Raw genomic sequence first — 278,346 nt, forward strand, 5'->3', positions numbered from 1 at the left:
CAATAAGTTATCCCAACGTTAAATCCGCAATTAGACCTATTCCGCACGGGGATGAACTTCCACTTCCCGAGCCCCCTACCAACTGGGAAGAGATATGGCCAAAAGACTCTGATGATGATCATGACCTTGATGAACCATCGACATCAACATGTACATCCAAGGATCCAACGTTCATCCCTGACTGTGTTCGCGAGCCACATTTCATCCGGCAATGTGAACTTAATGACCTAGTCCGTGATTTGCACCTGACAAAACAAGAGGCGGAACTTCTGGGATCAAGGCTCCAGCAGTGGAACTTATTGGATGCAGAAACGAACATATCAGTGTACAGGAAAAGGCATGTTCAATTTTCAAGCTATTTCTCAATGCAAGATAATGTGTGCGTATGTACGGATATAATTGGGTTGATGGCGGAGCTAGGAATTCCTTACGTTCCAGAAGAATGGAGGTTATTTATCGACGCGTCAAAGGTCAGCCTTAAAGCTGTCCTTTTACATAATGGAAATAAAAAAAACCTTCTATACCACTTGCGCACTCAGTGAAGATTAAGGAATCCTATGACACCATGTCAACTTTGCTAAATCTTATAAATTACAAGGACCATTGTTGGCAAATATGTTGTGATCTCAAGGTAGTTGGTATTTTATTAGGACTGCAGTGCGGTTACACGAAGTACCAATGTTTTTTATGTTTATGGGATAGCCGAGCTGATGACAAACATTATGAAGTGAAGGAATGGGAACCTAGAATGAATTACGTACCTGGAGAATGCAACGTCAAATACGCTCCTTTGGTAGATCCTAATAAGATATTACTACCGCCACTTCATATCAAGTTAGGACTTATGAAAAACTTTGTCAAAGCCATGGACACATCTGGTGAAGGTTTCAAGTATTTGTGAGATAAGTTCTTTAACCTGAGTGATGCTAAGATTTCAGCGGGAGTGTTTATTGGTCCCCAAATTAGGAAATTAATGCTTGATGATAGCTTTGACAGCAAGTTAAACAGTGCTGAGCTAGCTGCCTGGACAGCATTTAAGTGTGTTGTGCGCAACTTTCTGGGCAATAACAAAGCTGAGAGTTACACAGAAATCGTACAGGACATGATACAGAAATACAAAGAGTTGGGTTGTAGGATGTCTTTAAAAATCCACTTTTTGCACTCCCACCTCAGCTTCTTTCCTGCTAACCTAGGTGCTCTCAGCGACGAACAGGGGGAAAGATTCCACCAAGATATAATGGCAATGGAGAAAAGGTACCAGGGACGATGGGATCCTTCAATGATGGGGGACTATTGTTGGGGTGTTGTTAGAGAATGCAACATTTCTTACAAAAGAAGGAAGTAGTGTACGTTTTTGTAACCCAATGGAAGTTTCATATATTGTGATAGTTTTGATTGTCTTTTCATGACCTTTTGGTACATTTGTATTATTGTTTATTGTAAATTGTCACACTTGTAAATTATATTGTATTATATTTTATATATGTGTTTGTGGTAATAAAGCAAAACGTTTTACCTCAACTTAAGAGATCTGAAAGTATTACTATAAGGTGCAATAAACAGTACACACAGTATACATACAAACATATTTATTTCTCTAGAAAGAATAAAGCGATTATTACGAAACTTGGAGGGTTTGTTAAATATGAATCAAAGTATACTTAGGTATAATTTCTATGTTAGTATATGCAAGGGGACAAGATCTTGGGGTGTAAAATAAACGAAAAGGGAAATTTTTGAGGGATTTTCCCGAAAATCCCTCTGTTACGGGAAAATCGTACGTGATGGAGAAAAACCGAGTGCATATTCGAATTCAGCGCAAAAAGTTCCTTTAAGAACAGGCATTTCCTTTTATGTAACAAAACCGTTGTTAACTAGTGTAATTGATCTGATGCAGCTATATATTTATATAGAATGAGATGGCTAACCTAATCCATTGTCATCCTTTGCCATTATTCTTCTTTTCTTCCGTTAGATTTTCTTCCTTTTCATTTTTTGAAAGTTAAAAGGTATTTTGCCAATATATATATTTATTGCAATGTTAAAAGTTATATTTTAAATTCCGCTATAAATATTATATAATTAAAAGGTCGCTTTTTTAAAAACAAAAAATAGTCTAGAAATTCTAGTTTTAACAAGATCATCAATGACTCAGTATAGAATACATACTATTCGTTCACGAGCACACACGTCATCTTAGTATTTTTGGGGATTTAATACGTAGTTTGTAGATTGAGGGAGAAAAGAAGAGAATTTTTTTTCCATGTCCAAATTTGGGTAGGAAAATACTTTGTGACTGATTTGTTTTTAGGTTGCAAGAAAGAGAGAACGAACGCTTTTGAATACGGTACAAAGTGGACCTGACGAGTCATCCTTGAAAATATTTCCACAAAGGTTTTTAAACTTGTAAGTGTGACCTATCTACGCAAAAACGTAACAAGAAGTATTCACAGAAGTACAGTACCGCGTATATGCATCCACTACAAAGGTGTGTGTGTGTGTGTGTAGAATATATACGAAGAGAGAAAGAAAGAAGGCATGAGGAGAATATGTGACTCAACCAAAGTCGTTATGGCGAACCTCCAGCTCTGGCGATGAGTCACACACATACTACATACAGACAGACACCTCCAATGTGACAGGTGATAAGTAAAAACCCCGAGCGAGCTACTGCTAAAAAGAACAACCAGTCGGTTCGTCCGTCCGTCCCCGCCGCACTAGTTCCACACACACACACACATTACACATATTCTACTTAGCAGCTCGTCGGAAAAGATACGTACAAATGAAAAATCATCTCCTAAAGACTGAGTTTTCTTGGGACACTCTACAAGTCGAAGAACAAGACTAAAATGTCAGGCATTGCCTCTGTTTACGTTGTTTTTGTCATGTTTCCAAATGCGATTTAAGTTGTATTTCTTCCTTTTTTTTTACTCCACAAACATTTGGCCTTTTTCCTCTTCCTTCAACCACAAAATTAACTGCCCATTCCGTGGTTTTGGTTAATTTACATTTTATAATCATCACAGCACTAAATACTTGTTTAGATGTTGCTTGCACGACATGCCATGATGTTGATAACGAGAGCTGTAGTTGTTTTCACGTTATTCTGTATAAACTTAAGTTCTTCCGCATTATACTGAGAATTCATGGTTGTTCCTTATTCCAACATAAATTTGACAGCTGTAGGATTGTTTAACATTATGGGCCTTATGCAGAGTAGCTTCGAAGAGTGATTAACACCTTACTAAGAATTTGACTAACGTATGGTTACCAGAAGTGTATTCAGAATCTCTGATTTTAGCACACTACGTAGTAGTTGACTAAGTTAATCACATATGACTAATTAATATAGAGCAGAGGATACCCTGGTTTAGTTACAATAAGCTACATTGTGAGAATGCAAAGGCAATTAATTAATTGTCTTTCTTACCTTTCACCTCATCGGGTGAGTTAACTATCAAGCAGCTATTAAAATGAGTCCTCTACAACTGGAGGCTGGGTTGGATTAATTCAACTGGAGACCCGGGACTAGAAAAAATATGTGGCCCCTGCTGACTTCACCTAATACACTTTTGTGAATATACAGTAGGAAAGTTAATGGAATATGTTTCATATTTTTGGTCATATTTTATTTCATGACGATGATTGTATCTTCATGATTCTTTTTAGATAGCCAGTTCAGATTTTAATCAAAGTGGAGACTCTGTCCACCTGGAGCCCCGGGGCTATAGCTCCCTAAGCCTCCCACTTAATCCGGCTCTGAGCAGAACTGTTTCTTAAAGTGAATGCTGAGAGATAAGTAGAAAATTTCTGAGGGATAAATAAACTGATAGATAAATTATCTTCCCTTATAATTACAACATAATCCTTCTATTGTCTCTAATATTAATTGACTTCTACTTATTCCCCCTGTAAATACATTCCTCAGAAACGAACACGTTAATTATAATTCGATTTCGTAACTATTTATAAGTTGCTGTGATGTCAAACCACAAAGAAAGCATTTAGAATTTCGTATTTCATATATTTCCACTTTTACTGACTTCGCATGCGCACATCTAGATTTCAGTAGTTGCCACATTTATTTTTCTTACTTGAGGGGTTGGAGTTATATTAATTAATCATACCGAACTTATTAGCTGAACTCCAAGCTGACTCTGAAGACCAAAAAGTACATGTTCCTTAATACAGAGCTAATACGACACTCACTAATCGCGTGACTAACGCTTGATTAACGGATGCTCTCTGAATATCACCCTATATGAACTAACTAACTAACTAATTCTATGGCCTATGGAACCCGGAGGTTCAATGCCGCGTTCACAAAAGCTCTCCACTGACTTCTATCTTTAGCCAACTGGATCCAGTTTCTACTTTGAATTCCTATTTCTGCGAGACCCATCTTAATATTGTCCTCCCATCTGCGCCTAGGTTTTCGTAATGGTCATTTTCAGATTTGTCTTCCAGTCAAGACTTTGAAAATTTTTCTACTTTCTTCGATCCTAGCTACATGACCTGCCCACCTGAGCCTCCTAGACTTGATGACAATAATAATGTTTGGTAAATCGTATAAATTATGTAGTTCCTCGTTACGAAGTTTCCGTCATTCGCCATTCCCGTTCCTCTTGCGTCCGAATACTTGTCTCAGGATCTTGTTTTCAAATACTTTCAGTCTATGTTCTTTCCTCAGATTAAGGACTATGTTTCGCAACCATACAGAACAACAGGCACGATTATCATTTTATGTAGTTTAAGCTTCAAATTCCTCGACAGAATTCGCAACGACAAGAGATTTTGAACCGAATAGTAACACGAATTCCCTGCTTTTAGTCGACATTTAATTTCTTCATGAATATGATTTTCGTCTGATAATATTGATTCTAGATATTTGAAAGTATCCGATTTATTAAAAGTATTATTTAATATTTTAATGCATCCATAATTTGTCGTATTACGGTCCGGACACACTTCCATGTATTTAGTTTTCTCTGCATTTACTTCTAAACCCATGTACCTGCAAGCGTTTAATAAGACCTCTGCACTTCTTTCTATTGTTCTCCTAACATCCCCTATTAAATTTACATCATCAGCATACGCCATAACCTGGTGAACACCGCTCAACTCTAGGCATTGGTTGCTATTTTTGACTTTCCTTATAGCGTATTCCAGTACAAAGTTGAATAATAATGGCGACAACGCATCCCCTTGTTTCAGGCCATTCTAGACGTGAAAGTTCGTGGACAAGAAATTTCCTATCCGGACTTTACTTTGGGATTCATTTAAACATACTTTAATTAATCTAATTAGATTTTTCGGTATTCTAAATTCTGTAAGAACGTTGTACAGTGTTTGTACAATGTTTCTCTCCTAAGCCTTTGTAAAATCAATAAATAGTTGACGTACCGGGTATTTAGTGGAAACTGCTTTTGGAGTATTTGGCGAATGGTAAATATCTGTTCGATAGTTGATCGATTTCGTCTAAATCCGCTCTGATAATCTCCAGTAATTTAATCTGCGTACTCGTATGGGTCAATCCTGCTAATAGAATGTTTAAAAGGATTTTATAGGATGTTGACAGAAGAGAAATGCCTCGATAATACAGTCAGTTTTGTCGCCTTTCTTGTGAATGGAACAATGATGGATTCTTCCCACTTTTGTGGCAATTCTTCCTTGTTCCAGATAAGAAGAATGAGATTGCGTATCTTGTTCCACAATTTTTCGTCTCCAGCTAAAATTAACTAGTGAAAAAGCGTATTGAATTATTGGTTGGATCATTGGATCAAAGAACTCTGGAAGCAGACACGGAAAACAAATTACCATAAATTAATGTAATGAAGTTGGAATTTCGCCTACACCCAGATATCTGTGTTTATTTAATTTGTTTATAGCAATTTCTACTTCTATTTGGTTAGGTTCTGGAATATACGGTTCTGCGGTGTGTGTCTCCCTTTCTCCACGCACATTAGTTTTTGGTTGTGTGTTAAGCAAATTGACAAAGAAATCTTTCCATCTATTTAAGATGCTGTTTGTATCAGTGAGAACTGTTCCGTCAGCTTTCTTTAGTATATAAACACGAGGTTGATAGCCTTTCTTAAATTCGTTGATCCCTTTATACATGTCCCGAATGTTTTTATTTTTACTATTATCTTCAAGTTCCTTAATTTTAGCTTTCAAAAATCGCGTTTCTTTGTTCTAAAAGTTTTGGAAGTTTCCCGCCTGATGTATAAGAAATTTTGTATAGTTATTTCATTCGGATTTTGTAGCCAGTTTTCTCTTCTCTGCTAGTTTAATGCATTTCTGGTCGAATTATGATTTGTTCCTACGTATTTCCGCGTATCTTAATTTTTCTTTTGCTGAAATTTTAATGCTATCTCTAATTTCAATCCAAATATCCTCAACACTAGTGCACTCCGAATCTTCTAAAATCGAGAATATATTCGAAATTTCAATCTGGTATTCTTCTCTTACCTGGCTCCCTTCTAGTTTCTTTAAATTAAATCTCTCCGTTCTCAGACATTGAATATTTCCTTTATTCAACGATAATCTCTCTCTTATTATCGTTGCTACCAGGTAGTGATCAGTGTCAGAATAAGCCCTTTTAAACGACCAGACATCAATTATGCTATATTGCCTTCTTCTATCTACTAAAACGTGATCAATTTGATTATGCGTTTTTCCGCCTGGTGAGATCCAAGTGTATTTATGAACGTCACGATGTGGGAAGTTTGTACTCTTTACGATAAGGTTTTTGGATGTTGCAAAGTTCACGAGTCTGACACCGTTGTCATTACTTTCCCTATGCAGTCATTACTTTCCTGGTCAAATATCTGTTCCACTTCTTCGTAAAAACCGTCTTTTTTATGATCATCCTTATCTTCTGTTGGGGCATGTACTTTTAAAACAGTAATACTACACCACCGACCCTTAAGAATAATAAAAGAAAGTCTGTCAGTAACAAATTCAACCTGCTTAATTGCTGATATTATTCGTTTGTGAACGAAAAACCCTGTTCCTAATTTGTAATTTTTTATTTCCTTCCCCGTAAAAGAACGTAAACTTTCCGGAATTCTCAGTTCCATTTCCTTCCCATCTAACTTCCTGAACTCTTACTAGGTCCATTCTGTATTCACTACCTCGCTTGTTACGGATTTTAACGCAGCTCCCTGTAAAGACCTGTAATATTCTATGTTCCAAATCTCATGTCCATTTTCTTTCGCTGAGGTCGTGCCAAGTTGACAGGCCTTGTCCGAGACTTCTATGTTTCTGAACAAGTGCCACCCTAAATGTTTAACCGTAAGTTACTTTCGGTTTAAGTTAAAAAATAAAGCTTTCCTTCCACACAGAGCTATGCAATGTTCTATTTGCTCCTAACAAAATGTACACAAAATTTTGATCTCTACCAGGTTATGTCCAAATAAGTTTGTTGATCTTTCACATGCTGAAAGAAGTCTTGCATTCGATTCTGAGTTTATTAATAAAATCAAGTAGACATAAAGGGCATATTCAGAGTCATTTTTACGTTTGATTAGCATTAACATCGTACTAAGCGTTTGACTACTCGTAGAGCGTAATTAACATTTAATATTGAGGAGATTTTCAATTATGTCATCTACTACTTAAGTTCAGAGTGAATACTAAATAACATTCTCTGATTTCTTTCATAGTGTATTTGGCACCAATCCTGTGGAAAGTTCATGGATTGTATCTTGTGATTAAGTTGGATGATATCACAAACGTGCTACTGAATAAATAAATTATAATCACGTGTTAGTCAAATCCTTAGTACGGTGCTAAACACACGTTCAATCGTATCTTAATATGGCCTATAGAGTTCTAAGTAGAATACCAAAACCTTTACCGTGAACATGCAAAGTTTTATGTGTTATTACTGAAACTTCACCCTATCCCGTGAACAGCCAAGGTTTTATGAATAAATGACTATGAAAGAATTGGTGGGATAATAATGTGGGAGATATCTACCGCCTTATCCAGAGTCGTTTTGACATATGATTAGCGTCATACTAAAGGTCTGACTACTGCAGGAGAGTTATATTAGTCGAATTCTTTAGTATGGCACTAATCACGCGTCAAAACGACTCCGCATAAGGCCCATAATATCTAAACTGAAACAAACTCTGCTAAAGACAGCACAAAAAGGTTCACGTGATCCTTTTATTGTAGGTAACAGACATTTCTTTGCTTCTTTGCAGGTTGCATATAAGTTGGTGAATATTAAAGATTTTAAACATTAATATGAATAGCTACCCTTAAAGTCACCGTTACCTGTCCAAATATTAACGGATTGCCTCTGGTAATGAACTTTACCGAGTTATCTATTGCAAAGAAAAAAGAAAACTAAAAAAAATAGATCCCTTTCGTTCAAAAGATATAGTTTGGAGTTACAGACGGTTGCATGGATTAGTACAATAAATCTTACAATTCCTACTGCGTGATCTTAAAAACGATTGGACAACTTCAGCATGCATGAGTTATTACTGATATATCATAGCTCTGTATTTAAATACTTCTTCAATCGTGCAGTTGTGAAGTTATTACTGCAATATCTCTTATTTGCTCTCAATTTTTTAAATGTAATTTTCTCAATTAGTTAAATATAAAGGGCGAAAAGACAAAAGCTTGTGTCAAGAAAAGATGAAAGACACGTGATGCCCAATAGTCTTGCGACAAAGACATTGCAACAACAATTGCCCTCATCCCTTTTTCCTAGTTGTTTCCGGATTATTCAATGCTCTAGCTGCACTTGCAGTCATGATGCAACCACAACAATATTCAATGAGAAACAAACACACAAATCATTTGATAGTTCGAGGAAGAGAAGACCCTAATAAGTCATCCTCGTTTGCAGGGGGAGGGGATGCTAGAGGGAGTACGGTAGAAGAAAACTTAATTTCCCCTGTGTGGCAAAAAAAAGAACCAGCAACTTGCAAGAGATTGCGAAGTACATAATAAATGAGATTTCGTGGAAATCTCGACCACTTTAGAATGTGTTCACGGCCACAGGTATATACTCACTCACTCACTGTGTTAGTAGCTTTTTTTATGTCGAAGGACTGACTGACTCATCCACTTTTTATAGGGACATTTTATGTAGTTTTTACTGCGCAGTTTAGACTTAAATGAAAGAAATGGGCACATAAGAAAAAATAACTATCATATAGAGTTGGTAAGAATATATACAGTAATGATGATTGGTAATGTCTCTATTTCATTATCATGAGTATTTTTATTGATTTTTTAAATAGAAAGTTTTATTTACGGCTCGAATAAGGGGGAAATAAAAGGTCATTGTATCAATTACAGTAAAACCTGTTAAATAAGCTATCTGATTAATTTGATAACGTGTGTGTGAACCGCCAATACATTCAATAGCAGAAGGAATTTCCCCTAACTGCTATAACTCCATTAGGTCGAGTATTTTTTGCTGGAGTCACATCTCAAGCGCCTGGACAGATGCACCCCAACTTACACGTAATTATTTCAACCAGAAGGTTGTCAATTGGTAAGCCTATGAAGAACTGAAAAGGCTTGTGCTGTGCCGTTGACACATAGAAAGTTTCTTCATTTTAAGATTAATCTATGCTGTTTGGAGTAAGATGAGTGCGATATCCCAGCGATAGTTTGAAATTCGTTGCATTTATAATGTACTAGCGTTGATTACCCGCTTCGCTAGATTAAAATAAAAATTTTAAAAGCATAAGTCCTTTATATATATATATATATATATATATATATATATATATATATATATATATATCTGCCTTCCCTTTCCTCTCCCAAGTTCTGGGGCTGAAATTGGATTTTAAATAACAACATCGGAAGTGTCACTGTTCATCTCAGCGACCCCGAAAACTATGGATTCGACATTAATATCGGTCATTTTTGATCATTTCAAAATATCTCCCTCCTTCCTCTCCCATAAGTTGCACTGTCAAGGTGAAATGATGAAAATCATCCTAGGCCCGAACCCAATCTATGTGGAAAAATTGATGGAGATCGGTCGGGTGGTTCAAGCGGCACGAAGTCACAAACATAGTCAGTTTCATATATATATATTATTTCACTACATACTGCATGTGTGAAGGAAAAATAAAACACTGATCATACATGCGTTAGGAAATTGTTAAAATTATTTGGAAACATCAAATCTGGAACAATTGAAGGAAATACTTTTGAAAATATTTGTCTCCACCTTCACTTACTCCAATTTCCTGTCAATCTCGTACTTTGAACATCTCTTATTTTCTCTACAAGCGAAAATTTTGCATATAAAACTGAGTATATACTACAATTGAACTTGATGTTACAAATTTTGGACCTGCAGGGGTTCAAACCAGGGACGCCTGGGTAAGAATTCAATGCAGTAACCACTTACCTACGCCGACCACTTACTTGTTGCACAAAACTGTTAATTAGTTGAAAACATTTCGCGTAAGACTAGTCCAGATACTAAGACCTACGTATATGAAGAGAGGGTCACTAGTTGAGTTGGTCACCATTTTTCTTCTGTAACTCAGAAACAGGTTAAGTAACCTATCTTCAATGAGGGAAATGTCTCGTAACATTTCTTAAGTTGAGACTGAAGTTTCAATCTTGGTCCAGCAGCCTAAGAAGAAGAAAAGATGGCAGATGTTAATTTGTAATTCCTTAAATTGTGTAAAGACGTGCAGGGATATTAGTTAGGTTTCGAGATATTTTAAAATAAAATATATTTAGCAAATTATGTCTTGTGTAACTATTAGTTTAATTTGTCAACTTTATATAAAAGACTTAAAGCACCGTAGCACGAAAGTCCCAAGTGGCAGGCCTGGGTTCCAGTCCGTCGTGTCAAATATTTTTCTTCATCAACTTCTATTATTTAGGCAATTTTAATTATAATTCTATTATTGCTTTGTTGTTATTATTATGAACGATCATTCCAACCTCCCATATTTCACAAATTTAAATTGTTTTACTTTGGTTATTGTGACGTAAAATAAAATATGACTTGTGTGAAAACAATGTTTATATGTTACTAAAGCTGTAACTTATAATTATTCGCCACAAACTCAGTTTGTATGACTGTAAACAAAACCTAGCGCATGAGGCAGAAAAGCACATTACACAAAAGTCGAAACAGTGGCGGAGCCTCAAACAGGAGAGGAGGAAGCGCGACCCTTACTCAAGGAAATATAACTCTTTTTGTTAGGCCTATATTTTCTGAAAAAGCTTTTAAATAAATATTTTCTTAGTATAGAAACATTTTAAATGAATTATGGTTCATAGTTAATACATAAAGTAATAAAAAAAAATATTATTGTAACTATATATCTGTTAACTTCCCATCTTGTAATCTATAAGAGCTTGCATCATCTTTCAATTTATAAGATATAAAATAAATTTGCTAATGTGCTGGTGTAGTTACCGCAAGAAGATGTATCAATAACAATAGTGAAATTAGTTTTACAATGGTGAATACTGAAATCAAGAGACATTTCCATTTTTAAAAAAAATCTAGATATATTCGTCTACATTTTGTCGTCCATAGTGCAGTAGAAACAAATGTACTTGTCGGATCAAGGGAAGGGGCGGATCCAGACTTCAACAGAGGTTGAAAACATTTCTGTGAATAAGGTAGAAAGAGTAGAAGTAATACCAGTGAAAAGGGTTAAAGTAGTAAATTTATAAATTAAAATTAAGTTTATATTGAATTAAATTAACAAAAGAATTAGATCTCTTCCATTTATAATTGAAGGCCGGGAAAGTAACTGAAAGACGTATGCACATATTATTTCCAAACTTAGAGATTCTTAACTACATGTAGTTACGCAGTTCATACGCAGTGTGATACGCAGTTCATTTCAATTTTACTTTCTCTGTCTCTTTTGGACCATGTTGAATCTTAGTTGATCTGGAGTTTTGTGTCCCGTTCAACACCGAGAGTGTATGAGACGAGGACCTACAGTTTTACTTCGGACCACCTGAGCTCCTATCGAAGTATCGAACCAGGTTCTCTCGCGCCAAAGGCACTGCTCTAACCATAGACCCTATAGCAACGAGGGAATTCAATGTTCAATATAACCAGGAATGCTTCCCAACTTAAAATAGGTTTTGGATAATCTGAAAACAGGTTTAAATAGCCCCTCCAAAAGTATAACATATTCCGAAGTTGTAGGTGACAATGGGCATAAATAGTAAAGTTTTGGCACAATGAAGATTTGAGAAAAGTGAACTCACACAATAGAAAAACTTTAAGATAAGTTCAAATAACTTCAAATGTAGTTTAGCAATCTATAATAAATTTTAGTAGAGCTATTTGTTCAATAGAGGCTGCAGTGTTGCCAAGCACTTCTTATTTTTAAATGTCATTACATCATGTTAATAACTATCAAGAGGATTGCCAAAAATATATGTGTAATACGTTACAATATTGCAAACTTTAAGAGTTATTTGAGGGGATTTATTGCTCCAGTTTTGAAGCATAGTTCGCAAGTAATAGTTTCAGACAAAAGTAACTCCAAAGAAGACACTAGCCTCAAGTACGGTACAACGCTGGTTCAACAGATAAATGGAAGAAAAAGCTAGAATAATTACTTTTGTCTAGAATCATACTTGTTGCGATATATTAATATCTAAGCAAAAAAAAAGAAAAAGAAAAGAAAAAGGAAAAGAAAAAAGAAAGAAAGAAAGACCGAAAGAAAGAAAGAAAAAGAAAAAAAAAGACAGAGATCTAACAAATCGTGCAAGTTATAACAGAGACGATGGACTTATCATTGAAGATAGTTTTTTTTTTCTATTTTTAGAGCTGTCCAACTTTGTAGTCACTGTGTTTGGTTTATGAAATTTTGAAGTTCGTTTTACCATTGTGGAAGACAGATATGTTTGTTTATTTTTATTCTTATCCATATTTTTGTTTTTATTGTTATTATTAATTTTATTGTTATTCTTTAATTTTTGTTATTATTGGTGATTTTCATCCGTTTACCGATTTCACTATGTCTCATACAAATCGGAGACTTTATAGAAAGATTTCGTGGAACACTTTTTTTTTAATTACTCTCTCATTATTGGCTTATTTTAATACCAAGCAGTAGGGATTGTGAAAAAGCTTCATAAAACACATAATTTTCTACCAAAATGGAATATAGATATATATATTTACAAAAACTATCGAGAACCATATTCCTTAGGTTGCAGTGGAGAAGTAAATTTATCTTCCAACTCCCATTTGATTTCTCCAAAATAAGAATTTGCGTCATTTTAGACGAGGTCGAAATTCCTATTTTCCAACCCACTCAGTCGCCATGCTTGAGGAGCCTAAGATAAATACATACCATATATTTTTTAAAAAAATCGAATACTTTATTTACGAATATTATCATGGAACATTTTTTTTAATGTAAATTTAATGTATTTTAAATTCATCCCACTATTCATCACTGATTTTAACTGTCATGCAGTGGGGATCATTGGGATGCCTCAAAGGAAATATGACCGAAAATATGTACAATTTTGCTTCAAAGTCGTGTATATACGAAAATATCATGCAAGATATTGTTAAATAAGGGGAGATCGGGGGTGTATTTCCTCACATTCTTGATTATTTTAAAACTAAACAGTGGTGATTATTGGTAAGTCGCAGAGAAAGTTTAGGGTCATTTAGGGACATTTCGACACGTTAAGAAACAACTCGATACTACTCTGAAAGTTACGATAATTTTATTCTGCAAAAGTGATAATATTTGACAATATTCCTTGCCCTAGCTATAAAACACAAAATCTCGCCCGTGAATGCAGTACTTGCAAATGCAAGAACACATAAACGGAATGGTGCGGATCAGTAGATTTTGAAAGTCTTGCGGGAGAACTCGACACTTATTATGGGAGATGTCGACACTATATAAACAATGAAATTCTTCACATCTTTGGAAACAGTCTCCTTTACAACAAACATAAAACGGAATGAAATACTAGATGTAAGGCTTCTACTATCTACATATGACTTATTTGCAAACTTTGCTGTAATTCATTGCAACTAAGATGAAATACAATCGAAAATCACAATTGAACACAATCATTTTCGAAATCCATATGCAAAGTATCCAACAGAGGCTGATTTCTTTCAACTGAAACTGACTTTCTCATAGTCTTCTTTCACAACATTTTGAAAGGGTTCCTACGAACAGAGTTGTCGTGAGATAAGTTGAAAATGTTTTTCCAACTGCGGAAGAAAGATACATTAAAGATTGACAATTTTGAGTAATGAGTAGTGGGAGCATTAGAGGCTTTCTTTAATATATCATGATCTTTGACACATGTACTGTGTTAATCTAAAACCAAAGGTACTTTATCATTAGGCTTATACCGAACTAAATGACCCAGAAGCTGAGAAAGCGTGTTAAATTCTAGCCCAAAATCATATATCTTATTGCCCTATTCCTATTTACAAAACTTGAACTGAATTCAAGATGGCGGATTTCAAGATGGCTGCTGTCAAGGTTCACCTTACCGTACGACTTCCCATTAGGTATAGTATGTACCCACATTGTTGTTATTGACTTTTTATTATTAACAGGCCGTTTACAAGGGGTAGTACTGAACGTAATGTGCAATTGTCGACATAGATACGCGGCATTTCAATCTGCCATTTTGCTTAATTCCACTTTGAAAACGCAGCTGCTTTTTTGTATGTGGTCTTTCTGTCGGACTTCCTTCCTCTCAGTGAAATTTTACGGTAGGTTTCGATATGAGCTCATTCATACTTCCCTTGTAAGATGAACCAGACGGTAGTCTTTTTGTCTGATGAGTTACCTTATAACAAAGGAACTACATGTCGAAATCTCCCTGCAATCACTGTCGATTTATCCCCTAAATGCATTGATCAACAAAAGCTGGCACGAGTTGTCACTGTAACAAGCAATGTGTGTCAGCCTGACATACATGCATACAGAGGTTATGCTCTATCATAATACCAACCCTTTGCCTCATTTCATTAGCATATATCACCGCTATACCTATTTTTTTTTTTAAATAAAGCTTTATGTACCTATTTTAGAGGGTTCTGCTTCATTTACAACAGGCAAAATTAACTTCTCTGCATATGCAATTTGTCACTGAGAGCTGACACTAACCTTCCACTACTGAACGTTTCTTCTCGCGTGCGTGTATGATCACTAGCTTTTCTAGATCTTAAAAGTGTCGAGATCTTCCTAAATTACCCTACGTCATATTGCATCATAATAGAGTAATTTTGGTTAAAGTTATCGAGGAAAGTAATTTTCTTATCTCATTGTTTAAATAAGAAGATTTCTAAATTGAAGGTAACTTACCCTTTTTTTATCTTCATATCCTTATGTGATTTCAACCGCAGCCAATGAGTTTCTAATATTGCAAGTTGGTATTATGCAGCTAAAATCCTTTATTAAGATATCCAACCGTTACTAAACTTTGATTTGAAATATTTTTCTTCTGGTTATATCAAAATCGAGTTGAATTGAGTTTGAGCCTCCTGTCCCTTTCAGCAGCGAGGCTATATAAGACAGAACCCACTGACTAACGTGGAATCCGCCGGGGATTCTCTCCGCCGGTATTAGAACCAGCGACTCCAACGCCAAAGGCGCGTATACTAACTGCTTAGCCACGAAGGAGCTCTTATGTTACGTTATGTAGCCGTGAATATAATAGATTTACTATTTTTTGGACTTTGTTCTAATACGAAAGCTAGCTCTGAAAAAGGTTACGCTCTTTATTTGGTCTATTTATTATATCTCTACGCAATTTTTCAACACCGGCAATGAAAAGACAACGAACGATTATGATTTTGCTTTATGATTTTACAATTTCGTACTGCTGATGGTTAATAATCTAGTACAGAAATTCCCTCTTTAGTATAGGAATTCCTTCGTCACCAATGTAAGCGAGATGGGGTTAGGCAAGATGGAAATTTCCAGTTGGCCTAAAATGAAAATTCTTACTTTGGAGAAATCAGTAACTGTTAAGCAGTTAGTCGAGATTTGATTTAGGCCAGATGGGAGAACACCATAAAATTCGCAACTCTAGGCATCCAGTTAGACAAATGAGGGTTACAAGTGAATGATCAATTTACGTAAGTTCTTCTAATTATCTCATACACATTCTTCATTTGCTGTAAGTATTAAAAACAAGCTTAATATAGACATAACGATCGAACTCTATTTGAGAAGCCCAGACCTCATTTGTCTCCCCTGTATGGCTAACCTTTGCATGTAATGTAAATAATAAGCTCTCGCAGTAATCCGACACTTTCTCTAATTTGGCAGCCTTTTCTGCAAGAAATAGCCGGATTAGTGTACGTATTTATCTCTGGAGATTCCGTATGATAGAATCAAATTAATATCGTAAAATTTAACAAGAAACAATAATATATATATATATATATATATATATATATATATATATATATATATATATATATATATATAAACACCTTCCGGATCTGGTTTTATTTTACAAAATAATTAAAAAATAAATAACAAAAAATATTTCAGTCATCTTTAGGCTTAAATCATGATCATATTTGCGTAAAGGTAAACAGAAATTACGTCAACTTCAGAAATGAAAAAAGGATAAAAAAGAACATTGGATAATTTTCCTTCTTTTACATTTTGGTGACGCACTTCTTGTGCGTCAAGCCTACATTTGGAGCTCGAAAAGTTTCTACGAAAGATTTGCATTTTGTCTCCAGACTAGCTATAAGCTACAAATCCCACCCATTTTACCCCCTTCCCTTCTTTTTTTGCATAATAGGGAAGACCTATAAAAAGTTACTTGCCTCACGTGGACTGTTTTCCTATCCCCCCCCCTCTCTTCTCGTTGGTATATTTGCGTCATTTGTTATTTTACTTGCATTCTCCGGCCGCAAGGGAATATACAGTCTTGTTTTTTCTCCTTTTCATTCTGATGGAATATGCATGTATAAGGAGTGAGGGACCCTGGTTTCATTTACAAACCTTACGTCATGTTGACTCACTCATGTAAGAGAATTCATCTGGTCATTTACATTGTTCACCAAGGTCAAGTCGATGACTTTTCTTCGCATAAAATTCAATTGACCTTCGAAAAAATAAATATATATATATATATATATACAATAAATTTTTGCTATCTCTTCCTTTCTTGAGCCTATTGTCAGGACTTTTGGATTTAGATTTTGTGTTTCTTCCCTTTAAACTTTTAGAATTTACTTTTATAATTCTATAATACGAGTCAGGGGCGGATCCAGGACCGACTTCTGGGGGAGCGGTGGGTTGTCATATTTTTAAGAGCTCCAAACTTTGGGATGGGTTTTATTTATATATATTCACGTCGCCTTACATTCACATTTCTACCGAAAAGCTCAAGTCTCACAAACTTAAGTACTCTTCTTTCCTGTGCAGTTCAATGTATAAATAACAATACTCAATTAGATGTCATTTATTTTGATCTCTCAAAGGCCTTTGATTCTGTCAGTCACATTCTTCTTCTCCACAAGCTTTCCAATAGTTTTAATGTACATGGTAAATTTCTCTCTTTAATCACCAGCTATCTAAAGGGCCGTAAACAGAAAGTTGTTCTTTCAGGGGCGACTTCTAACCCAAAACCTGTGATCTCGGGGGTGCCTCAGGGAAGCGTACTAGGGCCCCTGCTATTTGTCCTGTATATGGACGATCTCTACTCTCACCTATCAGTTAATCCTAGTGGCCTTTTGCTTTTTGCTGACGATTGCAAATTATATAGAGAAATATCATGTTTCCATGACACAATTGCCCTACAGGAAGACATAAATTATCTTGTAGACTGGTGTGAAATGTGGCAATTGAAACTTAACAGTAAGAAATGTGACGGTATAACAATTACTCTGAAAAAGTCTCCTGTTCCCTCCAAATACCATATTAACGATTCCCCTATAACACATTCTGCCAGTCATAATGATCTTGGTGTCATCTTTGATTCGAAACTCTCGTTCTCAGAGCACATCTCCTCAATTGTTAAGAAGTCAATGCGTATGCTGGGGCTTCTTTACCGATTCACTGAACTACGTACTGTGGCATCATTAACAACATTCTATAAAACTCTAATAGCACCCAAGATCGAATATTGCTCTCCCATATGGGCCATGGCCGCACCTATACATCTCTCTAGACTTGAGTCTGTTCTCAATTTCTTTATTGCAATAGTACGTTTTCGTGTTCCCGCAGTTCGAATATTACCTAAGGAGGAAATTTTGCGATATCTTAATATCCAGACGCCGGAAGTACGCAGAAATAACTCTGATTTGAAGTTTCTCCATAAGATTGTAAATGGGAACCTAAGATCAGAAACCCTAATTCAACAACTATCTTTGCATGTCCCTTCCCGCAAAACCCGGAATACCCACCTATTCCATCTTGCACGCCCTAGGTTGACAATTATACAGAGGTCTCTTTTTCACCGAGTACCCAACTATTATAATAATCTAACTAGTGAGGTGGACATTTTTTCGAGCTACCCGGTATTTGAAAGAGCAATAAAACGCGTGCTGGCTAAATAATATTACTTGTGCACTCTTTGTTAATACTGTTGATATTACTGTTGTTGTTTATTTTTTAATTATTTTTCTTTTTTTCCCGCTTGTTGATATTTCCCTGTGTAAAATGGCACAATTATGCTGTATCTGGGAACTTGTTCAATAAATAAATAAATAACATAAGAAAGTTTCCTCTTCTGTGGGGGAAAGGGCAATCGCCTCGATCTCCCCTCTGGATCCGCCCCTGATACGAGCAGCTTATATGTATTATTAAAAATCACAGGACCTAGTCCATGAATTAAACCTGATTTTTTAAAATTTATATCCAAGGAATGTATGTGGCTGATGGGCTGTTTTCTTTTTCATAAGCAGAGTAGGTTGGGAACCATGATGATAAACACAATATAAGTCAAGATTTTGAAAATAAATGCAGCACTTAATTTTCACTTCAATCCGAGAATGTAATCTGGTTTCACCCAATCATATCTGAATGTGTCACCCTGCAAGCAGTCTCCTCAATGTGGGGAAGGTGGTGGGGCTGAAAGGGCAGATTCATCTATAATTTATTCATCACTCCTTTATTTGCATGCATTTGCCTGTCCTGTTAGCTGCGAATACTTCAGCTGGACTCACGGGTGGGTGGTAGGAGTGAGTCTGGGAAGATCATGATCAGAGGATATCTTTCTCCAAATGAGGCGGATGTCCATCCATCTAGATCTACTGGTATCTGAATCTAGTGTCTTTCTGTGCTGTGCTGCTCACAGATGGCAAACGAATAATAATAATAATAATAATAATAATAATAATAATAATAATAATAATAATAATAATAATAATAATAATAATAATAATAATAATAATAGAAAATATTTTAAAACAATAATTCAGCAGGATCTTTTTGTTTATATACATTTTCGTCTGTGTTCTTCATCTTCAGGAAGCATATGCTTTCGTCGGCGGGAATCATAATTCAGTGTACCCCACACTGTCCTTGATAACGTCGGTCCTACATAGATCCTACGGTTAGTCCGTGCCTAAGTCTACAGAATTGCTTGAGGAATAGCGTTTGTTCTCCCCGTGAACACCCCAGTGTAGTGTTGCAGCGATCACACACAATTTTTCATTTCACGATATAGCTAAACAAATTTAAGTATATAGGCAAAGAATAGGGATGGGCACGAGCGAGTTCGAGCGAGTTTTTTTTTGAAACTCGACTCGACTCGAAACAGACATATTTCAGCTCGACTCCAGAACTCGGCTCGAAAAATTTCCTCCAACTCGACTGGAAACTCGACTCGAATTCTGATTGAGTTTTGAGTCGAGTCGAGCCAAAACGAGCCAAATCCTGTATGTAGTTCCAAGCACTGCCTTCAAGTACCTTTTATAGATAATATAACTATTATCAATGATCCTACTGTTACTTATTCAGTGGAACCTGGATAATTCGAACTTCTGTAATTCGAAAACTTCTTTATTTCGAATTTTTCTCTTGGTCCCTAGAATTTTATATACAAACATTGCTAAAAAAAATCATGGTTAATTCGAATTATAATCTGGATAATTCGAAGTTTTTCCCGTGTAAATCTAAAAGGAGGTCAAGTCATCGGGTCGGATTTTCCAAGAAACGGATGAAGATATGTACTGTAGCAGGCTTTCCGCCCCGCCCGCAGACTACTAATAATACAGTGCTAGTGTATGTACGTACGTATTACAGCACAGTATTTTACTTCATATTGCATTAACCTATGTTTCTTCTAGTTTTACAATGAGTGTATGGTACTTAAAACACTTATTATTAGCTCCAATAATGGTCTTTATGTTAAAACCTGAAGTTTGATTGTTTATTTCAACCATTTACAAAAACTTTTCTAATTCGAATTTTTGTATAATTCGAATTTTTCTACTGGTCCGTTGAGGTTCGAATTATCCAGGTTCCACTGTATTATTATTATTATTATTATTATTATTATTATTATTATTATTATTATTATTATTATTATACCATGTATGAAAATGAAAGATAGGCGGTCTGAATACAAAAAACAAGTTGACTGCCGATCTCGGTAGTCGTGAAGTCTAGGAGGCAAGGACACGTTCATTAAGTTCCGTGTTTGAGTTCCGGAGGAGCCATTGGCTCAGTTGAGCCGAGTCGAACTGAGCCAATGGATTTGTTTCAACCGAGCGGCTCGAGCTGATGGCTCACCTGAGCCGTGTCGGTGGCTCATCCCTACCAAGCCGGCTCAAGCCATCAGCTCTATTGAGCCGAACCGATGCCCCATCCCAACCGAGCCGGCTCGAGTTGTCCGCTCAGTTCAATTGAGCCGAACCGGTTGACATCACTACGCGGATTGGGCTCAAAAATTCGACCGTCCAATCTCATAAGTAAATGGTCCAAATGGATGAATCGAGTTGCGGTATTAGACAGAGTGCGACTGATAGAGGATGTGAAAATATGAAGATGTGCAAAATTATAGAGCTGAGCGCCATAAGAAACGGAGGGGAAGGAGGTCCAAGTTTGTGGGAGAAGGGCTTTACTATGTTATTAAAATACATCAAATAAACTGTTGAACCGTGAAAATAGTGAAAGATAGCCAATGCAAATAGTGGTAGTTTCACATATTGGCAAAAGAAGAATGGACAGAGTAGATCACAAACCTCTGCCGCCGTCTTGTTAGCTTTCATGGTATGAACTAGAGTGTGTACTTATATTTGTTCTAGCGATATTTAAGGTTGTCTCGTTACAAATCTATTATCGTCCCATTATCGAGACAAAACGAGATGTGAGCACTCGAGCAGCGTCACCTCTCGTGAGCAACACTAAGAATATTCCACATTACTGCTTACATTTCTCATGACTTTCGGTTTCCATCTAATCAGGACACGATTTCAAAACGAGCAAAAACGAGCTAAACAAGCGAGCCATTTATGAAACTCGACTCGACTCAAAATTCGACCTCAGAAACAGAGACTCGGCTCGGAACTCGACTCGAGAAAATTGCCTTTGACTCGACTCGAAACTCGAATCAAATTCGAGTCGAGTCGAGTTTTAGCTCGACTAGTGCCCATCCCTAGCAAAGAAACAAACACTTTAATCACAAGTCCGGGCTCATTCTATTGTTTTTGAAAATCTGACTTGAATGACACCGAAAATTAATCAACACAGAGAATGTTCAAAAGACACGTATTGGGGTGCCTGTAGTCCGCTATCTTGTAATTAAAGAAAAAATAGTAGTGGTACTAATGTAGACTCTAATCATCTGAACGTTAGTAGGTACTTGTTCCATTTAGTTATTACTAAAGGTATCAGCTATACGCTCCCAGGTAGGTCAAAGACATACAGAAATTACGAAATGGCACATTCGGTAGGAACGACGAACGAGGTCTACCCAAATTAGAGAACAATGGACCACTTCGGGCTTCAATAGAACCTTATAGTCTATTAATATCAGTCGCTGTGAAATTTTAAATTGGGATTCCATAAACACCACTGCCAAATTAGCGTCAGCTGACCAATAAGAAACTCGAGTTAAAAAGTAAAAACTGAGGCGAACCTCTTCCAACTCACAGTTTGTGCGAACTGTGGCCAGAGAGGCCATGCTGCGGAGCCCTGTACAGTGACCAAGACCTTAGGGTGATCATTTCACTTGGCCTAAACACTGTCCAGACTTTCAAAGAGAGAAACGCACGATTGTTGAAAAGTTTTTTCCGCTACTGACACGAAACGTCATATGAAGGAGAGCGTTTCTATCTCGGTTCTTGTTCTCGCTTCCGAAAAATCTATTTCAACCCAGAACGACGGACATTTCTGCTCAAACAGCGTTTGTAAAATCTAAGAATATAGAACAGGAAATCTCAGTCCTGCGTTGTCCAGTGAAAAGCCCAAAACTCTACATATTGTTCCTCTACATAGTGGAGGACTGAAGATTACATCTCATCGCCACTTGCCATACATTTCTTTCATCAAACTAAGGCAGCATGAATATCGTCACCTGAACTACCCTATTCTCTCTCTCAGAAGAATCCGAAATCTCCTAATTCCGTATTTTCAACTTCTATCCTTGTGAATAGCTTCTTTGACACCTCTTGATTTAAGGGCATTAATTATCGGTAAGGTCCTCATAGAATTTAAAGCTTTCAAACAGTTAATGCAGCACACAAAGACAACCCATACTTGTTTCACCTTTCTATTAGTTCTTGTACGTGTAATAAAAATGGTGCATCATCCTGCTGCAACCATTTAGATTCTTTACTTAATGTCTTCTTTCCATGTTGTTAAAAGACGTAAGTTTCAGAATAGCACAGGCTAAACAAACATTCAATAGGAAAACAGGACTACTAACATCAAGAAATGTATCGTTGGACGTTCATAAACGATTTATTAAGACACTGGTATGAAGCGTGGTGCTGTACGGATAAGAGATGTGGACATTGAGAAAAGCTGAAATATCCAAGCTGGAAGCGTTTGAAATGTGGTGTTGGCGCAGAATGCTGCGCATATCATGGACCGAAAGGAAAACGAATCAAGACGTACTAAGGGAAGCTAATGAAGGACGACAGATAATCAAGATAATAGGAAAAAGGAGAAACAGCATGCTTGGCCATCTTATTCGACACTCCGATTGGATCACTGTGCTGATAGAGGGAAAGGCAGAAGGAAAACCAGGAAGAGGAAGACCAAGGATAGAATATCTAGATGCAGTTACGAAGTAGATGCCTTATCAAAGTATAAAATAGCTCTCCCAAGCGAGAGAAAAAATGTCCATGTTGCCCACAAACCTATGGTTGAGGTGGACAAGAAGAAGTTAATGTCTAATGTACTCTTTGTTGATTATTTATGTATGAATACGGATTTCTTACGTGAAATTATCTTCTAGTGCACAATCATTCTTACAGTACTGCAATCTTGTACTAGAAGCCATGTTAAGATTCCGTGCCTACTCTAGTGGATTTTGCAATATAGTAGGTAATTATATTAGATTTTGCACGAGGTCCCCCGGTGGATTCGCGATGGGAGAGCATCTAACGCAATATAATTGTTTAGATCTTATTTCAAACTGTATTACTCATCCTAAATAGCGCCACTAATCAACTTAATCATCGAGATGCATGCATCAGAATTCACACGTGTACTGATATTTGCTTTACTGGCTTGTGCAACAGTTAACTTAAAGTCTTTACGAAGTTACAGCAAAAATAGCATGTGTATGAGTTGCGGTCGTGGGAGTTAATAAGTGAAAAAAAGCAGGACCAGCATTTACTCAGAAAGTGCCCCAGTTCCTGACTTACATGCACTCCATAAAAGTTCCTGACTTACCTGACCTGACCAGTTCCTGACTTACATGCACTTACATGCACTCCTTAAATGAACTCCATAACTTCATTTTGAGATTTGATCAAACATTTTATGGATTTGCCTGACTTAATATCATGCAAATTATTTCCCAAATTAAAAACTGCCTTTAAAGGGGTGCAAATTTGATGACATTCAGGGTATCCAGTGCGCTGCAACAAAAACTTGGTGTACATAATTTCGGAAAACAAGTTGCATAAACGCTTCCGGCAGTGGAATAGTAGTCTAGCAAAATACAACGTTTCAAAAGGTAACTACTGTGAAGCTGACAGTAGTTGTTAAGAAATTAATTCTTTTGACAGCTCAATCCCGACCACAGTTAAGGAAATAGTCCTTATTTCAAATACAAGATGTCAATATTATAGTTTTGTTTTAATAGTTTTCAAGTGGTTGATACACAAAGCTCATAAAAGTAAGCCTTATCTTCAACATAAAATGTCACTTTATACAGAGTGAGTAAAAGTCCCTTTCCATCCCTTATAAAATGAAAGCGAGTGTAGACTGTCGGAATTGGTAATTGTATGAACACGTTAGGCCGAAGGGAATCTTTATTATGCGTGTCAGGTGAACGGCTGCTATCTTGCTGTCGACCATTTTAAATCTTGCTCAAAAAGTTTAAATGGAGGGGGTGGCGTGATATATGAAACAGGGTTGGAATTTAAAACAAACCCAACGGTGTGATCATATTTAATAACTGTAATAACTATGAAGTAATAATCACATGAAACTCAGATTGCCTCGTATAAAATGCATTCAATATGCTAGCCGTGTTGTGCTATGCATATTGGCAGATGTGTTTCACAAACTGTATGAACACGGAGCAATGTCTCAGGTGTGATTTGTGCACATGTATCCTGTGTTCATTGCTCCAAATGATCCAGACCCCTAATATTTTTGCCATATACCATTACCTTTAGCTGATCCACAGGTAAAAATCAAATTGTGATAAATCAGGTGATATGGCAGGTCACTAATCTGGCCCATGTCAACCAGTCCATTGCTCAGAAAATTGTTCATCCAGATATTAACGAACCTGCAGTCCATGATGAGATGACGCCCCATCATGCTGTTAAAATAAGGAAAAGCTGTAATCTGGGACCAACACTGAGGGAAGTATGAGTTGTTCTAACATGTCCAAGTAACACTCTGCAGTTAAATGCTAAGAATAATAAATGGGTCAATGATACGTCCTCCCAGATCCCTACCCCTTTCCACACCATTATTTTCTGTGCACCAACCACTTTATACAGATCTGTCCACATAGAGTTATCTGGAGACCAGTAGCATAGATTTTGGTTGTTTACCTCCCTTGTAACATAAAAATTTGCTTCATCGGTGTACAAAATTTGAATTGCAAAGTTGGTATACTGCCGCAATTGTTCCACTGCCCACTCAATCACTCTCCAATCTGAATCATCCTCGAAAAGATGTTGCTGTACCTGCAGTTTATTAGTATGCCCCTATTGCATCTATAACACCCTGAAAATGTAGATTTGGCTGAGTGGTATTCCAGTGATAATCGCCGTATGCTGCGCTGTGGAAACTTAACAAACAATACAAGCACTGCTGTAGCTGCGCTTTCATCAGTGGAAGTTCTGGGTCTACCTGATCGTGGCCTGTCCTCGACTGTATTTGTCTCTTCAAGCTTGGTCAGTAAATGTGTCACTGCAAAGTGCGAAACTGGAACATGTTGAGGATGCCTTTCATTGAAATCACGAGCTACTGCAAGGGCACTTCTACCAGTGCACATCTTGACGATCTCGATGCCGTCGGCTTTGGCTACTGGCATGGTTCAGCACCTAGAAATAAGCTATAATTTTGAGTTTCATGTGATTATAACTTCAAAGTTATAACACTCATGTTAAATGTGATTACACCATTAAGTTTTTCTTAAAATTGTAGCCTTGTTTCATATATATCTCATTACTCCCTTCTCATTTTAACTCTGAGCGAGATTCAAAATGGCAGAGAGCAAAATGGGGCCGTTCATCTGACACGCACCATAAAGGTTCCCTCTCGGCCTAACGTGTTCCCACAATTACCAATTCCAACAATCTATATTCGCTTTCATTTTATAAGGGTTGGTAAGGGACTTTTGACTCATCCAGTGGTTTTGCTTCAATGGGGCTCAAGCTGTTGATGCACAAAGTATTTATAAAAATAGCCCTTATCTCTAACACAAGATGTCACTGCTATAGTTTTGCTTCAATAGTCCTCTCTGGAGGCTCTATCTTGCATATGAATAGGTTGAAGCCTCTTTACGGCGACAACCATAATTACTAACTAAAATCGGTCGTCAGGGACTGTGGTCGGTTTTCTAATAGAAAATTAAATGATTAACCAAGGATTTTCAAAATCATAAGAGAAAGAGTCACACTGCACTGCATTCGATAGCACTGCATTTGTCTTTGCACCAAATAAACAATTTGAGTTGCCAAAGAAAATAGTATACCATTTAACTATCCAAGTGTCATCATCCATCACTCCTGCACAGAAGCCCTTAGAAATAACCATCATTTTCGTTCGAAGACCCTGTATTACTATATTTTTTTCTTTCTTGAAATCTTAAAAAAAGAAAAAAAAAATAGTACTGAAGAGGCTGAGTAATCTAGTTTCATGCTTGGAAGTTGAGTTCATATTTGAGAGTGTTCAACTATGTTGGCAGAAAGGAAAAATAGGGTAGAAAGATGGAAGAGGAGAGAATTTTTGGCATCATTTCCGAGTGACTAATTTCTCGCTTCAGCAGTGAGGAAGGCATATTTGTCCGACGCAAATTCGTTTTCCAACTAGGATGCCTTAAATTGCTCAACCACATAGACTCACAAACACACACGTAAGATAGACAATCTCAAATGCCCTGACATGACATTTACTTTTAACGTCAAAGGCCATGTTTTTGTCTCTCTCTCTCTCTCTCCTGTGGTAACCGCAACAGAGAAAATAAGAAAATAAAGAAGAGAGTGTTAAGACAGATAAGCTTTCACCTGGAAGTATGTATTCTGTGTCCTTTCACAAAGACACAAAGGAAATATCCAGGGATTTCAAGGGTAACAAGCTCCATGTATGAGTCATCTAAGTTCAACATACCGCAAGTGCTACTTCTACTACGCCTTGGCAATGATCATAGAATTCCTATGGTCTTCTTCTTCTTCTTCTTCCTTCTATGATTAATAGTGGGTTCCGACATTGCATAGTAAATGGATTTTAAAAGATACGATTACAGGTAATACCGCGAGAAGAAAAAGCATTCTAAGCACATCATAATAAATATAATGGAACATCGGTTTAGGGTGTCTTGTCTTACTAGGGCCGCCCATAAGTTTCAGGCGACCTCAGATAAATTTTTGACAGAAATTTCAATCTTGGGTCCCTCAACGGCCCGGGGTTGCTTCCCCATATAACCTTGTTGTTATGTGTTAATTACAAAGTTAGTTGGAGTTTAGCATATCTTTTCAGCACTGAAGCTATATGAGACGTGGATATGAAGGTGGAATCCGAACCACCGCAATGCCTTCAAATTTCAAGGTTTCCCACGGGGAATCGAATTCAGGACCCCTTCCAGGAAAGGAACACCTGTTAGCCACTAAACTAGCCGGGGGAGGGGGGAGCAATCGTCTTACGCATAACCCAAGTTATTTCTGAAATATGTATTATATTTTCTATTCGTAGAAAGAAAAAAAAAAAAAAAGATATTCCAACTTTCGAGCGAATACAAATTATCTGTATTTGACTAACGAAAAGTCTAAATGGAATGACAAAAACCTGTAATAATATTATTTATCCAACATTAAGTAATACAAAATGTTGCTTCACATTTATAGTTTTAATTCGATCGCTAGGTAGCAGCACATGTGAACACTTATTGGCGATGGTTGCAACAGGCACGTAGCCAGGATTTCGTAATAGGGGGGTCCGTGACACGAAATACTGTAGTTATCACATTAGGGGCTCGAATATTCTAAATTATTTTACTGGCAACATATATTGGTTCGTTTAGCTAGGAATTCGTAACGGGGACGGGGGCGACATGAAATACTGTGGTTATTACACCCGAGGCTCGATCGATCTAAACAATTTTACTGACAACATCTATTGGTTTGTTAGGGCAATAAAATGATATGTTAGTAAGTATTTTAATAACAAACTATGAAGAAATCTCGAGTAAAAGAATATATTTAAAAAAAGTATTTTAAAATATTTCACAATATCTAGTTCCTTCCTCTGCTCATTCAAATATAACAATTTTCCTCTCATTATGACCTCAACTACTAGAAATATTAAAAAATACATATCCAATATCATGAAAAGAACATATCCAATAATGTCTTCTAAAATATTTTACAATACAGAATGTGTTCCCTTCTCTGTTGAATCAAAATGTTAACAGAACTTTCTATTCACATAACTTTTTATTTCTATTATTTCGTCAACTACTGTCTGTTCCAAATGACAAGTTAAAAAGCAGCAGTGGAAAACTGTTTCTGAAATAACATGTTTGATGCTGTAAAGGAGCAATGACGAAAAATTATGATAAAAATGTCAACACTATTACAGAACGATTGCTGTAGCTTTTTTTTTTTTTTTTAAATGTTTAACGCTAATTCTTCTTTTTCTCGTTTCTTTTCGTTTCATCCTTCCTTAATGCTTTTCATTTCTGGTTTCGAAGGGGGACCCCCCGCCTTCGCTACATGCCTAGTTGCAGGGAGGACGGTTGTTGTTGTATGTAAGTGGTCATACGGTTCCGAAAAATTACACCCTTTTGAGAATGCTACATTTGAGGACTTTTACAAGGGAACATTTTCGCGATTATTCTACTAATTTTACAGTGGAATTAAAAACAAAAAAGTGAAATTTGAAATCGCTTCTGAAAATATGCCATTTTGAAAAAGAAAATTCCTTAACACAAATACAACAACCAATTTGTTAATTTTTTTTTGGTTTTCAATGAAGAATTAATGAATGACGAATGAAGTGCATATGGTAGAAGCGATTGACTAAATTTACATTGTGATATCTTCCCGTTTGCATATGCTCTGTTGCATAATCCAACAGAGTTCATCTCAAAGATTCAGAAACTATTGAAAAGTGAATTAAAAAGAAGAAAGAGAAAGAAAATAATATTCCCTTTTGAAAATAAGTTTCTCATTTATTTCCTTTCCAACATTTGTTATACAAACATAACCAAGAAAGTTCTGTCGCTTTTTGTGCAGGTCTGTGTTCCATTGGCCCTCACACCGTGAGTTGAATGCGAATGGAGATAAGGCGAAGGTTAGTTGTTGGTGTGGGTATATCCAACATACTACCTGGTTGTGGTAGTTCAGTTACACCGTAAACATGCGTAAGGACAGAGTAAACATGGGATATACACAGAGTGTCATAAGGGCGTGTATGCTCTACGAGTTCAAACTGGGGTCAAACGCCGCTGCAGTGGGGGAAAAGATAAGCCAGTACTTTGGTGAGGGTGTCGTGACTACGCGGACAGTGCAGCGGTGGTTTAACAAGTTTAAAGACTTCCGTACACGATTATAGGAAATTTGAACAAGATCGTTATATGCGGTGCGTATACGTGATTCGAGAAATATTGAACAAGAGCATTCAACAGAACTCTTGAGTGGATAATACAGCCCTCGTACACGATTCAAGAATATAATTCGTTTCTGATTTTTACCGCTAGATGTCAGCAAATGAAGAATAATAAGCAGCAGAAGATGTAAGTGAAAATTCTGGTACATGCTGAGAGGAAAATATGGATTCTGAAAGCGGGAAAGAAATATCTATGGGAATAGTTGCAGCGGGAATTATGACAGTGTGTTTACGAAGATTAAAAAGGAAAAAGAAAAAACGTTCTTGTTGGACAAGGCCCTGGATACTACGAAGAAGTTCGAAGGGTGTTCTTCTCATGCTGAACAACGAGTTCCGAAGGGCACATTGCTTTGTGTCTTTCGTTCTTGGGATCTCTAAATGTAACTGCGGAAACCGGTTCAGACGAATCGATTATTGTCACTGCCTTGCCTAAAGTAAATACTTGCCTTTTTATGTACCTTCTATTAAATAGCATTATGAAAACTGCTCTAATAAAAGGCCTATGTTTAGCAGAAGGGGTCCAGCTACTTTTTCTTAAAAAATGTTATAATTTTGGTAATTTCTGATCACATTAGGTAAGTTTAGGTTATGTTAGTGTAGAGGTCTAGCATAATCTTCCACAAAATGATAGAATTTCTCTTAGTTCAGGTTAGCTTAGGTTACGTTAAGTCTAAGTACTTGCATCATCCACTTTTCCTGTAAATTTGGTGTTTTTTTACATGCTTCTGGACCCCTTCTGCTAAACATACTCCAAACAAAATCGGTAACTCTTTACTTTGGGTGGCACATTACAAGTACTAGTAGTAGTACAGCGGGTTAGAAGCCCCGCAGGACTCGTGTTCTCGAAATCAATTGCACTAATAGTAGAAGTAGAAGAAATATTAATAGTAGTACTAGTAGGGCGGGTTAATATCAGTGCGACCCGAAGTAAATTTGTGCCGTAAAATCTTCACCCGATGCTAACACTTTTACCTCCGGAACTACACCAATCCTAAATTATAATATGTATGATACATCTACATCCCGTCATAAAAATCATTGTACTTTCCTTTACGCACCCTGTTGTTTCCACTACGGACTTTTCAAGATAGTTTTCAAGTACACACCAGAATCTACGATAAAAATAAAGGTTTAGTTACCCATCCGTTTTTTATAAGAATTAGGAAACTTTACAGGAGAAATGAGGTAAGAAATGATGATTTGGAGACCTTATGTGATGTTTAGGCGCGTAAGTTCGGCAATAAAGTTATGTTTAATACGAGAAAAGATAGGTGGAAGTGGGTACTATTTCAAGACGCGGAAGGTTCGATGATTCAGCAGCATCCCCATTTCATGTCGAGAACAGACGAACTCCTGCAGGGCTTCTACTTGTTCCTACTACTAACTATGGATCCGTATAGTAAAACTGCACGTTTTAATTTTTTTTTTTTTTGGTACATATGAAACTGGAGAGGCCAAGCCAAGCTATTTTCCAACCTTCTAATTTGTATTTTGAACCTCACGGAGTTTTGATGCAATGTTCTCCAGTGCTATATTTCTTTTCATCTTATTATGATAGTCCGGCGACTTCACGTTATACAAACAATCTTCACTTTCGTATAATGTTATTAATTGTAGCACAGCAGCTCTTTCCCAGACAGCCATATTACCCGCCTTCTTTTTCTTCCTTGATCTTGAATCTGATTGGTCCGAGACGGATTGAACACAGACTACCTACAAAAATATTGTCTTGAACAAGAATATTTAGAACGTGATCAAAATAAGAATTCTCGAATGGAACTCTTCCATTCAAGAGCATTCGAGAGAAAAGTGACGTCATTTCCATTCGAGACTCTCGTTCTAGACAGTTGTTCAAGATCTCTCGAATCGTGTACGGACGCCTTAAGAACGGTGACGAAACACTCGAAGACGGACCACGTGCTGGAAGACCAACACATGTACAAAACGAAGATCTTCAGGCAGCAATTGAGGCGAACAGTGGCCAGACATGTGAGGAACTGGGACTACAATTCAGCGTGAGTGAAGAAATCATTCGGCAGCACATCCATTAACTTGGGACACACTACAAGTGGGCCGATGGGTTCCACATGATTTGACTCCGAGCTAAAAGGCAACGCGAGCAGACACCTGTGTTTGTTTGCTGTCTCGTCTAAGGAAGGAGCCCTTTCTGAAAATGATGTTAACATGTGATGAGAAGTGGGACTTGTACGAAGCTCCACGCCATCGTCATCATTGGTTAGCATCCCATGAACCGGTTCCAAAACAACCGAAACCTGCACTGCACCAGAAGAAAGTCCTCCTGTGTGTTTGGTGGACTGCTCGCGGAATCATGCACCGGGAACTGTTAACAGCTGGTCAGAGCATCAATGCAACTGTGTTTAGTCAGCAGTTGAGCCTGTTCAAGAAAAACACAAAACTCCGGAGCAAACACTTCTGAATCGCAAAGGGGTCCTCCTGTTACACGACAACGCTAAACCTCACGTGGCTAGGATGACCCGGGACACCATTCTGTGCCTTGGATGGGAAACACTGTTGCATTCGACCATACTCCCCGGACATTGTACCGTCCAATTATCACCTGTTCCATTCCTTTGACAATCACCTTAGAGGACGCCAGTTCAAATCCCTAGTAGAGGTGCAAAATGCACTTGATACTTTCTTCGCTTCACGGCCAACTAATTTCTACCGCAGAATCCATTGCCTTCCAAAACGTTGGCAGAAGGTCGTCGATGCTAATGGAGACTATTTTTCATATTTCAGGTACGTCTTATGTGACATATTATTGTTCGAATGTGGTGGGTCTGCGTGAAAAAGAGACAGAACTTTGTTGGTTAACTTTATAGTTGCAACCAAGTGAGTGAAAAGTTCCGTGTGTGTCAAAGAAAATGATCAGCATTGTGTTTTGTTGAATCGCATCAAAATATAGGCTACGCTGGTGTTGCTGAATTCTCAAGTATTGACCATCGCAGATCTTGAACGCTCGGGCATGCCGGCGATGTGGTGCAAAAAATGTAATCTTTGGTGCTGTGTGAGAACCTATCGTCTGAAACAAAACAAGGGCAGTACTGCGACCGTAAATTGCATAAATGTACAAGATTTACATTTGATTAAAAGAAATAAGAAAATGCATAACGTTCGAGTTCATATGCTTCGTCTCTCACATACGCGTGTATATCGTGTAGTGGAGAGGAAACTGAAAAGTCGAAAGCTATACTATCCCCAATTTGCAGAGGATAGGTAGAAGTTTGTAGTAATTCTGAACGAGACATGGGTAAATCGTCAGAATTATAAGAAAAAAATGATGTCCATCTATCGTCTCGGTAATTTCATAGGCCGTTCTGACCAAAGTTGAAGTTCTGACTAAGTTTTCCACGCGGCTTATTGGTTGTTGGTAGTTAGTACTATAATAGCAAACTTACACTACGCTAGAATGGGTGAAAAGGTTAAAATCAGTACAGCTTATTACTAGAAAACATTTAGAGCTACTCTACCGCCACGATATTTCATCCCTATATTATAGAGAAACATCTTCGCATTGTTATTCACCAGGACAAGGCATCCAATTATATGTTGAAGTTAACACTGATGTACATGGGGCGGATGCCACGTTCATTGAGCTGAGCGAAGCGAAGCTCTTATACTCGGGTTAGCCGTTTGGTTGTCCGCGAACTCCTCCTAGACCGTTTGGCCGATCTCAACCAAACTTAGCACGCTGATAGAGTATGTAGTGCTGAGTGACAACATAGGTCGAAATCAAAAATCCGATGTACCATCGAGGAATAATCACCGAAAAACGCTTCCTGATTACGTAGTTTAAGCTCGCTCAGCTCATTTCATTGCAATCGGGTATATACATTGCATTCCTAGTGTAATCCTTCTTAGCAGACATTAATGTGAAATCCACTGATGCGTCATCTTTGAATACTCCCGTTATTGAAAAAATAAGAGTAAGGTCGTCAACAGACCCGCACACAAGACTGTAAATTTGCCATGAAAAATGGGCCAGACTTAATCACACTACGCTTTAACAAGAGATGCAAGATGTTTTAGTGTTTTAGTAAAACGTTCAATTGTGTTAGCAATAACTGTTCTTAAAATGTAGTAATTAGATTTCGTAAAGCAATATTATCATATGCAACTTGTATATAAATTATAATTTCAGTTAGTAACGTTTTAGGAGCTAAAGAAACATTTTATGTGGATGATTATGTGGAAAAATTATATCTCTTTATATACAATATATAATATTAATTGATGTCGTTAAAATTCGAGGGAGTGACAAAAACCAATACTTAAGTTTCGTATTTCAAACATGTTGGCATGATGTAACAATAAAGAAAGAAGTAATTTTGTGAATAATAATGTTTCACCACCGTTAAACTAAACACCATACCAGTGCCGGAGTTAGGTTTGATGGGGGGCCCTAAGCTATTGAAAGTAATGTGGCCCTTTATATATATATATATATTTAGCTACAAAATGTCGCCATTTTTGGAGTTTAAATATATGCTATATGGTACTAAATACGTTTACACATCAAATATGTATTTTATTAACTTACATATTGAACAACTTACAACATTTACTTACACTTGCAACTTACGACATAGCAATTTTTCTTAGAAACAAAATACAGACTCTCAATCTAGTCTTTGGAAACATGCTATAACATGGTGTCAATATATTACGCAAACAAGCTACCAGGGCAAATCAAAATGATGGACTCGATTTTAGAAAGTTATTCTGTGAAATCTAATAAACATATGTTATTATGAGAGATGCGCTTCGAAAGGCTAACTTGCAAAGAATACGAGACAGGACAGCACTAGAGTTCTATCAGCATACAAGTGCAAGGTACCATAACACTTATACTGTGAAGTCCTATTAAACTAGCTAAATGTAACGGCTGGGAAACAAGGCCCTCTTACTCTGAAAGAAGGGCCTCATTAAAAGCGGGGCTGGGAAACAGGTGCCCATTACATGCAGGGCTGAGAAACGGGGCCCAATTATGAGCGGTACTTGAAAACAGGGCCCCATTACAAGCGGGGCTAGGAAACAGGAACCCAATTTCAAGCAGGTCTGGGAAACGGGAGTCCCATTATAAGCAAAGCTGGTTAACAGGGTATTACAAGCAGGATTGGGAAAAAGAGCCTCATCACAAGCGAGGCCTTCATCACTTGTTTCAAAATATCGTTGTTGTATGAGTTTTATCTTATTCGCTTCTTCTTACTATTTAGAAATTATGTTACAGCCAGTTTTTGTCTTTAAAATTTATGGCACCCTCAAGAGAATGGGGCTCTAAGCTATAGCTTGCTTAGCTTATACGTAAATCCGGCACTGCACCATACACAAAACTAGTGTTCATAATGTATATATATTTTTTAGTGAACCACTAAACTACTAACTAGTGAACCCTCCCCTCACGCGGCAAAATCAGAAATGACACTACTGTTACGGTCGTATTGCAAAACTAAAGAAACGATTTTTATATAAATGTATGTAATTTTTTTGTGAAATGAGACGAGACAATATTATTTTATGATACTCTTCATCTCATCTCTAAAATGAGATGATAATTGTGATGTTTCTCGTTCCGTTTTGAATTTGAAAGTGCAGTTCTCGTCTCATTTTCGAGACGAGATTTTTTTGTCTGGTGGGCAACATTAACACACACAATCAAAATACATTTGCAGTAAGTTAAGAGTCTTCACCCGGCGAAATTAAAATACCGCTAATTTTACAGTAATTATGTGATATCTTCAAATAGATAAAAGATAATTGAAATATGGAACAAGAGCGCCCTAGACAATATTATTTTGCGTGAGGTACCGTTATCACAAGTCACCTAGTGGCTTTCCTTTTTTAGCTGTTTAGAAACGCGAAAATAAATGCCGATTTTCAAAATGGCTCGGTGAGTCGTGATAACGGTATCTCATGTAAAATAATATTGTCTAAGGCGCTCTTGTTCCATATTTCAATTATCTTTTATCTATTTGAAGATATCACATAATTACTGTAAAATTAGCGGTATTTTAATTTCGCCGAGATGAAGACTCTTAATAGATTTTACAGTAAAAAGAATAACCTAGAATAAAATGTATGTGAAAGTATTGTATTTTCATCGGTTTTACATCTGTAAAAAAAAAAATAAGAAGAACTCTGTTTAGTGTTGGAAGCGCGGAAAATTTAAGTTGCAAGATTTGAAATTAACAAAACATAACCTTTGTAGAAGTAGGGAAGAAGGGAGAATTGGGTGGTATGTTTTTGTCAACATTTTTTTCTTCACGGGTTATAGGTGTTTTTTCTAGTTTTTAAAGAACTGATTGTATGTCGCAGGTTCTTCTGCACCTACTGTGGTAGTGGTAAGGTTTCGGCATCTTTACTGTTGATGGTGCAACATTTTTAGTTTTGTGATCTGATTTCCATTAAAGCCATTGTCGGTGCACATAAATCCGTGGGAGTGACTGGGTGTAAATAAAGAAAACTCAAGCTTTCATTTGGTGTATATAACTTGTATTTCACTTAAAAACTAATAGTTTTATGTAGCCTAGAAAAAAAATATACACCTTTGTTTAAGCAAAATAAGGAGTAATTTATTTCTAAGTTTCGAAGATATTTGAATGCCCTTTCAAGCTTTCCAGTTATTGTTTATAGTACAGTGTATTTGCCCTGTGAACTTAATCCAAAATATATGAGATACGAAAATAATTATAAACGGTCAAAACTTTGGCCAGAAACGTAAAAGAATAGAAGCACAAAGACAACAGGCTCTGATATTCAAACAAACATAGGAGAAGGTAATAAGACTAACGCTAAATAACTATAAACTATTACAATAGAACATGTGAGCTCCTCCGTGGCTAAGCGGTTAGACCCGGGCTCGATTCCCGGCGGGTGCTCATGTGGTTCGGATTCCACGTTAATCAGTAGGTCCACATCTCATATAGCCTCGCTGCTGAAAAGGGACGTTAAACTCAAAATCAACTCAATAGAACATGTGTTGAAATTCTGGATTGATAGACAGATCCTATTTACAGCATCAGCACTATTGGCATACGTAACGGCCACTGGAGGCCTAAGATGAACAAAATAACTCTTGCCTTCGGTACAAGCAGTCCCGGGTTCGATTCCTGGTGGGGACACTCGGTCGAAAAAGTGTAAAATGCTTTTCGGGCCAGCAATTCTGAATGACGTTTTCCTGGGTTTTCCTCATTCACACCAGGCAAATGCCAGGCTGGTACCTAACTTACATTTCCCAGGCCGCTTCCTTCCCTCCCCAATCATTTCTTCCTTCCCTTCCCCAAATAGTGTGCTTGCCAAGGAACGTCATCCTTCATACATGACGGGCTAAATAGCCTTAGATACCGAAAGCCCAAAAATCTAAATCCTAAATCCTAAAAATAGCTTAATAAGTAGGATGCAGTGTGAAAAAAAAGTGTACAAGATAAAAGACAAAGATAGCACAGCATTCAAATTAATTCTAAGCAAAAAAATGTTCACATAAGACATTCCAGCCATTTACCCCCACATCATGCGCCCAATTACCCCTGGGAGGTACAAATTTTAACAAAATTTTAACTGCCTCACAGTGAGGATTCAAGATGGCTGCTCTTCACGGTACCATCCTCATGATGTTTCTAAGCAGCAGTAAAAAATCTGGCCCAAAACATTAATAGATGAGCGATTTACTGTGACTCAAACCAAAACACACACAAACCTGAAACTCAGTTCCAAATATGTTATTTTTCAATCAAATCAGTTATTTTTAGTTGTCATTATTACATAATTCATCTAAGCACTTTTTTCTGATCAACATCTACGCACCCAAAATTTTGGTGTAATTAAATTCCATAAGAAATATACTGAAATGCAAAATATAAATTTTTAAAACGTTTTCCGCCCAATTTCCCCCTTCTACCCTAACTAATAGTAATAAGTAGCAGTGTCACATGTACACCACGTGAAGGGGTTTGGTTTGTATGTCGTTGTTGTAATTCCTTAATTAATATTGAAACCGAAAGGGGTACCGGTAATTGATTTCTACCATTTCTGGTTTTAGTGTAAGGATCATAGTGGAGATGAAATGTGTTCTTGAGACGCTCAATCTATTGCAGAAAACCGCTTTTCGCTATCCCTTATCGTTTCTTGTTCTAAACGTTAGTGATAAACGTTAAAACCGGAAAAGGTTGACTTATACTACTTCCGGTCGGTGGATCACTTCCATTTAAGAACTTGAATCCTAGCTTTTGACTCTCTACTTTCTGGCCAAAGTTGATGATGATTTATTACGTAGTTCTTGAGATTATAAGTCTCCCGGACCAGGCACGTACCTAGAAATTTTTGTTGTGTGTGGGGGGGTCCAAGCTTTGGTGGGGGGGTCAATATTACAATCCACTATCTATATACAGTGCCGGATTTAGGTTTGGTGGGGCCTTAAGCTGTTGAAAGTAATGGGGCCCCTTATATACCCAGATAAACGTAGGTACCCTATATACAGAAATGAAGAAACTAGTAATATTTTATGAAAAAAGAGCCTACGCAACACAAAGGATTGATGCTATATTTAGATTTTATTTTATTTATTCTTTTCCTTATATTTTGGAAATGTACGTTCAGTTTTTTCCTTTAATTTTTGGAGCCCCAAATAGCTTGTTTAACTTATATTAAATACGTAAATCCGACACTGTCTATATAGTATCGAATGGGTATTATTCCGCACCCGAAAAGACTATAAGTAACCGTAAAATATTCCCACCTATATTTTCAGAAAATAATGGTAGAACTAGATTATTTTTAATAAGAAAAAGAGTACAGATGAAGTGTAAAATCAAATTTTCATGCTAAATTGATCATTTCTCTATTAAACAAGTAGCTATAGTTTTATTGAGAAATTGTATATACAAAAGTTTATGTTGAGTTACGAAGTTTTCGGGGCCCTGTTCGAAGTGGAGAAAAAGCACAGGCGGAGGCGGTATGCTTTACTACAATTTTGACTCGACATACCGGCTATCTGAATGTTGAAAAGCAGTCTGAATGGTATGTTGCCTAAAAGATTGCATTTTTGTTTACATAATAACTGAAAACCAAAAGGAGAGCTTCTCTGTAGTAACGCGGGGAGGGAGGCAGGAGAGATGGAGAGACTTTGATCCTCTCCAACAACTTTCTGAAAAAAAAATTTAAAAAAATATCCTCTTATGTTGTATTATAGAGAATTATACACGAAAATCCTCAGAAACCGAGTGAGGACATTAACAATTTTCTGCGGAAAATCTCCCGGTCTCCCACTCGACTGTGGGGTATTTCAAACATTCGGAAGATCCACCCCATAGCAGACAACCCCTAAATCCACCTATGCTCAAAACACGGTATTTATATGCATTAAGGCAAGAAGACATACACAGATATACAACAAAGAAACAGTTCAATATGATATATCAAAATATGAACTAGGTGAACTTTGAAGACACCTTATTTTAAAAACAAAAGGTAACAAAAATATGGGTGTAGTCAACTTAGAAATTATTTCTACACAAGAAATATATATTGAAACACATATGAATATATACATAATGAACACATATATATACAGGGTGTTAATGAACTATACCGACAAACTGTAAGAGGTGATTCCTCACTAGGGATGCGCACGAGACAAGATTTGAGACTGTCTCGACTCGAAAATGTGCCGTAAAAGTTATGTCTCGACTCGAAAAATATATATTTTTCTATTGGAAGAGCTGTGTCTCGACTCGACTCGACATCTCTATTCCTCACATCAAAATAAGAGAAAAAATTCATATGGATCCATGGCGAAACGTGCATAGTTTCAGAGCTAGGGCTGTCCAAAATTGCGAAAAAGCTGAATTTCAATAGGACCTATTTCGAATTCCAGAAACTGTGGATAGTGGTAATTATCAGCGTAAAGGAAGCCATGCATACACAATCCAAAAGTACATACCTCATCAATTTTCAATAGGTGTACAGGGTATTCCCTACAGAGTGTAATTCTCAGATATACTCTCAATAGAATTTTCAGATATACCCTGATTTCAAGGAGGGTTCAAAGTAGGCAGGAGGTAAGCGATGACAACAATGGACATCCAATGCTTCGATTTCACCCTGCAGGGAATACTCTGTGCACCATTTGAATATTAGAGAAATACTCATTTTTGGATTGCGTATGCGTGACTTTCTTTACGCTGATAAGGACCACCATCCACAGTCTCAAATTCGAAATAGGGTCTCTTGAAATTTGGCTTTTTCGCGATTTTGGACAGCCTTAGCTCTGAAACTATGCACTTTTTGCCATAGGTCCATATGAACCTTTTGTCTTATTTTGATGTAAGAAATCACCTCTTACAGTTTGTTGGTATAGTTCATTAACACCTTATATATATACACACACAAAGCTATTCGGATTTATGAAAATGGATTTATTAAAGGAAAGGTATTTAGCATCTACTTTCCAGTGACGATATGTTTTAATGATTGAAAAACCAGAGACGGTATGCTTTCACCGCTAAAAAACCAGAGGCGGTATGGTATACCATCGCATACCGTCTCACTTCGATCACTGTTTCGGGGGATATCCGAATCCGGTGGATCGCCGCGGTTGCGGCTCTGTACCGAACGAACATGGACAGAGAAAATATATAAAGAAGTTTTGGCAAGCCAAACTTAGCTTAGAACTACACTTGAAGATTTCTTCCCTCGAAATTTACCTAAAGCAATTATAGAACGCTCAGCTGTTTGTGTAAGTGTGACTGATTTGCGAAATTACTCCATTATTTCCTGTGCCTCCTTAATGGCCATTTAATTTTGGTCTTCCTAGAAAATGTTAAAGAGTTACAATCGAGGTGGGAATGTTGTAGTAGTTAATGCGTTTCACCGTGTTTCTAAGAATCGCTCTTAAATGGAAATTGATGCTGTCATCGATATGTATTCTCGTCATCCTCATAGAATATTAAAAATATACCATTGGCTACCAAACGTTAACTTCTGAACCGTTAGGTTATGAATTATTGATCAAGGTTCTAAAAAATTCTTACAGACTGTTGTGCTATAAAAGGCAAGTTTAGGTAATTAGCGATTGGTTAAGTGTGGGCCCTTCTACAAAGTGATCATGGATATATAACTACAATACAGATATTAAAAAGAAAACTACATAGTGCACTTTATTAGTCATGGTAATTAGTGTTTTCTTTGAATCGACAGGCTATCATTAGCTTATTAGGGAGTTAGTCATGTTCTCCCTTCCACCTTTCATCACTTTCTTATGAAGCTTTATAATTAACCAGTTTTTTCTTATACCTGACTATGAAGCACGAATAAATTGGGTATGGAAGTCATTTATGTATTTACGAATGTTTCAGATACAGATTTTACTCAATTTTACACTGAAACTATGTAACTTTCTTCTGAATAATATTTCTCAGACTCAAAAATATCAATATTAGATGGTAAACTATTGTACTGTTCAACGATGTAAGCCTAAAATATCATACAAAGACCATTGTATAATTGAAAGTCTAGACGTAGCATATGTTAAATAGCGAATTATTGTGTAAGGGGAGACGTTAAAAAAAAAAATGAGAACTGAAACCAAAAGTTCGGAGGCAGTATTTCCATTCATAATCTTTTGAAGAAACAGAAAATCGGCCACTACGAGATGTGTATGTGGGGGCGATCGGGGCGATTGACCCCCAGAATAGGATATTTTTTTAATTTTAAAAATAAAACCTATCCTAAGAATTTTCTTAGGTAGGTTAATAGACCTAGGAATAGAAATATCCTAGGTTAATAGGTCATAGAAAGTTAATTCTACAGAATTCTCCATTTCTAAATTTGTTTTACCTTTTTTACCTTTACCCCTTCCCAAACAATCAGCCTGGATCCACCACTGTTTTCAGGTGAGTGGATCACATGAATTTAGTGGGTCACATGGGGTTACGCGTCACGAAGTTTGTGATTCGGTCCATCATTGTACTCAGAGACTTCCACATATTTCTGATCGGTTTTCATTACTCTTATCCATGGTGCAGAGTGGACGAAGAAGGGATTCTTCAGCACTTTCTGAATAAAAGTATCAAACAGATAAATAAAAAATTAAAAAAAAAAATGCAAAGAAAAATGTGAAGTTTCACAACATGAGGACTAACGTCAAGAAAGAATGTTTTACAACTGAACAGAAATATCTTAGGAACACCTTCCTGAATGTAGGGAATCACGCCAATTTAAACACATTTGGGCAATTCTGAAGTTCGAGCTTTCTGTTACATCTTAATACTTGTCTTATTCATGGAGAATAGAATCTAAATGTTTGATTGTTTTAGCCCGTACGTTGTTCATAAAATTAGTTCTATTTGGTGACATAATTTCTATTATCTCTGTAATTGACAAACTTAACGCCTTTTTTACTTCTCTTTTGGTGATCGCAGATGTTTATACCGTCTCTTCACTAGTGAAATTTTCTTATATTGGCACATTTTTTCCCCTTTGGATTGGGTTGTGATTTTATTGTATAATGTACTATAATATATCTAAAATCAAACACTACACACGGAGTGGAAAAAGTTAGTATTTCTTTTAAGAGTTTCGATTTAACATGTTTAGCATGTTTAATGAAGGAAGCATTAATGGGAATTGGAGATTTCAAGATTGGAGGGCAGAGGTGCATTAACATGATCAGGTATGCAGATGATAGGGTTATGATAGCTAGGACCGAAGAAGAACTACAGGGGATGATCGATAAGATAGTTGACACTGGGAAGCCTAAATGGAAGGGAAATCAACGTCGAAGTATTGAAAATCATTATAGAATACGACGTGGAAATGCATCCTTACGATCAGAGTAGAACAAAAAGAACTTGAAGAGGTCGATAATTCCAAGTATCTTTGAAGTATTTTGACGAGAGACGCTTACTGCACCAAAGAGATCAGGGCAAGAATTGCCACAGCCAAAGTAACGTTCAACAAGAAAAGATCACTCCGAGTCTTCATCCCGACGAAATTAAAATACCGCTAATTTTACAGTAATTATGTGATATCTTCAAATAGAAAAAAAAGATAATCGAAATATGGAACAAGAGCGCCCTAGACAATATTATTTTACATGAGAAACCGTTATCACGACTCACTTATCTGCTTTCAATTTCGAGCCATTTTGAAAATCGGCATTTATTTTCGCGTTTCTAAACAGCTGAAAACGGAAAGCCGCTAGGTGACTTATGATAACGGTACCTCACGCAAAATAATATTGTCTCGCTCTTGTTCCATATTTCAATTATCTTTTATCTATTTGAAGATATCACATAATTACTGTAAAATTAGAGGTATTTTAATTTCGCCGGGATGAAGACTCTTAACGAGCAGGTTTAATATTGGACTAAGGAAAAAGTTGGTCAAGTGCTTTGTATGAAGTATTGGATTGTATGGTTCAGAGACTTGAATATTACGGAAGTTAGAGAAGAAATACTTAGAGAACTTAGAAATGTGGGCTGGAGGAAGATGGAGAAGATAAAATGAACGGAGAGAGTAACAACCGAAGATGTTTTAAAACGAATAGGAAAGAAGAGGAGGCTTTTTGCCAACATCGTCCGTAGAGAAGCCAATAGGATTGGACACATCTTGCGAAGAAATTGTCTCCTTCGTACCGACATAGAAGGAAAGATGGAAGGAAAGAGAGGAATAGGAAGAAGAAGAACACAACTGATCGATGATTTGAAGAATAGAAGAAAATATTGGAAGTTAAAGGAACATGAAAATCGAGAAACATGGAAGAAACATTTCAAGGCCCAAACTTAAAAACAAACAAACAAACAAACAAAAAAAAACTCATTAGTCCCAGAATCTGCTAAAAGGCAAAATAGGGGCCGCGGTGGCTCAGTGGTAGAGCGTTCACCTCTGGTGTATGGGGTCCCGGGTTCAAACCCTGCTCCCGCTAAGTGAACTTTGTGGTGGACAAACACCGTGTGCGTGGGTTTTCTCGGGGTTCTCCCGTTTCCTCTCACTTTCTTCATTCCACCATTTCATTCATTTTTCATAATCACCGTCTCCTTTAGCCTAACCGGCATAAGCGTGGGACGTAAAACTCAAAGATTTCATTTCATTTCATTTAAAAGGCAGAACACTTAATAATTATATAGATGTAGAACAGGGGTTTCCAACGCGTGGACCACGGCGATTAAAGAAAACTTCATAAAGACTAGGGCAATAGTTCCCAATCTTGCTTACATGGTGCCCCCTTCGTGAAACCCAGATGTTTCATGCCCCCTTCCTGTTCGCCCATTGTTCTGACCCCTTTTGCGACTTCAGATACAGCATTGAATTGTCAAATCTTCAATAATAATAATAATAATAATAATAATAATAATAATAATAATAATAATAATAATAATAATAATAATAATAATAATAATAATAGAGCAATATTCTTTCATAAATGAATGTTTCAGTGATAACTGAGGCATGATATAATTTAATTTAAAAAATGGAAAGTGTCCCATATCTTTTGTGAGCATTATATTAAAAATAATGGAAGATAGTAAAATTCTCATAAGTAAATTACTTTTTATTTAAAAAAAAAAAAAAAAAAACGAAATGAAAATATGACTGCATGTGAAGAGCGGTGCGGCATCTGAAACTGGAAATCTTTGCTCTTCACCGATAAGATATACTTCCACGTAATAGTTCCTTTAATACTCAATAGATGTCGGTAGTTGCCTCACAGAAGTAAAAAGTTCGTATAACTGCTGATGTCTAGTGCAAACTGGGCCGAAAGACTTTTAAAAAAGCGGAAAACAGAAGACGATCGAAATGACCTCATCGTGTTGCTGGTTGGCTTGGAGTAAGCGATGAGTCATCCACTAATATTAGCTCTCTGCAGTCTGCGCTAGAAGCTTTCCATTCTACCTGTTGCGTATCATATGGCTTTTTTCTCTCTCTCTCTCTCTTATTTCTCTGCGCGCGCGTGATCTCTCTCTCTCTCTCTCTCTCTCTCTCTCTCTCTCTCTACCACATATGAAGCCCTGGTTCACCTTGTCAAACCAAACGGCAAGGTTGTGAATGTTGTCATACGGAATAAGAAAAAGAAAGAAAGTTGTCATATTCTTCATGTAAATGTAATTACAGTACTAGTTAAAAAAAAAAACTATTCCTATGTTTCGCATGTCAGGTGTCAATGCTTTTGTCATATGTGATTGTACAGTACTGTTAAAAATACTCTCCCCTTTGAAGTATGACCATACGTCCCAATTAATCGGAATTGTTCCCTAATTTTTGGAATACAATGCTATACTAACAGAATACGTACCCGTTTCTTGCACAGAAAGGATACGTTTCATTTCTGGACGTAAAGGGCTGAATAATTAAAACAGCATCGGAAGTGTCACTGTTTGTCTCAGCGATCCCGAAAACTATGGATTCGACACCAATATCATTCATTTTCCATCACTTTTAAATATCTCCCCTCCTTTCCCCTACGTTGTACCGTGAAAGTAAAATGATAAAAGTCATCTCAGGCCCGAATCTCATCTATGTTGAAAATTTGATTGAGATCGGTCGGGTGGTTCAAGAGATATGAAGTGAGGGGCGTAAATAAGGGCCCCGCAGATCCTGCATTAAGGGGGCCGTAGTCATCAGGGAGCCCTAAATCGTGAAGTGAGACGTACAGAAGGGTCCCACTCCACGTTGTCTGCGGGAAAGCCCCCAAGCCTTTAGTTACGCCACTGTTTGAAGTCCCAAACATAGTGACTCATTTTTATATACATAAATTCTATTGTCAATTCAAAACACCATAATTAATTTTTATTGTAATATAATTATGCGTTCATTTTATATTAACCATCTGACGAGTCTCTATATTTGTTTTGTGGAGTCGCTGTTGTGTGTTTATATGCTGTTATGGGTTGAAGGAATTGTCATAAGAGGAAGTATGAGTGCTTTTTTGCATTAATTTTGAGGGGGGCCACGACATAAGAGCACTAAAAGTCGGCAAATTCTTGGTTTGCTATGTATTATTGTTGTGATTTGAAGTAGAAAATGGAAACGAAAAGAAATATCACAACACAAAGTCATCATCAACATAGGAATTCTGCCATTATTGGAAGGTCACTTGGTGCAACTGAAAAAAAAATCCATGTTCCACGATCTTCCACTAACCTCTTCGTCTTCACGTACGATTTCCCTGTTTTGATATCGTACATTAAGTGCATTAATTGCAGTGATATCGCGCAGTCCTTCATCCTCTCCCTCTTTTTCCTGCTACCATACCTTCTCGGAAGTCCCTTTTGATACGATTCCTTCTTAGATAATGTCCCAATAATTTTCTCTTCCTCTTCTCAATAACATCTAAAACTATTGTTTTCTCATCCACCATTTGTAGCACCCTTTCATTCGTTTTCCACTTTGGCCAACTCATTCCATTCTTCTCCACACCCACATTCATTCCATTATTACAAGGATTACATATAAAGTGCTAAAACTGTTAAAAAGTAGAAAAGAAAGAAAAAGTAGATTCATATTGCATTTAATAAAACAACAGAAATATATATTTGTGCAGTAAACTGAAATTTGAGAACTGATATTTAAATTGATATATTTTATTCAACCATACTATTCACAATATATACATAAACCCACACTGTAGACCAGTGTCGTAAGAAAAATGGCTGCGGCACTTAAGCCTATCCTCTCTTAGTATAGCAATATCAAAACTTGATATTTGCTAATATGAGCATATTCCATTTGTGATCCACGAAAATACAACTTATCTTAATGTAACTAAGGGTATTGTACCACCACGTTAAAAACAAAAGTTACTTCTCAGACTCTCCCTTTAACCATACATAAGATTTAAAGAAACTGGTACTGAATTCTTCTTTTGGAGGGATGGGCTCTTTCTCGTCAGCAGAAGCATCAAAATTTACCGTTTGGTGCAAGTAAGATATTTAAAAAAAAGCAGATTAACAAGCTTTTTAAAGAAAAATATTGACCTGCTTTTATCTGAATTGTCAGCGGACGCAACTGCTTATAGTGCATAGTCCCTAATTCCACTCCCCATTGAAGCACTCACATTTTCTGGTGTTGATCCATCATCATAAAGGGAAGCGGTGGCTCATTGTTAAAATTACCCCTTCTGGTGCCTTTAGTTTGATCTCAGTTCCCGTCAAGTAGGTTTTCAGGTGACAGCCACCATTGCTTGGCTTTCCTAGCGTTATCCCGTGTTCTGCCACTTTCTTTATTCGGCTATTTCGCTCATTATCATCATCTTCGCCGTTTTAAGGATTGGCCATCCTTCAGTCCCGATTTCAGCCTACTGGCAAGGGCGCCCATGCTGTGGTTTCCAAGTGGGGGCAAGTATAAGCGACGTTTGAAAAATAGTTTCAAATTTTGCTGTAACTAATGTAAATGGATTTACGATATTCTGAAGTACAATTTCCTCTAGTGGGGGCGAGCGCCCCACCTTGCCCCCCCTGATGGGCGCCCTTGCCTACTGGGTTATAATTTTATGTGTAAAAATTAGGAAAACTCTGTCTGATATGAATAAAGGCAGTTTAAAGATCGATGTCATACGTATCGTGGTAGATGAGTATCCTTAAATACTGCAAGTATATGTAAAAACAATGCGTGTTCGTACGCAGTAGGTGGGTTTTGAGGCTCCAGACCTTCCTTCTTCCCCCTTCCCCACGAAATTCCGATTTCTCTGTAAATTTAGTTTAATTTTAGGGGTAATTTTACAAATTTTAACATAATTTATCATATTGTATTTGGACCCTCCGAAATTCTTTGGACTTCCCCGAACAAATTTCTGCGTACGTTATTGTGTACAGAGGTGTTTTTATTAAATGTTGTTAGGAATTTAAGTCGAATTTTGTATTTTTGTTTTAATATCTTAGTTCAAACATGTAACAAAACTTATTATATGGTTAGCTATATCAGTTGAAATAAACATATACACAGTTAGGTAAGCTTATCGCAACAAGTGAAACATGTCTCATTGTTTACATGTGAACCTTATCGTTGTTTTCTATTCTTTCTGTACATGCGAAATATATTATATGCAGGAGGCACGCATTTGTTATCAGGTCGTCAGGGACCGTCATAGAGAAACAGGAAGGAAAACCGAGGCCCCTTGACCTTAGGAAGTTGAGTGCGGAAGTGAAACCACAAAACACTTACATTTATGATAATCAGTCTGGTTGTTTGCTGTGTGATGTCTCTTTTAGTACACGTTGGAAGGTCTTGTGTATATGACTGCAGGCAAGGTCGTCGGGATCGTTGTTAGATCATGTATTTACTGGATCAACAAAGGAGAGTTCATTGAGGTGAAGGAAATATGTCTGGTATTAGTGAATATTTGATGAAAAATCTAACTTGCCTTTGTATTAACGCAGGGACACGTCCACGGGAGACGTAGTGGGCCGGTACACCTTCCAAACTGTCTACACTCATCCGTTTTTCTAAACAACTAAAAAGGGACAGTCTGATGTTACCGAGAAGGGCGTCATTTGGGGAGGGTAGAGAGGGTAATTGCTCTCTCCTGAGTTTGAGAAACACTTGCTTTTTTAATAAATTGTATGCTGATATTCTATTTAAAAATACGAAATTTTTATGTTTGTGGATAATCTTGCCTCCCCGAGCAAAACTTGAAATGATATAACAAATTGCCCATTGTCCATAACTTCAGTCATTAAGTGAATACCGAAAATAACGATAGACTATAACACAGTTTCTTTTTTAAAAAATGCTACTATGGTAGTGCTTTCTGTACTTATTATGAGATAATTTCATTTACATTACTAATAAGCTACTGCAATAAATATATTAGTGAGCAGGGCCGGATCCAGGATTTTCTTATGGGGGGTGCATCAATAACTACTATTACTTTTAAACTAAATTTATTTTTTTAAATGCTTTTAGCCATCTTTGGTTTGAAAGAGGAATTTCCCCTGGAAATGCTAAATGTCTGTTCTTTTCCTTCAATTTGCAAAACTCCATTTTCTTTCAAGCCCGAAACAGAAACATGACATGACAGTTTCGGATAAGTATTGCTATTTTCACTGATAGCTTCTCATTTTAGATAGTGTATATTCACAACGAAGCGGGGGTGCACGTGCTCCGGTGCACCCCCCTAACTCCGGCCCTGTTAGTGAGTGAGGTACTATACCAGAACACATGTATTAATACAAGGACTTCGAACGTCTCCGACAAAAATTTATGGGTGCGAAACTATCTAGCTTCTAGATTCTTGTGCTAACAGACTTTGAGGAAAGAGGCACAAGATCACGCGATATCCAGACGGAGGGTTAGTTATCACTCAGGTTTAAATTCCAAACCCTTCACAGTAAATACTACACACCCATAGAACAGTTTGCCTGAGTCAATGCATAACGTATCAATAATTATGAAATAGAAACATTTTTTAAGAAATTAAAATCCGTTATCTGTATTTTCTTAGAAAAAAGTAAAAATACTAATAATCGATATTTTTAAAACATGCTTTCCTTAAAAAGTACGAATCGTTTTAAAACGTAAAAAAGACTGTTTCCATGAAAATTACTTTTAAAATATTTACGCATGACTAAAAAGAAAAACAAGAAGAGCACTCTCATACACGATCAATTTATAACGTTAGAGATACATACGAGAGCGCTTCCCATGTCCAAACATTTTTTTTCCCTTTTACTCATATTCAAATAATTTTTTTAGTACAATTTATTTTTTTTTACTTTTTAGTACAATTTCTTTTGTTTGTTAATTTTAGTATGTCTATTTTTTTAAAATTAGTTATTTCCTACTTTTCAAGTTATAATTAAATTCATTTTATTCATTGTTTTCTTTATTCTTCTTTCAGTTTCTTTTCCTACATTCTTCCCGAAACGATGTCTTTCAACTATAATCTACGTAAGAAAGATTTTAAAATTCCACTTTTATTTTTTAAATGAAATCGGTAAAATGAAGAAATGGGACATAAGGTTAAAAATACATTTGGCGGTTTAAGGGTTAGCTAATCCATTATAATCAGTAGCGCCCAATGTATTTATAGCCGTAGTCACATTTCTTCATTCATTTTACCTACAAAATAGCATTAATTTATTATTATTATTATTATTATTATTATTATTATTATTATTATTATTATTATTATTATTATTATTATTATTATTATTATTACTTACATTAAGATGTTTTCACATTTAATCAATTTTTAACGTCTATCGTACTTTCACAATGTCAAATGAAGGGTAAGCGGAAAAAAGAAGGAATGTCACAAAACTGCATTGTCGAGAAAACTGCGATTTAATATTGAAAACCGCGTAAGAAGAATAGGGTTAGTTACATCTTTTGCCCTTTTTTACATGGACATTTTTACATCTACGTATGCATGGCATATACAGTCAAATAATACCAAGAGTCACCAACAGATAGGACAAAGCACCCGAAAAAGCCCATACATGCACATTCCTTGTTTTTTTCCCCTTACCCTTCAAATGTAATCCCCTGGATATTATATTGTCCTTGCTAACTCCAAAATATTTTGGTTGCATAACGAAATAGGATATATAGTATTGTATACTAACTATCCTAATCCGAACTATATAAAACTACAAATAACGGATAATTCCGGTTGACGTGGAAAGTTGAAATTTGGCATGATCATAGCTTTTCGAAACTAACCCACAGAAAAATTGCCAGATGTGAATATTTTAAATTTTTAGGGGGTCTAGAGGGGGATGAAAAAATTCCCCATATTATTTAAATAGACTGTTTTTTTTATCTATAATCTCAATTTTTACTTACTTGGAATTGGAATAAAAACTTGAAATTTGGTATGCTTGTACGTTTTCATTAGAGCTACCTAAGTGAATAACTAAAAACGAAAATTTCCAACTTTAGAGTATTTTAATGGGAAACTGAAAAATCTCTCTATGTTATTTATATGGGACATCTTGTACATCCCAAAATTATTGGGAACTTCCTGTAGAGCAACAATGATAAAATTTGACATGATTGTAGCTGTTCGGGACTAACCCACAAAAATTTCCAGAAAGTGAATATTTTTAATTTTTAGGGGGTCTAAAGGGGCAATGAAGAAATTCGCCATGTTATTTAAATAGGCGTTTTTTTGATCCATAATTTCATATTTTAGTACGCGGAGTTGGAATTAAAAAATGGAATTTGGTATGATTGTACGTTTTCGTTAGCGTTACCCAACTAAACCACCAGAAATAAAAACTTTCAAGTTTAGAACGGTTTTATGGGGAACTGAAAATCTTTCCTATTCTACGTACTAAAATCTTTCCTAAATCCTAAATCTTTCCTAGAAAATATGGGGCATTTTCTCACCCCAAAATCTTTAGGCACTTCTGTCAGGATTAGAATGATGAAATTTTGCATGATTGTAGCCTTCCGGGACTAAACCACAGGAAAATTTCCAAAAGTAATTATTTTTAGTTTTTTAAGGGTCTGAAGGGGGATGAAAAAAAACCCATGTTATTTAAATGAGCGCTTTCTCGGGATACAAAAGAACTCTTGGGACACGATTATGTTTTAGATAATCGAAATAGGAAAAGAAACTTGGAATTCAATAGAGTTGTGGATTTAAAGGTACGAGGCAGTAAGCAGAGCAGATGGGAGGGTCTGGGGGCGGAGCCACCAGTTAGCCGAAAGCTAGTATACTATATATAGTTAGTAGAGAGCAATATTAATAACTACACGAAAATATATAAATGTATTGAAATATAGAAGAGTAACAATGGAAGACTGTATTGTTACCTGACTTATGTCGCTATGCAACATTTCATCATTCTATCTGATCGGAAAATGAACTGAAACACTAAGTGTTTGGGAGCTTTGGTCTCAGTTTTTATTCAATTTTTACTATTTACATTTGAATATTTTTGACAATTTTGTTATTTATTACAATTTTAATATACTGTTATTCAATTTTAATATGTTCATGCGCCGCTTATCCTTCCCTATTACATTAACAGTGTAAAAAAAAAAAAAAACAAAAAAACAAAAAACAATTATAATTGAAACAGGCTAATTCGGCCAGTTTGGCACGAGCCATCTTAATACATACATTTATTCCAAACAATTTTCATTTGAAACAACATTAGTGAAGCAGTCCACAGGGCTCTAAGGCCGGGACTTCCATTATATATAAACCTCCTGTAAGGGAGGTAACTGGAACTGGAACTGGAAAATGAACTAAATTAAAGTTGCAAGAATTGAGGCCAAAATTGAACGAGGACACGTTTCAGCCAACGGGACTACCGCTTTCTTCAGATCCAGCTGTCACAAGATAGGCAGTTGGTTTTGGTTCTATACTATGATAAAATAAAGGATCTCAGAAAAGTTGATCCGTCAGACGCAGAGTTTGTGAAGAATGGTCAGAAAGTTGTTAGTGAAGAAGACTCTATTTTTAAAAAATGCACCAAGTACAAAAATGCTTGTTAATTGTGTAACGAAGTCGGAGACATAGTGAATTTTCAAAGTAGAAATAATGGAACATTCTTCACGCTGCAAAGTATAGTTTGCAGGCACCAGCAAATCTCAGATTTGAAAATAGTTTGGCTAAATATTCCGACTTTTTAGAAGTTCGGAGACCCAACAAATATGAAGGATCTAGATTTTGACCTGAAACCAAAAGTATGCTCCACGTATCTGTGGACGTTGAACGCTCCTTCTCGAATTATAAAGTACTCCTGCCCAACCAAGAGAGTCCGATATTTTCCAATATTGATGTGAGGAATGTTAATTTCAATTCATTTCAAATTCCGTCTTCCACGCCTTGAAATGTCAACAAATTGTAGGTCGTATCAAATCGTGTGATATTCATTTACATTTTTCAATGTTCAATTAAAAATATACTTGCACAGTATATGCATTCGGAAAATGTTTTATTACAGTTGCGTGATAGGTGTCATTACTTCTTTCGATTGGTGTATAAGCCATCTTCCACTTCGATATATAACACTAGTTAACAAATGTTTTGTTACATAAAAGGAAATACCTGTTCTTAAAGGAACTTTTTGCGCTGAATTCGAATATGCACTCGGTTTTTCTCCATCACATACGATTTTCCCGTAACAGAGGGATTTTCGGGAAAATCCCTCAAAAATTTCCCTTTTCGTTTATTTTACACCCCAAGATCTTGTCCCCTTGCATATACTAACATAGAAATTATACCTAAGTATACTTTGATTCATATTTAACAAACCCTCCAAGTTTCGTAATAATCGCTTTATTCTTTCTAGAGAAATAAATATGTTTGTATGTATACTGTGTGTACTGTTTATTGCACCTTATAGTAATGCTTTCAGATCTCTTAAGTTGAGGTAAAACGTTTTGCTTTATTACCACAAACACATATATAAAATATAATACAATATAATTTACAAGTGTGACAATTTACAATAAACAATAATACAAATGTACCAAAAGGTCATGAAAAGACAATCAAAACTATCACAATATATGAAACTTCCATTGGGTTACAAAAACGTACACTACTTCCTTCTTTTGTAAGAAATGTTGCATTCTCTAACAAGACCCCAACAATAGTCCCCCATCATTGAAGGATTTCATCGTCCCTGGTACCTTTTCTCCATTGCCATTATATCTTGGTGGAATCTTTCCCCCTGTTCGTCGCTGAGAGCACCTAGGTTAGCAGGAAAGAAGCTGAGGTGGGAGTGCAAAAAGTGGATTTTTAAAGACATCCTACAACCCAACTCTTTGTATTTCTATAGGGTACAGCGGGGTAATTCGAATAGGCGGGGAATTTGAATAATGTTAAGCATTTTGCCAGCTGGAGTGGAAACGCGGCTCGCCATGTTAGTGAATCTGTGGTGGATTTGTAGGTGGTGGTTTGTAGAAGTCGCTCTCAGAAATACAAACTATTCCTTCGGTTCTGAAGGCTTATACGATTTTTTGTTTGCTGCAAGGTAAGTACGAATGTGTGTATTTTTAGGTCGTTATAATTTTCAACGTTGTTTCCTTAAGCTTTCCTTCTTATTAACTGGATAAAATGAAACCGCTCTGGATTATAATAGTATCAGTAGCATGTGGGGCATTGATATACTGTATACTGGCGTCAACTAATCAGCAGTTTTCATACCACGTTCTGAATGGAGTATTCGTCGACTGCGGGGCAATTTGGATAATTCAAAACGGGGCAATTTGAATAGCAGTGAAATTAGACCAATCCATACAACAAGTGCTTCCCAGTCCAGAAAAAGTTTGTGTGCAGAAGAGACGTCGTATCGCAGGAAAATCATGCCACTCAACTTCTGAAAATATTCGGGCAATGAGAATGAAACACCTCCGAGGAAAGACGCAAGCATCGGGTGCAACAAAATCCAATGACACTACAAGAAAACAGAGTGCTAATACAGAACCTGCCAAGAAAAAAACAAATGAATGCTCGAAAGAAACTGATATCCTCTACCCCTTCCAGTGACAAAAATGTAGGCCTAAGTCTAAAGATGGCTGCAGGCAATGAAAGTCAAACAAGGAATTGCTATTTTTGCCTTCTTAATTACTATTCAGAACGTTCTGCTAGAAAGGGAGACTGGATTCGTTGCCAGCGTTGTAAGACATAGTTCTACGAAGTCTGTGTCGGTGCAGAAGATCGAAAACAGTTTATCTGTTGTTGTTGTTGTTGTCGTTAAATACGAACGATGGAAGATGAATTAACCAATTACGGCTCTTTGCCTTAGACAGTGTTCTGAACATTTTTTTTAGTGTAGGCCTACATTCAAAAAGATAGCTATAGGTGACGCATATTTACAATTTATGTAGGCCTACTTCTTTTCATTCAAAACTAGCATATTTCAACTACCGTAGAAATTGCAATCTAACTATTAAATAGTTTACACATTATTTCTATAAGACTTGTTTATTTTGTTGGTTATTCATATTACCCCACTCGTTATTCAAATTGCCCCTCACTTTTACGTTTTTCCAAATTTCGGCGGGGAAATTGAATACCCAAATTTCACAATGATGTATCTCAGATACTATCTTAAGAAAAATTGTTAAGTTATAGTAAGGTTCAAAGGTTTTTTTCACAATTTTATATTTGAATACCAATTACAGTTTCCGAGATATATGAGAAAATGTCTGAAATTATTCAAATTACCCCGCTGTACCCTATCATGTCCTGCACGATTTCTGTGTAACTCTCAGCTTTGTTATTGCCCAGAAAGTTGCGCACAACACACTTAAATGCTGTCCAGGCAGCTAGCTCAGCACTGTTTAACTTGCTGTCAAAGCTATCATCAAGCATTAATTTCCTAATTTGGGGACCAATAAACACTCCCGCTGAAATCTTAGCATCACTCAGGTTAGGGAACTTATGTCGCAAATACTTGAAACCTTCACCAGATGTGTCCATGGCTTTGACAAAGTTTTTCATAAGTCCTAACTTGATATAAAGTGGCGGTAGTAATTTCTTATTAGGATCTACCAAAGGAGCGTATTTGACGTTGCATTCTCCAGGTACGTAATTCACTCTAGGTTCCCATTCCTTCACTTCATAATGTTTGTCATCAGCTCGGCTATCCCATAAACATAAAAAACATTGGTACTTCGTGTAACCGCACTGCAGTCCTAATAAAATACCAACTACCTTGAGATCACAACATATTTGCCAACAATGGTCCTTGTAATTTATAAGATTTAGCAAAGTTGACATGGTGTCATAGGATTCCTTAATCTTCACTGAGTGCGCAAGTGGTATAGAAGGTTTTTTATTTCCATTCTGTAAAAGGACAGCTTTAAGGCTGACCTTTGACGCGTCGATAAATAACCTCCATTCTTCTGGAACGTAAGGAATTCTTAGCTCCGCCATCAACCCATTTATATCCGTACATACGCACACATTATCTTGCATTGAGAAATAGCTTGAAAATTGAACATGCCTTTTCCTGTACACTGATATGTTCGTTTCTTCATCAAATAAGTTCCACTGCTGGAGCCTTGATCCCAGAAGTTCCGCCTCTTGTTTTGTCAGGTGCAAATCACGGACTAGGTCATTAAGTTCACATTGCCGGATGAAATGTGGCTCGCGAAGTCAGGGATGAACGTTGGATCCTTGGATGTACATGTTGATGTCGATGGTTCATCAAGGTCATGATCATCATCAGAGTCTTTTGGCCATATCTCTTCCCAGTTGGTAGGGGGCTCGGGAAGTGGAAGTTCATTCCCGTGCGGAATAGGTCTAATTGCGGATTTAACGTTGGGATAACTTATTGTGTATTTGCTTTTTTTAGAATGTCCCTTAACTACTGTGAGACAAAAATAACAATCATCCAGATGGTTGGTGGGTTCTCTCCACACCATTGGTACAGCAAATTTCATGAACCTCCGTTTCCCTTTGGCCCATGCAAGTAAAGTGACGTAGCAAGACGCACAAATTATGTTGGGTGCCAAGTTTTGCCCTGATCTCCCACACGACATCCGAAACATATATAATATGCTAGTTTCACCGATGGCGTAATGGATCTACACTGTCCTTTAACTACAAACTGGCCACACACATAACAAAAACTATTTGGTGAGTTAACACACGAACGCCGTCCTCTTGACGCCATTGTACTGATCACAAACTAAACTTCTGGTCTTAGTTGGGTATAATGCCGTTAAGATCAAACATGAAACCACTCTTAGCAGGAAAGACAACTTTGAAAGTGAAGTAGTGTTAAACCACACGTCAATATAAAAATGTACAAAACTCCCTCACCAGGTGTCAAGAACACAAGAAAGAAAGAAATGCGCGGGGGGAGGGGGGAAACGATACCGTAGTGGAAAATTCAGACTACATTAGTTCATTGTTGTCAACAATGAGTCTGTATTCCATTCTTTCTTTCTTTTGCATTCTGTTACATTTGATAACAAATATTGATAACCATTTCATGAACAAAACGAAAAAACTTGGAGAATTGTATATATATGTATTAAGATATACATATACTGTACGTTTAAAAAAATATACGTTGGAAGTACATTCTATTTTTATACTAACTAACTAACTAACTCTATGGCCTATGGAACCCGGAGGTTCAGTGCCGCGTTCCCAAAAGCTCTCCACTTACTTCTATCCTTAGCTAATTGCATCCAGTTTCTACTTTGTATTCCTATCTCTGCGAGATCCATCTTAATATTGTCCTCCCATCTGCGCCTAGGTCTTCCTAATGGTCGTTTTCCTATGGGTCTACCAGTCAAGACTTTGAAAGCGTTTCTACTTTCTTCCATTCTAGCTACATGACCTGCCCACCTAAGCCTCCTAGACTTGACGAGCTTAACAATGTTGGGTAAACCGTATAAACTATGTAGTTCCTCGTTATGAAGTTTCCGCCATTCCCCATTCTCGTTCCTCTTGGGTCCGAATATTCTTCTCAGGATCCTGTTCTCAAATACTTCCAGTCTATGTTCTTCCCTCAGAGTAAGCGACCATGTTTCACAACCATACAGAACAACAGGCATGATTATCGTTTTATATATTTTAAGCTTCAAATTCCTCGACAGAATTCGCGACGACAAGAGATTTTGAACCGAATAGTAACACGAATTCCCTGCTTTTAGTCGACATTTAATTTCTTCGTGAATATGATTTTCGTCTGTTAATATTGATCCTAAATATTTGAAAGTATCCACTTTATCAAAAGCATCATTTAATATTTTAACGCCTCCACAATTTGCCGTATTACGGTCCCGACGCACTTCCATGTATTTAGTTTTATCTGCATTTACTTCTAAACCCATGTCCCTGCAAGCGTTTAATAAGATCTCTGCATGCATTTCTACTGTTCTCCTATCATCCCCTATTAAATTTACATCAGCATATGCCATAACCTGGTGAATGCCGTTCAACTCTACGCCCTGGTTGCTATCTTTGATTTTCCTTATGGCGTATTCCAGCACAAAGTTAAATAATAATGGCGACAACGCATCTCCTTGTTTCAGGCCATTTTCGACGTGGAAGCTCGTGGACAAAAATTTTCCTACCCGGACTTTACTTTGGGATTCACTTAAAATATCTTAATTAATCTGATTAGCTTTCTCGGTATTCCAAGTTCTGTAAGAACGTTGTATAATGTTTCTCTCCTAACCGAGTCGTAAGCCTTTCTAAAATCAATAAATAGTTGATGTACCGGGGTATTGTATTCCCACTTCTTTTCGAGTATTTGGCGAATGGTAAATATTTGGTCGATAGTTGATCGATTTCGTCTAAATCCGCACTGATGATCTCCAATAATTTCATCTGCGTATGGGGTCATCTTGCTAACAGAATATTTGAAAGGATTTTATAGGATGTTGACAGAAGAGAAATGCCTCGATAATTATTACAGTCAGTTTTGTCGCCTTTCTTGTGAATTGGAACAATGATTGATTCTTTCCACTCTTGTGGCAATTCTTCCTTGTTCCAGATAAGGAGAATGAGTTTGTGTATCTTGTTCCACAATTTTTCGCCTCCAGCTAAAATTAACTCAGCCGGAATTTCATCTACGCCCGGAGATTTGTGTTTCCTCAATTTCTTTATAGCGGCTTCCACTTCTATTCGATTGGGTTCTGGAATATACGGTTCTGCGGTGTGTATCTCCTTTTCTCCACGCACATTAGTTTTTGGCTGCGTGTTCAGCAAATCGTCAAAGAAATCTTTCCATCTATTTAAGAGGCTATCCGTATCGGTGAGAACTGTTCCGTCAGATTTCTTTAATATATAAGCACGAGGTTGATAGCCTTTCTTAAATTCGCTGATCCCCTTATACATGTCCCGAATATTTTTATTTTTACTATTTTTATTTTTAATATTTTTATTTTAATATTAATATTAATAATTTTAATATTTTTATTTTTATATTTTTATTATTATCTTCAAGTTCCTTAATTTTAGCTTTCAAAAAATCCCGTTTCTTTGTTCTAAAAGTTTTGGAAGTTTCCCGCCTGATATCTGCGAAATTTTGTGTAGTTGTTTCATTCGGATTTTGTAGCCACCGTAATTTTGCCTGTTTTCTCTTCTCTGCTAGTTTAATGCATTCTTGGTCGAACCATGGTTTGTTCCTACGTATTTCCGCGTGTCCCAATTTTTCTATTGCTGAACTTTTAATGCTATCTCTAATTTCAATCCAAGTATCCTCAACACTAGTGCACTCCGAATCTTCTAAAACCGCGAATCTATTCGAAACTTTAATCTGGTATTCCTCTCTTACCTGGCTCTCTTCTAATTTCTTTAAATTAAATCTCTCCGTTTTCGGACATTGAATATTACCTTTATTCAACGATAATCTCTCCCGTATTATCGCTACTACCAGGTAGTGATCAGTGTCACAATCAGCCCCTCTAAACGACCGGACGTCAATTATGCTAGATTGTCTTCTTCTATCTACTAAAACGTGATCAATTTGATTATGTGTTTTTCCGTCTGGTGATGTTCAAGTGTATTTATGAACGTCGCGATGTGGGAATTTTGTACTCTTCACGATTAGGTTTTGGGATGTTGCAAAGTTCACGAGTCTAACACCGTTGTCATTACTTTCCTTATGCAAACTTTCGTTCCCTATAATCGGTTTGAAAACGTTTCTAATTTACAGAGAGCAATACAAGTGTGTTGTTCACTATTGTAAATATTCATTTTTATGTCTGTGTTTGTAGTAATAAAGCAAATCGTTTTTACCCCAACTCAGGAGATCTGAAAGCATTACTATCAGGTGCAATAAACAGTGCACACAGTATACATACAAATATATTTATTTCTCTAGAAAGAACAAAGCGATTTTTACGAAACTTTTAGGGTTTATTAAATATAAATCAAAGTATACTTAGGTATAATTTCTATGTTACTATATGTAAGGGGACAGGAGCTAGGGGAATAACATATCTGAAAAAGGGAAATTTTTGAGGGAATTTCCCGAAAATCCCTCTGTTACGGGAAACTGTACGTGATGGAGAGAAACCGAGTGCATATTCGAATTCAGCGCAAAAAGTTCCTTTAAGATCAGATGATTTTTCTCATGTAACAAACAAAAAGTTTAAATTTGTTAACTAGTGTAATCTCCCTCTCTTCCCCAGTAAGTTAAATAGGCCTATTATAAAATTTGTCTTAAAATGTGCGCAATATATTGTAACGGTGTTCGAGTCCTAGTTCGGGGGCGGAATTTGTAATGCTGGGGGAATCAAATTTATGACAAGATAAATTTGATTTCCAGTCTTAGTTGTGAAATTTTATTTGAATAATTACGTTAAAATTGTGTTCGGGTTCGCCAAATATTATTTATGAATATGCAAATTATTTTTGCATATTTACTCGCCGCCCTGGTAAGATATAACATGCCTAAAAAAAACAGAAAACTGAAGATACGTGCGTTGATTCATGAAAGCCTGATTTACACCGCACGAGGCTCGATTTTTATAATCCTATTTTCCCCATACGGTACTCCAGAGTGCTAGGAAAATAGGTGCGTAGTTAATTAGAACATATTTACAAAGAATATTCACTTGCTGCATGGCTGAAATAAAATTACTATTGTAGTGTTAATGGGAAACAGCTGTACTGGCCGTCACTTCGATAAGCAAATAAAATTGTTGCATAAATTAATTTAGTTATCAGACTAAAAGAATTTATGTAAATGTAGAATGGAAAAATTTACTATAAATACTAATAACTATATCTGTGAGGGTCAGCTCAGCTAGGTTCCCAATTGTTTCGAAATAATATAAGAAAATTCTCTAATTGGCCTAGAATAGGTTGGGAAATCTGAATTGTTTTTGTAATGACAATTTAACAAAATTTAGGTAACAGTAATAAATTTTTAATTATCCAAACTTGCAATAAAATTTAAATTGAACAACAATAAAAAAATGAAATGACATGATCATTTTAAGTTGAAATGAATTGAGACAAATGTCACTAAAATAAAATAAAAGATGAAATATGGAATACGTTGACTGAAGAATCTGAAGGATTCTTATTTTCTCTATGTTGTTTAAAAATAGATCTTAGGCAATACTTTCAAATTACAAAGATTTGAATTTAGTGAGCAGTTTACCTTTCTTTTGTAACTGCTTATTATATAAATGACAAACAATATTTTCTATTTTCCACTTTTTAAAGATGAATATTCTAGATACTCCAAAAAAAATTAAATGTACATGGTATCATTGTTTCATCTTTCCGATATAACCTTTTGTGTGTGATTTATTTAGTCCAGAAGACAATATTTTATTCATCAACCGCAGAAGGAGAAAGTAATAAAAAAAGGTATGCTTGAGAAATAGATCATTGACGAAGGTGGGAAAATTAGATGATTTTGAATGCTAGCAAGATGACTATTATTTAGATTAATTAAAGATGAAAAGATAGTGAAAGCTTTGATTTGAGCAGTGCACTGATTTGACTTTAACTGTCTACTTTAAATTGAAAATTCTCAACACATATGTATAGATCTAAGACAGTAGCGTAGCCAGGATGTGTGTTTGGGGGGGGCCCAAGTGCTGTTATAGGTACATATAGAAAAATTACAAACAAAAAGATATATAAACATAAAAATATATAAGTAATTACAAACATCAAAGTACCAAAGTGCATCGTCGGACCTCTTTGAGGGGGGCCCGGCCCCTCCGGCCCCCCCTTCCCTACGCCACTGATCTAAGATAATAATAATATCCAATAATAAGAAAAATACATTGTAATATAAAAACAAACAATCATATATACTTGGACACATATACTAGATAGTCATATGATATATACACCATGATTACTAGAACACATATATAGATATCAGAGTTTATACTTAACTTGGCCAATATTTCTTTCTAAACGTCGGTACCTTATATTTGTTTATTTTACTTTGCGCAATATTTTACTTCATAATTATGAAGATCTGTCTGTGCGGCGTTTGCGCAGACAGATTTTTTTTTTGTTTAGTTGCTTATTTACGAGTTAATTTTGTCCTAATGATATTTTTCTCTATTTACATGCTTAGGGCAAGAATTATACTCTATGCCTTTCAATTTAGGTACACCCTGTCAATACAAATGAAAATACCTATATCTAGCAAACAGCTTACATTCGTCTTCTGACTGACAATTACGAGCTCTCTGGGTATGTACTTGGTAAATAAAAAAAATCTTTTGATAGAAATACATGGAAACATAAAGATCATTCATCCAATTAATACTTGAATAGTAATGCTTTTCTGACACATTAATCTCGTCGTGTAATAACCTAACTTTTTATGTCACAAAATTTTCTACATATAATATCTTTAAATGAGCAAACAACACTAACATTTAGAATATAAGGAGATAATTTTCAGAATCTAACACTAATTAGCTGTGTGAATATAAATGGTTAAAATGACAAAAGTTAATCACAAATAAATTTTAAAATATCGATTTCAGTTATAGTTTCTTTAAAAAAAATAATAATAAAAGATAACTGTTCAGTCCGTCAAGGCCGGATTACCACGATTCAATTCTCGTTTCGATACATTAGTGAATTTGGCCAAGGTAAGAGGATGCGCTCGCCCAAGGTAATGTGGCAACAAATTCCAAATTGAAAATTTAATATAAAGGTTTTGTCCTACCTTCCAGTGGATTCCCATGTTGAAGCTTAGTTTTCGATAGTCTCTACCACTTTTATTCACCACGAAATGACCACTTACAACACTCAAGTTCCTGTGTTCATGTGACTGCAGCATCCCGTTCGACTCCCGAGATGTGTATGGTCACCCGCCGATCTCTGACTCTCTCCTCCTTAGGCCTTTGGCTCTCTCTGGATGTTTAGGACGTCATCATCGAACTGAAGCATCCAAATTCCTCCTCATATCTAGGCGTCTCGGCGTCTCTTCATAGGTTGTCTCGGTCAAAGTGATTATAGAAGTCCAATATTGGTGAATCCAACTGATACACTGATTAACAAATTATGTATCCGTAAACTGATTAACAAATAATGTATCCGTATATATATGTTGATCACAATTATCACAATTGGTCACAGTCACAAATCAAACTTTAGTTGCACTCTGTTATAAGTCGATATAAGTGCAAAATAGATTATAGTTGGGAGAACGTTCGGAATTTGATTTAACTGTATCAGTGTTTCTATGAGTGAACTCGTTGCGGCACTATGGGGTGTGTTAGCACTTCATTGTCTATAGTTGCTCAACACGATAAAAATAATTAACAAAGTGTGTGTGTGTGTGTGTGAGCTCTGTATACGTGTTGTCGGTGTCACTTCTCAAACTTAACTGCCCTTTCTTTTAGTATCTTGCAACCGTCTTTCTATTTTAAAAAAATAACGTATGTTCTCCCAATTCCAGTTTTAAAATTTTAAAATTGCCAAAATAGGTTGTTGTTTATGCGTTGTTCTTTCTTTCTTCCTAAAATGTTAAAATGTGCTAATGGACTTCTAGCTTGCAATATCGTGCCGGTGTGGTTCCTTCGGTTTTATCATGCGCTTGCGAATATACCTCTTTGCTACGATAGCTATTGTGAAGATTCTCTTTCTAGACAAACTGTCTAGCTTTACAATGGAACTTGAGTGTGTCTACTAGCTGTGGGTGGTCGTGGTGAATAAAGACTTTTAAAGACTTCCGTTACTCAGGTGTCTCATTTACCGCTGAAAGGCTGGATACCGTTGGAAACCAAATAAAAAAATACGCGTTTGAAGGAAAACAGAAATACAGATTCTTCATTTTAAACGAAAAATGATATTTCAAAATATGCACTAAAGAATATACTAATAAATGATTTACTAATTAATTGGGTCACAATAGCAACTGTCACAATATATGTAGTTTTTGAACTGAATTTTTCTGCAATAATTTTTAAAACGTATAGTACAGTTCATACCAGGGGCGTCATTTAGGGGGGCAGAGAGGGGTAATTGCCCCCCCCTGAGTTTGAGATTTCTATAGATTTTATCAATAAAATAGTAGTAAATCAGTGAAATACGCGAAATTTTACTTCAAGGGGTTTTGCCCCCCAAGCAAAATCTGAAATGACGCTCCTGGTTCATAACACTTATTTAACGAACTGCACTGAAAGATTAGAAAATATGAATAAAATAAGATTTTGGAACTAAAAATGTACTTTTAATAATATGGGTGGGGCAAGTATGAGTTATTATGTAGAACTGCAGCCTATAATGCTTTTTTGCTATTCGGTCTGCCCTTTCATCACGTTAGATTGGAAATTTATTGTAGTAAGAATAAAGCAAAGCAACGAAGATGAAAAAGAAACAAAAGAAATGCGCGAGCTTCTATAATTCTTCCCATGTAATACTAAGTTTCTTCTTCAGTGTTTGAATAAGCAACTCAAAAGCTCTAGGAGTCATTAATGAGAGTAGTTGGAGTTCATTGAACTATCCTTTGAACATCCCAAGAGACACAGAGGACAAATACTAATCTCATTTTGATTTAGGAAAAGAATTATGGAAATTGCATTTCTTTCTTTCATTCCATTTTTTATTTTTTTTTAATTTTTGTATATTCTTGGATAATGGCGTGTCCTGTAGTTCCGGTTTTTCGAAAGTCGATGACAAAATGAATTTAAAAGCATTTTCTTGCATGTTTCGTGTGTATTACGTACTACTATGCATTAAATGAAATGGAAATTCGAATCAAAATGGCTTGGAATTAAGCACGCACACCTTTATTTCACACATAACGAATGTTTTTTTACTTTTCTTTCCTGGAGTCACTGAACTTACAGTACTTCCACCAAGGATGTTATAAAATAGAGGATCTGCCCATACAACAAAATCGAGAAGCCATACGTCACAGCTTCGCCACACCTACTCTGCAAACTCCGAGCCACTAAGATCGCAATGTTTCGAGCCAACAATCATGGCGGAAACGAGAGCAGCCAATCAGACGTGCCGCCTCACGATGCTCGAGTGTTTTTCGGCTTCATTGAGTTCATATGATCAAGATATGTATGGGCAGATCCTCTATTTTATAACATCCTTGACTTCGACAACGATTTTTGCTCCCTCATCACTGTTGCCAAACACAGAAGTCAAAACATTTCTAATTGCAATACACGAAAGCACCATAATGATTTTTGTATCATCTGTGTAGAATGACGACTAATGGGTTGCAATAGAGGCATGTATGTCGGGATCATATTGCCAAAGGAAAAATGACAATATTCGTAATAATCTGAATAATACGTTAAGAGGAGAAGCATTTACAAATATAATTTCATACTTTGGACTCTAGAATAGCAACGAAATATGCGCTAATACTTCCAATTTTAGAATTAAAGAAAACACCAAACAATTATCCATTTCAATACGTTTTTCAATCTCGTCAACAACAATGATAAACACACTAGCTGTATCTACTTCTGCCTCTGTTACTTCCGCCTTGGTCCAATCCACTTGTTTATCCTGAAGCAGTGGCGAATGTAGGGGTGGCTCAAGCCCCCCCGAAATAAAGTTGTTACATATGTAACTTCATTAAAATGTTTCGGCACCCAAAAGGAAAGATATAAGTGCTTATTCACGTGTTCTGCATAGCCCCCCGAAAAAAATTCTAAATATGCCACTGCTCTCAAGTGCTACACAGGTTTAGATAAGTGAGAATGCGAAGATTTAAGTTATTATTATTATTATTATTATTATTATTATTATTATTATTATTATTATTATTATTATTATTATTATTATTATTATTATTATTATTATTATTATTGAGGATTTCATGACCCTCTCTCTTGTAAATGGTTATAGATAAAACATTGAAAATTTATAAAGGACATCTAGTGCAGGTTAGTGACGAAACCATTTTCGTTGTAATGTTCGTGAAAAGTACAGTGGTGGATCTATAAGATAAAAACTGGGGGCACCCAGAATCCAGATTATGAGAGGTTTATCATGAATTTATTATAAACTTTCAAAAATATATAATACCTTAAATTATTTTTATCACAAAAACTGGGGGGCTTGGGTCCCCGGCCCAAGCTAGATTCGCCACTAGGAAAGCGGAATTTTGGGTATTCGAAAAATACATGAGTTGCTTCGTGTAAATATACGCGGCATGCTCCAGCCAGAGAACTTGGTTTGGCACACGATTATATATAGTTTGAACATAGTCAATAGATGACATGAATAGCTGCTGTAGTATTTATCTTGAAACAGCCTGAGGGTGACCCATTTATTTACTTAAGTTTGTCAGGAAGATGTTTACAAAAATCGTTCTACCCATTGAACAGTTTTACGTAAGCAAATAGAAACATTCTCACTTAAAAATAAATAAACAATAATAATAAAACTGAAGAACTGATAAGGAGTCGTGCTAATTTGAGTTTCCCTCCCTCCCCTCTTCGATGAAGTTAATACAAGAACTATTTCCATCAACTGATCTTTTTTTTTTTTTTTTTTTTTTAATGCTTGACTGATAGATTAACTCTCAGGACAAACCGCTTAAGCTAGAAACTTGAAATTTGAACAGACAAAGGATTTGTAATGTAAGGTCCCACTAAGGAAGGACCTTTGGGAACTCGACGGGGCAGAGGTAGGAAAACGGGGTGGCAATGATTACTTTAAAATGTCAATATCTCGGAATCTCTGAATGTTAGTTATAAAATTTGGTATATAGTTTATAAACTGTAGTAAAATTCATGGTAGAGGAAAATTTCTGTACCAAACGGACAGTGTAATCTTTTAGGAAAACTAAACGAAAATCTGTATATCCATATTATTTACCTGATAATATCGCCTGCTTATTTCAAGAGTGATGTAACTCAAACTTCCTGACTTTTCAGGAGAAGCGTTTGAAAGTTTTGAAAATTCAATATCTCGTCTATATTTGCTCACGCCACAAATGCTCTCTAACATTCAGTTTTGGAAGGACATCTATACTTTTTACCAGAGATAGACATCAAGATTAGCTTTCATTTTCTGCCATAAGTCAAGAAGGGCGATTTTTGAGTTATGACACTCTTGAAATAAACAGGCGATATAGTTTAGTAGTATAGATACCAAATACTTTACAATAAATTTTGTAATTTCTACAACAATGGCGATAGGGAAGACATTCAAACTTCTCAGAGATAGACATTTTGAAAATAAGTATATTTAAAACGCTACCACAATTGTTTTTAACGTCTATCATAACCATCTAAAGATACTAATATAATATTCCAATCCAACAGTCAGTGTCGTTCTTTTTATTTACAAATTAGTACTCACCACGCTTGATATGCCTTAAGAGCCTGCCATACTAAAAATAATACAAAATTTACCATTTTTCTTTTGCTTGTTTATTCATCAGCGAAAGGAGATAATGAAATGCAAGTTACCACAATCATAGATAATGCTATTCTACAACAGAAAATATGAACCTGAAGAATGTTCAGTGTTGCAATCCATAGAATTTACAGTGTTGCCAGAAAAACAATTTCTCTAAAATCTAAGTTAAGACAGCGAGTAGAGGAATGAACTCAACTGCATTTGGTTACGTACCATATTGTTTTGGTTTCCTGTGAACTACTTTTTAAATAATAGTTGTATTTAGTTTGTAATAAACAAAATAGTTTTAACATACAGTTATTAAAACTAAATAATAATGTTAATTAAAAAGTAGTTAGAAATAATAGTATCTATAAGTGTGCCGCGAGAATTCAAGTTACACCCGTAGTGTGCCGCAAGGTGAAAAAGGTTGGGAAACGCTGACTTAGATTGTTTTACCCTGCTAAAGATCATGTTGCCTTCAACTGCTTTTCTTATGAGATTACTGCTGAATTTCCTTCTGCATAAGTTGTCTCTTGTGACGCATTTTCTTACAAAGTTCTACATATTGGATTCTAATTTTGGATATCGCATTATCATTGTTTGTCTTTATTTCTTTTCTTTTCTTCATTATATGAAGTGTTCTCTCGCTAGTTTTCTTTATTGTACTTCCTATCTTTAAATCTATTTCAATTAACATATCTGTGATTGTATTAGCTGCTGAATATATTTTCTCAGATTCAGCAAATTCTACTAGAACGTTTTTATGTCGGTTTCATTCATTATAACCAAAATTTCCTTTCAGTTTCTCGTTTGATTCTTGTTGCCCGATTCTGGCATTGAAATAGCTCATGATAATAATCTTTACGAAATTATAATTATTTTTTGCTGTTAAATTCTGATTTCTTCATAGCATCCTTCCATATTCTGTTCTGAATTACGTGTTGGGAGATAGTACGTTTGAAAAAAATGAAATCTTTAAGTTTTCGTCCCACGGTTATGCCGGCTAGGCTAAAGGAGACGGTGATGATAAGAAATGAATGAAATAATGAAATGAAGAAAGTGGGAGGAAACGGGAGAAGCCCGAGGAAATCCACGCACACGGTGTTTGTCCACCACAAAGTCCACTGGGCTCGAGCTGGGATCGAACCAGAGACCACGTTGAGATTAATTTGAGAAGATTAACACGTAAGTCATGGCTAAGTAATTTATTTGTAGTCTACGCTCAGAATTTTTTCTGTCTTTTTTGTTTATCTTAATTACAGTCTTTTTTTGTTTCTTACCGTCTTTTTAATTTTTTTTAAAGAGTTACTCAAAACAAATTGAAATCGATTCATTCAACGCAGTGGAAGTAATGCTTGGTGCGTGCAAGGAACTTCCTTCTTCTTTCGCTTCCTCTCGTTTACGGGTGTTGTTCTTCATGGTCGAAATGAAATGTTATGAATCTCAAAATGCATTAAGCTCGGGAAGTGTGTTCTTGTTATTCTTAAACAAGTAGCCTTTGCATGCGAATTTGAGGAATATTTTTAAGCATTTATGTAAAATTACACGAGGTTATTATGAGGGCAATAACCCTTCTTCCTTTTCTAACTCTGACCAAAGTGTGTTTGGTCAATAATATCGTAAAAAGAAAGAAAGAAGAAAGAAAAAAGAAAGAAAAAACATAAAGAGGCAGAGACAAGGATGTTATAAATAGAGGATCTGTCCATATGTATCTTCATCCTATTAAATCCTGTTGGCTCAAAACATTGCGATCTTATTGGGCGGAGTGGGCAGAGTAGGGGTGGCGAAACTGTGACGTATGCCTTCAAGATTTTGTTGTAAGGACAGATCCTCTATTTTATAAGATCCTTGGGCAGAGATTAATAAATTGAAGATTCCATGCTTTAGGATCTCCTCAACTTTCTTCGTTTTGACTTACCTCAGATGCATGGGGCCCCTAATCGATCCCTGACTAAGTAAGTTTTTAGTGGACAACATCGTGCCGGGTTTTCTCGGGGCCCATTCTCATTCCACCAATTCTTTCCCCATCATTCACTTGCCTTAATCATCCGTCTCCCTTAGCCTAAAGGGCGTAATCGTAGGACGTTAAATTGAAATATTTTTATTCGCTTTGAAGTTCAAATCATCTTTACTATTATCCATCAATTACTACTTATGCTTTCTTCTTGCTTTTCTTCCACCATACTTCATTGTACGTCGCTAAGAACAAAATCTGCTTTCAAACGATACCGTATCTTAACTCGTTTATTTTGCTCTTTACAACTGCTTCTAAAAGTGTTATTCTTCTCATCTTTTCAATTCTAATATTGTTCTTTTCTTCCTCTTTTAATTACATCTCCTTACTATTGCTCTTCTCTTCTTTCCCTCATCAGTTCCTCTTTATTTATTTCTATTCTACACAACAAATTATTTCATATTTTCTTCCACATCCAATCTTCAAAACTTCTGGTATTTCTTCCTCTATTTTAGGAAGTGTCTAGGTTTTGGACCGTAGAGTACAATACTCTCTCTCTCTCTCTCTCTCTCTCTCTCTCTCTGTGTCTATATATATATATATATGTATATATATATAATTATTTTACTTAACTCCTTATTTAAAGATCAAAACATAATTTTCTTATTCCTAAAGGCTTCTTTCGTCATTCCTATTCTTGCATTTATTTCTTGTTTCCACTTCATATGTTTAATAACAATTATATAGGCACCTAAAACTAGTCACCTGCTTCACTTACTTCACTTTACTTTTACAACTGAAGAACTTTTAATGACATTCGCAACATCCATTCCCTTTCAATTGCACTTTCTTCCTTTAGCCTACCTTTAATTTCTGATCACATGTAAATTTTTAGTAAGTCTCCGATCTTTCCTTTCTTTCCTAACCTTCATAACAATTCTTGTCAAAATGGACCATTCCATGGGCACTGCTCCTAGGAGACAAAGAATCTTGCCCCCCTGATGCTTGCTTGTGCCTATCGCTTATGTATTCGTATTAAAACCCTCACTAATATCTTGTTAGACGCTATCTAACGATAGGTGCCGTGTTGTTTGCAACAACTCGAGTTTGTTGTTGTTTGCCACGAATTTGCCACAGTATTTGCATTCTGATCTTATCAGGTCTCACTATCGTGAAGATTCACACACACACACACTTGGAGTAAAAGGAAGGGTTGCCAAATACCTCTGTGTTTGATCCCCTGGAACAAGTGGTAAGTGCTCTTGTCTTTGCAGCGAGATAGGTCTCATTAGAATCGCTTCTGAAAGAGAACATTAAGCTCCAAACAAGTGAACAGAAAACATCATTAATATCACAATAGCTTAGTAAATTGATATACAGTAATTGCATTCTCTCTTTTAACACAGTTCTTAATATCATCTCCTGTTACATAATGCTCTGTTTTTTTGTTATGCTTCGCTACCAAAGAACTGGATTTAGTACTTAAAAATGAAATGAAATACTTCAGTTTTACGTCTCACGGTTATACCGTGTAAACTAAAGGATATGATGATAAATGAAAAATAGTGTATTGCAGAAAGTGAAAGGAAAGAGTAGAATCCCGAGGGAACTCACGCACACGGTGTTGTCCACCAAAAAGCCCACTTCGCGCAAGCTGGAATCTAATCAGAAACGCCAAGCACGAAGCACTATAGTGTATTTCAGATGTAAAGCATCACGGGCAGTAGCCAATGTTGTGCTATATTCCGCGCGGTGTTGCCGGATTTCGGACTCTCCTTTCCCTTCTCGCTCATCCTCTAGTTGAGATTATTACACATACATTGGCAACATTATTCACAATGTAAATATACTATTCCAGCAAACTCAAAGATTTTAGCTGTGTATCCTAGAAGTATATATAGCAACTGAATAACCTACCTATTAACTTATTCCAATGGAACTGCTAAACGTTCGTCTTCAACACTACTTTCACTATCGTCTATGTCAATTAATATTTCGCCATTGTCTGAATCTGACTCTTGTAAATTTATTATTATGAGTTCCAAAAATTGTAAACACAAAAAATAATTCTTCGAGCTTCACTTCGTAGCACTTTTCTTTTTTTTTAAAAAAAAAAGAAAAAAAGAAAAAGAAAATTCCGCACTTGTACTCGGTTTCCTTAAAGACATTGTCAACTATAATTTTGGAGAATAAATGAACTACCACGAAAGAAAGCAACCCAGACACTGATGAATTCTGTTTATGCTAGAAGAGAAGTTGCGTTCCTACACACACAACTAGCTCCTTTGCTTCTATGTCTGTTCCTATAATAACATACTCTTATACTTGATATAGGTCTCACAACAACAATCCATCTGATTCTTAGCAACACGATATGGTCGAGTTTGTTTTGGGTTACAATAATTTATGACACCACTCAGACGCCTGGTGCTTTTGCATCCCTGCTAGAGCAGTAAAGAAAGAGTACGTAATTGGCCACACATACGTAAGGTATTGAAACGAAGAAAAAAAAATCATACTGCGTTTCTTCTGTCGAATAAGGAAGAATCTTGCATGAAGGCAATTTCAAAACAATATTACGAATGTCCCATATATATATAATATAATATAATATAATATTATATTATATTATATTATATTATATTATATTATATTATATTATATATATTGAGTTGAGTCGATTTTAGTTTAGCTTTCAGCAGCGAGGCTATATGAGACGTGGACCTACTGATTAACGTGGAATCCGAACCCCATGAGCTCCCGCTGGGAATCGAATATATATATATATATGTATATATGAGTCAGATTGCAGAGGCTTGTTATTTAATTCGATCGCTTACTATTCTCAAGGGTGTAGAAACGGGGGAAAAGGCTTTCCAAACTATTTCCAGCCCCGAAATGAGGTTCATCTGGTATATGTTTAGTAAACTTATTTAATAGTTAATGCAAATTAAGAACGTTTAAAATACGATTTTTTAAAAAAAGAAAAAAGAAAACATCATCAATACAGTTTCTATACCTAATTACAAGGACATTGATTTCTCTATAATTTTTTTTTTTGGGGGGGGCATTCAGATACAGATGATTTTAAGACAAATTGCATTCAAATTATGCCTAGTATTGCAAATTTACAAATAAAATGAGGGGGCCCTGGCTCCCTCAGTCCCCCCAGGATCGGCGCCCTTGCCTAATTAAAACAACTAACATTAATTATATGCTTTATATTCTCATTTCCCTAACTGGACGCTCACCGTGTGATCTCACTACTATATTATTGCATAATAATATATGAGTTAATATTTTTTTGTATTTTTAGTATTTTAACCTACATAAACACAAAGTCGGATAAACAGACTGTTAGAAAAAGCATTTGTTTTCTTACACCCTCCATTCCGAAAGAAACCGAACTTTTGAAAACAAATAGTACCACTAGTGCCATCTGTTGTTATATTTTACCGGTAGATGGCGTAGTCCCTCATTGACAACTGGTATAAATGTCATGACATTTGGATGCACGGCAACAAAGTTATTGCGTTTCAACTGTCAGTGTGTTGTGTACATCGGTTGAAAATGAGTTTCAAACAACGAGCTGCAATTGAGTTTTGTGTTAAACTGGGTAAAACTTTTACTGAAACGCACCAAATGCTACAAAATGCATATGGTGATGAGTGTCTATCCCGTACGCAAGTTTATGAGTGGTTCAGGCGATTCAAATCGGGTAGAGAGACGCTGGATGATGACGAAAGATCAGGCCGTCCCAGAACCGGATTATCGGAAGAAAACATCGAAAAAGTGCGTGAATTCATCAAACATAACAAAAAATCGTCGGTGAAAGTTAGTTAAATGGAATTAGGCATTCCTCAAACAACCGCATACCGCATTTTGACCGAAGTTTTGGGCTTTAAGAAGGTTAATTCGCGGTTTGTACCACACAAACTCACCGAAGACCAAAAAGTTGATCGAATTGCGCATTGCAAAGACATCGTTAAAAGTGCTCGGCAGGATCGAAACTTCTTGAAATCGATTGTAACTGGTGACTAGACGTGGTGTTTTGAATATGAGCCCGAAACAAAGCGGCAAAGTGCTGAATGGAGAGCGCCGGATGAAGGAACACCCAAAAAAAGTCGCTTGGTGAAGTCAAAAGTTAAGGTGATGCTGATTTGTTTTTACGATTCAAAAGGAATTATCCACAAAAAATTTGTTCCGCCCGGCCAGACAGTCACTGGAGAGTTTTACTTGGGCGTCATGAAGCGTTATCTGGCAAGAATTCGTCGTATTCGGCCCGAATATCGCGAAATCGGCAGTTGGACTCTTTTGGACGATAATGCACCATCACATGGTTCGCAACTTGTAACTGAATTTTTGGTCAAAGATCACATTATTCGGTTGCATCATCCGCCCTATTCACCAGATCTCGCTCCGTGCGATTTCTATCTGTTCCCGAAACTGCATTTGGCGATGAAAGGAAAGTGGAACGCATCGATTGATGCCACTGAGATGGCGACGACCGCCGTCCTAAAGACCATTCCAATAAAGGACATGGAGAAGTCGTTTGACAACTTGTTGGAGCGTGCAAATATGTGTATCGATGCAGAAGGGGAATACATTGATTAATAAAAATGATTTGTTCCAAAATGTACATTGCTTTTTTGTTTTTTTTTTAAAACGTTCGGTTTCTTTTGGAATGGAGGGTGTATGAATAGCTTATTGATTTATCTCTTACAATCCGGTTTTCAACTTCAGTACTGTCAAGATCCGTCTTTTGTTAAGGTAGCATCGAGAAAACATAATATGTGTATACTATACATGGTGAGTTAAAATGCTTTCATATTCTGAAAGAGGTCTTTTGTTCTGTTTTTAATGTGTGAAAAGCTTTCCTCCCCCTGAAAGTAATGTTCCCCTAGAACAACCCTTTGGTTACACCCCTGATTATCCTTTAATAAAAGTTGAATTCCATTTCCAAATCGAAGAAAAATCCACTGGAAATTAGGCGGGACTCAACGCTCGTTTTACTAATTGTTTTATATAGAAACCTTTCAAAGCGTGTATCATGACAACCAGTTGTCATAAAAAGATGTAGTTTTCACGTATGTATTCCTAATTCTTTTCTCTACTTCGTAAAGTAAGCAGTTAATGTGCTAATACAATATTTCTAATAAGCGCCTCTGATATTGTCAAGATTCGCAGTAGCGCGAGAAGTCAGCGTGCAGAACTGCTTGTCGCGAATTGTCAACACCGCTCAAAGCCAATTGGACGCCGCGTGAAGCCAACTCAAGGCCATGCCGCTTATCATTTGAAATCTGCTATAGAAGTGAATGATTTACTACTGAGCCATCTTTGCCCTATATACTTAAGAAATGTATAGGCCTATATACATTTAATCATGCTCTGCTAAAAGAAGTATAAAGCTCTAGCATAACCTGAAAGTATAAGAAATGTGTGAAAATTTGGTAGAACTGTCTGCTCGAGTAATGCCAGAAATAGTTTCGTAGGATAAGAGTTGTATTCATGGGTCGAAAGAATAGAGAAAGTAACAAAAAGTCAACTGTAACACAGGTACATACAGTTAACTTACGAAGCTCAAACTTGGTGTCATATAGTCCTTCTGGTATCACTAATTCGTTTCTAATAACCCGCAACAGACTTTCTATAGAGATATACTATAGAGTAGAATTTATGCGCTCAGAAGCATGAAATAAAGTAATGACTATAACCAGGGCGCAAAGGGTGCAAAGGTGCCGTGCATCCCCCCCCCTCCTTCGTTGTAAATATACATGATCTCAAATGAGAAGCTAGCAGTGAAAATAGCAACACTTTCTGAAACTTTCTGCATCATGTTTCCGTTTGGGACTTAAAAGAAAGCAATTTTGCAAGTTGATGGAAAAGGATTCATCAAGAAACACAACATAACATTTGTCAAGTAGAGAAGAAAAGAGAAACCAGAAGGAGAGAAGAACAATTTCCTGTATGCCACTTGCGACTCTCTTTAAAATACTCTCCTCCGTTCTATGTATCAGTGTTGCCAGAGATAAAGAATATTGTCACATGTCATTGTGAAGAGTTTCAGTGTGATTGCACTTCCCTCAGACAATCCTGGATCCGGCCCTGATTATAACACCACATCACATTTGGTTCATACTCCTAGGCCGCTCCTATTAGAACCTTGTCCTCTGTATTCTGTACAAACTGCTCATCGCCCAAGAAGAAAAATAAAAATCAGAAATAAAATGCTACTATTAACTACTGAAATGTATGTATAAAGTCAAGCTTCTGAGATATTTATTTATTTACGAATATAATTCCAGATACAGTTAAACACTGGTTTACACTGGAATATCTAACAAATCTAAAATGTGATAACAGAATATAATAATAATAATGTTTAAATGTTTATTAGGGACAAACAGCTACAGCCACAAAGTGCCCCCAAGAAGGATTATACAAATATAGGGCGCTTACATTTAAATAACATAAAAATGAAACATGCAAAAAAAAAAAAAAAAAAAAAAAAAAAAAATGCATGCAATGGGTAACAAGTACATCCTGTCATGAGACTAAAATAACATATTGATATGAGTATACAGTAGAAAAAAAGTATATAACATATTAAAAGGAACATACATATAGTCAAAGTTACAAATGAACATACATGAAAATCATAAAATAATATAAGCATGATTTTCAAATCAATTGACACCTTAATTAAAGTACACTCATACAAAGACAGAAATAAAAATAAGATAAATTTATCAAAGAATACAAAATAAGCATATGGCATATGAAACTCATAACCGAGATAATAATAATAATAAAAAGAAGTGTAGTATCCCAAAAAAAGCAAAGATAAAAGAAAAAAGATGATAGGAAAAGAGAAGGAAAGTTAAAAGAGAGAACAAGAAAACAACCTTAAAAAAATTAAATTTTCAAATTTAAAAAGAAATTCAAATGGCACCTTACAAGTTAAAAAAAAATATTTGTCCTTTAGAATTTTAATTAATTGTGAACGAATTTTAATAAAATTACTTTGAAAGATATCTATAGCATTGTAGTGCTTATTGGCTGTATCTATAGTTTTATAAATTGAACTCTTCAGGGTAGGAACATTCGAAACAAAGGGTACAAAATTTCTAACATTGCGATATGGAATTCTTATGGACCAGAGACCATCAATAGAAAAGATACCTTGAAGAATATTATAAAAAAAAAAAAAAAAAACTTAAATCAAAAATACACCGAAATACACCGCCTATCAGTTAGAGGTAACAAATAAAGCTCTTTAGATATGCAAGACAGACTCTTATCTTTGAAGTTTTTAAACTTCCATCGTAACCAAGCCAAAAAATTGTTTTGAACAGATTCCATAGCATTTACAAAATACTTAGTTTCACAATTCCAAATAACAGTGCAGTACTCCAGATGGGATCGCACATTGCAAATGTACAAAGTCTTACAGGTGATGACACTCGAAAAATTACGACATAGACATTTTAACATAGCTAAGTTCTTCCTAGCCTTAGAAGTTATTACCTGTAAGTGCTTATTGAATAATAACTTGTTATCCAAAATTATTCCTAAATCCTTGACATAGGCTCCAAAATCGATTCTCTGTTTACCGACTGTGTAATTATACAAAAGAAGATCAGTTTTCCTTGAGAAAATTATGCCTTTAGTTTTGGTAAAATTCAAAGGCAAAAAATTGGTTTCAGACCACTTGACCACTAATTCGATATTATCTTGTAAGGATACTTGATCTTGAAAGGTTTTAATTTCTTTAAAAAAATTTATGTCATCGGCATACATCAAATATCTACAATTTAACTTCTCAGGTAGATCATTTACATACAACAAAAACAGCAACGGACCAAGATTAGAGCCTTGAGGCACACCAGATGTTATATTATGAATAAAAGACATATAGAAATTATACCTTACTTTGAATTTCCTATTGTTTAAGTACGAATCTAGCCACTTTATTATTTGATTCGATAATTTGTACTTATACAACTTACTTATCAATAAGTGATGAGGTAATTTGTCAAAGGCTTTGGCGAAATCAAAATAAATAACATCTGTCTGACCACCCGATCGAATAACAGAAAACAAACTATGTACAAAGCATGCCAAATTTGTAGTAACTGATTTACCATTTATAAACCCATGTTGATTTACATCCAACTGATCACGTACAGCATTATACAAGTAGTTGTACATTATTTTTTTCAAAAATTTTCGGAATAACATTTATTATAGATATTGGTCTATAATCGTAAATTTTGTCACCTTTAGTCTTAGGTATTGGTGTTACGGCTACAATTTTCCAGGCTTCAGGATAAATGTTTTCATTTAAACTCCAGTTAAACAAAGGGGCCGCGGTGGCTCAGTGGTAGAGCGTTCACCTCTGGTGCTAGGGGTCTCGGGTTCAAATCCTGCTCCCGCCAAGTGAACTTTGTGGTGGACAAACACCGTGTGCGTGGGTTTTCTCGGGGCTCTCCCGTGTCCTCCCACTTTCTTTATTCCACCATTTCATTCATTACTCATTATCACCGTCTCCTTTACCCTAACCGGCATAACTGTGGGACGTAAAACTCAAAATTTCATTTCATTTTCCAATTAAACAAAGATGCTAACACTGGTGAGATTACCTCAGCTACACCTTTTATTATAAAAACAGGTATTCCATCTATACCTGACGCAGATTTAGTCTTTAAGGATTTAATAGCATCTCTTACATTTCTAGTTGTAATAGGATGTATTTTCGTTTCACAAAAAGTTTCTGATGATGTTAAATAATTATTTGTATTGCTAATATTTGAAAATGTCTGGTAGACTGATGCGAAGTACTCTGCAAACAAATTTGCCAACGACTCGTAGTCGGTAACCAGAGAATCATTTACTACTATTCCAGTTGCAGTCTTGTTATTACCCTTAGATACATATCTCCAAAATTTCTCAGGATTACTTTTTAATTGATTTTCCATTTTAGTACAGTGAATACGTTTGTCATCTTTTAACTGAGTCTTAAAAGCCTTGCGGCAGTTAGCAAATAATAAATAGTCTTCCTGTTTTAATGTATTTTTATACTTTTTATGAGCTAAATTCTTTGCTTTTAATAAAGAAACAGATTTTTTGGAGTACCAACACGGATATTTAGATATTCTTGGCCTAGATTTCGGAATATTTGTTTCCATAGCTAATACAATTGCTTTTTCAAAATCGACAACAGCTTCATTTATATCTGGTTTTAACAAGATATTATACCAATCTATATTGGCCAGTTGTTGATATAATGCATAATAATCACCTCTAACAAATTGAAAACGTTCAGAAAACTTATTTATTTTACAACCTTTAGGTAAAAACACAATGATTTCAATCGGATAATGAAAAATGTCAGGATAGACCATGCACTGATTAGTTTTTCTTGACATAGAAGTAGCATTTGTGATAACAAGATCAAGAGCAGAAACTGAAGGTTCAACACACAGGTTAGTATTTTCCAAAAAAAAAAAAAAAAAAAAAAAAAAAAAAAAAAAAAAAAAAAAAAAAAAAAAAACAGACAATTGCTGAAACTTCAATTTGGAGTAATAATGGATTCCTGGAAGCTGTTCATTATTTAACCAATCAACTTTGGATATATTGAAATCTCCAAGAATCAATATATCATTTTCCAAAGGATTTAACCTACTAGAAATATGGTTCAAATAATTTTCAAAATTCACAGGAGAAAAAGTTGGTTGAAAATAAACACACGATATTAAGAGATTCTTTCCAGTATTACATTTTAATTCAATCCACACACATTCACTTATAAGTTCAAGATCAGGCCTGCGATTCACCATAAAGTTTTTCTTTATTGCTATCAAAGATCCACCACCTCTTTGACATGACTCTTCACTATATAATCTGTCGGCTCTAAAACATGTATAGGTATCTGGGAAATAATCGTAGTCTCTATGAATATCGGATAACCATGTTTCTGTTACTGAAATTATATCATATTCACAATCAGAAATTGAAGAGAAAAAAATCACTACTTTTAGTTCTAAGTCCACGGACATTTTGATACCAAATTTTAAGGTTTAGGTTCATCATGCTTAGTAGGAGAATTATGATTAGTAACTTCGCCATAATTCCGCAATCTACCATAGAAAGGACCTATGAGAACACCTGTAGGCCACACTTTAGGATCATTAATTCGGGAAAAGTCTAATTCATTCACCTCTGTATGAAAGGAAGAATAAGAATTATGTTTAGTCTTCAATCTGGTACAAACCACTTCTTTCACATTGAGTTCCTTAACAATTCCTTCAACTTCTTCACTAGTAACTAACGGGTTAAGTCTTGTTACAAACAGTGCTTTTCTTCTTGATTTAGATACCAGGTTTGAATTACCTGAACCACAGCCAACGGTGAGTTTCCTTGGTTCTCTCCGAGAATCTGAAATCGGCAAATTGTTAGCTCTCAGAGCTTGAAATGGTTTATTATTTTTGGATATTACTTGAGACCAGAGTGAAGGTGTGGATTTAGAGGATATTTGCTCATCTTTTCCAGTTTCACTATTATCCGTTAAATGTGTGAAATTATTTTGATAATTGATGTTTGGAGTCGGTGTAAAGTCTTGTTCAAAGTCCTGGTTAGAAGTTGAGATCTTACGGGTGTAGACTTGTTCTCCAATTAACAAACTTCTCAACAAAGAGTTTTCTTTCCTCAGACTTACAATTTCATTTTTAAGTTCAAATAGTTCATGTAAAAGTTCACTCTTGATCTTGTTTACACTAAATTCGAGTAATTTTGATATCATTTCAAAGTCCATAGAAGAACCCTTACAACAAGATAACTGGTCATCTTGTCTCTTTTCATTTTCAGAGACACGTAGTTGCTTAGCACTAGTTGAACTACCACCAATATATATATATATATATATATATATATATATATATATATATATATATATATATATATATATATATATATATATCTTTTTGAACACAAGCACTACATTTAAATTCACTTAATTGGATATGTTCCTTTTTCAGTGGTGCCCACCCCCCTCATGTCCATGACGCACCCCCCCTCAATTGTCCATCCGTAGGTGTTCTTCCATGAAAAAAAAATATTTTCGATTAATTTTTACACCTCCTCAAACATATTTATATAGATTTTTAACCCCCCCAAATATTTTAATGACGCAGTTTGCGTCATAGCCCCCCTTGTGGGCACCCCTGCCTTTTTACTAATTTGTTCAAAGCAAGCTGAGTGACATTTTCTCTGACAAGTATTACATTTAACAGTTTTCTGCTTTCCATATATACATTGATTACATTGTGGAAAATCATCTGCTAGAGGTGCCATTTAATATAAACATAATAACACAAAAAAAATGAAAAAAAAACAACGAACGCGCACACAGACGTACAAAAGACTTCAAACGGCCAAAAAGGAATCTGTTCACAAGTTAAAAAAAAAAAAAAAAGAAATCAGCTTCTCGACCTGCCAGAGGATCTAAAATCACTGAAGACCTCACGACCCAACCTATTATTGTGAAGCTTAGGAACAGAGAAGATGGAAAGGTCCCTGCTTAGCCACCATAGAGCCCTGCTGCAAGATACTAATGCACCTCGACTTACTGCTCACGGTGTTTCCAGCCCCACCTCGTGGAGGAAGGGACAGTTGCTCATTGATGGTAATTGGCCAGAAAAAAGGAAAAGACCTTAAAAGAAATGAGCAACCACGGGGCCAAAGGCCGAGACGCGATAATAATAATAATAATAATAATAATAATAATAATAATAATAATAATAATAATAATAATAATAATAATAATAATAATAATAATAATAATAATAATATCTATGTAATAACAAAAGGTTGACAAAGCTGATTAAAAAGTCTATCCCCTAAAATGTACAATTTCATGTTTGACAACTTCAACACTCCATCTGCGTAATCCTCAACACCTACACAACAAGAATGGACAGCAGAGTTGTACTGTACGGTTGAGAGGTTGATTAAATAGTAGAATGCGGCCCTCACAGTAAGCTAAACAGGGTCGGTCATGAAATGTGCATTCGGAAAGGCTGATTTGTGTTTCATTTAGGTCACATTTAGTGAAGTATCACCCATTATGGCAGATATAGGTAACTCCTGTAAGTTAATTTGTATTCTGCATAAAATCTTTGAATTGATGTATATTTAATTGTATGTTTATACTTCGTTATGAAGAAACTTCTTATTAAACCTTGTAAATGCGTAAAATTACATGAGTCGCTCTTAATTTTTCCATCATTGCATATATCCGTTCACTGCAGTATTGCATACACAGATCACATAAACCTATCAGTATGCATTATTTTACATTATCACTAGACGAAGGTAGACGTCATTCAGATACACTTGTGAAGTGAACTAGTCAAATTGCGTTCTTTTCACAGAAAATTCAGCTGGTATTTCTATCTCTTATATATATATATATATATATATATATATATATATATATATATATATATATATATATATATATATATATATATATATTGGGAAGCGTTTCAAGAAATATTTTAAAGGACAATTTATAAAAATGTTTTACATTTTTTTTTGAATTGAAATATTAAATTCGCACTTTAATGGAAAACCTTATTCTAGAAGATAATTAGTAATGATAATTACACAGTATTACAAACCGCATTACTTCAGCTTGTGATCTTCTGACAGGCTTCACTTTAATTAAACTTCTAATTGATGATGAGAAATATGATAGGGACTGGTTCTGTACAAATCTTTGCAAACATTGCGGAAAGTAAAGTAACACAAAACTTGCAAAAAAAACTTGCAAACTGCTATGCATATTATCGCAATCGCAAACTAAATGAAAGATTTTGCATTGCGTGGATGCAAACCATTACGCATTAGGGCTCGTGACGGATACAAATAGCTTCGCTGCTTGCACTCCCATTAAATCATAATCATTCATTCATTCATACATTCTGTAATAGTTTATGTGAATGCAACCCAAAAGTTGTGTTTTAGTTTGTGATATTCCACATAGTAGTTATTATGATTTTATTTGATTTTTTGTTTCGTTGCTGTACTCAGAATTTAGCGATGACAGGTACGGGATCTGTATCTGAGGAGAATGAATGCAATGGATAACGCAATTCGCCCTTCAACTGTCTTCAAAAAACAGATGATTGCAGGCAGTGAAGCCATATCTAGCATCTTGGTGCTAGATCTAGCATAATTCACATGCATTTAGCATCTAGCATATTGACTTTAGCATCTTGGCCAAATCTAGCATAATTTCATTCTTCCCTCTGATGAACAGAAAAAGTACTAAGATTTAGATGGTTCAAGGACCGTCGGGAATTATTCTTCTTAGTTGAAGCGATAGTTGGAACAATGAGACCAGTCAGTATTTCCGCGGTGGTAATTTATTGTTGAATTCAGAGAATGTTCAAAAATAGCAAAACATGACACTACAAATCATATTTACTTACCCATAGTTTCATTACTGTCAACTGAAACCTGAATGTTTGGTTATCTGGGATGTTTCTGTCCCTTTCAATTTGCAACTTGAGAGGGGAGGGATATAAACGTCAGGGGACAGCTAGTAATACACTAAAAGAAATGCTTCAGGCCTGTGTCGGAAGCGGGATGTTGTGTATATATTTCTTAAAATGTTATCCATTCATAAAAAATAAATTCGACCTTCCTTCCCTATAATGTGCCATTTACCAATTTATTTCATTATCATTCCTGACAGCGTCATATTAGCTTTGTACATGAATACAGTTTAAACACTTCATTGAAATAATGAAGATAAGTACGGGAGGGTCTTTAAAATTAGTTAGGAAAGATAATTTGAAAATCTGGCATAATTTACAAAAATCTAGCATAATTCAGACCCGTGTTTGGCATCATCGCGAGTCTCGAGTGTGGCAACCCTGATTGCAGGTGGTTCCTTTACGAATACGTGTTCGTGTTGGGTTATCTATTTATTTATAAATGTGTTTGAATACTAAGCCTCTATGAAACGTGTTAAAATATTACGAAGAGTTAAAGAGCAGTTAATTTTTGTTGCTTGATTTACTATTCAATCCGTTCTGTTTATAAGTTTGACAGTACAAGCTGCTAAACTATTGAACAACTATTGTTCTTTATAGTGATATAGTGCTCACCATTTAAAGCACAAGAATCTGGAAAATTTACAGGTAAAATTGAGGATTGAGGTATTTTTTGAATGCACATTAAGCATGACCCATCAAACTAATAAAGCATTTTGGCATTTACTCCGAAGTTGGGCGTCCGCTTTCGCCACTTTTTTTTCGCTGTCATCTCCTTTCCACATTTTCTGCAATTTGTTATTAGGTTCATTAATCCGTGCTCTTCACAGACTTTTAGAAGATTTTGCTCGTTATCAATGTATTGCTTCACAAATGTTAAAACTTACTTTCCCACAATCCAACTGTTCGGTTACCTTGCGCCGCGCCAAGTAGTTCCCTTCGCTTGCCGTATAGTCCCATGTTTATAACCGCTTATATACAACAAATAAACACATTTTTCGAGAACCTTATATATTATCAAGCACACAAACAGTCGAATTATCCATATCTTCCCTGTAAATTTTCAAACTTTTGCTGGAAACGAACGTCCAAATTGGGGTTCTCATGTATACTATTACCTTGGAAGGTTGGAATTTAACCCCAAATAATTGCGTACAAATTGATAGTAAGAGTACAAACTAATATGCCCTGGAAATGATTACGTGCTACCCTGTTATATGCAATTATTTCGATGCTGGTGTTTTGGCGCACCACATTTTGGAAGATATACAGGTGAAATTGAATACTTTGTATAAGAAGATATATTTCTGCAGGCGACAAAATTTTATACAGAATAATGAAACTGTATTTTAGATTTATAAGTGTAGGGTTACTAGTGTAAAGTTGTTACAAGTGCTTTACGGTGGACAAAATAAGCGAGTGCATATGAAAGATGACTCTATTAGATGTTAATTTCCGCCGGCGGTGTATTTTTTGCACAGTGTCCAGACGCTGTATTTTATGTTTACAAGTGGAACGTTACTAGTGTAAAGCAATGACAAGTGCTATTGAGACTCGCATATTTGCCAAAATTCACTTCTTTTTCACTGTCCTCGCTTACGTGTATACTCACCATCGTTGACGCGCCTGCTCCCTTCGGACGCTTTGCTGCGCTAGACCTCCGGCTTCGCCCTACTCTGCCTCGATTAGTTAGCATTCGTGCTTACAGTGGCCACCTAGCGCAGGTTGGTTTGTGCTTTTACAGTGTACTTATTATGCCGTACATTTAAAAAAAAAAAAAAAAAAACTATACGCAAATCGAAAGAGAATTGTAATTATTCAGCAATTATCTCTGGTAGACCCCTTTCATTTTACCAAGTGAGCTATTTTCATTCGCCCAGCGCAAATCTTTTAGGAGACAATAAGAATTTAGATTTGTGAAAAAGGTACAGCTTTTCAACAATTATTTCTAGTGGTGCGCCAAAACTACACCTGCACGATTGTTTCATCACAAAATTTACTCATAATGTTGTTCGATCACAGCTCGTAGCAAGTGTACTTTGTGGTGAACAAACACCGTGTGCGTGGGTTTCCTCGGGGTTCTTCCGTTTTTTCCCACTTTCTTCATTCATTTATCATCATCACCGTCTCCTTTAGCCTAGCCGGCATAAGAGTGGGACGTAAAACTTAAAAGATTTCATTTCAACTTTCACTTATAATGCTTCAGATATTGGGATTCACTCGAGGAGATGGTTCTGCCAAGTAGAAAATTTATAGGTAAAATACGATGTGAAACATTTTTCGTGAAGGAACGAGCGTGTTAATATAAGTAATTACTGTCAGTCGACTGCATATTTAAATGAATTTTGAGTCATAGAAAATTATTGTAAGTGTGTGTTCTTTCACTGTCCTCGTTTATGCGTATACCCACCGTCGCTAACGCGCCTGTCCCGCCTCGCTTAGATAGCGTTCGTGCTTTTGAGTGGTTACATAGCGCAACTAGGTTCGTGCTTTATGCATTTTAGTTTTTTTATGCCATATGTCCATACTGTATGTATACCGGGTCCTCCTGAAGTCGATCTGCATATAGTAATGGGACTTCTCATTATGTGCGTACTTCGTTAAAAAAGCGGTGCAGGGTTCTAACCTGACCTGAAAATGTAAGAAATGTGTCAAAATTTGGTGGAATCCTCTGTTCGAGTAATGCCGGACATTGTTTCTTAGGGTAAGAGTTGTATTCATGGCTACATATTCATTTTACCAGGACTTTCTCTTGCGGGTATAAATACGCGTATGGATAGGATGAATGCTATAAAAGCGAATATAGCATACCCTAAGAAACAATTTTTGGCATATATAAAGTGCTGAGCGATCAATAAGAGCTATAGGAGATAAAATGCGATCTAAGTCAGAGCAGTAGCACAGCAGGGGCCCCGCGGGGCTTGCGTCCGCGACGGAAGGTATGCATTTAAACGGGTATAGTGTAAGAACACATGGTACCGCATAAATCATACAGGATAGGTAAATATGTAAATACATTAGTAAAACTATTAGTGTTATTTCTTACCTCTGATTGTAACACAAATTTCTTTCAGTAAAATTTGATATTCCAATAACAATAGTTTAGTTCGGTCATTTGTTGGTACTCCAAACACCGTGCTTGTGGGTTTTCTCAGGGTTCTCCCTTTCCTCCCACTTTCTTCATTCCACCATTTTCACTCATCTCTCATCATCGTCTTCTTCTTTGGCCTAACCGGCGTAATAGAGGGACGTAAAATTTAAGATTTCATTTCATTTCATCTTTCATTTGTTGGTACTCTTCAAATAAGCATTCCGTAGAATCAACACCAGCAAGAGCGTGAACATTCTTGTCAAATATAAGAAGCTTAATGATCGGGGTTCCGAAGACTACGTAACGCTTACTATTTCAACTGCTGAATTCTACTAGTGGAAGTTTCGATGTACAGTAAGGAATGCTACATTTTCGGGCAAAACCCGTCGTGAAAGAGGTGCTCGAGAAATTCCCGCAACTGAACGCGCGAAGTATCGTAAGTGAACTTCAACAATAAAGCCATTTATTTTACGCTCAAAGATATTAATTTCATATAAGACATTTAGAAACACTTATTTTATAAAACATGAATATCTTTGTTTTAAATTAATATATATGGTATTCATATTTGGCAAACGTCACTGAAGCTCTTGGAATGACTCGGTCTACATTTGTTCGTTTGTCTGCCTGTACCACACACACTACAGGGTACAACTTTCGGTCTTTTAAGTTATAATTTTCAGGGTACAAGTACGGGACACTAAATTTCCTGTATAGATTTTGACGGCATACCAGCATAAAATTTGAAAATAGCGGGTATCCAGATTACAAAGCGTAATTATCGCCCTTTCAAGTTGAAAGTTTCAAAGTAGAAACACGAGACACTCTAAATTAGCAGTACGTATTTTGGCTTCGATCAAACGTAAAATTTCAAAATGGCGGCCATTTTTGAAAATAGTGGATATACACGCTGCAGGGTGCAATTTTCGGACTTTTAAGTTGAAATTTTTTAGGTTAGAAGCACGCGACACACTAAATTTGCTGTCTAAAATTTGTCTGCGATCCAATATAAAATTTCAAAATGGCGGCCATTTTTTCAAAACGGCAGTGAATAGAAAATTGTTGCAAGTTGTAACAGTGACAATTTTGAAATATAAATTTCATTTAACACTTTTACCTCAAAGACATTGAAATATTACGAAGAAAACCTAATTAAACCCGAAAATATAAGAGAAAACCCTTATGGACCCAGCTATTTTTTTTTTTTTTTTTTTGTGCAAACCCTGTTGTTTTTAGCACGTGACTTTTTTTTCTTACGTACCTTCGCTAACGCGACTACCATACTTCATATGGTTGCACACCCGCGCGGGCGCTCTAGCTTCAAGTTGCCCCGAACCATAAGAGATGCATTGCTATCTCATAACAGCCTACCACAGGTGTTTCTGCTATGGTTTGTCCTTCTCTTAATAGTGATCGTTTTAATGGCGTATAATTTTGTAGGCTTATTGTAGATCTGTACTCAGTTAGTGGGTAGGCACAAAAAAAAAAAAGTCTGGAAGGCATTAGGAGATAACTAGTAAGAGAGTTACAGTTTTTGATTAGTTATTTCTGGTGCGGTAAGTTTGCCTGTTTCAAGTGAAGTATTAGCGTGTTCCAACAAGGGAAGAACGTAGAAAGCTTGGGAAAAAAGTTTTAGTTTTAGTGTTATATAATGTTCTTATATTGTTAATCCTTACGAAAATTGGTATTATCTTACACTACAAAAAGGGATTTATTAGGATTTATAATGAAGGAAAGAAACATTTGAAGAAAGAAAGGGTAAATTTTACAGTACACCCTCCAGCTGCTCATCGACAAGTAGAGCCGCTTTAAAAGGATAGAGTAGAGTAGAGTTGACCCAAACAAGAAATGTGACAATGAACTAACGTAAGCGTGTTTCAATTTTTTTTAATTTTTTATTTATTTATTTATTTTTTTTTTTATTTAAAAGTGTACAACTTTACAGGACAACAACATAGAAATTCGAGTAGCTTACGCTCCAGTACGTTCGATGCCTAACCTGTCCTACTGATATGTCTTCGCTTTATCAGGACCTCACATTCCACAGTTAGTTACAATACGAATCCATGTATGCGAGCAGAACTGGAAAGTAATAGAGTATGAGTTTGTAAAGTATAAGTGTATATTGGAATATATAAAGATTATCTATGTTCGCATGTTGTAGCCACCTTAACTTCATCTGTGCTGAATGAGCGTAATATGTTATTGTTTAATCTGATAATTTTGCGAAAGATAAAGAAATAATTAAAAAACGGGACAGGGTTCTATAACACTGGTCCGCATCTACTGAGTTGTAATAAAGAAAGAAATCAACCTGGCTACTAACCCGCCTTCACTCGCTCGACATTACTATGTGAATTGAGAATTGAGCTTTGATAAAGAAAGGTGCCACCTGGATACTAACTTACCTTTACCTGTATGTGCGAACTAGGATTCTAGAACCGTCCCAGCGGAAGGATATTAATTTTTACAATTTTTATTCCTTGCGGTGATCTTTAAACATACACTGTACAAATAGAGTAATGAGTTGTATAATTGCAACATTTAGTATGAATTAAGAGTAATAGTTGTGATTTTTTTTTTTTTTTTTTTTTTAATGTGGAACTTGTACATGCATCTGTTCTTGAAAAATCTTGTATCTTTGTAAAGTATGATGTGTACAGAGAAAGTTACAGAGTACGCTGTTAACCAAATAATATGTTAAATTACCGGTCGTGTATCAGAAGGCTTTTATTTGAATATATGCAATCTTATCGCGAAAAGTTCCCGTTTTGTATAGTGCCTGATCTGCAGTGTACAAGGTTTCCCTGACTTTTAATTTATAAATATGTCCTATAGTTTCCATTAGCAAGTTTCTCCGAATCCTTTACTAAACTAATAGGAAGCGTATTGAAGGTTAAAGTATTGATCTTGAACATACTTTCCAAACACCAGTGCTTTTAACTTGTCGGTTTCGACGACTGTTTATGTTCATCTTCAGTACGTATTCATTAATGAATTTTTACTTTTTTTGTGGTCTGATATAATCAGTCTGCACGGGATGAAAATTGTTATTATACTTCGTTGACACCAAAAATAATCCTGAATTTATTTTAAAAGAACTTACTGGAAAGGTTAGCGTACTATCCCATAATGTTTTGCTTTCCTGTTATGCCTTTCATTCAAACAGAAGTGAAGAAGAACTTTTTGAAATTGTGCCCAAAAAATCTAAAGATTTACTTAAGCCAGAAAACTGTAAAACTAACTTGCATTCACACAACAGTACCGGTAGTTGTTAAACATTCACTTGAAATTTTCTTTTTTTGTTTATACATAAAAATATGTAAACAAATAATGCATATAAAAATAATAAATAGTTATGTAAAACCAAGCCTCTTGGGTGTCGACGGAATTAATACCCAAGGTTTAAAATATTTTTGTTTCCTTTTTCAAACATTGAACCCTTCATTAACTTTTCAACGCGGTTATTTTAAAGTAAATTCAGGGTTGTGTTTGTAGCTAACGTTGTATGTTAATAACGTTTCTACGGTAAGAAAAGCTATCAGTGATTGGAGTCCAGATAGTAATGTAAAAATATACATAATGAATGCGTACTGAGGATGATTTTTCATTCTTCTTACATGTGCGTACCAGTCTAGCCTACATTTTCTCGTATAGATTGAAAATAAGGTTGCAAATATGTAATGGATGTAAAATAGCTTTCTGTTGCATAAAACTTGCTTGAAACATTTGAAAAGCTCACATTGTGTTAGCAACTGTCCACTCTTATTACTCATATGGATGCCTGCATGTAATTACTAAAATATTCTTCATTCCACAAATTATCTAGACATTTACAATTTTTATTAGATATGATTGGTCAAAAGGATTCTTTGTGTAACCCTCTATGAAATGTGGGAGCCAGAGAATTAGGGCAGGGCAGTTTGTTCCCAGAATAATAAACCTGTCTGTATATTCCTTAAAGATCTCCAACAAGGAAAACTAATCCTGCAGGATTGATTGTCAGCCTTTCATTTAGCTTATTTTAAATGTGCTAATATTTGTATTTCACGTGCTCTGACTTTATTTCTTTCTTTATTGTGATTCACACTTTTTTTTTTTTTTTTTTTTTTTTCCAGGAGAAGCCAAGATGGTTCCCCCGGATTTTATGTTCAACCCGATCATCAGTCCAATTCAGAAGATAGCTCTTTATGAGACAAAAGCTGTAAGTTAACATAAATGGAAGGTTAACATGAGATTAAAGTGATTCTCATTTTAGTGAAAGAAGAATGAAGAAGAAAAAATACATGTTCCATGTCAATTCAGGCAGGAGGGGAAGTTACCTTGATAGTTTTAGATGCTAGTAAATTTAACAGATGTTAAGATTCACAACAAAGTAAGAGATCCCCTTTTCTTTGTGTCCAAAAAGAGATTTTTGAGCCGAGATACAGGCTACCAAAGATGGGCCTCGGGCGCCATTTTTACGTGTGGTTTTCGGCAAAATATTAAAATGTTATATCTCTGGAACGGTTCAAAAAATTTTGTTGCTTTTTGTTTTATTTGAAGGATAATAATTTACTGCTTAAAGTGATAGTATCCGTTTGGAAGAATGTGCCCAAATTCTTGCTTTGTAACCCTTTTTTTTTTTTTTTTTTTTTTTTTTTTTTGGAGAAATAATATATATATCAAAAATGGCAATCCCAAAATTTTTGATTTGTTTTCTATTGTTGGTCAGTACCATACAGTACTACATTCTCTGAAAACCCGAACTTCCACTTTCGAGTATAACAGCTTTTATAAACAATATTCATGTTTTATCGTGAATAATATCTTGATTGGTGTGTTTTTAAACTATATTATTATTATTATTATTATCTCAGAAACAACAATTTCAAGAATTCTGAAAATTGTATAGGAGTTATTTCTTTAAAGGTACTACCTATCCTGAAAAGAAGAACATGACATTTTAGTTGTAGAATTTTTTAAATAGTTGGGTAAATAATCCTCTCATGGACCAATGTCCCCAATATGATGGAATAAAAAAGATAAATTAAACTAAGTTGGAGCTGGTGAAATGTTTTTATTCTTCTAGATGTTCTTTACATAGATTGTTCCAAAGTATGAAAGAACTGGAACAATGTGGAACCATCCACATTATTCCAGAATGTAACGGAATCTTCCGAAACCATCCAGATAATTCCTAGAATGTAACAATCTTCTGGAACCATCCAAATAATTCCTAGTATGTAACAGAATCTTCTGGAGCAATTCAGATAATTCCAGAGTGTAATAGAACCTAGAATATTCTGGAACCATCTAGATAATTCTCTGTGTTTAGCCTAGTATATAGAAGGGAAGTCACATGAATTCACAGTTCAACTGTCACTAAAAATTTGTGGTTCAACAGCACCTGTGGACTTTTGTGAGAATCCCACTGATTGATTGAGCTGTAACATATTTTGTGAAAGGGACTGAGTTTGAAATGACTTCTGAATTGGGCCACAGGAGAGTAAAATGCGCCGACTATTTGCATATCCATAAAAGAGTGATATATATAAGACTAGCAAAAATCAGACTTTATTCCAATTGAGACAAGAGTGCTGAAGTCAGTCAGGATGTTTCCAATGATGACTTTCTATGTTTTAAATGCTTTGTTAAGAGTCTTCATTCCGGCGAAATTAAAATACCGCTAATTTTACAGTAATTATGTGATATCTTCAAATAGGTAAAAGATAATTGAAATATGGAACAAGAGCGCTTTAGGCAATATTATTTTGCGTGAGGTACCGTTATCACAAGTCACCTACTGGCTTTCCGTTTTCAGCTGCTTCGAAACGCGAAAATAAATGCCGATTTTCAAAATGGCTCGAAATCGAAAGCAGATAAGTGAGTCGTGATAACGGTTTCTCATGTAAAATAATATTGTCTAGGGCGCTCTTGTTCCACATTTCGATTATCTTTTATCTATTTAAAGCTATCACATAATTACTATAAAATTAGCGGTATTTTAATTTCGCCGGGATGAAGACTCTTAAGATATCAACAATGACAGTAACTAAACAAAGAGAACTCTCCCATAGTGTGGATGATGATGATTTTGTATTTGCTATAAATAAGAAGGAACATCTAATATTCCACATTGGAAGGTCAAACTTTTATGCATTACAATCGAAGTGGGTGGTTCCATAGCCACCTAGAGATGTACAATGTATATATTATTTCAATTTTGAACTTGGCGTGGTAACGTAAAAGAACTTGAAGGGATGTGGTTGGACATGTAAAGTCGTTAGTAGTAGTCTGCTACGTACAACGATAGACCTGTTCGTTTCAGGAATGTGGTGACTGTCCTGGATAGGAAGGACTCTTCTTACAGACACTTGGTCTGGAAAATATAGCAGATAATTCTTCTGAGGTTATAAACTCATATAGGAAACTGTTACCATTGTTACCTTCATTGACGAACTTTGAAAATGAACAGTGAAAGCGGTAACATCTGAAGAAATTGCAACAGCATTACATTATTGAAGTGAAAGGATGTGTAGAGGCTGAACAACTACGTATGTTTAATGTTTCACTTTGATTTTCTGAGGACTGGTCTGTGATTCTGTCACAAGAAGTACAATGGTATCTTTGCAGTATTGACCAAGTTTCAGTTTTTACAGGGTCCACACATTTTCAAAACAAGACCACAAGTTTTGCAGTTAATGTGTGATGATAGTGGGGTCCCTGGTTCAATCCCCGACCAAATAAGTTTGTGGTGGACAACATCATGTCCTCGGCTATTCTCAGCGTACTCCCGTTTTCTTCCACTTTCTCATTCCATCAATTCTTTCATCATCATTCACTTGCTTTAATCATCGTCTCCCTTAGCCTAAAGGGCATAAACCTGGGACGCTAAACTGAAAGAAAGATTTGCAAACAAACAAACAAACAAAAAACATTCTGATTATTCGCCACTTCAAAAATCGCTACTAAGTATTTATAGCTGTGATCATGGGAAGGGGTCTGCAGTGGTGTAGGGGATCTGGTGAAGCACCATGCTACACAACATTATCTTTCCACTCCAAGTACAGCTGCAATTCAGAATGCTGAAGATTTTACAAGAGTGGTGAAGTCATACATATCAACAGCCCTCATCCTATCGGCCAAAGAGGAAGTGTAAGAATTTCGTTAACAGAAAATGAAAGAATTCAAAAGTCACATATATGGACTCTCAGTGATTAGCGAGCTTATATTTACACGAACTTTAGAGAGCAGGAAAAAAGAAATCTTATTTATTTAGCCAAGATCTCAGAAATGGCAGGAAAATATTCAAGTTCACAACTTACAAAGAGGGATGTTTGTCATCTGTGTGTATGAGTGTGACGGATGGTTTGCTGTACATATCAGTTGTAAGTTAAATGAAATTGTCGTAAACTTTATGCAATCACATGTACCGGCTGCTAGATCTAAATTTCCACCTCCAAGATTGCAACACCACCATCAGTGCTTACTTCCAATTCACGGTGTTTTAAAGATTGTGCGTACCCCAATTCCTAATTGGTTCAACAGGAAGGCATCATTCAATATTAGTGGAAGATACTGATACTTTTGAAATCAGCTTTAGTTCATTGCTAATTTCATTTCTAAGCAGAGTGCACAGAAGTGATATGCTTTGAATCTTGTAATATGTTTTGGAACATGCACATAAATTTTGCACGTTTTAATATGTTTGGAAGCTGAACCTGTTACTTATCTTTTTGCAGAATTAAAATGACATGTCAAATAAGACTAGATTTTGATTTCATGATTTTAATGTATGAAGATGTGATAACAGAACTATAGTCCAGTCAATTTAGGTGAAAAAAGGGCTTAACATCAAACTAATTGTAAAAGAAATAAAGTAAGGTATTTTAGACTTGGAATAATATCCCCAACAACATATCAAAAGTCTGCAGAAATCCGAGCATGGGAAAGCAGCCATATTGGCCGCCATCTTGGATTTACTCTTAAAATCTATAAAATGCAATTATTCCTCCAAATAACTTCAAATCTGTATCGAAAAGAAAGTTTTTGGAACTATGAACGTTATTTTAAGCCATTTACAAACATTTTACATGGCACCTTCTATGGTATGAGCTCCATAGCAGTAGTAACTCCTGGAAAGATAGTAAGTAGAGCAGTTCCCAAGAAGGTAATCACAACACACGATCTTTGTACTGCAGGAAGAATAAAACTTATACAGTACCAGACACCCAAATCACTTCCAGAACTCAAGTTCAAAGAGTTAGAATGCATGATGTCTTTAGAAGAGCCTATGAAACTACAGACTGATATCCTTTGGAAAATATCACCATTTGTAGCATATCCAAGACCAGGCTGGTTTGGTTTTACGCACACGATTCATAAAGGTCACAGCACCCAGGAAAGTAGTCTATTGTATTCTTGACTATTATTGATCGAGAACTATCAAATATGTCGTGTATATACTCTACTTTTTTCTTTCTGAATGACCAAGCAAATAAGAACAGTTTCACACCAATCATAACAATTGATCAACCGTTGTGGTGGAAAGCTTTAAGCATTATTGAAAATGAAGCCGAAGGAAGTAAGTTGAATGAAGTAATCCTTCTACTTGGAGATTTACATACGGAGATGAGCTTTCTGGGATGTATAGGTCACCTAATGATTAACCCTGGTTTAAAAGAAATTTTGGAGCAGATATATGGCAGTAACGCAGTAATTCATATGCTTAGTGGGAAGGCTGTATCAAGAGCAAGAAGATGATACATATTAGTAGATGCTGCTTTGAACATATTATTAATATCAGAGGCTTTGAAACTACATTTGCCACATCAATATATAACTCCTACCAGTCAGGAACAGAATGACACAAATCGGGAGCTGCTAATAGAAGATGGCACTGAATCTGCAACGGATGAGATGAATGGTCTTATTGTCAGTGTTGGAGAAATATATAATAAAGTAATGTCTGATGATGGTGAAGATTAATATTTGGAAGATGGGTCAAGTACCTTATTATTAGATATAAATAGTAAACTAGAAAGTACCAAGGTGAAAAGCAGAACCGGTAGATTTATGGGTACAGTACATGAAAATGGTCGACATTTTAAAGAATTTCCTTCGGGCAGAGCACACCGGCGACTGGAATCTAGATTTGTTAACTCTAAAGGATATGCTACCATACTTTGCGGCAGCAGGACACAATTTGTACACAAGCACAATTTAGTACACCTTCAAAAAATGCAAGAAATTAAATAGTCTCACCCGATCGTGTTCGACAAATTCCAAAAAGGTTTACATGTAGCTCGTCGTAGTAACTAGTATTGGGCAGGTCTTTCCAGTGATCTTATCATAGAACAAGCATTGATGAGGAGCATGAAATCTACACGAGGGTTAACTAGAGGAAGAGGAATGCCAGAAGCACAGCGATAAGTATGGGTTCAATCCATGATTCCTTGCACAGAAGTCAACAATACCATGCAAGAATTCACCACTGTCTTGTACAATACCAGTGAACAACACAAAGAAGCTTCATGCACCAGACAAGAGAGTGTTCAGATACCAAGAAAATCTTGACATTTCTATTAGATCGAAGCACATTCATTCCTGATGTACTTTTGCCTAGTTTGGCATCAAAAGTGGTTGCTCATAGTAATGCCAACGTTGACAAAGCAAAAGAAATTGGTAATCTAATTGTCCAGTCCATGCAGGGTCAGAACATTTGGAACTATTCATTCAAACGAAATTTACAGGCTGTTACCATGGGATCGAAGAATGTTAAAGTAGGTTAAGATGTCGTCAATATTGACCCACAATTGATATTCCAAAGATTTGCTTTTGTTTCTGAAACACGGGACATAGAGAAGAGGAGCATATTCAAGTATGAACTCTGCAGCTATCCAGCATCTTTGTTTGTCTATTCAGTTCTTCCATGGAAAGCAAATAAACCGGTTCTGGCCAATGCCATTTGCGCCAATGTGGGGAAATGCCAAATGTCTGCAACAGAAATGTCACTTTCAGAACCCCTACATATACTCGATGGAGGTGCTTTACTACATCGATTATCGTGGTCAGTTGGTATGCTGTTCTAAGATATCTGTAATAGCTATACAAACTACATTCTGGAAAGTTATGGTAAATCGGTTGTGATTGTGTTTGATGGATATTTGGATGGCCCTTCCATTAAGGACGTAACTCATATTAGGAGGAGCGAAGGTAAAAGTTCCCCTAACGTTATTTTTTATGAACATGAAACTGACAATGAAGAAAGAACTACTTCTGTCAAACGAAATGAATAAGCAGCGTTTTTTAATGATGCTTAGTGAAAGTATTGGATGTCAGAAAATACATGCACGAGGAGATGCAGACCTTCTGATCGCCCAGACAGCAGTTCATGCGTCTAAACAAAATGATGTTGTCATTGCAGACGACACTGATGTCCTTATACTCCTGTGTTTCTATGTTAAAATGGATAATAAAAATGTCTTCTTCAGACCAGAACCAAAGCGTGGTGCAACCAACATTCGAGAATGGAACATTCAATCTACAAAGTCGTCATTAGGATTAAATATTTGCAGTGGCTTGCTTTTTATTCATGCGATTTTGGGATGTGACACCACATCACAGTTGTTTGCGATTGGCATGAAAAATACATAATTTTTGGAGTATGCTGAAATATTCAACAATGCAAACTGTCTGAAAGAAGACATAATTACTGTCGGGGAACATGCTATTTATGCCATGTATGGAGGAAAGACATCTGATACCATAGATGAACTCAGATACAGATGCTTCAGTACAAAGGTTGTTAAAAATATGGTTCAAGCTGTTCAAGCCCAGTCACTTCCACCGACTTCAGCTGCTGCTAAATTCCAAAGCTTGCGAATCTACTACCAAGTTCAGGATTGGAAAGGCAATACAACTCTTCTACCTGAGGATTGAGGTTGGCAGTTATGGGGTGGATAACTCCTTCCAGTACTTTCTGATTTTCCACCAGCACCACCAGCTCTGCTCGATATCATAAGATGTAATCTTGCAGTGCTTCAAGGTGCTTAGGTAGAAAACATGGTTTGGAATGTTCATCAGTTTGCAGTGAATGTCATGGTATACTGTGCTCCAATACAGAAGATAGTGTATACAACGATGGTGTTTCTGATGGAGAGTGATAATGATGGAAGTGACAGCTAGTGTTGTAAAAAAACGGTTTTTTTTCTGTGAAGTTTTTTTTCAATAAAAAACAACGTTCTTTTTCATGTTTTTTTTCAAATGTCTGTTTTTTTTCTGGCAACTATTATTTATTGATTTACGTCGCAGATTATTGAAATAATCAACAGAACTTGAGTCGAAGCCCTCGTAACTTAGAAATCTTTTGTTTCTTTGCACCTATATACCAGCGAAATTGTGTGATTATTCCTTTCGGCCAAAGGTCATTTTTGGCGTTTTCCTACATTTCCAGTTAGTGACTTATTGCTCAAAAACCATTCATTCGATTGATATGGTTAAGGCCTTGTTGTTTAGAAAATGGATGTGGCTATCTTTTGGTGTAAGTGGCATTGCAGTGTTGCCAATGGGTGGGAAATTATTGAGCGAAATGTAGGGGTGAAAATTTACAAATAATTCCCTAACCGAATTTCAAAATTTTTTGTATTTAGTACCACTGCTGCTATATGGGTTCAAGTTGCCTAAAAAATTTTTTGGTGTATTGACAAGGTACAGTGAAATCCTGAAGTCGCTTGCTTCCATCCAAAGAGGGAAAGAAAAAAATCTGTCATACACATGAAATTTTGACACTTTTTACGCCTCACAAGAAAAAATTAAATATGCCGGGGCTACAGCTTCTCTAATTATCCTATGCTATACTGCTGAAACTTATACAAGCTATACTGCTGTTACTTTTACTATTAAAATAACTACTTCCAAACTAAGGTACTCTTTATTTACAGACACGGGTACATGCACACAAACTTCAAAAGTACTTTACTAAATTTTATCCCCATGCTACTAAATAATATTCTTTACAGTACTTCTAACAAGCCCACTTGCATACTCCAACTTCATTCTTGCTCCCACGAACTAATGGAATCGCTGAAAAAGCCGTGCAGACAGTAAAGCAGCTTTTAAGAAAACAGTTTTTAGACAATAAATATACATGTAACCGTAGATTAGGAGAGCATAAGCTGAAAGAAATATTATACATGCTTCGTTTCACACCGAGTAAGGCAACAGGGAAACCACCAGCGGAATTGATGTTAAATTTTCAACCACGCACAATGTTTAATGTTGTACAGAAGGGAGTGTTTGAACGCGGCAAGGAAGACAGGAAAGAAGTGGAGCAACAAGCAAAGAATGAAGTGGTCTGGGTGAAGAACTATCGCGATCGTTTTCCTAAGTTTATCAAAGGTAAACTGGTCAGGCAGATGAGCCCAGTCGTGTTTTTGGTAAGAATACAAGGAAAAATACGGAAGTGCCATCGACATCAAATAATTTTTCCGCAAGCAAAGGGAGACCAAGAAGATAACATGCCAAGAAAATGTCAGGAGGATATATGGTTCCTTTGCCGGAAAAACCCGCTCACAAACGCAGCAGTGGAAGATATACAACACGTACAACTACCTAGAAGTCCAAACTTAAATTCAGAAAGTGACAGAACATCAGTCAGAGAGCAAGATCAACACCTACCAAGACAACACCCAGAAGATGGCAGAACACCAGTACGAGACCCAGATAGGCAGCTACCAACAAGATATCCAGGAGATGGCAGAACATCAGCAGAGCAGCAAGATTGGCAGCTACCAAGAAGATCCGGAAGGATCAGGAGACCACCTAATGGATTGTCATTGTAAAAAAGAAAAAAAAACGGGGGAAGAGTGTAATAGTGAATAATCTGTGAAGAATGTGAGAGTGTAATAGTGAATAGTCTGTGAAGAATGTGAAAGAGTGTAATAGGAAATAATCTGTGAAGAATGTGGAAGAGTTAAATAGTGAGTAATCTGTGGAGAATGTGGTATAGCAAGTAGTCTGTGAAGAGTGTGACACTACTGTCAATAGTCTGTGATGAATATGAGGATGGCCGGCTTTGGCATGAGTCAAAGAGTTCGTGGGAGCAAGAATGAAGTTGGAGTATGCAAGTGGGCTTGTTAGAAGTACTGTAAAGAATATTATTTAGTAGCATGGGGATAAAATTTAGTAAAGTACTTTTGAAGTTTGTGTGCATGTACCCGTGTCCGTAAATAAAGAGTACCTTAGTTTGGAAGTAGTTATTTTAATAGTAAAAGTAACAGCAGTATAGCTTGTATAAGTTTCAGCAGTATAGCATCCTATTGAAACTTTTTATGGTACGTTCTGTAGGGCAAAGAGGAAGCTTTCAGGTAGTGGTACGTTTGTTTCAATGTAGCCAGTAAGAGGGTAATAATAGAGGGGAAAAGGGAAATTTTCTGAATTTTCCACATAAAACCGGAAATTAATTGTTTTGGCTGGAAACACTGCCATCAGACAGACGAAAACTATCTGAAAATAGCTCTTAGTACTCCAAGAATATATCCTACAAGTATCATGGCGATATATAACAAAGTAAGCATGAAATTTTTAAAAAAATCTCATTCTACCTCAGAAATTCACCATTTTCTTACCACTTACAGAACATGGTTTATTATAAACCTCAACTGTACTTTCCCTAATTATTCTAGTGAAACTTTTTTATGGTGCGCTGTGTAGGCTAAGGATGAGGCTGTTAGACACTGGTTCGAATGTAGCCAACAAGAAGGAAATAATAGAAATAAAAAAGGGATTTTTTTAAAAAATTCGCCCTAAAATCTGGAATTAAAATTTTCTGTAGCTGGCAACACTACTATCAGACACACACACAAACTATCTTAAAATAAGCTTTGGTATCCCTCTAATATATCCTACAAGTATTGTGACGATATCTAATAAAGTAAGCATCTCAATAAAAAAATACCTCATTTTACCTTTAAAACAATCACAGTTATTTTCCCAATTAGAGAACAAGGTCTACTGTACTTCCCCTAATTATCCTATTGAAACTTTCTATAATGCGTTGTGTAGAGCAAAGACGAGACTTTCAGATACTGGTACGTTTGGTCCGATATAGCCAACAAGAGGGAAATAATAGAGACAAAACAGATAATTTTTCCAAAATTTCCCCCTAAAATCTGGAATTAAAATTTTCTGTAGCTGGTAACACTGCTACCAGACAGACGCAAACTATCTTAAATTAAACATTGGTACACGACGATATTTAAGGAACAAAACTTCTAATTACCAAAAATATATTACTGTAAACAGAAAAGTAGGGAAAAACTAGAAAAATCAAGGGTTAGAACCTAAATACGAATTTTTCGTGCGTTCCCTAATTACCCCATTGTAACGATCTGTACTTGCGTTTGTTAAGTAAGAACAAATGTTCGATTGGCGTAAGTTGACTTGCAATCAGACGTATAGGTACGGATTTATAAACAAAAATTTCTCATTTTTCCCCAAATTTAGGAAAATTTTAATTTCCCTAATTGGCAACACTGCGCGCAGGCCCGTCCAATTGATGTCAACAGTTAGGTATCCATCCGAGGTATCTACCTAGCAAGTATAAGGAGGTCTTTCTACAACGAAGGAAGCTACAGGGAAAAAAGTAAAAGAAGTTTGAAATTAGAAAATTCTCGTGAATTTTTGACTGGGGTGAAATTTGAGAAGGAAATTCGACACCAGAAGAAAAAAAAATAATATGATAAACTATAGTCCAACCATATTTTGCAAGAATAATATCCCGATATCTTAATTAGTGTCCACACAGGAGCGGATTAAACAAATGACACACCCGTGTGTGCCACTTTGGCTACCTGGGCCACCGAGTATACATTTGATTACATTTTTTTGACTACTAACTCGTGTTGTTGTTGTAGTTATAGCAGGGGTGCCCACAAGGGGGGGCTATGACGCAAACTGCGTCATTGAAATATTTGGGGGGGGGTTAAAATCTATATAAATATGTTTGATGAGGGGGGGTAACATTAATCGAAAAGAAGATTTTTTCATGGAAGAACACCTACGGATAGACAATTGGGGGGGGTGCGTCATAGACATAAGGGGGGGTGGGCACCACTGGTTATAGTCTCGACTAATAATAATATCGTTGTTGTAAACAACAACTTTATAAAGAAAATTTTCTCTCCTTTTTACATCTTAGTTCCAACACTGTTGGTGAGAAATGCAGGGTGTTTTAAGTCTTCGTAGTAATTATTACATTTTACGTACAATTATAAGCAATGCATCAAGTAAAAGAGCACCTCAAACAGTCTTTGCTACAAGTGTTGAATGTTAGATTCATTCGTCACACGGCACACATCTAGTCGATAGGCGAGAAAGGCCCATAAACTTTCCGCCATATGGCACAAAACACATTCAATTTAGGGGAGTCTCGTTTCAAGTGTACCATCTCCTGAGAATTTGCTGACGGGCAGATACAAACATTATGAGTGTTCACATTAGCTCTTAAGTGAAATGTCGATTAATCACTGAAGACGACACGATCCAGAAAATCTTCATTGTTATGCAGCAATATTTCACTTGCGAAATTGGCACGTAAACCGTAGTCTGTAGGCTTTAGACCTGTAGCAACTGCAAACGATAAGGGCGTAGTTGCAAGCGTCTCCTTAATATTCTTCACACAGACCGTTGCACTGTACAGATTCAGTCTTTATTAAAACACAAAAAAAACTTTCTGCTCTCGAGTCTACATCTTTGCTGCTTGCTCTTTCTAACGGCAGACAGAAGAAACAATGCATGTACATGCGTGCGTACAAAACTGTTTGAGTTGCTCTTTCATTTGATATAATATTTATAATTGTAAGTTAATTGTAATAGATACTACAAAGTTTCAAAACCCAAATATTAATTTTGAAACACCCTGCATTACTTCAAATTGTGTCATCCTATATTCATGTCTTTTATATACATGTCATCAGGGCCGGTCCTAGTCAATTTGTCGCCCCATGCAATGGCATAATTTGCCGCCTCCCCCTTTCTCCAGAAAGAACAAATCTTAAAAGTCATGATTTTAAGTATGCTACTCCAGCATGAACAACAAAGGTGAGGGTAAGTGCAGTTACACTCAGAAAGGCTTAAATACTTACTAAAAATGCAATCCCGTTGTGTCTTTTTTTAAAAAAATATATTAATCTATTACATTAGTGAAAGATAAAGCAAACACACCTGCAGAGGAAAAGTGGTAATCCTTTTTATAGAATTCACTATCGAGCTTCAATCTCAATGTATCAGTTTGCAATTCCAGTGCAACTAGCTCTTTTATCTTTATTTCTTGATTTCTCTTTTAAGAACTTGTTTCTATCTTCAATGATAAGGAACTTGTTTCTGGCAAAAACAAGACTAGTTGTCATATCAAAACTGTGATAACTTACTAAATGGAACAGATATTCACTACTATTCGAGAACTGAATTCTTGCATTTGGCAACAATCAAGCAATTTGTGCTCGGATTTATTCGACCATTTGCTTTAGCATTGTCCATGTGACCTTAAACTAATGCAACCTAAACATAATTTATGAATGTAGTATTCAAATAGAAGATCAGATTAGTAAATGTAACTACCATCATCATGAAGTCTGTTTCCAACAAGAAATATTTAATTTAAATAATATACTTATGACAGATTTTACCGGACCATCTAAACTTGCCGCTCCACGCAAATGCACGTGTTGCATATATGGTAGAGCCGGCATATCATATATATCTAGTCGACAAATTATTTATATATGGCATTTAGAAAAATACTATTAGGCAAATTAGTATTAGTTTTTACATTTAGACAAGTTATTTGAATTTTATACTGTTCGTGACATTATTTTCGTACTTATTAAAGGCCTGCTTTCACGAAAAAACAAAATTTCATTTTTACTTTTATTTCTGAGTTGATATTGATGAAAACTGCTGAAACCCGAATTGTTAATAGGTATGGCATTCATGTAAATTGTAAAATATTTGTAGCGTATCAGTATCTAGCGTTTAATTTATGTTGCATTTTACGGTGATTATACCTACATAAAAATATTTAATACTTAAATAGACGTAAGATGCATTAGAAATGACTATTTGAAAAAAACGAAATTTAGAAAAAAAACGAGAGGCAATGTTTTTTTTCTAAAAAAAACGTACATTTCTGAAAAAATACGAACGGTTTTTTTTCTATTTACAACACTAGTGACAGCAGTGTCTTACTTGTATTTAGTTAGTATTTTAAAAGAGTGTCTAAAAATTTAGACGAGTCTGTACAAGTTTAACCATCTCTTACAAACACTAATAATGAATCCTTTTAATGTTCACAACTTTACTACCTATAAGCCTATTATTATCATTTTGTAATAAATGGAATATGAATAGAAACACGATCGGATGATTTCTGGTTTAAAAAGCTATCCATTTGATATATATTTCACGTAAATTGGAACAAAATTGGAAATTTCTAGATTTTGAGAGGAAATTCAATATGGCGGCCATTATGGCTGCTTTCCCATACTCGGATTTCTGTAGACTTTTGATATGTTGTTGGGGATATTATTCCAAATCTAAGAAACCTTACTTTATTTCTTTTACAATTGGTTTGATGTTTTCACCTAAAATGACTGGACTACTAATGTAATGTATGATGCAAATTTTCAGTTGTTTATAAATCCTCTCCAATTAAAACAAATGAATGTTCTTTTGATGGAGTATAGTATTGTGTGATACTGAAAAATTTGAAATTGGTATTAGTTGAAGAAAGAAAAAATTTAGAAATAAAGTACACAAGACTACAGCAAGAACATGGATACATATTTCCAAACGGAGGATATAGTTTTAATCAATAAATTATATCTTCTAAATAAAAACAACAAAATATCTTGAACCGTTCCAGAGATAGTGGATTTTAATATTTTGGCACCCGAGGTCGGGTCAATTTTTAAATTATTATTATTTGACAAAACAAAAAGATACAAAAACAAAAAAGGTTTCTTATTTTGTCTGAATTTTAACATTTGTTAAATTCAATAACATCTGAGACTATCAAGGTAAGATTTGTTTTTCCTTAGCCTACCTGAATTGATCTGAACTTGGCAAAAAATGAAGTGTAATTTAGTGAAGCGAAAAATTTAATATAAAGTAAAAAAATTTCGAAATCATAATATAACTGACAAACATAAAAAATAAATCATTAAAATTAAAAGACAAAGAAATTTAACTGTGTTATGCTGTTACTATAATCAGAGTTCCTACTCATCCTGGAAAACCTGGAAAGTCCTTGAATTGATTTTGTCCTGGAAACATCCTGTAAATGTCCTTGAAAATGCATTTCAGTCCTTGAAATTTACAAAAATATTCATATTTTCAGAATGTCATATTTTTATAATTATAATGAAGATTTTAATTGAGTGCTATTTTTGTTTGCTATTCCTGTTTTTGTGCTGAATAAGAATTTGTCATTATACTGCATGTGTGGTGTGGGTGCTTTTTGGGCTTTCTTTCTCCCAACAGGGTGGTTGGCTGGGAGAATTTCTCTTAATTTTTCATCCACTAGTCTGCCAACTCATTCTTGGATGCTGTCTTCACTAGCACTATCCTCCAGAAACTGTGCTTTGTACTATATCTATCCTCCATAATCAATCAATTTTTGCAATAGTACTTACTCTTCAGTAAAATTTCATATGAATGCTATTTGTGACAAGGTCATGTAGAGAGAATGAAAATACATGTGGTGGATCGAATTGGAAGGGAAGTTGGGAAGCCACACACACACAAAGCACATTACGCTCCGCTTTGTGCATTTAATTATTGTGTATTAATACTGTACCTGCATTAGTATTCACTGCATAAGCTACTTTACTTTCCATTTCACTGTTGTGAGTTTAAACCTACAATTGCAATCCTGTTATGATTTCCTGTGTCGAAGTCCTGGAAAATTGGTGATTTATCCTGGAATTTTTTCTGGGAAAGAGAGTGGGAACCCTGTATGATGTTCAATATTCTGTATTGCATTAAAAAAAAAATACTTGAAAAATTTTGTATTGAACTAGGCGACAGATCTGAAGACCAGGCACCACAATGATACAGATCCAATTTCATACATAGTTCTACAGGTTTTCGGCCTTAAATTATAATTACCTATATAAAACGCACAAGGTTAGTTTAGTGTACAATCTGTCTCTCAAAGACAACTACAATTGATGGCAATATAAGTGAAGATCTATAAAGCAGCATAGGTATTTTATATCCATGTCTTGTATTTGATAACGGAAATTCTAGTTGTCGACTGTTCTAAATAGATCAAAATCCTCTGATGATGGGCCATTCATTTGAACAAGCAATAAATTGTTAAGGCTGTCCGACTCCATTGATGACCTCAAATTGTTCTTTATTAGGTTGATTATTAGTTAAACCCTTTCTCATAGGAAACACTGACACAACACGAAGCAACTTGCCCAAACTGTGAAATCTGTATTTATTTGACACAACTTTTCTCAAAGCTCGTTGAAATTCTTCCCCTTGCCAAGCACTTCGTCATACTATTCGTGAAGAATGCTTGGGTTTACTTTTTCCATGCCCATGGTAGAGCTCACTGGAGCTCAGATTCTTATTGCAAGTTGCCATGACAACCTGACACCCGGGATTTTTCGAACCCTAAAAGCAATCATATTTTCGTTTCTTAACATAGATATATTTCCAAAACAAACAGAACATTGTAGGTAGTGTGATATTAAGGTATTGCGAACTTCACACTAATATCTTCTAAAAGTATCATACAAAAGTGCATAATTCTCCCTCCATTCTTTTGTTTGGTAGTAACTTTGATCTGACTGGACGAATTTAAATACGCTTTTTCATGCCCTTTATATGTGCAAGATTTTTTTGTTTCAATGCATGATTCGAGAATCATGTTGCAATTAGAATATACGTGAATATGGTAAGACCATGAAACTGAAGGCGACCGCCATGGCTCAGTGGTAAAGAGTTCACTTCTGGTGTATGGGGTCCTTGGTTCGATCCCAGCTCGCGCCAAATGAACTTTGTGGTGCACAAACCGTGTGTGTGGGTTTCCTTGGCGTTCTCCCGTTTCCTCTTGCTGTCTTCATTCCGCCATTTTATTCATTTCTTATCATTACCGTCTCTTTTAGCCTAGCCGGCATAACCATGGGGCGTAAATCTTAAAGATTTCATTTTTTAATTTTTTTAAAAATATTATTAAACTGAACATAGACAACGCAAAACTAAAAGCCACATCGAGCTTTAATTACAGAATAATATTTTAGGTTCCATAATGCAAGATGTCCATTTATTATTATTATTATTATTATTTTGGTATTAAAAATTCGTTTTAAATGGTACTGATATAACATAATAGTGCAGCCATATAGTGGAGAAGGCAAATATTAACTAAGTGAAAAAGTGTGATGATTACGTTTCCGGACTCTATTTTTTCTTTCAAACAAGCGTTTTTTTTTTTTTTTTTAAATCCAATATCCACTACTGGAAGTCATTTACAGTTAATTGTTTTCTTTTCTAGGTTAACCAACAGGTGTAAACTTATTAGTGAACTTATAATGTTATTAATTAGAATTGAGATTTATGATATTTAAGGTTGTAGACTTGCATTTATTATATTATATATGGTCAATAATAAAACAAAAGTGAATGATCGGTCAAATGCAGTAAATACCAAGTGTTTAAGTAATACGTGTAAGCTATGATGTGCATAATGTCACTTCGATTCAGTGCTACAGTATTCATTTCTGGTATAAAAGGTCCATACGAGTAGCGCAGCGCGTGCGGGCATTTGCACTAAGTACCCACACGCGCTAGCAACTAGACCAGCGGATATGTTATTTTACATGTGAAGACAAGTGAAGCTCTTGCCTTCTATTTATATTTTAAACATAAAAATAATCCTGCTATGCTATAACCAAAGAAAACCCTACTCAAATTCGTTCCTTTCTTCCGATGTTATTGGAAAATAATTATAGCATTGAAGAACCAATTCTGAGTTAAATATTAAAAGTGCCAGTGCCAGGATGTAGATATCAAATAATGTTACAAGAATTATTCGAATATTAATTAATAATAATAATAAAAAAAAAAAATTAGATTGCATGAGATCTAACGAATATCAGAAAATAATTTTTTTGTATCCATTGTAACCATTTGGAAATTTTGGAATAAAATACAATTTTATATAAAGAAAATGAGTTTATGTATGGTAGAACAGGTTAGAATTGGGAAGGTAACTTTGTTGAGAGCTATTACTTATCGCTGTTTAGTCCCATTAGCTTCTTAGGAATCGAAGCGGATATTCGACAAACACCTGGCGGCACTTATAACACTATTCCAAAACTGACCGAAATTGTCCCATAACCAACAAAAACTGAGCGTTTCTCAAAGTTACAAGGAGTTTTTATTAACTTTGGTTGTGTCGTGGACTTCCCGGTGGTTGTCCATCATACTTGGAGGCGGGTTCAGTCTCCGGACATCTAACCCATTTAAGGCCGAATCATGTAACGGTGCTTAGCGTGATGTTCCAAACTTCTAGCTCAGTTGGATGACGAAGCATACTTCGTCACACGAGGTTTACAGCTTTTCCGGGTGATCAGCAAAGCATAGGTGTGCTGCCTTTACATTTGTGAAGTATCGATGACTTAATTTGCATAAACTCGTTGGATTGACCAGACTATGGAATGTAGCTCTCTGTGATATATCGATAATGATCAATTCTGGTGTAGGAAATAGAAAAATAGTGATTAAATTACCAGGAAATTTACTTGAAAGGTCGGTAGAAGCTCATGTTCATTTTTATTTTATGCATGTGTTTGATGCTTGAGGTTATATATATATATATATATATATATATATATATATATATATATATATATATAATTGTTAACGAGCGACGTCTTTCTAGAGGATTAATTTCGTGGGATTATTGGGTTCAACGTCGAAAGGGAGATGAATATCCATTGCATGAACATTGATCTCGGAACATCTCATATCTTATTCAGTAAAATTAGGTGGAATTGTGCATCTTTGCTAGCAAATCTACAATAAATTACTTATCTTCAAGAGTGGAGTTTAACAGAAATCAGTAAAAAAATGCAGTTTCAATAGAAGGCGTAAGGTTTCCAGCAATTTACTATACAGTATGAATACTATCTATGAATTTTGATACATTGTTTTCTTTTTTACCTTAGAGATTCTTCTTGGTGGGCTCCAACAACACCCAGACGAGATTTCGTGTATTAAAGATCGATCGTATGGAACCAAGAGATTTGGTGGTGATCGATGACAAAGTGGAATACTCTCAGGAAGAGATTAGGGATCTCTTAACGATGATTGATATTGGTAATAGAGCGCGGGTTGGCCAGAGAACTGGAAGTGGCTTGTCTCGTACGGTATCAGCTTTCGGTATTGTGGGTAAGTTGTAGATCCATTTGCATGTCATAACATTTTTCCAACAAATGTCATAATGTAGGAAATATTAAAGGTAGTAATCATTTGGTCTCTAAAATAGTTTGACTTACTCGTGTACATCACATAGTATATATATATATATTAATGGAAGAAAGCAGTTTGGTACTTTTATTAATGTGTGATCTTTAGTTTTCTTTAAGATTTCAATACGAACATCAGTAACATCATGTAGAGCTTTTGAGAATGTTATCAATAAATTAATTATGTTTGCTATAAGGGCTCTTAGTAGAGCGGGAAGCACGCTCACCTGTAGTGTTCGTGGTTCCGAGAGTAATTCTCGGTATAGCCCCAGTCTTCATTTCCCTAAACTGTTATAGTATGTAAACTAAAATAAGGATATAAACTACAAACGAGATATAACTATTTATTCTATCCATGAAGATATTTGTACTTCATCAGTACTGGTGGGCACCCATGTTGTAACAAGTTTGACCCTATTTTCTAAACTCAGTGTCTATATTGCAGAATATCTCTGGCAGTTGACTATATATATATTAATCAGTGGTAGAGTTATGGTACATCCTATGTGGTCTGAATAGCTGAGCACCAATTTTAAGAGTTATAAAAAGTATGGTTATTCAGGGAGCAGATTGGCAAGCGTAATGGATTGGCTCTAGTTCAAAGCTGGATCCAGTCGTGAACTATTTTTCATTTTTGTGTCATTGAATTCGTATATAAGAGAAATTGGTCTGATATAAAATCAGTTGTTTTCTCCATTTATCAATATAATATATATACGGGATGAGTATAAATGATTCATCGGATTTGGAAGGGCTTTATTTTTTTTTTTTTAAAAATGTACTTTATAAAATGTAAAATGTTATGATACAAATAACGAATGATAGATAAAAATATACAGAAACACTCCAAGTTTCAGACATGTTCGATGTAGCTTCCGTTTGTCACATGATTATCAATGCGGCAGTCTAGTTCGCCTACACGCGCTCTTACATATCCCTACTAATGGTTATAAATGCAGCTGTAATGTGATCCTGGAGCTCACCCAAATTTGTTGATAATGGAGGCACATACACTGTGTATTTCACATTCACCCAAAAGGAAAAAGAATCTTAAACTGCCAGATCGGGAGGTCTAGACGACATGAGGAAAACACTTCATATTCCAAAACACAGAATGCTTTCTGCTGCTTAGACCAGAGGTTCCTGCAAACTGGAAAGTCACGGAGAATCAGTGAAAGTTAGGGGAAAATTTGAAGTTCTGTTGGACGTTATTGTTTTGATAAATGGAGAACATTTAAAAATGACAGAGGTGTCTTTAACGTAACTTCAAAATTCTTTTTATATAGTACTATTATAAATCGTGCGATGAATGGGCGAACCTGAATATATGTAACATACTACGTCACTTGCACTAGGAAAGTTTACTGTGATCACAGGATGAACGAAATTTCTTATAGAGTTCTGCGGAGATCGCTGGTTAGAAAATGCGTTGATTGCAGAGGGCATTGTAAATTAGGGACAGTGCAATCAAATTTCCCCAACAACCAAAGCCGCCAAACATGAGACCTATAGAAACGCTGAAGTAGATAGCAAGCGAATGCAAACTGGCTTTCCGCAAGTTGGCAACCATTGAATGCTATTTTGCTCTTTCTACGTACGTTTCAGGTATTAAGAGCAATGGCTCCATTCGTCTTTGATGCTGTAGGGAAACTTTTACGAGATCTCACATGATGTGAAACAGTACTACTAAAATGTACATACACAGAGGGATTAAGTGTTGATGTGACAGAAGCAAACAAATCTTATTGTAAGCAAAAATGCCGTCAGTAGATTTGCTGCCAAATGTTTTCTCACGCAAATAAGAACAGGCCAAGGAACAACAGAAACTGTAATTTTTACATGATTGCCACTGGTTCCTAACTTCTATAATTGCCAAACTTCAACAGAGAAGTCTTTTATAATACAAAGCAGTTAAAATTCAGTCTTCGTTAGATCCTTGCGTAATTCAACATTCACTCCATATACGTCTGACATCATAAATGATGTGCTTACTGATAACTGGGAAAAGATACATCTTTTTGTTCAGCTTTTAGGGTTCTAACGAATTAGAATCTAATGCTGCATACAAGAAGATTCTTACTGCCACTAAAGAATACGGACAGTGGTGGAAGGTAGTAAAAATTCGGCTATCATTCTCGCATACGGGTTAAGTTACATTGAAATTCAGATAATTGCATTCAAAATTCTACGCATTTTCGTCTCTTATTATTTAACCGTCCGTAATGGAGAGACGTCGAAATATTTTGCACCAAATTATTCATTAATAAAGATAACATAAATCAAAAGATATATTTGTAACAAAAATGGTTCATAGTTGTCTTCTCTCCTAGCATCCACTCTTCTCGAGCAAAGGTGTTTCAAATTTTACTAACTTTATTTATTTTTGGTTAATTATTGACCCATGATTGTGCATCAAAGTTAAGGTAGACGGTGATGATGAAATGGATGTTAATGATGAAATGACGAAAGTCCGAGAAAACGGAAGAACCCAAGAAAACCCACGAACACTGTGTTTGACCACCACAAAACTCGCTTGGCAGAAGCTAGGATCGAATCAGGGACAGTTTGGGCAGGGACAGTTTGGGTAGAATCAGGGACATCACGCACCAAAGAATATGTGCACGTGTGTGTATAATACACATACGACAAAATTATTCCAGTATTATGGAATTTTGGAAATGTTCTTATTGTAAAGGATTTATAGATGGGTAAGTGGATTTGTAATGCTAGTGTGGTGAGATGCAAATATCCTGTACTTGCCTTGCCATTTTTGTTCGAAGATGTCGCACTGTATATAATGTTCAAATATGTACGATTTATGTATTTGCATGTAGAGTATGAATGAATGACAAGCATGGTATAAGAAAATGTTACTGGAATGCTAGTTTGTGCATGTGTACTTACTAAAATATCTGGTTGTGGGAGGTCTTGTTGGGGGTATATACGAATAATTATATTAGTTTTCTCTCATAATAAAGAATGTGGTTTTATGATGCATATTGGATATTAGATGTAGCATCTTATTAGAATTAAAACATGCAACCAATATGTGGAGGGTAATTGAGCTCTTTCTGCGGTTGTATTTACACCAGTTCGATTAAAAATTTGTTGATTATGTACCGTAAGCACAGCGTATAGAAGTAAAGAGTGCACGCACTCCACTCGTTTAACGGGATGAAGGTAGAGCAAAATTTGGTCCTGCGTACAACGCTGCTGTTGCATGTGATTTCCGCGGTTCTGTGATTAACATTCGTACATTTATAGTGATAGTGGCTCCTCGTGGCGTAGGCGCTAACGCTCTCGCCTTTGGTGCGACGGTACCGGGTTCGATTCCCGGTGGAGCCACTCGGTCGAAAAAGTGTAACAGCTTTTCTACGCCAGCCATCTTGAGTGAGGATTTTTCTGGGTTTTCCTTACTCACACCCCAATCCTTTCTTCCTTCCCTTTCATCGGATAGTGTGCTCGCTGAGGGACGTCATCCCTCATATGCGTGACGGGCGAAATGGCATTTGATGCCGACAACCCCAAAATCTTGATTCCTAATTCCCTAATTTATAGTAATGTCAACTTTTGTGCCAAATAGAGGATGCATTTAAGGCCCCTTGGGATGGTTATTTTGTTTTCATAAGATCGAAAGGAATATTTAGTGTATGTAACTAATTAAACTCCGTGATGCAAATCTAGATATGGAAAGTTACAAAGGTAGTAATTTTTTTAAAACTGCCATTCGTAAAAAGGACAAAAGTATTACCTCGAAAAGAAGAGAACATCGCGTAAAATTTATGTACGCGATGCTCATTTTAATGAGAAACTTACTTTAATGTGATTTTTTTAAAAAAAATATATATTATTGTAAACGGAAGTAAGTAGAAATTACTCGAAACAAATAGAATTTAGGAGCAAGTGCTATACTACATGTATTTCCAAATTTACCGTTGTCTCACAGTTCCTCACAAAAAAACGAAATAAATTGTCTTTGAATAGGACAGTTCGTAGTGGAACTGAAACTGATTAGACACGTACAGGAAGCTGAGACTAGCCAACCTAACTCCCCTATCGAAGGCGGTCCCGGGTTCGATTCTCGGTGGGGACACTCAGTCGAAAAAGGTGTCACAGCCAGTTACATTGAGTGAGGTTTTTCCTGGGTTTCCCTCATTCATATTAGGCAAATGCCATAATGGTACCTAACATAAGGGTCCCAGGCCGCTTCATTCCTTCCCCAATCCTTTCTTCCTTTCTTTTCATCGGATAGTGTGCACGCCGAGAGACCGTCATCCCTCATATATGTGACGGGCTAAATGGCCTTAGATGCTGACAGCCCAGAAATCTAATCCCTCATCCCTAATCCCCTGTTGTAAACATGCCAAATAGAGATCAAGATGTCACATGTCATTCTTCTAAAAAGTCTAGACCCAACGATGACAATAAAATACTTGTAACCCTTGAATAATTAAAAGGATTAAAGAAAAAGAGAAAAAGGAGAAAGAAGAAAAGAAGTTGCGGAAGGATAAAGAAAGAATTTTTACTCAAGCTTGTATTTATTATGTACTTTAATTTGAAACGTATTTTCTCGTAGTACGAGTTTCAGTAGTTTCAAACGATATTTTTTACATTTCAATGTTTCTGTTTTAATACTACTGTTTACACATAACATATCAAGTAAGAGATACGGTCAATCTTTTTAGTTTGTGTCAATCATTAAGTGAATATTAATACGAATTTTGATTAAAAGTATTCTAAATTCAAATAAATGGACGATTCTCCATAATTGCTAGTCAGCTCAACATCTTTTCGTTCGGTGATTCTAATTACAGAAAGGACTTTCGTTAATATACAACAAAGAATCTTTTTTCGTGAAGTTGACAGACCATCTGCTAGGAATTGGGTGCAACATTAAGGGCAGTCACCACAAATTAAAAGGACTTTTTACTTGCTTTCACTTTTTTTTTCTTTCTTTCTTTAGGCTATGGTTAAAACATTTTTGAAACTGACTGTACCAATTCAAAATCATTTTAACTACGAAATTTCAGATGATAGGTGCTGATTCATATATAGTTTCAAACAATCAATCACTTGACAATTTGTCGCCCTGCGCAATATTTATTTTAAATAATTTAGTTCACATATATATTTAAATTTTGTATACTTTATGCTAATTTTTGCCGTCCCATGCAAATGCATGTGTTTGAACATATGGTGATCCGGCCCTGGAATCGCTGATAGTATTTTCAGTATTTCGTGAAGCTGTTGTGTATAAACGTAGAAAGAGCTCAAAATAAGCTTCGTCTAACTAAAGGTGCAACCGAGTTTTTATTAACTTCTGGCATTCCCATACGTAAGTAAATAATTTTATTAAAATAGCACGGCATTCATTTTGTGTTATTCTCTTGAGTAGGTGTAAATACTAATTTTTCTTGTTTTTAGTTTGCTTGTTTCTATTTTTTGCATCCCAGGTAGTAAAAAAAGGGAGGAGGTAGCCATGGAGGAGGTAGATACAGAGCTAGTGCCTACTGTCCGGAATGTGATCCCTAGACTTAGATCCTATCGCCCTAAGTGGAAGAGAGATTCCTTTCCTAGGCTTATACCAGCCTTTGGGTTGTTGGGTAAGAGTGGGCGTAGAATAATATCGCCGTATTATTTTCATCCTTTCGTTTTCCGTTATTGTACAGTAAACTGTTTGTCAATGTATTTACTGTTAGTTTACGTACTTTTTATTCTTAGAATATGGCGTTTAGTTAGAAATTTTTAGCTATGGTTGAAGACACTTATTAGAGGCGCACATGAGGTTTAACTCGACAGCAGAGGGCATTACTTATTCATATTAGAAAAGTCCAATGATTTCCATATTAATACTCATATATCATCAATTACCTGCTTCGGTGGGTTAAAATAAGTAAAATTAGTAGTATATTCCGTTAGTCAGTAACTTTTTTACTATTGTTGAAGCGCTGTCCGATATCGGACATTTTCGACCATTTTTATGTAGACCCCCAAGTTGCGGGGCTGAATTTGGATTTAAACGACATCGTCTCAGTGTTATTATTCATCTCAGTGACCCCGAAACTTATGGATTCGACATTAATATTGGTCATTTTTGACCATTTATATATATCCCCTAAATTGCACCATCAAAGTGAATTTGATCGAGATCGGTCGAATGATTCAAGAGTTAAGTCACTTTCATTTTTATTTATGGGGGGCGCGGTGGCTCAGTGGTAGAGCGTTCACCTCCGGTGCTTAGGTTCCCTGGTTCGATCCCAGCTCACGCCGTGTAGACTTTGTGGTGGACAAACACCGTGCTCGTGGGTTTCCTCGGGGTTCTCCCGTTTCCTCCCACTTTCTTCATTCAACCATTTCATTTATTTCTCATAATCACCGTCTCGTTTAGCCTAACCGGCATAACCGTGGGACGTAAACTCAAAGATTTCATTTCATTTTTTCATTTTTATTTATATGGATAACATTGTAAAATTGTTACGTTCTGTCACGAATGGGCAGTCTTGGTTATACATCTACAGACCCGAATACGGGTAAGCAATGTTACATAATCAAAAACAAAACAAAGTTTCCGTGATTAACTTCCTATTTCTCCGAATAAAGAAACCTAAATCCATGTACACGAATCGATACCTATTTACAGTAAGAAGTGTCAACACTATAACATAACCAAAGATTGATGAAGATATTTAAACATGGACTTGATTGCGCCTTTGGTAATAATCGACAAAAGCATTTAAATCACTATTTTCATTTCTGAAATAGAAATAACGTTATTTGAATAGAATAACTGGTGCAAAAAGTCTCCACAGTAACGAGTATTACATAAACGTGAACAAAGCAAACACACACACACACACACACACACACAAAGTGTTCACGAAATAGTAGTCAACAAAGAAATTGTTCCAATGTTTCACGATAGAGCAGATGAACCTGGAAGGCGAACGTTGGACTGCACAATTTGGCATCCTTCAGGATATTTTCCTGAGTTTGCTATTTAAATATATGCTCTATATTTATAAGTTTGACATACGTATATATACAGAGTGTACTATTTATCGTGAGACATCCTTGTAACTTTTTAACCAATGGGCAAAAAAAGCTGAAGTTTTGTACCATGCATATATCGGTAGGAGGACATCGTTCGGAGTAATACCACAAGGTCAACAGTGTTGCCAATCCAACATAGTTTTATTTTTTTCAAATAGCACTATATCAGGTTATTACATATTTCAAATCTACATGTAAAACAAAACATATAATATTACACTTGTCATGCAGTGTTGCAAACTCAGGATGCTACATTATTACAAACATCTAAATTTTGGTGTCCTCTACAGCAGTAATAACGCAAATGAGGCAGACGGGGCAATGTACATCCAAAGTATTTTAGCCTAATATTATGGTCGTGACATGGCGGATTTCGAATGAATACGAACAAAGTTACGAGAAATTGAAAATTTGACTTTTTTCAAAAACCTTTACTTAGAAAAAATGCTTAGATAAGTACCTAATCCAATTGAATAGATGGTTTTCAATAGATGTAGAAATTACAATTGTGGTTTACAGCAATTTGATCTCTCAAACTAATTTGGAGGTATGGTATAAATTGTTTATTTGCAACACTGCTTAAAATTATGTAAATCCGAAAACTTACTGCAATTACACTTTCCAAAAAGGATTGTTGTAGTCTTATAGAAGGAAAGTAAACAAAAAATGTTTTAAGAAGCTCTCACAAATACGCCATTTTAAGCAATATATAAATTTTTTTTTTCTTTTATATCTTCCGAATGGTTTGAGACATTAAATTGCTGTAAACGGCATTATGATCTCTATTTAAAACCATCTATGAAATTCGATGTGATATTTATCTAAACAGTTTTTCGATAATTCTTTGAAAAAAGGTTAAATTTTCAATGCCTTGTAGCTTGGTTTCTACTTGTTCGAAATACGTCATATGACAACTGTAGTTTTCGACATTGAGATGCCTTGGACATGCATTACCCCTTCCGTCTCATTTGCGTTATTACTGTTGTAGAACTCTCCGAAATTTGATTGTTCTTCCGTGTTCGTAATACTGTAGCGTCTTAGCTTGCGACATTGCATGACAAATGTCGTATTCTATATTTGCGCTTCGCATGTAGATTTGAAATATGTAATAACATGGCGTAGTGCTATTTGAAAATATACAACTTTATGTTGGGTCAGCAACACTTAACCTTGTGGTATGCCAAACAATGTCTTCGTACCGATATTAGCATATTATAAACTTTCAGCGTTTTTGTATTTATTGGTTCAAATATTACAAGGGCGTATCAAGATAAGTGGTCCTTCCTGTATTTATATTTACGAGGGTAGCAAAACATAAACATGATGTGTCTCTTCACTTTTTGGCCATTTTGTGCTGTTTTGCTTTGGTGGTTGGTCACAATGAGATCTATATCTTGATAAACGTTTATAATGGCCTATTAAAAATTCCCTGTTTAGCAGTATAGTTTTTTCGAGTGAACTGAAAGTTTTATTAATTTAAGTCAAAATCTCTTAATTTGCTCTCCTGTAAAAATGTGCATATCATGTTTTGCATATACACTGAGTGCCCACTGAATTGCGACAACCTATCTAATACTTTGTTGCGAGCACTTTTTGCTAAGAGGATGACCTGGACAGACGTGGTATGGATTCTGGTAGTTGCTGACATGTTTCCATGTTTCCATCTCACATCCCCGACATCCCACAGTGTGCCCACAGATGTCGGTGCAGGAGTCATCGCGCTAAGAGCTTGTTCCGCAACATACCATAAATGTTCTATAGGATTAAGATCCGGTGAGTTAGGGGCCAACTCATATGCTACAGCTCCGAGCTAGCAAGCCCAGTCCTGGCTTGGTGGTACCGTGCATTGTTGTTCTGGAAAATGCCGTCTTCTTTTGGGTACAAGTGTTACATTATAGGGTGTACGTGTTTCTCTAACAATGCAGATACACAACGGATATCTTGCTGTGGTTCATACACACCAATGGTCCCAGTCCATACCAACAAAAGCATCCCCAAATCATACAACCGCTTCCACCTACCTGTACAGTACGCACCATGCATGAGGGGTCTAGAGCTTCGTGCAGTTGGCGCCACACATGCACACGACTGTCCGAGAAGAGTGCCACAAATCGTGATTTATCGGACCAACACATCATTTTCCAATCATCTACTGTCGAATTAGCATGTTCCTGTGCCCAAGCGCGACGAAGTCACCGGTTACGAGTCGTAAGAAGTGGGTGATGAGTGGGTCGTCTGCTGTGGAACTCGATGCGTACCAGTGTACACTGTATAGTTGTATGGGATATGGATGTTGGGCATCCATCATTGTATTGGTCGCATAATTCCCGGGCACTGATGGTTCGTTTAGTTGTCACGAGCTGTTTGACGCTACGCTCACCTTATGTTTTGAACTTTTGAACTTATGCAGTTCCGCCTCTTGGAAACCGTTACCTTATTTTGTTCCCACTTCTTGTACACTGTAACTACACAGGAACGGGCGCATCCGACAAGTATTACTGCCTAAAAACGTATTTATGTATTTTCGAATAAAAATGTAAAAATGAAATGGAGTGAATGAGGGAAGCAACTTTTTATATTACATAATGAAGAAGAGTAAGAAAGTTGGAAAAGTATTTGAGAGTGGTATTTCTTGGAACTTTCGATGTGATTTTTGCAATTTAAACTGGAAACTGTAGAAAGAAACAATATTGAAAAATAATTTATCAACAATAAAATTGTATTGAATTTTATTACATAGTTGATATTTAATTACTTTCAGTCGTTTACATTTTTCTAAAGGAAAAAGTAAATAATAATAAATACAAACATGACAAAATGGAATGAGATTAAAAAATGTGTTTACTTGCATTCAGAGCGAGATTTCGATATGACGAGCTCAATGTTCAGATTGAAATTATTTTCGATATCAGGTAATATGTACATTTGGCCCTCGAAAAACGGTTATTTCTAAGGCCACATTGCCACGTTAAATGAATCTTGTAACTGTCATTTAAAAAAAAAAAAAAAAAAAAAAAATCCGATCTTTCTATTTACTGTGTACATATTACAACTTCTTGAAAGCAAAAAAGGTATTTTCACACATGCAGCACTGCACTCTAGTGGACAAACAGTGAACTTCCTCATTAAAAACGTGTATTTTGGCGCACTCCCCCTCCCTGTCCAAAAGAATCCGTTGTTTCGGAAGCGGCAAAATTGGTTTTTCCTTTATGTCAGCGGGAGGGCGATAGCAGGTAGCAAGCAAGACGTCCCAGAAAGTTGCACACTGTTCGACTCCTTGCAAGATGGAAAAAATGTTTTATGATCCTTTCAAGACTAGGTGTACATGGTGAAATATGGTAGGATTTCAAGATTTTTTTTTATGACACTATAAGTTCTTCTAACATGGCAACCCCCTTTAACGGTAAAGATACTAACATATTATTTAGGGTTTTAAAAGTCTTCAAATTGAAATTTAGATTAATGGGGGTTAGGCTGCATTTTTGTCAATCTGAACAACTGTGGTCCGTATGGAAATCTTCGGGTGGAACCGTAATAAGAGAGAAGGTAATATAGCGCTCATCTCTGATGCAATACGTCGTAGGTCTATAGTGCTTTTTAGGATTTTGGTGAACAATGTCGTGTCTTAATTCATAAAAACATAACTTACTGCGTCCAAATGTTCTTCAAAAGAACTTAACTGTTTCAGCAATTTCTTAGCTCTTGGAAACTAACATGGAAGTTTTTTCTTTGTTTTTCATTTCTTAGAATTTTGTTTTGCACCTATTTTTTTGTGCGCAGTTGAAACATGATGAGGTTTCAACTCTGGTTAATGTGAATCCCTTGTATTCGAATAACTTTTCTTGTAAACTATCTAATATTGCAAATGCTTTGCACTAGAACTTCTTTTGTAACTACATATGCAATGTAGAACTAATTTTGTAGAATTGTGTTCACCATTGAAAGACCCTTACAATTTCCCGCTTAAAAAAAAAAAAAAAAAAAAAAAAAAAAAATGTTTACAAACATCAACATTTTTCAGCTGGACACACGAAGAAAGAGAAAAAGATAAAAGTGCAAAATAAACCTTTCAGAACTGAAAATACTTTCATGTAAGTTTCCCGCAGTCATTGACGAAGGCAACAGAGATTGCTGAAACCGTTTAGTGCAATTAAAATGTATTTAGACGGAGAAAATTGTTACTTTTTTTTTTTTTTTAAACAGATTATATGAATACACGTCAAATTTTATTCTTAAATAAATACCGTATCCTTTTTCTTTCTTCGGGATTTTCCTCTTGCCTCCCACTTTTTTTTCTACGATTCCAACAATACTTTTATAATCATTAACATCTATTTCGTATTTTGATAAGTAAGCATGGAATACTAAACTCAAGATTTCATTTCATTGTCACAGTTTAATTTTTAGTAATGTAATATTTTATGCTAAAGTAATGCAATTCACGTTTGTTAACTACTAGCATGATAATTTCTTCGACATGTATGTTAATTTACCTGATTAGTAGCTATGCAGAATGACTAATCGAACTATGAATTGATGATGATCGTATTAAACTTGACTAATTAGGAATGTATGTTGAAGTACAAGATAACCAAAAAAAGTTCTTGCGATTTTTGACATCCCATTTGATGAAGCGCTCACAGAGAAGAAACGAAGTGACTTACGCGCCAGAAAAAGCGATGAGAAGTTAGTGACCATTGACCTGCGCCAATTTTGCCACGTTGCGCACACAGCACTTACAGCTCGTCCAATATCGAAGAGAAATGGAGGTATCGAAGCAGCATGTTCGCGATTGTTGCTGTATGACTTCAAGGTGAGACTGTCACCAGGTGAATCAAGTTGTCGAATACATTATGCATATGGAGAGGACGCCATGAACGATTGCACCTTCATTGGTTCCAGAAGTTCATCTGAACTTTCGTGATGAACCCCGTAGTGGGTAACTACATTTGTTCGATGACAAGGTCCTAAAGGCAGGCTAGAGGCGCACAGCATTGGTGAGCTTGCCTAACATTTCCAGGTTTCCGAGGAAACAGTCAGACTTCACCGCATCGCATACGCGAGGTGTACAATATGAGCAAGTAGGTACTACACACATTATTGGGAACCAACAAGGAACAAACGAGTGGCAGTCTGTTTGCCATTGCTGTCTCGGCACCGCAACACATCCATATTTGGTCAAGCGCTTACGAGTGACTAAAAGTGGATTCAGTAGGACAGTCAGACCCACTTTGGTGTCAAGCTTACCGAACCTTGGTTGTTACCATGCGACCCTGTGCCTTACACTTCAAGACAACTTGTACGTCCACGCAAGATCATGCTATGTATCTGGCCACTAGTTGCCAAGTGTGCATTACCAGCTCCTATCACCAAGCTACATCTTCATTACGAACCCGTACTCGTTGCTTAATCGCGAGCATGTGCGACAATGCGAAATTGTACGTGGCAGGACAACAAGGATCAATTCAGCGACTTAGGAGACACTGTGTCATCCACTATACTTGTTGAACGTACGACCTTCAGGTTACCACCTGTTCCATTTGCTGGACAACCACCTCTGTAGGAAATTCTTCGACAGTGGGGCAGATCTGCGTTTAGGCACGCACGTACGGAGTTCCTTGCATCCACCAAGTTTTATTGCCAGAGTATTGCGCAGCTGCAAGAGCTTTGGCCAAGGATGCTGATAGAGATTACTTCGAGACCTAACACTGAGTACCATGCACTGTATGTCTGTCTGTCTTTCTGCCGATCACAAACGGTAAGATTTTTTTTTTTGATACCTTGTAATTGTTATATTAAAATTAATATTCTTGTATAATGCATTTCGTATATTTTTAAAACAATATTTCAAGTAAAAAAGCGTTCATATATAAAGTTGTAGTCAACTCTTGTTTTCTGTTGTTATGGGAAAGTCATCGAACTATGTAGCTTTTCCCGCTGGTTTGGTGGTTAGCACTGCACTTCTCGAGTATTGTCACTGATTTTTTCCCAGTGAGAGAACCTTCAAATTAGAACGCATTACGCTGGGTCAGATTCCGCTTCAACTGTAGGTCCACGTTTCATATAGTCTCGGTGCTGAACAGGCACACTAAACTTCAAAAATAACATATTAACATACTATAATTAGTTAAGACTAAAACAACATATTCCATTTTCCTGCAAATATGAAAGTATACGCTTATAAAATTATGATTTACCTTCATACCCTTCGTGTGGTATCAACTATAGTCAGCCAATCCCCATTTTTAACCAACCGTACACCCCCCAGGGTGTTTCAAAACAACACCGACATCGACAACGTTTAGGTGATGATTTCGGAGGTTGCACAAATGCTTTCTTTCGGAGTTATAGGCTGTCGAAAACATTAAAAAAAATGAACTTTAAAGGCCCGTAGCTCCAAAACTGTGGGACCTACCGTAGTCGGGTCAAGACTTCATGTAGGAACTAGTATGTACCCTTTGCAAATATCCAAGTTTCACAATCCTGCGGTACTTCCGCAACAATTTTTATAGAGAGTTCGTGAGTACTTCAAATTATGTACCCATAGGCAAATTCCCTCTATAAAAATTGTTTCGTGAGTACCTTAGGATTGTGAAACTTGGATATTTGGATAGCGCACATATTAGTTTTTAAGTGAAGTTTTGACTCGAGTACGGTAAGTCCCAAAGTTTTGTGGGTTCCGTAATTCCAACATATATATTGTAATTACCAGAAAATAGTGAAACCATAATCATAACACTAGAAAAGAACACTGAGCGTTTTCAATAAAACGCTTTATTAGATAGAGAGGGGAAAAAGGGAGAAAGAAAAATTAAAGAAAAAAAAAAAAGACTGAGAAGGATCGAGGTGTGTCCAATGTTGAGTTACATTGTTTATTATATTCATTCATCAATAAAATGGGACCCAGCGGCAACATTTTTTTTTTTTTTTTTTTCGATAGACTGTTCTTGCAGTAATTTCATGCACTATATCGTGTCCTATAGCAAGTGTTGCTATAATTATATCTACAGGTCAAGTACCCATCTGTCTTCTTTAATAATGTTGTCAACAATTTGCATCTTACGCTCCGTGGAAGAAGTTCGTTGGCTACTGCTCCGAGGCTGACCTTCGTTGCTCATGTTTTCATTTTATTTATTATTATTATTATTATTATTATTATTTTTTTTTTTTTTTGCCCATTTCTAAGATTGCTAACACCTATGTACATACCTCCGTACTCACATACTACTGTAATCTGTTTTGAATTTCAGCAATAGGAATTCCATTTTTAACAAGGAATTCAATCACAGCTTGTTGTCTCAACGAAAGGTCATTCTTTCTGTCAACCATTTTGAAACAACTGCCTGTGCTTATGCGATCGGAAGCTAATTATGTCACATTACCTCGATGCATTCAGCGAAATCTGTCGATACTTCGTTTGCGTTTATTTATGAAGCCTGACTGAAAAAAAAGAATATGTCCTTTAAATATGTCCTGCGTATTCTGACGTATCAAAAGATACTACTTCAATAAAATCAAAAGATACTAACTTTTTTCTCCTCCAAATTAAAATAGTGTGTTTATATATATATATATATATATATATATATATATATATATATATATATATATATATATATATATAGATAGATAGATATAGATATATATTAAACGTTAATTTTGTTGCTGATAGCTTTTAAGTTTATTGATAAAATTGCTCTACTTTACGTTGAATATTTCAATTCACTTGTGCTACGCGTTTTTGGCAGATATATCAGGATAATCGTATTCGCATGTTATGCATTAGAGTTGTGTTATAAAAAAGAAGAAAATTGTATCGAATCTCAGCACAGATTAGTTCGAAGTTATAAGAACAAAAAGGGGTTTGTGACTCATTCTGTAAAGCTGTTTGTAAACTGTCATTTTCTCTGTACCTTGAAATTTTGATGTCATTAAGGGTTATACTAATTATATATATACGTTTCTGTCATAGGTTTTGTACGATTTTTAGAAGGTTACTATATAATCTTAGTTACTAAAAGAAGACGTGTGGCACTTGTTGGTCACCACACTATTTACAAGATAGAAGATACGAGTATGATCTACATCCCAAATGATGGAGTGAGAATACATCATCCTGATGAACCTAGATACTTGAAGATGTTCCAGAATATTGATCTTTCCAGTAATTTTTACTTCAGGTTAGTTTCTTTAATTTGATCATGGTAAGGGGCAAATAAATGAGTTACTTAGGTATATTGTCAGAAAGATTAGAAAAGTAAGTTTGAGGGATGATTAGAAAGTTATGTTACAAAGCCTGCAGTGAAACGTGTATATATTTATTTCATTCAACCAATACAGCCAACAGATAGTATATATATTTTTCGACATAGCCTCCATATCGGTTGTGGCTTATCGCATCGTGAGATGAGTTTGAAAATTCTCTCCTGGTAAAAATCCTGTCCATGTATGTTCAGTCACATTGTCATGAAGTGGTTCACTTCCTCGTTCGAAGCGAAGCGACGGCTGCGGGAACAGGTGAAAGTCGCTTGGAGCGAGGTCCGGGCTGTAGGGATGATGTCTTATCTAAATTGCTTCAATGTTGCCGGCCACTGCACGCCTCGCCGGTGACGTTTTCTTTAGCAGCCGCAAACTTTTGACAGCATTTTGCAACATGCTAACGAGACATTACATTCTCTCCGCCATTGAATTTCAGCCCCGGTTGCATGTTTCGCCCACAGAAATCGAATAACTGAGTGGACTTCTTCACGAGACCAGTTTTCCAAACGAGTCGCCATATGTGTTTATCGTAGATGGTTGATGGCTGACACTCTGCACAGTTGCCAACTCATGTAGTAAAATTACCGCATACTTTTCATTCCTCTATGACAGACAAAACCCCAGAAATATCGGTGTTGTAACCTTAGTTTCTTATCCTTCCTCGGATATTGTCAGAAAGATGTAAAACTCAAAATAGCTCAGGTGAAGAATGTATTCAGTGTTAAACAGAAACTTCTAACGGAAACATCGACATGTCGATGAAAACATATATATGGTGCATGACGGTGTATAGATGCCAAGTATTGACATTAGGAGAAGAAAAACTATGAACGGAAACCTTCGAAATATGGTGTTATAGAAGGATGTTGAAAAGTAGTTGGGTGGATAAGATATCAAAAAGTGTTGGAAATAGTAGGGGTGAAAAATAAATGTACTGAAAACTGTTTCGAAGAGAAGAGATGAGATTATTGACCACATTAAGAGACATGGAGGAATCACAATATAAGGTCTAGAGGGAATGACAGAATGGAAAATATTTAGAGGGAGGCTGCAATTGAAATATACCAATCAATTAATACAAGATATACGGAAGAAAAGTCTGGTTCAGAATAGAGGAGGATAGAAAGTTGAGTCAAACTAATCGAGACATTGTTGATTAAAGAAGTTGAATATCGACGGTAATTTGCAGCTACCTCGTATCTCAAAAATACACAACTTGACAAAAGAAGAACTAAAACGTTTGAAAAAGTTGGAAATTAGTTAAAAGTCCGCGATTTTTTTTTTTTTTTTTTTTTTAATGGAAAGGTCGGTTTGTTATCGTAATTGGTTTCTGCATCAGAAAAATCGCTGACTTTCAACTAATCTCCAACTTTCTCAAACTTTTCTTTCTTCTGTGAAGCAGTGTTTTGTTTTTGAGATACGAGGTAGCTGCAAAGTACCGTCGATATGTTATCAGAGATATTCTTCTCGAACAAATTATTATTTCGTAATGATAGTTTGTTTCTCTAATTCTAACCTTGCATATGTAAATGTATCCATCTCTGTTCCTACATTTGAATCTCTCTCCTTCTCTCTCTCTCAATGTCGTCCGCCACGTACTCTCATGCCCTGGGATAAATCTCCGACTCTTGGTACCAATGGGGAATCGTGACTCCTTATTCGTTTGTTATTAGTAGGCTGGAGATATTTAGACACTTCAAACGGGAAACATAGACAAAAAATTAATAAAATAACTAAAACTAGGCATATAAAATAGTCAAAATAGACGTGCGTTAAAAATATACATCAAAAGTACTATATGAACATTTGTATGTAGTTACTGAGAAATAAAGGAAACTAATTATAATTATCGAAGAACACTATTTTTTCATTAGTTTGAAAGTACAGGCAGGCGAAAGTAAGTACAGGCGAATTTATGCCTAAATAGAAGAAGTATATTACGACACAGCAGCAGTGAGTTCACAATAGCTACTTTTAAACACTTTGAATCTTTACCGAAATAAAATTGAAAAGTGTAGCTCAGTTTTGCGGAAAGTTCACTGATCTTCACAGTGCAATACTTTACGTCTGATTCTAATTATCAGCTGTTAAATGATATTAGATCAGACCCACTGCGGCTGATATACCTTGCAATTTGGGACACTAACTCCATTTCATCTGCAAAAAGCTAACTACATTTTAGACTACGTGATATTTTGCGCTTTTCACTAATGTAATGAGCTATTCTCAAGAAGGTTGTTTCCTATAATAATAATAATAATAATAATAATAATAATAATAATAATAATAATAATAATAATAATAATAATAATAATGATAATAATAATAATAATAAATTCAGTAATTTGATAATTAATTATTATCCATTTCTTCACGTATGTTTTGTAGGGAAACCCGTTATATAGGGAGTTCGTCCTTCTTTTAGTTTAGGTATCTAACTAGACTCTGGGTAACGGAAAAATGAAAAAAATAATTAAAAAAACAACTTAGAAGAAAAATAACTGACTTAAAAATCACATTAAAAAGCAAAAAAAAAACTTTTAAAAAACTATGAACCGATTTCAAAATTGGACACTAAAAGGCTAATAATAATAATAATAATAATAATAATAATAATAATAATAATAATAATAATAATAATAATAATAATGAAGTGCTTTAAGACAGAAAATAATTTATTACTATTACCTATAAAAATTATTTGAAATGGTGCCAAGGCAAACATATTAATGATTGAATTACCATAGAATCATAGTATCAGAATTATCATATTCACGAAAAAATTTAATGTCGACTAAAAGCAGAGAATTCGTGGTATTATTCAGTTCAAAATCCTCTTGTCGTCGTGAATTGTGTCGAGGAATTTGAAGCTTAAAATAGATTAAATCGATAATCATGCCTGTTGCTCTGTATAGTTGCGAAACATGGTCGCTTACTCCTCTTGCATCCAAGAGGAACAAAAATGGGGAATGACGGAATTTGATAAAAAGGAACTACGTAATTTATACCGTTTATCAAACATTGTTAGGGTCATCAAATATAGTGGCTTCAGGTGGGCAAACCATGTAGCCAGAATGAAAGAAAATAGAAACACTTTCAACTAGAAGTCCAATCGGAAAACGACTATAGGAAGACCTAGGCGCAGATGGGAGGACAATATTAAGATGGATCTCGCAAACATAGGAATACAAAGCAGAAATTTGATTCAGTTGGCTAAGGATAAAAGTCAATAGAGCGCTTTTATAAACGCGGCATTGAACCACCGGGTTCTATTGGCGATAGAATTAGTTAGAATTACCATCGAAATAATTTTATATTAGGAAAAAACTTTGTTCAATTACTTTTTTATAGATAATAGTATAAATTATTATCTACTTTTAAGCGCTTTATTATTATTATTATTATTATTATTATTATTATTATTATTATTATTATTATTATCATCATCATCATCATCATCATCATCATCATCATCATCATCATCATCATCATCATCATCATCATCATCATCATCATCATCATCATCATCATCATCATCATCATCATCATCATCATCATCATCATCATCATCATCATCATCATCATCATCATCATCATCATCATCATCATCATCATCATCATCATCATCATCATCATCATCATCATCATCATCATCATCATCATCATCATCATCATCATCATCATCATCATCATCATCATCATCATCATCATCATCATCATCATCATCATCATCATCATCATCATCATCATCATCATCATCATCATCATCATCATCATCATCATCAACAACAACAACAACAACAACAACAACAACGTTGTTTTAGTGCTTTTTTTTAAATTTTTTTGCCTTTTAGTGCCTTTTTTAAAGCCGGTTCATATTTACAAAAAAATTTTTTTTGCTTACTTTGCGACATTGAATAGTACATATGGTATAAACTTTCGTTTAACATGTAGATTTGAAATATTTAATAATCTGACATATTGCCATTAAATATATCAACTTTATGTGTGTTTGGTAGTATTGAAGAATATGTCAAACGATATCCCCGTATTGGTATTTGCTTCGTACAAAATTCCAGCGTTTTGAATCTATTGGTTTAGAAATAACTAAGGCGCGTTAAATTAAACTGTTCACCCTATATACATATTTCTTTGCTTAGGATATGACAGAAGTCTGAATGTGAAAAAAAGTGTGTCCATCAATTCCACAGTTTCATATACATATTAATTTTTAGTGTCTCGGATGCGTGGGGTCCGTAGTTCGATCCCAGCTCGCACCAAGTGCTTTGTGGTGGACAGACAACGTGTACGTGGGTTTTCTCGGTGTTCTCCTTTTCCTCCCACTTTCTTCATTCCACCATTTCATTAATTTCTCATCATCATCATCTCCCGTAATCTCGGTGCATAATCGTGGGACGTTAAACTAAATATTTCATTTTTTTTATTTTTCAGTGTTGGTATGCATATAATAATAATAATAATAATAATAATAATAATAATAATAATAATAATAATAATAATAATAATAGAGCTAATACAAGAAATCAAAATAATAAATATATTGCAATTCCATTTTAGTACTTCATTAACTAGTTTCCTCGTAATCACAACAGACAAATGCGGTCGGCATATTATCAGAATTTTTGATATTAGTTTCCTGTTTCCTGTCTAGTTTTAACTCTCAGTTTCCTGTGTACATATGTGTTCTTCGTATAAAACTTTGTGTATAGCAGATGGCCACTAGCTGTTGTTGCGCTACGATCAAATTATCGGCATGGAAAAATTCACGTTTTATGTAGTACGGTTGTACGGTTTAGAACTTAAAATATACGTATGTGGTCCTTCATATTGTAGTCCGTTTTGGTAATATCGAATTAGTGGTGATCCAGTACTTTAAAACAATTTAACTACTACAATGTTCGGAACAATTGTGAATTCTACAAATAGCGTACAAAATAAATATTTTCTCATTTTCTTTTTCAAACAAAAGATATTCGTAGCTGATTGGCAGATTTAATAAACATGTACAGAATATTAAAACGGAAAACAAAGCTTCAAGAGAGTTTTGCAGTAACATTGAATTATTATGTAGTTTCTTTAATAGGAGAGTACCAATTTTGCTTTGCGATGATTCGTGGAGACAAACAAAAGTCACTCTTTAAATCATTGAATTTCATTAAGAAAAAGTACAAACCTTTTACTTTGAAAGTAAATGCAAGTTTTTCAAGGTTCTGAACGTGACTATACTGTTCAGAAGGCAAGTGAGGTGAGTCTCATAAATATTTTAATATTCGTTTCTATCGAAGTTAAAAATCCAAAATATTGGTTCATGTGGTTTAGATTTAACAAGTACAGAGTGGTTAAGAGAAAGAAGAAAAAATAATACAGACTTTTACGAAAGAAAACTCTATATCACAGTTTGTCAACTTCGGTTTCGGGAGCTGAATACATGAGGGTCGTGAAGGAGGGTGGAAAAGATAATTGTAATTAGAATCTAGTAGAAAAAATTCTAGAGACTATTTTTTTTTTTAATTTTTAATTTTGGTTTATTTCCATACTTACTATCATTTCTATATAAGACTTACATACACGTGTGCAACTGTAAGCAATAAACAGCAATAATATAAAATCTTATTACAAACAGGAAATTTTGTGTGGGGGTCGCTGCAAGAGGATGTGATAAAAGGAGGGTCGTGATATACACTAGGTTCAGAAAACTTGTTCTATATTTTATGTTAGTGCTAAAGTTAATTGTGTATCACGAGTTTACTACATATTGCAATAAAGGATAATAGCTTTGTCCTGATACCTGGCTACTGACAGACGGACATAGCCTTTTTATAAGACTTAATATAGGTATATTAAGCTTAGTTCGGAAATCTTAATACATTGAACTTCTTGTTAAGAATTAGTTGCTTTCTGGTCCAATTTTCTTCGAAGTGTTACCGTATTTACCCACTATAAGACGAATTTTCTTTTTTTTTCTTTCTTTCTTTTTTTTTTTTCCAAATTCGTCATTCGAAAAATAGGGTCGTATTACATTCGCGAAATAAGCTTTGGTAGTTGAGATTTATGTTTTTACATTGTGTAATAGCTTATACCGAACGTTTAAATATACCCCCATTGTTGTAGTTATTGTTGTTCTGGTTTTAAAAACAGTAAATGTAAATGTGAAAGTAAAAATACGCATATCGTAAACTACAGTATTTATTTACGATACCGTATTTTACCTGTATTTGTTCTTTTATACCAAATTTAGACAACCAATAATTGGCATAAGTTTCCAATAGATAATGTTAACTTTTTTTGTATAAATAGAACTTAAGATTTTTTATATATGAATAAAACAATTTGTAATTTTGATTATAAAGAATTTGTTAAAAATAAGAAAATTCTGAAGAAGTTTCTTCAAAATAAGGAGGAGGGTCGTCTTATGTTCAGAATAATCTTATTACTCGGGTAAATACGCTAATATTTGTGGGTCTAAGTGTTAACTGTGTTTGTTTGACGAGGCCGACTTCCTTTTCCTCACTTTTTAATACTGCAGCGTAAGAGAATAACGTAACTAGTCGTCTGCGTCTGTATACTTATGTTTATTGTTGTTTATTTCAGTTACAGCTACGACTTAACACGCACCTTACAGAGTAACATGACACCACCACGTTGTTTTCCATATCACTCTGACGCAGAGAATGTAACTGGGGCTGAAAAGTCAAACACTCAAGACAAAGGAAATGCAACAGGTAAGGCAATTTATACTCTAAACTTATAAAAATTATATTAAACAAATACTATGTTCTCTTACGTCTTATATGAGTGCACAATTCTTAGTACAGAAAAGTGGAATACTCTAGCAGACGGAGGTAACAATGGTAGAATAATTCAAATCAATATCATACTTGGAAAAGTGTATTTTTTAAAATAATTTCCATGTACAGGGTGTCTCACATAAAACTGGTACGCCAGACGTACCGGTTAATCATCTTTAGTTAAGTTGCTTGTGGGGTGACAACACTACCTCTTAAGTTGGCTACAGTGTATTTTATCGGAAAGTTGAGTGCAACAGTGTGTTCGTGCGTCATTGTAAGAAGGCTCGTATTGTTTGAGTTGTTGCCATGTATGGTCCACATCAAGAACGTGTTCCCTGAAGACAGATTTGACAGTAGAGGTTTTTGGCCCTCAAGGTCCCCGGATATCGTGTGATTTTTATTTATGGGGCACATTGAAAAGCAATGTGTATGCTAGTGCTAATCCTCACACAATAGACGATCTTAAACAGATCATTACCAGAGAAATTAACAACATCACGCCTGCAGAATTACAGCGTGTTACTGATAGGTCAGCGATGCCTGGATGCCCATGGCCACCACTTCCAGCATCTCTTATAAACAGGTAACTGTTTAACGTTATATTATTTGTTTATTTATTTACTTCGGAAAAACAACAGGCAAATGCCTAATTACAGTTTTCCCTCATTGTATGGTAATACATTTTAAAATACACATATGATAACATAATAATATGATCTTACTTGTATCATAATAACTCTAAAATACATATATAATAAAATAATAATATGAAAGCAAATATACGTTAAAATACTCACGATATACATGATACAGCAAATTTATATAGAATGAACATTTTGTTTATAACTGAAAGTATCTATATCTGGGTGCCCTTGTGACATCTTATTATACAATATACACATTTTTCTGACAGGCAATATATCCAATGCATTAGTCCTTTGCGTTGAGAGATGAAATATGCCATTATGAGGTCTCGTTGCTCTATGTGGGACGTGAATTTTGATTTCTGATAACAAATATTCTGAATCTATTCCACCATGAATTATTTTATGTAAGAAAGATAAAATGAAATGATTTCTTCTGCTTTCAAGAGATTATAATGAATATTTGTTTCGAAGACCTTTGTAGTTCTCAAATTTTGGATATATCCCTGTTTCTTTATATGTCAAAAAGCGCACAAAATTATTTTGAATGTTTTCGATTTTTTTTATGTATTTCTTACTATTAGAACCCCATATTATTGCTGCATATTCCACCTTAGACCGTATATAGGCAGTGTATAATGTTTTGAGGACATTAGTGTTAGAAAAATCACTTCCTAATCTTATCACAAAGCCAAGGTTCCTAAAGGCCTCGCCAACTACTCTATTGACACGAATATTGAATGATAAGTTTGACTGCACAGTGACTCCAAGATCAGTAACATAATCCACTCTCTCAATTGGCGTTTGATTAATAGTACATAGTGCGTACACATGCACATTGCGTACATAGTTCATTTTCCTGGTGTATGATATTACTTTGCATTTCCTAATATTTAGCAGCAACTTGCTTGATTCACACCATTGAGAAACAGCATTAATGCCACTTTGCAAAGAAATTTTGTCTAATTTTGTGGAGATACTGTGATAGATTTTTAGATCGTCAGCAAACAATAGTTTTGTGGGAAGATGTTATTACATGTGGTAAATCGTTAACAAATAGTATAAATAACAGAGGTCCTAAGTTTGATCCCTGAGGCACACCAGAGTCTACGACATATTCCTTAGTTAAAATATTCTTGTATCGAACGCGATGTTTCCGTTGGCAAAGATAGGACGCTATAAGTTGTTGAAGATTTTGTAAAAAATTGAATGTCACAAGTTTGCCGGGAAGTATATCATGATTAATTACGTCGAACGCCTTGGAGAAATCTGTATAAAGTCTTGGATTATTTATAATATTTGCTTCACAGTTGTTTAAATATATATTGTATGCATTAGAAATTTCTTTTTAAGAAAGAGCTCTCAATTCTTTAAATTTATTGTAGTGATAAAGTGCGTCCCGAGAACCCTGCTTCCATTTCTTATGGTGATACGATTTGTTCTTAATTAATCTAATTATGTCACTAAACCAAGTAGGATAATTGAATTTAGCTCTTTTTTTCGGGATGCACCGGTCAAAAATAGAATATATTATAGGAAGTATCTACAGAGCCGTCCACAGTCAAACTATCTGTGATAGGTTCCCAATTTGTTAGTGATATTTCGCGGTACAGTTTATCAAAGTCAGCTTTTAAAAAAATTATAATCTCTCACTTCACTTTTGTTTGTACACTTAGCATTTCTAGAGTTAATGTATTTATATTCAATTAGGAGGGCTGGGTGATGAGCATCCTCCGGTAAGAGGGGAGGGTGTTCGTGTATGACCTCTGCTCTGGTAAGGTTCGAGAGTATTAGGTCAAGCATTTTGCCATACGGGTTTTTAGTATTATTGAAGGTTTGTGAATTATAAAAATTCATTAAGAGAAATAACTCGTGACAGGTTCCAGTAGATGTTAAAAAATTGAAATCAGTTCCCGTAACCTGTGAGAGATTATAATCACCTGTCAGAAGAATGTTACTCTCTGGTTGTAGTACACTAAATATGTATTCAAAATATTCTCTATATGTTGATTGATTTGACCCAGGTACAATATATACAAGACATACATACATACTAGGGTGGTCCAGCATAGACTAGTAAAGAAAAAAAGATCTCTGATCTAAACGCATAGTTGCCAATTTTGATCCATGTGATCTAAATATACTGAATGAAAAATTCCATCGCAGTAAAAAAAATATTTAGAGGTCGCTCAAAGCCTTCAATTATGCTCCATACCTGTTATTTGAAATATTGAACGTATTCGCATTTAAGCGGTGATGGACCTTTTCGTTGTTTTGTACAATGCTTGTGAATTTCATCCAAAAACAACATTTAAAGTGGTCAGGATTTCGTAATAGGGGGAGAAGGGATCCGTGACATGAAATAATCCCGTTACAACAATATCCATTTTTAATTTACACCCCCCGTTTCTTCCACACAAAGCTGCTCATAAGAAAGAGTAACCAAACGCTTGCTGTAGCTTTTTATTTTTAACGCTGATTCTTCTTTTTTCGTTTCTTTTTGTTTAATCATTCCTTATTTTTTTTCATTTTTTGGTTTCGATGGGGAGTAAATACCACACCCCCTTGGCTACGTGCCTGAAATGGCGTTTTTAGTGTAGGCATAAATATAAGACATATAAGTCCACGACTGGAAGAGAAACGGAGTTATATTTGATTGGTATTTTCTAAAATACGGATAAATTTCACCTAATTAATTATGCACCTCCCACAATTTTGGAGAACATACTAGAGATCCAAATATTCCACTGTTTCAACGTTTCCAAGAGTTTTGACCAAACCTTAAGCATTATAATTTTAAGATCCTGGAAGACGAACGCCTTTCCATGCCATATGTACGAACACTGAAAAATGAAGTTGTTATGTTTCTACAAAATTGTCTTGTACATAAGGAAGATAATAACTATGTTCCCCGTTGAAACCGAGTATTGTATATATATATATATATATATATATAGTGAATGTTTGTGATCATTTAAATGAAGTGAGATCGTGAGTTTAAATAGTTAGCAGTTTCACCGCTTGAGGTGTCCCGTGATAGACTGCTGCTATGAGTTATAAAGATGACTATAAAGATGACTATACAGAAATGATAGAGCTTTGCCTGTTGATACTTGGTGAATTTCCAAAGGAGTACCGTTTTAAGTCACCAGGTGCTTACTATATGGCTCGTTGGATGGGAAAGGTAATATGCTGCTTCAAGATATAAATTTTCCGCGAAATGTTTAAGCTTACAGTCAAAGAGGAAAAAAATCTGCGGGAAGTGTGTTTATTTGCAAGTCTCATATACGTGAAAGCATGGATTTCGTATCCCAAGACATGTGATGCCCCCCGTCAACGACTTACTTCTGTTCAAACAGATCAAACAATACGCCATAGTGAATACATATGTGTCTGAATCTGCAATGAACAAGTTTCAAACTCACTTGTGGTATCTTGAAGCAGTTAGTTCCACTCTCACTGTTTTCTGAGAAGTTATCTTTCGAGGACAAGCGGAATATTATAAATCGTCTTAAGGCTTGTGAAGAAAATTGGAGTCCAAGAGGCATAAAACTCACAGACTGCCACGGTTTAGAAACAAAGAATCTTCATGATTTGATTAATTCAACCTCTCTTCGCGCCTTACGTTCTCTTCGAGTTGACATCAATTTCATGTTCCAATGTGATCCCGAGCACTGGAGTAACTCGGACAAATTCCAAAAGGAGAAACGAATCGTCGAGTCACTTAAGGTTGTCAACGATGCTGCTGAACGTTCAGTGGCCTTTATGTCCAATTTCAGTGAGTCAATCACAAAGAAAGAAAGTGAAATGCAGAGCCTAATTCAGGTTGTTGAGGACCACAGAAAGCGTGTTTCAGACGCTTGAGAGAGCACCTTGAAAAATTACCAACTTCGTTAATAACCTTATTTTTTCTGTTTAAAATGAACATCAACTGCATATTTAGAGGTATCTCACTTATTTTGAAATCAATAAATGTTAATTTTGGTAATAGCAATTTGCGAGTTTAGTAATAATAATAAATAATTCATTTCGTACGGCAAAAACTACAATTTACTGTATAAGAATTGAATTTTTAAACCTCCAATATGTCTCGTATACGACATAATTATATGCATCTTATGGCACAACTTCGTGTCGCTTGAGCGATCCCTAAATATTATCCAATTGAGTTGATTTTTTGCAGTGAAACATACTTGTAGGAAAGGAACAATATTAGCAACTATGCGCAATTAAATTAGCAAAAAAAATTTTTTGGACCACCCTAATACATACATATATATATATATATATATATATATATATATATATATATATATATATATATACATACAATTAATCATATCTACAAAAACCTTTACTGTAATACAATCAACACCAGGAATATTTGGGGGAGGAGTTTTCTGCACACGATATTTTTTTATTTACCGCTAATACATCATCTTTTTTTTTTTTTTTTTTTTTTTTTTTTTTTAATAACCAGAAGTAACAATATTTCTGTCAGCTCTTAACACGACATACCGTGAATCAAATACTTGAGTCATTGAGACTGGCAGTAAGCCAAGATTCAGTTAATGCAATTGCCTGATAGTTGTTACTTAATACATTTTCGGTCAGTTTTCTTAGCTTGGTACGAGTTCCCCTTACGTTTTGAACATATATATTAAAATAGCCATCTTTCCCCTTAACTATGTTGACACATTCACCTCTCACTTAAAATGATTTTGTACTTACGGAAGTGTCCTTGGTGCACCCCCGTCATGCTGATATCTTTCTTCCTGCCTTGGAATGTCTAAATGGAGGGTTGGGGGAGGGAGCAGATGCTTCGTTTTCTTGTCGCAGATGCTGTCGAGATTTTCCTTGTTCTTGATTGGCAGATGCTTTAGGCGATTCAGGTGGCTGATTGTAAACTCCCTCGGCCTGGTCAGTTTCTTGGAAATACCCCTCTTTACTGTTCTGCAGTTCGGCAAGCGTGAATCTTTTCTCTTCAATATACAAATATCGAAAATTGTTATTCGCATATTTTCCTTGTTTGCGCGCTTTCATTAAATAATATTGTAACTGTTTACGTTCTTGTTTTACCGAACCAGAGTAATCTTGATCCACGTAAATGTTTGTTCCCCAAAGTTTATTTCTATTTTTTAATACGTGTTCCTTTTTCTTATCACTCAAAAATTTATACAGTGTAGGTCTTGTTCTGTCCTGACACTTTCTTCCTACGCGGTGAGCCCTCTGTATAAGTTGTTTATCAGTTTCTATTTGCAGTCGGTCGTTTAGCAAATCATACACTTTTTTCTCTGTAGTTGCCCAGTTTTCATTCTCTTCTTCCTTCACCCCATAGAACACAAAATTTTGTCTTCGTGATCTGTTCTCGAGATCATCAATTTTTGTTCTAAAAACGTCGTATACCGATGTAGTTCACTTACTTCACTTGTCACTTCCAATAATTTCGTCTCAATGGTATCTACCCTATCAACCAGTTTTGTTACTGTTTCCCTTAATGTTTTGATTTCAGTTGTTAAACGTTCATTAGCTGCACAAAGGAATGCCACTTCAACCACTACTTTTTCATTGGACGCGCGAAGAGAAGATAATATATCTTTGATTTCTGCAATGTCATTGCGTTGAGTGCTTGGAGGACCAGAATGCTGCTCTTCACCCCCGATGATTAACAAAGTAAATATTATTAATCCGTAGGAAAAAAAAAAAAACTTTCGTATAGCCTGGTGTATTCACTAACACAGAACATGATGATTCTTCCACAGCAATTCTGAATAAGCCTATTCTAGCCCTCTAAATTCTAAGCTCAACACCCATCACGGTTCACTGCACTCAAGAGCAAGAGAAAAACACGTCCATTGTTGTTGATGCTGTTAAAGTGTTACTTGAATCTTGTGCGTGAGGCGTACCGGTTTTATGTGGTATACCCTGTACAATAGAATTATTAAACTCGTTTTACTCAAGATTTAAGAGGGAGCAGGAGTGGATACAACTAGTGTGAATTAAGAGCTTAGATTTAACATAGTCTATAAACATTTTCATTATATATCTACAGTCTCTAGTTTTTTTTTAAACGTGCTACAGTAGTTCAGTATAAATGACAAATACGTTAATGCGGATATGTCTATGAAAGCATTATGGTCATATTAAAGTTGTAATTTATTATATTATTAATCGAAAACTCCATAAAAATATAGATTGTAGCCGTATATTGTTCGCCTTTTCGAATCATTTCCTGCAAGCTAATGTTTTAAAATAGCATATCTACTCATAGGGTGCTTCTTAAAGCAAAATGAGATTTTTAGAATGTTAAGAATTTTTTTAAACATGACTATCCATTGATATTGATTTATTTTAATTAATTAATTGGTATTATTTTTGTTTAAAAACAAAATCTCAAAATGCAGAACAAAATCTAGAGAAGAGATTTGTACACACATGATTTCTTTCAAAGTTTGTGGATAAGGTTTTCCGTATGTTTTCTTTTCAAAGGACAATCATCAGAGAAGGTCGCAGATTCTAAAGGAGAGGAAGATGATTTTTTCGTGTCCAGTTCGTCTGAATCACCTCAAGTTCAAACAGATTCAGAAAGGTAATGTGATAAAGACAACGTTATAAATGGGTATTAGGAAAAAATTGTTCCTACCTTGTATTCTGGACATGTGAGAATCATAACAATGTATGATTTCAGAGCTTCTCTGATTTCATTTCCGATATATCTTATGACACTATAGTGCCCACTAAAAGTTCGATTATAGGCTCTGGTAGGCCCTTATTTAGGTGTCTTACATTCCTGTAACCAATAAAGTTTTACACCCCTTTTCTATTAGTTCGTATTCAGTGTGGGCCTAAAGAAGACGGCCGTGTATTCATTCAAGCAACTGGGCAATGAATACATAATCAAATGCATAGATTACGCTGGCAATTAAGAAGCAATTGCTTTAGCTCTTACTAAAACACCAGTAGCTTCGTAACGAGAAAACTCGGTTGCGCTGTGATACCAACGTTGTTTTCAGTATAGTTCTCCCTTAAATTTCTGTTTTGTGAGCAACCCCTTTTTTCCACATACCGTACTTCAATTTCGTTCTTTTGTTTTGCCACCTTTGATGCAGGCCCCTGTGGCTTATGCGTAAATACGGGACTGGGTTCTGTTCGTTCGTAAAAATTCATACTTCGATTAAAACACCTGTGTAAAGAGGAAGGAAAATATTCTTCAGTTCACACTTTGAAAAAATTATTTTGGTTAGTTATGTAAACAATAGATCACATGGAAAATAGTTATATGTCAATAGGGTGCTTCACATCCGGAAGTAGGTATTCTGTTCTGAAATCGGCGATAATTATGAAACGTCTAAAAGTAGAACATATAGTCAACAACAATGGTAATAAAGACTATTGTGTTAATTTGTAAAGAAAAAAAGTGATGATTTGCGAGGGGAATAATGCTGCAGAAAATACATTAAAAAAGGGATCAGAGAAGTTCTGAAACCGTATGTTGTTATGATTCCCATGTCCAGGATTCAAGGTAAGAAGATTTTTTTTCTAATACTAAATATGCGTTCAATAGCTTCTATAACTGAATATTATAAACGAGAGTTTTTCAACAGTTGGTCCTGAACAATGACGGCTTACGAAATTTTGCTATCGGCTTAGCAATTTGAAACTTATTTTGATTGTGACTTTCATCTTTTAACACGAGTGAAAAATCGCTTAATCATGTTCTGCGAAACTTTTTGAATAGTTGCACAGTAATTACTTCAACTTCCGTTACAATGTTCCTTTTCAGTTGTTCTATTTTCTGTGATTATTTCGGTATACTTCTCCTGTCAAGGCATGTACACTAAGTTCGGGCGATAGTAAGTCCTAAGGGAAGGAGGAGGACACAAGTTTTATGTATAAGTCATCACGTAGGAAAAAAGAATTACCCAGCTTTGCGTTTGTAACGTTTTATTAAAAGCGTGATAGATAGACGTCTTCTTACAGACGTGTACTCTTTCAATAGGAAAAAATTGCGTAATTAAATTCGATATATCGTTGTCGTTGTATGGAGAAATAGAAGAATAACGAAGTCTCTTGATTGTGTATCATATTTTTATCTTTTAATAATGAAAAGGTATTTCGTATTCGATACGCTGATTGTCATAGTGTAAACAGTATCATGAATTTCACGTGTTAATGTAATCATTCACTATATTTTTGTTCCTTAGAAGTATACAGTTCACCTAACATTGTCAGGATCATTAAGTCTATGAGGTCCATGTGGGCAGACCATGTAGCCAGAATGAGAAAAAGTAGAAACAGTTTCAAATTTTTAATTGGGAACCCAATCGAGTGCATAATATTAAGATGGAAGTCGCAGAAATACGAATACAAAATAGAAATAGAATCCAGTTGGGTAAAGAAAAGTCAATGCAGAGCTTTTGTGAATGCGTCATTGAACTTTAGGGTTCCATAGGCTATAGTTAGTTTAGTTTAGTTTAGTTTAGTTTAGTTAATTAATTAATGTAATCATTCAAGTAGAACCGTGCATTTGCATAGAATATTTTACCAATATGTTTATTCTGTTATCTTGAATTAATGATTTGAATCATGACAGTACCTTGTTTTTGCTGTCTTGGCCACTTCTTTCATTTTTTGTCCATTATGTTCTATACGGGTAAACATACATACACTCTTGACAGTTTTCCCTAGCGTTCGATACCGTAAATCACAAAATATTACTTCAGAAACTACAATGGTATGGAATACGGGGAGTCACCTTCGATTTTATGAAAAGCTAAACTTACTTAAAGAATCGGTTGCAATACACTAGTCTGAATGGACATTTATCAACCACAGCACTAGTAAACTGTGGAATCTCAAGGTTCCATAGTAGGGCCAGTACTATTCCTTTTATATATTAACAACTTGTCATGTGTATTGAAAAATTCCCAGTACTGTTTGTTTGCAGACGATAGAGTTATATTCATGAAAGGACCAGAGCTTAAAACAATACAAAAGTCGATTAATTTTGAGTTAGATAGATTATCACAGTAGTTTCGAATTAATAAATTAACTTTAAATGTTAATAAAACTAAGTGCGTATTCTTTAGAAATAGACATAAAATGCAAAACATTAATGACTATCCTATTATAATAAGCTCTCAAAAAGCAACAATTGTTGAAAACATAAAATACTTAGATGTTTGGTTTGATGAACATTTCACATGGGAGAAACATCAGAAAAAAAAGTTTCGCCACACACTGGGTTAATGTCTAAGATATCAAAAATGTTTTCGGAATCGATTGCAAGAATCTATGCATTCATTCACCCATACCTTTCATATGGAATCGAAGCCTGGTATGGAAACTTAAGTGCCCAGCTTAAATATAAACTTCTTTTTCTTCAGAAGAAAGTAATAAGAATAATAAAAAAGGAATATTTTCTTGCGCATACGAAACCGCTATTCCACTGCGCATACGAAACCGCTATTCCACGAACTGAACATGTTAAAGTTAGATAAACTTTTATTTTTGTAGTATAAATTGCCTAATGTACAGAGTCCTCAAGAAAGATGCAGTTATATTTTCAACACAATTTGTTAAAATAAAACACTCAGTACGCGTGCAAAGACAAAGAAATGACTTGAAAAACCAAGACCACAATTAAATTATGGCATCAAAAGTATCAGGTACCAATGTATTAAGGCCTGGAACGTCCTACCCTAAGTATTAGAGGACTACAAACTTTTAGTAAATAAATAAATAAATAAATAAATAAAAACGCGAAAGAGCATTTGAAAATTGAGACAAAACCATATTAATGTTTCATTATTATTATTTTTATTATGAACTTGTTAAGTATTTATAACCTCATGTAATTTTGTGTTATCTACATATATTAAATATTTACCCGCTATCCTATAATATGTAAATAATTTCTGAAGGGGAGAACCACAAACAGTAGAAGCTCGGCCTCTCCTTAAGTCGTTTATAAAGATTGTTAAGTAACTGTTTTGTACTTGAAAGTTAGTTGTCTATTATTATAAATATACGTATAAAATTGAATTTTTGCTGATAGCCAGAGTAATATAATAACCTCAGGAGTTGGACATCCATGTTACTTGATAGGAAATCTATCTCAGCAAACTCTTAATGGCTTAGCCATGCTGCACTTTGAAAATCGACACTCCTCTGCAGGGCAAATAACTGACTTTAATATTGTATATGACTTACGCACAATATAAACAACGCACAATAAACACTGGAGCGGACAATTAGAATTACTAACTCTACCTGCTGATCTAGCGGCTAGCATGTGTGCCTTTGGTGCATATGGTCCCGGGTTTGATAGATGGGTGAGCACAAAAGTTTAATTTCACAATTAATCACTGTAGTTTCACGTCTCTTATCTTCTTTGCTGGAAAGGGACGCTAGAGTTCAATAATAATAATAATAATAATAATAATAATAATAATAATAATAATAATAATAATAATAATAATAATAATAATAATAATAATGCGAGAAGTTAAACCTGCAATTTACTTCTCGCTATTGACGTAGCGGAAACAACACTTCATCCATCACATTTTATTGAAAAATAACTTATTAAATAACAAAAAATAACTTATTAATTACTAATTAAATTTTTATATTACTGAAAAGTTAGCAGTTTCTTGGCTGTTTGCATCCTTAATTGAAGTAATGCTGTGTAGTTCGAAGAATGAAACATTTTTTATGTAAGTGAAAGTTAGAGTTATCTCATAGGAGAGTGTTCAAACATAGAGGAGATGTAAATACATTACATCATTTAAAATATATATATATATATATATATATATATATATATATATATATATATATATATATATATATATATATCTTGGCACACACAAGGATGTAGGTACAAGAATTTCAGATAAAAACTAAATAGGAAAAGCACATACACGAAAGTTTCAAACTTCCTGGTACAAATATCGGATTAGTATTTTCAGTTTCTTTTACTTACGAGAGCTCTAATTATTTTTCAGTAGAACGAAGTGTTCACGGATATATGTTTATAGTCGTTGAGAATTCAAGTATTAGCACGATTGAGTATTTTGTTTCTTTTCATTGTCAAGAATTCGATGATTACCTTGAACTTTGTTTTTTAGATCTCCAGCTTGTGTCTCTAGGTACGAATTGAAATTCACTATTACTGGACACCATGTTTTTTTCACTAACAGATATATGATCTAACTAACTAACTAACTCTATGGCCTATGAAACCCGGAGGTTCAATGCCGCGTTCACAAAAGTTCTTCACTGACTTCTATCCTTAGCCAATTGGATCCAGTTTCTACTTTGTATTCCCATCTCTGCGAGATCCATTTTAATATTGTCCTCCCATCTGCTCCTAGGCCTTCCTAATAGTCATTTCCCGATTGGTCTTCCAGTCAAGACTTTGAAAGCGTTTCTACTTTCTTCTATTCTGGCTACATGACCTGCCCACTTAAGCCTCCTAGACTTGATGACCCTAACAATGTTTCTAGCATTCGAAAAATACGGTCTATTTGCTGAGATGTGAGTTGTTGTATCTTTTGTGACAAAGAGAGACGTAATTATCGATATAGTCTTTTAAAATTGCACTCATATTAGTTAAATCAGACCGAAGTATAGAGATAGACAGCAAATTGAGGCGTATTCTTTATGCTGTGCAAATTTGAATAGTTGAAGTGAATTTGATCTTTAGTGAGAATGATATTTTTATCGCAAATACAGGTTGTGTAAAGCAGGTATTTAATAAATTGGAGGTTTTTCTTTCACTTTAGTGTAGGGGCGGATTAATTGAAGATCAAATAGTTTCTGTTGATGGACAGATGCTGCAGATGAACAGATGCTGCAGTTTTCAGATATTGTGATTATTTTTCTCTATCCTGGTAGTTTTTCTTTTTTTCTAAACTTACTATATGTAACGTGTATTTGAGATAGTAATGAAGCCCTTTCATAGGATCGAAAATTCGCGTCTACGAACCAAGTTGGCAAGGCTTGTAAGATCTAATACAGTTAGAATGTTGTTCCGAAGTTACTGACACTTGGAGAGAGGTATGAATGCACTTGGCTTTTGTAAGGTTGTCTGTTTTTTCCTCTTTAGATTAAATATATGAAATAGAATTGTGTGCTTGTAAACATAATATATGTTTCTCGGATTGATTACTACTATTTTGTATATTTGATTAGTATAATTTTGTATGTGTAGCTGTAGATGTGTGATATTTCGATTATTATTTTTACTACTGAGAACACAGGGCCGCATAGGTTCTGTTGTTTTTATAATTTTGGGTGTTTTATATTTATTCGAATATGCTGAAACCGAAACTGGCACTAGTTTTCTCATATCACGCAAGAATTTCTTACAATTTACGATTTATATATGTTGATTGTGGTATGCATGTTTAAGCGTAGTTCAAGTAATTGGCGCAAGATGTCGCTAGCACGTGTTGAAATTATCCATGTGGTAATAAAGATGAATATGCTTTAAATGTAGGTAAGTTTAATTTAATTAAATTAACTAACTGTTGCGTGCATGACTATTTAAAATATTTCTATATCAAATCTTGTTATCGTATTTCAAATAAATTTTATATTTAATTGTCGCAAATCTTAGATGTGCTTCAATGGTATGAAGTGTTAATCTCTTAGGTTAGTTTTGTTCTGTGTTCATTGAATACTGTGTTGCCATGGCATCTCGTGGTTGTAAGAATAGACCAGATGTATTTTGTTACATCTGAGGTGAATTTGTTCCACGCAAACAGAGACAGAAAATTACAGATTTTGTAAGAACAGCATATTTCGCATATTCTCATATGAAACTTGGAAATCAAGATAAATCGTGGCCTCCACATAATATGTGTAAATATTGTGTGGAATCGTTACGGAACTGGAGCACTGGAAAGCGGTCATCTATGCCACTCGCAATTCCAGTGGTGTGGAGAGAGCTCAAAAACTACAGCGACGATTGCTACTTCTGTTCCTGTGAGATTGTAGGACATAATACTCGAAACAAGACAAAGATAGTATATCCCAATATTCCCTCTGCAATGAGACCTGTGCTGCACGGTCCAGACTTGCCTGTTCCGACACTTCCATCAAGTCTTGAGTTTCTAAGTGATCCTATTTCGTACAGTGATTCAGTGGAAGGTAGTGAAGTAGAAGATTAGGTTTACAACCTCCCTAGTAGATCTCGTGACCCTATACCACTCACTCAAAGCCAGCTTAATGATCTAGGTTGAGACCTAAATTTGTCTAAAGAATCTGCTGAACTTCTTGGTTCCAGACTTAATGAAAATCGTAATCTTCCTGACTTAATCTTATATTCTTTTTTGTTTGTCTGCATTCACATTAAACAAAACATGTTCAGTTATTTAGTGTATTAAACTCTTTAGTCTGCTAGAAGATAAGAAATAAGGTATAATAAAGCAGTATTGAATACGGAGAAAGGCTCAAATTTTGACATTGATTTGTAAGAAAACCGTACGTGATAGGGAAAAACGAATTCATTATTCGTAATCAGCCAGGAACAAAGAATTAAGTTCACCTATTAATCGAAAAACAATATGATTTTTTTTTAATTTGCAGCCCTGTGTAATTATAAAATTTATACTGTGTATAAGTATGGTTAAGTGGTAGACAAGGCATGGATAAGTGCGCCATGTAAAATAAGACTAAATATATAAGTAAATAAAATTGTTATATTTAATTTTATTTGTATATAATTTTCAGGAGTACTTCTCACGAAAAAGACGTGTCCTCAAATCATTCAGAGCTATATGGATTGAGGAGCCGACCTAATGAGAAATTTGTGTGGAATAAGTATCTGCTAAGTAAGGTGGAGGACGACATGCATCCAGATTGGATTTTATATATTACGCATGGATTTGTCGGTCAATCCAATATCAGTATTTTTGGCAGATCGATGTATTTGACGTTAATCGCAAGGCGTTCCAACAAATATGCTGGTACAAGGTTCTTAAAGCGAGGAGCAAATTTTGAGGTAAACATAAAAAATTTCTTGAAGTTCACTTTTAAATTAGGTCCTAAAAGTAGGTTTTAATCTATGTCATGTATTAAGTGTGGTTGTAAGAGCTGGGATGAATGAAAGCAGCTATGTGATTAAGATATTCTATCGAATAGTTGGGTTTAAATTATCTTTGTGTGGATGATTAAGTATGGATTTTTTCGACTTTGAGAACACAATTTGTGGTGAACAGTATCGTGTCCGTGCGTTTTCTCGCGGTACTTCCGTTTTCTCCCACTTTCTTATACCACCAATTCTTCCATCATCATTCACTTACCTTAATCATCATCTCCCTTAGTCTAACGGGCATAATCGTGGGACGTTAAACTGAAAGATTTAATTTAATTTTTTCATGCCGCCTCCTCCCAAATGGGGGCACATCTTTACGTTGGACACTCTTGAATTTTTTTTTTTTTTTTAATTAGAAAAAGTAGTGATAACAAACGATATACAAATTTCTGGGAGAAATTCGTGGTGATAGATACTATATGAATGTATGATTTCTTTCTATTAAAAAAAAAAAAAAAAAATCATGATTGCTGCTACCCATTCTGGAAAAAGCTTTTACTCAACCCACTTTGTTATTTATTTCATCAAGTAATATCAAAATAAAAAAAAAATCATGTGTCGGGAATTTCGAATGACTGAATATTATTAAGAATTACAAACTTCTACATTGTAAGAATTACGAGAAGATTTAAAAGATCATTCTTGTATGGTGTTGTACTGTTCGGGGCAGAAACGTAGTGAAAAAAAAAAAAAAAAAAAAAAAAAAGCCGCGGCCGGAAATGTTTGGAATCTGAGTATGGAAAAGAATGGATAAAGTCAGATAGATGGAAGAAACAACCAAAATATAAGGAAATGTTAAGAAAAAAAATAATACGAAGATTGTAAAAGGGAGGAAAAGAAACTGATTAGGACGTTATTTAAAAGGAAAAGTATTGTTAGGTTGCAATAATAGGTATAGTAGAAGACTAAAGAGGAAGGGGAAAGAAAAATATTTAACTGGAGAATGAGGAGGGAGAGGGTAACTCTGTCTGAACCATCGTGGGTAGAATCTTAAATTTGCGGCAAGTGTCAAAATATGTATAATAATAATAATAATAATAATAATAATAATGGTGTATATTGCTAATATATATATATATATATATTTCCTTTCATTATGCAGGGCGATGTAGCGAATGAAGTGGAAACAGAACAAATTGTGCATGATTCGGGAGTTTCTTCCTTAACGAAAGGCCATTTTAGTTCTTTTGTTCAGCTTAGAGGATCTATTCCATCACATTGGAGTCAAGACATTAGTAAAATTGTTCCTAAGCCAGCAATTATTTTTGACCTTAGCGATCCACACCACGAAACAGCAGGTATAGTTGCAAATTTGTTAAATTTACTTCCTAATGCTAGGATTTTTTTGAAAATTTAAGAGTGTAGTGCATAATTGTGTAGTATTGTCCCACATTTTCGTTTTATTTCGTTATGCTCTACTACGTATATTTATTGAACATCAATAATAATTATTATAATAACAATAATAATATAATTACTACTACTACTACTACCAACAACAACAACAACGCCGATGACGACGACTTGTTTGGTGTTAATTTCCTTTCTACGGACCAGTACTATTAAATCCACGTCGTGTGCGACCATAAAGCGATTCCATATTAATAATATCTGTATAATTTTGCTTTTTTGTTAAAAGTTACGCGTTCCTTTTCAGTATCGAGGCTATATGAGACGTGAACCAACAGTTTAAGGTAGAATTCTATACACCGTAATGCGTTTAATGCTCTTCCACCGAGAATCGACCTCGGGACCAGGTGTATCGAAGGTGTGCGCGCTAGCCAATAGACCAGCAGGAGGACTCTCATTTTATAGTTATACGCTCTAATCATTAATGTATTTTTAAAGCTCAATATTGTATGATGCTCCTCCTTGGACTACCCATCTTCGTGATTGATGTTTAATCTAAAATCTATGCTAATTCTATATTGAGAACAGGCGAAGCATTTGTACTCTCCTGTGATTTCCTAAAGTACTCCTTTACGGGTGGAGTATTTTAGGAAATATGTTCATTTTACCTACATGTCGACATGTTGCGTAAGCGTACTTGCGCCGCCTTTATACTATACTGTCCCTATAATTTAGCCGTTATGCACGCTCGCATATACACATCCTACGCACATATATATCGGACGCTGCCTTTATCCGATGTATAGAGGCACGAGTTTTTCGCAATGCGCGATAAAACGAAATTCGTCAGAATTAAGTAATTTTCAGTTTCTTGGCGTTTTATGATATTCTATGTTTTTTTTTTTCATTGATTTCCCTTGCGCGATAAAATGCGAGATTGGTAGTTTTGCGTGAAATTTCTAAGAATACGCGATATAACGCGAAATTTTGAAAATACGTTTTCATTACTTTGAAAACGCTAGTTTTCCGCTGACGGAACGGTAGAACGTGGCATGAACTGTGCATTTTGGGTGATTAGGACACGAATATAGGGAACATGTGCCCGTTAGCTATCACCATCGCAGCTGGATGGGGAGTTCCGAAGTGATGATTGATTGAAGTTTGCTGTAAAAGCACTTACATATGTGTGGCTTCCAACAAGCAATGTCAATTGAGAGAGATTTTTTTCTTTTTTTTCAAATATGGACTGATAAGTGACAATTGTACAACAATAAAGGAGGAAAATGTGGAAACATGTAACATGCTTATATTTAATGCTTAAATGTAACTTGTGCCTATGTGTTTTCAGAAGACAGCAAAACTTCCCTACTCATAGTTACTGATTTTCCTCAGTTTGATTTGAAAAAATATAATTTTCTGTAAATGAAATTGACATTATCAAGTCAAATATTCATTGTATTTTGTTTTTAGGTGATTAATGGTTTGTTTTTATACTGATCTATGAATAAAAGGAACAATTGTAAAAATGTTTGGGACTTCTTTTCCACAAGAGCTACTAAATGCGAAACTTTATTTGGAAAATGCGACAAAACGCGAAATATCAAAAATGAAACGCGAAAATTTCAAATTCTTAGTGCGAAAAAACTCATGCCCCTACGATGTAGGTCATTCTGTTTTCTTCGCCGGTCTTGATGGAACAATTTGAATTGTTAGTAATACTAAAAACAAAGTAAAGGCACTTTACGTTTTGATGAAATAATAACATGATAGACTTATCTTTCGATATGTGTAGTTTCGGCTTAATGAATGCAATAAATGTCAGTCTATACCATACAGTCAATCTTTTTGTCAAACAAAAAAGTTACAGAAATCTCAATGTTATAACTAGTAAACAAAATTATTATTATTTCTGAACAGAAAATTACTTTTATGCATATCTACATTTGAAATATTACTATTAAATCGTTTTTCTTTAATTTTTTGTTGGCAAATGGTTAGACCTTTAGTTTATAATTGTTGAAATAAAAGGGATAAATGATGTAACGCATGGCGCATAGGAAGAAACACATTTATGTAGTTGTTTTCTTCCATTTACGGATTTGTTTGGCATATAGATATATATATGTTTAACAACGAGTTTTTGTATTTGTGGCTTAAGAATTTAAGGAGTACCATATTGATATCTGCGATTTGAGTTTAAGGAGATACATTCCAGTTGTGTGCTGCAATAGGAGCGATATGTAGGCTAATTATAGTACAGACAGTGACGGCGATTGGACGTTAAAAGTGGGGGGATGGAGGCAAGACATGATCTGAATATTTGTATATCAATGTTAGTTTACCTGGTTGACTGGATGCTAACACTTTGACGAAAGGTTGTATAACTAAAAGGATACTATCTTTTTCAGTTAAAATACCGTATATCGTATTTCATATTTTATTAAGTAAATTGACAAGAGCAACGGAAGTAGGCACTAGCAACGTGTAAGAAGTGTAAGATTTGATTTTATTTCCTGCTCATGAACATCTTAAAATTCTGTGTGGGAAATTGTGTGATCAGATTATTTAATAACAAATTTGCAAAACAAATAAATAGAAAGGATAATATTAATCATAGTAATGAATAATCAGGCTTGTTGGGCAAATGTTACATTGAAACCGGGGATTAATGAAAACTTAATTCCACACATGCTATTAAATGTATGTTATTACTCTTAGGAAGACAGTAAATACTATGAGCAATACTACGACATTTATACAAATACTTTTGCAGCTTCCCGAAACATATTCGTTGCCATTAGGTGCAGTTTTCACTTTCTTAAAATACATATAAACTCAACAATACTTAGTATCAACCCACACTCCAGTTATACAAAATAATCCTAAAATCTAGAATTATGTTGAATTCGCTAAATTTAATTGCACATACACTAGTAAACCTCTAAACACACCACTTCACTCGTATATTACATTGTAAAACAATGGAAAAGGTAAAAGTTGTTTCTTATTACTCTGATTTTTATCAATATTCCTTGCTATTAGAAGAAAGAAAATTCATTTTAGGAACTGTCAATTTTTATGCAATTAAAGAATAACTTGTGAAAGACTTGAACAAGGGCTATCTCAATTAGTTTCAAAGCGGCGGACTAACATTGTACGAAGAAATGAAAGTACGCTGGAATTATTGCACTCCAATAGGTTAAATTTTGGACCATTTTCCGTGGCAATTAAAACATCCTGTAGCTTTCTTAACACCATCAGAAGAGAAATAACCAATACGTCTCACGCAAGGGCAAATACATGGCATCATTCTTTTCCATGAACCAATAATATATACAATAATTTTACATTTCCATGTGAAACTATATACATCAATGGGTCACTTCAAAAAAAGTGGGGGGGAGAAACTGCCCTCTTTGCCCCCCCCCCCTGCTCGCCGCCCATGACAGAGACATTATTTTTATACTGGAATCCGTTCTCCTGTTGTATATCAGAGTAATAGGAAATCCCAGCTTTGTGTATGTGACCATGTTTTGACTAGTGTGACAACTATTCTTTCTTTCCATTACCGTATGAGCTTTCTAAGTAGCTTGTACATATAGATGCCATGGAGGCTAATTACGCCACGGAGCAGTCAAGGTCAAAGTAATTCGTAAATGACAACTATAGTGTCGTATTGTGGGTTATGACTCAGGAACAGCTTTATTTATTAGTAGTTTAGCTATAGTTTTCTAGAAAGTCTAGATAAGTATTAGTTTAAATAATAATATGTAATATTTTGACATTACAGGTGAACATTTTAACCAGTTACTCCGAAGATATGGATCTCCAATTATTATCTTAAATTTAGTGAAGAAACGCGAGAAGAAAAAGCATGAGAGCATTTTGAGTGAAGATTTTATGATAGCAGTCGATTATCTTAACCAGTTTCTTCCACCTGAACACAAGATACAGTACATAAGTTTTGACATGGCAAGAATGAACAAGGCGTAAGTATTAACATTTTCTGTCTTCTATAATAAATTTTAATAACAATAATTCTGTTTACACCGTATTTCAAAAATTGTGAATTCAGGTGCTCATTATGTCTACGGCAAATGCAAAACCTATTTGGGTATTTGAGTGGTCCTGGCTTCGATTTCCGGTGGGGGACACTCGGTTAAAAAGATGTAACAGCCTTTTCACTCCAGCCATCCTGGGTAAGCTTTTTCTGGGTTTTCCTCATTCACACCAGGCAGATGCCGGGATGGTACCTAACATACAGGTTCCGGACCGCTTCCTTGCTTTCTCATGAATTCTCCGAGCAGTGTGTGATCGGCAAGGGACGTCATCCCTCATATGTAAGGCGGGATAACAGCCATAAATGCCGAAAGCCCAGAAATCTAATTCTTAATCCTAATCCTATTTGGGTATTTTATGTCTCTGGCCCCAAGAAAATTTTGCGCCTCTTCTCCCTTATTTGTTCATATTCAGTATAGGCCAAGAAAATACTGCCGCTTTCACTCGCATTGAGCCCTCAGCAGGGCATACAGAACCAAACGCACGAATTACACTACAGCCAATAAGCAGCAGCCTCAGCTCCTTCTAGCGTGAGTAGCGTCGTAACAAGAAAACTAGGTCACGCTGTGTGTACCAACATTGTTTACAGTACGGTGTAGAACTTCCTTAAAATTTTATCTTGTAGACAACCCTTGTTTTTCGCATACCATATTTTAATATCAACTTTTTTTTTTTCTTTTTAAATATGCACTCCTAAAATATGCCATTCTGGGTGTGGGGCTCTGTACCCATGCATAAATACAGGACTGGATAAATGTTATACGACTTACGTAAATCCAGCTACAAACACCATGGCGTGTGTATATATAATGTGAATCAATAGCAGAAAATAGTGAAATATAATCATACATATTGAAGAAGTAGACTATAAGCGCTTTCGTTAGAATACTTCATTAGAAAGGAAAGGCAAAATATATAGAGAAAAGAAAGTTTGAAGACCAAATAGAAAGATGCGTAGTTGATTTTTCCGCTCATGTCCGTCCTTTGTGTATTTGGACAGAAGTGCTATATTTTTTTGTAATTTCGTATTCGAAACTTTATAGGTTTGAATATACTTATTCTTGAGCTAACAACCAGGAAGGTGGTTCGTGGATGAGACGTTTCGCATTTTTTTCATACTGGGCCATAAATAACGAGTGTCTTTGTCCCATTCTGCCATACTATACCTTGATGAGAATAATATTGTCAGTTCACAAATCATTGGATAGTGTGCATTTCGTCTGCTTGGTAGCCCGAGAACAACTATATTCATCACCACGACACTAGTATTCGATGTACTAAAGCAGAGGGCTGAAAATACATAATTCGTAGTTACGCCGTAGGATCACAAAAGTGATATATATAAACTTCTTCCTAAACACTGTACAAGAAGTTGGTAGATTCGAACTTGACGACCAAACTACTGTTTAATTGTTATTGGTAATTTGCTAAAATTGCTATTTAAATACATTATATATTTTTTTCTTTCTTTTCTCTGTCTCTGGAATCTTAGTTCTTCCCAAATGAAAGATGATCATTTCAAAGATTATAAAATCAGTCTTAACTATGTATTTGTTTTAAACTTTGTCCTTAATAATTGATATCAAATAAATAAGTAAGTAAAATTTTTCTGTACTCATAAGTATGTTGAAGTTTATCCAGGGTTGTGACAAACTTGGAAAACCGGGAAATGTCAGAGAATTTGAGAAAACAGAGAAAAGTCAAGGAATTCTGCTGAGAGTCAGGAAATTTTGATATGCTAGGATTGAGATTTTAAAACCTTAAAAATGACATTTAAAACAATTTCAGATGTGATTGAATGCTTGTATTTTAATTGGCAGTTTCAAACTTAAAACGTATCTGTGTTTTCCGTTAACGATGTGTAACAAAGTTACGTTCTGCAGCTGCGCATTATCTTTTGCTTTTCGCTTGTACAGTGGATAATCATATTGGTGGAGCCACAATTGGTTCAACGATACAATGGAAAATTCATTTAAGACGCACGCATAATTCCAACTTTTTTTCCCCACTAGTTTCGATTTTATCGGAGTTTCTTGTGATGGTAACTTAAACCACAAATGAAAGGATTTTTGGAATATGGTTCTGTGTTTTCATTGTAATGCATTTTAATTCGTAAGGAGGTTTATTTCCGAAGTGCTTATAAGTTTACAAAAGATATTGATAAAATGCATTGGGTCAATACTTAGTGAATAGCTGAACTAATTTCATATCCTCTCATTTCAAAATGGTAAAAAGAAAACAAGTTTAAAACGTTATCTCTTATCAAAGTAATTACTGTACTTGGATTTAAATTAAAGATTAGAAAACCTTTTGTCCTATGCACAATATCACTACACAAGCCTTACCATCTCAAGTAATATTTGGTCAAATGCACCACACAACTTTTATTTTGTTTCCACGCATATTTCACTTATTCAGTAGTTTTACTTCATACTTTAACATGAGAAAAAGAATAGGTTCAAATTTCGCACTCTATTTCTAATAACGTAGCCCTTCTTATACGAAGTAATTCTACCTTTTCATCTTTAAAATGCCAAATACCAAAATGTATAAAAAGCTGCATTTTATAAGTTAGAACACAATTTTCAAGTTGCAACCCAGCCTATTTTCAACACTGAACTGACGTATCGTGCATGGCCTCAGAACCTTTACAGTTTTCCCGCCAGATGGCAGGTAGAAGTAGCTTGTATCTGAAGAACGACTAATAGCATAGATAAGCGGCAAGTAAGTGAACCAACGTCACGTATCTACAGTATACCGTCACAAGCATAAATATATTTCTTTTATTCTGTCTCTCTATCTTTCTTTCTTTTTTTCCTTTCTTTTCTTTTCTTTTTTTTTTTTAACACTAATCAACGTCAATTCACGCCACAATGAACAGACAATAGATTTCGATTTCAATTTCGATTCAAAGAATTGAATATGATATGAAAGAATTCTTGCAGGAGGTGCTAAATTTTTAAATCATTATTTTTCTCGTTATTATTTAAGTTACGAAGTAAATGCCAGTGATAATTTTTATATTTTCTCTTTTGCAGGAAAGAAGCCAATGTAATGGCTAGATTGGGAGACATAGCTTATAGTGTTGTGAGTAAAACTGGCATCTTCCACAATCATAAAGCATACTATAATCAGTCCAAAGAAGTGTCTGTCGGGAAGGCTCCGGGCAGTGAGCAACAGGGTTGTATCCAAACAGGAGTAATTAGAGTGAATTGTGTCGATTGTCTAGATCGGACTAACACAGCACAATTTGCTCTTGGCAAATGTGCTTTGGGTTTTCAGGTAAAACATTCAAATTGTACTTTTAGGATTACTACATAAACTATTATATATATATAAAAAAATCTTAATAAATTTTCAACTAAGACGAATAAAAACCTAATTTTTTGGTATTTTGTCTCGAACGATATAATCAAATATTGTTTAAAACATAGAGCTGTTAATTTTAACCGACATGAAGAGACTGCCCAAAAATTATTTTAAGTTTGAAACTTGACGAGTATGGAAATGGAAATTCACCCTGATCATCGTACTGTAAATTAAGAATACGTTGAAATATCAAGTAATACTTTCGACAAAGTGAACATTTTCAGATATCAAGGATCAACATTAACAGACCGTTATCACAAGGAAATTAAATGTCGGTTAAAAGCAGGGAATTTGTGTGAAATTCTTTTCACATCCTGAACTCGTATGTTAATATTTTAATTTCACTTACAAACAACAATCACTAATACTATTGAATGTGTAATAATTTGTCCACTTGAGTTCAAGTTGGTAATGGTGGTTTCTTTCTTGAATACACAAATGTAAATACCACGCTTGAGTTAATATATTTACGGTGAATCTTCAACAAAGTATTGTGTGGAAAGCACTATGAAAAGAGTTTAAGATATTTATACAAAGCAAATTTAATAGTATGTCTTAATTATAATCATCAACTTAGTAATTATATAAATGCCTTTTATTTTGATACTTCTATTTCCTCCAGATCTCTGTCATTTGTAGAGATGCAAGGGCTCGGAAAAAAACCGGCTTTTTTGGAAAAAAACTCGGTTTTTTCTGCTTTGCTTTTTTGCTTGGGAAATTTTGAGCTTTTTTCAAAATTCTGCTTTAAATCGATAAAGCAGACTTTGTTTCGCTTCTCTATAACACAGAAAGTCATTTAATTAGTGGTTGATGCCGATAATAATATAAAACCTCGAAAGTAAACCATGAATTTCGAAAAGATATTTTAAACAATTTTACTTCAACATTTTTACATTATGAATTCCAAAGGATTAACCAATGTATATAATAAACACATTTTAACCTCCTATATACAAAAGTAAGCAGAGTTGGCAAGAACCATGGTTGTTTTTGAAAATGCCAAAAACCCGTTTTGGGGGGGCAGTTTAAACCAGGCTTTTTTGGGGTTTAAACCAGGTTTCTTGATTTAGATATTTTGCTTTATGTATTTGTATTACATATTCACAGAAATAAGTTTGTTTCGCCTTGGTGTTATTATTCAACAACGGGGTTATGCTGGAAGAGGTCCCATAAGCTTAAAGAAGTCCGGTCAGTAAATTTCTTAAATTGAGAAACTCCCGCCCTAGCCATCGGGAAAATCCCGTCATTCTTTTAAATGTAAAACAATAACGGGAAAATCCTGTAAAATTTAATTTGCATGTAAAATTTAAAGGTCAACGTATTATAATCAGTACGCTAAAACTGAGTAACACACAATCATAGTCAACGTCTTGAGAATAAAATCAGAAAAATAAACACACTGCTGAACAAGACTGCACTTATTTAATATAAAAACACATTTACACGTGACGTTTCGATCTTCTATCCAAGATCCTCATCAGACGTGAGTGTACGTCTGATGAGGATCTTGGATAGAAGATCGAAACGTCACGTGTAAATGTGTTTTTATATTAAATAAGTGCAGTCTTGTTCAGCAGTGTGTTTATTTTTCTAAAACTGAGGTATTAAATTACAAATTTAGTATGTAGGTATCATTGAAAGTCCAATCCAAGCTAATGTTGGAAGCTAAGTAGGCAATCGATAAATTTTACCAATTTTAATCAATATATTTAAGCAACCTTCGCTTCTTTATAAAACAACAGGCATGCAGAAATATATAATTTGGTTTCGTTTTGTATGTTTAGGCTTAACATCCTTACGTAATACCGAGGTTATCAAGGAGAAGACTTTCGCTTAAAGTGACATCCGAAAGAGTACTTGGTTTACACATGAAAGAAGGGTTGTGGTTCGACCGACAATTGAACATGGGACACCTTGATTAAAAGGTGAAAAGGAAATAAGACTAATGCAGATGGTTTGACATGTGAAACGTCACTATGAAGTTCACGCGATTCGCATTTTTGTTCTTTTAATTTTTTTAGTTTAAACCAGTTATTTTTTTAAAAAAAAAACAGCTGGTGTAAACGAGCCAACCCTAAGAGTAAAAACTTCTTTCAAAAAATACACAAATAACTAGCAAAATTGTATGTAGTATTTTTACTTCAAAATATTCCATACCCTCTTTTTGAAACAAAATAAAATTAAAATAAAACATAAGAGAAATACTTAGATTTGTATGATACAATTAAAGGCTGCACATACTGCATATTCTTGAAATTCTACAGTCAAGTTTTTTATAACCACCATCAAGGGCGCCCATCAGGGGGGTTAAGGGGGCGCTTGCCCCCCCCTAGAGGAAAATGTACTTCAGAATATTGAAAATCCAATAGGATTTTTACATTAGTTACAGCAAAATTTGAAACTATTTTTGAAACGTCGCTTATACTTCCCCTCCTTGGAAACCACAACATGGGCGCCCTTGACCACCATCACAGTTTACCCAGTCCTCAAGTTTTCTGAATTTTTAACAAGAGGGATTCAACATATCATTACGGAACAAAAAAAAAAAAAAAAAAAAAAAAAAAGACTACGGAATATATTTAAGTTAAGCTAAATACAACTGCTCAACAAACGTGACTGAGTGGTTGGCTTTTGCGCTTCTATCGGGAAGTCCGGGATTCAACCCAGCATTCGACCATTCTGACAAAGCCTTCCTTCATTCCATCTGAGAATGTAGAAATAGTGCGTGTACTGGCCGACTAGGAGTGTAGGAGTTGGCCGACTTCCTTTCTTATTGTTTTTAAATCGTTATTATTACTAATTACCAGCAGTGACGGTTTTGCGAAGGTTAGAGGATCGGTCTTTCGGACTGAAGCCTGTTCTCCAAAGTTGTGGAATGTCTAAAACGAACGAAATATTTATTAGTTATGCCTTTACTCATAAACTTTAAGCTCCCGTCAAATAAAAATTACGAATGTTTAGAAAAACTAAACATTAGTAGTAAGAAAACCCCTCCCAAAACACTTTTTTAAATTCGCCACTGATTCTCAGTATAAAATGATCTTCAAGGTTGTATCCGGAAGATTATTGCTAAACATATAAACGAAACGAAATATTAGTTATGCCTGTACTCATAAACTTCAAGCACCTCCCAAATAAAATTAGGACTTTTTAGAAAACGAAAAAATCAGAGAAACCCCTCCCAAAGTACTTTTCTAAATCCGCTATTGATTATTTGTATAAATTGGTATTCAAGGTTGTATCTGGAAAATTATTGCTAAATCATTGCACAACTACAGTATAACAGAAATGTGCAAATACGGTTTGACGAACATATTGAAAAACGTATGCTTTGACGGATATATAGAAAAACGTAAGTTTAACTTTCGTGCTAGAAGCTGGAGTACTAAGCTCTTAGAAATGAAACACGGATGACAAACTAAAATGATCTAGAGAAGGAAAAAAAATGTCGATAACTCAAAAGTTAAAATAAAGTTAAATAACCTGTAAAATTGCCCTCAAATACTACATTCTTCATGTTAGCTTTAATTCGTAAAATATGTGCTCCATCCATCTTGATGGTGAATTTCAGAGCGAAATATCACATTCAGGTCATGGAATTATTATCTAACTATAGAATATACTATAAGAAAGCTATTTAGATAGAAAAATCATGAAGTTGAAAAAAGCCAAAATTTCCAAAATTCTCGGTTTTTTTCCAAAAAAGCCGGCTTTTTATGTGAAAAAAACCATCGATTCAAAAAAGCCGGCTTTTTTGCATCTCTAGTCATTTGTAGTAACTTTCATTTATTTAGTTCATTTTGTAATTATTAGGCATTTTGGATATCAAAATTAATATTTCTGCTCTATTATGTGTCTAGTTATGTGCTTTGGGAGTGTTGGATTCACCTAAACTTGAGTTTGACTCTGATTGTGTTCGAATGTTGGAAGAATTGTATGAAGATCATGGTGATACACTTGCGCTGCAGTATGGTGGCTCACAGTTAGTTCATCGCATCAAAACGTACAGAAAAATAGCTCCTTGGACGTCGCAAGGAAATGATATTATGCAAACACTCAACCGTTATTATAGGAACACGTTTTCAGGTTAGTGTCTGTAAAGCCTTGTCAGGCTGCAAAACATATTGCCAGCACTGTTTTGACAGTTTTGTTTGGAAAGGTTTCTTAAACGTCCATATTGCCTTCACTGTTGTTATAAAATGCATCTGTTTATTTAAGATACAAATTTAAAGCGGAGTATTTTTTTTCTTTCTAATATTTTCTGATGCAAAAGAAAACAGTGATTAATCCAGTAGCAGTATCTGAAGAGTCCAAATCGGAGTTTATTGAAAAAGCAATAACATTAAACCTATGTGAATATTTCAATATAGAACCTTCTTTTCTTGCCTTCTAACTGTCATTTATACATTGATAGTTGGAAGAGAAAGATTCTCGGATTGATCCTGCATTAGGTCCCATGTGAGAAAAAAATATATTCTTGCTTCTGAGTATCATGACTCAACATTGTAGCTCATGTGTATATGTAAAAAAGAACATTCAAGTTTGATGGATCAATAATGTTGTTTGGTTCTTGATCGTTTTCTCTTATACTTAACCTCTGTCAATGTTATGTGAAATTACAGTAGACTTTCACTAATCCGGCAGCTAGATTGTACTGGATTATCGAAATCGTAGGATCAGAAGATGGTTGTTTAATCAAATGCATTTTAAATAACATAAACTGCTCTATATTTATGGTACGTATTTTTTTTTTTATTACGAAAATATAAACGAAACAAGAATATAAACTCTGATCTTCAAATCTATATAGAATACTCACTGTAATCCGGCTGTATGCTAACTATTCCGGTGCTGAGAGATTTACAGCCTTCTCCGATCGCTAAGAGGCCACTAGATTGCTAAATGGATCGGAGTAGCACAGGTCGAATTACCGAAAGTCTACTGTATTATTTTACACTATTTTACACAACTTGTTCAAAAGTTGCAACAAAAATAATGCTTCAAATTAACATTCTTTTTTGCATCTCTTGGTGTGGGTAATTCAAGAAGTGTAAACCAATAATAAGAAATACAGGGTTAAAATTTCCGTAAGCAATTTAGTTTCATCTTTTGCAGCCTTTAATTCTCAGTGAAAAATATTTTTCCGAAGATATCAATTGCTCTTTTCAAACTACTATACCTTCATGATTCAAGTATTATTTTGATCTTTATGATGTTAATTTAAGAAAAAAATTAAAAATCAGAGGGTTTATCATTATTATTATTTTACTTATACTGTAGACTCTAAAATTATGTATTCCTTTACTTGGTCAACTGTGATTGATATCTTCAGAATGAATTATCTGGTGCATTTTTCTGTAGTAGACACTTGGACAGTGAGAACTTTAAATTAACTCAGCGTATCTCAAAGTGTTTTTAAGTCAGAATCACTTTTATTTATCAGAATGTTCTGGGAAACATCCTATTCTTGCTTGAAATTTATGACTCTTTTTCAGTTTCGAGCACCATTCACTTATAGTTTTTAGAATAGTATTCATCAGTTTCCCGTAATTTTATACTGAGGGTAATAGAAATACTTTTTTCTTTGTATTAAATGAAAGTTGTCATGAATATTTTATAATAATGTATCTGTATAAGCTAAATTGCAATCTAAAATGATCTCAAAAGCAGATCTCGAGAACTACTAGTGATCCATAGACCGCAGTTTGAAAACCGTTGCGCTAACTTATTGATAAACAATGAACAATTCAAGGAAATAGCTATCTTTTGAGTTACTGTGCGTCAGTTTGAGGTTAAATGTATTGTTTCTCTTTTTGTGTTTCAGATGCTGAAAAGCAGCATACAATGAACTTGTTTCTAGGGTTGTTCGTACCAGAGGAGAATAAACCTCCACTGTGGGAGATGGTAACAGATTATTATTTGCATCATTCTTTAGCTGTTGGAAAGCCTAAAAGGAAGAGGTATGTTACATGTTCAGTGTTAATCTTAACGCTATATTAAAATTTGAGATAAAAATCATGTTGCAGAAACATAGGAGATTTGAGGTAGAGAATGTGGGTATATTTTAATTTTGTCTAATAAAAAACACTCCTATTTGAGAAGAATGTTACAGTGCAGCATTTGGCAGGATACGAACGTTTGCAAAAAAGTAAATCTTCACTCATGCTCTGATCAACAAATTCCTGAATTCGTATGATCTATAAAAATCGTAAACCATTTGCATGGTAAGATATACATACCAATATAGCGTCACAGAAATAGAAGTTGTACAGCATACCGCGCGCTATAAACGTTGTTCGTAAATCGAAATGCTTGAACAGCTGAGACAGCCATACGTCGCTAACGTGACTGATTGCAGGATAATCAGACGCGAATGAAGGAAGATGTGAATCGGCTAGAGAGAAACAGGAAAGCCTCGAAAAAAGCAATGCATATGGCATTTGTACGTCAGAAATCTCATGTGGTGTGGTGTAGTCCCGTTTCAAATCTAGAACCTTTTACACTAAATGCGAATCCGTCACCACGGCCCAATCTTGAAATGAATTATACGCAATACAAATTTAAATACTAAAAGCAACTTAAGACGAAATGTATTGTTTTATATATATTTATTTCATGCAGGGAAAAGCAGTCGTATATCTTTTATACAATACCAGCTGAACCAAAATTGAAGAATATTTCCACTAATGAACATTTTTAATTTGAAATAAAGTACTTACAAAAGATGTGCCTGCAGTTCAACTGTGTGTTGTTGCACAATGGGTTACAAGGTACATTTCCAAATTATCAGAAGTAAAATTTTGTCGGCGATCGGATAAAATATTCTTGTATGCAGAGAATGATCTCTCCACATTACATGAGGTAACAGGAGCGTATTTCAACAGGGGGATGTAGTTGGGGGAAATATCTTCACGGGGGTTCTTGTTTCACCACTGAGAATCTCACACACTGCCAATAGGCTGTCGTAACCCGGATTTCTTTCCAGCATTGCATTTAGTTTCTTTTGAACTTTTTCTCCTACATCTCCACACACCTTGCATCAGTCTCTTTGCATCCTCTATGATTTGCATGGATTCCGGAAGAGTCCGCCCAACAGTCTCTAGCTTTTTAATGCTTATAGGTAGCCAACGAAAGTAGCTGTCTATGTATGCGATATTACACGCTACTTTTGAGTCATTAAACAGTTTCTGAGCAATGCCAACTGACACAGCAGACTCCGATGGAAATGAGTGAACAACAGGCTTAATTTTTTGAAAATGTTCATTGTAGAAATGTACTGCCTGTATTCAAGTGCTCCATCGCGTTAGTACAGGCTCCGGAGGAAGTGGCACGTCTGGCAGTTGATCTCTGTAAACTTGAACACGTTGTGGCGCCTTAACAAACATTTTTTTTCGTGGAGGAAACTAGTTGATTTACTTCGCAAAAGTTGTCTCTCACCTCTTCAGCAACACGCTGAAGAGCATGGGCCATATAGGTGAAATGAATTAAGTGAGGGTAAAAACTGTAAGTGCTCTAGCCGCTTTTAACATGTACGCTACACTGTCTTATAGAAAACAAAGACTTTTCCTTCCTGAACTCCTCCCGCCCACAACACTTTAAGACCATCGTTTACAAAGCGAGCAATCGTGGAATGATTCGTGCGTTCTAGCAATTTACTCGCAATAAGATAGGATTTAGATAGAGCATCTTTACTTAACTTTCCAGTCACTAAATATGCTACATAACGTCCCAAAACGTCTGTTGTTTCGTCCACAGAAATTCAAATATATGAACTACCTATTTCTGCTGTAATGGTATCTATAGCTTCCCTATAAAAAACTTCGAGATAACACTTTTGAAGAGTGGATTCGTCAGGAATTCGACACCCGCAGTACTTCTCCAGAAAAGCACGGTATTTTGGCACTTGAACTTTGTTCCAAGGAATGTTTGCTGCTATCATTACGTGGCACAAGTCTTTGAAAAACTCACTCACTGAAGTATCTTGATGCATTTGTGTCGAGAGTCCTTTTTTTTTTTTTTTTTTTTTTTTCAGTTTGCAAATTTTTATTTCTTGCATGGAGTGCACTTCGTATATGTTCTAACTGAGATTTCATTGAACATCCATTTTTTTTATCACACACTTGGCACAACACCACTTTGCCGTCCGTAGTAAACGCATCATCGATAGTTGCCCATGACCGCAATTTCGCGGATAAAGTTGAGACAACCGGAGCCATTTCTAACTTCGACGGTCAATACAGAACACGTGCGTTTTGCAACTGCAATACTAAAGTACTGTCCTCCTGTCATTCAGTTGAACAAGCGAAGTTCTTTGAAAGCGTAGGTTACCTGCTATGATATTACCATTGTCGCCAGCTTCTTGGAACGAATTCTTGGAGTAAATTCCTGGAAGCACACTAGCATACAGTTTTAACTTGAATTGCAGGATTTGCTTTCATCTTTTCTCCCGTCCGACCTCCGATAACAATCAAATAGACTTCATTTTAGGAATTTCCTGGCCAGTCGCCTGTCAGGCACATGATCTGTCTTCCTCCAGAGTTGAGAATAAAGGGCGCTGCTAATGTACCCCGGAGGGAGGATTTTTACTTGTTTTTTTCTTATATTTCTTTTGTTATCGGCGAAAATTCTGCGAAACATGGCTTGACAAGTTAAAAAAAAAAAAAAAAAAAGAGAGAGAGAGAGAGATAGATTTCTCTTTCGGTAAAGAAACGAAAAGATAGACATGACAAAATTGAATCTACATGCAAGCCTTGCACAGTTGGAGAGTTTTTTTTTTAATTTTAAATTAAAATTTCAGTAAACGCAAAATTTTAAGACAGTTTTGTGTAAAAAAAAAAAAAAAAAAAAATGTAGAAACCATAGAAATACGTAATATTGGTCAAAATATGTAAAAATATGTAGTGTGAAACTTGAGTTGAAGCACCCTACAGGTGTGAATCACAAACATTTAAGGATTTGACGAACCTACATATGAAGGAAAAAATATGTAATTACATACAAATCCGGACATTAGTGATAGTAGATGATAGAGCCATAATGAAAATTAATTTAGTAAAAACAAAGTATCAAGAACAGCTCAAGGATAACAATATTCATAGCACGCAAACCTGAGTACACCTGTTGCTGTCAGCTAGCCGAAAAGATGGTGCCAAAACCGCGTGTGTACAAAACATTTGTGTACCGAGATAGTGTTTGGAGGTCGAATAAAAATTTATTCAGAAATGTACCACTGTATAAGGAAGTTAAAAAAAAAAAAATCTCATAGGTTTGTGTTTGATATACTAAGGAGGAGACGAACGTAATTAGAAGAGCCAAGAGGGAGATGGACTTCAAGTTTCAACAATGACTGAGTACAGCCTATTTCCAATTTCAAATATATTCTGAAGGTTTGCCAGAGTTGGAATGATTAGAGCTGATTATCAAATCAATTTTTGGTCTTTTAATTTAGTTGTTGATGTTAGTAATAGTTCACTCAAACACATCAACAATCAGTCTCAAACTAGAAAAAAATAGACCACTTCACTTTAATTGTTTTAATTGGTAATAATGATTCCTCTTCCTCTTATGTTGTGTGTTTTATCAGTTCTTTGTCATTAAATTAAACACTTGAAATTATTCAAGAAAGATCCAAGGAAGGAATTCAAGGGGGGAGATACATAATATTTACAGAATCTTGCGTCTGTCTAATATGGTATTAAGTGCTCTTATGTATGCCACATTACAGTGTTTTGATGCTTGATGCTCATTACAGTGTTTTGTTCGATAGTCTATCTCCTTGTATGTAATTAAAATTCCCATAAATCTGTTGGAAGAGGAAAAATCTCTTTCTTTCACTTCTACTTGACATATAATGTTCAATTAACTTGGATATTGTACTTTTACTTTGCCATTCGTTGGAACGTGAGTTAACCTATTAAAGCATGTCTAAGGTATCGCAGACAATTAGGTGCAATTCATTCGAATGTATTTTGCTTATCTGTATATCCTAAAATACCTATATATTTGTATATCCTGTGTTTCACGTGATTTTGTTTACTGTATAGACAAATATTCCATTAATAACTTTCAAACATGGCATAAGTCATTTCTTATGAAAATATTTACAAGGGTTAATTTACTTTTGGGAATGAGTTCTCTTCGGACAAAGTTTTCCGGAAAACACTTTATATATATGGAGTGTTCTTAAAATGGCGCCTACGGACCACAGAGCACTACTCTACAGGTCAAAATAAAACAATATATATATATATATATATATATATATATATATATATATATATATATATGTGTGTGTGTATAGCATTCGGGTTCTCGTCAGAAACCGCCAATTGTATTATATGGCAACGTCGCAGATAAAGAACCATAGATTAGGTTCTACCAATCCATTACTGAGGGGATGAGGGGGACATGTCCCCTCCAATATTGGAACTGGGGGACTGTCCCCCCCCCAATAATCCGATTTGAAATATGTTTTTGGGGTGAAACGTGATGATTTGTATCCAATTGCTACAAAGGGTATCCGATTGCTGCAAAGGAGAGGGAGATGAATTTGATGTCCTCCAGAATAAGCCTCAAATCTCCCCGCTTCCCAGTGTTGAAGGGAACTTTGTTCCCCTGATCCTCACAACATTATTTTTCAACTTCATAAATATTTTGAGTATTGCTTCATAACGAGGAACTACATAGTTTATACGGTTTACCCAACATTGTTAGGGTCGTCAAGTCTAGGAGGCTTAGGTGGGCAGGTCATGTAGCTAGAATGGAAGAAAGTAGAAACGCTTTCAAAGTCTTGACTGGTAGACCCATAGGAAAACGACCATTAGGAAGACCTAGGCGCAGATGGGAGGATAATATTAAGATGGATCTCGCAGAGATAGGAATACAAAGTAGAAACTGGATCCAATTAGCTAAGGATAGAAGTCAGTGGAGAGCTTTTGTGAACGCGGCACTGAACCTCCGGGTTCCATAGGCCATAGAGTTAGTTAGTTTTTATTGCTTAAAAAGAAAGAATCGATGTTCCCCGTCTCCCGCCTTAGTCATCCCCTCCAATGTTTAAGACAAATTTGCGCCGCTGTGCCAAATCACAGTTAAAGTCAATAGACGTTGGCACTAGTACCACTTATTACCTTAACAATCGATGTAACTGTTTGATGGATTTGAAGAACAATGCTAATGGTTCCAAGTTAATGTGCGATGTTGCCACATAGTGAAATTTTGATTCCTCATAGCGGTTGAAGGAGGCACCGGGGGCATTTCATCATGTAATATTTTGGCTTTATTTTCACCTGTAGAATAGTGCTCTGTGGTCCGTGGACCCCATTTTTAGAACACCCTATATATATATATATATATATACGTATATTATACAGTCGCGGATCCAGGATATGATCATCAAGGGAGGGGCTATAGCCCTTCCCTTGGATCCGCGCCTGTATATATATATATATATATATATATATATATATATATATATATATATTCGGACTCCACAAGAAAATGTTCCATTTGCTTCTGCTGCATTAGTTGATTTACTTTAAGGAATTGGAGCGAGTTCAGTGCGGTGGCCCATATTTTTTATTTATTTATTTATTTATTTATTTATTTATAAAGAACACATTGAGTGTTGTTATTATTTATGTACAAGATATATTAGTTTCTTATTCGTAGTCATGCACAAATTTAAAATTATACCTGCGTTTAGTTAATTCATTATATTTTAATATAACAGGAAGTGACAACCAGAAATATATATTTATTGCACACTTTCTTTTGGTGTTATCTTGTGCAATGTAGTCCTTTCCAGGATGTGTATTTCCTTTCAGATAACTTACAGGAAACCAACATTTCCTGTTGCCATGGCGTTATCTCCGTCAGTTGCTAGGATATCTGTCTGTTTTTATTTTCAATTTTCGACTGAGATTTTTATATAGCTGTGCTCAATTTACGAACGCGCTAAACATTTTATTTCGTGAGTAATGCATCAAGTAGTGCGTATACCAAAATGTGTCTGTGGTTCGTGGGCGACCAGTCGTTGTCCGTACTCAACGAGATTGTCACATTGGAAGATAGTAAGTATTACGCATCCTTTACTAGTCCATTGCATATCACAACCATAGGCATAAATGGATTTGAACCTTCGTAGCAGTGTCTGTGTTCATTGAGTTCGTAGTGATATGTTTATCGTCTTTTATTGTTATTGTGTATGTATATGTTATCTTCTTCCATAATCATCCTTCCACATGAGGCCCTTGGGCCAGCTTGACGGTAATTACCAGTGAGTACTGATATCTTCCTCTCCTTTTTTCTATACTTTTTTTTAACAATTAGCGCTAAAAGGATTTTTTTTTACTAGCTGAATATACCTATTTTTGGCATGGGGGCAGTATTTGGAAGTCAACGCCTGTGAGAGTATCACCATTCATTTCAGCGACCGCGAAAATTATGGATTTGACACTAATATCGGTTATTTTGGGCTATTTTTACAGGTCTCGGTACCCCCCCCCCCCCCCGGTGACCCCCGGCCCGTAGCCGAATAGTCTAAATTTGGGAGTTAATGCAATCGGAGTTTCACCATTGATCTCAGCGATAGCGAAAACTATGAATTCGACACTAATATCGGTCATTTTCTACTACTTTTACATGTCCCGGAAAACGCTCTCCTGGTTGGAATTAAAAAAAAAAAAAAAACTCCACCTTGATCTGGGGGCTGGACCAAGGTATCATGACCAAAATTTGGTAACTTTCGGTCAACTTGTCTGGTCCCCAGGCTGGTCCAGGTAAACACCCCTCTGAGACTCCCTGGTTCGAAATTTGAGAAAGAAAAAAAAAACTCTTCGTCTTGATCTGGGACCTGGACCAGAGTACTTGTGACCAAATTTTGTTAACTCTCGGTTCACTCGTCTGGTCCCTAGACCGCGCATTTATATTAGATAAGAGGGTGACCCAGAAAATAAATATCCCGTGGCGGCTATGAACAGAGATATCTATGCAAGACAAATTCTACAATATTAGTGTTTAACGGGAAAATATGTTCAAAGATGACGACACACATATCAATCGATATAATTTATTGAGCTAAACAAAATGGTACGTGTAACTGTAAACGCTTGTACGTAGTCTCCAAGAGAATTGATATAAAACTAATTTGTTTGTAAACCTAAAAATTGGTATTATAGGAGGACTGTGCCACTTATTGAGATGAAACTGATATTAAAATATACGCTGATTAAGCACTTCAATTATGATACTAGAAATATGACAGTACATAGTGTGGTGAATGAAATATACCGTAAAATGACCATCTTTTATATAATTTCTGTTTAAGTATGGTAAAATAGTGTCCAACGATAATTCGATAGAGCACATCAAGCTGAACAAAATAATTTCCTTGAGGGGACACCGGTCTAGCAGTTAGAGCGTTGGACTCACGTCTGCGTGGTCCCGGCTTCGATTCCCGGCCGGTGCTTCCCAATTTTCGACATCCACTCAGCGTCGTGAGGAGGGGCCGCGGTGGCTCAGTGGTAGAGCGTTCGCCTCTGGTGCTTGGGCTCCCGGGTTCGGCCCCCGCCAAGTGAACTTTGTGGTGGACAAACACCGTGTGCGTGAGTTTTCTCGGGGTTCTCCCGTTTCCTCCCACTTTCTTCATTCCACCATTTCATTCATTACTCATCATCACCGTCTCCTTTAGCCTAACCGACATAACCGTGGGACGTAAAACTCAAAGATTTCATTTCATTTCATTTCAGCGTAGTGAGGCAAACTGGGGAGTCACGTGAATAAAAAACGTGAGGGTCACTAGGTCTAGAAAGTTCCTGATACGCCTGTTAGAGACAGGGTGACGCAGCGCGCTGACCGCGTATTCTTCGATAGGCTACCGGTCGCTAACGGATGGTGTTGGAGCGGCTCAGGTCCACAAAGGTCTATTATGCCAAGTGGTTTTGCCTTTGTGTAATTTTTTAGAAAATGAAAAAAAAAATAACTTTAGTGGCGATAAAATCTATGTCGTTTGGTGCCATTAATTATCGGAAACTTTTATTTTCGTGGCGGATAATCGTGGCTTTACTGTAATTCACAGCCCACAGAAATGTGACACTATTCACCAAGACTGAGGAGATGCTATCTGCTTTGGTATTGCAGTATTTGCACCTGTATCATGTTGTATTGACAACAACGGTGCAAAAACTCAAAAGTTAAATGAAAGCTATTTCGTAAATGATGCTCCACACTTTCTTTTTTTTAACACATATAAAAGATATTTGTTTTTCCCGATGTATAAATTTATACACTTTGTCATTTAAAATCTTAGGATGATATCTCACGGCCCCATGACAGGGGCCTTACGGGGCAAGCAGAACTCTCCATTCAACATATATATATATTGGAAATACATCTTTTCAACTCTCTCTGTCTCTGTCCCCCTCTCTCTCTCTTTCCTGAACAACCTAAGTTCAATGGAACATTCATTTTGATACATTCCAACCGCTGCCTTACTTCTATCCAAAATTGCAACAGTGTTCGTAAGTTCTAATTTCACTAGTCCTAAATCCTGAACGATTAGAATTATCCCAAAGGATCGATTCCGTATTGAATTTTCTTATCGAGTAAACATTATAACAAAATTATTGGTTGGTTGGATTTCAGTTTAGCGTCTCTTTCAGTAGCAAGGTCATATAAGATCATATAAGAAGTGGACCTACAGTTTAGCGAGGAATCCGAACCACATGAGCTCCCTCCGGAAATCGAACTCAGATCTTCTATGCCAAAGACGCGTACGCTAACCATATATCCATCGATAACAAAATTATATAAAGAAGTATAACATTCTTTCATGGATGGTGGTCTCGACATGAGTAGCGGTGGAGTGATGTATCGGGCTACCATAAAGGCTGTATTTCGTCCCTCCTTAGATCATTTTAATTGTTTTTCTTAATTAATTTGGTAACTATTTTTTTTTGGTTGGAAAGAATGAAGTTATTATAAAAAGAGGAGACGAATTTCAAGGTAGTGTAGTGTCCCAAAATGTCAAACTGTATTTTATATTAACTATTTTTTACTTATTTTAATTCTTACAAATTCAGAGGAGCCGTTTATGAAAAAGTATGGCTTCCATCACCAAAAATGAAATTGAATATTAATTTTTACATGACCTTGACCATAAAATTATTTACAATAAAATTTATTTTATCATTTCAAAATCTTAATTAGCAGAAGACCTGCCATTCTGTTTATATGAGAGTTTGTTTTCTGATAGAATAGATATTGCTGACAACAATAAGGTAAACTTACAATAGGTATATCTTGGCCATCCTGTCGCTCCTGATTCCAGTGATCAAGACGATCACTACGAGCAGCTTAGCGTACAGTCAATGCGAATCTGTCGTAATCTCCCTTTCAAAAGACCCCTTCAATATCTCTTTTGAAAATTTATTTAGGCCCTTCCTTTCACTTTTACATTCTTGATTTGTAGGAGAGTACCTGTTTGTCTTTCTGTTTTTAGTTTTCCTTTTGTTTCTTATCCTGAAACTACTTTGGAATTGGAAACTATCCTGTTATTCTTAAATAAACATTTCAGATACAGGATCACAAATGGTAAACATGTCCTACATTTTGAAAGTTGTACCTCAATGAAAAATTCATTTTTTTTTCTTTCTTTTTTAAATAAACTGCACAATACCATTACAGCTGAGCGAATTATGCGATCTTGCGCATGATATGAAGAAATCTGAACATAAATTAATCACACTTTAAAATTAATTTTGCCAAGGAAACCGGTTTTTCCCTTTAAAACTGAAATGACGTGTCAACACCTATTAATCTAGGTAGTTCAAAGAAAATTGAAACAGATAAGAAATCTCGCTCGAATAGATTTAACTAAAGTATAACAACAGACGGAAGGAGTATATCGATCACATTCGAAGACAAAATATTGTTGAAATCTATGACCTTCCGAGTAGTACTATTGCGCGAGTAGGATTACGAGGCAATCAACGTACAAATTCATAACACAATGTCTTTGGAGTTGTCCGATGAAGAAATTATTAAAGCGAATGAAGGAGGCAGGGTAATTTATAAACCAAAATAGTGAATTTTAAGTAGTTCCTTCCTAAGGGGGAGTCGGATGAATGTTAGGATAATAATAGATTTTAGCATCCCTCTTCCCCCTCGAAGAGCATAAAAAAAGAAACATTAGGTTTATACGTTGTACTACATCAACATCTTGAATTTTATAGTATGCGATCGACAACTTGTGAAGCTTCAGAGACTGCGATGACCGATTCGGAACTACTTCATTATAATCACGAGAAGCGTGTCTCAGCTGTCAAATGTAAACTTACTTAATAAACAGCTTCTATATTATCAAATTTTACAATGTTGATAGATCCTACGAAATCAACGAAGAGTAAAAATTATTGTATTTTTATATCATAACAAGGCGCAAGATTTATATATCTATATATGGAGATCCAAGTCAACATAATTTTGCATAATATTAATTGAACTACTTAAGTAAACCTTCACGACAGCGCTTAGTGTACTGTTATTGTAATGTAAAGCAACTGAAGAGCAATCTTACCAATATATTTAAAATTACCTACTTTTGCATTCTTATAGATCATTCAAAAAATAATATTGAGCGTCAAATTTTCGCTGAGAGACATCTTCAGATTTTTCTTCTTCTTTTTCAGTGGTTGGTGGCGAGGGTGAAGGTGTCAAGGATGTTATTTCAACTTCTGTTTAAAGTGCTTATGACCAAATTTGATTTTAGTGCCCCCGTTCGAATAATAATAATAATAATAATAATAATAATAATAATAATAATAATAATAATAATAAAGCCTCGTATGCCTGGGCAGTAGTTGGAATATTTTTGTGATTCCTTCACCGTCGCTACCAACAATCGGGAGAGTCAACGTCCTTGATTCTTATGTGGAGAAATAAAGTAACCCTTCTTTTAATATCGTAGTATATTACAAGTAATTCGTGTGTAAAAGAAAGTGTCGCTCGCCGTTAGGAGAAAGCGAACAACAATCTGCTAGTTAATAGTATGTTTTCGGCACTACAGTACAAAATACATAAATAATCTAGTCCAGCAAAATAAAAGTTCCCAATAATTAATTGAAAAAAAAAAAAAATCTGCAGTCGCGCACAGTTATTTTTCATAAGTAGTCGCTGCTGACTGACACTCTGCATGCAAATAAGTACTGTATGTTCTAAAACATAAAAATAAATCGCATTTTAAAAATTCATATTTCCAACACTGCACGTTTCGAAGTGCAACTCTACTCTGATAAAAGCTACAAAAGACCGGAATTGGGAAGAGTAATTTGCTGTACTCTACATATTTTAGAAGATTTATTATGTTTTTTGTACAATAAAACTTAGTTTTTACGGTGAAATGTCTTGCTTTCGTGTTTGCACCTCATTTTTAGACTTTTTTGGGTTTTCCGCGCTTTTGGTTTTCCGCGGTGTCCTTGCCACCCAATTCCGGAATAATCCTGGTTTCACTATATATATATATATATATGGATTACTTTACTTTATGGATACTTTAATTTCCGGACATCTTGTGGCGACGTTAAATTTGCTGTTACAGTTCCTATTACAAAATTGTTCTGAAAAGTCCTTTCTGTATACGCTTCTACAGTATGGATCAAACCTTTTGAACATTATCCTATTAAAAAAAAACAGATAGATATATCCTATTTATACATTATCCTATTTATAGACATTCTTAATCTTTATTATATACGAGCGTAGTCCCAAAAGTACCTGATCTAGCAACGAAAACAATTAGAAAAAAAAAAACTATTTCTTAACATAGTTTCCTTTTAGCTCGATAAACTCTTCCCAGTGATATTCAATAGTTTATAATGGGAACTGCGGAGCTCCTGAAAATGACCTTTAACCTCAGACTCCATCTCTTCATTGTTGGCAAATCTTATACCACCGAGCCATTTTTTTACATATTTGGAAAGAGAAAATAATCCGAGGGGACTAAATCTGTCGAATAGGGTGCGTGAGGAAGCAATTCGAACTTTTGTAACCACATTAACTCATTGATTTTTGCCATCGCAATAATCATAGATGCTATTCAGCCGGTTCGCTAGAACTGGAAAATATTTCGAGTTCGCAGAACTGTTTTTTATGTCCAGACATAACAGTAAATTTTACCCAGTTATACCCAAGAACAGTAAATTTTACTTTAATTTTTTTTTTTTTAAAGAAACATTCTTACAGCTACAGGGTTAAACATATGCTCTCTCAGAACAAGGTATAAGCATTATTCCTTAATCTCAAATGCTCAGATATCAAGAATGAAAACTGAGATCATATGCATGTAGTGGTAAGGGCTATTTATATTTGAAACGCATACATACCATTATCAACAATTTTCGATCCATTGCTTGGATTAAGGTCTTTCCAATACTTTTTGACAACCATCCTTCTTGGATAATTCGTTTCCAAGATATTTGCAGTGCTACCTAGTTTCGTCACACCACCTTGTAATATTAGGATGCTGTGTAGGTCTCCACTTGTTACTTCAGCAAAAGATTTGCGTTTGTCTAACTTGTATGGCTTGTTTCCTAAGAGAGTTATATCTATCTGTTTAGCTATCAATCCACTCTCTCTCTCCCTTTATATATACATATAGTGGCGAATCTAGGATATGATCAAGGGAGGGGCTAAACCATAGTTCGCAGCTTTATCCAGTGTAAAGCAGGATTGAAGCTTATTTTATCCAGTGTATACCTGAGCATCAAGAGGGGGCTATAGTCTCCCATTGGATCCGCGCCTATATATATATATATATATATATATATACATAGAGAGAGAGAGAGAGAGAGAAAGAAAGAAAGAAAGAAAGAAAGAAAGAAAGAAAGAAAGAGAAAGAGAACTGGTTGTTAAAAAATTAGATTAGCACCAATGGCAATAATGGATGTGTGAACTGATGCATTGTCTTCATGAAACAACACTTTCTTTTTCACCAAATGCGGCCGTTTTTTCTTGATTTCGTCACCCAAACTCTGCAATAAGTTTGCATAATTCTCGCTGTTGATTGTTTTTTCTTCCTTAAAGATAACTAATAAAAATTATCTCACGCGCATACCTCCCAAAAATTATCGTCACAACCTGGCCAGCAGATGGAACTTCTTTGGAGTCCATTTTTTCCTTCCAATCTTTTTTGACTATTCTTTCATCTCAGATGTGAAGTGACGGACTCATGTTTCTTCCATGGTTGTGAATCGATGCAAAAACAAGGCTTCATTGCCGTGAAACATCGCCAAACACTCGATTGAAGCATCCTCATGACACCGCGCTGATTTTGGCAGACTTCTACCGGCTCCACAGCATCAGAAAAGCAGGGTAGCCAGAGATAAAAAAAATATGTTCGTTAAATTAGGTATTAACATCCACAACTAGGTTAACTCCCTACCGAATCGAACCAAATTGACCACAAATAATCTGCATATAATTATCTTTGACGCGTAAAACGGAAAACTGAATATGTTTTAAAAAATGCAAGAAAACTGACAAAAACATAGATATTCAAAAGTGAAAAAAAAATCTATTGTACGAAAAACAATACGAATTACCATTAGTGGCCTCCACAGAATCGAACCAAATTATTCCCAAATTATCCACGTACGGCCATCTTTCAAACGTAAAACGGACAATTGAAGGATTCGTAAAGATCCTACGAAAACGGACAATAAACTGAGTCAATATATAAAAAAAATAACTCTCTTATGTAAATGAATGCGATTACCATCAGTGGCCGCCCATAGAATCGAACCAAATTATTCACAAATTATCTATATACTCTCATGTTTCAAATTTAAAACGGACAATTGAAGGATCCGTATAGATCCTAAGCAAACTGACAATAAATTGAGTCAATATATATAAAAAAAATAACTCTTATATGCAAATGAATGGAAATTACGTCAGTGGTCCCCCATAGAATCGAACCAAATTATTCACAAATTATCTACATACTGTCATCTTTCAAACGCAAAACGGACAATTGAAGGATCCGTAAAGATCCTACGAAAATTGACAATTTATATATATATAAAAAAAATAATAACTCTCTTATGTAAATGAATGGAAATTACTAGGGATGCGCACGAGACAGGATTTGTGGCTGTCTCGTCTCGAAAATGTGCTGTAAAAGTGATGTCTCGACTCGAAAAATGTATATTTCTCTATTGGAAGAGCCGTGTCTCGACTCGAATTTTGTCAGGAAATTCCTGTCTCGACTCGTCTCGTGCGCATCCCTAGAAATTACCATCAGTGCCCCCCCCCCCCTTATAGAATCCGAACCAAATTACTCACAAATTATCTACATACTGTCATCTTTGAAACGTAAAACGGACAATTGAAGGGTTCGTAAAGATCCTACGAAAACGGAGAATAAACTTAGTCACTATATTAAAAATGTAAGTCTTTTATGTGAATGAATGAAAATTACCGTCAATGACCCCCCACAGGATCGAACTTAATTACTAACAAATTATCTATATACTGTCATCTTTTATTGTACACATATTTGATTGTTCTGCTTTGTCTCAGTACAGAATTCTCTACCGAGGAAGAACTGAAATTATATGAAGTTCATAACGTTGAAATGTTATGCCTTCTAGTCTAATGAAGACAGAGAGAACACTTATGGCTATGTGGTAGCGTACGCGACTTTGGCATAGGTGACCCGGCTCCGATTCCCGGTGGGAGCGCATGCGATTCGAATCTCACGTTAATCCGTACCTCCATGTCTCATATGATTTGCTACTGACGAGATGGTAAACTGAAATCCGATGCAATAATAGAGACAGATAATAGATGGTAGCTAGTTATTGGAAAATAACTCGTGAAATGACAATGTAGGAGGAAACCAGATAATCCTGGTAAGCGCTCCACTACTAAGCCACCGTGCCCCTACTTCGGAGGAAGCACTATGATTCTGACAAATGTATCGGTGTAGTAAATATTGTATGTGATAAGCCAATACCCAGTACAAACGGTCAGAATATGGAATTCGTAGAGTTTCCTTCGTTTGGAAACTGTAAGAAAGTTTTTCTACGTCACTTATTCTTAACTGGTTGCCCGCTTCTCTCAGGGACTGTGGGAGGGCACGGTGATACAGTCGTAAACAACTTGTCTGTGGTACGTGGGGTTCCTGGTTCGACCCCCAGCAAAGTTACTTTGTGGTGGATACCATCGTATCGTATCTGTGTCGTTTCTCGGGGTACTCCAATTTCCTTCCGCATGTTCATTTCACCATATCTTCCATCATCGTTCACTTGCTTTAAGAGGAGTTATTGCATTCTGTCCAAGTTCGCTATTGCCATTTAAATCCATGGTAATCTATTTTAGCTCTAATTCTCTTATCATGTGAGATATCGTTGTGCTCTTTTTTTTTTTTTTTTTGTTTGTTTGTTAGATAGATTAAATTGTATGTAACAGTTGTCTGTAGTTCTTTCCTTCAATAAGCGTGTTAAAATAACTTTAATTAATAAAAGTATTAATAAAATATCGAATTGACAGCTTGTCTATCAATTACTCTTCAACAGAGAAACAAATTGTTGCGTAAAAGAAAAAGTAAAAACAGGGATTTGTAGACTGTACCTTTTGCTAAACGTCCCTGAAATCAAAATCTATTTTGAATGCATATTAGCAAAACTATTACGTAAAAAAGAAAATGGTACGTTAAAAAAAATCTAGCCAGCACAGGCGGCGTTTGCTGCAAGCATAGACCCACCCACTTTCTGACGTCAGCGCGGAGTGATACTATTTCTTGCAGTCTGCCTCACTCAACTTCTTGGAGGCGCGAAATACGAGTTCAGTTCGTTCGAAATCGGCTGCTTATGTCACGTTCGGGAATCCTTTCCTCTGTTGGTAGGTTTGTAATCTCCGAATTCCAGGGCGAACGCATAGTGTGTTTTTGTTTTGCTTCCGCAGTGTGTTTGTGCAGCTTTGAAGAAAGTAATCGTTAGGAAAATGCCATCTCAGAAAAGGAAGAAGAGCGGCCTTTATCTTTTTGCAAGAAGGAAGAAAAATCGAGGCGAAAACTTATCTGCCTGGAGGGAACGGACAAAGTTAAACGTCATTTGTAGATTTTGAAACTATTGACAGAATTTTCTTCTTAATTTTTCATTCATTACTTGGGTAGATTTTTAATAAAATTTTTAGATAAGTTGTTAGTTTAAGATTTTGATTTGTAATTTAGTGCACCGAATACCCTAAATGTTGATGGCTTTTTTTATCAACTGGACGTCTTCAGCATAAAAATTCTGTCTTTCTTTTATCAAGTATATCACTGTTATGTTTATCACTCATCAGTAAAGACTATAAGTATTTTGATACTTTGCCTATGTGAAAGGAGAAGTAAAGAGCTTGAAAGCATATTGTAAAATAGGCGGGGGTGGTCGCATAATTCACAATCAGTAGCGTACCGTACGTAGGAATTTATTTCGGGGGGTCCAAACTCAAAATGAGGGTATTTTATATCAAAATTCCTAAAATTGCCCCTAAACTTAGGCTAAATTTATACAAAAGTCGAAATTTCGGGGGGATCCGGACCCCCAGGACCCACCCCCTGCGTACGTCCCTGTTCACAATTCTTATCAGAAGGGCATTCTAGTTTTATAAATATTCTCGGTTCTGAGGCAAAGTAGCGACCGAAATCACTGAGGGAAAATCAAAGAAAAAACACTTTACTGACTAGAAAATCAGGTGGTCTAAAGAAGGTTACGAGAAATTCAGAAAGCTGGAGTCATTATCCTTTCTAGGACCTCACAAATAGGCTATAATTTTGAGTACATTTTGTTGGTGTGCTGCAGATACAGTCTTAGTATTGTCTCACCTATTACTGCTATTTGACTTCGGTTTCTCTTCTCGAACATTATTTCAAAAACCTGGCTAGTATTTAGTCAACGGACATTGCTAATATTAAATGATAAGTTACGGTACCATGCCAGTGATAATAGAGTTACCCTGGCAACAAATACTAAAAACTTTTTTTTTTTTTTTTTTTTTTTTGCGAATACCACGCATCTAACATTACACGTGCCTGCATCTATTTATTTCTTTTCCTTTCTGTCTTTCTTTCTTTTTCTTTTTTTTTTTTTTGTTTTTGGTGGATGTCTCACTTGTACGTATCGTAAGGTGAGGTTACTAGCAAAAAAAAAAAAAAAAGTCTTACACTTGAAGTGATGTAGAAAGAAAACGGAATTTAAAAAATGGAGACAACTAACGATGTACATTATATGATGATGAGTGTTCTGCCCGAAAGTAGATCTTTAACCGAATATCTCTTGGCAAGGTGAGCCCATGGTGGTTTGCCATTGTCTTCTATGGGATTATGATGACGTCCAAAGGACGGGATCTATAGTTTAACGTGAGACACGAGCCACTTGTGTCCCACAGGGAATTGAACCCAAGCACTGATTAGAATGCGACGAGCGTAACCACTCATTCCACCAGGGCCACTGTATAGTATGTAATTGACTTGTATTTTGCATATTTTTAGTGTTATATATTTTACTATGAAACATGCTAATATAAGACAGAGGTAATATCATCAATGATTATAATTCTGCTAGAGTAAAGCAGAAATATCAGGGCAGCAACAGTCCCTATTGGCGAAACTTTCCATTTCTCTCTGAAAAACTATATTTGCCCATCTCCTGTTAATGATGATAAGTAATCATATTCCATATAATACAATTTTCACAAATGAGAATGAAAGTTCAATTAGCTTCAAATCATAATAGGCCAAAATTCTCATTGTCTCCCTTGGACATCGTTAAGATTTTAATACGTTGTATTATTGTTGCTATTATTTGTAAGGAAGGTGGATTCTATGTGGTTCATAATTTTCGAAAAGCTGAGAACTACAGCTGTACGTTGATTGTAAGAAATGATAAAAGTACGAATTCGATTTATGAGTCGTTTAGCATTATTAGCCGCATTATAGACAATAAATAGTTCAGATAATTTTCTATTGATGGAGGAACGGGGAAAATAATTCTACAATGACTGAGTAAAAAAAAGTTGTGAGAGGATAGTGCGTCGAAAATAGAACAGGATACTTCAATTCATATTTGATAAGCTCTAGACATTAATATGTGAGGATATATTGAACTCTTCGTATTAAGACATTTCATTATGGTTAAATAGGCGTTTCAAGGTCATTTCTGCAAGACCTACATAGTCAACACTAAATTGCATCGATTGCTTCATTGTGTCAGTAACTATTTTTAAACCTATAAAATATTCAGTGAAAAGTATTTTACATTCGGATGAAATTGATTTAGGAACTCACTGAAAGATTCTTAGCAGTGACGACGCCAGTTTTAATTAATTGGGTGGGGGTAAGCGCAGGGACAGAAAAAAAATTGAGAGAGCAAATTTTTGTATACGAAAAGGGTAAATTTTATATTTCTTCACGTATATCATAATACAGTTTGTCTGCGTGGGTCACGTGTCATCACCAGGGAAAGACGCTGGTCCTCCTATTCCCCTCTGGTGTTGTCACTGATTCTTAAATTTTACATAATTCGGGTTATCGCAAAAGTATGAGGGCATGAAAAGTAAAATGGCACCGCGAACGAAACGTGTATTTGATTCTTTTTTACTAGGAGAACTTACAAGAGTAAGACGGAAAAGACAACCAGGTAACATGTTCGTATGATAGTAAGTTCAATAGTGAATTAGTTCAGGAATGTAAACACACTAGGGATATATTCTAAAATTTAAAAAAGAAAGAAAAAGAAAAAGAAATAAAGATAAGAGAGAAATTAAAGTAATGTATTGGTTATAAAATACAACACATTCCTAATAAGTACACTTATAAAAGCTGTGCTCTCATGCAACGCACATATTTCAGTATTTCCCACAAACAATAAATCATACGCTCAGAGAATATGTATATATATGAAGGGCAGTTCCCTTACGGAAAATTTATTCTGCTTTGAGGCAAACTAAGCTAATCAAACATGTGTATTTTTTTTTTTTTTTATGAATTCTAACAGCGTTCTTCTAACTTGGACAATGTAGTATGATTTTTGTTTGTTATTGCACCACATCGAATTGTGCATTAATGGAATCTATGACTAAAAATGATGAACTTTTCCTTTTATTAGACTTCGATCCGACATTTTGTTTTCGAGTTATGGCTGTCTTTGAATTTTTTTCAACATATTTTCGGCTGGTCATAGTGCCAAAAGGAAACATTTGTGCACCCAAGTTGGACTATACTTTTTGTCTTATCTTAGTGTCAGGAATCAGCTCCCAAACATTGAAACATCCTGTATACTTTTAACGAATTGAGTTGCTGATATATGAAAGTAGCATATACTCTTTTAAGAGATTGATCTAAACATGGTTGTAACTTACTGGCAGAGTGTATGCGGTGGGAAGTTACCATAATAGAAAATAGAGATTTCCAGTGATTGAAATAAGGTTATCGATTTCTTACGTACGAAAGATTAACACATAGAGTATTACTTTCCTGAAATGTGCGTATGGTTTCATAATTTCTTAGTGTTGGTGGTTATAATGCTAGTAGACTCTTTAGTGCAGATATTCCCTCCTTGCATCGTACCACCATTTTAGGCGAGATAGGATTAGGCAAGATGGGAATTTCCATCTCGCCTTAAAATGGCGGACATTCTTATTTTGGACTTTGTGGTGGACAAACACCGTGCTCGTGGGTTTTCTCGGGGTCCTCCCGTTTCCTCCCACTTTCTTCATTCCATCATTTCACCCATTTCTCATTAGCCTAACCGGCATAAGCGTGGGATGTTAAACTTAAAGATTTCATTTTTTTCTTATTTTGGAGACATCAGTCGCTGATTAATCGTTAGGTGAGATGAGAGGACACAACTCTGTGGTGTGAAAAAAACGGCCCGATTCAGCCTTGGCGTTGTGGAAAGGTAGTTAGGAGCGCTTTGTGAAGGTTTACGTAATTCCTGTAAAATGAAATTTATATTAACAAGTGTTTTAAATTAAGAAAATTTGTTCACATATGAAATATTTTTCTAAACCTTATTTTCTCCATATGAAGAACGGACATTATGCTAGTATTTTAGTAAATTACTTTATTTGATTTATCAAAAAAATTTTATTTTAGGCGTAAAATAGGATTTAATAAATTAAAGAAATTTGATCTTTGTTCTTAATAAAGTTTTGTGAAGTAAGAAGCTGTTTACTTTTTCTTGTCCAACTTATCGCATGCAAGTCAGGTATAGCCCCCCGTAGGGAAACAAAGGAATGAATAGATCACCGCTTCCAACCCTTCTTGGTTGCCGTGCGTATATCTGTCGTCCAGTGGTCTGTTCTGTTGACGAAAAGGAAAGAAATATCTTTTCTCCAGTTTCTGTTCATGAAATGCGAGGAGTCTTCCAAACTACGAAACCTACAACAAAGTAACCGGTTCAATTTGGTTTGCTTTGATATCTGAAGTTTAACCTCGGGTAAACCAAAGGTAGATCCATAGTTATCTCATAAACCAAAGGTAGATGAGATAAAACCGACTAGCACCGGGAATAGAAACCTGCTCATATACATCAGAAGTGAAAGATCTTTGATTCAAACCCTTTTCCATGTCTTCGAAACAAGTCATTATATCCGACCAGAGGTGGCCAACGCATCAACACATCACTAGTCTACCGGCAATCGTGAGAGGTAGCCCGAGGTGGTCTGTGTCACACTGTCTGTATCAATCAGTCTCGATGTACTGATTTCTAGTTTCCGATAACAAATGAACGTTTCTGAGAAAATAAAAATGAATTAATTAGGTTTTTAAAAATATTTAATTAATCTTAATTCAGAGTGTCTATCGGTCACGAAAGTCACGAATGTCACAAAAAAAAGTCACGAAATCAGAAAACGGTCATGAAAGTCACGAAAAAGTTACGAAATTTAGCTTTTGGGTCACGATTTTTTTAACTGTGCAAATGTAAGTACAGATTGGAAAATTTTGTTTTATAAAACATCAAAATTCAACACCAAAAATGTCTATGGTCGGCTTTAGACGCTACCAAATCGCAAGCAAAGTACGTTTATATGCATGGATGAAAATTCGGCCTAAATTGGACCCAAATTCGCTCTTGAAAATGTTAGGAAATTTTATGATTTGGTAAAGAAAAGGTCACGAAAAAGTCAGGAAATTTCATTGTGGAATTTTGGTAGACACCCTGTAATTTTATTGTTCGTATTTACTTCTCTTTTATTGTCCATCACGTCCTCATTATTAGTCTATATTTTGATTAGTAGATCACTAGTGATTTCAGAAATGAGAAGTAGCCCTCAAACCTAGGAAAGGCTAGCCACCCCTGTTGTAAACCTATTCAATATTGTTTTATTTTCAGTTCTTACTCTGGTTTGTCAATCATGCGCTTTAGTACTTATCTCGTGTTATTATAATCCGTACATAAATACTTCATAATTAAAATTTCGAATTTTGAATTTATGTATACTTATTTCATGCTTGCTTTACTCCTATATAAATAGTATTGTAATTTAAAATATCGTTTGAACCAAAAGTCACCGTGTTAACCATTATGCTAGTCGGGTTAATCTTCTCCCAAGAATATCTAAAATTATATGCAATAACGTTATATGTATAATATACTGTATATGTACCCACAATTATATAGCAATAAAATATAAATACTTGTACCATTATTAAATGTGCGCATACAGTATATTAGGTATTTTATGATGTAAAATTCAAGTAAATAGCAATGTGCTTGTAATTATAAACCCTGCATTATATCCACTTGCCATTTCGTCCTCTGTCAAGATGTCCACTGGGCACTTCCCCCATTAGGTTGGGTTGAAATATTTCCTGCCCTTTTGACCACTCTCAATAATATGTTCTGCTATTTTGTGCGCAAGAGATAAGAAGTGACCTAGAAGAGGCCTTGATACCGTATGATATGGTGAAATTAAGAAGCACTGCGGGATGATTTGAAAGAGGGTTGCCCAAGATGGAATGTTTTGGAGAAATGTTGAAAGATCTTTATCAAACATTGGATTGACAACGCTTGTAAATGATAGTTATCATGAGTTTATATAATATTTTTGATTCCCCAGATAATACAGATAATTTAAACTAAACAGAGTTGTTAGATTAAGTTTCCATCTAGCCCAAGTTGTAGAATTCCTCCAAAGATTTTTGAAAATACCTGCAACAAGAGTTAAAAAGTGGTCATCCCTTAGAGTGTTAGATTCTCCTCAAAATCAACAAAACTGGACAAAACACTCCTGGTAGTTATTTTACAACTTTATCTCACAACGCTTTAAGAGCTTTACATAGTTCATTTTTGAAAATACCTCTGTTTCTATTCTAAAAGTTAATGTTCTAATTTGCAGTTATTCATTGAGAACCTAATACTGCAAAATTCTAAACTTCGGAAATGAAAAATCAAGTTAAACGTGTAACAATTAATAGCATCTAAAATGTAACGATTATAACTTATTATTCATATATTTTTCACGTTACATTTAGCTCACAGTTCGTGTGATTTTTAAATATGTCAACACGTTCAATAATACAAGAATCAGACACGTCACTCATATCACTATTACCTTTTATTATTCTTTCACAACTCCATTAATAATAATTTCTCCTTATGGTTGTCATAGCAACCTTTAGATAAACAACTATCTGCTGTTATGGTAACTAAAAGCACTGTTTATACATACAAAATCAACATAGATTCTCAGCTACTACGATTAAATCTTATTTCTTTATATTTAGAATCAACAACATATAATTAATCTCTTTTTCTTCTACTCAACACATGTACTTTCACGCACCGTGGCCTAAAATAAAAGATACAAAAATGGAAGTAATTTATCGCATAGATATACAATATCGTTATAAATGATTTGTTTTAAATATATTATATATCTATATTTGTCTACATTATAACTTCCAGCATTATTAATCTAATTAATGCGCTTATCGTAGTTCCAGTATTCGGTTGCAGGGGCGTAAATAAAGGCCTCACACCATCAGGGAGACCTAAATTGTGAAGTAGGACGTAGAGAAGGGGCCCCACTCCACGCTGTCTGCGGGGAGCCCCCAAGCTTTTAGTTACGCCACTGCTCGGTTGTGCTATTTGTGTGTATGGCTGGAGGAATCAAATTTATGGCAAGATAAATTTGACTTCCAGTCCTGGTTTCGGAGAGTCGCTTGAGTAACCACACTGAAATTAAGATCAGTATACTAAATACTATAAGGTCAATTCGGAAAAGGACTGCCGCTTGATTATCAATGGCATACACTCGCAGGTACAAAACTTTTATTATACACATGGGAAAAATACCACATCAATGATTTACTCAATTTACTCAATGACTCAATTTGAAAAATACCGAAGATCAAAAAGTAGCATTGGTGGACAGACACCGTGTGCGTGGGTTTTCTCGGGCTCTCCAGTTTCCTCCCACTTTCTTCATTCCACCATTTCATTCATTACTCATCATCACCGTCTCCTTTATCCTAACCGGCATAATCGTGGGACGTAAAACTCAAAGATTTATTTTTTTTTTCAAAAAGCATGTCTGTGGTCCAGAAGTAGCGGATTTGAACTATTTGTAGTCCAAATATATAGAAATAAATTATTTTGCAACTAATGACTGGTAGAAATGAAACAATTTTAAACATGATCTGGAAAATGTGCTGGACATATTGCAAGAAAAAAAAATGATCGATGGACGAAAACAATTCTACACCGGAAACCACGAGACAAAAACAGCCTAGGAAACGTCCACATACAAGAAGATGTGACGAAATCAAGAACTACAAGGGAGTAACCTGGAAAAGAACTTCCCAACATAGATAGTTGTGTAGAAGAACTGGAGACTTTTTCATCCAACAGTGGATTGATAACGATTGATTATGTTGATGGAGATAATTTTATTATATCTGGACCTCAGAGGCGTGTTGCCACGTTTTGCCTAATCCTCGTTTCGCCTAACCAATTATCTGACACTTTTATGACAGATAAATGATAAGATTTCAGTCCGCCATTTTAGGCGAAAAAAGGATCCTCGTTTGGCCTAATCCTCGTTACGCCTAAAATGGCGGACAATAAAAAAAATCACGGAAATTCAAGTAGAGGGAAATTACAAAAGAAAATTCCCTAGGAAGAAATGCAAATTTTTAAATTAATATTGATATTATATTAGCCCGCGGTCAATATTTTCAAGCAGTTAGGATTTGCAGAACTCCTTTATGTATTTACCATGTCCGTATATATAATGTGTGTGTGTGTGTGTCTGTATGAGAGAGAGATTGAGTCCGCTCGGGAGACAAAAATATCACTACTATGCAATAAGGATGTTAGATTCACTATTATGCACACCAGTTAAATTTGATTGTATCATGCATGTCTTCAACTCCGGATTATCCTTAACTAGTATCATTAAAAGTTGTTCAATTTTTACATCATCTCCGAGACGTAGCAATCTTAATCAGAGACTTAAGCTATGGACGTTCCGGTAGTATGTCAAACGAGTGAAATTTGAATTCAAAAGTTATAATTTCACCAATGCAAATAATTTTAAAAAACTAGTTGATTAAGTGCTTTGAGAAAATTCAAGTTGTACTGTATTGGGACGACAAAACTATAAATGAAGCAGAGACGTACGGTATAAAAAACTGCTAGAGTATGAAGAATATTTGTTTATCTTGAGCTTCTTTCAGATGTGTTCCTGCACATCTGACCTTAATGTACTTCAGAACATTCTGCAATAAAAAAATACAAATGTTGAAAGTAGTGGAAGAGCTTTGTAGTCATTTCCTGCATTCGAATTTCTAAGATTTGAGCAAATACTGTACTGGGAAATATTCCAGTATCATGTGAAATTCACTTGCTACAAACAAAAAAATCTATAACGGAACGTCATAGTACTAAATAATTACACAAATAGCAGATATGTTTGAATGGAATGAAATACCATGTACAAGTGCACGTTACAAATTTTGTGTAAGGGTTATCTTGGGCTTCATGCCTTTCCTTCCACTTTCTTCACCCCACCAGTTTCGTTCATTGTCATCATCACCGCCTCTCTTAGCCTTGGAGCAAAAAAATGAGATTTAAACAAAAGAAAAAATAAAATATTACGCTTATTTTCAATAGTGAATTCTCAGAAATGTTGAAAGGAAAATGAGAAACCTATTATTTTTTTAGAATGAACGTTACTTTTATTTCCCAAAATTTTATGTAAAATGAGTAACTAAAAAATAAAGTTTGCATTAAAAGTAAACAAGTAAAACACAACTTAACATTTCAGTCATCTAACATTCTAAATGAATGCATTACAACATAGCATTAAAATAAGAAACTACGGTAACTAACTCTATGGCTTATGGAACCCGAAGGTTCAATGCCGCGTTCACAAAAGCTCTCTACCGACCTCTATCCTTAGCCAACTGAATCCAGCTTCTACTTTGTATTCCTATCTCTGCGAGATCCATCTTAATATTGTCCTCCCATCTTCGCCTAGGTCTTCCTAATGGTCGTTTTCCGATTGGTCTTCCAGTCAAGACTTTAAAAGCGTTTCTACTTTCAGCCATCCTAGCTACATGACCTGCCCACCTAAGCCTCCTAGACTTGATGACCCTAACAATGGTTGGTAAACCATATAAATTATGTAGTTCCTCCATTATGTAGTTCCTTCATAACCTAAGTTATGAAGTTTCCGCCATTCCCCATTTCCGTTCCTCTTGGGCCCGAATATTCGTCTCAGGATCTTGTTCTCAAATACTTTCAGTCTATGTTCTTCTCTCAGAGTAAGCGACCATGTTTTGCAACGATATAGAACAACAGGTATGATTGTCGTTTTATATATTTTAAGCTTCAAATTCCTCGACAGAATTCGCGACGACAAGAGATTTTGAACTGAATAATAACACGAATTCCCTACTTTTAATCGGCATTTAATTTCTTCGTGAATATGATTTTCCTCTGTTAATATTGATCCTAGATATTTGAAGTTATCCACTTTATCAAAAGTATTATTTAATAATTTAAGGCATCCATAATTTGCCGTATTACGGTCCCGACGCATTTCCATGTATTTAGTTTTCTCTGCATTTACTTCTAAACCCATGTTCCTGCAAGCGTTTAATAAGATCTCTGCATTTCTTTCTGTTTTTCTCCTATCATCCCCTGTTAAATTTACATAATCAGTATATGCCATAACCTGGTGAATACCGTTCAACTTTAGGCCCTGGCTGCTATCTTTGATTTTCCCTATAGCGTATTCCAGAACAAAAGTTGAATGGTAATGGCAAAAAGCATCTCCTTGTTTCAGGCCACTTTTAACGTGAAAGCTCGTGGACAAAAACTTTCCTACCCGGACTTCACCTTGGGATTCATTTAAACATGCATCCAAATAAGAAAATAAATAATAGTATCATCAGTAATTGTTACTATTGCTTTTAAAACAATATTATTTTAAATAACAATTTATACAATAACAATATATAACAAATCTTTTTCATAGGTCCTAAGAACAATAATTAAGATTTCTATAAATATAAGGATTATTTATAGAAAAGTAAAAGGACAGTTACTTGAATACATGATAGGACACGCCTGAAAGATGTAAACAAATACTTGCTTCTGATTGGCCAAAAACTGGAAATTGTAAACAAATCCTTATCTGTGATTGTGCGAATGACTGTCCACGATATTTCAAGGGAATGCCTAAGAATACTTATATATTTTTTTTTGTTTATACAATTTTATTTCCTTAACAGATTTTCAATAGCTATTTGCTAATGGTTACTTAGGATTCAAATATATTTTCATTTTTTCTTTGTTAGTAATACATTGAAATCTTTAAGTTTTATGTCTCACGGTTATGCCGGTTAGGCTAAAGGAGACGGTAATGATGAGAGATGAGTGAAATGGTGGAGAACCCGGAGAAAACCCACGAGCACCACAAAGTCCACGCGGCGCGAGCTGGGATCGAACCAGGGACCCCAAGCACAGGAGGTGAACACTCTACCACTGAGCCACCGCACCCCCACATTGAGATATGTGGATTGTGGAATTATGCCAGTAGAGCGATTTGTCCACATCACTCATTTCAATCACAGTTGTCCATTTTTATGAGCTGATTTAGATATATCTTGTCAGATCTAGCTCGAAACGTTTTCAAATTTCATATTAATTAAAATAATATAGAATCACAATAGGATCTCTTATAATGGATTAACAGTTTTAAAAAAAGAATTGAAATTGGAATGAAATCCTCTGAAAAACCAGCAAACCTACAATAATATAACTTCTGCATCCACATTAGTACGAAACAGAAATATAAAATCCATATTTTCGTAATACTCATGCAAACTATATTTCCTTTAAGATGCTTACTAGCAGTACAATTGACAATATCAGATATTTGGAAACAAACTGCAAACTAAAACACCCACCTTTAAACGAAATTAATAATAGGGAATAAAGTATGTGTAACTTGTTTTTTTTCTCATCTGAAATATAGCCACTATAGATGCTGTGAGGGCGTTAAGTTTAAATGAAAGATATATCGAAGTTAATGTTCTCAAAATGGAAAGAAAAAATAACCATAACACAAATGTCGAAGCATTTTCCCTAAAGCAAATGCTCGTACTACAAATTAGTTTTGGAGAAATAAAATATTTCTCAGTTCTTTATATAGTAGGGAATAATCTTTAGAAATGTACCTCCAGTCTTACTTCCACGAATTTTTTTATAATCTGCCATTTTAGGCAAAACGAGGATTAGGCCAAACGAGGATACTTATTTCGCCTAAAATGGCGGACACAAATCTTATCATTCATCTGCCATAAAAATGTCAGATAAATGGTTAGGCGAAACGAGGATTAGGCCAAACGATGCAAGATCCCTCAGAGGTAAACTAAAGCAAGTCATAATTTCGCAACTTTACAGAAGTGAAAAACCGGTTCCTTGAGTTAAGTTGATTTTGAGTTTAACGCCCCTTTCAGCATATGAGACGTGGGCCTACTGATTAACATGGAATCAGAACCACATGAGCTCCAGCCGGGAATCGAACCCGGGTCTCCCACGCCAAAGGCGCGTACGCAAGCCGCTTAGCCACGGAGGAGCTCCCAAACCAGTTCCTTAAGTAAGACCTATAGCACTGTTTTTCAAATTATACTAAGTAGTTAGAAAGTAGTGGGATGCTTTCAGACTCACATTATTACACCACTAGAAAGAACATAGTCTATTCAAAAAGGATTCTAAACTCAATTTCGACCAAAAAGTGACTTAGTGCCTACCTCTGAATTCATATATATGTATCCAGAATTTAAGTAGTCGTACAGCGAAAAATATTTTTGATTATTCAGTCCTTCATGTTGCAGCCAAACTACGAAAATTAATACATAAGAACACTAGAAACTTAAGAATCACTTGTTTTGGCAAGAGAGAGAAAATAGATACAGATAGCTCGAACTACCTACAGTGGTTTATATAATATGTATGTCCATGTTTCGCAAGTAATTTTCAATCAATTTATACTTCACATAAACTACTGCGAAGAGTAGTATGAAGAGTACAACAAGATGTTTCCGAAAGGAAACAAAGTAGTGTTTTGTCCTACTTAGCAATAACTCTGTGGGCCCTCTACGCTGATATTGTCGCCAGCGAGGGGAGACATTTTCTCTGAATTACAAACACGTAGGTCTGCAGTGCCCATGACAATTTATTCAAATTATAGCACTAAATTCATCAAATTCTTAGGTATTATAATTTATTCAGTTCTGAGAATAGAAATTTTGTAAGCCTGACAGGTTTTTCGAGGCCCTTACGGAATGAGGGCCACAGGGCACTGCCCTAGTTTCTCCTGCCTAGTTACGACACGGAATATATGCTTATGTAATGCATGAACGACCTTATGAACTTATATAAGAAACAGAATGTACTGTACTTAAAGTGAGACACGAACTATGCAAATCATGGAACTTTGAATCCAACTTGTTTGGCGATCCAACCCGAGGCAAAGATGAGTGCCGTAGCTCCCACCACAAGGTTCAGGAAGTTTGTGTTATAAAGTTTCAATTGAACACGGAGATATGGAACGGTAATAAAGCATTTGATCAATTTCAAACAAAATATATTGTAGTAATAATTTACCCTATTTGTTAAGATAATGAACGTTATATTCTGTTTTTAAAATAACAGTCCAAACAGAATGTATTGTGTAATAAATGAGAAATTGTACATAGTAAAAATTTCTATTTCGGTACGATAAACACATTCGTGCAGCTATGTGTTCCGTTATCCGTTAGGAAGTATTGAACACCATACCATACCATAGTTCTAAGTCAAGAATGAAGGCAAAAAATAAAAAGCAGAAATGACAGACTGTAAGACAATAATAGTTTCCCAAGTTTAATTTCACACTATTTATTTCGATATTTTCGAGACGAGACTGAGATTTGGCCCTCGAGACCGAGACTATAGAAAGTCTCGTCTCGATATTATCCCTCATCATTAAGAAATATATATATATATGTCCTAAGTTCCATCCTTGAGGCACACCAGAGTCTACGACGTATTCCTCAGTTAAAATATTCTTGTATCGAACGCGATGTTTGCGTTGACAAAAATGTGACGCTATAAGTTGTTAAAGGTTTTGTAAAAAATTGAATGCAACATTGTTTGCTTAGAAATATATCATGATTAATTACGTGAAACGCCTTGGAGAAATCTGTATAAATTACATCTACTTGTTCTTTTTCATCAATTTGATTTTAAAATCTCGTAAAAACCACATATAAATTGTTCAATTTATAATTTTGCTGTCGTGCCATTGCTTATTTAAATTTTACATTTAAGTAATACTTGAAATCCTATTCTAAAAATACACCAATCACACTTATTTTCTGTAAGTTTGCAGCCTGTCAAAGTTGGCCACTTTTCAATGAAACCAATGGTGCCGAATATAGACAGATTTTACTGTATATAAGATATGAGAAATATTTGAATCCCCTTTCCATCACAATATTTATTTAAATGAAAGATTAATGAAAGAATGCAGAAGATACATAATTATTGAACATTATATTTAACATAAATATTGAAACACCTTACTACCACAAAACACGCCTTTAATCAAATTGATACGATTTAAAATCCCAGCTGGAACTGTGTACTAACTATCTTCCCTAGAAATTAAAAACGAGTCAGACGTTTTTCTGCTCTCGAAAACTACGATTTTTTTAAAAAATTAATGTTATAATTTTCATCTCCTCTCGCATCCTCTGCGAATGAAATAAATTAGACTTAAACGACATTGGGAAATCACTGTTCATTTCATCAACTTAGAAAGCTATGGATTGCACACTAATATCAATCATTGTGCACTATTTTAACATATCACTTCACAAAACTCTCCCACCCACTGAGATGTCTCACTACACAGTATTTCTTTTCCAAAAAGGAAATCATATGTGTATCAAGTTTGGTTACTGTTGCTCCAGGCATTCCGGAGTTACGCTGAAATATACATTCATACACCTACATCAAAATATTTACAGGTATGCGAACAACGGCTTCGGCGCTGCCACTGTACATTGCCAATCCAGCTAACATGCCCGTTCATGCCTACACTTGGATTAAATGTCATTGCGATTGTAATTTAATAGCTTGTCGAACCCAAACCATAGATTAAATGCTAATCTCAATTATTTGAGACATTTTATTTTTCACTCCTTCTCACCCCCTATACCGAGAGGCGCTGAACTTGGACTTTAACGCTATCGGGATTCTAATTATTAATTTCATCGAGATTACAAATTATGAATTCGACACTAATATAAGTCATTTTTGATTATTTTTACATGTCAACTTCTTCCCATCACCCAGAGGTACTAATGCGAGTTAAATGTAGACTTAAATTGTGTACGGAATGTCGACAATCAACTTGTACTGTATCATTAAGTATTTTAATGAATGGTACTTTTTTCTACACTTAAGAACATTTCAACATGTCTTGTTACACTTAGAAGAAAAAAATACATCCACACACTCTTTTCCAATGGCAAAGTTTGGCTTGGGGACTAGAATCTGACATCTTTTGTTTAATATTTCCGAAGTTGGACTTGGAAAATTTTAACCTTCAGGTAGCCATGATCAATGCGCTCATTCTTTTTAGAATAGGTTATATTATACATACTTTTAAAATAATTTCAATATTTAGTATTTAGTTTCTAATGTAAAGGAACGTTGACATGAAGCTCGTTAAAGCTTTGTTCCAATTGTGATTGCGAGTTTAAACGAAGAAAACAAACACTTTATTGAAAGTATTGCTCACATTTTAAAAAGCATACCACCTCTAATTTTTTTATTTTCATTGAACATGTAGCTGGAAATGATATAGTTACGGAAGTTTTTTATATGTCATCACCTATCGTTTAATCATTGAAGGATGGTGTCCATTTTCAGCAAAGAGGCGACAAGACATATAGCTACAGTTTAAGGTGGAATCCGAACTAGATAATGCGTGCAATGTTCTTTCATTGGGAATCGGACTCAGGACAATGTGCACCAAAGGTGTACGCCAAATACGTTAACAGTGACAATTCATAAGTTACAGTAATAAGAGAAATCTATTCTCCCTTAGACAAACACCGATTTCCAGACACTGGATTGAAAAATTTTGAATTAAGGTACTAGCAAAATATATGCAGGTTTCTCTTTCTTCATGTTGTGAGTGCACCTGTAAAACTATCGTGAGGCGGAAGACGAATATACTTTTGCACTAATACCGTGAGAAAGTGTCCGGTGACATCTGCATCGACTACCAAAGACAATTGATGGTCCGTGGAGACTTTAGCTTTTCTCTTGTCAATGCTGTTCAAAGTTTGCTACCGATGACTCAGACGTCTATTTTACTTTTGGTGGAAAAGATTAAAAGAATAATAAAAGATATGCGGCAGAACTTCTGTCAGCGGGATATTAGTTCCTTTTACATATATATTTCAGCTACAGATCCTCATTGTGTCATTTGTTACTATTCTCAAGTTTCAGAGGAGGTCGGCGTAGAGAATTTCCAGTGTTTTAGATAGACGGCGTAGGGATCTTTTTCCTCTGCACAATTTACTTAACGTAAATAGAACTTTTTCTAGCCAATTATAAATCTAACGCAACTGAAGTTTAAGTTTGATTAAGGTGAAGTACTTTGGAAGATGAGAAATTTTAGAGGCCTTGATAGAGCTATGTAGATAAAGAAGACATACCTCGTAGCACGGTAAGTACTTTATCTTTGTTATTAATACTCATGTAGCATTAAATTTCAATTAACTACCTTATATTATTATTATTATTATTATTATTATTATTATTATTATTATTATTATTATTATTATTATTATTATTTACTTAACCCATTCCAGTATCAGCCAAAAACCTTATACAAAATATATGCCTACTTATGCACACATACCTTTAATTTGAGTTTTACATTTCAACTTTTGTTTTATAACACATAGAGAAAGAATAAAAAACTAGGTTCATTTCTATGAATAACAATATCCAAATGGTACAGAAATTCGTTTTCCTACACCAACGATTATCAACCTAGAGTCCCATTTTCTTGTAAGCTGTGAGTAAGTGTTTGGTGTTTCAGGAAGTTCTCGTATCGTACAAATATCTTAACGGTATTAATGTGATGAGAAATTGAAAAATCTGAAATTTTGAATTAACACTTTAACTAATTTTTGTCACTCTTTATTATATTTGGGTCATGCAAGATTATGCTCTTCGGTTCGAGTGAAAATACATAGAGAAAGAGGTTTGATGAAATTCAGATTTTGAACACTACAAGGCATACGAGAGAGAGGAAGAGGATGGGGGTGGGGGTGACAAACTGAACAGTGACAAATGTTTTTCCAGTATAAAATGTTTGATTTTAAATTTCAGCATCTAGTTAATTAGCAGTATTTACTTGCTAAAGGAGGTTTCTCAACTTAAAGGTCGTGAAGATAAGTGGAAGAGATAAATATAATTAGAATCTAATACCGGAAAATATTTTTAAATTTTTTTTTTGAATTTTATTCTGATATACATATTTTTTATTTTTATAGATACTGTTAAGAAAAACAAAAAATAGGTCCACTAAACACTTTCAACAGGTGCAGAGTTGTTTAAAAATCCATTTAAATGAAAGAGGAACGATATGAAACTAATGATAACTGCATACTGAAGTACGGAAACAATACAAATTCAACAAAACCTGCATATTGAAATTCAGTTAAAAATGAAAGCTAATGAGATACCTGAGCATGGTGTGATTTCACTAGTATGGCAATGTCCGGTTTAATCCTCGTAACGCACTTTATCAACTAATTTAAAATACTCAATAACTTTTAACAACTGTCCAAATTGTTTAAATCCAAAATTAGAAATCATTTTTATCATATGATACAAAATTGAGTTCAGTAAGTTTTAAAATTTTCGAACAGCCTCCAGTTTGAAACAGCATGACGTATCGGTTCTATATTTGTAATATGGATGAACTGACCAAATTTTGTTTTAATCCATTCGCTTTTAGGGAAGTTATTGTATCCACTATATATAAGAAATTGATTCTATTATATAAATAGATGGATATCGTGAGATGTCCGCAATAGGTATATTAAAAATCCCACACAAGCTTATTACAACCTAGAAATCATAAGGGTGATCTCTGGCAAGAGGATGTGATAAAATGGGGGTCGTGATAGCAATTAGGTTGAGAACCACTGGTCTAGAGTAACAGATGAATTAACTTTATATCATTCTTCTGTACATTTGATATCTTCATAATAGAACAGGATGATTCAGTGGTACAGTGCTCACCTCCGGTGCTAGGAGTCCCTGTATCGATCGCAAAGTAAGTGAATTTATGGTGGACAACGTCATCTGTTTGTGTTTTCTTGAGATTCTACCGTTTCTTCTCACATTGTCTTTCAACTAATTATTTCATTATCATTCACCTTCGTTAATTATTTGTTCCCTTTAGCGTATGGCTATTTGAGAATGCGTTACCCCCCGCAGGGAACGCGGTCAAGGTGGCTACTCGGTAATTTTATTTTCACCAGAGTAATAAATCATACTGTGAGCCAGTCAGGGTTTCCGGGTCTTTTTGTCAGGTCCAGGTCTATAATAGGAGAGTTCCAATACTCTGCACAAAGCATCTTCCAAGCAGCTGTTTCTTTGCTAAAATCCCCTTGCCTGGCAACACGTCTTTCCTTTTTGTCCTTCCTTTAGATTTCTTTTAAACAGCAGGCGGCCTATTGTTCCGAAACGCACCAAATACGCTCAAGCTGACGTTTTCTCCGCGTTTTTATTGCTTTCGCGTTTGCAGCGCATTGCGATTAGCCACCAACATTTAAACACATGGTCAGCATATTCCAAGCGTACGCTTGAGCAATAAAAACGCTTTGCGAACGCTTATGAATAGCCACGGTCTTAGTCTCAAGAACATGCACATGGGACATAACACTAGAAATTTCATTTCACACATATTTTTTGGTCAGCGCAGTGGCGCAACGTAATCCCACAAGTAGGGTAGGCCCGATAAACTAATATTTCCATTCAACTCCACTACAAATATTTTCAAGTGCAGTTCATATTTTCTTCTGTCTGGAATCTGCAGGGGGAAGATGAGGGGAATTTCCTTCTCAGGTGCTGTTTTCATTTCCTGCACATTTGAAAATAGAGGGAGAGAGAAAGGAAGTATATTCTTACTATTAGCTATCGAATTTCTTTGATAAGCGTTTGTTACTTGCATCTCCCACTTTAAAGTAAGTATGCATCACGTGATAATGACTTCACTAGAAATGTTAATGCTTAGAAGGAACTTCATTTGAACCAATGCAAGGTATTTAATACTGTATTCTATGCAATGATATATTTAAGGGGGTGGCTTCAGGGCTTAAGCACTCACCGAAATTTTATCTCAATTTTTTTTATTGTTTTATAATGCAGAATGTTCACATTTCCAGGAATAAAGTTAGCAAAGCCCCTCCCGAAACAAGCAAAGCCCCTCCCGAAACAAGCAAAGTCCCTCGAAACAAAATCGTAAATACACCACTGATTCTATGAAATAGAAAACTCAATTAAAATTACACAAAAATATTATTATTTTATGCTTTACGGCAGCGTTTGGTAAATTTATACATACGTTTAACGTATTAGACTTACATTTTACAAGCTATTATGGACCAGGCCCCATGCAGGATAATCAGCTAGTCTGAATAACTCCTGAGAGTATTTACCTAAATTAAACAAGTTATCTTCAACATTGAAAGATATCTCCAACGCTAAAACTAAACTCCTAGAGGCAAGCCTTCGCACCTTCCCAAGAATGCGTGCAATCCCCAGCGATAATAGCTTCGCTCTCTGAGCAGCTTAGCCTGTAAGCCTATCTAGCGAGCTGGTGAGGCTCAGACGGAAGGGTCTCTAAATGTTTCCAACCTACTATTTTTTTACCAAAAAAAATCAAATGTTGAAGTATTGACTTTCTTTTATGAGAAATCGAAGATAAAGAAAATATATGGTAGAAAACAGGGTAGGCCCGGCCTCAGAGCCTCATAGTACGCTTCGCCATTGGGTCAGCGCATTAAAAACTTGCGTTGTTCCCTGTGTTCATTTAAGAGTGTAGAGGGCTTCAACACATGGGTCCCATATATGTAGACACACATTGTTTTATATTTTTCTATGGTTGACTGCAATGGTTCAACTTAAGTAACTTTTCGTGTAATGTATTAGTGTTTTAAAAATACTTGGAAACTGTGATACCGCTTAGATTTTCAGCTTGCAGCGTAGGCGAATAACAAACCGCATTGCTATTATTCTCGACCCTGTTTTGTTGAAATAAATGTTAGAGATGTACTTACATTGATTTCACTTAACTATCAATGGCTTATCAAAGTGTCCTCTGTATACCCTTAAGTCAAAATATACTTTGTAATTCAACCATGTTGATTAACTCATGTTGACGGGGTATAGCCAACAGAGGCGACTGGTATAAAGTATTAGTGGAACCACCTGAAGATGTTTACGTGACGTGTTCAAGTCTGGCACTCCACGACATGTAATCATGTACGTTCATATGGCTCATTCTAAGGGATACGGGGCCGCGGTGGCTCAGTGGTAGAGCGTTCACCTCTGGTGCTTGGGGTCCCGGGTTCGATCCCAGCCCCCGCCAAGTGAACTTTGTGGTGGACAAACACCGTGTACGTGGGTTTTCTCGGGGTTCTCCCTTTTCCTCCCACTTTCTTCATTCCACCATTTCATTCATTACTCATCATCACCGTCTCCTTTAGCCTAACCGGCATAACCGTGGGACGTAAAACTCAAAGATTTCATTTCATTTCTAAGGGATACGGAGAGAATAATTTTTGCTCGTACCATACAACACATAAATATGAAATCGGAAAATGAAATCAAATGAAATCTTTAAGTTTCGTCCCACAGTTATGCCTGTTAGGCTAAAGGAGACGGTAATAATGAGAAATAAGTGAAATGATGGAATAAAAAAAGTGAGAGGAAACGGGAGAACCCCGAGGAAATGCACGCACAAGGTGTTTGTTCACCACAAAGTTCACTTGACGCGAGCTGAGATCGAACCAGAGACCCCACGCACCAGAGGTGAACGCTCTACCACTGAGCCACTGCGCCCCCGTGAAGTGGTAACATTGAGGATACGTGTGCAGCTCTAGGAAGTTGTTAGTGGTATGTAAGGTTACCGTCTGTTGTACTATAGCACTTGTATGTGAAGCAAGAAGCTATCAAGACTATATACACAGCATGGATCATGTGTCTTGAAATTCAGCTCCCTCATAGCTAAGCGATTACCGTACGCGCCTTTGGAGTGGGACACCGGAGTTTGATTCTAGGCGGGAGCTCTTGTGGTTCGGATTCCACGTTAATCGATATGTCCTGTCTCTTATCGCCTCGCTACTGAAAGGGACGCTAAAGGTCAAAGCAAATCTTGAAACGATACTGTAACTTAGTACGTAATATTGAATAATATATGTGATACCGTAAGACAGAATTACTTTACATTTCAGGTGTAACATTGCACGAAATGTGAAAAGAGTCCTCGATCTGTAAAACCATGAACTGCAAAGAGAAAGTTTCAACTGCCACCGTAAGATAGAACGTCAGTTCTAATTACCCGGAGGGTTTGTTACTGTAGAGGTATGGAAAGAGAACGTCAGTTCTAATTACCCGGAGGGTTTGTTACTGTAGAGGTATGGAAAGAGAACGTCAGTTCTAATTACCCGGAGGGTTTGTTACTGTAGAGGTATGGAAAGAGAACGCCAGTTCTAATTACCCGGAGGGTTTGTTACTGTAGAGGTATGGAAAGAGAACGCCAGTTCTAATTACCCGGAGGGTTTGTTACTGTAGAGGTATGGAAAGAGAACGTCAGTTCTAATTACCCGGAGGGTTTGTTACTGTAGAGGTATGGAAAGAGAACGTCAGTTCTAATTACCCGGAGGGTTTGTTACTGTAGAGGTATGGAAAGAGAACGCCAGTTCTAATTACCCGGAGGGTTTGTTACTGTAGAGGTATGGAAAGAGAACGTCAGTTCTAATTACCCGGAGGGTTTGTTACTGTAGAGGTATGGAAAGAGAACGTCAGTTCTAATTACCCGGAGGGTTTGTTACTGTAGAGGTATGGAAAGAGAACGCCAGTTCTAATTACCCGGAGGGTTTGTTACTGTAGAGGTATGGAAAGAGAACGTCAGTTCTAATTACCCGGAGGGTTTGTTACTGTAGAGGTATGGAAAGAGAACGTCAGTTCTAATTACCCGGAGGGTTTGTTACTGTAGAGGTATGGAAAGAGAACGCCAGTTCTAATTACCCGGAGGGTTTGTTACTGTAGAGGTATGGAAAGAGAACGTCAGTTCTAATTACCCGGAGGGTTTGTTACTGTAGAGGTATGGAAAGAGAACGCCAGTTCTAATTACCCGGAGGGTTTGTTACTGTAGAGGTATGGAAAGAGAACGTCAGTTCTAATTACCCGGAGGGTTTGTTACTGTAGAGGTATGGAAAGAGAACGCCAGTTCTAATTACCCGGAGGGTTTGTTACTGTAGAGGTATGGAAAGAGAACGCCAGTTCTAATTACCCGGAGGGTTTGTTACTGTAGAGGTATGGAAAGAGAACGTCAGTTCTAATTACCCGGAGGGTTTGTTACTGTAGAGGTATGGAAAGAGAACGTCAGTTCTAATTACCCGGAGGGTTTGTTACTGTAGAGGTATGGAAAGAGAACGTCAGTTCTAATTACCCGGAGGGTTTGTTACTGTAGAGGCATGGAAAGCAGTCACAGTAAAGGCCGACAAAATTTGAAAGATATCACTACAAGAATTGCGGTCAAAATTAAGCCAGTTGCGTAGAATACTACTGTGTATAATAGGACTTTGAAGCAATAGTCGAAATTGAAGTGTGAAACGTTTTCAAATATATATATATACAGGGTGTATGTACAGGGATGCCAAACCGTAGACTAGCGAAAATTGTTTCCTGTAAAAGTTGTTTCTTTTTCAAAAATACTTCCAAAGAAATTGAAATTGATACCACTTTCAATTTAAAATTTTGAAGTTGACACCCCGTGGAAATATTTCCGCTACGCCACTCGATATGAAAGTATCACCATTTGATTTTCCACATAATATTTAGTCATTCAATTTTTTGTTTGAAGTATCTACGTGCCGAGAAAAATGCCTGGGACGGGTGGTCTGATACACCCTATATATATTTATATATATAAAAAAGGACAACATACACTAGCGTATTTTTCGGCGCGTAATTTCGGTCCGTAAGTTTGCCCATACACCTAGCGTAATAATAGGCACGTAAAAGAAGAAGAAGAAGAATCGGTCATTTTTCGCTCTTCCTCTTGCCTTTGTTTGAGCACGTGGTCGTTTTCCAGTTTACTCAAGTTGTTTGAATAGAACGGATCTATCAGAATTATGGTTTTAAGTGCAGGTTCTATAAACATTATGCTATTAAGGAAACAAATAAAAAGAAAGGGGTGTTGCTTTGCACCGATCCAAAGTAACTCCTTAGATAGAAAATTACTACTGCTGGTACTTCCATCCTTCTAATTGTAGATAAATTTCACAGTTTGGAAAATGCCGAAATGGATTTATTGTTCGGAAATAAATTATCAAAAGTGGCGGATTCAGAGAAATAGTTTGAGAGGGGCATCACTCTGAAAAGCTTAGGTCTTTCTAGAAATCACTAGACTGTTTGGGGAAGAGGGGTGGCTTGAAGCTTATATGCACAGGGATGACTAACATTAGATTTTTAAAACAGAAAATTATGCAATTTGGGTGGGCTTCAGCCTGAAAGTCCTAAACTCCGTACATACCAGTATTCCACTGATTACATTTGGGATGTAAAGAGCAACAAAGGAAGATCAGTTCACAGGGATTTTTTTTCTGTTCCAGAGTTAACATTTTTGTGGGGCATATGCTAAACTATCAGAACGTGGTTCCTGTGCCGGTATCAGAAATTATATAACTTTGTTTACAAATATGGATAATTCATACTAAGGACTGGTACCGGTACCATCATTCTAAAATCAATATTTGTAGACTGCATGCAGTTTTGTGTAGGAAGTGAAACGTATAAATACTGAAGAAAAAACATTGCATAGAAACATTATGCTCATATGTTGAACATACTTTTTTGTATGTTGTGCAAAGTATCCCCACTTACGGGGTAATTTTAGACCAAAATTTATATTTCAATAAAATGGTCTTACTAAATGTTTACTAATGCATTTGCACGAATATTTTCCTTTATATATTCAGCTATTATATGTTTAAAATAGAGTGATCTAAATCATTACGTTTAAACGCGTTTGTAAGTTACATGCGATTTTCTTTAAAATTCTTTAAATCTGGTGCAAAATAACCCCGTCATACGGTATTTAAAGTTTTTGTTTCTACAGATTTTAAATATGTAACATTCTGATGGCCATTTAAACAAACAAGTAACTTTATGTTTGGTTAGCAACAGTTATTCTAGTTATATTTCGGAGTGTGTCAAACAATTTCCTTCTGTCGATGTTACGTCACAAAATTTCATAATTGAAAAGTTTCAAGGTAATTTCAATATAAATTGTCGAACTCGTAAGTATAGGAAGCGTAAACCCACTGACAGACTCATTCTGTCCATCAGATTTTTGAATACAATAGTTGGGTGTAGAAGTTGGAAATTTTCTACCGAAGTTGTCTATAGATAAGGACAGCAATTTGGAAAGTATGATTCCTACAAGAGAAGTGGTTGAATTTTTATTGCCCTATCATGAAATCTCTGAAGCTGTTATGGGTACGAATTTGAAAACTTTGTACATGTAGTTGAACTTCAGGCTGCGGAGATGGAATTTTAGGAAATGTTATTTATTTGTATTTATTTTTAATTAACAATCACCAGATACAGCTCAGAGGCCATGTTATACTGGATATCTAACGACTACAATAACAATGGAAAGGATTTGGAAGGTATCTGGCAGGGTCTGTTTAATAGGTACCATCCCAGTATTTGTCTGGTAGGACTGAGGAAAACCCAGGAAAAACCCGAGTCAGAATGGTCGGCAGCTGGAGTCAAACCCACGACTTCCCGAATGCAAAGCCAACTCTCTACTACTTCGCTCGGTCACCCCTATGTGTGGGAGGGGAAGGGATTAAATATCCATCACACTTCATAAGATCTCAGAAGACGTTGGACATAAGAACATTATTATTATTATTATTTTACATTCTTCATTGCTCTGAACTGTACACCAGGGTTTCTCAACCTGAGGGTCGGAAACCCTAGGAGGTCGCGATAATCATATAGGGTAGTTAAAAGAAATGAGAAAGATAAGCGTATTTAGGACGTACTAGTGGATAATATCATGTTTCTAAGTATTATTTTGAGTTTCTTATTTAAAAAGACATTGTTTTCTATCCATACTTATTGTCAAATGCAACAAGGAATATTAAACAAAATTTTAAACTTCTGATGAAAGAACAATTAGAATACAAAAGGAACGAAACTGGCAAAAAAGTACAGTAGAGCGTCGATTATCCGAACGTCGGTCAACCGAACGACCGCTTAACCGACCTGTGTACTCGCTCGCACCTGTTACTCTCCCACCCTGCCGTCTATCATCCCCCTCACTCCCAAACCAAGTTTCCCACAGTAGTCGCCGCACTGAGCCACCGCTGGCGGAACATTGCTTCTAATGGGGCCTTCATAAGGCGCTGCTTACCGACCAAGCCGCCAGTCGCTGTGTTTCAACAATCAGCACACTTCTGTCGGTTTAGCATTGACTGTAGAAGTACAGTACAGTACAGTACAGTTCGATTATCCGAACAAACCAGTTTTCCGAACACCCATGTCCCCCAATTACTTCGGATAATCGACGCTCTACTGTACATGCCGAAAGCAAATAAAATTCAAATACAGGAAAAACTGCGTATTAAAATACAATTCATAATAATTGCTACATATATGTACAACTGTAAGCAATTGCAGGTCGTGGAATAAAGAGTAAGGCGGGCTAACCTTAAGAAAAATACTTAATTGTTATTGGTACTACGATAATAATAATGGCTTATTATTAGTAGTAGGGATGGGCACGAGCGAGTTTTCTTTGGAACTTAACTTGACTCGAAGAAGCCATCTTTATTATTATTATTATTATTATTATTATTATTATTATTATTATTATTATTATTATGTTTTGATTTTAAGTGTGGTGTGATATGTCAGGGCTATATAGAAGTGGACTTACAATTTCACGTGGAATTCGAACCTCTAACCGGAATACAAATCCGGATCTCTCGCGCCGAACGCACATACGGTACACATATATCCTTCTGAAGCATGTGCCTTGGCAGTGCAAGAATTTAGATTTTAGAGAAATGTAGAAACAAGTTCAGTTTCTCGTACGTTCGTTTGACTGCGTTTATACAAGTATATTTGGTTAAAAGAAAAGGAAGGAAGAAAGAAAGGAAAAATCTACAAAAAATATCAAACTCAGGAACTGTTACGCAATAAGTATAAATAAATTGACAACTGTTTACATCCAATGAGACAATTGAGTGTGCAGATTATATTAATAATTTCAATTATTTTAATCCTTTTAATGTGTTAATGTGCTTTAAAATGTTTTTAAAATATTTTTCATTCACATCCTGCTATAAATATCCTTCATTTGCTGTATTAAACAGTTTAATTAACATAAAAGAGAACTTTGTTTTTGGGGGGACCTAGTCCCCACTTTCTTCAACCCCGTGGCTATATCCTTTTGTCCACTGTAATGTTCCATCTCGAGAGTCGAGCCAGAATCCCTTGACTGCGAAGTGATCGTTCTACCACTTACCCGGTGTAATCTGCTTGATTCCCTGTGTACGTTGACTAATATATATAAAGAAATAAATATATATTATATAACTCATATATATTAAGATATATCCGCTTCCTCCTTCCAGCTTCACCTACTTACGGAGGGAGTTTGGAGTGATAATTTTCTAGGAGTTAGATTTCCTCCTTTGCATTATGCACTTTCACTCTAATCATCTTTTCCTCTGTTGCAACATTCTCGAACCGTGGAATGACAAATACACTGTGATTTCCTATTCGATTTTCTGCTCTGTTCATTTATCTTTAACCTTTTTCATATTAGTGGTAGTGGACATTTTATCTCATACATGTACCATGTCTTGGTGGTCATTTTGAAAACGGTGACCCATATGAGGAATATTTTGCAAGCGCCCTCTTTAGCTTTTAACGATATGTCGAACGAGGTATCACTCACCCTATGTTTTCATTTACAATTTTGAAGTTTAACCCTGGGCCCCCATGAAGGTGACATTTCCTATTTGAGTCTTTGTTTGGTTCATTTGTGTTCAACCGTTGTCATATTAGTAGTACTGGACGTTTTGTCTGATACAGGCAATATATCTTGGCGGCTATTTTGAATACGGTGCCCCATATGTAAAATCTTTTGCCACAACGCTTTTTAGATTTTAAAGATCTATCGAACGAGGTATCGCTCGCCTGATGTTCCCTTTTAAAATTTTAAAGTTGGGCACCGAGCCCCCATGAAGGGCAGCCCTGGGTGGCACCGCGACATCACCATTCGGTTTGCCCCATGGTATTTACTATTTGAGTCTTTGTTCTGTTCATTTCTGTTCAACTGTTTTCGACATATTTCCGTGGAAAGATTAAAATGGGCCACCCTGTATGGATGCATCAAATGACTGGCTAATACACGGTCGAGTTAAAAGTATTTCTTCTCGACGAAACTGTGGGACCAGACTCCTAAGGTGGTTTAATAACATGCAATTTGTTGGAATGTGCGAGATCCCATTACTGCATTGTCGTGAAAGTCGATATTTGAACACCGGGTAAAGACCAGTACTAGAAAGGGGCGTCACGAATGCAACACTGTGAAGAGCTGCATCTTTTGCTAGCTACAGAAACTGCATGTTCAATACCAGGAATACCAACATGGCTAGGAATCCAACCAAAGTGGACAACTGAGCTCGCACCAAATAGAGAATGGCATTTTAACAAAATACGTTGAAACAGAGGATGTGTAGGGTAAACATTATTAAGGCTGTAAACAATATAGATCAACAGCATTCATTTCTATTCATCTCATTCCTCTTGTACTATAATGTATAAGACATTGTAATATGTACGTTGAAATTAATGAAGTATCCTTTCTTACATTTCTTCTTTTAGGTGTGAAAGAAAAGATAATTTTTTCTCAGTTGACCTAGAAGAAATTGTAAAATTGAAGAAAATAAGGAGGATGAAATCCGGCAAGAGTAAGTAATGTTCAATTTTTAGTTACTATATTACTTTTATAATAACCTAATGTTATTAGTATTTTACGAAATACTTAACAATCGTAAATTTGAACAACGGCCATAGAGAAAATTAATTCTTGGTAGGTAAAATTATTACTGGGTTTTATCAAACTAATGTTTTGAAATTTTACGAAGAAAAAGTGAATTAGAGTTTAACGTCCCTTTCAGCAGCGAGGTTATATGAGACGGGACCTACTGATTAACGTGGAATCCTAACGACATGAGCTCCCGCCGGGAATGGAACCCGGGTTTCCCACGCCATCTCAAAGAAGAGAATGTATATATATTCACTATTATATTGTTGTTCTTTGACGTTACTGGATATGAACAAATGAAAACATAATATTTAGGCATCTTTTCAACAGAGAATAGCAATCTATCATTGAATTATATGAATTTAATATCGATGACACAGAAGAAGCATTGCCCTGTTACTACGCGATCACCTCATGTTTATTAAAATATTATTTTTATTTTTTTATTTTTCAATTTAAGTTTGATACATTGAATCAGTGTCCATATTTCAAATGTTTGCTATTTTTGTACGTAAATTTTTAAGTAGTACTTGTGTATAGCTCTTTTCTACGTTGAGGAGTATTCAATCAATATACAGAATATAAAATTCATATATCATTAAAGATTGAAAATTTGAAATAAAAATTAATAATAATACATATCATAAAAGGTAAAAAATTAAATGCCACCAATGCTTGTTTAAAAAATAAACATGCCAGTCTTCGTTTCAGAGTTGCCTCTGTTTTTAATTCCTAAGATGAAGCCCTACAGAGTTGTAATATCACTAAATTAGGCCGATAACCTTGTATTCCGTTCTCTTTCGGTTTTACCACCCAAACTAGGGATGCGCACGAGAAGATTTATGACTGTCTCGTCTCGAAAATGTGCTGTAAAAGTGATGTCTCGACTCGATAAATGTATATTTCTTTATTGGAAGAGCCGTGTCTCGACTCGAATTTTGTCAGGAAAATCATGTCTCGACTCGTCTCGTGCGCATCCATAACGCTGACTTATCCCTTCTATAATTTATTACTCTTATATCGATATTTTCTAAACAATATTCGTTGCAGTTTTGATTCCCTAAAAGAATTTCAATAAATGGTTTATCAATGAAATTTTCGTTTTGCAAAAACAGTTTGGAGTCCCGAAATCTTAGTCAAATTCATAATTTCGGGAATAAAAGTACAGTACTACTTTCTGTAGAATAGAGTAGCGTAAGAAAACATTTGAACTCGCTTCTACTTCGATTACTAACGCTTTAGTGTTTGGTTTAGGTTATCCGAACGAAAGAAATCAAACTCAGTAATAATAATAATAATAATAATAATAATAATAATAATAATAATAATAATAATAATAATAATAATAATAATAATAATAATAGAATATTACTTCTCACTGTTAATAAAAGACAAAATTATAAAAAGCAAATAGCAAAGCAATGTTAATCACGGTAAAAATTAGCAAGTAAAAAAAGAAATATTAGGAGGAAAATTAAACTTGTTTTTGCTTTTTAATGACAATTAAATATTTATATTTGTTTATTTATATTTGAAGAAACGTGAGCAAATGAATTAATCAATATAATTATTTATTTCTTTTGTTTCAGGTTCAACAAATTTAAGGCAGTTATTTGTTATATGTAGTTTTACAATATTGATACGCTACGCCTATAACTCACCGTGGACTGATGCTGATGTACTCGAGAAGGCAACGCGTGTTTTATCTGAAAGCCCAACATTAAGTCTCCGATTTTGAAAATCGAAGACATCAGTGTGGTTTCAAGTAGCGAAGCTACTTACAAAAAAAACAAGAACCAGAAAGCGGTACTAAAAATAAGTAATTCGTTAAGGAACTACCGTTGTAGACGAGAGACATTTAAGAATGAACTTGATATTAGAATTCAAGGCCTTAGCAGTCAACAAGCTACTCGTAAGTGTAGTGAATTTGTGCAGATTGAACAATCAGACACCTCCATCGAAGTGGATGAAATTCGTGAAACATACCAGACAGATGAAGCAAATAAAGCCGAAATGGAAGGAAAACATTGGCCATGTGTTCGAGAAAAGGGCGGTTTAACTTTAAAATTAATTTCAAACCAAAATGAGGTAAGGGGAATATTTCCAAGTTATTTTTTTTTTCAAACTTTCATTGGAAGAATGGTACAGTATCATGCCAAAAGATGGAAACATAAAACATCTATTGCAGAAGCATTGGACGGATTTATTCAGTAGAAAGTTTAATGTTGTAAATAAGGGATGTGTGTGAAAATTTTTATACCACAGAATTAGAAAATTTCAGAAAGGTAAGTTTTATTTAACAGCATATAGCAAGTGTCTACATCTGAAGTGTAGAGAGTATAAATTTGTAATTGTAAATACTCCACATAATACAGAGGTCATAGTCGGCATGTCGGCATGCATAATATGGAGGCATGTTGTCGGTTTTGGCGACTATAATCGCCAAAATAACATTATTTATGGAAGATTTGGTAGAGGAACGTTTCGGGAGGAACTGGGTAAAATGTGTGAGCTTGATACTCCTACAAGAGTAAGAGAAGAGTTATTTCGACGCACGGATATAACTTCATTATCAGAAGGTAATTTAACGCCATGCCCTTCTAAACATGTTCTCAAACGAGTTAGATATGAAATAATCAATGCAGATGATAAACACAAAGATTTTTTCATTGATGTTATAGAGACCTGGCAGGAATTTGTAAAAAATGGTATTAACTATATCAGAGAAATAAGCTATATGTCATTCAAAATTCAATTATATAGCAATGAACAACTGCAATTGTTTGTAAAAAACTGCTATACTAAAATTCTACATATTGACTCTACAGGGTCTGTAGTACCGAAACCTACGTGATACAAAAGTAAAAGAGTATTTTATGATGCTGTCGTGTTTCAACCAGAATAGGGAGAGCTTTCAATTGCACTCGCAGAATATACTTCTACGGCTTTCAAATGTTCATAAAGAATACAAAATGAAATCTTCGAAAGAAATATCGTTAATAGAAATTGATTTTAGCTTTGCGTTACTTCATTCTGTTATGAAAGCACCTAATAACGAGGCTCTTATAACCTGTTTAAGGAGATGTTGGGAAACCTGTTTTGAAACTAGAATTTGATGGTACATGTATCCATATCTGTAATGCCCATTTATCGCATGCCTTATCCATTAATTTGACGCGAGGAAAAACACCTAAGTGCGATAAACATCTGCTGAACGTCGTAATCCGTAAACTACAAGAGTGCACAACACTGAAAGGTTGTACAGAAATATTTATGGATTGTACAGTAGTTTTACATTCAGAATTTAGGAAGCAAATTTGCCTAAATGCACTTACACGGTTACAAGCTCTTAATGAATATACTATTGATGAGAAACCAATTAATTTCAATTATGATGCGAATTCAAACAGTGAAAAATCATTACGCCATAAGTCTCTTTTTACTATCATTTTGTACTTATAAGAGAAAAGAGTAAAAAAATTAGTAAGAGAAGCACTACCAAGAAATGAAAGAAATGAATATTTTTCAGAGAAGGCATCTGTTATTTTATTGAAGTATTTCATGCCGCATTTGCCTTTATAGAGTGCAATAATATTAAGTAGAAAGAATCGTTTATAAGGAAAGAAACGTAATTGTAACTCACTTATAGAGGGATACTTCCATTACGTGAAAAACCACTTGCCTCGTGGTAAGTTATGGAGGAAACCAAGTCGGTTCGTGAGAGAACTGTGGAAAAATCTTGAAGGTAAAGTTAAACTATATAAATTTGAAACCATGAAAAACAGGAAGTCAGTCACGAACTGTGAATATTTTGCATCGGAAAAGTGGTCACGTAAACCTTCTAGAAACAAAGGATCATCCAGAATATGTAGCAACCAATCAAAGCAAAGCGTCATTTTGAACAAAAAAGATGAAAAATTGAATGATAATTCGGGCATTGAAATCGTAGGCGAAACCCAAAGAGAAGAGTTACGATTTATCACTGTAAGTGTTGAATGGCAACGAGATGTTAGTGACAAATTACAAATCCCCTTTTTTCTGAAAGCTTACCAAGGAATACGTCGTTCAATTCATTACTGACTACACCTAAAACCACATACAGGACAATTGCAGACGGCAACTGCCTCTTTAGAGCTATTAGTTATGTTATTTGTGGTAAAGAAACCTTTCACACCGTTATACGAAAAATTGATTTTGACGTATATGAAACACGAGGAAGATAAAATGAAAGCATACGTCGACAATAATTTCGACGGTCACATAAAGGAAATGAGTGTAGGTGGAGTTTGGGGAACACATACAGAATTGTACGCATTTTCGGCATTTCTCGGCGTTCGTAGTTTTACATACACTCAAGTAGGGAATGAAAAGAAATGGTATGAGCATGAACCTTATTAGAGAAACATAGATTATAATGAACGTAGTTTATTTCTGGATCATAAGAATAACCACTTTGATGAAGTCGTGAGTGTAGAAGAAAAATAAAATAATAGAAGAAAATCATAACGAAGAATAGAAAATCGTAGACACTATTATTCACATTTGAATGTAGAGACTATTATTCGTTATTCCTTTTGTTTTGACGAATGTAATATTGCTAAAACCTTAATTAGGTTCGCAATCTACCTTAAACGTGACTGTTTTTGGGACTCAAAAGGTAGTTAGACACCTCTCGGAGGCATGTCAAACGGAGACTTTTTGCGTGGGTTGCAAACCACAGACCATTCTCATACATGAAATTACTGAATGGCCTTAACATTCACCCAGTTCCTCCAAGAAGTAATTTAAATTAATGCAAGTCTTGGGGGCGTAGAAAACGTAGCTCAGAATTGATTAGAAACATGGGAATAGAAATTCAAAGATAAAATTCGATAACACAGAAATAATCTAGAACAAGAATTTAATGATCTGATGTTGAATAATTGAATAATCACAGAGCATGGTATGGACTGGTATGACATTAAGACTAGACTATACAATACATAATCACTTACTTTTTGGTAATGTTGACGAGCAGAACCTCTAAGTGACAGAATGACGGAGTAAAAAACTAAGGGTGAACGCTGTGGCTCACAGAGTCTCGACGTCAGAATAGAACTTCCAATACCCGGAAAAGAATCCGGTAGTATTTATACGAGTTTTCAGTCATGTCAACATTCTTACACATTCTACATAGTTCCAAAAGTCATAGCCGGTCATTTGCTTTGCAGAAGTCAAAGCACTTTAAATTTTCCATTGGATTATGAATCCTAAAAAAAATATTCAAACTGTCTCCACTTCATGCATTGCCTATTTTACGCATTTTCCAATTCACTTAAATATTTTGTTAAATTACATTGTGGTACACAAAAATATATTAGATTTATCATGATATCATTAACAGAAGTTAGGATAAAAATGATTAATAAGTTGTCAAATGTTTTTGGGATTACTGCAATATGTCTTTCGGTAACTTCAGTAATGTTAGATTACTTAGGATTTAAAAAATGCATTTATGCTTCTCCATAGTTCAAAGGAGTTAAGATAATTTACAAGAAATTGATATGAGTTGTACAAGTATACAGATTCATAAAAACTTGGTTTTTTTAAAACGAATTATTATCTGTGTAAAATCATTTTCAAGTTTAAGATAACATATTATCGCTAATACTAATTTCTTAATTACGAAGAATAATAATGATAATGTAAGTACTTATTTGTGTGTGTGTGTATATAATCATATATATATATATATATCCAAGGTGTAATTTCTTGAAACTACTATGTACTTTCCCATATACCATGTTATTACGACTCATGTATGAGTTTATCGTGAAATATATATTTCTGCTTTTTTAAAAATATATTAGTTATGTTTCTTGTCAGTTTCCCATGAATCTTTAGAAGATATACAAATCATACAAATCTCCATTTTACATATCCGTGAGGATTACCTGTAGAATATTTGAGAATAATTAAGTTCAGTTCGGTGTGGAGCAACTGATTGTAATTAGCAGTATTTTACATAAAATAGTCATTTTTCATTCTTTGTATTGGAACTATTTGATGCTAGTTTCTGTAAAGGCTTTAAAAGTTATTCGATTTTACTGTTTTATAAAAGTCGTGTGTTTGTAAAACAAAACTGTTACCTCTGTAAAATCATTTTCACATTTATGATAATATATTATCGCTACTACTATATTCTTAAATACCAAGAGTAATAATGATAGTGTAAATACTTAGTTTTCTATGTGTGTATATAATTATATGTATATCTATAAATGATGTAATTCATTAAAAGTGCTGTGTACTTTCCCATATTCTGTATTGTTACACTTTATATATGATTTATACAGAAACTGTAACATATATGTATTTTACATGTGCATTATAGAAATTTTCTGAATAAAATTACGACATGAGTGTGGTAAATTTTTATGTCAGTTTCCGTAGATACTTTAAACGCTATTCCATTTTCTGCTATAAGTATCAAAATGACTATCTGTATATTATTTAAAATTAATTTGTTTCGACTCGGTGGGCGACCACCGATGGTAATATGCATTCATTTAAAATAAATGAGTTATATTGTAATATATTCACTCTTTTTCTTCTCAGTTCTTATGGGACCTTCACAGATTATTTAATTATACGTTTTACATGTCAAAGAAGACTGACAGTAGATTATAAGAGAATAATTTGGTTTGATTTTCTGGGGAACCACTGATGGTAATTTGCATACATTTACTTAAAAGAGTTATTTTTTTATATATTGACTCAGTTTATTGTCCGTTTTCGTAGGATTTTTACGGATCCTTCAATTGCCCGTTTTACGTTTGAAAGATAGCGGTACGTAGGTAATTTGGGAATAATTTTGCTTGATTCTTTGGAAGGGGGGGGGGGGCACTGATGGTAATTTGCATTCATTTAAATAAGAGAGTTATTATTTTATATATTGATTCAGTTTTTTTTGTCAGTTTTCGTAGGATCTTTACGGATCCTTCAAGTGTCCGTTTTACTTTTGAAAGATGACAGTATAATGACATCATGTAGATAATTTGTGAATAATTTGGGTCGATTCTGTGGGGGGCCGCTGATGGTAATTTCTATTCATTTGCATAAAAAAGTTATTTTTTATATATATTGACTCAGTTTAATGTCCGTTTTCGTAGGACCTTTACGGATCCTTCAATTGTACGTTTTACTTGTGAAAGATGACATTATGTAGATAATTTGTGAATAATTTGGTTCGATTCTATGGGGGGCCCGGCCAAAGATGGTAATTTCCATTCATTTACATAAAAGAGTAAAAGAGTATTGACTCAATTTATTGTCCGTTTTCGAAGGATCTTTACGGTTCCTTCAATTGTTCGTTTTAAATTTGAAAGATGATAGTATGTAGATAGTTTGGTTCGATTCTGTGGGGCCACTGATGGCAATTCGTATTGTTTTTCTTACAATAGATTTTTTGTTCACTTTTGAATGTCTTTTTTTTGTCAGGTTTTTTTTTCAATTTTTAAAAGATATTCAGTTTTCGTTTTACGCGTCAAAGATAATTATATGCAGATTATTTGTGGTCAATTTGGTTCGATTCGGTAGGGAGTTACCCTAGTTGTAGATGTTGATACCTAATTTAACGAACATATTTTTTGTATCTCTGACTACCCTGCTTTTGTGATGCTTTGGAGCTGGCAGAAGTCTGCCAAAATCACCGCGGTCCTCGTGACGTTGTTTAAGTTCCATTCTGAGCAAACGTGGCACACATCTCGCACACAGCTTTCTCGAGGTCAAATTTTCAGTCAATATGCGATGTACAGCACTTTTTGAAACGCCTATCATATCTGCTGGCTCGCGCACATTTAGTCGACGGTCATCCAATATCATTTTGTGAATTTTCTTCGCCATATTTGGCGTGGTCACTTCATTTGTTCGACCACTGCGATGTACATCTTCGCAGCTGTTTAAACTCTACTATCCAATATTTTACTGTTAAAGGAAAGATTAGACTCCTCCAGCCTAGAATCTAGCTCGACTTTGATATTGGTTATACTAAGACCTTTCAAACGAAAGTATTGTATCACATAATGATGACCCATTTTTTCCATGTTTACAAATTCACTGAGAACGTTCAGTATTGATGGGTGCCAAACAAATACTAAAGAGCGTAGCGTCTTCAAATTTCAAACTTAAGCTTTATAAGGTTGGTACTTTCAAACAACAACTGCCATCTATACGTCAGATCAGGTACTTCTGGGACTATCCACATATAAACGCAACACACTTCACTCTGTCAGTCACATGCTAATACCTAACAGTTTAGCCAAGTTAATGGTTGTCACTAGTTGTGCTGCCTCCTACCCAACCACAAGAGATGGCACTAGCATGTAGGCAATTTGCAGATGACCGAAGACTTACAGAGAGCAACTAGTATTTATAATTTTAGCACTCGAAAAGCAGAAACATTTTCCTATTACGAGGGTGATTCAGAAATTAATGCCTCCAAGGTGATATCTTTATTTGTGTTTGACAGATAGCACTGCTACAGCTATCAGTGGAAAAGTTGCAATGTCAGCTACAAATAGTGGCATTATTTTTCTTGCGCCAACGCGAAACAAGGTTTTTCATGTCGTCAGCGAAGAATTGTGGTAGCTGCTGGCGACACCATTGCCGAACTGTTGCTTCCATCTCTGCGTTACTTTTGTAGCGTTGGTCCTTAAGCTGATTCTTAAGTTTGAGGAAAAGCCAAACGTCGCAGGGAGCAAAATCGGGACTATAGGCAGGTTGAGGCAGACTGTCAATAACACTTTGCCAGCAGATGGGAGAACTTTGTATTTTTTTTTCGGAGGAGAGGACGTGTGGTAGTACTCCATCGACTGACACTTCGATTCCGGGTTATAATGGGGTAGTATCCACGACTCGTCGCCGGCTATGAATGTTCCTAGTGGCACAACCTTCCGCAGTCAGAAACTCAATGACAGCCCGCTGTTTAAAACGGATACCATGGATAGCTCCATTACTCTGGAATGAGAAGAGATAGGAAGGTGAAACAAGTAACATTCTATAGCTTAAACATCAGTGCAATAATAATAAACAGAGTAGTGGGCTTGGAGGCATTACTTTTTGAATCACCCTCAGTATTTGTGATTTTTATCTTCACATGAATTCCTTCCATTTTATATGTGTCTTCTTTATTTTCGTTAAACTTTTCTTACTGACTAATTGGGACACAAACTCACAATAATCTGAAGTAAAAAAGAAAGCTGTGAAGCGTAAGCTGTAATATAAGTTATGTTTCGTTTTTGTGTTTTCAGAACTCCTCGTACTCAGTGGTGGGACAAGGAAATCTTGAAGAGTTTGCCTCGTGCCCATGACGATCTCCATAAAGAGTACAAGGAGATTGTAAAAGTAAATAAAGAAGATGAATATGTGGATAGTTATGTTGAGTATTATAGACCATATGAGTTCAGCATCATGAACGAATTGTTTTCGTACACCGTCAGTCATTCGGTTAGGTAAGTATTTTACATATTCTATGATATAGATAAAATAAAGGCATCCCAACATAGTCGTGTACTTACGTGGTAGTTATAACAAAACCACTGACGAAACAAAATACATATTTTCTAAAATTTCAGGATTCTTTTATGTTCTGACTGCGATGTGACAGTTTTGAAAGCTTAGAAAGTGTATTTTTCGTTTCGCTAATATATTTTTGTCCATAACTGTTACCAGTGGCGTATTTAGAATTTTGTTTCTGGAGAGCTTGCACAACACGGGGAAGCAGGGGGAGGGGGCAATTGCCTACCTGAGTTTGAAAATTAAATATATTTTAATCAATTGTCTACTAATATATTAGGGAAAACGTGAAACTCTTATGTGGGTGGAGGATCTTACCTGCCCCTCCCCCAGGGCAAATCAGAAATGCTCCTGCAAACACACGTTGAATATTTGTAATCTCGTTTCAACTATGGAAATATTCAGTTTTATCTGTGAACGTCTTTACCTGACAGAAAATGTTGAGACAAGTTGAAGCTGAAATATACTGATTGCAGTTTTAATGGCAGAAATTGCAGAGTGGTGAATCTTATGTAATACACACAAAAATTAACAGTGAGTCTAACCTTTTATTCTATTCATAGAAGAAAGAGGAAGCATCCTCTTGACTTACCTAATTTCCCGTGCTACTTATTCTCTTTTTTGATTTTCTTTAATTCAGACATTTCTTTATAATTAAACGATGTAAATATTCCTTTGCTATAACTAAAGATCCCATTATGCTGATATTCGTGCGAGTTGATATGGAACACCAGTTTCGCTTATCAGCTCCTCTTAGTTTTGATGTTACTGCCGACTGCCGAATTGAATCACAACAAACAACGGTCGAAAGTATGATAGGAGAAACGGAAGAAAGTAACAACCAAGATACAGAAATAAAAGAGTAGAATGGACGAAAGAAAAAAAAACGCAGTTCTTACATGGAATAAATTCGGCAAATACAATATTATTTCTGATCAAAAAGCATAAGAAAATGGAAATTCAATGAAATTCTTAGAAATGGTAAGAAGGATTATTGTTGTACGTGGAATGCGAAAAATTTAACAAATTTATTTCGGAAGGGCTTGAACCCGATAGCCCCTCCTAAATACGCCACTGAATATTACGTAAATACCTGTTATTTTTATTCCATTTCGATTCGCATCTTGTATAATTTATTTTTATAGTTCTTCAAATTTGTTCTGTTGTATAACATCATCCATAAAATACGATATGCAAGATAGGGGAAAAACAATAACTGTGCGTAAGACTTGAACAGTCACTTCACTGAATTACAGTAAAAGTGTTTAGCGGAGAAGTTAGAAACATAATCTATACTTATAGTAATAAATAAAATGACACGTCTGTGTGTGTCAATTTCCGTATAAAAACGAATCACCTAGACCCGCCATATTTTGTACACAGATAGAATTTGACCAGATCTAATCGTGCATGAAACCGTTTTTCGATTTTCGACTCGAAGGTGATTGGAGGAGGGTCAAAATTTGAAGATTAATATGGAAACCGGAAGTGCTAATTGATGTCTATCATTACCAGTTGCAATAGAGGAGTAAAATAAGAGTCAAACATATTCTTCCGGTACTAAACCCATATATAAATGTTTTGTCGTTGTCTTTCCGTTTTATCCATTATACGATCAGTGTTGTAACCAGAAATCGTAGATTTTAATCACTTCCAGTTTGAACAGATAGATAAATATAAAGACAAAACTCATTCTTAGGACCCTGAAACTTTGTCAGAAATCCGCTTTTCTATCTCCCTATTGTCATTTTTGCTCTGTGGAAATAAATATTGAAACCGGAAGTACTAGTAAATTTCAAGCACTTTCGGTTTTAGTGAAGTGTTGCAGATGGTGATGATTGTTCTCTTAAGACGCTGAGTCCATTGAAAAAAAAAAAGCAGTTTTATTGCTATCTATTACAGTTTTGTTCTGTTGAAACCGGAAATGGTTGAGTTTAGAGAGCTAACGAAGAAGATGGAACCTATTCTTGGGACACTGAATCGATTTTAAAAAAAAATCTCTTCTCGATATCTCTGATTGTTTTTGATCTGATACCTGTCGAGAGACGGACTAACATAGCCGTTTTATAAGACTTCCGACACTTGTGTATAGCACAGTTTGGAAGTTCACTAATAGTAAACTTCATCAATGTTCTAAGAAAGCTGAAAGGGGCATTTACAATACTTAGTCGTATTCAGTGTTTTTATTATAGTACTATACATTAGATATACATTAAGAAAACAATAGAAAATATGCTACTTAGGTATGAAAAAAATAAATGAAAAGATAAACTGACAATATATAGAACATACAACTTCAATTCCTGAAACACATTAAGAAATAAAATCAGATATAATTCTAAGATACACAGTTATTGTAGTTAGTTACTAGCTTGTGATTAAAATATGTTTCATGTTCGTTTGATTGAAACGATGCACTAGCCCTCTTACCATACACACTTTTAACTCAACATTTTTAAAAATATGGTCCGCATAACTGCAGTTGTCCAATATCTTTTCTATAAATTTCGAGTCATGTAATTTTCTCCTGTCCTTTAGTGGTTCAGGTTTATAATATGTTCTACAAAACCACGGAACCTAACTTAAAGGCCACATTCTAATAAAACATTTTCGAAACACTTCAGCTGTGTTCACAAGTGTTTGTGTTAAGCTATATCAAATTATTGACGCATATTCTAATTTTGATCTTACCAAAATTTGTATGAAAGTGTATATGTGTATCAAGTTATTAAAGGCTACACCTAGATTCCTTATTGTATTAACTTTCTGCAATATACAGTATTAACTTGTATTTTATTTTGACTAACATAGTATTGGGATTTATTGCAGTAGGTCAGATATTTAATTTTTAAACAATTTATGCTCTTACCATTACAGTAGGGAAGAAATTTGAACTTTTTTCTGTATCCCGAATAAAATAAGGTATTCTTCATTATTCGGGGACGCTGATTTCAGGAAAAGTATCAGAATTTGCATACCATGTCAATTCACCTACATATATAATAACAAATGTAAGATTCGTTCAGTATTATTACATTCATTCATGTGAGGAAATATTCCCTTTATATACGTTAAAGCCTTTCCAGGATGCAGTACATTCGTTGCTTCTTGTTATTGATCACATTTTGACTAATCCTCCCCTCTGAAATAGTTTGTATTATCACCCTATCCTATATCAAAGAAATCAGCAATGCATCGTGTATTTTTCCTTCAATCCAAGCTTTATAGCTGCAACTTTAAGCTCTCTACAGATATTCCTTCTACGGTCATTGCAATTGATAGCTTGATAAATTTCACCGTTGTGTTGTAAGTTAGTCCATTCCTACAGCATGTGTCAAGTAAATAGACGGCTATTTATTCTCTTCGTACTGTAGCAATGCTTTCTTAACTGAACTTAGAAGAATCACGAACAGATGCCATCCACCAGAACTGGTCACCATGTGTCGACACGCTGTCTTGATACTGTGTGTTACCATTCTGCGCAGCGATTTTGGGGTGAATTTCGTTCAAAGAAAAGAAAAGATGTTTGGATTGTTTATCCAACTATAGAATCGAGATGTCAACTTTAGTAACACCATATAAGCTATCACCACCCTTTTCAATGCACAACAGTTACGCTATTAACAAAGGTTCAGTTCATGTTGATAGTTATTCTCTATTCTGTTCTATGCAGAAATTCACACAACTTCACGTGCTAAAAGACAGTCATTAGTGCACAGATATATTGCGAATTGATGCCTAGACAGTTTTCAGTATTGCCAAATCTCAGACAATAGAGCTACATATGTAGTCTTGTTCACAAAAACTTAACCATGCACTTCTATTTGAAAAGCCCTGTATTCTAACCCTCATTTGAAATTAAATCAAGCAAATGTGGAGTTTTGTTGGCCAAGTGAGATCTTTATTTAGGGCCAAAGTATTAGAATTTCCCTCACACGGCTGCCATAATTTGGCATGTTAAAGCAAAGTGGGTGGCCAATATTTTTTGAACAAGACTGTACATAAAGTATTAATATTACACCAGATATGACGTCACGTGTATCTAGAAATGTTAAGTGATTAAAAAAATGAATAGCAGATCTGAAATCAGCATGTGCAAATTAGTAAAGAACACTTGTTCTCGTAGATACAAATTGGCTGTTCCTTAGTGTTATTTTTACGCCATACAATAGTTCTACTTCAGTCATCTTGTAGTATAGTATTATCCGTAATGTTATTTACTATTCTAAAAAAATAACTTAATGTCATCAGTATAGAGTAAAATATTAGAATGGTTTAAAACTGTTGGCAAATCATTCATAAAAATTGAAATAGCAATGATAATAGTAATTCTAATAATAATTGTTTTTTTCTTTCAGAGACTTTATGCCTCACTTTACAACAAACTTCAGCCCTTTTACAGTCCGTGTGCGACCTGGACGACGAAGGGAAGAGACGTCAGTGCGTTCTGGTGCTGTAAAAAATCCATCAATGACCGGTCAGAGTTCAACAAGCTCTACAACGTCAAGTGCAAGGTATATTTAGATGGATTGTCTGTTTCTTATTTGTTCCTTTTAGTCAATGATTCTTTGAATCAATCAGAAACATCCTTTTTCGTGTTTGCTTACATGTTTTTGTTTGTTTGTTTGTTTAAATTTAGCGTTCGTTTTCAGCACCGAAGCTATATGAAATATACACGTACAGTTTAAGGTGGAATCCGAATTTAAGGTAGTGCATTCAGATTTCAATGCTCTTCTACTGGGAATCGATCCGGGGACTACGTGCACCAAAGGCGTACGCGTTTCAAGCCTCTACACCAGCCGAAAGGGCTCTCTTAGTTACTGAAATTATAAAACTTACCGTTTTGTCTCTGTGCGAAATTTCCAAAGTGCAAGGTTTGTTTTAATTTTTTGAGGGTAAATAAAAATTTCTTTCATTCTTTTTCCCTCCTTTTTTTCTTGTATTTCATAAATAAGAACGGAATAATGGGAAATTTTGGGAAATTTTGAGAATAATGGGATAGGCTTCAATTCTGCATTCAGGTTGGATTTTTTCTCCCCTTTTTCTTTCCAAAAACCGTCAAATCTTACGAAAATTAACCTCTTGCGTTCCAGGTGTCATTTTCCGATGTGCATGATGTAATACAAGTTTTCATTTATTGTTAAAAGACTGTCTAGACCGTTTTATGGGACAGTTATTGTGCGCGCTTGAGGAGAGCATTCACATTACTGATAAAAGGAACATTTGGACTGACAAAGGGAAATTTTGATGTTCTGAAGGGATTTTATGCTGCTTCAGGTTGGCAACACTGACCAGAGATCAAAGACAAAGTTTTCTTTCTCTTTCCGATCTCGAAGTTGCTAATTGTTTATCGTCAAAACAAACACATGTGTGTTGTAGTTGAAGGCTCCCTTAGGCCTGCCATCTACTGAGACAAAACATCTTTTTTTGTCAGTAAGGTGCTGCCACCTAAGGAGAAATAGTAGAACTAAGTCTTGCCTTCCATCCACTAAATTTTTTTTGATCATCTCCTAGATTAATAAGGCTCATAATAAGGGATAAGTTTTCATGACATCCACATGGATGTAACTGGTTTACAAGGGGTTAATGTTTCTTTCTTGGCAATAGCCCTGAGAATCACAGAAAATAGAGTGGTCGAAATAATATTTTTCACGGGAAAAATGTGTTAGTTTCTTTTATGCACTTACTGTTTGCAAATATAATTTGATCTTTAAAAAAAGAAAGAAAGAAAGCTCAGGAGTAGTAAGTTATGTTTAGCTTATTATGAAACTTTCGTTCCTAATCCTACCGTTATGTCTAATATCCTAAACTTTTAAACTAGCTTTGTTTCGGCCATTCTTTTTTCTCCTTTTATTTCTTTCTTGTTTCATGTGCATAAGGGGTTTTGGTTGGAGTCCCGACCAAGTAAGTTTATGGTGGACAACATCGTGTCTATCTTTTTCCTCCCACATTCTTATTCCATCAATCGATTCCCGGTGGGGGCACTCGGTCGAAAAAGTGTAAAACGCTTTTTCAGGCCAGCCATCCTGAATGAGGTTTTCCTGGGTTTTCCTCATTCACACCAGGCAAATGCCGGGGTGGTACCTAAATTATAGGTCGCAGGCCGCTTCCTTCCTTCCCCCATCCTTTCTTCCTTCCCTTTCCCCGGATTGTGTGCTCGCCGAGGGACGTCATCCCTCAAACGTGAAGGGCTAAATGGCCTTAGATGCTGAAAGCCCAGAAATCTAAATCCTATCCTATCTTATTCCATCAATTCTTTCATCATCATTCACTTGCCTTAATAATCGTTTTCCTTAGCCTAAAGGGTATAATCGTGGGACGTTAAACTGAGATATTTCATTTCATTTTTTTTTTTTCATAAGTGAGATCAGAATAATGGGAAATTTTGAAGCCAAACTTAAGGTAGACTTGAATTCTGCATTCGGGTTGGGATTTTCTTTCGCGTGTTGGAGTTTGAATTATAATTTAACAGGGTGTATATCGGTCACGAAATTCACGAAAAAGTCACGAAGTCAGAAAACGGTTATGAAAGTCAAGAAAAAGTCACGAAATTTAGCTTTTGGGTCACGATTTTTTTTTTCTAATCTGTACAAATATAAGTACAGACTAGAAAATTTTGTTCTATAAAACATCAAAATTCAGCACAAAAAATTTGTGGTCGGTTGTAGATGCTACCAAATCGCTAGCAAAGTACGCTTGTATCGCATGCATGAAAATCCGGCCTAATTTACATCCAAATTTCCTCTTGAGAATGTTACAAAATTTTATGGTTTTGTAAAGAAAAGGTCACAAAAAGAGTCACGAAATTTCATTTTTGAATTTTAGTAGACACCCTGTTTAAGGATTCTGCAAGTGCAATTAGGTATAAAAACAAAGGTCTGGCAGTGAATCCTGTAGTTGTTATCAACCCATTCACGTGTATAATGATCAGCTAAAATCATATGTACTGTATATTATCCTCTTCATCTTTGTCCGTGTTAAATGAAATGGAAAACATGGTTAGACCAAAAGGTGAGTAAGTGTTTAAAGAGAAGGAAACAGTAGGCAGGTGAGCAGTATGGCCCGCAGAAAGAAAAAAAAAAAAAAAAAAAAAAAAAAAAAACTTGCAAACATAACAACTATGATAACGAAAATGGAAACAAGTAGACCATACATTGCTTTTTCTGTTATACTGCCAGTTTCGAATGATTTTACGCTATATTACATACTTATTGTGCTATAAATAAATAAATGAATATTTATCTTTGTATTTTGGCAGCTCCAGTCTAGAAAGCGAGGATTCCGATGAAGAAGAGAGTAGCTATAATACTGATTCTCAACTAACGCCATCCAAAGAAAGTTCCAGTGGCACAGTAACATTCGAATCTCTTTTCCCGTCCATGCGGGAGGTGTATGGTATGGAAGTTGAATGTCCAAAGAGGCCGGATATACTTATGTATAGGAGGTAGGTATTTCTAGTATAGTAACACACGTATAGTACAATTCATACCGAATGTTTTGTCAGTAATTTATGAAATAATGCATTAATCTGAACAGTAATCTAGTACAGTAAAAAGTCGCTGTAATGAACGCGTGTGCTACGAAATGATCAGAATTGCGAAATTATTTTTAGACATCTTCCATTTTTCCTACTTAATGTGTGTTAAAATATTTCATTTTAAAGAAGTTCGTACTCCTAGTATAACGAATAAAAATTTCTCAAAATTGTAATAAATCCTCTCTTATAATATAAATATTTTTTGTTACATTATTTTATTATTCGGATAAAATGATAGCTATTTTTGATATATTTATGCGATCGGTTCAAGCAGAATAGCGATTTGAAAATAACCAATGAGCGTTATTGCATTAAATATGCTTTGAACATCTTCCAATGGAAAAAATAAGGAGCTAAGTAGTAGCCAAGATAGATTCTGTCGTATTATAAAATATTAAAAATTAACTGTAATTAGTAAGAATTTGTTCTAATTATGTATCTATATGTTTCAGTGTGACATTTTCTCTCAACAATTCAATAGCTTCACCGAACAACATTGCAAGCGACAATTTCTGTCACATTGAGATTTTAACAGAACAACGGTACTGTAATAGAAGTTCCAATTTTATGTAACATCATTTGATATAAAGGCATAGTTTGAAATTGAAAAAGTAAATTTAAAGCCTTCACATAATCAACATATAGTTTTTTTTTTTTTCTGATTTCTGTAAACTTGGATTGTTGTCACTTGCAACCTTGTTCGGCGGAGCCATTCAGTTATTTAATTTGTACACTTAGAACAAATATTTGCACAATGATTGGATCATCAAATGCTGAGAAGTTACACTTCATGATGCTACCTGTACACACTTTCATTATTAGGATCACGCAAGTGCGATCTATAATATTATAATGTTAGTACGCCCGTCCGTTCGTCCACACAATAACTCATGAATGGAAGCAAATTTCAAAATTTGTTTTTCGCAATAGACAACTAGAACGATTATCTTGGCCATCTTCGTTAATCAAGTTGATTCTTCAACATCTTTAACGGATAATGGATACTTACGTCCGTCCGTTAGTTCACCCAATAACTCTTGGGACGAAAACGAATTTTATAATTCTGTTAACTTGCTAGTGTGATTTTCTCGGCCGAGTTCGTTTTATGGTGGAGTCAATCCGTTAACAGTTTAACGGGTAAGTGACTCGTTAATGGAGTCAATCCGTTAACATTTTAACGGGTAAGTGACATACGTTCATTCGTTAGTTCACACGATAACTCTTAAACGAAAACGAATTTTTGAATTCTGTTTGCTGCAATACATAGTTAGGGCAATTATCTCGGCTTAGCTCGTTAATGAAGTCAATCTGTTAATATCTTAACGGCTAACGAAGACTTTTTTCCATTACTTCATCTGATAAGTTGAACCAAAACGAAATTGCAAATTCTGTTTTTTGCAATAGACAGTTGAAGCAATTATCTCGATTTAGGTCGTTAATGGTGTCAATTCCATAATATATTAAACGGTGACTTTAACGATAGTTATTCATATCCCATTGTCTACTATTGAAACAAAGGTAGTAGAAGTTAAACATTTTGCCTTAGATGGCAGCAAACATCCTCTAGAGGTAGACACCTACCGGACGAAATTGAATATTCTAATGTGTGGTCTATTTCTACCAGAGTTTCTTTAACTATATATTTCGGACCTTAATCGGCAAATTCATGTTTAAAACATGTAAATCCTCTAGACATAACAACAAGTGAGTTCTTGAGAATTGACTTATATCAGGTCGTCATTTTAGAAGATATTGGGAACAGGAAGAGTTATAGAAGTCATGTTCGAGTATATATACAGTGTGTTTCAGATAAAACATCCAGTGCTTATAAATAACAAATGACTGGAGACGAAAAGTCAAATTGTCAGAGAATGTATTGAATGGGCGTTTTGCTAGCACCACAGGGCTTCCTAAAATGGGTAATTGGGGCTGGTCCGAAAATTTTAAGTGCTAAGGTATATCATTTGCTACATTATTGGACAGTCATACAACTTCTGTGGGTAAAAGTTGTTCTTATAAAAAAACTGATAATATTTTTGACCTCATGATTCCTTGGAAACAGCTGAGAATATACATATAATTACTGTTAAATTCACTTGCTTAGATTGGAATTTACGAAATTAGTGGAAGAGAATGGCGTACTTTTGAAATTTTTGTAATCCATTCGAAGAATGCCCATAAATAGTGAACACGGCCAATAACTCCTCAATCGGCTCCCTTTATACTCAAACTAGACATCTTCCGTTGATCGCACCTCTTCTGATAACTCCCTAAATGCCACGTGAGCTGAGCTGATTTTGAGTTTAACGTCCCGTTCAGCAGCGAGGTTATATGTGTGATGTATTGGACAAGTAAGTTTTTCCTACTGCTAATAAAATTTGTTCTTCATTTATATTGAGGAACCTTTATTATAATTATTTCCACTATTTTGAGACTTCTAAACTATGCAAATACCAGAAGTTCTATAGAAAAGCTATGTCGTTTTTCGTTTGCTTTTTACTTTTAATTTTATCCAACATCTAATTCAATTAAGAACAAGCTAAGATACTTATCTTTCAAACATTTGGCTCCCTTAATTAATTCAAATTCTAAATCCTACTAATCCCATTAATTAAACCATATCCCATTATTTAAACCATCCTGTTATATTATAATTTTGTTCATATCTCACAAGAAAATGTTTTATTTATAACTGTCATAACGTGACTTTTCTAAGGAATTCGGGAGAGAACATTTAATACTGTGTCCCATACCTTTTATTTGAATTTGGTCACCAATCAGGATGCAGTCACACAAATATTAACGATCAACTCTAAATATGGTAATATCGTTACGACTCTTGTCCTAAACAGCAAAACACAATTTATGTTCATTCATAAATTGGAAGAATACAGTTATAGGACTAAAGAAAATCGTCACAGTAGTACAGTAGTTTTTAGTTTTATCACGCTAATATATATATATATACAAGGTATTAATGAACTATACCGACAAACTGTAAGAGGTGATTCCTCACATAAAAATAAGAGAAAAAGTTCATATGGACGTATGGAGAAAAGTGCATAGTTTCAGAGCTAGGGCTATCCAAGATCGCGAGAAAACCAAATTTTAAGAGGCCCTATTTCGAATTTGAGAGACTCTGGATGGTGGTCCTTACCAGCGTAAAGGAAGTCACGCAAACGCAATCCAAAAATGCATATTTCACCAATGTTCAATAGGTGTACAGAGTATTCCCTGCAGGATGTAATTCCCAGACATGCCGTCAACCGAATTTTGAGGTATGCACTGACTTCATGATTGGTCCAAAGTAGGCAAACGATAAGCCTTGATAGCAGTGAACACGGAATCCTTTGGTACGATGTCGGAAGTGTTAAGGATCGTCAGCAGCACGGTCTCTTGTACTCGGGAAAATGCATGCTGCGATGTTTTCTTTCACGCTTATAAGTGAAGAAAACACGAAATATACCGTGGCGAAATATATATCATCACTCGTTATTCCGAACACAAAAAGCATGGAGCTGCTGGTTCCTAGCACTTCTGCCTTCCCTCCGAAACATTGGATGTTCATTGTTGTCAAGGCTTACCTCCTGTCTACTTTGCTACTTTGGACACTCCTTGAAATCAGGGTATATCTGAAAACTCTATTGAGAGCATATCTGAGAATTACACCCTGTAGGGAATACCCTCTACACCTATTGACATTTGATGAAATATGCACTTTTGGATTGTGTATGCGTGGCTTCCTTTATGCTGATAAGAACCACCATTCACAGGTTCTGGAATTCGAAATAGGATCTATTGAAATTATGTTTTTCGCGATTTTAGACAGCCCTAGCTCTGAAACTATGCACTTTTCGCCATAGGTCATTATGAACTTTTTTTTTCTTATTTTGATGTGAGGAATCAGCTCTTACAGTTTGTCGATATAGTTCATTAACACCCTGTATATCGCACTAGCGATATATAATAGCGTCAGGTAGGAAACGATAGTGCAAGTAGCGACATCTATTCAGTATGACTGTTTATCACTAGAAATGGGCGTGACGAGTTAGATGTTTGTTATTTATGAATAGGATTAAAAAAAATAATCAAATTTCGTGATTTGAATTATAGTTCAGAAGACACGATATAATATTAGTTAAATTTCCCTATTCCTCCTCTCTTCGAGTTGGATTTATAAATTCGCGTAAGTGAAGTATTGCGTGTATTTTTTTTTTAAAAGACTGAAATATATCCGTTTCGTGGAGTTCCCGGATGTTAGTGTAAACAAACAGCCAGTGAGTTTACCGATCCCAACTATCCTGTGATTTTTAGTGGAGAAATAAACTTTATCCCTAAATAAACACTTGAACATTATTCGCGATAATACCGTGGACAATCTGTGCAAATTTGATAGTTTTATGTGCAGTGGAAGTGTTGTGGAGTGCTTTTTTCTGTTTTTGTAGAGTAGTGTGTGCATGCCGCATGCTTACTGAAACAAAGCACTCCACCCGCCGTTTCTAAGACTGTCGCCCAGAAAGTAGTCGTGGTAGAACGCGGACCCGATAGAAAACACCCTTCCGTGATTGGCTGTATCGCCTCGCGGAGCTCGTCCACCATTGGCCCAGCTGACCACGCCTCCTGAGCTTCACGTAAAAGGAGAATCAAGCAGCCTTTCATTTCATTTCATTTCATTTCAAGAAGGCTCAGTCTGCCCCTCGGAGCAGGCGTGAGCGCGTCAGAACGCACTAACAAGTAAAATTAGTGTCCTCCCACGAATAAATCATACCTCCTGTATATATTGTAAATAGAACATTGGCACATAAACACTAAGTGAAACAGAACATAGTCCACTGGAGGGTTTCAGCCCCCTTACCAGTTTCTCAGTGTGAAATAAGCTAATACGTCCATTGTAAGTGATATTTCCTAGTGAAGTGAAACAAACAAGAGGGCAGCAGCAAATCAAAAGACAACTGGAGGGTTCTAGCCCCCTTACCAATACCCAGAGACGAAAAATAAAGTAATCCCAACTTAAACAGTGTCACCTATTTAGTGGGTACTTTGTAGATCCAACAAGAGCACACCTGAATAGAAGACAAAAACACCACTGGAGGGTTCTAGCCCCCTTACCGGTAACCCAGTGACAATTCAAACTAGGTGCTTGTGAATTTTAATAGTGCCACCGCCCGAGTGCAGTGTAACAAAAGTGCAATTGGTTAATACCAAAGTCAGACTAGCTACTGAAGTGTTTCAGCCCTCTTACCAGTAACGAACAAACTAGGCAATCCCCACTAGTGTCAGTGTCATTCCGCAGTGTAGTGTCACAGCAAGAAATCAAAATAGCCACCATACCGTCGCTAAAGGTATTTTCCACAGGGACCAAGCGTCGCCCCTCCAAAATGTCACTTCAGTCCTCCCACCTGCGGAAGAGGCATCCCCCTCCCCGCGGAAAGGAAGTGACGAAGAAATACATGGAGGTGCAATTCACCGAGCTAGGCAAAGATCCCAACCCATGCCAAGTTCAAGCCACGACAACCACCAACCCCCAAGCAAGACCAGACGACCAGAAAACCCCACCACCAGCGGCTTCTCCCTCAAACCCCCCCGGAACGTCGATTTGGCCCGCCCCGCCATTTCTAGATGCCAACCCAACCAGAAGCCAAGAGCCCAACATTGATGAACAGGCAGTGAAAACACCCGAAGATGAAACCCCCCCTGGATTTCAACTCCCCAAGAACCCGGCCAAGCCAAAGGAACCTTCACTGCTACCAATACTGTTCCCCACATTGAACCGATTCAACCCCCTCAGAGCCAATCAGGACCTGACATCAGAGGAGGAACAAGCAGGAACGGAAGACATGGAGATGACGTCAGAAGCAGGTCCCCACCCACCCTCCCTCCCCAACCTCCGCACGGAAAATACCCCCACTCTACATTACGACGTGGTGAACAAGGAACGTTCACCAAAACACTAACAGCCACCTGTTCAGTGCTCCCCAAATATTTCAAGACCGCCGACTTTGTGAAGATGCATTGTGCCACAGTAGCAGACTTTGCAAAAATCGAAGCCTATCTAAATCAAACAGGACGTGCGTACTCCACCGAAATCCTGAACACTACACGCCCCCTCAAGGTAGTGTTGAGAAAACTACCAATTGATGCAGATCCCAACATCAAGCAAGACCTGCAGGAGCAAGGGTTTGAGATTGACACAGTCCACCCGATGAAAGGAAGGCCCGACAATCCGTCCCCTTTCCCCCCTCTTCTTGGTCCAACTTCCAAAAACACCTCAGACCTCATCCATCTGCGACGTCCGATATGTCCTCAATTATCGGGTCGAAGTAGAACTCTACAGAGGATCAGACCTCCTCCAATGTTTCCGCTGCAAGAGGGTCGGCCACTCTCAGCAAACATGTGCCACCGCCCGCTGCGTCAAGTGCGGGGGACCACATGAAAGCAAAGTTTGCGCCAAGAAGAGCAAAGAAACAGCAGCGACGTGCGCAAACTGCAACGGCCCGCATCCTGCGAACTACAAGGGATGCAGCTACCTAAAGCAGGAGAAGGCCAAAAGAACCCAAAAGAAGATCTCCCCACCATCTGACACGGAAGAAAAGAAGGGAACGAACCAGAAGCATACCCAACCACCCAAACCCCGCAATGACCCACCCCGTCCAGCAACAGAGGGAGAAGCCGACGCCAGCACCACCATCACCCCACCAGCAAACGCCACCTCAGAGCCCAAGCCCACCACCTCAAAACGCAGCAACCAATCCACCAAAGGCAAACTCACTCCAGGTCAGAAGAACAAGTCCGCCCGGAAAACCAGTGATACCCAGGAGGAAGAAGAGACAGAAGAAATGTCCTTAGCCACGACCCTCAAGGACCTCCTTGATCTCCTGAAAGGCCTCAACGTCCGTATCTTCTTCGCCAAGCTAAAGGCGGGACTCCAGAAAATCATGACAGCCAAAGACCCACTATTAAAGTTCACGACAGCCCTGGAAGTCGCCGCCGACATTCTTGATGATGGTACGGACTAATCATGCAGTGGTCCGCAACATCAGAGTGGTGAGCTGGAACGCCGACGGAATACTAGCCCAGAAAACAGAACTCACGGACTTTCTCACCCGAGAAAACATTGATGTGGCCTTGGTCAATGAGACACATCTGAAACCGAAAGTCCACTTCAGCATAAGGAATTACACACTATACCGCACTGACCGCCACCTAGAAAGAATGGGAGGAATGGCGATACTGATCAAAAATCAAATAGCCCACGACCAGCTCCCACTCCCTGCACTAACCTCCCTTGAAGCAACCGGAGTGACCATCCACTCCCCAGATGGACCTCTGCATATAATAGCGGCCTACCGCCCCCATGCCCACAATCTACACCCCCCAGACCTAGACACCCTGCAACAGTTGGGATACCTCATCCTCATCGCCGGGGACCTCAACTGTAAACACCCAGCGTGGAACGGAAGGGTGGCGAACCACAATGGACGTCTACTACACCAGGCACTTACAAGCAGGAACTTCATCCCGGACGCTCCCACCGAACCGACGCACTACCCCAAAAACGGTGGTCTACCGGACGTCCTGGATATGACCCTATCAAAGAACATCGCCATTGTTGACGGCCCAGATGTTATCGCCGATCTGCATTCTGACCATATCCCCATAGTATTCACAGTCGCACTCAGACTCCATATTCCCACCAGAAGAATCCCCAAGATTCCACAAACAGACTGGGGACATGTACACGCAACACCTCGCCGCGATGGTGGACCCGCGGGCGCCAGTAAATGACCCAGTCGCAATTGACGCAGCTGTAACATCCCTCACCGCATCCATACAATCCGCCTACAGGATGGCCACAACCAACCACTTCACTTAGCATCAACACGAGTCCAAGGACCTGAGGACAGAGGCACTCGTCCACCTCAAGCAATGGGCTTGTCGACAATGGCAAAGAACTCGCCACCCTCTCTGGAAAACGCTGTGAAACTCCCTCAGCAAGCGAGTGAAGAAGAGGTTACAAAGACAACGACTATAACAGTGGAACGACAAACTACAATCCCTGGACACTCCTTCCCGTGACTTCTGGCGTCTGGTCAAAGCTTTCACAAAACCCACAACCACACCCCTCACACAACCCATCAGAGGACCAAATGGCTTGCTCTTCACACCCGAAGAACAAGCCACACAGTTTGCAGAACACCTCAGTGCTGTGTTCCAGGATCATCCCGACCCTCCGGACGCAGACACCCAGGAAGAAGTACAACAGACTCTACAAACTCTCCAACAAGAGGCTCCCTTACCACGCACAGCACTAACCACCCCAAGAGAAATCCGCAAGACCATCCAGCGAATCTCCACACATAGAGCAGCAGGACCAGACAAGATCACGCCGGCAGCCCTGAAGCACGCACCCCGGAAGGTCATTGTGCTCCTCTGCAGAATTGCCAACGCCATGTTTGAAACAGGACACTTCCCTTCAGCGTGGAAGGAAGCCCGTCTCATCCTCATCGCCAAACCAGGAACAGCCAGGACGGAAGCCAAAAACTACAGACCTATCAGCTTGCTCTCACATATGAGCAAAATTGTGGAGAGGCTGATACAACGCAGGATGAACGATCACATCACTGAACAGAAGATCCTCCCACCACACCAGTTTGGATTTCGTCCTGGCCACAGCACTGCCCTTCAACTAGTGCGAGTAATGGACAAGATCACTTATCTATACAACGTCGGAGGCCACACGATCGGACTGTTCTTGGACATTGAAAAGGCCTTCGACAAAGTATGGCACCATGGACTCCTCCACAAATTGCATGTGACGGGCTTTCCTCTCTACATAACCAAACTACTGCAGAATTTCCTGAAGAACAGAACATTCTGTGTCCACCACGCCGGTCATCTAGCGGAACCAAGAACCATCGAAGCAGGAGTGTCCCAGGGCTCCTGCTTGTCACCAACATTGTATAGTGTCTACACGTACGACCTGCCGACCACAATGGACACCATGGTCGCCACATTCGCAGATGACACGGCAATCTTCGCACAGAACACAAATTACAGATACGCTCAGCTCCATCTGCAGAGGCACATTGACCTTCTCCAGGACTGGACCCGCAAGTGGAGAATCAAAGTAAATCCACCCAAAACAACGCTGGTGGACTTTACGAAGAACACCAAGCAGAGGCCTATCACCATAACCCTCCAAGGAACAATCCTCCCACTCCAACCCCACGCCAAATATCTGGGTGTGCTCCTGGACAGGAAGCTCACACTCGAAGAGCACATCAACAACACCGCCAAGAAAGGCACAGCAAGATTAAGAGCCGTCCTTCCAATCTTCCTCAGCAATCAACTGTCACTCGAGACAAGAATACAAACATACAACATGAGTCTCCAACCCATACTCATGTACGCTCATGAAGAATGGCAACATGCAGCACCTTTGCATCTCAAGCATCTCCAGATCGTACAAAACAAATCTCTCAAAGCAATCTCAGGCCATCCACGGGACACTAGTACGCTTCAGTTCCACGAAGACCTGGACCTCTAACTGCTTCAAGACCTTCGCCGACAAAGATTAACAAACTTCTGGCACCTCATCCGCAATTCAGATGAACCCCATCTAAGGGAAATCGGAACACGTCAGCCACACCAGCAACTCTACCGCATGCCTAGACCACCGTAGGCAACCACAATCCACGACGACAAGAATAGAACCTGCGACAGTGGCGGTTCTAAACAACAAATACGTCACAAGCAAGACAGGAGACAACATCACAAATAGAAGGCAAGGGCACTAGCCCGAAACTTCAAGCCAACAATCGACAGGACAAAAACTCGAACTCGATATCCGTTTCGTGCTTTTATAACCAACGACTCGAAAGATATATAGAATAGTGCTAAATTTCCCCACTTATTCCTAGTAGAATGACCAAAATTCGTGAATCTGATGATCGTATGCGATGTAGAAAGAACTATACATAAATGTTTGTGTGTTTAGTTGTTAAAATAAAAAAAAAAGTTTCTTTTATGTGTGTGCAACATTGAATTTGTGCAAGTGATTAGATTCATGATCTCTTAAGTATGAAGTTACTATGTACCAAAAGGCGTGTTTTTATGTACAATGATTAAAGAGTAATCAATAAAAATAAAACTTTTCATACAATAATCAGTTTTTCTACACGTTATTCCATCTTTTACGGTGGCCTATAACCATTGTAGAATTCCAATAAAGCATTTAGCATATTTATAAATTTCAGTTAAATTGGCCTATAGCGAAACTAGGTATCTAAATTTTGGGGCTGAGCTTACTTTGACTGAAATCTGTAATACGACCAAATACGGTAACTCGTAAATTAACATTAGAAAATAATTGTTGTAGATATACTTCAAAAATGTTCAGACATCATTCCGCAACCATATTGGAATCAAGTTAGAACTGGATTGACCTTTATATATCCAATGGTATATGGGTTAAACATGGAGGTCATCGTAACAATACAAAAGTAATGTATGGTACTTATTTATGTTAACTGTAGTTATGATCTTAGTTTGATCTCCTATGTCGTCCATACACCAAATCCCGACTCCCAGACCTATCTTCTCGACCCAACAAAATTACTTCCTTCTGGGATTCTAGACTTCCTTGTCGGTGAAATTCTTACTTGAGTCATTTTTGCGAAAATGTTTACGTTGCGTCTTCCCGTATAGGAGTACTTCCTATACGTGTGGCGCGATGCCGACGTTTCCATTTTATTTCCTCAATAGATACAACTTGACTTAGTTTCAGAGGCGAGTCACAAAGTCACGTGCCTACCCAATTAATACAAAAAGTAATAATTAATAAAAAATAGTTATAGATATTCTTTATAGGAATGAGGAGCAACGAATTTTTTAAAGTTATTTTAATATGAAGTTTGCAACCCTTGTTCAAAGTTGGTAACACAAACATCGTGACTACGCTGTGTTCTAGCTTGAATCTTTCTTGCATTAGCCTGCCTCAGAGAACAGCCCTTTAAACACCTGTCCTTTTGTACAAGCGTAATCACACTTTCAACGTGAAGGAAAAGAACGTTTTCTATTTAACTCTTTGCGGCCAGCTGGCGGAAAGAGAAGGCTGGCGAGAAAGGAGTGGAGAATAGAGGGGTGGGCAGGCAAATTTTGCTCTTCAGCTCAGCTCGTTTTGCGTGTTTTACAGTCCACACAATGAAGCTGGGCGTAGGAGGAAAAATATGCTAGTTGGGGAGAAAGAATGACTCATATCGTTTCAAGGAATACATAGCTGCCCGGTAGGTTTCCGACGAAGGATTGTGTTTCCTTTATGATGTTCATATATAATTTTTTTTTTTTTTTTTTTTTTTTTGAGGATAATAAAATACTTTGTTAATGCACTTTAGGATTTCAGAATTTAATAATACGTGTGATGTATGTTAACTTTTCTTTGCAAGCATTTAGAGAACGAAGGAATAATCTTGAATTAAATTTTAAATTGATTTACCTCTGAAATTGTATTGTAAAACAAGCATGCGAAGTCATGGTCAAATCATGTAGAGTAGGTTTAAGAACACTACGGTGGGTTCAGTAAATTCAATACCCTCCAGACTTGAGAAATTTTGGAGCTTTCTCGTGGATATAAAGTTAGCAAGTATATCTCCCGCATGGGATAGGGTTTCATTTCAGGTAGGAGTACTTATGATTTAGATTCAACGTTAAACAGTAGGTCCAAATCTTGGTGCTGAAAATGAATGATAAAATGACTTGTCATTTACTTTACAAATGACTAAAATCGATTGAATAGTTGAACTTCAATGCATCATGAAGACATCATGGTGTCCCTATTTCACAAGTTATTAAATATTATAAATATACTTAAAATAAGAATCCTTATCTTTTCATCATTGCTTAGTTTTTTTGGGTATATAACCAAATGATTTTTATAGAAACAATTGACTCGTTATCAGAGGCGGCTCCGTAATATAGTCACAAAGTCACGTGCCTTCTCAATTAATACAAAAAAAATAATGATTAATAAAAAATAGTTATAGATATTTACTCTTTATAGGAATGAGGAGCGACGGATTTTTTTAGTTATTTAATAATTTGAGTAGTGTTAGGAACATTAATTATTTTCCACTTCTTTTATAGCTTGAATTCTTTGTACTGAATAGAGTATTTAAAATTTAGCTAAATATGTCTGTAGCATACATACTGAATGTTGATTATGCAGTGTCAAATTTTCCGATTTTTTCTGTAATATTTGTATCTCCAATCAGAATTTCAAGAATGCCTTCAGAGAAAAATCAGCAGAGGCCTCGATGGCGGGGATTGATTTTGTAAAAGAAGGGTACAAAGACGGTTTCACTTCCATTTAGATGTGACTTCTCTCTTGTAGAACTCTTGAGTCGTCGCTGCTCATTATACACTCTTAGAATAATTTTAAGGATAACCATGAACTTAATTTGGAAAGTTTGACTGCGTTTTCATTGAAATTGATCGGATACGTAGTTGTTAAGACAAAATAGGATTTCTTTCATAAACTCGTTTATAAACCTGGTATACTTAAGATGTCACATATATTTCGTTAAATTTTATAACTTCACTATAGAGTAAATTACTTTTAAATTTGATGGATCTTGTGTCATACTGCATATTTCAGTTAGTATTTATTTGTTTCAATACTTTCAGATTTGTCTTAATTGGACGTAACGCAACAAAAACAATTACATCAAGTGGTGCACCAACGAAACCTGTGAAACTTATTCAGCAGAGTGCATTTTCATTGGATTCATCGTACAAAGTGACACCTCCGAGAGTAAATAAAGCGTCTCAGGAAATCTATCGACAGTACGTGGAACGAGGAAAGCTCGGCGCTTGCGAACCAAGCCCTACAGATCTCGTGAAGTATCAAAAATACATCACTAATCGTTTCTTTATACAGGACGATTGGGATCTCAGTGTGTGAGTGATTTGGGTGGCTTCAATTTATTTATTCTTGTCAGGATGCGAATTTGAGGATGAATCATAATGGGAGATCAATCTTACCATAAATGTTGTGTAGAATACTTATTCATTATTACTGGTGTAAAGTCAGTTTTATCTCATTGTTACTGGTTTAAACAAGGATGTTATAAAATAGAGGATTTGCCTATACAACAAAATCGTAAAACCATATGTCACAGTTTCGCCAGCCCCACTCTGGCCGCTCCGCCCAAAGATCACAATGTTTTGAGCCAACATTCATGGCGGAAACGAGAGTAGTCAAGTAAACGCGTCGATACTCGTTTTTTTTTTTTTTTTTTTTTTTTTTTTTTTTTTTTTTGGTTTCATTGAGTTAATAGGATGAAGAGACATATGAGCAGATACTCTATTTTATAACATCCTTGAGTTTAAAGTCAGTTTTATTTCATTATTACTAATGTAGTAGAACAAGTAATGAGATACATACTCTAGAATATGTTTCTTTTTTAAGTTAGGGAAATCCACACACACACACACACATATTTATAATTTCCACGCTAAAAGAAGAACTATTTGCCAATAATCTATTATCTTGGATTGTCGGAAAAGTCTTTAACGTATTTTTCTTTGTTTTTCAAAGTATATTTTGAAAGGGTTATTTGAATTTCGTATAATTTAGCAATTATACTGCTGGAATTTATTAAAATTGTAAGATAGGCCCAAGAACAACATTTCTAATACAAGATATGAAAGATTTTAAGAAATATGTGTACCAATACTGAACTCGACGTAGCCTATATGTACCAATTTTGATCAAAAATGTATTTCTTGCTTTACCTAAGGAGACATTTCGCTGTTAGATCTTTTGAGCGTCCTAACTAATATGCCGAGCATAACCCGAGGTCACATGTCTTTCACACGGTGCATTGAATTCGAGAGTCACAATGAAATGAAAATATTACACAGATATACTAAAAAAGTAAAGAAATGTATTTCAAGTCATCGTATACTTAAGCTATCCGATTTTGTTGAAGAAAAACGTTCTTCTTCTTTGTCTCTGTCCAGTTATTTTTGAATAGACATAGAAAACCTTCGGCAGAAAGCTCTGAAATGAAAAACTAAATATGAACACACAATACACATGCTGTATTGCAAAATGTAGATCTCAGCATTTATCCAGACTGATAGTACTGATTCCAATTTAATTTCTTGTTCTAATCGTTTTGTATACGAACTGGCCTAAAATTGATTAAAATTTGATATAATTACAAATTACAATCGTTTGCAAGATAAAACAAAAAAAAAAAAAAAAATATAATAATAATAAAAAAACTTTTTCCAAATAATATGCCAAACAAGAAAACGCAATCCGAATTGCCGTGCAGGTACATAAATACTTGATATACTTATTCTCCTCTTGGTATCTTGCTACTAGAATTTTAGGGTATCAAATTTAACATAATGGAAAAGGAAAAAGGCCATATATTACAGCAACGAAAGTTCAAATTAAGCAAAGCAGGTAGTTTATCTTTTTATCAGTGCTTAAATATATGTATAGACACATATTCATTTTATTGACTTAAGAAATACTTAATGGAAGAACTTTACGAATGTACTGTTGCGTATACGGATGTGATTAGAGTACAGTTCCAACATTCTTTCCATGCCATAATGGCTTGGAATACCAAACAACAACAACAACAAAAATGAATTTAATTAGTTGCATCCAAATGATAAGAGAAAGTTACGTAATATAAAGATTCCTTTGCCTTTGCAGTTTGCCGTCGAGCATAAATTAAACATTTTTTTTTTTCTCACGGAAAATGAATTAAAGTGCGATTTGTAATTTCGATAAGAATCAAACCAAACGAGATTATGACTTAAAATATTTAGCTATAATATATTTTACTTTACATGTTTTAAGTTTGATATAGGCCTCGAGATCTTCATCCATGTGTCCGGTAGGAATATTCAGGTTGATGCCACATAGGTTTTATGCTTATGATAGAGGAATTGTTTTATTACTTTATTCAGTACGGATAATCTCAATTGGTAAGCTTTCCTTTGGGTATCTGTTTGTATTGTTTAGGTATTTATCTTACTGGAATACTTAGTAAATAGAAATATACTAGATATCCAGCTACTAACGGTAAGAACTTGAAAGTAAGATTCGGAAAAATGAATCTCTTTTGTATGGGGTTTTAGCGCCAAGAGCTTGGCTCGAACTTTACTCTAACGTTCCGTTTTCCATCTCAGCTTACGAATCCAATCGGGTCGTTTTGTAACTTCAAGTGTTACACTCTCGTAGGTTGCTATTCTGAGTTAGAATGGAAATTGCTTAAACGAGAAAAGTTGTATAATTACGGGAGCGAGTGCTGCTTAAAGAGAAGCTGTACCAAAACGAAACACTCGTATTGCTGCGTTTCCACCTTAGTAAAGACTTGACTACTATTAACTCAATCTAGTCGGTTGGAACAAGAGAAATTATTATAAGTTCATCCTGAAAATGACTAAACGCTTGATTTACAATAAGAGATGTTTTTTACAAAGAGAAAGGGATGCGTTACACAAAAGTTGAGAAATACAAGAAAAGTAATGTCAATACTAAATATTGTGCAGTTACCCTTTGTTGTAGCCACTGAACCTCTTGTAAAATCCTGGTCAAAGCTGAACGCTAGTGCTTCTAAAACAGAATTGTGTTTGTAAATTGTAAATGTTGTTACAAAGTTCGTGGTTAAGGAAATCGAATGAATATATGAAAATTAAAGTCCAATTATACCGCGCCACGGATTAACACGACCACTAGAAGTCTATTCTAAGGCTGATGTCTTGTGAGCCTCTGTATTAAGTCTTATATCTCCGCTCTATTTGCCATTACAATGCCTGACGAAAACGAAGTTCTTTACGTGTTGAACATAGCTTTCAAATCGGAAGAACTCGGACAAACGCTCATGTTGCACATTTCAACTGAGGTCTGAATCGGAATCCATCGTCTGCTTACTTCTGAACTATTTAAGAGATGGGTTGAAGAGCTGCCAGGAAAGTGGAGGGCGGAACTACACCTTGCCACAATATGCAAAAGTAACGGAAAAAGTGGTAGCACGTTTTTTTGATTTGTACAGTCTTACTGCTGCTGTGCAGTGGAAATGCTATTAAATTTTTTAAACGTGAATTTTTTGCTTTTCGTACTCTTACTTGAGAGAAACAGGGAAACCCTCACCTCCTGGCTACTCATTTCATATGTTATTTCCTATTATTGACATCTATTTTATTCAGTTTCTATTTTTATTCTTCTACTCCTTCTATCGCAGTGTAGCAAGCGGCCAGAGGATCGAATCCGAGGAAGGATGTAACGTACTTCCGACTTGCTTCTTTAATAAAATTTGGAAACCGATGACTTTTTCTGAGGTATTTCCTTTCTCTCTGTCTCCCTTCCTGTTTTAGCAGGTGCAAAACAGCGTATCAACTCTCGGTAGGTTATTCCGGCAATTAGGAATACGTTGTCTTATTGTGTAACGATTAGCTTGAACTCACGAAGAAAAACAAAGAGACGCAAAAAGCAAGCAAGAAAGGCGTAAAACTACCCTTGAAGGTATGTGAGTTCAGTTTTGTTGTGTACAAATGATGATGTCGGAAGAGTATAACTCTATCGGATTTTTATGCTAAGTGTCGAGTACTAGTACAGTTATTTTTTTTAAAAAAATCTGTTCTGCATATTGGCTTTTGCACCTAAAAATTGCGTTCCAGAAGGTAAAGAGTTTTGTAAACAGTTGGTTGGTAAATGACCCTATAACACGTACTAGTATTGAGTTGAGTTGATTTTGAGTTTAACGTCCCTTTCAGCAACAAAGCTATATGAGATGGAGCCTACTGATTAACGTGGAATCCAAACCACATGACCTCCAGCGGGGAATCGAACCCGGGTCTCCCACGGCAAAGGCGCATACGCTAAGCACTTAGCCACGAAGGAGCTCACGAACTAGTCTTAGTTCAGAATATAATAAACAAGGATTATCAAGAATTACATTTTTTAAACAACATAAATGGTATCAAAGTTTTAACTTAGGTCAAATATTATATCCTTTATTTTTTTTTTTAAATCCAGTTTCATATTCTTTAACATGTGGCTGATGTGTCGCTGGCAGTTAAAAAACAGTAAATAAACAGGAACCTAATATACAGCAATAAGATTTCGGTTTTACTGCAATTACGTTTAAGAAGTTGTAATCAAATTACATAGGGAAACATACAGTAGAGAACTACGCCTTAAGTGAGGTATAGAATTACATGCTGAGCTCCAGCGCCGTAACTTTTTTCTTGGGAGGGGGGTATTAATATTTGTTCCCTAGAAAAAGTTTTTTTCTAATTCTAATTCTGTTTACTATCTTCTTTTCTATACCGGATGCGCTTCTATTTGTTACCTCTTCAAATCCCGTAAAATACTCAAGAATTTCTACATCTGGGGAATCAAAATCATTTCTTTATCTCACTTTCACACATCTTAAAACAATTGACAGTTGATCAGCGTTAGTCATGTCGGTAGTATCACACAAAATCGAAAACTATTTTCCCTGTTGAAGAATCATCTTTTGCTGGGAAGTAACTTCATTAGCACAAAATTCTATAAGTTCATTTTGTATCAGTGGACTCAGATATCTAATCTTTTGGGAGGTCATAATGTGCGACTTAAGAAGAGAATCATTTTCTGAGAGGAGCTCAATAGTATCCAAGAAGTTTCCTGCACTCGGTGATCCAATTGTTTCCACCATAACTCGAAATGGCATATTTTTTCTGGCTAAGTGTAAAATAACTTTCACCACGCTACGAAATATTTGTTTAAGCAGGGATGCTTGATATTAACTTTTCTTTTCGTGCAAGTAATCAACAGTTCTTCCTTTTTGCCACTGTTTCCATACAGTAAACGCATCAAAATGAAAATCGGCATTTTCGTGCTTAGCGATATTCTGACCCAGATGTTTCCAGTCATTCATACCATGCTCACTTTCACCGAAATTTGGCTAAAAAAAAACTGCCTTTTGCGATCTGCGAACACCAACAGGCAAAGCAAAATACTCTTATCACCTTACGCACAGAATAGCACAATCACTACCGCTTGTACTTCAAACCGTTTGAGGCAACACGTGTGTAAAATGTAGGAGAAAATCGGCGTCCATTTGTTGACAGGAAATTGAAAGTAGAAGTCGGTTGACAGGGTCCGTGTTTCAGTAGTTGTGATCTAAGATAGTCATTCGTTTTCATACCTACATTATGGAAAAGAAAGGGATCAGCGGGATATTCGTTTGATGTATCAAAGATCTCATTTACATTTTTTTTCCCCCTTTCTAACTCTTTATCAATAGTTTTTGATTCAAATATCTCAAATGAACCAATTCCGATTATCTCACAGTCATATGCTTCCTGATCACTATCCACTGAATGTTTCCTCACAGAAACTTCTCCTTCTGCCTGAGATATTCCCGACTGAAGTGTTGCGAAAGTATTACAAGCTATAGTACGAACACTCACGGAATCTGAAGGTTCCGTTTCAGAAACTTCTACCCCAGATATATGCTTCATGGTACTGTAAATAAAAAATAAAATTTACTTATAAATTTTCTGCGCTACGTGCGTATAAAGTTGCATACATTACTTATTGTATAAATGGCACAAGCATTTTTCGTTTGAAAATATTGTTTCTTGTATTTTTAAAGCACAAGGGTCTAAATGTCATGTGCTAATAGGCATTGTTTATGCCGGAAAAATACTTCTGGGGTTTAAACCAGTTTTTTTCATTTTGTCAAAGTAACAATTTTTACGTTACAGTCTTTCAGAATTTCAAAGAGTGATTTTTTTTACAAACGTGTTTTTTGATCAGCCATCATTCCTAATCATAATGGGTGCTTTTGTAATTCATAATGGGTGCTTTTGTAATCTCTGCATCAGAATTAAATAATTATTTAGTACAGGTGAATTATGTAGAATTAGATTGGTATTATTCTAACTGATGACCTGTCGAGCTCTATCTATTACAATAACCTAACTTAACCGATATTCTTTCAACTGGTTATGTTAGGTTATTGTTATAGATACGACCCGGTAGGTCACCAGTTAGGAGAGATACAACTCGGTAGGTTACCAATTAGAAGAATACCATTATATTTTTATGAACGCTGAATACCATCAATATATTAGAATCTCTAAATTCTAAGTAACCACATCCTACCAGTACCAGATGAAACTACTTACACATGTGTAGGCCAAAAACGTGTATGCGTGAAATTGCAAAGTTTTAAATCGCTGGCTTCCACTTGAATTACAAGGGGTAGTTTCATTAAAAATCAGTATCCTTTACAAAATATTGTATTCATTGTTTGATATGCACTAATCAAACTTAATTAAGGGTTAACTATAGTTACGCCGGACCAAATTTAGTAAATTTACAGGGTGTCTACTGATACTGGAAACACTTGAATTATACTGGAATTTAATTTTGGTACTGGAGATACTGGAATTTTGATCCACATACTGGAAAAATCATGAAACACATTTTTTCAACAATACTTTTTTGTAATTGTTTTAATAGTCTTAGAAACAATTTTGTATCCATTGAGATTGTAAATTTTTCCAAAGCAAGAGTTGTATACATTTTGTAACTAGACATTTAAAGCAATGGGTGGAGTGGAGGGCTGTGAAGGGACTTGGGAGGCCCTTTAAAAATGTTAAAAAATCATTGCATTTCAAAAAAAATTAAGGTTAACTAAATTTATTAAAAATAAAATATTTTTTTGATGGTAAAACAATTACAAACCTGAAATAATCAAGAGTGTGATTATTTCTAAAGAACTTTAAAAAAATCATTGTATTAGGTACAGGAATTTTGCTGATATACTGAATATGCTGGAAATTTGAAAATGAAAGCCAGTAGACACCCTGATTTACAGGATAAATAAGTGAATTTATGTTGGATTGTGAGTGAAATGCAACTGAGAAGAGCAGTTTTAGTCAAGAAGGGCTTGAGTATTTTTTTTTAGATGTGAGTGGCATTATGTAGAGGCGTGAGGGACGACTGAAAGATTAAAAGTTGTACGAAAGCCAGTAAAAATTGCTAAGCAGACGGAATCTGTGTAGTTATGTCCACATTCTTAGGCTAATCTATCGGCTGGCAGAGCATATGGAATGAGTTTTTTTTCTTTTAATGTTAATTCCTCGGCTAACTTACTGGCTGGTAGGAGCAGACGGAATCAGTGCTTGATTGTTCAGTCCTAGGCTAACCTAGTGGCTGGTCAATAACAGACGGCATGCCGAATTATAACTAAACTGAAGCAAACCTAACCTAACCTATTTTAATATGTTTTTGTTCTTTTTTAATTTTTGTTTGGTCCGACACACACTATCTAGTGTGTCAATTATGTAGTACACTACTATAGCATCCCAATGCTCCAAAGGAATTTCGAACACTTTCAGCACTCGTACACATTCATTGGTTGTATCCACAAGCCATCTTAGACAAGCTGGTGAATCGGCTACTGCACATGGTTGGCGAATCAGTCGTTTTATCGTACCATTTACGAGTTTGCGTTTATTCTGGTACCGAGCATTGATTACCTCCCACGCCTCTTTGCAATTTTGATCAGTCACCGACAATGATTGTACAACTATTGCCGCTTCGCCACGCAAAGATGCCTTCAAATATTGAAGCTTTTGCGCTGCACTCGATAATATATTATGTTCACGGATGCCACGAAAAGATCTCGGAAAGACAGCCAATCTTTTAAGGATCCATCAAATATTGATAATTCCAACTTTGATAATCGCACTTCACTCACTTTAAAAGAAGTTACAATAAATTTGAGATTGATGAAACACTTTCTGATTGTTGCATTATCACCATTTTCTCAATTAATTCGTCCACTCTGTGTTACATTGTTTCCATTTTTTTCATACATATCAAATATCTGTTGATCATAAGTCCTTGTAAAGTCTAATACAAGCTTTCTACAATCATCAGCTAGTTGATTTGCCTTCTATATATAAGTATTCACAAATGCTTTGTCGAAAGAATCACTGTTTATTTTATTCTTTAAGTGCGTTATTTTGCATTTGCTGAAAGTAGGGGAAGCAAGTAGGGGAAAGAAGCCAAAATCGCACCACTTTTTACATAAATTGTTTTAATTCGAAACTGTTGAAGAAATTTAAAATGATTTTTTGATCGTATTGAACTTTATAGTTTTCCGATTCTTTCACAGTGTTACGTAATAAACTAAATATCTTAAATTTATGTTGTCATTTCCCCTAGGTTAATCACTTTTCCCATGAAAATCATGGTGTAATTTAATTATAATACTAACGTGACACCCGCTAACTTATAGCGCGAGCAGATCTCATCTTTATGGTGAAATAAAACGAGCTAAATAATTAAAAAGAATTGAGTTGAGTTGATTTTAATTTAGCGTCCCTTTCAGCAGCGAGGCTATATGAGACGTGGGCCTATTGATTAACGTGGAATCCGAACCACATGAGCTCCCGCCGGGAATCGAACCCGGGTCTCCCACGCCAAAGGCGCGTACGCTACGGAGGAGCTCATAATTAAAAAGAGTCTGCACATCGTCACAAATGGAGGCTCGTCCGGGATGAGGTATATGTGTTCTAATAACTAAATGGAATATAGCATGAATATCGGAATGTAGCATGTAGTTTTAGTATATAGTATTGCATAACAACACATCGTCTACTTTAAAGCATTATCACTTTTTCTTTGTTCTATGTAGTTATTCTCACAATACGTTATACAAGGGTGTATGCATGACGCATGTACGTATCGAGTTTTTGTTTTATGTTAGAGATTTAGTAACCTAGAATAATGTGCATATAGAAATTACATATAATTAGTTGATACATAGACATATTGAATGATATATATATATATATATATTGTTATGTGTTTTCTGAGATTGTCGTTATATTTGTATACACTGTCTTTCGTGAAATCGTATTTGAGATCACTCCTCTACTCTCCACCCAGTATGTCAAAGTTGGTACTGAGTCCAACTCCCTTTAAGCCTCAGTATCGGGACGTCTTCGGCTTTACTGGCTCGAAGATGATGAGAAAGTGCACTAAAAGTCTCAACAATGGGGGGAGACTCGTATTTCAGAGGTAGAGCTTGTACTGGAAATCGAAACCCAGGTAACTCATGAAGACTGTGAACTGAATCCAGATAGGGAGGGATAGCATGACTAACTTAAAGAGACCATTTCCATCGTTTCTTTTTATTTATAAGAATAAAAAAAAATAAAAATGAAAATACAAAGAATTTTACAACTCGGTTACTTGAAATTACAACTTACTACAAAACATATATGGGCACAACCCCTACATTACCAAACGGGTGCTAGAAGGTTATTATGCTAAGCCACGATTTATTGAAAACAGTAAGTTTGATGATTCGTACTTGCAACTTGCATTGGCCCAAAGGGGAAGTGATAATTTTCGAAGTGGAAACTTGGTCTCATTTTTTTCAAGTAGAACTATGTTGATTCCTAACAAGTCTCAAGTGTTTGTCCCATGTTCGGGGGGACTTAGAAAAATACTTACATACCTGATCTAGTACGGAGCGTCCGTGACAAAAAATCCAAGTGTACTTCACAAACGCCGGAGAACAACAACTTGAGCTCGGCGAAAAGCCTCACTTATAAAGCGACTTCGAGCGACTAAAGCGACTTAAACAAATGATATTCGATTAACTTTTAAGTTTGTAAGAGTACTACTTTTGTTTGTTTGTTTTGACATTTAACTTATTTCACTTGAATTTATAATTAACGTCAAGTTCTTATATTTATATCCTAAAGATCGTATATCACTCTCACAGATTATCTGATTTTGACTTACCATGTGTCAACGGTGCTGTGCGCTGTTGTGATGTAATGTTTTCCTTATCTATCAAACCAAATTTGAAAGTCTCATGACTTATAGTTTTTAAGTCTTTTGTTTGGTTAATCATAAGTTTTTATTCTGAGTAGAATTAAGGTGGTTTATACTGGATGACAGAGCTCGAGTGTCCTTAATATGTGTCATGTAAATTATGAAGGATTCTATTATTCGATTATTGATACTAATTACGAAATGGTGTATACGTAATGATTCTCTTCCAGTGTTTTATTATTATTATTATTATTCTTTTAATGTACAAGTGATAGCGTGATTTAATACAACTCTGCGTTGTATTCTCAGCGTTGTGTGCCTTTTAATCAAACCAAACTAAGGTTTTAACTTGTATCAAGGCAGTTACACAGGGATGATTGAAAAGCACGAGTATAGTAATGTAGTGGTAAGACAACATCTAGGAAGTCACTATAGCCCACAATGATGTTATTTATGTAATCGGTATTTTACATAACATGTCGATAGTAATATAATCAAGTTAGTTACAATAATTGAACTAGTAGTGGGTTCTAGCCCGTTACCCAATGAAGGGAGGACATAAAAAAATGGGGGCCTCGATCTACACCCAATGTCCTTACGAAATACATATAGTAGCATTAACACTAAGTATACTAACATTAATGATTTTACTAGCAATAGATCAGTTAACATGTTTAACTATTTACCATCCTTGATAAAGTGTTAACATATATAGTGTCTCTAACTATTTAACTAGAATGTTGGCAATGAGATCACAAGGTCGTCATACATAAGTTTAGCTTGCCACAATGAACAAGAGATAGTGATACAGTATGATACTACCAATTAATTCGGTAAATATTATTAATGTCCTTATAACTGAAAACATTATTCTAGAATGAGCATCAGCTTTAATAAGCACAACTGTTAATACTTGATCATAATTCAACATGGGTTGAACATAACTAAAGGTAATGTAATCTTACTGACTAAAGGTAGCGAAGTATAGTACACAGGTAGCTATTTACATTTTTTTTTAAAAAATGAATGGCCGATATATATAATTGTAAATGCATTATGTACAATATGCGTAGTATGCTAGTACATTGCCGTGGTTTACCAATCTCTTAGCAATTTTTTTTACAGCAGCATAAGTTCACTTGTGTTCACCCAGAAGGGTCGCAGGAAAATTTCACGTATATGCATGTGGTGTTCACAGCAGCAGCAGAAAAGCATAAAAGAGACTAAGGCGTATTTCTTCCCTATTTTTGTTTTTATTTTATTTTATTTTATTTTTTTAAAATTTAATCAATACGCTTCCCGCCTGAACTACGCGGAAAAAAATAAAATAAAAATAATGATAATTGCTAAAGAAGCTCGAAAGAAAACAAACGGGGTAAGGCATGTGTGGAGTACACAAAGGCAGGGGAGTGCAGTATCACTCGAAGAGGGAGAGCGGACGGAAGCTCATAAAAGGCTAGAGTAAGATGAGCGCCTCTGGCAAAGAGAGGAGAGCAGTAACGCAAAAAGAATGAGACTGTAGGAGAGAGGAAAAGAAGAAGGAAGGGGGGAGGAGGCTGGCCGTCCCTATCGGAGTACCAGTTGGGCACGACAACCATGCCATGGACAAGATCCCTGGATAATATCCTTCGTCCATGTTTAATGGTAGCTCTGGTTCATTCATCTATCCACCTCAGAGGCGGTCGCAAGGACGCCCTGATCCAATGGTATAGCAGGCCCAATGGGAATGCATGGCGGGTAGGGGCTGCAATGGCGCCCCACCCCCAAATTACACTTGTCACCAAACAATGGGGTCGTACCCATCTGGAGTGCAAATGGTTCCGGGTGCGAGATTGGGAGGCTACACATCAGAGGCCCCCGAATTCGGATCCCAGTTACTGGGATTAAGGGAGGGCAGATTCCAATTTAAGTAGGAGTTGTACATCCGCTCTAAGGTGCTGTGGCTACAGCGTGTTGGGTCGATCCCATGGTGTGCCACCACCGGGCAGGTAAAGTCAATCCCCAACGCCGGATATGCGAGCCAATGATGCCAGGGAATGGGGCACACCACCGCCAGGTCCATAAACAGGCGCTTAGGGAGCTTAACCTGGAGTAACTCGGTGGCGGCCTTGCCGTACGTAAAAATGACCGTCCCATAAGGGACATGAGTCATTAACCTCCCCAGTACGTCCTCTAGGAGGTGGTGACCAGCATTAAAAGTGGTGTGGGTAGTCGCTTCGTGTATTGCTACACGAAGCTGGTTCGCGTAGGAAAGGTCAGCTATAGAGGAGAAAGGAGTAGCTAGGAGATAGTTGTCAATATCATGGACGACAGGGCCGTCCATGGGGGATTCATCAATCACTAAGAAAGATAGTTCATATGGGATAAAGAGATTGAGGTCCAAAGTGACCCCAGCAATAGAAAGGAAATAAGCCAAAGCAACCGAATTGACATTACCGAGTGGTAAGTGGTGTTCGTCCTGATGTCCTTGCGCCATGGCCATGGTTACACGTAAAATTCAGATAATACCCTGGAAAGGAATAACGGGCATAGTTAAAGGAATCTATGTAAATGTCTGGTGGGGAGAATCAAGCTCTCTTCCTTTTTTTAAAAAAAAATTACGGGTAGATAACCCAGGTCAAAAGAAAGCGAAACGTAAACATTAACTCGTGTATCATAAGTAGGAGTAAGTTTGTAGCTGAGCAACAAAAACAATATTGACTGTTTTATTTTTCCAGGTTAATGCAGTCCTAAGTTTAGCCTTAATATCCTATTGATCGAGCGATAATCAATACATATCCTCGGGGAGCCATCTTTTTTAGGTACTATCACAATTGGTGCCGAATATGGGCTCTTGCTTTCCCGGATAATATTACTGTCTAACATTTTCTGGATCTCTTCTCGACTATCTCTGTTTTGGTGTTTCTCTATATGGGGGGTGAGAAACAGGAATATCCGTGATGACCTCTAAGGGGCACATAAACTTATCGGTAGCCGCAGTAAGACGAGATTTGTCCCAGGCTACAACATCCCTAAATTCCATCAATAAGTCCAGTAACTGGTTTCGTTCTTCTGGGTTTAAGTTTGGACCAATATTTAGAACTTGAGCTAATTCTTCCTTTGTTTGTGGGACTTTTTGGGGTTGTCCAGAGACTTCCCCATCGTCTGTTTCATCTTTGTTAGTAATGTGTACGATCTGATTAACGGCCTGCACGTCTTTGTCTGTCTGGTCATTTAAAGACTCAACCTGGGGAACAAGTTTCCCTAAATAAATGTTTTTAGACAAAGATCTAGTTCGATCCGAACTATTAAAAATAGTCAGAGTAATATTTCCATTTTCAGTAAAAACTGGTCCCCTGGGGATCATACAGGAGTGCCAATACCGAATTCCTTTGGACGGTATAAATTCCCAAATATGCACGTTCCCGGTTGGTGCGGTAATTTCTATGTCATATGAAGCCTTGGTTGGCACGCGGACATTTGCCGGAAGATGCATTTTATAGGAAGTATCCGGATAGATATCAAAAATTTCGTCGCTCAACCCCAAGGGGTTTGGCACGACCTCTTTCTTAATATGATCCTGAGCAAAACTCTCTAAATCAGAGAGAGTTGCTGGATCATTTACACTTCCTTGCGTTGTCAAAGTTTTTTCTAACGTTTGTAACTGTCCTCTATTTGATTTGTCCTCTACAGGCTCATAAGGCGCCTGTGAGGCCAGGAGTGGCTTTATAGTGTCGGTTCTTTTTGCTATATTTTTTCGCATAAAACGCTTTCTTTTTCTTTCTGGAAATAGTCTCTGTATTCGAACCTTCTGTAGAACTAGCTACCAAAGTTCCACTAGGGCCTGGTTGAGGGGCAAGGTTGGATAGATTCTTTTCCTCTGTCCCTAAGTCAGGCGAATTGATAAGTTCCAGCTCAGGAGCACTGGAAGATACCTTGCTTTTCTTAGTTCGTTTACGTCTTGCCTTTTCACGCCTATTAACGTTTCCATTCTTTCTATTCGTAGGTTCCGAGGGAAATTTTGTAATTTCCCTGGAACGCACGAATACTCGAGATGTAATTTCTTTAGCAGGGAGTTTTTGTCGTTTATTAGCTACACTAGCAACGGGATTTATGGGATTTCCGGTGACCAACTTTGGAGACGGATCCTTACTCCTGAGTAGGAGGTTCCATTTCCTATAAGTTTGGTTGTTTCTATGAGGAGGGTTAGAGAAGGCCGTTTGTCTAGCATTATCGTCCTGTGCCAATTGGGAATCGTTAAACGATCCTTTTACTACTGACGGTGGGTATCGTTCAACATGTGTTAAATCTAAGGTATGAATTACACCTTGACGATGCCCATTTGTACCTTTTGGGATTGTGAACCATAGGTCTTCAACATGATTCCCGTCTTTATCTGCTAGCTCCAAGTATTTGGAATGAATTGTTGTGATATACTTGTGTAAAAAATCTATCCCTAAAATAACATCATAGGCGCAAAACTGTGGGTCAACTATAGCTACGTCTAGAAACCTTCGTTTGGTTGTCTTCAAGTGATCTTGAAACAACACGCTATTCTCACCACAGGAATGTAATCTGTGGGGTGGGCACCTACGCCACAAAGCTTTACGTAGCCCTTCAGTCTCTCTGTTAGTGGAAATCTTGGGGGTAAGAGGGTTTTCGAAGCCAGCGAGATTTCCGACCCTGTGTCAATAAGGGCATGCGCCCAGCGGTCTCCTATTTTTATCTTGACTGTACAAAGCTGCGCCCGCCCATGGCCAAAGGAATTTTGGTGAGTGTTCCTATACATTTTATAACTACTGCCTGGTTCTGCTACTACTTCGTCTGAGTAACAAGAACTAATCTGTACAAATCCAGGTTGGGTAGTTTCTTTAATGCTTGACCAGTCCAAGCGGTCATTTTCCCATATTACGTCATAACTAATCCTCTGACTAACTAATCTATGTGCTGTGTGATGTTTTCTAAGATATTGCATGCACTGTTCGAGATTATCACAATCATCCACTTCAAGCATCAGCTTATTTAGGACGTCTGGTAACAAACTCATTCTAAGCTTACTCATCAATTCACTTTCATTAACCCAACCTCGTAAGAATTTCAGATCCTTTATTAACTTATAAATAAACGCTAAAGTACTTTCATTGGGTTGTTGTTTTCTTGTATCAACGTCATATTCTAATCTTGCAGTGTACTCAATACTAGGAAATGCCTTTTTAAGTTTTTCCTTCATCTCGTTATAACTTAAGGGTGAAAGGTTTGCTATGTCTACTAAATAGAAGGAGAGAGCTTCCCCTTTCAAATAATAAGGGAGATAATTTACTATCTCTGGGGTCGACCATTCGTATATGCTAGCCACTAATTCATATTCTTGTAGGAAAGTTTCCACGCACTCATGTCTATTACCAGAGAAGGAGGGAATTTCAACATTTGGATAAATCTTGAATGCTTGTGGCTTAGCACCAATAGTAGAATTTTGATTGTCACTCTCGGGAGGAGGGTTGCTAACTTGGTCTGTTCTAACTGTATCTGTAAATTTAGGTTTCTCAAAACTATATGGTATAGATGGCTCGGTAGCCGGACTAGTTTTAATTTCTTGCTCAGATTTTAAATTTATACAAGGCTTATCCTCAGGATCTAATTTTAAGAAGGGCGAAAGATTTGATTTTTGCTTGTCAAAATTCTTATCTTCACCTGATGTACGTGAAAAAGGCTCATTTTTCAGATCTAAGGACCTGTCTATAGAAGCTGAGATGTTGAAATTTTCAGAAACGGACCTATAGTCGGTATCAGTTACGCTTCTATTTTCTAACTCGGAGGTTTGTTCTGGACTAAATTCTGATGTATAAGATCTATCTTGTTCGCTAAGTACTGATTTTTCTGACTTTTCTCCTTCAGTAAACTCTAATTTCTCCACCGGAGTCGTGGGTGAAACTACGCTGCTAGGTGGCGAAAGAAACACTATCTGTAAGGGATCTAACTTTTCCTCTTGTTGGTACTTTTTCTTTTCCTTGGTCGCAGGTGATTCACCAGTTTCATTATAGGAACTAAGTTTAGAACTAGCACTAGCTGAAGTTTGTAAACCAATATTCTTAACACTATCAGTTTGTTTGTTAGGTTCACTTTGGGTTGGAGAGGTTGAGGGATCGTCTCTATTTTCTACTTCATCTAAACAAATTACTGACGCACCAATGTCCGCGTAATCAAAGATTTTACCAATGTTTTTGTTTATTCTACTCTCAGACCAGGAATCGTTGTCTTCTTCTTCTTTTTCCTCAATTTGTTTCTGGTGGTCGGAATAAACTGAGGGAAAAGCATCATCACTTTTCTTCTCATCGTCTAACATCCTCTCAACTAGAGCAGAGGCGACGAGGTCATTTCTCTGGTCAGCGTCCTCTGTGGGAGGGTCTTGGTTCGCTGCTCGGGGAGTAGAAACCGTAGGAGGATCCCAATGGTCATATCGGAGTTCTTCTTCGAAGTTCCAAGAAGGTTTTGACTCATCCTCCAGGGATGACGCAGGAGGAGACTCTGGGTCGTCTTCTTGAAATTGGGCTATTTCTTCGTTTTGTAATTTCTGCAGTTCGTATCCCAACCAATCGTCTTTCAAAGATTGACCCCCATCTGAATCTGCACTACTAATATCTCCGTTTGACCACCTAACCTTAGTAACTACACTAAGTATGTTATCTATACTGTCCAAATATTGCAGTTTCTCTTGGAGGGTAAGGCTATTTTCAAACATGACAGGGTTGGTCTGAGTAGCTGTTGTCCGAATAACTTTAAGATCACGATCTGTGTCAATCCTGATCATTTTAGGAAACTTATATTCGGTCTGAACGCTAACATCTTTCTTTTGAAAAACGTCGGTCTGTATTTCCATATCAAAATTTCCAACTATATTTTCCTCAAGTAATAAATCTTCAAAGGGGGCTGAGGGGTCAGCTTGAAAAATAATACCTAATTTCTCTTAATCGTCACCTTGGAGATGAACAACTGTGACCTGTACTTTCTTGTTCCGTAGTTGTTTAGTTAAAGGCCGAATTAACTTCCCTACTGCAGAGGACAGTTCCGTTTGTAATGAATGCTTAATCTGGTCTATTAATGCTTCATCGTTAGGTTGTGTCAGAGAGCGCAATTCATTTTCATTGTTCTCGTCAGGGCTCTCAATTTTCGTTTCCCTTGGTTCGGTTCTTATATTTGCATAAATTGGCTCTTTATTCGTTAGAGTCTGGGGTTCGAGACCAATATTTTCGTAAATTGGCTCTTTACTCGTTGAGATTCGTGATTCAGTATTTAAGTTAGGATAAATAGTTCTAGGACCGATCTCAGCATAAACTGTTTCATCACTACTACCAGCATAAAAGGATTGGAAGGTCGGTCTTCGCATTTCTAACGGCGTTGTAAGATCTAACAGTTCGTATTTAATAGGAAAATATACCGATACTGGGCTATCTGGTTCTTTTGAGACACCACCATCTTTATTTCCTGAACTTAACTCTAAGTTACTTAATCTATTTTCCTTATCAGCTAACTTATTATTGTCTAAGGGTCTTTGGTTCGAGGGGACATCAGGTATTACACCTGATGTTGATTCTATCTCAATTGTTGCTTGAGAGCATTCCTGACCTGCAGTTATTAGTTCTGCAATTTCTAGTTCATCTTTTAAATTTACTTCATTCACTAGAATTTTCGGATCTACCCCCGGTGGGGTTTCGTCAGTATCTGAATTTACATATATCGTCCTAGGAGCTGGTGTTGGTTTATCACTCGAACCAGCACTTAGTATTTCTGTATCATTTCTAGTCGGGATAGGACTGGACGCGGCAAGCGGCGTTAGGTCGTAACCACTCGCCGGAGCGTCAGGAGTTTGCGGGCTAGCGGTCGTTGGTTCGAGATGTCTGGGCTGACTCCACGTATCCAAATATCTCGGTAATGGGTTCTTTTTCCAACGGCCAAATTGAGGAGGAGAATGCCCGTGTACTTTCACTTTATTACATTCAATACAATAATAATTATTCCACCGATCCAAAATATAACGGTGCTTGCCCGTGGGGGGTCTTAGGACAATGGGATTGCCCTAAATCTAATAGCTTTTCTTTGATGAATAACTCTGTTTTTCATTTTTGATGAATAACTCTGTTTTTCTGGTCAGTGGCCTCTTAAACCAGGGCAGTGGGTAATCAACCTATTTCCTCTGATATAGTAGGAATTTAATCACTGATAGCTACTTCCCTCGGAAATGCTACGTCAAATTTTACGTATTATGAGACTTATTATTATTTCAATATCTTTATTTAACTTCCTTTGAACTTGAATACTCAACTTCCCTTTGTTTATAACATTGGCTTTACATTTTTAGAACGGGAAACGGAAAGTGACTAGACAGCTGTTTATTTTAAAGAAAATGTTTATTTGTTCACTTATGATGTTTTTACTTTCTACTTCTATTCTTTAACTTTTTTAAACTTCATATTTTTTTCTTTTTTCTTTTTTTTTACAAAAAACTATTTTTTTTAAAATTTCACACAGAGGGGGATTACGAACATTCAACCATTGGATCATGTACCTGCATTTTGGTTTTTGGTTTGTTGCATTTGCATAAATGAGAGTTTTAGGCAGTTATGCCCAGTCAGCCGTCGGACATGCACCCCTAGTACAGGGTGGCCCTGCTGAACCCAGAGGATAAGATACCTGTGACTCCCAAGCTTTGCATGGGAAAGGATTTTAGACACTTATCGCCAGACACTTATCGCGTCGAACTTTCATCCCGTGAAACGGGCTGTTCTGCTGTCTAGAGATAAACTGCCTGTGATCCTCCCCAAATAAGTGGTAGGGATTTTAGCCACTTATCGCCGGACAAACGTGTCGAACTTTCATCCCGTAAAACGGGCGGTTCTGTTGCCCAGAGATAAACTGACTGTGATCCCCCCAAAGCTAGCAGAAGCATGAGCAGATTTAGGGTTTTGCAAGTACATGAGACAAAAGCTGAATTCTGTCTTAACACTCGCGTCCCGATTTTACATTTCCATCACTACACCAGAAAACTTCGTGAGGTAAACTGAGTCTTGCTCTGCGGAACCTAGCAACTATTCCGCTGACTTATAACAACTTAAAGCGAGAGAAGTTGAGAATAGAAAATTTTCGTCGCTACTTCACTCCTTGTAAAACGCACTACTTAGAGCAGAAGGATTATACTTGTATATCAGAGTCATAAGCTGAACCCCGCCTAGGCCAAGTACGCCACTGAACTTTACTGACTTTACATAGTACAGATACACCACTTGACTAGTCAAAAGAAAAACTTCGCGTACACTTTACACTTTTATGTATTAAAGGAAAAATTCTTCGATAAAAATTCACTCGCGATTTGCTCTTAAAGCACCATTAAGGTTTTTGGTTCACTAATAAAGTGAGCGAACACCAGAGACTTGTTTAAGGATTCAAGACGCACAGTTCGTTACCCGGCGAACACCGAACACCATAAAACTGTTATGTGTTTTCTGAGATTGTCGTTATATTTGTATACACTTTCTTTCGTGAAATCGTATTTGAGATCACTCCTCTACTCTCCACCCAGTATGTCAAAGTTGGCGCTGAGTCCAACTCCCTTTAAGCCTCAGTATCGGGACGTCTTCGACTTTACTGGTTCGAAGATGATGAGAAAGTGCACTAAAAGTCTCAATAATGGGGGAGGGGGGAGACTCGTATTTCAGAGGTAGAGCCTGTACTGGAAATCGAAACCCAGGTAATATATGAAGACTGTGAACTGAATCCAGATAGGGAGGGATAGCATGACTAAATTAAAGAGACCATTTCCATCGTTCTTTTATTTATAAGAATAAAAAAAATAAAAATGAAAATACAAAGAATTTTACAACTCGGTTACTTGAAATTACAACTTACTACAAAACATATATGGGCACAACCCCTACATTACCAAACGGGTGCTAGAAGGTTATTATGCTAAGCCGCAATTTATTGAAAACAGTAAGTTTGATGATTCGTACTTGCAACTTGCATTGGCCCAAAGGGGAAGTGATAATTCTCGAAGTGGAAACTTGGTCTCTTTTTTTCAAGTAGAACTTTATGTTGATTCCTAACAAGTCTCAAGTGTTTGTCCCATGTTCGGGGGGACTTAGAAAAATACTTACATACCTGATCTAGTACGGAGCGTCCGTGACAAAGAATCCAAGTGTACTTCACAAACGCCGGAGAACAACAACTTGAGTTCGGCGAAAAGCCTCACTTATAAAGCGACTTCGTCCCACGCATTTCTGCTAGTTCTGACGTCGCTCGAGAGCTACGTCACGAGCCTTGACGAGCTTGGAGAAGCTTGTTCACGCGCATGCCCAATAGTGGCCAAGACTTCTAGTTTTTCTATGATTTTCCCCCATCACGCCGGGGCTGAAGTATCTATTTTACATTTACTAATACATTTTTATTTCACGCATAGCTCCAAATACATAATGTTTTTATGTACTTATCGCTTGCGTGGTGTTAACTAAATTTACAGCCGCGACCCGGCGCTGTGATTTAGGTAAATCAAAGCCAGGGTCATACCACTATTACATGCGTGTGGGTTGGTGTCAATGAGGCATCAGATTGCTAATACAATCAAAGCCTCACCTGACTCCGTTCTCCCTTTCTCTCTTTCTCTGCAACACACACAATTAGAAAAGCGCGGGCGTCACGCCCCATAATTTGAGTCCGGCTTAGGACTTCGAAGCTTAACTGTGTTACAATATATATATATATATATATATATATATATATATATATATATATATATATATACACTAATTAATAACTCCTATTGAGTGATAACATGGTATGCTTATATAATTCTGTAAACTATACGATATATTGTACTAACTAATAAGGATTTATCATGTAATTATATGAAATGTTACAAAGATTCATCATGCCAATGTGCAACTATATATATAGTAGTAATCTGATAATAATAAAATTGTGCTAAATATAATTATAATTCCAAGAATATAATAATCTAGTAAACAACCTAAATATCTACTGAATACTGAAACTTAAACAACTAATAACTACGAGGTACTGAAAGTTTAAAAAAACTGAGTAATTATTGAATACTAAAAATTAAAACATCTAAATAACTATGAAATATTGAAAACTAAAAACAAGAATATAATAATCTATTAGACAACTTAAATATCTACTGAATACTGAAACTTAAACAACTAATAACTACGAGGTACTGAAAGTTAAAACAAACTGAGTGATTATTGAATACTGAAAATTAAAATATCTAAATAACTATAAAATACTAAAAACTAAAAACAAGAATATAATAATCTAATAGACAACTTAAATATATACTGAATACTGAACTTACAACAATTTAAATAACTGGAATACTGAAAATTAAAAATAAACTGAAAAACTACGGAATATTGAAAATCAAAACAACCTAATAACTACTGCATATAGTTATTGTTATGTGTTTTTGTTTGAGATTGTCGTTATATTTGTATACACTTTCTTTCGTGAAATCGTATTTGAGATCACTCCTCTACTCTCCACCCAGTATGTCAAAGTTGGTACTGAGTCCAACTCCCTTTAAGCCTCAGTATCGAGACGTCTTAGGCTTTACTGGTTCGAAGATGATGAGAAAGTGCACTAAAAGTCTCAACAATGGGGGGAGACTCGTATTTCAGAGGTAGAGCTTGTACTGGAAATCGAAACCCAGGTAATATATGAAGACTGTGAACTGAATCCAGATAGGGAGGGATAGCATGACTAAATTAAAGAGACCATTTCCATCGTTACTTTTTATTTATAAAAATAGAGAAAAAAATAGAAATGAAAATACAAAGAATTTTACAACTCGGTTACTTGAAATTACAACTTTAGATTATTATTAACTAACATGTATGGGCACAACCCCTACATTACCAAACAGATGCTAGAAGGTTATTATGCTATGTCGCGATTTATTGAAAATAGTAAATTTGATAATTCGTACTTGCAACTTGCATTAGCCCAAAGGGGAAGTGATAATTTTCGAAGTGGAAACTTGGTCTCATTTTTAAGTCGAACTTTATGTTGATTTCTAACAAGACTCAAGTGGTCGTCCCATGTCGGGGGACTTAGAAAAATAATTACATACTTGATCTGATACGGAGCGTCCGTGACAAAGAATCGAAAGCACTCGCTGAACGCCAGAGAAGAACAACAGCAACAACAACAACCTGAGCTCGGCGAAGGGTCTCCCTTATATAGCGATTTCGTCCCACGCATTTTCTGCTAGTTCTGACGTAGCTCGAAAGCTACGTCACGAGCCTTGACGAGCTTGGAGAAGCTTGTTCACGCGCATGCCCAATAGTGACCAAGACTTCTAGTTTTTCTATGATTTTCCCCCATCACGCCGGGGCTGAAGTATCTATTTTACATTTACAAATACATCTGTATTTCACGCTTAGCTTCAAATACATAATGTTTTTATGTACTTACCGCTTGCGTGGTGTTTAATAAATTTACAGCCGCGACCCGGCGCTGTGATTTAGGTAAATCAAAGCCAGGGTCATACCACTATTACATGCGTGTGGGTTGGTGTCAATGAGGCATCAGATTGCTAATACAATCAAAGCCTCACCTGACTCCGTTCTCCCTTTCTCTCTTTCTCTGCGACACACACAATTAGAAAAGCGCGGGCGTCTCGCCCCATAATTTGAGTCCGACTTAGGACTTCGAAGCTTAACTGTGTAACATTATATACATATAAATGATTACATATATTTATATACTAAATTCTCAAATTTATCTATTACTATTTATTTCATAATATCTATTTTACAAGAAATATAAAAGCAAGATTGGCACATAGCATAGATAAAAGATTGAAAGATGAAAGTTTCGGAAAATCAGTACGAGTATAGTCAAGCTGGCGAGGAGGGAAATCTTTACTCATGGGCCGGGTGTGTTAACCAATTTAAGGCGGTCTGTGAAAAAGCACTCGTACGCAGAAGTGATCTTCTAGGTGAATTTACTAAAAAAGCTTTCTTGTCATAAAATTTGAGGCTTTGGAGCACACTTTGTTTTCTGACTAGTGGAATGAAGTGTTTCAATGCAAATTTCTTCCTAAGGCGATTAAGGCAGTACAGAACATCGTCATAATCTAATTCAGTAAAGATAATAAAGGTTAATTTGTAAGAAAAGTTTTTATTTACAATTACATAACCGATGAATGTCATGAAAAAGGAAGAGCATTTAAGGAGGGTAGTTATTTGTGATAAGGAAACCTGCCTAACTCCTAAAAGAAAGAGATCATATTTATCAACCTGCAAGGGTTTAAGCTCAAAGAAATAGCAGTGATTTGAAGAAGATATGATCTCTCTGGTCTTTGAAAAATCTGCTAAGCTGTAGCAAGGGATTTCTGGCATTAACTTACATTGTTCTGCATAGTAGACATTTAAATTGACTGTTCCTTGAATTTGCCATGTCCGTGTGTGGAAATGAGTCAGTTTCTGCTCGTTTCCTTCGGTGTACGGCTTCGTTACGTCGCTGATTATGCCTGTCACTCATTTTACCTCTAAGGATAGGTAAACAGTAAAATTAATGGTCTGAATTTATACAGTATAATTTAGTTTCAATATATTCTTCTAACTCCTATTAAGGGATGTCTACATATTACACAATGATTCACCGAAGCGGTACAAAAGGTACACAGGGCCAGGTGATTGCAAGGTAGCGCTAGTACGTTGAGATCGTTTTGATAACACACTTTGCATTTAAATTTGTCTGGTAAATCATAAGGCGAATTTTGACTCGTGTTATTTATATGTGACTCTTATTACTTAATTCTTTTTGGTCAGTTTTAACTGGAGGATATGGCATAGTGCCTGTATATGAGCCAAAGTAGTTGGATCTTGGGCAAGAATCCAGTTCTTGATAGACTCGTCGAACAAATTCGGCTCCTTTTAACAACAATAAGTAATAATAGGTTGGGGAGTATTTTGAATGTTCGACCCAGGGATTATCCATAGGTTTCCAGTTAAATAATCCCAGTCCACAGTAATAACATAGAACCAAATCATGATTTCCGGTATAATAAAATCCAGATCGAACAAGTTCTTTTGAATTTTGACCAGTTCCTTTAGGCCATGTAGTAAACGTCTCTAACCGCGATCCCGCAATTGCATATTTGGGAAGCAGGGGAGGGTTACATAGATAAGTCTGTGTATTATACAATTCAATGACATACAAGGGATCCAAATGAATTTTTGGAGGAATAGGTTTGGGGCCTATTTGAAATGGCGCAGTGGTTAAACCAGAGTCTTCCTCTATAGGAATATTTTGAGTGTCGTGGCGTAGTATTAAGGGGCAATTTGGGTTGGCGTGCAATATAACTGGTAGTAAGAATTCTCCGGGGCGAAAGTTACCTATTGTAACTTGACAGAATATGCACTTTACAAAATCAGGGGGTGAGAAAAATAAAAACCGTATTTTGCCAGGAAATTAGAATTTAGAAAAACATGAGGCCAATTGCTAAATGTCTTTCGTCTATCCACTTCCTTGCGGAGATTTAATGAAGTTTGCATAAGGTATAGCGAGCCGAAAGTTGGAAATATTGCTTTTTCAGCCATACTTACAGAAAATTTAAGGTTCCGCGTGTGGTTTCCTTAAAGGTCTGAAAAAAATAAGTAAGTCACTGTATAAGGAAGTTGTAGATGTATCCTTATTTTTTTTAAGCTTTTTAAATCCCAAGTGAACCTAAATCTATGTATACTGATCATTCATTCCATTAGTCAGAATATATTGGGTTATCTACTCCCAATCATCATGAGCGGGGTTTATTTTTAAAACAAGCCATTCTTTATGTGCGCTCCCAGAGAGGCGGTTTTCAATTTCCGTATTAGCCTTGACCTTTTGAAGGGTAAACCATTCACATAATGTCTTGCTCTGGCTTAGAGCACATCGAGCAGAGCTCACTCGTGCATGCGAGTTACAACTTTCGCGCGAGCGAGGGAGGTGTTCTAATCGAGGACATCCCAAAGTTTCTAAATCCTCAGCTTTAATACCGAATAGTTGTTGGACCCATCTAATTTTATTGCTACCTTTACAGTAAACTCTGCTGTTGGATGGAATTAATGTGGACAGCATATCCTGTACTGTAGAAATAGCAATCCCATCAGATTGAGACCACTCAAGACCATGAATGCGCTTAGTTTGAAAATGGACTCGACGTTGATCAGTTTCTAATAAGGATTCTAATGAATAAGGTGAGTTGATTAAGCAGTGAAATAAGAATGTGTTATTTGGGGTTGCGATTCCCAATTCACGCACATAATACGATTTTCCTAATAAAAAGCCTTGAATATCCACTATGAAGATTGGCTGGGTAGAAGAATTTCGCAGTGGGTAGGAAGATAAACGCAAAGAAGCAAGTAAAGAGTGATCTCTCAAGATTCCTTGAAACGCATTTACCAACAAGGAAGGAGAAAAAGCATGAAAATGTTGATTCAAGAATACTTTCTTCCATTTTAAGAACATTTCCTCGTTTTGTGAGTCCCCATGTAGTTGTTGTTCAATTGTGATATGGGGGTGTACTCCAACTTGACTAAGGTATTTCGTTAGTGAGTCGTATACGCAAGTGTCTTTGATGTACCCTTCATGACATATTACACAATTTTCCCTTCCAGACATATTTTTTATCCTTAAAAAAATAGAAATGTAGTTATATTACTTGTTACTTAACAATGACAATTATTGCTGTAATTTCTTAATTATTACTGTAATTTATGTAATAATCTAATTATTGTTGATTTTCAGATCTTAAAATACTTATACTCGTACTGACGTGTACTTACGAAATTTTTATTATTATTATTATTATTTTTATTATTGCAATATCTCGCAATATTCAGGTCTCGTATGAAAAGTGCGAGGCACTTCATATCCATCGGCTACATTTTGAGGTCGAGGGAGTTTTCTCAATTTTCTATAATAGAAGACAGATGCAATTAAAAGACAACCTAATATAATATTAATGATTAGTCCCACGACTAACGTTATGATACATCCTAAACTTTCATTATGCGTTTCATTATAAATCACTATCCATTCTGATTCGTCTAATACTTCGTAATTTGTTATGAGGGTTGGGACTTTATCCGGTTTATACTTTAACCAAGATGATGGAACTATATGTGACACCTTGGCCATTAATGTTTGCGATGAAAGACACGGAAATTTAGAAGTCAGAGTCGTATTTTTGAATATTAGTTTACAATCGCAGCCTAGATGTACAAATACAGAGCCTACTTTAGGGGTGGAATGCAACGGGATATCTACTGTTGGACATGAAATAGTAAAATCTTGTTCTGCAGCTATCAATAGAGATATTGTAGTAAAGTTTATATATGATATTGACATATCCCTTGAAAAATTAAAGCAATTCCATTTACAGTATTGACCAATATCCTTTGTTCCTCCACTTAATTGAGCCTTAATACATTCCATATACTGTAACATATGGACAGGTGGGGTGGTTAGGAGACATAATAAATCCGTGTGGATATTGCAAGTAGTATAAAGAATTTGGTTTGTGAGTTGGCGATAGACTATGAACAAACGTGGTACATCCAAATGACAAATTTGGTGGTGTCGCCTGAAAGCAAGAGGGGGAAATGATGTATGCACTGTCGTTAGTTGATAAGTCAGTGACCGTAAGTTTTATCCCTAGCATTGCATACTGAGGCGATATAAGACATTCAGCCAATGGATAATTATATATAGATGTGGGGTCTGATTGTATTATTTTCAATGTTTTTTCCTTTTTGTTGTAACCGATATTGAATGTTTTCTATTACATAAGACAATTCAGTTACCTTTATCAATTGCGGATGAACCATTCGTCGCTGACAGTCAATTAATAATTTTTCAAATTCAGTTTCTGATTTTAATTGCCGATTGGATAATTGAAAAAACCAGGGCTCATCCGAATATTAAAATATTCTGTTATAAATATAATCCAAATTGTCCTTAGTCAACAGCAGTCGCTTAGTTTGTAGTCTAGTAATTGTATGAAAGAATGATCCTGTTGAGGGTTCATCAGCTGATATAGTTTCAGATACAATATTTTGATCAAAATTTTCAAACTCATATTGTTCCGTAATAGTTGGTGGATAAGTAAATTTTTGAGAATTACTACCGCTGATTCATAGAGAATTGGTGAATCAAATGGAACAATAGACAATCCGCCATGCGCTAACGTAGGAATTGATAATGACTGTACAGGATGATTGATAACACTGAGCACCGTTACTAGTCATATTGCTGTGGTAGCCACATTGTTTGATGGATTAAGTCCTCGCCTCGCCGTTATAGGGGTAGCTAATGCTCTTACTGATATTGTGTCTCCTACATTTTCCGATTCTATACTATTGTGCGACTTCATTTGACCGAGAAGGGAACACAGATGTTTACAACAGCAATTATACAATACATAAAGACATAGTGCAAATATGACAACTCATAAAAGAGTATATGAAACTACTTCTGCTATATCGTGCAATAGTGTTGCTTCTGCGGGGGTTGGTACTAAAATAAGGGTGGCTATACCCAAGTGGCTACTTAATTTATACCCTATCCATAAAATAATTAAGGAAATAGTGACATTCCACACGAACAAAATTGTTAAATATGGTCTGGTAGATTGAATTTTTTCAAAGGGTATGATTGGAGTAGTCAGTGGCGTAACTGAAGATAACGTGGTCGAGATTTTGAAGTGGGGAACGCGGGCAGTCCAGTTCTGATCTAGACACTGGCTGAGATGTGTGAATTCAGAATTTTCAAAAGTTAATCCTTTCAACTTTAAGGTTGAAACTTGAGTCCAAGAAGCGGGAATTATGATTTTCATTTCCAATTCCTTATCGTTAATTTCTGGGCAGGGAAAAGATGGGGATATTACATGAGTTTCAGTAATAATTGCTTTACATTCACAAGGCAATGATAACTGATAAGCTCCAGGCATAGTAGAATCGAGTTGCATTGTTCGTTTGACTTTGGGGCATTCTATATAAATTTCAGAGGGGGGGGGGGTTGGTTAAAGCAAATAGTCCAGGTCTTACTTCAGTGATCAATAATCCATTCGTCTCTTCACATCGAAAGACACAATATTTACTGATCTCTGCTACTGAGGCAGTATGAAATAGTGTTCTTGCACAACCTGGTGAATGCAAATTATCCGCGGGATAACTTGGAATGTAACATAATTCACTACTCTTGGGATCGCAAGCAGATAGTCGATCTGTGGCCAATACTGAAATATCATTAGCACGTTTCACAACGATTGATGGTTGATGTGAAATTAAGCACGTAGCATTCCCGAATTTATAAAATACTGTTATGAGTTCGTATACTTCGACATTGCCTGGATTTTGAGTAATAGGCACCTTAATTATTACATTTAAATCATTATTCTCATAGTGGCAAAACGCAATAGGTAATGTATAGTATTTCATCAGATCCGTTAATGGTACAGCTAATATGTATGAATAGCGTCTTAATTTAGCTTGTAATTTTGTCAAATTTGCTTTTAACTGATCTGAGGTTATCATAGTAGGGGGTATTCTCTGCGACATACAATGAGCTAATATTGCTTGGTCTTCGTTACTTTTGATGATTCGAATCAGTAATCGATGTAACCCAGCGACTTGTAGGGTTAACAACAATTGTTTTTCTGGAATGCCTTCTTCTAATTCGTGGTTTAAGGCTTTCTGAGTCAACTTAATTTGGGTTTCTAATTTAGATATTGTAGCTTTTAACTGCGAATTGAAATTTTGACCAGCCTTCACAAACTATACTATGTTTCTATGGTCTTCATATATCTGTCTTAATTCCTTCAATGACTCGCTCCATTTCCGTGGTTCGAACAGCCACTTTATCCACCAACGACACTGTTGCTACTGAACAACACCACGAAAGAGCAGATCCGAGAAAATCTATACCGCGTTTCACTCTTTGATCTAATATAGTATAATCAAGATGTGTTATGTCATGTTCATTAATTAGCATAGCAAGCTCACTAATGTGCTGAACTACTGAACAATATGAGAAGGTTACGTTTTCTGGCTGAGAACATACTTCCTGAGTTATCTTATGAATTAAAGCCAATTGATCTTCATCAGGGGGTATAGTGGTTACCTGTTGATGGTAAACTAATGGAATTGTAGCCTCATAGGGAATTACCTTTGAAATCTTATTCCAGAATGCACCTGTTGTAATTGAAACAGTAAATTGGTTACCTGAAGACGGCGATGATAATCTATTAATAACCCTAAGTTGATCAGAATAGACCCTATTACAAGAAATCCCATCTGTAAAGAACAGAGTTAATTACCAATTAAAAATTCATGCCATGTTATTTTTCTAGACACTACTAACAATAGTACTTGCTTAGTTCTTCTATCTATCCTGAATATTAATTTGAAGGCAATGTCATACTTTTTCCGAAGTTTACGAATTATGGAAACTAATCGTCTTTTTGATTTATATAACCAAAATCTAAATAGACATCCAGAACGAAAATGTGCATATCTTAAGTAAGCTTCAGTGGCTAAGATTGACGAAAATTCAAGGGGTATTATGAGCTTAACATACCTTTCTGGGATACCTTCAAAACATAGCCGTAAGATATCCTTCAACCAATGCTCTACTAACGATCTTATGAAATTCGGAAATGTTCGCAATTCTCCTATTCGAGGGCGAATCGTATAGTAGTTCATAGTTGGTTATCCTACTATACAAGGGTATATAAATTATTGTGCCAATCTCTAGTCAGTATACTTTATCTCTTTAGTTATCTCTTTCCATTACTTGTGTATTATACAATTTACGTGTCAGAGAAAAAAAAAGTATACTTAAAATGAACTTCAATACATACTTATTTTTGAGTGTTATTTGAATTATCTACATTTTGAGTTCTGTCATTGTTGATTTGTCTTCCTTTATTTGGGCGTCTTACAAAAGATTGTCCTCTTTTAATCGGCTGACCTCTGTTTGAATATTGATTTCCGCGATGGGGTCTATTAGATTGATCCCAATACTGATTTTGATTTTGTCGAATTCGGCACTCGCGAGCAAAGTGACCATATTTACCACATGCGTAGCATTGTATATTAGTAATACTTATATTCTGAAATCTCCGAATCAGATTAGGACGAGGGCCTCGTGTACCACGACCTCTATTGTTATAAAATCTTTGTCCTACACGATTTATCGATACTCTCTGTCGATTTACTTCGAACTTCGGTTGACTAACTTCCACTTTAGGAAGTTCCAAGGGTGCATCAGAAAGGGCACGTAAGCCTGCTTGAACTTTAGCAGATTCATACAATTTAAGCAATCTATCAACTTCATCCACACTATCTGGCTCACGAGTAATGATGAATTCTAATGCACGTGGATCCAATCCTTTTAATATATGTCGTTTGCGTTCAGTGTCACTCATAGTAGGATCTACTTTGTTACACAGTCTTAAAACTGCATAAATATATTCAGAAAAAACTTTCATGGGTGTTTTTATTTCGTCTCGCTAATAATGCAAAAGGTTCACCAAGCTCAGCTGAGGCTGCGAAGGCCTTTCTTAGCTGAACCTCCAGATCTTCAAATTTTGTCAACGACACTAATGAATCCTTTTTCGTATGATACCAGTCAGCGGCACTTCCTTGCAAATACGCGGGAAGAAATTTCCGTTGCTCGGCGTCTGACCATGAATAAAGATTTGAACATGTTTTATACGCATCAAGAAATTGAGATATGTCCTCATTTAATAATCCAGAAAAGGATGGAATTGTGATGGAGGGCAGTTTGTTATTTACAGTAATACCAGCCATTTCTGATTGTGTTTCCACTTTTGTTTTTAATACTTTTTCCTTCACGGGAGAACTAGAAGAAGATTGAGTTTCTATACACTTGTTAATACACGTACTTCTTGTCCTGACTGGACTTCGAACAAATGAAGAATCCTTTGACATCCGTATTGGTGTAGCCGGATGTTAATATTGACCTTAATTGGGTCTACAAAATACGAAAGGCGTATGCTATTTTAAGTGTATTTTTTCATTGTATTCTTTTATCGTTGATTTTTTTTATCGATTTATTCTCTCTAACGGAGGGAGTTCAATTCCTTTTTTTAACTGACCTTCTTTAAAAACAAAATTTCTCTTTTTCTTTCCACTTGGTGTTATGGGTTTGTCTGTCAGTCTGTCTTATTTGTCAACACCAGGAAAATAATACCTTGCCAAGGTAAGCGGTTAACTTCCTTAGTTGTATTTAATGTATTCATGTTGTATAATGTATTCCTTTATTTCAATTGCAGGGTTTCCGACCATTAATGGATTTTAAAACCTAACTTATACTTTACACTTTACTTATTAAGACAACGTTACACTTTACTTATTAAGACAACGTTGTCTATGAATCTCTTACATTCTTATGGACTCAATTATTTATTTATTACTCATGTTTTTGTTTCATACAATATTTGCAACTTGCCTCACCCGATTTTGCAATATACCAAGCATGAAACTTCGGCGGAGATTTCTTAGGTTTCAAAAAGGGGAACCAATGGAAAGACATTTTGAATTACTACATAAAAATTTCGTTTTCTCTAATCGAAAGAAGGAAAAAATATAAGGAGGGGGGGTATTTCACTATGAGCAATATCATCAATCAGTAATTGCCATTATAATCCGCAATAATACATTTGTAAAATTGCGACAATTTACATAATTCACTTAAATTATAATGCACTATGAACATAATTCCAAAACAGAACATAAAACACAAAACAGAAAAAGAAGGATGTCATAGCAGCACCACAAAATTTTTCGTCCCGAAAAATGAAAAAGGAAGAAAGGCTTTGGACGAGCCCCCATTTGTGACGATGTGCAGACTTTTTTTTAATTATTTAGCTCGTTTTATTTCACCATAAAGATGAGATCTGCTCGCGCTATAAGTTAGCGGGTGTCACGTTAGTATTATAATTAAATTACACCATGATTTTCATGGGAAAAGTGATTAACCTAGGAGAAATGACAACATAAATTTAAGATATTTAGTTTATTACATAACTAATTTTGAATATACAACAACATTTAGTTGAATTATTCTACAAAAGTGATCTGATATCTGCTTCTTCATTGATAATTAAGTACATTAATATAGATTGATTAACTGGTTGGACATTCAAGTATTTAAGCTATTAAAGATGGAAGATGAATTACGATTATGCGACTTTTAGTCCTCAGTCTTGAAAGTTTTACTATAGGCTGATGAATCATTTTATAGTACTGCATGACATCTCTTAATTGAAGTTAGTAATGTAACAAGTGTTCTTACATGCCCTGTATTTAAAGTCTTCTAGCATTTTGCAACTTGGCGACCCGAATGTCTGAATTTCGAAGCTCCTAATCTCTGCGTTCGAATCAATCATTGAGACCTTGAGGTCCCTTTTTATTATTTTACGAGGGACCAGGCACGTAGCCAGGATTTCGTAATAGGGGGGTCCGTGACGAAATACTGCGGTTATCACACCAGAGGCTCGATCATTCTAAATCATTTTACTGGAAACATAGGGCTTATATTGGTTCGTTTCGCCAGGATTTTGTAATGGGGGGGGGGCATGACATGAAACACTGTTTACACACCAGGGGCTCAATCAATCTAAACTATTTTACTGGAAACATACCTATATTGGTTTGTTACGACAATATTCTCATTTTGTTGGCCTAACAAACCAATATAGGTATTCTAATAGTATTTCAATAACGAACTATGAAGAATCTTGAGTAAAAGAATATAACAAAAAAAAAGTATTGAAAAAGATATAATCTTCCGAGTTTCTTAAGTTCTTCTGAGAGTCTATCTGATCGAACCGGAATATCGATCGTCATTTGTACTCCATAGGATAAGCATGGAGCTAGATGGAATTCGGAATGCTCCGTTACAATAATATCCATTTTCAACTTGTTCCCCGTTTCCTCCACACAAAGCACCTCATAAGAAAGAGTAATCAAACGCTTGCTGTAGCTTCATATTTTTAACGCTGATTCTTCTTTTTCTTTTTGTTTCATCCTTCCTTAATCTTTTACATTTCTGGTTCCGAAGGGAGGGGTCCGGACCCCCTGGACCCACCCCTTGGCTACGTGCCTGGAGGGACACACCCAAGCCTCACATCAGTCATCATATCCTATTCGTCAGATTCACAAATATGGAAACTTGTTGCTCTTTGCATTCTGATTGGCTATTAGCAAGGAACCGCACCCAAATTATGTGGCGTGATTCAGCACACATGTGGATGGCGTGACTGTTACCGCCGGAAGATTTCAATAACAGGATTTCTAGACTTATCCTCATCTATCTATGACTTGTCCATAGATTCTTAACTATTAACCAAAAATTTCCGCAAATGCGTTGTCACGTTGACAAAATCGTGATGGTTTATCCTGTTAGTAACCAAGCATAACCTTCAACAAGTAAACATCCTACGAATTTTGCGCAGTAAAACAACCACAATCACCTTCGAGGTTTTGCGTATTTCCTTTCTCTGTTACTAGCTTGTGACAAGCTAAAAGAGAAAACTGTCTTGTAAATGCACATTAATCCAAAATAGCCTTTTTCAATTCCTTCAATAAAGAGCAATGTAACCATATTTTTGAATCTAGCGTCACAAATATTATTCTTCTCTATAATTCAATGCGAGGGCCATTCGAAAAGTAAGGTTACCTATGTTCCGGCTTCAGCGCTCGCTTCTTGATAATTTTCGAAGACGAAAATTATGAAGCAGTGGGAATGTGAGTGGGAAGTACTGCAATGTAAATAACAGAGCACAGAAATAACACGTTGGAAATAAGCTAAGTAGAAATGCAACCTATACGTAAAACAAGTTAATATTTCTATATCACATTCTTTATCTCAGTGTTATTAATACGAGGAAGAATATATCATTAAAGAAAAAATATCCATATTGTTGATTCAATGAATAATAATGAGCAATGTTGCTCATAATACTACAAAAGTAAAGTACTTATAATTTATGGAAAAAACGGGCAGCTACTTCTTATGTGCACAAAAATCACATTGGAATGCGCATTCATCTCCTGAAACACCCGCATAAGACTCATGTATCCAGACTTTACACAAAACATATTGTACCATATCTTCGACTAAATTTTGTTGACAAAGGATGCAAAACCAATCTTGTTCATTGATTTCAATAGACACATTTGAAACACTGCGAACATGTAGCTCAGAGCATCGTGATTTGGATGTATCTACTTTTCGAGTACACTTTTTAGTGTTAAGGGTTGTTGAAGCACATGCAGACGTAGCTGACGGTTCAGAAAAATTAGGTCTCTTCACACGTTTGGATACTTTTGATTGCCTTTGCCGTTGTTCTTCAGGATGCTTTTTGTAAGGACTCGATGAGAGAACTTCCGTTCTCTGTGGTTGCCTATTGGTAGGTCTACTTCCTCCTGCTATTGGACTGGGCAGCGTAATGATTCCATGAACCGTTTTTGGTAGCTTTGACGATTTTCCGTTTTCCTGGTTTTCACTAGTGGTAGACATTGTTGCTATATTTGTTGTAACGTCCATAGTTCTTATGCTGTTTACCTCTTCTTCCTGTTCTACCTGATTGTCCAACATTGGGATCGATGTAGGTACGAAGTCATAGTCTCGGAATACATGTCGATCCACTGGCCATATACCAGTAGCTTTGAAACCGCTCATAGCTTTGGTCATTGTTGCTACTGAAACGAAATCTTCCGCTGAGGGGTGAAATTACAGAGTCACCCAAACACAGAAGCGTCACGAACCCAAGCCCTCTCTCATAAGGACCTGAGACGGAGGAGTTCATGTAAGCTTCAGTTACCTCGGGGAAAATAAGCTCTGACTGTTAGAATCATATTATGAGACATGTGTTAGATATGATAAAGTTTATTACATGAATGTAGTGAACAAGATCAATAATAACAGTATGAATAATAACAATAATATAAGAATTAAGTGCAACAAGAAAGGGAAACACTATACACAGAAAAAAAATATATTCTAATATATGGAAGTAGAATATTCATTCATAAAAACTTGTATACCAAAGCGTCTGTACCTACAGTTTAGTAAACCAACAGATTTGAAAGTAATACTTGAATTTGAAATAACACTTGAAATTTGATTTGAAAAGCAATTATCTATGCAACATGTGCAACGCATCTATACAACTTTAAGTGTGCAACGCATTTCCCAAGCGAGCCTGTTCTAGTTTGTATCGAGAAATTTTGTAGTATATTTTTCAAAAACAGTATTCTTTACTCAAGTTTTTAAAGTTTGATGTCTAGGGGAATTGAATTTTATGTCTCATAGCAGCGATAATGATTTAAATGAAAATCATAGTTACCTCCTGCAGTAGAGCACTTCGGAGTCGAAAAAGATGCCTGGCGACTCTTCTGAAATGTTTTTATGTCCCGTAACAAGGCGTTGGCCGGAACACATAGTCACACAATGTTAATTTACGTAAACGGGAATAAAAAAAGTGGGTCGAATAGTACAATTAGGCGGAGTTTATGGTGATTGTTTTGACATGTTTAATCGTAATTGGTTATGAACTTGAGCATCAGAGCATAGGTGGGATGGCATAGAAACGTAGAGGTTGGAAGAATATCCGTTTTCCGGATTTCTTTATTTTCTTACTATCTGTGATGACAAAACTCCTGTGGTCGATACAACCACATTTTTCGTACATGTTTCCCGTAGGAAACCACAATCATCGCAATTTAGGATGACAAAACCCTTGTGGTTTGTCTTAGTGGAAAGCTGTTTCCCGTAGAAGACCACAACCATGCTGTTATTCTTGGAGCGTGAACGAAAATTAAGTCCAAAACCAATCAAGAGTAATACAAGACAATAACTTTAAAAAAATACTTATAATTTCTTATATTTATATTTACAATTATATAACTAATAATTTTGTTTTGAGCTTATTAATCGCGTTAATTAGTTAGGTCCAATTTGGAAATTGAGCGGCATAGAGAGGCAACCCTTTCAGTCTCCCGGACTTAACATCCCACCACCGAATATAATCAATTATGATGATTGAAGACAATATTGTAGACTTCGGACGATTTATGAGGCAAACAAAGAAAATAATAAAATAAAATAAAATATACTAGAACAAAATCGCTTTGGAAGAGAAGGTCGTGAAGTACCTTTTGGTCGCACCCTATACATGTTACATCATTTCAAGACAACATTAAATCATAAGAGCATATGACTTAGATGTGCGATCTGGTAGTATTGTGTACTGTTTGGCAAACATACAATTATATAACGACAATAAGGTTTTAACATAAGGGCCAGTGATATAATATTAGGATGATTCATATCATCTTTAGTACATCTATTAAGCATATTAAATATTATAAGTAAATAATTGTATCTTTGATAAGAACAACCTAGTGATATAATGCAATCTAATGTAATGAAAAAAAAAATAAAAAAAACTGTGTGCACACATGACCGGCAATCTCTCTCTCTCTCTCTATTTTTTGTAAGAAGTCTTAATATTACTAAATATGCCAATGGGTTATTTACTTATCTATAATCGGTTATATGTACTGAAAACCATTAATATTAACGTTAACCATTGATTATGATTCGATGATTATACAAATACTTATAACTATATATTAAATTGTATAAATACATATGAATGGCACATTGCTTGGCACAGATTTCTCGATTTCATATATAGATATCATGATAAATATTTAATCCTGACAGAACACTTAGTAGGTGATTACAGGTCAATGCATTTTTATTACAATTCAGATCATTGATCTGGGAATATTTTTTTTCCAAGGACTCCAATAGCTCGTGGATAGGCGGACTCATGCGTAAAACGTTGAAGAGTTGGATATTTTGCATCTCGTCGTCTGCGAAGCAGAGAGAAAGAAAAAGATTAATACACAATCATAATTAATCCAAGGCTGTTTTGGTTCATTGCATTATGATCGCATGGTAATTTTTCCTCCTTGCTTTTGCCAAACTGGTTATCTTTTTGGAAGCTAAACGCCCACCAGTTACTTCCGGCGTGAGTGCTCCTCCTAATGTTTGTATTCTAACCTTTGAACGTAGTCTCTTAGCAATGGAAAAAGTCGTGGGGATTAGATCCTCATGAATAATGCTAATTTGGGCTCCGCTGTCCAATAACCCAAAAGTTTTGCGATTAAAAATGCGAATAGGTACTTCAGGGAGCGCATTCCCTTTTTTATATGGTACTTTTTTTATTGAAGGTGGTTGTCTATCATAAAATATATCTCGGTAAGCATTACAACGCGGGTTATGTGTTCGTGATTGGAGTTCGTATTTTGATTCCCTTATCCTTAATCCGGTTTCCTCCTTATTATTAGGATGTGATGTGCTGTAATTCTCAGCCTGGCGTAATAAGCGTAATTTATGAATTGCATCCTCTATGGTTTAAACCTCGTTCATTATCAGTGTGTCTACATATTTGGATGGCGGGAATTGATATAGCTTCGTCATTAACCCCCTCTCTGATATTTGGACATGCACTAGTTTCCAATCCCGAACTACCGAATAAATAAAAGAGTCAACTGGTGTGCTCGCTTCTAATTTCCTATTGTTTAGTTCGTTTTCCAATTTGGCCTTATACAAGTTTCTGGAAAGGTTCTATACAATATTTGTTTAAATTCAGAAAAAATTGTTATTCCCAATAAAGTATCCCGTTTACACCAATACCAATGAGCTGCAACACCACTAAAACAGGCGACAATGCGATCCAATTTTTCTTGTTCTGTCCAACAATAGCTAAGAGCCAAAACTTCATATTCGTTAATGAACTTAGTCACTGATTCTCGCGCAGAGCCCGAAAAGGGTGGGAATTTTAATTTTGGCACGAAACGTTTTGGGGTCTGAGTGTCACTAGAGCTCTGATGTACAGCTGAATTACTATGTTGACTCATTTGTTCTTCCACTACGCTATCCGCCGTTTGAGTACCTGTATTCGAAATTTCATTCTCTGCCCTATCCTGAACTACACTTCCGAATTCAGTAACCAATTCTCGGCTGCTAGTATGAGGAGGTTCGTTAATTATAGTTTCCTTATCTCTTTGCTCATTACTATCTTTTTCAATTGCACCTTCTAATTCTCTATCAACTTGAGTTGAGGTTTCGCAACGTTCTAAGGGAAAAGGTGTGGGACGAACCGACGTATAATAATCCGGAGGTGACCAACTTTTGTATTTTACTCTTGAAACATTAAGTAGTTCTGTTTGCGATACAGTGGGTAGCACTTCTGATTTTAATGAAGTAGATGTTGCAGTAGGTTTATCCCACTCAGGAGTATTAGATATGACTCGTTCATCTTTTCCTAAATGCTGCGTTCGTGGGGCTAAGTGTGGCGTCTCGCGAGAAGGAGTGGGTAACTCCTTGTATTCTGTAGTATTTAGGCTACTAGAGTTAGGAGTTTTTAACTTTGTCTTCCTTGAGGACAAAACTTTCTTAAAGAAAGACATTGTTGGTTTCTTTTAGGACATCGCTACACAATATAATACAAAGTCTCTAATAATCTAATATAAAAAATAATCAACTTCACGTAACACAGAGCACATAAAAACATCAACATAAAAGTAAAATGTGGAATAGAACGATCTTAATCTAACATGCATATCAACTAAATAATAAATGATTGAATATAGTATATATCGCTGCTATGAGTTTTGCTTGCCATTGTGTCACACGTAAGGTGAAGGGTAATGGAATTCTAACAGTCTAAATAATTTTTTTATGTTTATCATACCGGACGGCCCCCACTTGAAACGAAATCTTCCGCTGAGGGGTGAAATTACGAAGTCACCCAAACCAGAAGCGTCACGAACCCAGGCCCTCTCTCATAAAGACCTGAGACGCAGTAGTTTCATCTAAGCTTCAGTTACCTCGGGGAAAATAAGCTCTGACTGTTAGAATCATATTATGAGACATGTGTTGGATATGATAAAGTTTATTACATGAATGTAGTGAACAAGATCAATAATAACAGTATGAATAATAACAAAAATATGAGAATTAAGTGCAACAAGAAAGGGAAACACTATACACAGAAAAAAAATATATTCTAATATATGGAAGTAGAATATTCATCAATAAAACTTGCATACCATTGCGTCTGTACCTACAGTTTAGTAAACCAACAGATTTGAAAGTAATACTTGAATTTGAAATAACACTTGAAATTTGATTTGAGAAGCAATCATCTATGCAACATGTGCAACGCATACGTATACAGTACATTTTTCAAAAACAGTATTCGTTACTCAAGATTTTAAAGTTTGATGTCTAGGAGAATTGAATTTTATGTCTCATAGCAATGATAATGATTTAAATGAAAATCATAGTTACCTCCTGCAGTAGAGCACTTCGGAGTCGAAAAAGATGCCTGGCGACTCTTCTGAAATGTTTTTATGTCCCGTAACAAGGCGTTGGCCGGAACATATAGTCACACAATGTTAATTTACGTAAACGGGAATAAATTAGGCGGAGTTTATGGTGATTGTTTTGACATGTTTAATCGTAATTGGTTATGAACTTGAGCATCAGAGCATAGGTGGGATGGCATAGAAACGTAGAGGTTGGAAGAATATCCGTTTTCCGGATTTCTTTATTTTCTTACTATCTGTGATGACAAAACTCCTGTGGTCGATACAACCACATTTTCCGTACAATATGTTTCCCGTAGGAAATCACAATCATCACAATTTAGGATGACAAAACCCTTGTGGTTTGTCTTAGTGGAAAACTGTTTCCCGTAGAAGACCACAACCATCCTGTTATTCTTGAAGTGTGAACAAAAATTAAGTCCAAAACCAATCAAGAGTAATACAAGTCAATAACTTAAAAATACTTATAATTTCTTATATTTATAATTATATAACTAATAATTTTGTTTTGAGCTTATTAATCGCGTTAATTAGTTAGGTCCAATTTGGAAATTGAGCGGCATAGAGAGGCAACCCTTTCACTACTCTTGGATAGGCTTCAGAGAGTATACAAGACACGTGACATTGTCTAAACGGAGGAAAATTGGTTCTGTGCCATTTCGCCAATGCTTCATCGTAGTAAAGCTGGAATGGTTTGAACACAGAAACGTCCAGCGGCTGGAGACGATGTGTCATATGACCTGGCAACTATAGCAGCAAGATGCCAGTTTCCCTGGCCAGATTGATGACTTCCAAGTTTTTTGAGTGCATGGTGTGTCCATCCAATAAGAGAAGCACCTTATGTTCCTTAGACAGTTTAACATGCGCAAGAGTGTTTGAACCACTTCAGAAAAAGTTGGCTATTGATGTATCCACTTTCTGAAATCTCTACTATGTTTCCTGCTGGCGCTCCGCTTGCCAGTGAACAATCCATACGCATTCGTTTGAAGATTATCATAGGAGGAACGTATGAACCAACTACGTTTGTACAACAGACGACTGTAGTATTCACACCTCTTTCTGCGCTTGTCAATCATCCAACACGCTTCTTCCCTTTCATTGACACTATTTTTGGATTTTTCTTCTGTTCGGTTTGGAAAACAGTTTCATCTACATTATAAATTCGAAATCCGTTGAGTTCATGTTCGTCCACTAGTTTTTCAAGAATATCGAAGAAATGGTACACATTAATTTTGTTAAATCCTTTCGCACGATTTTCAGACACGTTTTCTGGCTGTCGTAGACTAAGCTCTGGCTGACGCTTCATAAACGCATAATACCATTTATTTCTTGCCATCTGTTTTTAGTGTTAAATAGATTTTCGAGATGAGAGTTTTGCCCAATGACTTGATACGCTAAACGACGAACATCAAGTGCTGTAAGTCCAAACAACTGTCCTTCTAATTCTAAAATAAGGCTAACCAATTCATTTTCTGCTTCAGCAGGCAAGGCTGGTTGTCTACCATTTACACCGTTCGAACTATTACCACGGCACGTTCCACCGTACCGCGGTAATGTCGCAAAAATGTTTTCTTTGGAATACAATACTTCTTTCTATTTCATTTAATTTCACTTTATTTTCTCTATACTCTTTCAAAGCACGATTCATAGATTCCGGAGACCATTTTCCATATTATCTTGTACCCATCTTGTGTGAACTGGAACGAGAAAGAAAAGAGGAAAAACAATTACACTACAGGAGCTAAAATCGCACTTTGCTCTGCCTCTGAAGTCGTTACGATTTTTTTTTTTTTTCGTCAAGGCAAACCCGGAGGACCAAAGTTCAGAATGCATTATAATGGGAGTTTGAATCCTATATATATCCCTGATTTGGGAAGCCAGATATAAGAGCACGGGTTCGAACCTTGGACCTTTCTAATAAGAAAACCACTTTAAGACATTATTTAGTTCCACAGTCTAGTGGGATCACTAGATAAAAATAAACGAACCGCAATACTGGCAAAATAACAGAAATTCTCTCCCACGGTCTCAGGATCCGGGCGTTATAATAAACTAGCAATACGTCTTATGCCCACCACCACGGCCGTGTCAGGCTGGGACAACTTCGTTAAAACCTGCAACAGAATATAGGAAGTGGGATACATATGTTAGTTTAACAATAAATGAGTAGCAGAATACAATATAAATGTTTGGTTTGCTCCACTTCGGAGATACTATACCTTACTCAAATCCTGGATCAAATTAAGTACCCATTTGGGATGATATCTTTCAGCCACTAAGAAGAAAACACAAGAATATCAAACACACATTATTATTATTAGATATTCTTACTTTTCAAGAAATAAAAATGACTTGTAGGTAAGATTTGTATTGACTTTCACTTTCACTTAATAAATCACATATAAATATGAAACACAACAATATTTTGATTTATAGATAGTTTTTCGCTTATAACCAAATTGGCCCATAACTTAAACGATCACAGGACGATACCGTAGACGCGCACGATTTTCGTGACCGGACGAATATAATGAATTGAGTCATGATTCCAAAAATTCACAGCAAACATTTCACTTCCATTAGGACGAGTAAAAAGAATTGTTTGGCTTATAAATTATCAGAAACTGCGTAGTACGAGTTTCCATTACGTTCTCTTTCTCTTTAACATCATTTCAACTAACCGATGAAATTGTTTCAATTTCTTCATTTGTATTTTATCACAACGATGTTAGAAATCTACTTGCATTTTGTTTGATGACTTGAACACTATAATTCTATGCAACTTAATAATATATGTTTTAGAGTGCAAACTCAATACGTTGTACGTTGTATTATCATGTAGTTCGTAACACACTCTGACGCGCGTCTTTTTAGAGCGTCAGTTCGTAGCCTGTTGAGCAGCGCAAGAGTACACTATCAAAACAAAACATAGTTCATAGAAAACACTTAATTTTCACTTCACTGCTCCACTACTAAGGAATAATAATTAATTGTTTCTCAATTGAACTTGTATAGGAAATATTGATGCGTCCATTAGTGTGAAAAATTAATGATTATGAATAAAACTATATTATTACGTAGAATTTGTTGTGGTTGCTCATGTCTATTCTGCGTGGGAGTTAGTAAAGAGAGGAGCAAAATTCCTCACCGTATTTGGTCTGACGGGGGATGCAGGGCTGTCTGGAAAAGTGAGGCACCTTTTGGGTAAAAAATTCCTGTGCTTCGCTCTCCTCCGAATATTGGCTGGTTGCGTTTTATTTCGAAGAACTGGCGTTTGGGAAATACGAGGGTTGATTAAAATTTTCTGTATATCTATATCGTTATAAATGGCGCTAAACGGACTGTCCACTAATGGTACCACACAAGTGGGAAAGAACCCTCTAGTCCAAATCTTCATAATCACACTACAGCATAACAGCACAATCACAACACTCCATCAGTCTATAAAGGGTTAATGTTATTTTGAGTTTGTTTACATTAAAAAGTAACAGTTCGTAGGTTCACTCGGACACACACAGTCATGAAAATTCAAAGAATAACGAACGCGTGGGCCATTTGGTAAATGTTTTTTAAGTCACATTTTATTATTACTGTTGGTTCGTTTCTTCCTTTTATTTTAATCATGTCTCAAAGTGTAAACATAAACACAATTTCAATACTTGAATATAAATCAATGATCACTTATAGTTTGACGTATTATTCAATATTGTGTTTTATAATATTTTTTTCCAAACCAAATTATACAAACATATTAATATATTCAATGAAATAATGTATTCAATGAAACATCATATTTAATAAAGTATTATACTTGGTAAAATATTGTTTGATAAGGTATCATATTCAATAAAGTATTTTATTCAATGCCATTCTTACCAATGCACAATAAGATATACATAACACAAGCTAAACATATTACAACAAATCTAAAATACTAATAATTGATTTAATATTCTGCAATAATAATCATCTATTCTAAAATAAAACACATAACACTGTTTAAAAATATCGAGTATATCGACAAATGATTCAAATTGTCATAATTTCATTTTTCATGAAAATAAAGCATTTCTCACTATTAGATACACAAGAATTTACTACACTTAAATCATCAACATTATTCATAAAATCCGAAACGGTATGTTCATTTAAATTCTGAGGCAGAATATTTATCGAAATATTCAAAATAATTCAATGCAACTAAAACATAAGACAGTTCACTTAATTATTTCATGATTCATCAAAATTACATTAAAATATATAAGTAAATATAACACTAAGAAATATTTCATTTACTTAGAAACGAAATAAACCTGGCATATGCGAGCTCGTCACGCTCGAAGTATATATAAATATACTGCCTGCATTAAGTGTGAAAGACCCTACCCCAATTATTTAATAATATGTTTTCATCCCCGAAGCTAAGTGGAAAGGATAGAATAAAAGGTTAAAATTTCAAATAATATAGAGGGGAACAATAAGAAAATTGCGTTTCTAACGCGTTAAAAAATATGAATAACCCATAATATTGGAGGGGCTTTGCTTCCATGTTTTCAAGTTAAACTTGAAATATTTTCGTATTCAACGAAAAAATTAACATAAGTGCAATAGCAATTGCTAATAATTAGCACATACGTGAGTTACTTAATACTCATTTATAGTAGGATGTCTTATTATCTTTAGTTTTCAACCAAACAACGCGCCATGAAGGTGGGTATAGGTGTAAAACAAAATTACAATAACTTACCACACCAAAATTTAAAGTATCCTCAGCTGATTAATAATCCCAGAGGCATACTGACAAAGTAAGACAAATAACTTGACGGGACACATCATAAGTATACATTACTATTAAGTAACGCATGGTTATTATTTAGAAGTTGAGAAATTTAACTCATTACTTTAAAATGTAATCATTTAGGTTTATTACCGAACGGTTTTTCACCAAAATATTTAAATTTGCGATTCGAAATATTTTTAATTTTATAAAATTGCAACACTGTGATGGAATATTCTGTATAGATTTTCCACATCTCCACAATATAAATTTATTTCGTTTCACTAAATTCGAAATTATTTTCACTGCACAAATTCACTCTTGCACTTCGAAAAGAGAGACTATATTTTTCATAATTCGAAAAATAAAATTTCATTGTGAATACGTTAACAAAAAACATGCTATTACAACTAATTTCGTAATACATATTCTTCGAATATCAAAATTTTTAAAATGGTATCTTTCATCCAACATTTTTAATATATTATAAGGTGCAACAATATATGAAAGAGAAAAGATAATAATCAAAACATGTTCCTAAACCTATCAACTATCGCCATTAACATGACACATACGGTAAAAATACTATTAATTTTATTTTGATATTCAAACTTGTCTCTAATACTAAGTGTCGTACAGTATTTATAGTATGAAAAATAATTACTAATACCAGAGAAAATTTTGTACAAAAATTTCTGATGTTTCCAAACGTTCATTTTTCATTGCCATGTCAA

At 35.8% G+C, this 278,346-nt stretch overlaps 1 protein-coding gene across 5 annotated transcripts; it reads left to right on the forward strand.

Annotated features, from left to right (window-relative positions):
* Window positions 1-80,754: 80,754 nt before the first annotated feature.
* Window positions 80,755-242,003, forward strand: FIG4 (polyphosphoinositide phosphatase FIG4). 5 transcript variants are annotated; one of them, XM_081765046.1, is made up of 17 exons: window positions 80,755-80,793; window positions 89,428-89,510; window positions 107,530-107,752; window positions 113,283-113,432; window positions 122,852-123,059; window positions 129,751-129,881; window positions 137,081-137,180; window positions 144,332-144,602; window positions 145,798-145,993; window positions 149,836-150,034; window positions 153,143-153,386; window positions 157,334-157,559; window positions 159,298-159,433; window positions 212,693-212,893; window positions 217,316-217,471; window positions 220,216-220,401; window positions 233,176-242,003. In XM_081765046.1, the coding sequence occupies exons 1-17, from the start codon at window positions 80,781-80,783 to the stop codon at window positions 233,450-233,452; spliced, it is 3,000 nt and encodes a 999-aa protein (XP_081621172.1). In that variant the 5' UTR covers window positions 80,755-80,780; the 3' UTR covers window positions 233,453-242,003. The 5 variants fall into 5 exon arrangements, with proteins under 5 accessions (XP_081621172.1, XP_081621173.1, XP_081621174.1 ...); XM_081765047.1 differs by lacking the exon at window positions 80,755-80,793 and adding an exon at window positions 82,599-82,863 and having other exon boundaries at window positions 89,425-89,510; XM_081765048.1 differs by lacking the exon at window positions 80,755-80,793 and adding an exon at window positions 82,599-82,863.
* The last annotated feature ends 36,343 nt before the right edge of the window (window positions 242,004-278,346 follow it).

The sequence above is a fragment of the Thermobia domestica genome, chromosome 7 (genome assembly GCF_964235325.1).
Source record: "Thermobia domestica chromosome 7, izTheDome1.hap1.1, whole genome shotgun sequence".
NCBI classification, from domain to species: Eukaryota; Metazoa; Arthropoda; class Insecta; order Zygentoma; family Lepismatidae; genus Thermobia; species Thermobia domestica.

Coding starts and splice junctions, on each gene's coding strand:
- FIG4 (XM_081765044.1), top strand. CDS start 84,444: ATGGTTCTGCCAAGTAGAAAATTTATAG. Junction 153,387..157,333: donor AATGTGCTTTGGGTTTTCAG/GTAAAACATTCA, acceptor TTATGTGTCTAG/TTATGTGCTTTGGGAGTGTT. Junction 220,402..233,175: donor GATATACTTATGTATAGGAG/GTAGGTATTTCT, acceptor CAATACTTTCAG/ATTTGTCTTAATTGGACGTA.